General features: G+C 39.6%; 1 protein-coding gene, 1 long non-coding RNA gene and 1 pseudogene across 11 annotated transcripts; 1 reads left to right on the top strand and 2 right to left on the bottom strand.

Annotated features, from left to right (window-relative positions):
• Positions 1-42390: 42390 nt before the first annotated feature.
• On the bottom strand, positions 42391-47817 carry LOC118501940. Its single transcript, XR_004904593.1, has 2 exons — positions 47447-47817; positions 42391-43895 (listed from the first exon to the last, which is right to left on the bottom strand). It is a non-coding gene; the product is annotated as an uncharacterized LOC118501940 (long non-coding RNA).
• Positions 47818-47873: 56 nt separating this feature from the next.
• On the top strand, positions 47874-217273 carry FBXW7 (F-box and WD repeat domain containing 7). Of its 10 annotated transcripts, XM_028519175.2 has the most exons (15): positions 47874-48996; positions 69147-69215; positions 87168-87215; positions 127681-127730; positions 128330-128905; positions 188765-188847; positions 191846-191987; positions 200508-200642; positions 205862-205985; positions 207757-207893; positions 208824-208937; positions 210136-210317; positions 212283-212508; positions 214055-214265; positions 215347-217273. In XM_028519175.2, exons 5-15 carry the CDS (start codon positions 128399-128401, stop codon positions 215613-215615), a joined length of 2130 nt encoding a protein of 709 aa, XP_028374976.1. In that variant the 5' UTR covers positions 47874-48996; positions 69147-69215; positions 87168-87215; positions 127681-127730; positions 128330-128398; the 3' UTR covers positions 215616-217273. The 10 variants fall into 10 exon arrangements, with proteins under 10 accessions (XP_028374976.1, XP_035887791.1, XP_035887792.1 ...); XM_036031898.1 differs by lacking the exon at positions 87168-87215 and having other exon boundaries at positions 69147-69182; XM_036031899.1 differs by lacking the exon at positions 127681-127730.
• LOC114502491 lies at positions 154183-156744 on the bottom strand (annotated as a pseudogene).
• Positions 217274-251258: the final 33985 nt, after the last annotated feature.

The following is a 251258-nucleotide window of genomic DNA, read 5'->3' as shown; positions in this document are numbered from 1 at the left end:
ATGCTACAACATGGATGAACCTTGAAAACATTTTTTTAAAGTGAAAGAAGCCAGTCAAAGGACAAATATTATATGATTCCTGTTCTAGGAGATACCAGAATGGGCAAAATTCATTGACACAGACAGTAGAACAGAGGTTACAGGGGCAATGGGGTGGAGTAGCAAAGAGATACTGTTTAGTGGACGTGGAATTTCTGTTTGGGATGATGAAAGTCCTTGAAATAGATAGTAGCGATGGTGGCACACTGCAAATCTACTTAACACCACTGAATTGCACACCTAAAATGGTTGAAATAGTAAATGTTATGTTATATATATGTGTGTGTGTAAATATATAACCACAAATTTTTAAAAATGCACATAAGAGAAAAAAAAAGGATGCAACCAACCCCACAGCAGTTCTTGAAGGAGCAGTTTGGGGGATAAAAATCCAAGTTCTTTGACCTTCCTGCCTCCAACGGCGGCCAGGGTCTCTTGTGGGTTGCGCCTACAAGAATGCACAGAGCGAAGGAGCCTGCCGGCGTAGTTAGAGAAGATCGGCCATGCAGGCGCAAAGCCCGGTGCAGGAGAGAAGGAGCTCCGAGGGGACAAAAGGAAGTTTGGACAGTGTGGGTCCTGTCCTTTAATCAGCTGTCCTCCAGAGGAAGCATCAAACCCACGGCCAGACCACCAAGAAAAAAAATGCTGGTGTGAGAAAAGCTGGCGGCAGCTGTTTTTCCTTCCCAGAAACAGCCGAGCACAACCAGTAAACACCGAGGTGCATTTTCCAGTCAACATAGAAAAGCTTTGTTGAAATGCTATGATGTCCATTTATATCTTTTTATCTAGAAATCCCACTTCTAGGAATCTACCTTAAGGAAATACTGAGAAATGTCGACCAAAAATCACATCCAAGGAGATTCACTGGAACATCCTTCATTATCACAGGGGGAAAAAAGCAACTAAATGCGCAGCTGCACAATGTATTGAGTGAGAAAGCAGGCTGCAAACTGAATGTACGGTGTGATGCCAATTGTGCAAGAGGCTGCAGAGCATGCTAAAACATTAGCACGCGTACTTTTGGAAGACTGAATTACAAATGATTTTTTTCAAGTGTTTTTCAACATTTTTGTATTGAACACGATTTACTTTGCTAGTCCAGAGAAAACAATACGTGTTGTTTTTTAAAACCTCATGTCTGCCTCCCATGATAAATGCCCCCCACAGAGAGACCTGCAGAATCTTCTCTGTTGTCTTACACAAAAGACATCGATTACCTGCTGGTTGCCATTAATTTGAAGGGAAGCGGGGCGGAGGGGGGGCCACCTCCTCTGAAATAGTGTGTGGGGCTGAGGGTGCAGCTTCCTTTGAAGGAATATTGCTAAACGATGAAATTCTATCCCCTGCAAGAAATGATTTTTGCTGGCTGTGCAAACGTCAGGCTGGAGCCTGCCCTTGGAGAGGCGGCTGCATTGCTATGCATTTGTAAAATCAGCAGAGCCTGTGCATGAACGGTCACAGTGGTTGGTTTTACAAGCTACTCACGACAGGCATCTGCACATAGGAAACCATAGCTCAGAGTAGCTTTAACCTATTGTGATCTCTTCTTGTTTCGTGTTTTGCCATTTTGAAAGGGGATTGTTTTACCCAAGAGAAAATGCTCTTTGTGTAAAACGAGTTCATAGACATACAAAAGGACAATATATTAACCTAAACTTGGCAGAGTCTGGTCTACCCTTGACACCTCGTTTAACCTCTCCTCACCCTTGCAGCACTTACACCCTGGGGCAGCCAGTGACCTGCTCATCAGCAATACCAGGTGTGTGCAGGAAGGTGGTTTCCAGAAGAAATTGAGTGTTGCTTGGCAACAACAGCTTTGGAAGGCCTGCTCCTTGGATGTTCACCCAGGACTTCAGGAGCCCTCCCCCCACCCACCACCCAGGAAAAGGGATACCTCTGCAGGTCAGAGACCCTGCTGGGTCTCTTTAGTGCTGGGCCTCTACGCTTAAGACTGTCTGTTAGCGACAAGAGCTGAGCCAGAATTTGGTGACACAGAGGCACCTGTCTGCTGCTGGCTGGACATCATGGCATTGCATAGAGTCTGCAGATGGTACCAGTTTTTAACCCACACAGGCTGTGCTTCCTTCATACTGAAACTTGGTGAAGTCTCCAAACTTTCCATCCCTTCGGCCTTCCTCCCAGTGTTAGCTGTCAACTTTACTCTGCACATCGTCTGCTGGAGTTGTGAGGTTTTCACCGGGGGAATTAATTTTGCCAATAGTGAAATCAGTAAAACGTTACAAAATGGGATGAGAGGGCTTTACGTTCTTCTAAAAAGAATGCAAATATGAATGAAGTCATACTGAGAGAAGTCATTCTTCACCAATTAGGTTAGGCACAACAAAACAACGTGCGAAGCCTTTCAACACACTGCTTGGGTGGCATCCCAGACGATCCTGACCTAGTAGGTCTTGGGTGGGGACTGCACATCTGTGCATTGAAACTGCTCCACTTAAGAACAATTGCATAAAATGGTCTTGTTAGACCATTCTAATGGCATTTATTGTTAGTAAGTTACATTTTTTCTTTTGTTCAAAGTTGCATTCAGACCAGAAGGTGTTTACCCACTGCGTATTCTTGCCCCGGACTACTGACTTGCGATTTGAGTGAGACCGAGGAAGATGGCCACCCTAACGTAAAGCAGAAGGATTATCCTCCTGCACTGGTGCTGCCTTTCATGACTGAGGGGCTCACCTTCCTCACAATCTCCCAGGTGATGCCTGAGAGCTCCCTGGTCTCAAGCCAGACTGAGAGGGAATGCACATTTCCTGATGATTAATATGGCATTATTTCTAGCGAGAAGTCAAGCGTGAACATACACAACTTGGCCAAGTACAAAAGATGAAGGCAGGCATATCTGAAGATGCCCAAAGATGCAGAGCATCGTATTACGGTTTGTGTCTGACTCTAAGTATCATACACCTATTCGCTTAGAAGAAGATGGATACTTTTTAATCAGTATGGGCCCAAAACTTAATTCCTTCTTTCTTTTTTCCTTTAAACCCTATATAAATGCATCACACTGTTGAAGTTATCAAAACAAGTATCAGACAAGACCAGAAAGGGAGGCAAGGCTGCCTGGGATTTTTTTACGTGTGGGATCAGAGTTCTTAAAAGAGTTGTTGAAACTACCATGCCAGGTAGTCAGCCTTCAGTTTACACAAAGGAAAGTGTTGCAATCAAAGAATCATTTCTTTATTGGCTTAAAAATACAGAGTGGTGATTGTATGTTACTATTACTTCATGACCAATGATTCCCTCGGTCTGGTTTGAGCCCTCAGCAAAGGTCGGCGTAGCGCCTGCTGCGCAGGAAAGGACACAGATTCACTTTCAAGGAAGGACACAGATTCTTTTTCAAGCAGCAATGCTTTCGAAAACAATGATGCTTTGTGGGCTCTCTGCAAATACAAAGTGATCCATACAGAAGAAGTTGGGGATGGACGTATGCTCCCAGAAAAAGAGATATTCCCAACTTGCATGAACCCTTCACAGTTTCTCAGATGGTTTAGGGTTTCTGTCCCCCGGCTTATGAGGGATAAGTTAGGACAAACTCCCAGCACTATCTGGGATGAAGTCATAGTCATGGCCGCACAGGAAATTTCCTTGGAGATGGAACTGAGATGAATCCGCGGGCAGAGCTCCCCGGTGGCCCTGATGGTCAGGGCCGAGCGTGCTACTTTTACCGGGGAGCTCATGCTGAAAGCTCTGCAGCATCTGCCCTAGATCTTTCCAGAGAAAGGGTTGCTAAGCAGGAGCTGAATGATCACATCGTTCACACTTGAACTCAATGCGATGAGCACATTTGTTTGTCCTCATTAAGTACAGCGTGGCAGGCGCTAACTGACATGCAGAGGCAGCGTGCTGGGGCAGGGCCAGGGAGCCAGGAGCTGGTCAGGAGAGCTGGGCTCTGCCTGCAGTCTGCCCGTGACAAGCTCTGCGGCTTCTCTGAGGTCTTGGGTAATTCGCCAATAAGAACAGACATTGAAGCAGAGGTTTCCCAGAAGCCCATGGGGTCCCAGGAAATGCTTACCGCCACCTCTGGAGCCCAGAGGGAGGCCAAACAGGCCCTTGTCCCCATTTCAAACAGGGTATCTCTGATTGGATTCTTTATATACATGTGCATGCTAAGTGAGGCTGATTTTAAAGGTGTGAAAACCACAGAACTAGCTAACCTTCACATAACAAGGCAAAGCGAGAGCCTGATACCTTTCTTCACGGTTGAGCATAATGGTGCTTAGCAGCGTGGACTCGGGGGCCAGCTTGCCTGAGCTCAGCTTTCCTCTCTTCTGGCTAGAGTTGTGTGACCTTGGGCCAGTTTCTGAACTCTCTGCCTCAGTTTCCTCATCTGTAACATGAGTGTAGTAACGGTACTTGCCTCCTAGCGAGGATTAGATGAGGTAATAGAGACAAAGCCCTCAGAACAGTGCCTGCCACATGAACAAGTGTTTCTTATTATTATTGGCGCCAGCGAGCAGCAAGCTTCTGGGCCAGCAGCGTCCACAAAGCCACAAGAGGAAACGGGGAAGAGCTCCCTCGTTCCATAGAAAGGTGCTTGGGGAGCGCAACTGGACTGGTTGAAAGTACCTTTGTAAACGGTATTGTTGGTCTCTGATTCACATTTGGGAAGAAAAGCAGAACAGAAGGTGATAAATTCCTTTAGGGAAGAACTTGGCAGGGAAGGCAGATGCGCCTGTGAAGTTATTGGCGAGCGGGAGGCGGAACTCCTGCGCCAAGGCCGGCTGACGGCTGCAGCCTGTCCTCCCGCGCCTGCTCGGGTTTATGGTGACTAACTCATTAGGGATTCTGCAAGGCCGCTCTTGGGTGGCTGCTGGTCTTGTTTTTGCCCAGACAGGGATGATGTCAGCATATAGTTTATAGAGTTCTGCAACCCTCCGGAGGATTCCAGGAGCCTGTAGAGTGTCTCCAGGCTGCTGGCCAGCACAGTGAAAACTGAACCCCACTTGGATCCTGTGTACCCCAACTTGCTTATCTCTATCATGGTTTTTGTCGTTCTCTGTACAAGCACTGGGACATGAGAAGTAACCTCCTGACTCCAGACTCATTTTTCTAGCCCGCTGGCTCAAGTCTTTGAGAATCCAGCTCCATTTCTCAGCCTCTTCTCTAACTCAGAAAGGGTGTGGAATGAGATGCACCTGGTATACGCCGCATTTAAGATGCAGAATTTGAGATGGTAAAATCATCGTTTTATTACCACTAAGAAAGAAACAAATACCTGCTGATTCAACTTCACCGCAAGCTTTTTTAAAAATCTGTTTGAAAATGCTCCTTTAGATTGCGACACAGATTTTTGAAGATCACATATCACTCTTGTGAATACACAAAGAGAAAAATGTCTGATTAGATTGTTCTTAAAATGCTTTTGCATGCGGAGCCTGAGTCTTCTGCATCCCTTTTGAACCCTCGGTCAACAATATCTATGTTTCTTCACATAATATCACCTTTGGTGCCAGCGGAAGCAGAGGGCATGTAGAATGTCAATGTCAAATCATAGCATGGATTTCTGAGGCCATTGTAAATGGCCTGGAGACTCAGCACAGGGGGTTTTAACCAGGCACTCACCTCAGCTGAAGTGCCCTATGAGCAGCTATGACAGGCGTGTGCTTGTGCCAGCAATGACAACTCCTTTGTGATGGCCACCAGGTCGGTGGTGACTGTAAAATGCATCCCAATTGAAGGAACATTTAAATGTGGAAAAATGTGCATCTTAGAATCCACAGGATTGATGATAAGAAGATGAATTTAATTCTCAGTACACTTTTCAGGGGTGATTGAGAAAAACACCTCCCTCGTCTATTAGCGAGAAGGTACATAGCAAATGTTTGGCCTTTACCAAGAACTTGGTGATTCTTCCCATCAAGGTGTGCTGCCTGCAGCGGATGCTGGAGGGGACAGCCAGCCTCGGGAGAAGACAACTGCTCTGTGATGCATTTTACATTCGCCCAGAGTGTCCTCCCCTTAAATACGAGTCATTTATTTGTATGATAGAATTGTTATTCATTGTTAAAACACAAATACCCTGAAAAAGGTCACTCAGTGTTCTTCCTGCCTGATTAATGGTTTCTCCCATCTAGAGTGGATTTTGCAAGAGATTCATTTAAAGGAGCCAACCTTTTAAAAAGAACAATCTCTGAATGTCTCAACAGCATGCAGCTTAGATCACAAAAGACCACATATTATATGATTTCATTTACATAACTGCACACAATAGGCAAACCTACAGAAACAGAAAGTAGATTAGCAGTTGCCGGGAGCTTGGGGGCGCTGGGATAATGGGAGTGACTGGGATAGTGGGAGTTAATGGGTGCAGGGTTTGCTTTTGGAGAGACAAAACTGTTCTAAAATTAGATTGTGGTGATGGTTGCACAACCCTGGGAGTATACTAACAACAGTGAGTTGTACACTGGGCAGATTGTATAGCATGTGAATTCTAGCTCAACAAAGTAACAGAATGCGTTACGTGTGTACTAAATAACCTAAACAGGAGTTCTTTTACACTTATCCCAGTGAGCAATTCGGCAGACTCAACAACACAAAAAGCTAGGGGTGGTGGCAAGGAAGAGTCGATTCCCCCTTTGAGGACCCCACACTCAAGGAGGAGTAGGAGAGAGAGATGTATACAGAAATTACTCTGGAGGACAGAGGAAATACATTTTGAGAGGCTTTGAGGAAGTTTCTTGGTGAACTTAGGATGTGACTTGGCCTTAAAGGCATTGGGCTTTACTGGGCAGGTGTGGGGGAGGGGAGAGGGGACATGAGTGGGGCAGAGAATGGCTCAGATCCTCTGCAAGCTGAGAGAGGCTTTCTTGGAAAGAGGCCCCAGCCCTGGTGAGCTTGTGGCTCTAAAGCACTGAGAGCTTTTCAAGGCAGAGTTTAGGAATCAGTGGGCCATGGAACGTGAAGGCAGGTAGACAGTCAAGCAAGAAGACGTTCTGGGTCTGAGGGGGAGAGTGTTGTCAGCTGAACAAGATCACGGAAGGACCAGAAGACTTGAGCAAGGTCGTTCAGCTAGTTGCTGGTACAGATCACGAACTCAAAGCCAGTTTTCCTAACTCACAGTTCATTCATTGCTCCCTGCAATGAATCTCATAATGCACTGTGCCATCCCTAGTGATGGCGGCGTAGTGGATAAACACAGGCTTTGGGAAGATGAAAGGCAAAAATCGAAGAGATGGTCAAGTCAGAACCCGCTATTCATCCTTTTTTCTTATTTCTTCAACCTCTCAGCTCAGGCTTAGAAATGTTTGTATTCCATTAACATCCATTCCTGCAAGTATAGTGTTAAACCCACTTCAGTGGGGACAAACTGGCTCACACTCCTGCCCTTAAGGAGCGCTGTGGACCTGGCCTGCCCACTCTGGGACCTCGGCTGCGATTAACAACTGCATCTGCGGAGCACAGCCTGTCAGGGTCTTTCCCTTTCCTTTCCCCACCAGGCTTCAGGCTGTTCCTCACCCATGCTTGTTGTCATCAAAATGGTGATTTCTTTGCAATAAGGCTTTCCATTAATTTTTTTTCTCCATTTGCAGTTGCCCAAGGTGCTCCTTTTAAGAGCAGATGTGCTGCTTTGCACCAGCCATGTGGCTGCTGTGGGCAGGGACTGCGTGTGGAGCAGAGGCCAGTGTGTCCTCCAGCAGTGCCTGTGCTCGAGGGCCTGCGGTGGCCACCTGTTACCCAGAAAAGCCTCCCTCCCCCCCTTTTCGGCTGATTCTTTGCTCTGTATAAAGCTGTTCCTATAAACTCTCAGAGAGGATGTTTATAACTCTTAGGTTTAGTGCTATTTTAGAAATTCTCCTACCCTACCTAGAGGTCGGTGGCTAAAATAAACACCGTGGTGTTTTGCTGTTCAGCCTTCTCCGTGTAGGCTCTGCTCAGCTTCTGTTCTCGGTCTGGGCGTCTCTGCTCCGTGGGCTGGTAAGCTGGCACAGGTGTCACTGGTGCTGTGGGGCTATTACCTCTAAAGGACAAGCTGGGGGGCTCTGGGAAGGCCCGCGTAGCCTCTCAGCTCAGCTCTCCTTTGCTCTGATTTTGCATCTAAACAATTTCCTTTCCTGATTAATTGATACAGGCTAATATGATGCTCTAGTCAAAGAAATGGAACTCATTCCAGCAGTAAACATTTCTGCCATCATGACGGATGACCAATAATTTATACTTATTTTTATAGGTAAACATAAACAAAAGAATAGTGTAAAATTAACTTGCTCTCTAGTTCCATAATATTCCTCACTGAAGACTGCTTTTCTTCAAAGTATTTGAATACACTAGCTGATTCAGACTATGTGATATTTTAAGCTGCTTACCAAACTAACAAATGGAAGTAATCCAAAGCAGATGTTTTTTAAATGCATTTTTTGTAAACCAGGAAAGTCTCCCAAACTCTGAGGGAATCCCAGATGTTCGGATGTTTCATCTGAACCAGTTCCATGATGATAAAACCCTCTGTCATTCATTTTGTCAGATTGCATGACTTCTTTTTTAAAGGAAGATTTTATTTATTTAGTTTTAGAGAGAGGAGAAGGGAGGGAGATAGAGGGAGAGAAACATCAGTCAATTGCCTCTTGCATACCCCTAACAGGGGACCTGGCCAGCACCCAGGCATGCACTCTGACTGGGAATTGAACCTGTGACCTTTTGGTTTGCAGAACGATACTCAGTCCACTGAGCCACACCAGTCAGGGCAATATGACTTCTTTATTGTAACTGATAACTGAAAAAGAACAACCTTGGCTAACACCACTATTGACATTATTCTTCCCATAAACACCAGGAGGGAACACTCTGAATTCTTAAGGATGATCATGCCCTGTGATTACTCCCATCAGCATCTTCAATCTTCAGATAAACATCCCCAACAAATAGACAGGTTAGCGTCTCTCTTTCCTTGTAGACCGGTTTGTGGAGAGCAGTATTACTTACAATTATTTTATTGACTTATAATATCAAATGATTATAAGCCTCAAAACTTCAAAACAGTGAAAATGGCTTTTTAAAAAATTTTTGGAAATTTAAATACTCCCCCTTTTAAAAACACAATTGTGTTCACAGTTGTAAATTATTCAACAAATATTAATATACTATTAACTAATGAAAAAATAAATGTCAAAAAAAGAGAAAAACCTCTTGAGGATGGAGGGGAAAAGATAACTGGCAGAAGTATCTGATGGTCAGTGAACAAAAAATGCATAATTAAAAATATTCACTGAATGCTATTAGTGAAAAGCTGCAGTGGGACATTAACTTGGTGCGTGTGTATAGTTAGGTAGAGGGGGGCCCCTCGCAGGTGGTCATATTGAAGCTGAAGCCTGAAGAATGAGCAGGAGGAGAACAAGAAAAGAGAGCAGGGAGCAAGGTCCTAAGCAGAAGGACCAGGGGGCACAAGACCCTCATGCAGAAAAGGGGTAAGTGTATTCATTTAGAGAAAGTGTTCAGTGTCGCTGAGATGTGCAGGACAAGGGAACAGGTAGGACAAGACAGGAAAAAGGGAAGAGGCCAGATAATGCAGGCCACGAATGAGGGTTAAACTTGATTGAACATACAATCCATTAAGGTTGTCAAAGAGTAGTATCATGATTCAAGCTGTTTAAAAAATGACTCTCGCCATCTTTCGGCAGGAAGCAAGAGGAGAACAGGGAAGTCTGGCCACTGCTACAGTGAGTGATCCGGGAAAGAGTGGAGGATGGCTTGGGGCTGGAGAGAAACTGTCGAAGGTGAGAAATACTCAAGGAAGCAGAAGTGGCAGCATTCACTGAAAGCGGTAGAACAGAGGAACAGAGCGATTAAGTAGGGCAGCACACTGGATTTAGACTTGGAGGATGGTTCTACTCACCGATATGGAAAAAAACTAGGGGAGGAAATGGCGTAGAGGCTGAGGGGGTTGGATCAAGAGTTTTGTTTTGGACATACTGAATTTGAGATGCCTGTGAGGAAAGTTCTGCATTTTTAAGGACAGTCACATTCCAGGACTCTTCTGTGGTTACTTCCACCATCTTCAATCTTCGGTTCAGAGTGGGGAAATGGTGAGGAGGCAGTTTGATTAGTAAGGTGAGCACATGGCTTGGATGAGCTTAGACAAGATGCTTGGGGCAGGATTTGAAACCATGGAGTAGAAGAAGTGCCCCACAGAGGGGACATTGCGAGAGAAAATATTAGGGCTCCAGGGCAGACCCTGGAAAACTCCAACATTTAAAGACTGTCAGGGAGAAAGTAGAGATGGTTACACATTTCAAAAAGAACAATTTTCAGGGAGCGGCGGGAGCCGAAGCCATATGGAGGGTCATGGTGGTTTGAAATGCTCTGCTTAGTTCAACTGTGTACAAAGTTGAGTTTACAAGTAAAATTCCGCTGACAGCACAAGTCCAGAAGTCAAGCAGAATGTCTCAGGTCCCAGCAGGACATGATCCCTTGGAGGGAAGAGGGGTGAAAGAACTTTTGTAGCACTTGTAACAGAAGATTTGGCAATGTATATAGTAAGTGGTAGTAAATACCTCAAAGAACAGGTTTTTGTTCAAGTGGGAAAACTTATTTATGGTTAAATATCTCAGCATAACATGAATGTACACTTTTACACAAATATATTTGAACCATATGTGTGGGAGGTAACATGCAAAAATGAAAGTTTGTTAGAGTTATGATACTTACATTTTTAAGAAAAATGTTTATGGTTTAGGTAAAAGTGGACCTTCTATGAAAATCAAAATCTAACACTTATACTATTTAATTTTAGAGGGTCCAATGACATGAAAATAATGCATTCCTAAGAATTATATTTGATGAAAGTACATTTGAAAAACTGCCACCTAAGCATTGTCGTGCTGTTCAACTTCAATATGAGCCATTGCAGCACCAGTTAAATAAATAAGAGCAGGTAGTCTGTAAGGCCTGAAAGAGATGAATCAACATTCATTTAAAGAGAGAAGACACAGCCTATGTCTTGCCATGGTGGCGACTGTTCAGACCCAGCTGCTGTGGAAGATGAATTAAATCTCCATGGGACCCTCGGCCCTTGAGCCCTCCCAGCACGACCTCCCTCCTCCCGGAAGGGCCCAGGCAATGCCCTGGGCTTCTGGACCTCTGGGGGCTGCACGTGGAGCCTCAGGAGCAAAATCTTCACTTGGGAAAGGATTGGATTTGAACTGGACATTCACCGGTATTTGTCTGATGTCATTTTTCCTTCTCAGCTTGTTGAGCTGCATCTCAGACAACAGAGTTGCCATCCGCCTCTCGTGAGCTCTTCTCATGAAGAGAATTTGCTTTTGGCCCGAGAAGATGGTGTTCTTCAATTCTTTTCCCATATCTTCCACCATCTGCTGGTACAGGCTGCACTTCTGACGGCTGTAGTTCATATTTCCACACACCTCTCGATGTCTCTTCTCCATTTCCAGGCAGTGACTTTCCTCCTTGATTGTTTTTCTCAGAAACTGCTTCACATGCTCTTGATACAATTCCAGCAGCATTTGAAATTGCAGCCGGAGCTTCTGAGCCTCACTGCTGAGCTGCGAGCATTCAGACTGCAAAGATGCTTGCTTTGTTTGGAGACAGTTTCTTTGCCCTGTAAGCACTTCACTCATTTGATTTTCTTCACACAGTTTTCTGGATTTTTTTTTGTGTGTGTGTACACTTTCAAGCTAGCGGCAAAAATGGCACTTTTCAGATTGGCTTCCAATGAGGGGACTGGGTGATGCCTCCTTCCCGCATCTCTCTTTTCCTCTGCTGCCAGGCTGCTGGCCTCTAGGACATCTGTCCGGAGATCCGGGCACATGGATGGCCTTCAGCAGGCTGGTGGGGGCAGGGGCATCCAAGGCCCAGAAAACTGTGTTCTCTAAGTGCTCTGCTCATGGTGCTCACAGGAAGTGGTAGCACCTGTACAGTACCTGTGGGGGGTAGAAGGGGCTGGAGCTATACAGGACACACAGCAAACCCAGAGGGTCAAAGCAGCGCCATGCCACGCCCCTCCTCCGCACAGGAGAGCCGAGTGGGGAGCTACCTGCCTTCCCTGTGAGGCTCACTCTATTGGTTTCAAGTTTTCCTTTTGCCACAGGGAAGGCTGACCCTGCCTACAAAAGTCCCAGGGAGTTCCCTTTCCCAAGACTCCCACCCTTGTCCTGTGTTTGGTTAATGTTTGGGCAGGAATAGAGGACTGAAGGGTCCCCCTAGATGAACTAAGAGACGTGGATTCAATTATGAGAACTCAGCAGAAGCCAAAGACAGCTGGCAGGTCTCAGATTCATGGCTTTTCTGTGGAGCCAGTTTGCCCTCACCCAAACCCAGTGTTCCTGGAAGCGGTGACTCAGGGGGCCCATGTTCCTTCCCAAATGTGGAGCTGCCATCCTCAGCTCATGGCCCCCGGGGTTTGCCCTGAGGGTCTTCTCCTACCTACCAAGTCATCTTCAGCATGTGCCCCTGCAGGTGGGGGGTGGGGCATTCCTTCTTTGGTTGGCTTTGCCCTTCTTTAAGCCCCATCTCCCTCTCCTAGTGTCTCTCTACTGAGTCAGGTTCACAGCCTCCTGGCCCATCCCCCCGGACTCTGCTACAAGGGGCCATTGGAGGGTTCATGAGCAAGTGTGACATCATTTAATTCATATTTATTATTGTTTTTTAAATCCTCACCAATTATTTTCTAAAAGATTTTATTTATTTATTTTTAGAGAGGGAAGGGATGGAGAAAGAGAGAGAGAGAGAGAAACATCAACGGTTGCTGGGGGCTGTGGCCTGCAAGCCAGGCATGTGCCCTGACTGGGAATTGAACCTGTGACACTTTGGTTCGCAGCCCAAGCTCAGTCCACTGAGCTACACCAGCCAGGGCTCACCAATTATTTTTTTAATCTTCACTCGAGTACTTTTTTTCATTGCTTTTAGAGAGAGAGGAAGGGAAGAGGGAGAGAAAGGGTGGAGAGAGAGAAAGAAAAAAAATATTGATGTGAGAGAGATACATCAATTGGTTGCCTTCTAATACTCTCTCATATGTGCTCTGGCAAGGGATCAAACCTACAACCTGGGTATGTGCCCTGACTGGGAATTGAACCCATGACCTTTCCACCCATGAGACAGCAGTCCAACCAATTGAGCCACCAGGCCAGGACCTGAATGATATTTAGAAAGAGTGAAAAGAAGGGATTGGGTCAGGGGGTGTCCAAAATGGAGGCAGACGAAGGGATTTGGAGACCATTGTGGTTAGTGGTCTAGGGTGTCGTGGATGCTGGTGGCAAGCCTAAGGAGGTGGCCACAGTACTTAAATCAGGGGCCTGCGTTCCGGATCAGGGGAGGTACATGAGGCCCATAGGTGACACTCAATAAACATGGTGTGACTGTCCAGTTTCTGGATAATGTTTCCCAACCATGTGATGTCTGGTGTAACCAGAACTCTCCATGCTTCTGCAGCCAGCTCTGCAGAAAGGATGCATATCTTCCCGAGTCTCAGCCCCACGCTGTCCACCCTGGGCTGCCTGAGAGATAGCGCGGAGCAGCTTGGAGAAGTGGGACTGCATGTGAGTGTGCCTGGAAGGGCATCATGCTGGCCCCGCATCAGCTGCTCCTACTAGGCCTCAGCGTTCCCACACAGCCCCAGTAGGAGGCCCCTCCACATCTGAGGGACTCCATCTGTGTTCATTTCAGTATCTCTGAGTGACGTGTCTCCCTTGTATTAGTCTGCGGGTGGCTTATCTGGAGCTGGCAGTCAGGGAGACTCAGGCCAGCAGCTCAGATGGACCTTGGTCTCTGACTATGGTCCTTTCTCGAATGGAATCACATCTGTGCAGGATGGGAGGTGGCTGGCCAGGCAGTGTGGGAGGACCAGTAACAGGCTGTTCTCATCACTGTTTCTTCACTATTACAAAATAGTCAACCCCTGTGACTCTGAAATCCATGATCTCATCTTATTCCCTAACTTCTTTGTGACAAGATCAGAGTTGACCATCAAAGCAGCATTATTTTTCTGCATAATTTCCCACTTTGATTTTTTACACCTAAACACGATTCCCTGGGTTTGTTTCTCTGGTGGCTGGATCACCATGGTTTCCCTGGCAGCTGCCCAAGCCCCAGATGTACTGGCTGTAGACGGAAATCAAGGGGTCAGTCACCTTAATGTTGTCATCTAATAGTCTGTTACTTAATTATTGGCATCTCCCCATCGTGAGCCCGCAGAAAGAATCTCAGTCTAGTTCCTGAGGTCAAAGGTGGCGTTGGGTGAAGGAAGAGAAGGGCAGAAGGAGGCAGAAGAGGAGAAGTCGATGTTCACTGACCTTTCAGGGTTGGCAAGGGCAACCTCAGCCCCGTGCTTGCTGAGGTCAGTCTCAACGTCCATTGGTCTTTAATGACGAAGCATCTACTGAGCGCTTTGGGTGGTCACTATATTTGCTGTTAGGCAGACTCTTTTGAAATGCAAATAAATCTGAGAAAAGTAGGAAAAATTGCCACTGCTTCTGTAAAATTCGGAAAACCCAGGCCATGTTCTTTGGAGCCTCTTTTAACATCCTGTGCACATTCTACCCACTCAAGTAGCGGAAAATGACAAGGTGAGAGGCATAAAGCTTTCAGATGAAAATAAATCTCAAGGACCCTTTCCAAGCTCCAAAGCAGAAATTATTCATAGGATTATAGGTGAACAAAATCTCCCTGTTTTAACTTTAAGGAACTATTTAGAACACCTTTTTACAAACTATACCCAAATGATTATTTTTTATTCCTTTTTAAAAATTTTTTAAATTATATTTTATTTTTTGATTTAATCTTTATTGTATGTTTTTCTGTTACCATTTAGTCCTTTATACTCTCCTTGCCCAAAATTTGTTTTATTTTTAAATCTCCTCCTCCTCTCAGTTACTGTGACATCCACTTTTATTTGAAATAATATAAACTAAAATCAGGCAGAGTGATATAAGGTTGGTCATTTACTTGCATTGAGAAAAGACAGATTTTTTAAAAATTATATTTTATTGATTGTGTTATTACAGTTGTCCTGATTTTTTCTCCTACGTTCCCCTTCCACCCAGCACCCTGCACTCCCTCAGGCAATCCTCTCACACTTGTTCATGGCCACGGGTCATGCACATATGTTCTTTGGCTACTCCCTTTCCTATACTGTACCTTACATCTCCATGGCTATTCTAGAGATGCCCATTTGTACTTCTTAATCCCCTCACCTCTCACCCATTTTCCCACACACCCCTTTCCATCTCTTTATCTTTAATCTTTGGCATTTTAATTATGATGTGTCTTGGAGTGAGCTTCTTTGTGTCCAACTTGTTCGGGGCTCTCTGTACTTCCTGGACTTGCATGTCTATTTTCTTTGCCAAACTAGGGTAGTTTCTACTCATTATTTTTTCAAATAGATTTCCAATTTCTTGCTCTTTCTCTTCTCCTTCTGGCACTCCTATGAAGAGAATTTGGATTGCTTAAAGTTGTCCCACAGGCTGCTTACACTATCCTTGTTTTTTTTTGGATTCTTTTCTTCTTATTCTGATTGGTTGTTTTTTTTTGTTTCCTTACATTCCAAATCATTAATTAGATTCTCAGTTTCATCCACTCTACTATTGTTTCCATGTAGATTGTTCTTTATTTCAATTAGTGTATCCCTCATTTCTGACTGGATCTTTTTTATGCGGTTGAAGTCCTCACTAAGTTCCTTGAGCATCCTTATAACCAGTGTTTTGAATTCTGCATCTGAGAGGTTGCTTATCTCCATTTCATTTAGTTCTTTTTCCAGAGTTTTGATCTGTTCTTTCATCTGGGCCATGTTTCCTTGTTTCCTCGTTTGGGCAGCCTCCCTGTGTTTCTTTCTATGTATTAGGTAGAGCTGCTTTGACTCTGTGTCTTGGTAGTATGGCCTAATGAAGTAGGTGTCCTGTAGGGTCCAGTGGCGCAGACTCCCCTATCACCCAAGCTGGGTACTCGAGGTGCACCCTTCCTGTGGGCTGAGTATACCCTCCTCTTATAGTTGAGCCTCACTGCTGTAGGTAGATCAATGGGAGGGATTTACTCATAGCTGCAAGGACTGGTTGTGATCACTTACCGCCTGCTTCCAGCATCCATGGAGAATCAGCTATGAGGGGCAGGGTAGTGGTGCTTTGATATGGTCTGTAGCTGTTCAATAGGTGTGCTGACCCTAGGGTTTCCCAGGTGGTGCAGGCCAAGGTCAGCCCCCACCTGTGTTTTGCCTGAGGCCACCCTGCCTGAGTTATAAAGCAATCTGAGATGGCTGCTACTTGTGCTGGGCTTGAAGATTTCCAGGCCAAACCAAGCTGTGAATCTAGGATGGCTGTTGCTAGTGCTGGGCCTGGGGCTCACTGAGGCCAGCTGCTGCTTATTTGAGAGGATTTAGGAAGTTGTGTAGCACTAGCCAACACCAGCCATTCATATGGAAACGCAGCTGGGGCCGGCCTGTAACCTGGGTGGGGTGGAGTCTCTGGGGATCTCCAAGGCAGGTCTAACAGTGTTAGCCATGTGGATGGAATCTTAGATACGGTACCAGTCTGTTGGCTCTGTTGGGGGAGGGTCCAGAAAAGGGACAGTGGCCACTGTTCGCCTTGATGCCAGATACTTCAGCCTCCCCTGCATGCCACTGGTACCCCTCAAGCCTCCTCCCCAGCACTGGAGCCCAGAGGAAGTGAGTCTTAGTAGGTGAGCCTGTGTGTGGGTTTTTTAGGAGGAACTGCTTGTGGCTCTAGCAGTTTCTTCCACTGACTCAACCCCTGTTGGGTTTTGCAGCCAAAAGTTGTGGGGACTTATCTTCCTGGCATGGAAACCCAGGGCTGGGGGCCTGGTGTGGGGCTGGGACTCCTCACTCCTGAGATATCCCTCCCGAATTTTTATCTACCATGTGTGGAAGCAGGACCAGCCCGTTCTGCATCTCCTATCAGTCTGGATGGATGCGGTTTCTTTAATTCCATAGTTGTCAGATTTCCATTCAACTGGATTTCTGTCAGTTCTGAGCAATGGTGGTTCCATATTTTAGATGTAATTTTGTTGTAGTTGTGCGAAGAGGTGAACCATGTCTGCCTATACTGCCATCTTGATGGGAAGAAGACAAAATTTTTTTAATGACTTGTTTAAAATATGTGTAAACATCTTTAAGAAGCCACTCCATTGTGACATAACACATTCTTGTTTGGAATAACTTGATTTAAAAGCTCATTTCTCTTCTGTGGCATTTCTCAATGATCCCTTTGTAAAAAAAGGTTCTCATACGTATGGAGAGAAAATACCCTTTAAAAAAAAAGACAAGATGTTTCTGTTGTGAGCAAGGGAGTGTCCCCAAAAGGAGTCATTTGCACACACTTGTGTCTTTCCACAATGCCAAGTGTATCAGGGGAGACTTCCCCAATAGGCCAATAGAGTCACACACAGGTTACACACAGAGAGGAGGTGCTTATGTGATAGAAATGAGCAAAGCAAGCATCAGGCACAAAGTCCCAGTCATTGGCAGGTCCCCAGGTGGAGAGGCAGGCTTAGGTCTCCAGCCAGGAGGCTGCAGTGGCAGCAGGAGTCCAGTGGAGTGGAAGCCGGTGGGAGTCCCAGTGTGACCCATGGCACAGCCAAGCTTGAGCACTGTGTGGTTGGAGGTCTGAGTTCTCATAGCCCATAGGGGTGGCAGCCCCACCCATATCAGTGTCCAGATGGAGTCTTTAACCAGGTATTCAGACTTGTGACTCTGGGCCCCTCCTAAGGGCATTCCCATTATACCCCATTACCTCAGTCTTGACATAGCATTTGACATAATCCATGGCTGACAATGACCCCATAATAGATTGCCAAAGGTGCCCAAAAAGTCTGCTCTGCTCTTGCTCTATACAGTTTCACAAAAAAGTAGCACAAAGGCAAAATGGCATAGAATCTAGAGGCCTAGATTAAGCCTTTTGGAGCCTAAATTTCCTCTTCTGTGTAATGGGGTGTAATAATAGTGCCCACTTCCTAGAGTATTATGAGGTGTGCAATAGATGGCAATTATTAGTATCAGAAAGCTACCTTTGGGACTGGATGCTGATGTGTATTAAAGGGATTATACCCCAACTGGAATCCTAAAGATAACGCTACCTGCAGGGCTGTACATATATTTTTTAATTCAGTGACAAATTCATATTTGGTATTCTAGTGTATCAGATGTGAGAAAAAGTTCAAAGTTTTTGCTGGGAAAAAGAAATCTTACCAAAGTCATCTTTCTTTAAAAAAATATTTATTTTTTTTTTAGAGAGAGGGGAAAGGAGGGAGAAAGAGAGGGAGAGAAACATTAGTGTGTGGTTGCCTCTTGCAAGCCCTCTACTGGGGGCCTGGCTTACAACCCAGGTATGTGCCCTGACTGGGAATTGAACCACCAACATTTTAGTTTGCAGTGGTCAATCCAATGAGCCACACCAACCAGGGCTTGCCAGAGTCTTCTTAAAGAAAACATTCATTTACTCATTCAGCAACTATTTATTGAAATCTACTATATAGCAAGCATTGTATTTTCTGATCTCATTGAACTTGCGATTAATCAAATAACCACAAATAAATAATACAATCTACACTAAAAGCTATGAAAAAAATTCTGATGCTTTCAAAATATCGGAGACTAGAACAGCCACTGAAAAATATACTTGAGAAGTATAATTTTGCCATTTCTCAATCTCTACCCCTTTCATAATTGATAGTGATGTTAGTGCGTGGGCTCATTTGTTTGTGTATGGTGCTGTTCGTGAAGATAAACTGTACCAAATACATCTTGAATATTCAAAATTGGACTAAAACATAACATCATTAAAATGGCAAGCTGATGAATCTCTGTCGCTACAATATTATATCATGGCCCTGTACCCATTTTCAAGGGGCAGGAAACTCTAGACAGGAAGCCCGGGGTGGGGCTGGGGAGTGGAGGCCCGAGGAAGGCAAGGACAGGTGCCTCGGTCAGGAAACCCTGAGGCAGAACAACAGAAGGCATGAGACACAACCAGAAAAACCGGGTCACAGCACCCAGGAGAGCAAGCCTTCGGGAGGCTTATGTTTTCCTTTGTGTTCAGAGAATTTGTCCAGAAGGTCTTCTCCAAGAAATATTTTTCAAAGAGTAGGTCATCACCCATTCATAGCTCACAAAAAAAAAAAAAAAATGCAGTGGGTACCCACTGGCATTTTTTAATGAAATAGAAAAAATTGAAATAGAGAATGTCATCTGTGCTTTGAGGTGTGGCCCACTAAGTGGGCCTCGGGGCCCAGAGCCTGTTCAGTGGTGGGGATTCTCCGAGGCACCTCTGTGCCCTGCTTTTGACAGGTTAGGGTCCTTCTAAAGGAAACCCCTCCCCCCAGCATGCAGGGCAGGGGCAGGGGTCACAGAGCAGACCTGCCACCCAGACTGAAGTTCAGGCAGGAGTCCTACAGGGTCTGGATGTAGTGGGGTTGGTACAGTCAAGGAACAATCTAGAAGCGATGTCTCTTCAAAGTGAATGAGGCAGAAACCAAGTCCAAGGCAAAGGTGTCACCTTCTACAATGGGAAGGAAATGTACAGGTTGGCATTGCTGATATGTGGCCATGTTTGACCAAGTTGCAAAATGCCATTGCAAAAAACGGCAGTCTGCTGTATTGACACTGACAGGTGGGCTGGCCCAGCCCTGCAGGTGTCTCCTGAGGACCGGCTTCAGTGTGTGGGAAAGGTGCTGATAACAGACACAATGGGGGGTGGGATTAAACCAGTGTTCACATTCACATTGTCTTTGCTAGTCTCTGTCCTTGAGCAGCCGCTCTGGCACCTGTCAGCTGTCGGAGGCTGAAGCCATTGTGTTCCACACAAGGTATGTTCAGGGAGAGCTCCTTCTCTCCTCAGCACCTTCAGGACTGACTTCATTCCAAAAGCTGAAAAGGTTTTCAGCTTCATTTCCTCACTTGAAAAGACACAAATTTTTACTCTATTAAAAAAAATAAGTTATATGTAAGAACTTTTCTCCTTTCAGAAGGACCAAGGGGTTGATAATTGTATTGGCAGACATACTCGTTATTTCTAACTTCACATATTCTAACTTTCCACATGGTTTTGGGGTAACAGAATTCTCATGAAAAGTGACTAGTTGGTCTACCTTAGAGTTTTCAAGAGCATTCCAAAGAAGACTCTGGATGATAAAGGATAGTAAAGGTCAAAGGGTGGATTTGCACAAGTTTGGCATGTAGCATGGTCACTCATCGCTGAGAGTTAAGAGTTGGTGGAGAGGTCAGAGAGAGAAGGGACCCTCAGCTGGGGGTATGGACAGTTAGGCTGTGGGGAAGAAAACTGCTCTAGTAACATGGAAGATGCCAGCTTTCACCCTGGGCTTGTGTGGTACGGGGCAGGGTGGTTGTCTGCAGAGGCAGAGGAAGCATCTCGATCCAGGGATTCCAAGAACTTGGCATCGGCTATTAAGACAGAGATGCCACTCTCTAGGATGACCACATATTTCTTTGAAATGACTCACCCTGTAGTTGCTACGTTTGCTTAAGTCTCTGACCTACTCTTTAAAAATTTGAGTTCTTCCGAAGTTTTTCTTGGTGAAGTCCAAAGGAAACTTTAGTTCCTTGTAGGGACAGAGAGATGTTCCCGTAAAACTCGATAATAAAACTTTTATGTTGTAGGAAAAAAATGCATGCTTAGAAAGGAGACAGACCTGGGTAACATTTTTTCTTTTTTTAGTGCTTACCACAAACTAACTGTGAGCCCCTGGGTAAGAGAGTTCGTAAGTGAGGAAACTCAAAAAGCTTCAGTTTCTTAACCCAAAAATGGGGGAAATAATACGTCTTTTTTAGGCTGTTTGGGGATTACATAAGACAAAGTTAATAAAGTGCGAGGCCACTGCTGGGCGCTCAGTGAATGAAGTTAATGTGTGTGCTGCTATCTTCCCGCTCCCACATGCAGCGAAAGGACAGCCACCACAAAGCCTGCAGCTCTTCTGGAACCCCAGGGTCCATCACAGCATGAACGCTAGGGCACATGTGCGGAATGTACACCTCAAGATGGGTTTTTATTTTAAAGGCTTTTATGAAAGTGTTGTATGAGGTTGTTTAGACAGCTACATGAAAATTCTATGTCAAAATCAAAGGAAATGTATTTAGTTTTAATCCTTGAGCGGTGATCGAGTCTAAGAATGATCCAAGCATGTGGCTCTACTTTCTTTTAACTTCTGCTATTAACCTTTGTCAGTTTTGTTTAGTTTGGGCATCTTAATTATGGTTAATACAAGCAAGGTTTGGAACAAAGGCTTAAACATGATAGGCATTTTGGACTTTGGGCTAAAATATGCTTTAGGGGTTATGTAGTTTAAGAGTTTCCAGATATTGCTTGTTCAAAAATAATATGTCACTATTTTGTCATATCCTCATAGGATTTACTTAATATTTTATATTGACTGGCTTTAAAAAAACAATACACACTTTACTTCTAAGCAATAATATTCATAAATGTTGCACACCTGATAGGCTAGTAAAACAGATACACAATGTGGCACACGGGTCCACATGCCACTCAAATCATCCCGTGCACTCCTGGGCACACGGTGGCACACTTGGGGAAATACTAGTCACATACAGCCCTCGTTTTATAGATGCAAACACAACCCCAAGGAAACGAATGATTTGCTCTGAGTGTTTCTGTAATTGCAACTCCAATAAAAGTTTTGAAATCTATCGAAGAATTTGGTCATTACAAACTATTTAATTATTTCAGTTGTACCAACTCTCCCTTTCCATAAACTTCCTAAGATCCAAGAGAACAGGCAAAATTAGGGATAGACCTTAGTGAAAAATAAAACAGCCCTTATATAGAGCCCCTTGCCCCACCCCCGCCAAAAAAAACCCAAACCATCAAGATGGGTCAAAGGACAAAAAACTGGATTCAGTAAGTTGTTGCTGTGTTAGAACAAATTCAACGGCCATCTGGACACATCCGAAAGTGGGAGCACGTTTGCCTTTTTACTTACACCCACGTATGGCGCTCACTCCTACTGACCAGGTGAAGGTCGGCAGTATTGGCCTTTTCCTGACTCTCAATGCCCTGTTCATTGAAACCAGAGCGCCAGTTCCTGTTTGCACCATTGTACCTTGTTGGAGAAGGTATTTCTATTCTCCGGAGAGTGAACAATAAGCTACTGTATGTTTGGTCTCTAGAGTTCATTTCTCCATGTTTTCATTACTTTTATTCATAAGATTCTATTAGAGTCGATTGTTAAATTGCTGGAAACATCCCCAGCAAAGGACAAAAAGGTTCTTCTATAAAACAAGAACAGTCCATGCCCTGCCCAGACTTGAAGCACCACAGGTTAGGGTAATAAACTACAGAATATAAGCAAGTAACTTTTCTTCCTACTCTCCTAAGGGCCTGGGATTTGTGAGTCCACACCTGAAACTAGATCAGAAGCACAGAAAAAAAAATTTTTTTAAATAATACTGAAGACAAGTTGGAGTTAACTGCTTTGAAAAATTATAGTCTCATCTAGTTAAATTAGAGTCCATTGTATTCATTTTGATCTTTTCAGGTTATCATACATAGTCTGATATAGTTGAAATGAGTTTGATAATTGTCGCAAATATCTGCCCTGGCTGGTGTGGCTCAGTGGACCGAGTGTCAGCCTGTGAACAGGAAGGTCAGCAGCCTGGACTGTGGGGTCAGGTCCCCGGTTGGGGGGCTTGCGAGAGGCAGCCAATCGATGTTTCTCCCACATGTCAATGTTTCTCTCTCTCTTTCTCCCTGCCTTCCCCTCTCTCTGGAAAATAAATCTTTAAAAAATATCTCACTTGAGGCATTTTTCTTTTTAAAAGTTCTTTTTCTACTTCTAGAGTTCATGGCGAGAAGAGCATTCTTCAGTTTACTCTGGTGGTTTCCTTTGACGCAATTCCATTGCAGAGTCACATTTCCCTAGTGTTTTGAAGATCCTAGAATTCCTTTCTCTCTATTTTGAATTCAAGGAAGCATTTGAATATAAATCTATTTTGATTCACTATTACAAAAAGCACATTATCCAAAAAAGGTGCAAAATTTGAGCATATGCCCGGTCATGGAGTTTCTAGCCAAGAACACAAAAGCAAATACATCACTTAATACTTATTGAGAATTAAGCACGCATAGAAGGGTTAGTCATTAACAAAAACAGAAGCACATGCAATCCTATGTTAAATGAGAAATTTAAGCATATTCATTGGAACAAGTCTGAATCTTCTATGAATTGTGCAATTTTAAACAAAGCAACGGGAAGAAATTACAATAGAGTGAAGAAAAGAGGCAATTTGGAGAAATTATAATGCATTGAAAAAATATGCCAAATACTTCTCTCAATACTGATGAATGCGATCAAGCCATATTCTAGCTGGGCTTCACATTGTTTTTTGATCCCACATTCTAGCAAAGCCTGAGAACAGAAATGTGAAGAGGCCAGGATGGAAGGATGGAAATGCTGCAAAAATATTGGTTTTACAGTACAACTGTTTATCTTATTTAATGTTCCCTAATAAACAGCTGCTTATTGGCCTTAGTGCATTGGTCCTCCCCCTCCTCTTCTGTAATTTTTGCCCACCGCTTTCCCCCAAACCTGTCAGAGTGCCTATTGCTGTTCTTTGAATTCTTTAAGACAAACAGCCAGCCATCTCCCTAACACACTGGTAGAGTTCCCAGAACAGTTCTAAGCCCCTCTCTTTCACATTAATGCCTTGTTCACTCTATGAACTCCAAAACAATTTCCCAACCACTTACTTGCTTTTAGCACTTTTCTTGCAAACTCAGAAATCAGCTGCCATTCCCTTACACCCTTAAAACTAGGTGGGAGTGAGTAAAACAATGAATGATAGAAGGAAAGGCCCCCTTTCTTCCCCTCTGTGCCTGCGGAGGAAGTCCTTTGGGAACTGGGGGACCCTCCAGGGGACACTCCTCCATGCCTGGGCTGCAGCCCCAGCCAGTGGCGCTGCACAGTCTCATCCCGCTGTGGACGAGAACACACACGCTGGGTTGTGCCAGCCCTCATCGCTTGCACTGGAAAATAAAACAAAGGGTCAGACCTTGACTTAGAATCAAGAGTCGTGCTCTGACAGTGCCTTTGTGAATTGTACGATTTTAAATAAGCAACGTGGGAACTTTACAACACAGTGAAGGAAAAAAGCAATTTAGGGAAATTATAATGTATTGAAAACACGTGGCAAATACTGCCCTCAATGCTGTTTAGGTCTCTCTGGCTGTCCTCCTAGTCCTTTGAGCTGAACATGATTTTTGTCTACTCCTTGGACCTTAATCTTGGATTCCAAGCCCACCTTTGCCTTCCTGACCCACCAGGACCCTTATTTTCAGGGGCTAGTTCGCCAGCCCAGACGCCACACTTGGTCGTTTCCTCCAGGTCAGTCAGATGCCCCCGTCTTCTATTGGCTGATTGCTCCCTTGCACTCCTGCATGGTCGAGCTTCTTTCGCTGTCGACTAAGCTGGGGCAGCCAGGGCAGAGGGGACTGAGGGCTCCCTCCATCCTGGTTCTCTCTAACTGATCCTTCCCCCCAACTCCTGCGATCTTGTACTAAATTTTGCCCAGTTCCTAAATTCACGAATTAAGGAATCCAAAAGTAGATTAAAATTCTGGACTCAAGTAATAAAGAACAATGTAACTCTGTTACAAATGTTGAAAATGTGAAATGCTTAAGTAGCCAGTATCCTTGAAAGTTATCCGTTACTCAACGGGATGAGTTGTTTAAGCTGCTGAGTACTTCTCAGTGCTGTATTCTGGAGGGACAGCACCCAGGTCCTCAGCCTGAGGGGAGGAAGTGGAGAGAGTGGCAATGACCAAGAACCTGTGAAAAGGGTTGGAAAATGGGACCAATTAGAAAGAGAGGATGTGGGGTATTTATTGGTGAGAAGACATTAATTTGTAAGACTTCATAAATCTAAGAGTTATGAAGAAGACTTCATAACTCTAAGAATATGTTACCACATGAGCATTGGATTGGATTGTCTTCTCATTTCCTCTGTTCAGTCAAAAGGCCAAAAATAAATAAATAAAATAAAAAGGAATATAAAGAGTGCATATGCGCTTTCCAAGGGTGAAGACAGGCAATGACTTCAAAGGCACATCATGGAGATAAGGAAGAGTTTCTTCAGAGTTGCCGGACCAGTATTTCCCCACACCCTTATTTCCTCTCCTGTCCTCAGCAGGGCCGGCTCGCACATCTAAGGATAAGTCACAAGCTGTTCTTACTCTGAGATCCAGCAATCCCACTCCAAGGAACATACTTCAAGGACGAAGAAAAAAAGGCACCTTTCCGCCAACTCATTCATTGCAGCATCATTCAAATTGTAGTGACCTGTTTTAGGGGTCAGCCCAGCCTGTGAGCCAATCCACTACCCATTCACAGGGGTGGGGCGCTGGCCACCATGTTGATGTTGGATGATCTCACCTCCTGAACTACAGCTCAGCCAGAGATGGGCCTGGTGCAGGCAAAGATGTGGAAGTGGGACAGAGAATTGCAGGTCAGTCTTTGTGTGTATGATCGGAGTGGTAAAATCAGCTAGTGCTATGGGGCAACTTTATTCCCTACAAGGAGAGCCAATCAGGGTAAGGAAAAGCCAGAAGCAGGTTCACCAAGAAAAACAGAAATAAACACAAACTAGACCAACAGCTTTCTGGATCCTTCCGGATGCACAAATTGCATTTCTGCCCATCGACTTCATGACACACCCCTCTATCTTAAAGTAACTTGAATCACTTTTTGTTGCTTGTAATGAGAGTCTTAGCTCTCATTACATAATAAGAAAATCAGAAGCAACTCAATCTCAAATAAGGAAATGATTAGATTAATTATTTTATATTAGCACGATTGGATATCTTTTAAAGTGATGAGGTTTCAAACTGTCTGCATGGAAAAATGCAGGCTATAAAGCGAATGAACATATTTCTTGTGACTTAAATTATAGATTTAGTCAACAAGGACTGGAAGATATACAAAGTAATATAAATGTTTACTAGGTGTATGGAATTTCTGGAAATAATATTTATACAATAGCTTTACACTTTAGACTACTGACATTTTAAAATAGTGATTTGAAATCCTACTTCAAATCTTTCTGAGAATATTCCTTATTATAATATTGATATTCCCTATCAGTCTTCACTCAAAACTTGTAAGTTGTTCTTGAGTCTTTGTTTTCCCCAAGGAGCCTGGTATTGGGAAATGGTATTTTGCAGTCACAATTCTGGGTGTGATTGAAAAATCATCTTTGCTTTCAGATGGAGAACGGAATAAAAGCCAGTTGAGTGGGATTGGAGAAACTGGTTAGGAGATGGTGTGGTGGTCCCCCTGGACTACCAGTGAAAGGAGTCAGGGTTTCTTGGAAAATAAGCTGATTACAGGTCTGGGGCAAGAAATATAATAGACTGGGCTGCCATGTATCACCATACCAGGTAGCACTGAAGTGATCCAAGACCCCTGAGGATATGTTGAAAGTTCTCAAGAATCTATTAGGAGAGACTCCCATTGGCTCCACATGGGATAGATATATATTAGTAAAAATGATCATTGCAAGAGATTGAAATAGATTAACATGTTTAAATACATGAATTCATAATGATATATGTATATATTTAAAAACCTTTGAAGGATACTAAATTATTATCTATGTAGAAAATCCCAAAGAATCATTTCAACTCCTAAAACTAATTAGTGATTATAGAAAAGGTATAGGATATGAAGTTAATACACAAAAGTCAATTGCTTTCTTATATATCAGCAATGAATGATATTTAATTTGAAACTAAACACATAATGTCATTTACATTAACACCAAAAGAAAGGCAGGTATAAATCTACAAAACAGGTTCAAATCTGTGTAAGGAAAACTACAAAACTCTGGTGAAAGACATCGAAGATCTAAATAAGTGGAGGGATTCCACCTCCACGGATGGGAGACTCAGTATCATCAAGACGTCAGTCCACCCGAAACTAATCTACAGATTTGATGCAACCTCAATCAGAATCTCAGCCAGTTATTTTGTGAATGTCCACAAACTGATATAAAGTTTATATCCTTTAGATATTAAAGAACCCACTCATTATTTTGAAAACCAGTAAATAAGGGAAGTAATGGAGCAAAAATAAAAGTAAATCAGATATTTCACTGTTTAGATTAAAACCTTTCAACTGTTTCAAATTTCACTTGACATCAAAGCCAACCTGCAACACCGTGCTTAATTCTCACCACCCTCATTTTATCTCACGCCACTGAGCCCCTTGCTTACCATGTTCCAGCCACACCAACCTTCCAATGACCTGTGTCCTTGCCTCCCCTACGCTGACTCCTCCTTGTGCTTCTGCTCTCCATTTACCTCTTCAGGGGGACTTTCCTTGACCGTCTTAGCACGAATTCTTCATTAGTTTCCTTCCTAGAACTTACCCAAAATTTGTAGATATTTTATTCATTCACTTCTTTTTGTTTGTTTCTTCTGGAAACTGTAAGTTTGAACAGGGGAGAATGTCTCATTTCTGCCCTAAATCTACCGCATGTGGACACTTCATAACTACTTGTAAAAAAAAAGAATGAATTTATCCATCAAGTAGAGACCAGGTGGTTAAAAAATAAGTGACTCTCAAATAAACTAGTGAGGGGACTTGTGGGCTTGTGGGCTTGTGGGCTTGTGGACCTCTGTCTGGGAGGGCAGAGCTGCCAAGGCCCATGTGCATGGAAGAGCCAGGAGAGGACTGGGAAGAGAGGAATGTGCTTTCAAGGTAGAAGGAGGTCACTGTTGATTTTAGGACACAGATGTGATCACCTTAGGCTTTGGGGATATTTTTATAAAGCATTACACTTTTAAAAATTGTCAACACCACTTTAAATATAAAAATTGTAGAATTACCAGGCCTTAGCCCTTTTATTCACAATTAACTACTTCCATGTTGCAGATAATAAATAATGGATCCTTTCCATTATGCACTTGACTATGGCATTGGGACAAATGATTCTAAGAACTTTTTTATTGCGTCTGATCTTTATATGTCTTGATGTGAGCTTACGTGTATATACAGAAAACCCATCAAGTTAAATTTTGTGCTTTGGCAGTTTAAACACCGACCTAATACAAGTTCATCTTCTGTGATTTGAAGCACCGTCATACCAAATGCTCCTTTTAATTTTTTCCTTCTTTCTTTTTAACTAAGACATGTTTCTGAGACTAGTTGTTGGCAGAACTTGACATTATAGTTTCTAAAAATTAAGACTGAGATAACTGAAATTCTTCATAAAAATGACAGGAAGCTTGTGGTTTCTGAAGAGTGTATAACTTTTTCTATCTCTGTTTTAATTAAGCATATAATACATTACAGAAATTATGAAACATTTGGTAAAAGATAAAATAAATCAGGTGTAATCATTCCCCATCAGCCCAGCATTGTAAATCTGTTGTATTTTCTCATATGGTTATTGTTTCCTAAATCTCAGTGTACACACATGTTTTCTTCCTAAATTTTTTCTTTGTTCTAAAACAAAAGGCAAATAAATAAGAGAATTTAAGGTAGACATAGATAATAAGAAGAAAATGAAGGAGAGTAATGCAGAGCGCGGAGTCAGGAGGGATCTCACAGAAACACTGCCTGAGATGGAACCTGGCTGGCAAGTAAGGAGCGGCCTTGTGAAGGTCAGCCAGAACATTCCTCACACACAAGACAACAAGTTCAAGGACCAGGACGCCAGGACAAGAATGACCTTTGTTTGAGGAACAGAAGGTGGCCAATGTGGTAGAGCAAATGAGCAAGAAGAGCATGGCGGGAGCTGGGTTGAGGGAAGGGGAGAGAGAGGGAGAGAGAGAGAGAGGGAGAGAGAGAGAGAGAGAGAGAGAGAGAGGGAGAGAGGGTTTTATGGAGGGGAGAATCCTGTGGGACCTCACAGGACATAGTAAGATTTTTTTTCTTGGTCTAAGAGCAACGTGAAGCTACTGCAAAATTTTAAACAGGGCAGTGAGATGTCTGATTTAGATTTTTTAAGAATACTCTGGTCACCAAAGACACCGTACAGAAATTATTTCTTAATGAGTGAGAACGAAGGCTGAGGACAGACTCCCAACTCGTGCTGCCTTAACCGTTGCAAACCAGGTGTCGGGAACACTCCTGTACTGGCAAGCGGAGAGGTTTAGGGAGGGCTGTATACCCAGGCGCCCAGGGCATGTCCTCAAGTCTTTCTTTTCTCATTCTCTCCTGAGTTGCCTCCACCCTCTTCTTCTGCACTTCCCCACCCAGCCAGCAGGGGGGACAGCTGCCAAAAGCCCAAGGTCATTCAAAAGGAAGAGAGAACATCTGTTTACTTTCACTTTGGAAAAATCTGTGAAAGGACTCAAAGTGGTCAGGCAAAAAAAGTATTCTTCCTTAGACCAATTTCCATGCCCAGGGGGGTGTTACATTGTCACTAGTCTGATCTGAGTCATATGCTCACCAGTTAACAGAGAGGAGGTCGGGCCACCAGGATAACACAGGGTTGGGAAAGATTCTCCAAAGGAAAGGGATGTTGTTATCAGAAGGAAATTGGTAAGCATGCTGGACAAAGGAGGGGAAAAACTCAAAACAATAGCTGCACTGCGTGGTCACTTGATTTACGTGGTGAGCTAATTTTTTGCTGAATAATATCCCACCATATGTGTTTCATTCATCCATTAATTTTTGTTCAAGCCACCATTGAAAAGTTCTGGGCCAATTCCTTATTGTTATATAATTGGTTGTTTCCAATCCTTTATAATCATAAATAATATTCTATGACTCTCTTAGTTCATATGACTTTTTTCTTGAATTTTCTTCATCTTCAGCATAAGGACCCTGGATAAAAAAAGGGCATGAGATACTTTTTTACTCTTAATACATTTTGTCAAATTTATTACTCTCTAAAAGGTTGTGTCACTAGAAATGCACAGCATGTTTATTTTTCCGTTCCCTCCACATTAATAATATCAGAACTCTTTAATATTGCCAATTTAATAGGTGAAAATGATGGGGTTTTTTTTGTTTGTTTTAAAATCACAACTACAAGTGAAAATTTCTGTTTAAAACTAATTGCCCTGGCTGGTGTGGCTCAGTGGATTGAGCACCGGTCTGCAAACCAAGGGGTTGCTGGTTCAATTCCCAGTGAGGGCACATGCCTGGGTTGCAGGTCAGGCCCCCAGTGAGGAACGCATGAGAGGCAACCACACCTTGATGTTTCTCTCTCTCTTTCTCCCTCCATTCCCCTCTCTCTAAAAATAAATTAATTTAAAAACTAATTATAGCAGCTCTTCTGTAAATGTTCCGAACATGCCCTTTCCTGAGTTTAGTATGATCTTAGTTATTTTATAACTATTTATCCGAACTCTTTAGAGGTAATAGTGTCTTTCCGTAAGTGAGTATTTCCTAGTTTTCTGTTTGCTTTTTGTAATTAACTTTCAAAATTATGGCTGTTTGTACATTGTCAAATTTTTGCTTCTTTTATTGGTTTCAAGCTTGGAAATTCATACTTTTCCAGAGGCTTGAAAAATACTTAATTCTTACCTCTGTTAGCTTATCTAAAGTTTGACTTTTCTTTTTCCTCTCTTTACATATTCTAAAATTTATTTTTTATTTATGATGTGAGATGAAGGTATGAATTGATTTTTCTTCCAATGACTAGCTCTCCAGCCCATTACAATTTACGGAATGATTCTTCCTCCTCAATTGATTTGTGATACAACTCCTGATGTGTATTTTACACAATGTAGAATACATTTACGGTCAGGTATTCCATTAAGAGGTTTTTCAGTTCAATCCCCTACTAGTACCACAAACTTTTAAATCTTGTTGCTTTATAATGTTTTAGTATCTGGTATGGTTAGTTCTCTACTTCATTTCTCTTTAGAATATTCATGTTGTTTTCATTTGCTCATTCCTTCAGATGAAGATTAGGAAAACCTCCAAGTTTTCTTTTCTGTTTTAAAGATCCTGTTGAGCTGTTGACTGGAACTGCATAAACTTTGAAAATTCCTGGAAAATATCCGAAGGCCAGTAGGTTCAGTGTTCACTGCCATCAAGTAGGTCAGGGTTCAGGTGACTGTTCTCTGTCTAGTTCATTGTCTTTTTGAGAACAAAATTCATTTGCACAAGGAAGAAACTTCCTATTCTCATAGAACTGTTTGAACTTTGTATTTTAGGAGACACTTCTTTTGTGGCCGATCTCAGAATTGAAGGTAGGACTTAAATAAGTGAAATTTTGCGAGGGCTAAAATTCTTACACTTTTTTGTCCTTGTTTAGTTTTAGTGTTTGTATGTATCTTTTATCACTTACAAAAAAGACTTAGCTTCAGAATGGGAATTTCTTTCATTCATTGAATTCATGGTACTTCTCAAATTTATTTGAAAATTTGAGATCCATGCACCACTTTTTCGGAGAGCTAGCTACCTGGTTTGCTTAACCATTAGTGAGTATATTACAGATAGTGGGATCTGAAATCTTTGTCTGCTAATCCTTACTTTTTAGCTGCAGGTCCTGACACATAATAATGGTGCCCCGTAGACCTTTTTTCCCCTAATTAATAGATTGTATTTTTTAGAGCAGTTTAAATATACAGAAAAATGAGCGGAAAGCACAGTGAGTTCCCAAACAACCCTGTGTCCCCTCTTATTAATGTCTTGCATTAGTGTGACACATTTGTTATAATTGATGAGCCAATATTGATCCATTACTATTAACTTCAGTCTATAGTTTACATCAGGGTTTAATCTTTGTTTTGTGCATCTGATGGATTTTGGCGTATATCTAATACCATATGCCCAGCATTGCAGTATCAGACAGAATAGTTTCCACTGCCCTAAAAGTCCTCTGTGCTCCACCCACTCATCTCTCTCTCCCTTCTTTCCCCCAGATCCCTGGCAACCATTGATCTTTTACTGCCTCTGTAGTTTTCCCTTTTCCAGAGTGTCATGCACTTGGAACCATACAGTACATACTCTTTTCAAACTGGCATCTTTCACTTAGCAATATTTGTTTAAGATTCCTCCATGTACTTTCAGAGCTATAGACTTTTATTTTATTTTTTAATTATATTTATTGAGGTGACATTGGTTAATATAACTATATAGGTTTCAAATGTACAATTCTATGATACAGAATCTGAATATGATCTGTATATTGTATTGTGTGCTTACCACCCAAAGTCAAATCTTCTAAGGCATTAGACTTTTAAAAATTTACCAGCAATCTGTATGAGTTACCTACTATGTGCAGGCAGAGTGATAGGAGCTGGGTATACTGCAGCAGACAAGACAAGAAGATCCCTGTCCTTGATCAAAGCTCCCCAAAAGTCATGTGTATTCAGTACCCAGCAACCACAGCTTTCCCTAGGCAACAAGTACTGGGCCTATTATTTTGAAGGTCTTCTCTGAGGAGATTATTTGCTTACGCATCAACTGTGAGGAGACCGATGTACCCACAAGAGATTTACCGTGTTCCTGACTAGCCAGTTCCTTGTCCTGAGTGCAACAGCCCTGCGGTTGACAGGGCAGATCCTGTTTTCTTTCTTTTTCCAGAAAGTTGAATTTATTGGGGTCATATTCATAAAAATCAAATAGGTTTAAGGGATACAATTCTGTAGTGCATCATCTGTATATTGTATTGTGTGCTTACCACCTCAAGTCATGTCTCTTTTCGCTGCTCTAGCTCTTGATTTTCTTTTCTTTTTTTAACAAAGATTTTATTTATTTATTTTTAGAGAGAGGGGAAGGGAAGGAGAAAGAGAGAGAGAGAGAAACATTAATGTGTGGTTGCCTCTCATGTGGCCCCCACTGGGGGACCTGGCCCGCAACCCAGGCATGTGCCCTGACTGGGATTTGAACTGGCAACCCTTTGGTTCACAGCCCGAGCTCAGTCCACTGAGCTACACCAGCTGGGGCTCTAAATCTTGATTTTAATAACATTTGATGAAGCCAGAGAAAGGCAGTTGCCCCAGAAGGTGGTCCCCTCTTTTCCACAGCCTGAATCGTCTCTGGATCTTCCTCTCCACCAAATGACTAGCATATATAAATTTATTTCTGCCTATAATCAATAATAAAATCTAAAATTATAGTTAAACTTTCCAAAGATAATTTATGAATCACCAGTAATATTGATGCAAATGAAGATACAAGGCATCCTCCAAGTCATTAACTGGTTCCTTCCCCCGAGATAGGCAAGATGCACCTTATGTGCGCTAGTTTCCACTGGATGAGCAAAATGAGGAAATCTAGTCCAGGTTCCAGTCAGTTCTGTCTCATTAAAAAATATTTCTCATTTTAAGGGGTTTTGTTGTTGTTTATTATTATTCACTCTTCAGATTGAACTAAATCTTCACTACAATAGTAGCTTTAATTTTTCAGTGAATGTGGAGCATAATTTATCTTAATTTAAGGAACAAAAATGTATCCTTTTACACAGGGAGTAGTTATTTTAAGCCATTTGAGTTCTGCTTGTATTTATTGTCTGATAAGACCAAATGGTGTTAAAAACAGATGATATTATCAAACAGAGTAGTGTTACATATACAATTAGAGACAACACTGCCAAGAACATAAAAATGTACAGCAGATCGGTAAGTTATGTTAGGGTTTCTTTTCCTCTTTAAATGTTGAGGTTTTCTGTATTATAACATGTATTTACAGAGTCATGAGAACCAAACCGGTTTTAACCGGATTAGAAAATAGACTGCACATGATGATATCATGATGCCTGAAGAAATGAATTGGATAATTCTCTGATTAATACATGAGCACAATGGTGATACTGAGTGGGATATGCTATTTGTCACTGAATACATTCATAGACTTTATTTTAAAGTCTTTGGCCCACAAAAGAAGGATCTCAAAATGGCTATTTAATCACAAAGAACATGAATGCTCACAAACAATTCTTTTTGCCCCAACTACTGTAAGAAAGAAATCTATAACTGGAAGATAAGAAAATCTGGAAAGGGGCTTTGTCCAATACATAATTTTATGTCACAAATGTGCATCTGGGCTTGGCAGGCTAGCTCAGCTGGTTAGAGCATTGTCCCCATACACCGAGGTTGTGGGTTTGATCTATAGTTAGGGCACATACAGGAATCAACCAATGAATGCATGAATAAGTGAAGTAACACTCTCTCTCTCTCTCTCTCAAAAAGAAAGGATGTATATCTCTCTATTGCAAAAAAACATCTACATGAAGAAACCGATGGTTCCAAGTGCTGGGAGGATGCGGGGCAAATGCAACTGTCGTGAACTGCTCGAGGGAACGCTGAGGGATATGAGCATTCTGGAAAACAGTCAGCCATTTCCTAGAGTTACACGTGTACCAGCCAAATGACCCAGCCATTCAACCCTCAGAATGGACCCAACCGTAAAAAGAAAGCGTATACGTTAGCAACACGTGAATATCTCATCTGCCGTTAACTTTCTCTTAACAGTTTTAACATCCGTTGGTAATCTTTGCTTGAATCGATTACTTCATTAGATTTTTCTAAAAACTAGTTTTTTAAATTCTAATAATTTCTCATTGCATTAGCTGGCTTTCTTCTCGATCAACTGAGAAAGAAAAGGTTTTGAAGGAAGCAAATTTCCTGTCTCGTTCCCGTGGACAGACTCATGCGCATCCTTCAGGGCTCTGCTCAGTGGGTCCTTCTTCTGAAACCCCGACCTCCTTCTCCTTCCTAATTTCCTAACTGCTGAGACTGTTTTTAGTCCATATTGCCAGTGTTACCTCTTTCCATTTACTCTTCCATTCAAAAACACTTACTGTGTCCACACCATGTTTTAGGTAGTGTTTTGAGCATGGGACGCACAGCAGCGAATAAACCAGTTGAAGTGGGCCTATATTCTAGTGCATGTGTAGGAAGGAGACTATAAATACATAAATAAATATAAATGTACTAGAATGCCAGGTGGAAGTACTACTGTGAAGAAAAAGAAAGCCATGGGAGAAAAAGGTGAAGAAGGGGTATGTGTTACTCTAGACCGGAAGTCAAGGAAAGAATATCTGACAGCCATTGGTGACCTGCCCAGATCTTCTGGGTCTTCTGGAATCATCCAGCATAAGTCAGGCTTATTGGAAACACCTGTGACTCCTTCCTGTGCCTGAGGGCCCTTCTCTCTATCTGCATGTGGGCAGTGCTGCCCGCCCCCCGTGGGGGACAGTCCTTAGCCAATGGCATGTTGGAGCTCAAGGACAATCATTCTAGCTTCCCTGTGTCCGTGGGTGGGTTGACTTTGCAGGGCTTTGTCTCCCAGAGGTCCCTGTGGGAATGAGCCCCAGTTGTCCTCAGTGTATAGTGCTCATGACGGTGCCCTGTGTGGTTGCCTCACTGGCTCACTTCTCCATCCTCTAACAGTACTTCTTGGTATTTACATTTTAAACATCCTTACACTCACATCCTGTTTGGCAGGAACCCTGCCTAAGTCAGTAGGTCCTAAAAGTGATGCAAGGAAGAAGGCCATCAGAATAGCATTAAAGAATTGGATCACTTGCTGGTCAGATGGCAACAAAGACCTCAATACTATTGGTCAGTGAGGCCATGGTAACCCCTGGCCTGCTGTGGTATCTCTGGAGCAAAGAATCTTTCTTCTTACCGGTGATGAATTGGGATGGTGTGCAGGTATAAGAAATGCACTGGTCTAGAGATATGGGTGGGTGGGCCCAATGGTAATTATTAGAGTTTTGGAGTTGGTTTGTTGTTGTTAACAGCTAGAGGAGCCATGGAAGAAGAAAATAACAGGCTCAGCTGAGGTAACCACTAATTTAGCACATGGGTTGAAAGAAAGCCAGAAATCTTCTACTGCATCTCTTAAAGGCAGTCTCATCTCCTGCAGACAGATACAGACTGAGTCAAAGCATGAGATCTCCAGTTAGATTTTAAGCACAGCAGAGCTTCAAAGGAGGTTGTATTGACAGCCCAGAAGATTTCCTATGCTGAAGTCAGGGACCTGAAAGGGCATGAGAGCTTGATGGGGATGTCTGGGTGGTTGGGATTGAGGACTTAACTCCCCAGATTCCTAAGAATATCTGAGCCAGAACTGTCTGCAGTTCTTCTTCTTGCTGGAGGAAACCACTCGCCAATTGCCTAGAGACTGTGCAAAGGCCTTAGTTAGGGCAGATACCTTGCAATATGATGCTTGTCTGTAAGATCTTTCCTTGCCTCTCTTTACTGCTTCTAGGCCAAAAATTTAAAGTCTTATTATGAGCCAAGTAGAGAAATGCTGCTACGTGAAGAAAGGACTATTTACCCAAAGCACCACAAAACTTGGTGAATATGTACCAGCAGAAACTGGGAGAATTTACTTGGATCTTAAAGGTGCCAGATTAGGGAGGAGAGATGGTAAGTCTGGATAGGGGAGAGTTTATTAGTATGGGTGCGTTATCCAATGACTTAAGACAATATTCTAGCAGAATGCCTTGAACTGTATCTAGTATTTCTCAGGAATGATTCCTTGAATCTTGAAAACAACAATGAGATGGAGATGCTGGAATTACTTAGAAGAAAGAGGAGGAAGGGGGTGAAAAAAAATCAAACAGGTTAGAATGAAGAATGCATTTATTATGTAATATCAGAGGAACTACTGGCCAAAAATGTTCCCTGGTGGGGCTCAGAGGACATTCCATTCACTGAAGTGATAAGGAATATGCTAGGACATTCTGAGAGGCTCGGAACTGCTTGTCATCTAGATTGAGACTGATAGTAAGAGATGCCCCAGAGTCAGTGGGAATAATAGGATTCCAGAGGCCAGACTGGCAGCACTAGGCTGTCAGGGGTCATGGAATATAATTACGGCCACATACATCAACCTGAATAAATCTTAGGGATCTATTGTTGGGGGGAAATGTGAGTCCCAGAAGAACACATGAATTATTTAGATTTTGAAACATGCAAAATGTTTGTGTGTGTGCGCGTGTGTGTGATAGGTTAGTAAACACATAACTAGAATAATGGTTCTTGGAGGAAGAGGGAAGAGAATAGGGTCAGAGGGAGGTATATAATAGGACTTCTAAGGTATTGATAATATTTCTAAAATATCCTTCTAAAGCCAGATGACGAGTTACACAGGTGCTCTTTTTATTGTTTTTCTCTAAAAACATTATTATACATTTGCAATGTATTCAATATGTTACAAACAGGCTTAATGAAATAAAGCCTTGCCATAATTCCGTGCTGGCTGTGACCCACGGCACAGAGAGTGGAAGGGGCAGGCGTCGGTCCCGGGGTTGGCAACAGACAGCTCCAAATTCAAGCCACTTATTGGCTGCACAACCACAGGGAAGACTGAGTCCCTGAGTGGTGAATTTCTGACCGGTAAAATGACTTTAATCATATCAGTCCAGCAGGGTAGTAGGAATGATTAAATGAGATATCTTACATAAAACTTGTAGTCAGTGCCCAACACATAGTAGGTGCTTAAGAAATAACAGTTACTGTTAAATAACTTTGCCCATGTGTCCCATTTTTTCCCTTTTAGAGATTTTCCATCTTCTCATTTGACTTCATTCCACTTAATTATTTGCTGCAAGCGAAGCATGATGCTGGGTAAGCTATGCCTTATTTTAAGTTTTCAAAATACCATTAAGTCATTTGATCCTGTCATTCAATCCTCAGTACCTAGTACAGTTTGGTCTCCCCCATAAGTATTTGTGTGTGAACAACATGCTGACACAGATATGTTATGATTTTTCAGGCCATGACAATCATCTGTTAAATTTCTATTATAATTTAAGATGATCTCAACCCATACATGCACACATGTGCCACTACCCCATGCCCTTCATTTTAATACAGTTTTACCATAATCTTTGATATTTTTCTCCTCAGTTGTCTCAGTTTTCTCCAGGCTAATTTTCTGTTTTGCTTTCACATTAGACTTCTGCAAATGTCTGATGGTCCTTGGCCTGTCTTCTGCTTTACCCTGCATTGTACCGTCAGAGGCAGCCGGTGATTTCAGCTTTTGACATTTTCCAGAGTTCTGCACCAAGAATCGGCTAGTTATTGCTGGACACTCTGCTGCAGAATCTTAAAGCATACAGCTTCCTTTTATCTTCGTTATTCCTTGTCCATCTACTTTCCATCTTCTAGAAATTTCCTGGACACCTCTTTTCTCTGTCATTTCATCTCACGTTCTCTTATACTTTTTATGCCTTTTTAATTCCTTGCCAGTGCAACACACATTCTGAAGTGTGTCCTTTATTTTGCTATAAAGGATGTTACTGGGACAACTGATGAAATTTAATGGCGGCCCCAGGATTAGGTAGTGTGGACTATCGATATGAATTTCTTGATTTTGATGCTGTGTTGTGATTATGTGGGAGAATGTCCTACTTACCCCACCTTAAGTATTTGGGAGTGATGGGCTATGAGGTTGGCAACTTGTTTCCAATTAGTTCAAGACGAAAGAAGTTCTTTACGCTGTCCTTGAAAATTGTCTGTTTCAGATTGTTTTAAAAGTAAAAACAGCACTTATTTTTGTTTTAAGAGGGAAGTGGATATTTAATCATTCTTACACACAGGTCTAAAAAAAGAGCTTAAAATGTCACTAGTAAGATGTGTTTTGCAATGATGATGTAAGAGACGAACACCAACCATCTGGAGATCACGATTTGCTTATTAAAGAATGCTCCTGAATTTAAATTGCTAGAATTTTTAAACTACAAGAAGCGAGAGAGAGAGAGAGAGAGAGAGAGAGAGAGAGAGAGAGAGAGAGATCTACATATTACTGGTATTTGTGTGCAAAACAATGGGGAAAATTGCTATCTAAAACAAAACCCAATGGTAGCTATTTCTGGGGTTTAGATAGTGACATTTCATATCTGGGATAGATGGTCATTTTAGAAAAAAATCTTGAAGGGTGATATGGGCTGGAGGTTCACATGTCGAAATCCTGTTTCCAACCTGCCTACCCCGTGATGGGTCCAAGAGGCCAGGCCTTTGAGAGGTGCTCGGGGTTAGATGGAGGTCATGAGGGCGGAGCTCTCCCAACCTGGGTTAGTGCCCTTCTAAGAGTTAGGAGGTGCTATTTTTGCTGTCCCTCAAGTGAGGACACAATGCAAAGTCAGCAGTCTGACTCAGAAGAGGGGTCTCACTGGAACTCCACCACGCTGGCATTTTGACCTCAGACTTTAGCCTCCAAAACTATGGGAAATTAATTTCTGTTGTTTGTAAGTCACCCTGTCTGGTATTTTCTTACAGCGGTCACAACACAGTAAGGCACAAATGGGTCAGACACTGCTGGTATCCTACTCCTGATCTGTTTTTTTCCACTGTTCTTATAAACAGGATTCCAACCTCACTTCGAGCAACAATGCCTAGCTTAAGTACTTCTCAGCCTCCTTCAGATCTTGGTGTGTCCCCAGGGCGCCGTGCGGTCAGTAGGACGGGACAGAAGTGTGCTGGAGACGGTGGGAAGAGAACCAGCTTTCCCTCAAACAGGCGCCGCCGCCACTTCCTCTTCCTTCCAGTCTGCACTGCGGCTGTGCCTCCGGAGGAACGGCAGCCTATCTGTGACTCATCGGGCCACAGGCTCGATGACGAAAGTCAGCATGACGTGGGCAGCAATCTAAGGGTGGCTGAGAAGGAAAGAAAAACAGCCTGAATGCTGGATGGCATTATTGAGCTGCCGGCCAATCTTGGGCTCCCTACTAGTGTATTTTTTATTAAGAGAAACAATGACCCCTACACATGTTTATGTCGCTTGGATGTTCTCTTATTTGCATCTGTATACATTATTAACAGCAATTTCGATGCGCTTTTTTTTGGTAAAAGGTTGAAATCCAGGAGAGTTGAATTAAGCAATAGAGTAAAAGGAATCTTGCATTTAAGGAGATTGCTCTGGAGATCTGTGAGGAGCATGTTGCCGTTGAGAAGCGAATAGAGAGTGGTAGGAAGAGTCTGGAGACATCATCAGTGAGAAATTCCCCAAGGTCGCAAATGGCCAATGGCTTTAGAGAAAGCAATATTGAAGTTAAAGTTGTTTCCTCTGATAGAAGTTGGTTCTTATACTATAATAATTTGTTATCTTTCCACCTAAAAGTTCACTATATAGAACAAATGGTTTTAGGTGGACAACATGAAATAATAGTGTCCAGTATGGAGCAAAGTATTAAAATTATTTGAGGTTGACAGGCACAGTGGAGAGAGCTGGCTTTGAACTTTTGGTAACATATAAGATGGTAGGTCTTGACATTTCATTTGGTTCTAAAAAGAAATGTCAGCCCTGGAATGAAAGGCCGGAGATCCAGAGGACAGCTTCATCTTTGAAATGGAAGCCTGTGTGTTGAAAAGGAAGCCTTCAACGAAAACCTGGCAGGTGCTGACATTCCAATATGTGGCACTTCTTTCGCAGAAGAGTCAGCCCCTAAGGTTTTAGTTTCCTCTTCTCTGAAAGTTCTTTTATAGTTTGGATTGGAACTCGGAGCTTACGTTTCTATAAAAAACAGTAACCAAAGGGAGTTGCATTCTCCTGTTGGGTCACAAAGGCTGATAAAACCCAACCCCACTAGACTAGAATACTAACATAATGTCTTTCTATTCTTTGTTTCTAAATGCAAACTTGGTATTAAACTCAACAATTTCACACAATACCACTCTGTTGTTTGCTTAGGTCACTGTCTGATTGAGGGCGGGTAGCATTCCTTCAAGCAGCAGCTAAGGACTCTGGACTCCTAGCATGTGATCCAATGATCTTAACATCTTTGCTTCTAAGCATTGTTGACAGGTTAGAATTCACAAGCTGATTATCTCATGGGAGGCTTTAAGGATCCAGCCTGGGAGTGACACACACTATTTCTGCCCACATTCTACTAATCCCCTGGCCCCAGCCTCACTGCAAGGAAGGCTGTGAAATACCACCTTCCTCCATGTCCAGGAACAGAATGGGGGAATGTAGCCATCTGTACCTACTCCGCAGGGTTTTGTGAAGACTAAATAAAATAACTGCACATTGTAGGTGCTTGACAAATGTTACGCCCTTTCCTCCCTTTGGACTCAGGTATGTATACTGTAGGGGTGGCAGGCTGCAGTTGTGGTGGCTTCTGGTGCGAAAGACTCCTAGCGAAAAGGTTCTGGTACAAGAATCAGGTAACAGATTCTGGTGGAGCTCAGCCGAGGTCATGGGCAGAGAATAAGAGAAGGTATGAACGGTGAAGTCCCATGTTCTTGAGTGGGTTCCTGGGAAGTGAGGATAAACAAGGAGGGGAAAGCGGTAAAAAGGTTTTGTTTGGGGAAAAAGATGGAGGGCATGGTGGGCAAAGGTGGAAGGAAGCAGTGTTTAAGAAACCGTACAGGTTACTTTCAGCAAATAATGGAGTGCCCAGTATTTCAGTGAGCGACTCCCTCGACCACTAAAATTGCATTAAGTGATGTCAAAGGTAAGTGAAAAAGCTACTGAAGAGAGATCATTCCTAACTAAAACACACATAATGCTCTTAGGAGACTTAAAATACATTGAACAAAAGAGAAATGATATAATGTAAAGCAGTTAGTTACTTTCAAATATTGGAGTCCAGTGTTGAGTTTTTCTAAAAATATTTATACTTAAATGAATGAAGAATACAATATGTGAACCTTGACTGGATCTAGGTTGGGGGGGGTTGTGGCACAAGCTATCAAGAATATTGTTGGTATTTTTACTTAAAATGTGCTGAGTGCCCTGGCTGGTGTGGCTCAGTAGATTGAGTGCCAGCCTCAGAACTGAAAGGCTGCTGATTCAATTCCCAGTTAGGGCACATGCCTGGGTTGTGGGCCAGGTCCCCAGGAGGGGGTGCGAGAAAGGCAACCATGCAGTGGTGTTCCTCTCCTTTTTTTTTAATGAATAAATTTTTTTTTAAATTTTATTGTTGAGTACAATTTCTCTCCCTTTCTTCCTCCCTCCCTTCCTCTTTCTAAAAAGAAATAAATCTTTAAAAGAAATTGCTCAGAGAGTAGATCTTAAATGTCCTAAGGGGAAAAAAAACCCCAATGGTAATTACATGAGGTGATAGCGTAAACTAGGTGTTGTAATCATTTCACACTATGTGCATATTTCATATCAACATGTTGTACACCTTGAACTTATACAATGTTATTAGTCAATTATATGCCAGTAAAGATGGAAAGTAATATTATTGGGACAATTAGGAAAATTTAAATAGGAATTATATTTTTAGAGATGTTTAATTTTCTTAAGTCTGATTGAAGGCTGGGGTTAGTTATATCCTTTTTCTTAGTTTACACCTGCTAAAGTACTTGGCAGTGAAGCGCCCTGATGCTTGCAACTTAGTTTCAAATGGTTCAGAAAAAATTACATAATGCAAATGTAGCAAAATCCAGGTGAAAAGTGTGTAAACACACATTATACTACTCTTTGAATGTTTCTGTATTTTTCAAAATTATCATGATAATCTGACAAATGGTAATAAGATCCAAGGTTTGTAGCATGTTGTCATTTATTTGCTTATCAAGAGAATAAAAGCAGTCAGTCTGATTCGTTGCCTACATCATCAGATATGTTCAAATGGTTTTAGATGACAGTAAATGGTGTGAAGTCCCAAGCACGGCATGCACTAGGCACCAGACTGCAAGCTCCATGAAGCCAGGGTATGTTTTCTTCTCACCATTTTATGTCCAGCAAGCATTTGCCGAGTGCTAAGAAATGGTAGGTGGCAAGTTTCTGTTCACTGCATGGTGAAGTACATGTGAAAATTCTGTTTATAATACATATACTAACACTTTTATGGTTTCTATAGGACACTGCTTTTTGGAAGTTAACACAAAAAATATACAATTAACGTTTATGTATTTAGTACCTTCAGAAACTCCCTATTTTTAGTTCAATGACCTCAACTTTAAATTTCAAGCCAGAATACTGTAATGCCTTTCCTCTTCAGAGTTGTTACATCTAAGGCTATGTAGTTCTTTAAGGCTGTTTTGACTCAATATTTAATTTAAAATACTAGATTTTATTAGATAAAAATACTTTGTGACTATTAAACTTTGTTAAATTAACAAAGATTTCGAGTGACTCAAAGTTATTTTTTTCTACTAAAACTAGTCATCTCCTATCATTCACTTTTAGAAACAGTGTTTGCAAATCCAGATGATAATAAAGGTAACACAGGGGCAAGCTCATCAAACAGCTGGTAAATTCCCCAGGTTGATTTGACCTTATAATTACAAGTGTTAAGTTCTGATACCCTCCAGCATTTCAAACCACATTATGAGATTATTAGGGAGCTGATCATCATCATGGGCCTTTGTCAACCAATTGGCACTGTTAACCTCTACCTTCTTTTTTGTAACTCTTTTCTCAGATATGGAGGAAGTATGGTAACTCTTTGTACAGGCAAAGGGCCCGAGTGACAGACAGGCTCTAAGGAATAAAGGGCAGAGTGAAGAAACTTTATTTTACTTTTTTCCAACACCATTTATTCTTTCCTAGCCTCTTCCACCTCTACCTGCTCCCCTTCTCCCCACAATCACCACACTGTTGTCCAGGTCCATGAGTTCTTTCTTCTTTTTTTGTTCAATTCCTCCACACCCCTCGTCCCTCAACCTTGTTTTTAAAGCAAATTCCCATGTAATCCCTTTTAGCTCTGTCATTTATATTCACCTTTAAAAATTTTGTCTTTTTATTTAATATCAATCTTAATCTGATCCTAAGACGGTTAGGTTTAACATTATCTTATCCAATGGTAGAATAAGAAGCTTGCCATGCGGAAGCGAATGATATTCTGAAGACCGTGGGAATTAACTGACCTCGCTGCTCCGGAAGACTGAGCACTGGCGTGGTATAAACGCATGCACACTCTATCCGAAGACCTGGGGGTGGAGCTCAGGCTTCCTATTGCCTTGTTCTCCTATTTGCTTGTTACGTGGGGTAAGTCACTTAATTTCTCGGGTCTTATCTCCCTCCAGTTTTAAAATATCACTGACTCTAAACAGAGGATTGACTGATAAGAAAATAATAAAAACAATCAAACAGTAATGTTGGGACAGTCTGCCAGGCAGTAACATGTGTGTTATTATTTGAAATTAATGAGTGAAATTAAAAAATAAAACCCCAAACTATATATTTTAGCAGGAACTTCAGGAAGAAAACAAAAAGCCATTGTGACTTCATATAATGAATGAAACTGGGAAATGAAAAAAACATCTGCGTGTGGGGGAACAATTTGTTACATAGTTCCCTATGAAATACAAAGCAACAAAGAATAGGGTTTAGTTACATAGATGCAAGGAAGCTAAATCATTAACAAATGACACCGCATCAGGCATCTCAGAGATTAGGCCTGAAAAAGATAAATACACTTCACAAGAGAAATCCAAATGGCTAGTTGATATATGAAAAGGTCCTCAACAGCATCAGTCATCAGGGGAATGCAGGTTAAAAACACAATGACAGAATACAGGACACCCACCAGACGGGCCAAAACTGAAAAGAACAACCAATACTGAGTGTGGTTGAGGATGCACAGCAATGCGACTCGTGTATTAGCTGGTAGGGTTATGACACTTTAGAAACAGGTTGGCATCATTTATTCAAGTTTATGATACACATGTCCACTTCCCGGTATATACCATACAGAAAATGATATAGACATGATGGATCACATATATGAAGAATGTTGACAGCAGCATTTATAACCATTCCAAACTAGAAACTCAGATATCCCTTAATAGAATGGCTAAATAAACTACGGCATATGCTACAATGGAACACTGTAATATTTAGCAATTAAAATGAACAAACTAGTCCTGGCTGGTGTGGCTCAGTGGATTGAGTGCCAGCCTATGGACCAAAAGTCACCGGTTTGATTCCTAGTCAGGACACATGCCTGAGTTGCAGGCCAGGTCCCCAGTTGGAGGAGTGAGAGAGTGAACAACACATTGATGTTTAAAAAAAAAAATGAACAAACTAAAGCTGTATGAACAACCCAAATAGCATACGGATAACAATGCTGAGCAAAAGCAGTAAGTATAATAGCTTACATATTATGTTGTTCCATTTAATAAAGTTCAAAAGGGCAGAACTAAATAAAATATTGTTTAGGGATGCATGCTTGTGATAAAATAATAGAGAAAAGCAAAGAAATAATTACCACAACAGATAGAATAATGGTTATCTTCAAAAAAGAGGGAATTGCATTCAGGAAAGTCAGCAGGGGAGAATTCTGGGGTGCTGGCAATATTTCATTTCTTAAAAAAATTTTATTTTATTTTTAGAGAGAGGAAAGGAGGGAGAAAGTGGGAGAGAAACACCAATGTGTGGTTGCCTCTCGTGTCCCTTACTCAGCACCTGGCCTACAACCCAGGCATGTGCCCTGAATGGGAATCGAACTGGCGACCCTGTGGTTTGCAGGCTGGGGCTCAATCCACTGAGCCACACCAGCCAGGGCCAATATTTCATTTCTTGACCTGGTTGGTCACATGGAGGTTTCTCTTATAATTACTCCTTATACCAAATAACTCTTTATGTATTTTAATGTATATTCCAAAATAAAAATTCTAAAAGTAATTGAATACTATAGATCGCATTTGAAGAAATTTTGCAAGATAATTTAGCCTATGAAATCTTTCATAGTAAAAACCACTGATGTGGGATAATCAAACAGATTAATTTCCCATAAGAGCTCACTTCTGAGTTTAAAAGAGGCCTATACAAATATCCCTTTGTTAGATCTTAACATAGCATATAGATCTTTATCAGAGACAAATAGGTGAACCAGGGAAAAATCTGCTACGTAAAACTTCAAAGTTTTTTGAATTTTGAATGAACTAGCTGTTTTCTCCTCTGGATAAATAAATAAATGAACTAAAGAGCTGCAGACCAAGCTGGACATGTATGAACTTCCTCTTCTCCAGGCACCAGTTCCAGCTGTTTCCTCCAGTTATTAGGTTGGGTGGTGAGGTGGGTGGATCTTGCCCAGTAAGTGTAGTGCAGCTGTTCCTTCTTGCGTAGGTGGCAAAGTTGGCGGAGGGCTCTCCTGAGAGCTCTTCAGCACTAAGGCTCTAGGGTGGAGCCACAGCTCAAGCTGCTGAAAAACCCCATCTGGGACACACTTTTTCTGAGGTATCCTCTGCTGGGTTGCAGAGCTCTGAGGTTTGCACTCGTTTTATTCAAAACCCACAGAGGTTCTGGGTAAAATCTGAGGTGCTCAGCCTCACACAATCCTCTAAATCTGTGGATTTTATTCCTTCAACTTCTATCAGGAAATGAGGAACACAGGCAAAACCTGTAAGATTTGTTTTGCAGCCATTTGGGCGTATCACTTGATCTGATTCCCTGCGGGTCTTATTTGGAAGAACGTGGACATAGCAGGTTATGAAAAGGCAGTCAAATCCAGGGTAGCTTAGGTAAAACAGTTAATCTGGCTGTTGGGATTTAGGATCAAGGGCAGATGGGCAGATGGCACTTTGTGAGTCTCTTTTTGCTTCTACAACATCCCGTCCCCATCGCCTTTTCTGCAGCACTTTAATGAAGATGAACCTTTGGATTTATCCAGTTAAAGTTTCCTTGGTCTACTGTTTACATATGGTGGTGGCAGTAGTGGCAGAAACCCCGAGCTTCCCTAGTGTGCCTATTGAAACTTGCTCTTTATCCCCTGAGGTGGAAAGATTTGGAATATCCACTACTGCCCCTTCCAGAGGAGGTAAGGTGTGCCAGGGCGCACTGGCAGAATGGTGACATCTGCGTTCTATCATCAGCGCTGCTGCTTGTTATCTCATTCTCACACTGTTCACCACGGCAGGTCCAATCAGAGGAGTCTGGTCCTTTTCTCTTCAAATTTCTTTTCCTAGAGAACTACACGTTCAACGTCATGAGTTTTACTTGAGTTTACTTCCCAGGATAACACTTGTATGGAAAGCTGCACACCAGTTACAATACTTATTTCAGAAAGGAAATAGCCTTTGAGTCAGGTTGGAAACACAGGCCACAATTTCTTGATGACGGTAATGTACACCGATATACAACCGAGGCCAGTTCTCCAAAGTTCCAAACCACGAGCACGCATGATTACCGAAAGTGAGGCACAATTAAATTCTCCCCCTGAAAAACTGTCAAAAATCCTTCCACAATCTCTGGGAGGTTGGCTCTCTTCCCTCTCCCGGGCAATTCACCTCCTTTTCCACTAGTAAGACTCAGGTTGTGACTCGATGCTCAAGCTGCACCCTATCTCCTTTTGGGGGCAGACGGAAAAGGGATGTACTGCGGCTCTCATCGTTACAATGCTATGCAGTTAACACAGCGCTAGCACTGCCTCCACTCCTTTTGAGTCCCGCGAGTGTTCATGCATGCATTCATTCATTCATATAATAAACGTCTACTGGGCTGATGACACGTTATCCGGCGCTGGGTCTCGCCCCACACCACGGAAAGGGTGGGGCGCTCGCTCCCCGAAACAGGTGCAGCGAGGGGATCAGTCTGTGGGAAAACTTCTCACTCAGCACAGCTTTCAAAGGCTTGTTTGGGGCCAAATGCCTCACCTTCAGGTGGTGCGCACCCGAGCGTGGCCGCGCGGCCTGGGCCTCCTCCTGGCTCCCAAAGGAGCAGTCACCACCTGCCCTGAAGGAAACCACAAAAGATGAAGCCCTCTCCGCTGCCCCCGACTCGGGGGTGAGATAAGGCGGCCGCTTAGGCTCCACTCGGCTCCTCCCCTTCCTCTCTTCAGTTCTGACGCGGCCGTAGAGGCGGCGGCAGCGGCTGCGAGTCCCGCGGCCCGCGGCGCACCCACCCGCTCGCGGAACCCCGACTTCCTCTTCCTTTGGCGCGTCATCAGAGCGCGCCAGAGTCGCCCGGGGCGGGGTGGTAGGAAAGGGGAAAAAAAGGCCAGCGGAGCAAGCCTCCGAGCGGAAAGAAGAGGGCGGGGGGAGGAGAGCGGTTGCTAGGTTACTTGCGTCATCGGCCCGCGCCGCTTTCCTCCCGCCCCTCTCTCTGGAGTGAGGCGAGAACCCCGCACAGAGCGAGCGAGACAGCGATCTGAGCTCCGGGCGCTACCGCCGCCGCGGCCGAGAGCGTGAGAGCCTGGGAGCGTCCGAAAGACCCCGCCCCCGTGCACTGGCTGCTGCCCAGACCTCCGCCCTAACCTGGGCTAGTGGGAGCGGCGGCCACCGCTCTTCTCCCCCCCTCACCTTCCCGGCCGGCAGCAGCGGCTGCACACGCCGGAGCCCGAGCCGGAGCCGGCGGCTGGGGGGCAGGGAGGCGGCTACCTCGGGCCGGGGGTAGCCAGCTGCTCCGCGGTGAGAGGACGCTGAGAAGGGGCCGGAGCTCCTGTCTGGTCCCGGGGCGCGTGGCGAGGGACCCCCAAGGTGTAGGGAGGGGGTCCCAGCCGCAGCGACACATGCTGGAGCCGGGAGCGGGGGCGGCGCCGAGAGGAGCCGGCCAGGTCCCCCACCTCGCCGCTGCCTCGGCCACCTGCCCGGGGCCTTAGCATCTCGCCCCGGAGTGTATGAGTGGGGGCTTCAAGCTCAGCAACCACCCCCGGCCGGGGGGCGGGGACCCCGATGTGAAGCGGCGGCCGGGGCGGCGGGGAGAGCAGGACCGGCGCCGCGGTCCTTTCCTGACCTTCCCCCTCCCCTTCGCCCCCTCGGGGGTCTTCGCCCTTGGCCAGTCGCCGGCCCCCCGGCTCCTCGGCAGGACTCCAAGAGGAGTTCTTAGAGCCCCCTCCCCCGCCCCAGCCCCGAGGGCGGCGGGGCCGGGGGCACCCGGGGGGCCGGCCGCTGCCTCCGCCCAGAAGAAACTTTATAAAAACAAAATCCGGAGCCTCCCAAACGTGACCGTCCCGGGAGAAGTGGCCCAGGACGGGCAGAAGACAGCCTGAAGAGACCCAGGAAGAGGCAAACAGGAGGTAAGCGGGCCGCCGCCACCTCTGCTCCCGCAGCGCGGAAGAGACCCGGTGGCCGCCTGGTGGAGCGACCCGAGCCCCTCTTCTTCCTCCGCAACGCGCGGGTCGGAGCCTTCCGCAGCGGCAGCAGCCTCAGTCCGGAGGAGGAAGGGACCAGCCCCCTTCCCCAGCGCCACGGCTCTTCTCAAAAGTGTGAGTGGCCCCGGGCGAGGGATCGAGGGGTGGGGAGCGGGAAGCTGCCGGTGCGCCCTCCCGGAGTTTTGCTGGTGGTTTCCCAGAGTGCGGGGAGTGCACGGACGAGAGGAGGTACCTGTAGTCCTCGCGGCGGGAGAAGGCAGCCTGTGTCTAACCTTTTAGCTCTTCTACGTGTAACGCTCGAGCTGACAGGCTTCTCCTGGAGGAGCTCTGTCCTTCCCCAGAGTGGACACTTGCACCTTTCTGTCCAGTAATTGACAAAAGGAAATTGGGGAAGCCGGCGCATATGTGCACACAAAGGACATCGCTGCAACACACCTTTTCCTGGCGCCTCGGGTGTGAAACTGCACTGTCGTTTGTCGTTTCTGTTTCTGGGCAAGTCCTGTTCGGGGGTTCTCAAGTGGGAACCTCTTACCCTCCGAGCCCCAGGAAGGAAAATACTTATTTTGGGGGGTGCACTCTTCCTTGAAGAGATTTTCATTTCAGTACCTATCCGTACAGGAGTTTTTTTTCCAGCCTCCTCATTTCCTGGGTGCAATTCCCGAGTGTCAGGAGGACACTGTCACAGACTTCAGTTACTCGAGATTCTGAGTTCTTATGAATCACAACTTAATTGGGGGAGAGCATTTCGCACTCTACCCAGTGTATAAAAGTTGTTATTTCGTACCCAAATACTTAATTAAAAATTTTTTCTTGAGTAGCATATGTCCTGATTGCCAGCAGCACTTTTTTATTTGGCAGAATGACTTGAGACTTAGGACTTGAGACTTGAGACTAATAAGAATGCTTATTTGAGGTTCTACTCTGTCAAATGAGAAACTTGATATTTAATATTTTGAAGAATGATTTTTTTCTTTTTATTATTTTAGAGGCAAAATCTATAAAATCTTTGATTTGTATTTTAGGTATCTTCTTAGGGTGCCAAATTAAGGTGCAAGATAGTAATTAACATTTCATATATTTCTATAGACCTCAAGGCTTTGGCACAGGATGGAATTTTATCTGTTTAAGAGCAAGCATAGGGAGGACTGTGTCTGGGATCATGGTGCCTCCAGACACTGCGTGGTCTTGACATCTCTGAAGCCACTGCTGAGAGCAGCCCTGTGGGAGTGAATTGTGAGCCTGGGGTTACTAACGCTAACTTCTCCAGTCAGGATCTTGATTCGGTTTATTTAAAACGTCCTCCAACAATGTTTCATCCTGTACTTCTTGTCTTTGGAAGTAATGAGTTCTACAGGCTTATCCCAAACTCGTCTCTTTAACATTCCAGGACATATCCAGACTTTGGGTTTTGAGAAATGCTAGAACAAGCTGGAGTTCGTCTTTTTCTGGTTTTACAGATTTTGATTATTTCTCTTTACCATTATCTTCCCTGACTCCTTATGTCTGTCTGTCTGACTGCCTTAGACTGATTTCCTCCGCTCCTTTGATCACTTTGCCCACCTCTGGAACTTGTCCACCTGCTTTGTCTTCATGTGCCTTGTCCTTGTTATGCTCTTATAAGGAACCGTAAGTTCTATTTACTTTAAATGGGTACTGACAGGAAAATATTGAGTAGTAGATGTAATGCTAGATTTGAAATCAAAAACAAATGTCTCTGGTTCTTTTATCTTCCTTTGTGACCTTGAGGAATTCACGTATCCCATGTTGTACAGAAACAGGAGGAAGAAAAGTCTAGTCTTCGGTAGGCTGTTTTTTGGAGGAGGAGGAAGGGATGACAAACCAAAACACTGTAGTTTGAGTGTAGATTGTTCTCCATCAAAGTCGTTTACGAACTCTAAGAGTTTTTACTGCTTTGACATAGATTGTTAAACATCATGATAGTGTTTTATTGCATACTTGGTTATGAAAGAAACAACATAGTATTTGGGGTCTCCACCTTCGAGATGCTTTACTTCTAGGTGACAAAGGCAGCGAATCACAAACTGCACGAAATTGTAGGAAAGGGGGAATGGACCACTATTTACCCACTGCCACTGTATGCCAGACGCTGTGTTTGGTACCTTGCAGATATGACTGTATTTGTACATTTTTCATTAGGGAGATGTTGGTGTTGAACTATGCAGAGCTAATTGGAATGTCTGCACCAAACTTGAGGAGGTCTGTCTAGAGAAGAAGTGTTTAAGACTTTTGAATTAGAGGGTGCAAAGGACAAATGTAATTTTGGAAGTTAGCTTTGTGGAAATATAGAGGGAAGTTGTTGAATAGGCTTTTAGGGTCCATCTGTGTTTGTGTAGATACATGTTTACAGATCAAAGAAGCACGTGGAAACAATGTATGTTTTAGGTGATTGAGGAGAAGCTGTGTTTTAGGCCATGAGGCATTACTTTTCTTTTGGCATTTTCTTTTTCTAGGGAACCAACAGTTTTACACCATGGTCATTGAAGAGCTATACAGATTAAGGGGTGAAGAAGAACATCCTTCCAGTATTTTAGTATGTTGCTAGTGGTTTCTTATAAAAAGTAATTCAGAAATGGGGCATTGTACTTTTTTTGGACCTTAAATTTTAGGGTATTATGTTGGAAATTGATGCAATATCAAGACAATAAACTAGTTAAACTAATGAGTGATATGCTGAAAATGTAGAGCTGGAAGTCTTTTTCAAAGTATTGAGGTTTCTCAAGAGTGCTGATGGAGAATGAAAAATGGGTATTTTTCCTTGGGAGGAAAGGGAATTTCTTCAAGTTACCAAAGCTATAGTGCGAACAGAGAAAGAATAAACTGTCCTTAAGATAAATGTTTTAAAAGGGGATAAGAACTGGAGTTGGAAAGGGAGGAACAGCCCTTAAACATGGCCACCAGTTCAGTCCTAGGGCATATGATTGCATATTTTGGACACAGCTGTGATAAACTTGTAGCGTGTACAGGTCCCCTGAGGTTAAGTTCAAAAGAGCATATAGGATTTCAGTGTTAAGAAACTTAAACATGAAAGGACAGATTTCTTTCACCATATTCGTGTTTTTAAAGTTTGCTCAGCATTATCATCCCAAGTTTGGTCTTTAACATGACGAAGTGGGGCTAAAAATAGCTGGCAGAGAGGGCTGCTTCCCTTGCTAGCGGCTGGCGTGTGTCTTTGTGTCCTGTACAATGGAGGGGATGTCCCTGTGTTGGCACAGAAGTGCCGAAAATCCCTTTTTTTTGAAACCCTTTTATGAAAAACCACCAAACAACTTGGCACTTAAAAAAATTCAGACACCTTTGAGGTCTGAGATACTGGAAGACTGTCTTTTTCTATTTTTTTTTTTTCCTGTGATGAAACCTGCAGCTAGTGTGGCTAGCATTTGGTGTTGACCCTGACAAGGATTAAGGGTTATGAGGTAGGGGATCCATATATCCCTACTTTGGTGCTGCTTAGTTTGAATTCCCTGCTTTCCTAGTAGCTTCTTTGGCCTCTTCTTAGGAGTGGTGATTCAAAAGGCAGGACCCTCTGGGAAAGAGATAGTTAAACAAGGAGCTGGATCCAGGATGAGGACACAGAGACTGGAGCATATACCGTATGGGTGCCTGCCCTCTGTACCCTGACTTTCCACAACAACTTTTTATGCAGGTGAAACCATGTTTTGATGAATTTAAAGGGCAGCCGTTTGGGGTTAACATGATTTTATTAGTAATGACAGTGGGAAAGGTGGCCTCTGGTAGTAGGGAGTGGTTATGTCATGTGCGCTGTGCTTTGGCAACTTTGGGATTGATATGGGAAGGTTAAAGAGCCTTGAGGGTGTGCAGTTGTGTGTTTTAGCACCAGATGACTGACCGCAAAGCCCTTTCCTCCGCCAGCAGCAGCCGAGTTCATGTGCTTTGGAGGTGGTTCTTGGAAAAGTCTTGTTTCTCCTCTGCTGTCTCATTGTGTAGAGGAGGGGTTGATAAACCTATTTTTTTTTATAAAGGGTCGATTAGTACATATTTTAGATTTTATGGACTACATTGCCTTTGTCTCAGTGATTCAGTTCTGCTCTTGTAGTAAAGTCTTCCATAGATAATAAGTAAGTGAATGAATGTGACTGTGTTGCATTAAAACCTTACATGTAAAAATAGGGGGTAAGGTGGGTTTGGCGTGCATTTTATGGACTCCAGGTGTAGACAACTGTCAAGTCCACCAACAGTACAGTATGAGCTTCATCTCTTACAAATCTGGATTGGCTGTTTTAGGTGGTCTTTCTTCTAAATGAGATGCGTCCCTTTGGGGTTGTTTTAATGTGATTCTGCCCAAGGCGTAGAGCCTACTGTGCAAGGCAGTGATGAGAACCATGGATGAAGGAGCAGTGGCAGTGCCATCTATAAAGGGGTGCAGCAGAAAGTGGGGGCTCCTTGTGTTTCATAGATACCAGAGTTGGCATGTGGTGATATACTGGGTATCATGGCCAGAAGTTGAAGGAGCTTATGGATATAATTCTGTAAGGTTCTGAAAATAAATTATAAAGTATTTACTCTAGATATAAAGTTAGAAGTGTTTATGGTTGGCTTGGATCAGATGAAAGTATTAACCAAATTATGAGAATGTTGAGGTTTGATACTTGTCTCCTAAAGTTGGAATTTCTTATAGTGACCAATTCAATGTGTAGAATGATTGGCTCCACAATTTTTGTTTTGTCAGTTTTAAGTACAACATTATATCTTAACAAATTACTTAAATTGTTTAAAAGTATACTTTAAAAAATCTTTGTGCATCTTTAAATATCCCATGGGTTAATTTCTTAGGTGAGTCTGTCTCACATGTGTTTTAGAATGGATAATTCATTCTGTGTAATTTTACACTGTAGCTAATACTAAAACATTTGTTTCATATGTCAACAAATACCTGCATTGGAAGATGGTATATTTTTGTCCTGGTTTTATACATTTTATTTATCTCAGGATTCTCCTATTTATGGTAGGAAAGGGTGTTAGCCTTGCAGTAGTGATCAGTTTTTAGTTAGTTTCAAACCAGCTTTTACTTTGCGTAGTTTTTCTGCATATGTTATTGGTACTTCGGTTCCTCTTCCTTAAAAAAAGAGTTTATATAATCTGAAAAATTTTTTTATACCTTTTAGAGGGTCACTGTAAAGTTGCTTTTCTGTTCATTAGGGGAGGAATCTTTATGTTTTAAAAATCTTCAATTTAATTTTTGCCTTTTCAAGTAATTTTTATTATTTCACAAGCTTAAGGGTGAGGGGCAATTTATGAGATACCAGGTGTTCATCTCATATCTGCAAATATTCCAAGTAGAAATATTCTTCATTGGTGACACTTTCAACGGAGAAAAAGGAAAAAGGGTGGTGTATTATTATTTATTAAGGGTAGCTGAATTGTCATTACAAACAGATGACTAAAGTTACTTTCAAATAATGAACTCCTGCTGTTAAACCTTTTTACTTTGAGACTTTTTTCTACTCTGTATAAAATCATACTGTTTTATGCCTTAATGTGCTTTTAGATTTTTGTTTTCTCCTGATACCTTATTTATACTTTTTCATGATACCTTTCACAGTATGTTTAGAGTATATTTTCTAAGTATATATGCATTTCCTGAACACTATAGGATATATATTTTCTAATTATACTTTTACGCAAGAGTATATTTCCAGTTTCAAAATTGTGAAATATTTGAGGGAACATCTATACTTGACCTGGTTATTCAATGACAAACTAATGTATAACAGTTTTCTAAAACCTTTAAAATTTTTGAATAACCCTTGATTTCTTTAAAAGAGCATGCTAGCGCATTTGTGTTGTAGCTGCAATGCAGGTAGCAGAAAGATATTAAGATTGCACGAGAGACCTTATTGGTTGAGTATCTTATCTTTTGCTCTTCTTCCATCACCTAAGGGATAGCTTGTGGGTCAGATATTGTGCAGTTTGTGTTGCTATGCTGTGTCTCCTCTGGCCTTTTTCTGCAGCTGAGAGGTAGCTACTGGAAACTCGGTGGACTGAGGAAGGAGGTGGCATGTTGGGAGTGTGTCTGTGGGTATTATGCCAAGTGCTCCTTTCTGCACGACTGCTCTGGAGTTCAGGAGATATTAAAGCATACGGCTGTATAGTGCAAAATATTTTTAATGTCACTTAGCCTTTTCTCTGAAAAGCTCACTGTTGGATAAGATAACTATTTTTTGTTTTGTTTTGTTTTTGGTTTATTCATTACACAGCATCTTGAATTAACCCATCAGTATACAGATGGTCCCTGACATGTGATGGTTTGTCTTTCAACTTTATGGTGGTGCAAGAGCGATGTACATTCAGTAGAAGCCATACTTTGACTTTTAATTTTCATCTGTTTTCTGGGCTAGCAGTAAGCAGTATGATACTCTTTTATGGTGCTGGACAGCGGCAGCGAGAGGATATTGACCCACTGCAGGCTAATGTAAGTGTTCTGAGCATGTTTAAAGTAGGCTAGGCAAGCTACAATGTTTGGCAGGTTAGGTGTAGTAAATGCATTTTTAAAAATTAATTAACTAATTATCCCCATCACCATTTATCCCTCCTATACCCTCGTCCACCTCCACTCACCACCCTTTCTTCCCCTCCAGTAAATATATTTTCAACTTACAGTGGGTTGCAGGGGTGCCCAGTCTTGTGGCGTCTCTTTGTCACACTGGAAGACAAGTTGTCTTGGGCTACACATTAAATATATTGTGACACCTAATCCCAAGAAAATCTCGTAATATTTTAAGCAAATTTACGATTTTGTGTTGGGCTGCATTCTCAGCCATGCTGGGTGCATGCAGTCTGTGGGCTGCAGGTTAGACACCCCTGGCTGGGACATAACTCAGCCATAAGTCAAGGAGCACATATCTGCATGTTAGTGCCACATGTGAAATCTCATAGTAAATTGCTGGTTTGGGTTTGGAAGAGTGTATTTATCTTATGAGACTTTTAGGATAACATATTTTTAGAGCAGTGTAAGGGGCAATAAATAATAGGCATTTGCATGACATTCTCTAGATATGAGAAGGAGTTGCTTTCACTAATAATAATAACTTAACTATCTAATGGTTTAAAATATTGTGCCTACCTGGAGCCAGCACCATACTGCTAATTCATGTCTCATTTACCTAATTAAAATATAGTCATACTATGGAGGCAGAAGACTCATTTGTTAGGCAGTTCATTTCTTTGCCACGTGGCTTTGGACAAGCTATTGATCCGTCTAATATTGGCTTTATCACCTGTTGATGGGGAGAAACCATGTCCTCCACAGCATTCTTGTTATGATTAAATGAGATGATATAAAATATATGCAAGGCTTTTAGTTGAGTGCCTGGCATATAGTAATGTGACCAGTCACTGTTAACTTGTTAAGTTAAAGATTTTTTAAAAGCGTGATATAGACAGCAGGCTAAAGTGAGGCTTTATGTTGTTCAACTTTTCAGGTCAGACCTTGAATTTGACAAATAATACTGAAGTAATTCTGCACTACTTTCACAAGCATCTGAACTAGTGTATGATTTATTAACATTTTATTTAAAATTTTTTATAAAACTAGAGAAATGGCAGAACTACTGTGCTTATTATTTATAGAAAAGAAAGACTGATTTGAACATAACTGGAATTTGAATTCATTTCCAAAGACCTCAGTAGTGTTTAGATCAGCAAGAATTCTTTTTAAAGTAATTTGATTAACTCTGAAAGTGACTGTGGTTTAAATTGTCCATTTAGAAATATCAGGATGTAATTCAGTTATCATGTCTTTTAACTGTGTATCTCTTTAACCACTGGGAATAATAAACTTCAAAGAAATCATGAAGAAGTTTAAGAAATTTTGTCTGTATTATTACATCTCATCTCAAAATAAGATTAAAGGAATTTTATTTAGGTGATTCTGTTTTTAATTATATTTTAGTTTTTTCCTTTTCCTAAAATGATTAGAGAGTGTTAGCTCTGTTAGTGTTTGATATTCCCCTTTCATGAGTAGTATATTTTAAATACAAGGCCAGTTTCAGAAATAACATTTCCTTCAAGTTTGGCGTAATCAGTGTTCTGTTGGCCAATACAAGAAATAAAGGCTTCTGGATTGCTTTTGTATTTGGAAAGTATTTCTATTTTGAGAACAATTTGGCTATGCCTTCATAGTCTGTTTATTTAATAGAACTGTATATTTAAGATAAGTGTATGAAAAAAATCCAAAGGCAGAAAGGAACGATTGAGATATATTTGTTAGCACTGAGTTTCTTGCCAGCTCTTGTCCTCACTTTCTAATGTCTTCATTTGGGCTAGTTTGCTTTAGGTTTTGGTGTAAATGCAGAAATTAGATTGGTTTATATTTATATTAATGGGTCTCTGGTTAAGTGGTTAATTTAATGAATATTCTAGTTTTAATTTTTTAAAAAGATTTTTATTTATTTTTAGAGGGGGGAACGGAGGGAGAAATAGAGGGAGAGAAACACCATTGTGGGGTTGCTTCTTGTGCACCCCTACCTGGGACCTAGCCTGTAGCCTGGGCATGTGCCTTGTCCGGGAATTGAACCAGCGACCATTTGGTCCTCAGGCTGGCACTCAGTCCACTGAGCCACACCAGGCAGGGCGAATGTTCTAGTTTTTAAAAATTCAGTATTTTAAATATTCTTCTTGGTGAGTAGCAACTGGAGTTTCCATTTCAGAGACTTTCAAAAAAGAATTTTATAATTATGAATACGTTACTGGGTAGATGGGAGAAGAGCATGGTCTCTTCCTGCTTATTTAGTATGTAGGTAAAACACCAGCAGGTTGGATAAATATGTGGGTTGCTAGTTTCCTTTTGCATGATTGGGGTTCTAAATTGACTACTGTGTATTTGGTAATGGAAACTTTGGAATGCTGTATGCATGGGGTAACTTCTTTCTATTGAGTATTACGCAGGTAGAATTTTTTCATTAGAGAAACATTCCAATTTTAACTTACTAGATTAGAAATTTAGAGCAGGAAATACAAAATTTCAGATTTTTGGTAAAGGCCATTTAGTAGGAGAGGAGAGATGGGATGCACAGAGGAGGGTAGAGGCACACAGCAGAGGAGGGAGGGAAGAGGCAGATACCAGAAAGAGTGGCTCCGGAAGTTTTGAGGTCAGTCTTAGTCAGAGGTCACACCCTGTTATTGCTCTGGGTTGTGGACTTGGGGTGTTACCACTTGTTATCTACCACCCTTTGAAATGTTGATTAGATGAGTGACTCTGGTTCTAGCTCTTCAACATCTGGGTTCTTTAACCATTGAAATTTTAACTTGTATGGGATATGTGTGTAGGAAAATTTCCACAATACCTGGGACCCACAAATGGTTTTTGACTACATTGGAGTTTCTTTTTGGTCTTGTTTTTTTGTCTTTTTTTCCTCTGGCCACATTTCTTGAGCTTTGCCTGAGAGAGACGTTTGTAATTCTATATATGTGACTAGTTGTTGAAAAGGAAGCTTTGGGGTTGGTAGACCCAGGTTCCATCTGCGCTGCTTTGTGAGGTTGGACAAGTTGTTGATTCTGTGTGTTTTCTGTAAAACTGGGATGATAATAGTAATAGTACCTACCTTTCTCATAGGGAAGTCAATAGGATTGAGTGAGATAATGTGTCACAGAGTCTGGCTGAGAATTAGTGCTCAATAAGTGTTAGCTGTTGCAATAATAAGTATTGTAATGTTAAGTTATTGTTATTTTTGTTAGGTTGCTGGTTTTCTGAGTGCTGAGGGCATTTTTGGTCTTTGCTTCTGAGTGTGTCAGTAGAATATAACTACCTTTACTTAGCAACAGACGTTAACTGAGGACCTACTGTGCCAGGCACTGACCTAATGGAACAAAACATAAAACAGGGATTTTTTAATCCCTGCCCTCTTGAAACCTATCTGGTTGGGGGAGACAAAATGCATCAAGCAAAATGGTTGACCACTTGGTGTTTGACTTCTTCGGTCTAAGCCAGTGTTAACCAACCTTATCGGTCTTCACCTTTAGATCTTTTTTATTTGTTCCTATTGCTGTGCTTGAGAGTGTTTTGTGGCGGGAGCACCCTAAAATTCTAGAGCCAGTTTCATGGTCTCCAGCTACAGCTCAGTCTTTATTTTAGGGCAGCCTTACACTCACTTCCTTGACCCACCACTCGAGTCGGCCACCGCAAAACTTTCCTTTCAGTCCCCAGACTTGTGTCTTACAGTTTACAGGAGTGTGGCTCCTCCTCAGCTTGTCACCTTTTGCTCATCCGTGTCTGCTCATCCGTGTCTTTTCTCAAGACAGGAGTTACTAGAAGCCTGTCCTTAGGAAACAGTCGCTAACTCACTGTGTGCTGTCCCATCACCTGTTTTCTATTACACACATACCGTGTATTGTTAAGTGAAATATTTAACTTGCTTATTCTCTGGGTTTCTTTTTTAATCCTTTTCTGGTCTCTTCAATTAAATTGTAAGCCTTTTTAGGTCAGGGACCACTTTTCTATCCCAAGCCTTAGCTTACTCACTTGAAAAAGGATAATACCTACCTAACAGGGATGTGGTGAGATTTCAGAGCCATAATGTGTGAAAAAGGTCCTGAGGCAGGTCCTTAATAAATGGCGGTTTCCTTTTCTTTGAACCAATTTAGCTCTTAAAGTTGGTGCTGGGCATGCAGTCAGTACTTAAAAAACACTTGTTAATTTATCCCGGATTGAAGTTGGGAGCCTTTTAACTTCCACTTGTATGGGTAATTTTAGTTTTTATTTCCAAATAAGATTCAAAATAATACTCTCCAATTATCACTGATAAAGGCTGAGGCATTAATAAGAGATGACATAATAGTGATTAGGAGCAGGGAGTCAGGCCACCATGATGTGGGTTCAAATACAGACTGCCACACTTATTGGTTGTGTGACTTTTGGCAATTTGTTTATCTCTTTTGGTTCCAGTTTCTCATTTTGTAAGGTGGGGAAAACAACAGCTACCTAATGGATACTATGTTATTAGATTAAATAAAATAAAAAATAAGCACAGAATAATGCCTGGCACATGACCCCAGGGAACGTTTGGCAATATCTGGAGGTGTTTTTGAGGGCACAACTTGGGGGAGGTGTGTATGTGTGGGGGTGCCACTTGTACCTGGTGCCTAGAGGCCTGGCGAAAACAATGTACAGGACAGCACCCCATAGCACAAAGGGTTATCTGATCCAAATGTCAGTAGTGCCAGGGTTGGGAAACCTTGCTCTCAGTTTCTTGTTTATTTTCTTTGTGTAAGAAACTTTTTGCCAGTTAGATTCTGTACAAATACTGATTATTGATAAAGATTAGTTATAGACATGAATAGGCCTCATTTAATATTCATTTTAAAAGTCAGGCATAAAGGAAAGTTAATAGATTTTTTGTTTCTGTTTTTTAAGGTTATAGCAGTTACTCCAAACGTAATCTAAGAGTGCTTATACTTACTCAGAAACTAGGAAAGGTTTTCCGGTAGATTCTCCTAATTGGATTTTTCACAGTGGCAAAATATTCATGTAAAAGTATATCAGGAGTAGGGGGCTTAAGAGCTGAGAGTGCCACATGAGTAAATATTCATAAAGGCAAACACACACTAATGGCAAAAGCAAGTATCAAGGTTAATGGAACGACCCGTTGAAAGAGAGCTTGGGTCATGTCTTATCTTCCTCACGCCCTTTATGTTTTATCACTCACCTCGTGGAGTGCTCTTTAATTTAGGACCTTTTTGTTCTTTCCCTTTTTCCCCCCTCTGTGTAAAATTGAGCCCTTACCATTCCCTGTCCATTTTAGGAGCTTCAAGATTGATTTCTTTGCTACTGTCTTTTATATTCCTACCTGAATTGACACTTTGCTTAAGGGAGAGCCTTTCTAGTCCAGGATTCCATCTGTCATTCAAATCTCCCTGCACTGTCCCTTTATTTACAGGAGAAAATTAAATGCTATTCGTTGGGAGAACTGGGAACATAGTCAATCACATTATTTTCTGTGTTGTCTAGTTCAGATGACTTCTTTCACTTGTATCTAAACACTGTGTATCCATTTATATACAGCATGTATATACTATAATGCATATTTGTGTGTATTCATATACATACCTTCCTGTATATTTGTCTCTGCACCTTGTGATTTCCTCCTCCTAGAGTATTTTTTTTCCCTTTCATTTGTGAAATATTTGTCTCCTGAGACCCTACTTCAGTACTGTCTTCTCTAGGAAAACTGCCCTGATTTATGTAAGTAGAGTGAGTTTGTACTTTCTTCTGGTTTCCCACAGTATCTCTGTGGCTTTTATAGCACTTCATCTAATAATATCTATTTGTCTCTTCTACGGGTCTGTCAGTGCTTTGAGGACAAGAGTTATGTCTTATTTATCCTTTCAGTTAATATCTCCGCTCCCCAAGTGCCTAACTTTCCTGCTACGTAGTAGGCATATATATAGTATGTTAACAAATGAATGGAAGAGAAAAAAAAACTGGGAAGGTTTTTAATAGGCTCTATATGAGAAGAATATTACCTTTGTATTGATTGGTTGATTTTGAGAGAGAGAGAGAGAGAGAAACATCAACTTGTTTCGCTTATTTGTGCATTCATTGGTTGATTCTTGAAGAGCACTGACCGGGGATCAAACTGTAGCCTTGGGGTATCGGGACTAGGCTCTAACCAACTGAGTACCCATCCAGGGTGAGGAGGATGTTATCTTCACCTTTGTTTCCAGGTGCTTAGTGTACTGCCTATCTGTATTCAACAGTTATTTATTGAATTAATTAGAAGCCAATTCCAGTAGTTGACAGAGTCCATGCAAACTTTTTTGTTCTGCATTCCTAGAAAGCATATCCTAGTAGTGAAACAGTATAGGTATTTGATACCTCTGATTCAAGAGGTCAGCCTTTTTCTTGATTCAGTAATGAGACTTTTGATCCAACAAATACTTTTTGGGTATTCTATTCTAATTTTATTGTTCAGTTACAGTTGTCCCACATTTTTTCTCTGTTGCTATCCCCTGCTTGTACTTCCCCCACACTTCCCCAAGTCAACCCTTCCCCTTTGTCTATGCCCGTGAGTCCTCTGTTCATGTTCCTTGACTTGACCTCTCCCCTCAGCCCCAGGCCCCGTTATCCCCCTTCTGCCTCCCCTCTGGTCACTCAGTTTGTTCTTTATTTCCATGTCTCTGGTTGTATTTTGCTTATGTGCTTGTTTTGTTGATTAGATTCCACTTATAGGTGAGATCATATGGTAATTGTGTTTCACCACTTGGCTTATGTCACTTAGCATAATGCTCTCCAGTTCTATCCATGCTTTCATGGAGGGTAGGAGCTCCTTCTTTCTTTCTGCTGCGTAGTATTCCATTGTGTAAATGTACCACAGTTTTTTAGTCCACTCATTCACTGATGGGCACTTAGGCTGTTTCCAGCACTTGGCTATAGTATATACCACTGCTATGAACACTGAGGTGCATAGATTCTTTTGAATTGGTGTTTCAGGGTTCTTAGGGTATAATCCCAGCAGTCGGATTGCTGCCTCCAAAATATGTAAAGAACTCATGCAACTCCTCACCAGGAAGACAAGCAATCCAATTAAAAAATGGGCAAAGGACCTGAATGGATGCTTAGCATCACTAGTCATCAGGGAGTTGCAAATTAAAACCACAGTGCAATACCACTTCACACCAGTCAGAGTGGCCATCATTAACAAATCAACAAACAACAAGTGTCGGTGAGGTTGTGGAGAAAAGGGAACCCTAGTGCACTGTTGGTGGGAATGCAGACTGGTGCAGCCACTGTGGAAAACAGTATGGAATTTCCTCAGAAAGCTAAAAATGAAACAACAGATACTTTTTGTAATATGCTTTTGGTTGATTACTTTTTCACCTATGGGCCCATTCTAGTATTGAGCTTGTTGGAAAGAAGAATGTTTAGTACAGTCTTACATCTTGGTTAAGCTATCATTAAATAAAATTGTTAAGCAAGGCCCCTACATTTCAGCCCAAACAGTATGTATTTACACTCAAGTATGGGTAATAACTAAGGCTGTGGAAGCGTGGGGCAGGGGAGAGAGGGCAATTGGAGGTGAGGAAGGTGCTTACCAGATTAGGTCTCTCTCTCTTTTTTAATGATGATTGATTTTTACCTGAGAGCTGCCCCAATTATTTATAAGCATTAGATAAGAGGGAGAGGGTATTAATCTTGAGGATAAGACTATTGATTTTATAATTTAATAATTATTATTTTGATCAACATTATTACCACTTATGGAGAGCTTATTATATGTCAGGCACTGAGCTAAGATTTTTTTACATGTATCATTTTATTCCTCATAGCAGTCCCTATGGAATTAGGTACTAATAAGCCTGTTTTATGGCAGAAGAAACTGGTTCAGAGAATTTTCCATGAACATATAGCTAGGAATTAGAACTCACCAAACTGGGATTTAAATCCAGATCCATCTGACTCTGTGGTCTATGCTTTTAATCGCCATGCATGCTGCCTCTTAAGTTTTGGGGGAGCAGTTTTGTATTGAAAATGGGAAGTCATTGGTTAGACTGACATAGGAGGGGGAATGATAGGATTTCTTCTCTGCAGGTGTTAGAAGGAAAAAGATTAACAGACTCATGGAGAAGCAATTCCCAGGTTTATGTCCTTATACAAAATAATTGTGAAATTTAGGCCAGTCTTTTTTATTGACTTGCACTAACCTGCATTTTTTATTAAATTTAGTTTTGCTCTTGGTATCACCATCAGGACAGGTGTCCCAGATACATCTTTAACAATAGAAGAAATTGTCTGAAAGATTGTGGAGCAAAGCGGTGTTTATAATGTTATTTTCTATGCGTAAAATGTGTTGTAGTTAGAGGTAAATCTTTTGAAAGAGATTCTTGTTTAGGGCGTGAGCCCCTGAAATATATTAATTTGGATTTGAAAACCTATAATTTGGTATGCTTAGAAGGTATAGCAGAAAATTTGTTAGTCTCTGAGGTATAAATTATTTAAGTCAATTGGTTACGTGTGGAGCATTTCCTTTATGTGATTTCTTAAATTAGTTTTGTTTGCTGAGATGGTGTCTGTCATTTAAAACATTTTTTTCCTTCTTTCTCATACTTCATACAGGTCTATTTCTATCCAATTAATTTACTTATAGGTATTTTACATTTAATAAACATAGTAAGAATATAGTTTTGACATCTGTGCAGTATGATTTTTATTTGTTCATTATGAGATTTAAATTTTCATAGTTTTATTTTGTTATGTTAAAAAGAGCTAAACCTGGATATTGGCCTTTAAACATGTTTCCTTATAGATTTTTCTCTTTTCTCTTGGTTGCATTTTAAATACTGTATTTGTAACCAGAATTATATATATTTAAACTTTTCTCAATGAGAATTTTAATTTTATGTTTTTATAAAATTTTGTCAAAAGTTTTATGCAGCCCAGGCTGGTGTAGCTCAGTGGATTGAAAGCAGCCCTGTGAAGCAAGGGGTCGCCTGTTCGATTCCCAGTCAGGGCACATGCCTGGGTTGTGGACCAGGTCACCAATAGGGGACGCGCAGGAGGCAACCACACAATGATGTTTCTTTCCCTCTCTTTCTCCTTCCCTTCCCCTCTCTCTAAAAATAAAAAAAATAAAATCTTTAATAAAAAAGGTTTTATGCAAACACTAAGAGCAGGGTACAGAATGGTAATCTATTAGAGATTAAAAATGCCTGCGTTAAATTAAATTCTGGTAAATAAGAATTTAGGAGTTAGCGATTGGGTGCAGGGAATCAGATAATCATGTCAGTTTTGGATTCTAGGTATTAGGCTTCTTAGTGTTCTCTCATATTATCTACCACAATTTGCTTTTCCTAGAAGCGAATGTTAATATGGCACTATTATAAAAATAATATTGATGTCAAAGATTTGAGTGCCTCAATATGTGCTGAGCACTGTGGTGTCCTCTGTGTGCATTAACTCATTCAGTCCTCATGGTAGCTCTCCGAGGTCCGTATTCTTAATGTCCCTATTTTAGAGTTGAACATTTGCTTAAGAGAAATTAAACATGCTCAGTAACTTGTCTTTAGTTCCTAGTGGAACTGGGATTCTGGCAGGGCAGTCTGGTTCTAGAGCCTGGGACCTTAAACAGGATTCTATACTATATTTATCATCTGGAAATCAGTTTCTTATATTAAAAGTAGATGACTGCCTAACATTATGTGACCATGCTAGATCTCAAAATTAGCTCTTCTTACCACACATTCAATTTTACCTTCATTCCTTTAGAAATTGATAACAATTGAGACTTTTTTGGCAGGGGGAAGAAGCTGTGTTATTGGTTTCAAGAGGTAGAAACAAATACAGTAAGATGATAGTATTGTTTGCATGCCCAGTTGGTGGAAATAAAATTCTTAGATGCTATAAATTTGTTTTTTACCTATAGTTTTGAGAGTAGTATTACCTTATCCTTCTGACTTGTGAAATTGAGTCATATCCCTCATAATAACATGGAATGTGAGAAGTTTTTTTTTAATTTTATTTATTTATTTTTTAGAGAGGGAAGGGAGGGAAATAGAGAGAGAAACATCAATGTGCGGTTGCTGGGGGTTATGGCCTGCAACCCAGGAATGTACCCTGGCTGGGAATCGAACCTGGGACACTTTGGTTCCCAGCCCGCGCTCAGTCCACTGAGCTATGCCAGCCAGGGCGAGAAGTTGTTTTGATGATAGCAAAAGTATTAGCAGCCTTTTAGAGAAATAATGTAAACCATGTTTCCTCAAACCTAAGAAGTCACCTGTATTAGTGTTTCATTGCTGCATTGCAGATTGCCACAGTTTTAGCAGCTTATCACATAGTCTCCAGTGGGCAGGAGTTTTTAGCATGGTTTAGCTGGGTCCTGCCCTTGGGTCCTACTGGGCTGAAATTAAGGTGTCAGCTAGGGCTGCGATCTCACCTGAGTGAAGCTCAGGGTCTTCCAGGCTCTCTGGTGGTTTGCACAGTTCATTTCCTTGTGTTTGCAGGAATGGTGTCCTTGCTGTTCTTGTCGACTGTCAGTGAGGGACCACTCTCCTCGAGGCTCCAAGAGGCCACCCTGGGGTCTTACCACGGCGCCCTCCCCATGGGCACGTCACTGTGGTGGTTTGCTACTTCAAGTACAGGGGGAGAATCTCCCTCGGAATCTCTGTACTTTCTTTTAAGAACTGTTCTCCGTAGGTCAGGCCTACCCACAATAATCTTCCTAATTTAAAGTCAACTGATTAAGGATTTTAATTATATCTGTAAAATATTCATTTCTTTATTAGGTATTAGATTTATTCCTTTAGTGTGGGGGTAAAATGATTCCCCTTGAAGCTTTCTAAACACACTTCTAAGATGTTCTTGACCTCTGCTTCAACTGTGTATGTGTATATTTTCCCAGCATATTCAAAGTTGGCTGTCCTAACCCATGTGCTTGCATAGTTTCCTCATTCACTTTTCTTCTTACTGTCTTTGTAGGACCATAAACAGAAATAATTTTCAACTAGAAATTCCAGGCTCCTAAAAAATTTCACGTTGTTACTGAGGCTTTTTACCTGTTACTTATGATAGTCATAACCCTCAAGACAGTCTCAAAACATACTCATCTCAGGTTTTCTTGTTAAGATTCATAGTACAGTTTGAATTTTAAGAAACATAAATCATTTCCCTCCTGGTCATTTTCTATGGTTCTTGCTTGTTTCATGTTGCTTGGTGTGTGCAGTGTTTCCTAGTGCAGGAAACACTCTGGGAAAAGTCTTACTCCCTGAAGCATAAGGAGAAGGGGACCACAGGGGCCTGGAGTGAATCTTTTTGAAGGCTCATTGAACGGCCATCTAACACAGCAGCACCCAGTAGGGACATAATGCCAGCCAGATATCTAAGTTTAAGTGATTTCATAGCAATATTAAAAAAAGAGAAAAATACAGGTGACAATAATTTTAATAGTATATTTTATGTAACATAGTATATCCAAAATGTTATTTCAACATGAAATCAATGTGAAAACTGTGAAAACCTATTAATGAGATTTTAGATTCTTATTTTAGAAGTAATTTTGAGATCTGGTGTATATTCTATGCCTAATAGCACATCTCCATGTAGATTTAGCCACATTTCCCCAGCGAGTGGTTACCATGTGGGACAGCGCAGATGCAGACTGTGAACTTTTTAAAGTTAGAGACAACGGTGTAGGAACTCCTCAGGAAATTGGCTTTAATGGTGTTTGACTCTAATAGGTTAGGGCGTTAGTGTTTCAGAATGATTTCTGTGATCCAGCTACAGTGTTTTTTGTTTATAAAGTTAAATACATTTTTATACATTTCCCTCATTATATAAGTAATGCCATTGTTGAAAATTTGGAAAAGTGTGGATAAGAGACTACAAATTGACCTTATTTCCTCAATCCTAAAATAACAAATGGTAACTTGTTGAATTTCCTCTTTGTGAATGTTTCATTTTGAATCAAAGAGAAAATAGATTTTTTAAATTCCTTCCTCTTTATATTCAGACACTTATTAACTATTATTTACAGTCCTTTTGCCTCTTTGCTTAAATTTGTTCTGTTTCCAGGGCTATCTCCAGTCTACAGGGTATCTGTGAGGAGTACTCTCTGGAGTACAGCACTCTGAATAGAGTTCCCTAGATTGGGATTAACAGTGGAAGCTCCAATGGCTTTTATGTGCTCATTGCTAAACCAGTGTAGTTGCTTGCTGCACATACCCCCAGCTATCTTTGTTATCGAGATATAATTCACATACTAGAACATTTACCCTTTAGAAGTATGAAATTTAGTGGGTTTTAGTATGTTCATGAAATTCTGCAAGCGTCACTGCTCTCTGATTCTGTAGCACTTCTGTCACCCCGAAAAGAAACCCCATGTACATTAGCAGCCACTTCCCATTTCATAGGCAACCATCAGTCTACTTTCTATCGTTATGGATTTGCCTATTCTGGACATTTTACATGAGTGCAATCATGCAATATATGGCCTTTTGTGTTTGGCTTATTTCACTTAGCATAATGTCTTCAAGGTTCTTCCGTGTTATGCCATGTATCAGTACTGCATTCTTTTTTATGGCTGAATGGTATTCCATTGTATAGAGATGTCACATTTTATTTATCTGTTCATTGGTTGGTGGACATTTGGCTCGTTTCCAGTTGTTGGCTAGTATGAATAATCCCCCCCGTTTTTGAGATCAATTCATTGTCTAAGAACATCCTTTCTTCACATCTTCCCTCATTCTTGTTCAAATTTTCAGTGGCTGCTTATTGCTCATACAACAATAGAAAATACCTAGTTTACATTAAAAGTCCTACAAAGTGTAGCCTCAAGGTACTTCTCTTTTCACTCTTCTTTTCCATTGTGTTGTTGCTTAGTAATGTTTCTAAAATATGTGCTACATACAGGTAATAGGTTATGCGGACAATATAAAATTTTCAATTTGATTCATTTTTAAATGATCTTAAAGAAAATTTATCTTCACCTAAGGACATTTTTTCATTGATTTTATAGAAAGGAAGGGGAGGGGGGGAGAGAGAGAGGTTGCCTCCTTTATGTGTCTGACCAGAGACCAAACCCACAACCTAGGTATGTGCCCTGATTGGGAAGTGAGCCCATAGCCTTTCAGTGTATAGGATGGTGCTCCAACCAGCTGAGCCACGCCGGCCAGGGCTACAATAATCTAAATTGCTAAGTAGGAAGATCTACAGTGACAAACCAAGGAATGAATGAATGTGTATAAATATTGTATATGTATACGTATACATATATGTATATGTATATATTCTGGAGTTTAAAAAGGAAAGTATTAAAGTAAAGAGAGATACTATTGTAGAACAAAGAGGATTTATTTTTTCTGGATTTGTTCATTATGTCAAACAGAGACCTATTCATTTTCATATAATGTGAAAAACACCTCATGTGAATCAGCCTTTGATCTGTGGGACACATTCATATCATTCATTTTCTGGTTAACACCATTAGCAGTTTGTTTATTCTGGGGTCTCAGTTTTACTTTTGCTCTTATCCGGATAGTCAGTCTTTTCCTCCTTTTGACGTGTCTGAAAAAGTAAATATTAAATATTTTAATATATACAGTACTTAAAAATATTTCCAGAATGTCTTTATGTGCACACACACACACACACACCCACACACAAATATCTAGTGATATTCTCTTCCAGTTTATGGGAAAGAGAGCATAGTGTCCAGATTTTTTTTATTATTTCACAGTGTATCTTAAAAGTCTTTTCATAACAATAGCACATTGAGAATTTTCTTCTTTATTTTCTGCAGGACACTTTCTCCAAAGTGAAATTACTGGATCAAAAGGTATATCCACTTGAAATTTTATTACCTATACTGGTAAGCATAGAAAAAGAGATAAGGGAATATAAATTGAATTTTTTCAATTTATTTCCTTTTGGAAATAAGGGATTTTTTGGACTTTGTTTATGTATGAAAAGGTGGAGGATCAGAAATTTTGAGTAATTGTTGAACAATGATTAAAATAAAATAAAAAAAAAAGAAATTTTGAGTAATTGCTACCAGTGCTGGGGGGGGGGGGGTCAGGATGTTAATCCAGGTGTTTCTAATTTTAAGTAAGTTCCTACTCTTTGTTATATCCATATTGTGTTTGATGAGCAAAAGGGAAGGGAAGGCGTGCCAGCTTCTTGGAGAGAAGTAATCGAGTTCCAGACTTTATTTTCTGAATTAGTACTTTAAGAAGCTTTCTGTTTTCCTAATAACTAATGATGTTACATATTTTTACTTATGCTCATTGATCATTTACATATCTTCTTTGGAGAAATGTTTATTAAGTCCATTGCCCATTTTTAAAATGGGGTTATTTGTGGTTTTGTTCTTGTGTTGTAAAAATTCTGAATATTAAGCACTGATCAGATACATGGTTTACAAATGTTTTCACCTATTTGATAGGATGTCTTGTTACTTCTGGTAATGTCTCGATGCACAAAAGTTTCTAAGTTTGACAAAGTCCAATTCATCCCTTTTTTCTTTGATTACTCATACTTTGGTGCCCCAATCGTGGCAATCCAAGATCGTGAAGATTTACCCTTGTGTTTTTGTGGAAGGGGTTTGTGATTTTAGTTCACATTTAGATCATTGATTCAGTTTGGGTTTACTTTTGTGTATGGTGTGTTCCCCTGTATGTGGGTATGCAGTTGTCCCAGCACTGTTTGTTCGAAATACTATTCTTTCTTCATTGAGTGGCCTTGGCACCCTTGCTTAAAGTCAGTTGGCCATAGATGTGTCGTTTAGTGTCTGGACTTTCAATACTGTTCCATTGGTGTGTATGTCTATCCTTATGTATTATGGTAATACATAATAAATTTACGTGATGTATTAAATCACATAAGGGTATTACATCACATTAGGGTATACATTTTGCATGCGTTTATTTACTTAAAAAACTCTTTAGTGTCCCTGGCTGGCGTAGCTCAGTGGATTGAGCGCGGGCTGGGAACCAAAGTGTCCCAGGTTCAATTCCCAGCCAGGGTACATGCGTGGGTTGCAGGCCATAACCCCCAGCAACCGCACATTGACGTTTCTCTCTCTCTCTCTCTCTCTCTCTCTCCCTTCCTTCCCTCTCTAAAAATAAATAAATAAAATCTTAAAAAAAAAAAAAAAAAAACCTCTTTAGGCACTTTAATTGCCATTTTTACTCTTTGTTTTTAACAAAACCAAAATTATAAGCTCCCTTAAGTGTTTAACATACTACACTTAGTAAATTCTAAAGAAATTTAGTATCATGTGATGATACTCTCCTGGACTTTTGTGGAAAGCATGAGAATATACAGGACTTGTTTCTGTTTTCGGACAAATTACAATTCACCAACTTAAAAAAGTGCTGTACTTTTGCATTGCCATTCTGTTTTTTTGTGTGAACCCAACATTATGATGTCCTTAGGAAGTAAGTATAAGAAAAGAGATGCTTATTCCTGTTGCAGCAAAATCGGAACGTTTAGCTGTTATAGTGTCACTATTTTTTCTTTGCTTTCATATGGTGGCATCTTTATTCTTAATAAGCAGTTTTACCATTTGTACCAGTTTTACTCTTCTTATCTTTATATAATTTGCTGCTATTATATTTTGCAACTAGTTTCCTAGAGAATAGTTTTCCTCTGTTTTAGTTTTATAAAGACTATTTAAGCTGTTGTGACAGTGAAGCTGCAAAACATAGTGTATCATTGAATCTTCCTTTGGGCAAATTTATATTCTGATGCTGAGACTTTTTACTGTGTGTTGTGCATATAATATAATGGGCAATTGAATGTGAACTTCCAAGGTGATTTTTTTAGTAGTTGATAACAGTGTTCTAAAGAATGTGCTGTTCTCATAAAAACTTAATTATGTTTATCCTTAGTTAATCAAGCACTGTGTGACAGGAATATAATTTCAGAAACATAATTAATTTAAAGTTTTCCTGTAGCCTCATTAAAAAAGCAAAAAATGGCTAAATTAATTTGAATGTATTTTACTTAACCTAGTATATCCAAAATATATCATTCTAACTGATAATCAATATAAAAATATTATGATATTTTATGTATGTTTTGTACCAATTTAGATTTTGTAGTTTATGGTTGAGAATGTAGATTTACATACTTAAGTTGTTCCCAACGTACTTATGCATTTTAATATATATATATTTTTAGATTTTATTTCATTTTAAAAAGAGAGGATAGCAGGGAGAAAGAGAGGGAGGGAAACATCAATGTGTGGTTGCCTTGGGGACCTGGCCCTGCAACCTCGGCATGTGCCCTGACTGGGACTCAAACTGGTGACGCTGTGGTTCACAGGCTGGTGCTCAGTCCACGGAGCCACGCCAGCTCAGTATTATTAACACCCAGTTCCAAAGGGTATTGCAAAAGGAACTCTAAATTTTATGTGTATTTTGTAATTTTTTACAGCCAATTTACATAATACTATCCATTATAATTAAAATCTTCTATATACTGATTCATGCTAGAGAAAGGTATACAATCTTAAATATTATGAAAAGGTGCAGTTTCGACATAAATTTTCATAACTGTATTGCTAGGTCATAAATAAACTTTCCCTTTCTAAGATGCTTCTGATTAAGCTTGTTTATATGTAGGGAGATACTGGTGAGAAATGCAAAGAATACTGCCATGCCTGTCTTTGATCAGTGACTGTTGAAAAGAAATCCTGTTTTAAAATCAGTTGACAATACAGTAAATCTTTGTTAAATTCTTTCATTGTTTAACCACTGCCTTAGTGGCCTATTAAAGATTCACAGTGCACAATGATATATCAAAGACTGAGACATCTTACAAGAAAGAAGTTCTTGTAAGGATCCCTTGGGAATCCTCCACAGGATTCGCCAGAGCTTGTCCATCCTGCAGGTCTTACGCTTCCCGGACAATGGGATTCCTTTTATTAAACTCAGACCTGTGTATCCCATGAGAAATGCTGCCCCCTAGAGTCTTCAATTTAACTGCTCTTGCATTTGAGTATTGAAATGCTACCTTGTCTTAGTGTGTAAAAAGTGTCGTGGTGAATACTGAATGCATAACAAGATAACCAGGTAGAAAAATCTTATATTGTCTAATCTTAGAAAATTTAGGGAGATAGAAACCAATATAATAAATGCCTCCCTTCTTATTGGACATATGCCATATTTATGGCTGTTAATCTTTTGAATAAATTTTCTCTATATAGGGAATTATGGAAACGCAGTGCAAGTCTCCAAATTCAGTGAAGCTTCTTGCTGACAGGCTGTCTTTCCTTGTCTTCTTTGAGGACCTATAGCAATCTTGCTTATGACAGTTACCATTCAGGAGGAAGCCAGTTTCTTTATACTCCTCCTCATAATGCTCATTTTTTAAATCTATTAACATAAAAAAGATTTTTGCTAACATATCAGCTAAAACTTCAGGAATATGTGGAGAAATGGGTTGTGATGATGAAAGGGAAATAGGCTTTTTGCATTGGGCTCCGTGTATTGTCAAGGTGCACTTACCAGAAGTTCTTGATGCAGTCTCCTTGCTCAGGCAGCTAGGAGAGATTGTACTGTTTGTTCCTTTGATGGTTTTCGGCATTGGTCCATACTAAATGGAGTTGAATGCCTACAAACTCGTAGTTATAGTTAGAGGAAGAAGTCAAAAGACTGAGTGAAAGAAGACTGATGGAATGGGTATTTCATTAATACCATTCCCACCTCCCCTGCCCGCTCTCTATTATCCACAAAGGGGCCCAGAAGATACTTTATTCACCAAGGTAACGAGAAATACTTTGACGACAGTTCCATTATCTATGGAAAACAGTACACAGCAGCTTCCCTTTATCCACAGTTTTACTTTCTGCAATTTCATTTATCCACGGTCAGCTGAGGTGTGAAAATATTAAATTGAAAATTCTGGAAATAAACAATTCATAACTTTAAATTGTGCACCATTTTGAGTAGCATGATTAAATCGTGTGTCATCCTGCTTTGTCCCCCGGGGACGTGAATCCTCCCTTTGTCCAGCATGTCCACGTTGTACACACTACCCGTTTAGTAGCTATTTAAGTTATCTGTTTGACTGCTGTAGTATCACAGTGCTTCCTCTCAAGTAACTCTTATTTGCTTACTAATGGCCCCAAAGTGCAAGAGTAGTGATGCTGGAAATTTGGATATGCCAAAGAGAAGCTGTTAAGTGCTGCCTTGAGTGAAAAGGTGAAAGTTCCTGAGTTAAGGAAAGAAAAAACATTGAATGCTGAGGTTGCTAAGATCTGTGGTAAGAACAAATCTGTAAAATTGCAAAGAAAAAAGAAACTCATGCTAGTTTTGCTGTTGTATCTCAAATTGTAGTGTCTGATAAATGCTTAGGTATTTTGAGAGAAATCACATTCACATAACTTTTATTATAATTTATTGTTATAATTGTCCTGTTTTATTATTAGCTATTGTTGTTAATCTCTTACTGTGCCTAATTTAGAAATTAAACTTTATCATAGGTACGTATGGGAAAAACAGCATGTATAGGGTTCAGCACTATCTGTGGCTTCAGGCGTTCACTGGGGATCTTGGAACATGTCCCCCGTGGATGAAGGGGGGACTGTTATAATTGCTCTTGTCTGTAGGTAGCAGGAGATACTTACACTAAACTTGCCTTTCTGGTTTCAGATGGTGGGATTCTAGGGTAGCTCTAATTTTCATAGGCAAGGTGGGCATCATCACATCTATCAGGTAATATGACAGGCCCGAGGATCAAGAGATAACACTGACTCAGATGCTTCTTTTCAGCTGGGACTAAATGATCATGGGGTCCCTATATTTAAAATAGATGGAGAGCTCACTGAGGTCCCATTTGTTTTGTATAACCCAGAATTTCAGGCATTACAGGTGAAGGTCTACCTTGAACTAGCACAAGAGGGAGTTGTAATTCTTCACACAGTTGTTACTAGACCTGCATCAGGTCTGTGGGACCCATTCAGTTTTCCCTTTTTTTTAAAAAAAATGTATTTATGGGTTAGAAAAAAACCTATAACTCGTTTTTTTTTTTTAAATCACATCTCTTTGCAGTTTAGTTCATAGGGTATAGAAGAAACCGGAGGGAAGGGAACATCATCCAAAGATTTTTATATTGGAGTTGTGTGTGTAACTGATGAAACTCTGGTTCTCATTTCCATTGGAGGAACACAAAGTGTTTTGTTCCTTCAAGGCTTATTTATACTCCTGAGAATCTTTTTTTTTTTAAGGTTTTGATTTCTTGATTGATTTTCTTTTCTTTTTTTTTAGATTTTATTTATTTATTTTTAGGGGGAAGGGGGGGGGAGAGAGAGAGAGAGAGAGAGAGAGAGAGAGGGAGAGGGAGAGAAACGTCAATGTACGGTTGCTGGGGGTTCTGGCCTGCAACCCAGAAATGTACCCTGGCTGGGAATCGAACCTGGGACACTTTGGTTCCCAGCCCGCACTCAATCCACTGAGCTATGCCAGCCAGGGCTACTCTCGAGAATCCTGAGACTTGAGAGTCTTGTTTGGAGCTTGAGGTGTGGAATAAATGTGTATGTGGTTCTATAGCCAAGACTTGATATGTATTTGGCCTCATTTTATTTCATTTTTAAAAAGATTTTATTTATTTTCAGAGAGAGAAGAAGGGAGGGAGAGGGAGAGAAACATCAATGTGTGGTTGCCTCTCGCACATCGGCAACTGGGGAACCTGGCCCGCAACCCAGGCATGTGCCCTGACTGGGAATCAAACTGGTGACCCTTTTGGTTTGCAGGCCGGTGCTCAATCCACTGAGTCACACCAGTCAGGGCTGGCCTTATTTTAAATAACCTCTCAGTGTTGGATAAATTTGTATGTTAGGAGTCCTGTAGAAGGCAGAACTCAGTTTCCTAGAATCTCATGCAGCTAGGACATGGACGTGTAACTTGGATGTTTTTGATCAGATGCATCAGTGTAAGACATGAATGCAGAAGAGAGAACAGCTGCAGGTAGCAGCGCTTGCTTGGAGTTGCTTCCTGACGTGGATGGCCCTCGGAGAGACGCTGAACGTTCACAGGCTGCAGGGGCAGCCGTCCTAGTGAGCCTTATTCTCTGAGGCTTCACTTTTCATGTTCCCAGTGGTCAAGGGGTGGGGCATAGTTTTTTGGGGAGACTTAGGTACTTTTCTTGGCTTGGCTGCATACCCCAACCTGATTCTTTCGTTCTTTCAGGGGGAATTCTTGGAATCACCTAATATATTTTGATACATTTCTGTTGAAACCACCTGAAAGAGGTTTTGTTTTTTTTTGCAGCTAAAAACTTTGATCCACTAAATTGTAAAGATTTTGTTTATGGTCAAAGTGTTTTACTTTCTAATTAAGATCCAAAAATTGCCACACACTTACACTCTTATTTTTTCCTCCCTCCCTCTGCATTTCTTTGCCATCACTTTTTTTTCCTACTTAAAATACCACTTTTGTACATTTTGAGTTGCTTCCTGTCCTTCACTACTCAGCTTAGGCTCCAGAGATCTGGTGAAACCTTTGAAGTGCATCTCAGCAGTCTGATGGATTCTCATCTTCCTCTGAATTCCAGAAGCACTTGTTTAGGCATTAAGTGCTAGGTTTTTTTTTTTTTCTTTCTATATGCATCTTAGCTCTCACACTAAATGATAAGCTTCCTGAGAACTAGTAATAAACCTCTCTCAGTCCCTTGCACTGTCTAGTAGAATGCCTTATATCTATTTTGACTGAAGGTTTAGCAGTCACTTTCATAATGTGTAGTGGCCACAGTTGTTGAGAATTACAGTGATGCCGCAGCAATTGAGTTGAGATAATGAACTAGTTAGACTCACTTTATCACGGTCCCAGCGAGACAAACGAGTCTGGCAGTGGGGCCCAGTTTCTCTGTTCCTCACGGGATCTGAGACTTGCCTCTCATCCTGTTTTCATGAGTAGGTGGTCATATCTTCTGAATTACTATCTTAATAATGTTTTACAATTTTTTTTGCCTTGACAGAAGCCTTCGATTTCTTTCCTGACTTCCTTCTTACTTTAATTGTACCCTCTGGAATTGCTGTTCATAATCTGCAAGCTTACTATTTCAATCTACAGTCATACCTCAGTACTTGTTAGCTTCAGAACTCCTCAAACCCTGTACTATTCACATTTTGCCAAGAAAAAAGTATTTCAGCACTTGCTGAGGATTCATCACACTTGCTAGGACTTGTATGAGTTGTGACTCTGCCCCGCAAGAGAAAATGCTTCATTGTCTGGTATTTATCGGTTTCTGCACTTGTCACGAGTTCTGGAAGGAATTAAGGACAGGTACCTAGGTACCACTGACTTTTATAATTTTGTGTAAATGATGAAATAATTAAAATATGCAGAAATTTACAAAAAGTAATATAATAGACACCTGTGTACCCAGCCTGAAGGTCAAGTAGATGTTAATGTTTTGCCTTGTTTGCTTTTTCTCTTGTTTCAGAATTGACCTCTCCCTATTCTTTTCCCACTCCTTCAGAGGTGCCCATTACCCTGAAGTCCTTGTGCATCATTTCTGTGTTCTTTTATACATATAAAACATATACATACAAGATGCTGTGAAAAATATTTATACAACATTGTGTTCTAGATATATTCATGTTGACACATACAGGTTTAGTTCATTCTTTTTAATTGCTGCTTGGTTAAATAAAACTCAGTTTCATCCTCTTAGATAACTAGGTTCTACCGACCTTTCAGCAAATAGCATTGCTGTCTGTGATGGGGGGTTCCTACATAAGTACCTAGTCACTGTGTAACTTTACCTGAGATAGACACCTAAGAATAGAATTATTGGGTCACAAAGTGTAGGTGCCACTTCATCTTACTATTGTCAAGTCCAGTCCAAAGTGGAGGTACTACTTTGTACTCACCAGCATTTCATTTTATTTACCAATTTTTGCATCCCTGAAAGATAAGAAATGAAGTTTAATAGTCTGCATTTTGATTACTTTGATTTCTAGTAAAGTTTATCATCTGTGCGTGGATTTTGGTCATTCTAGTCTTCCATCATGTGAATCTTTTCTCTGTGTTCTTTGCTAATATATATTTTTTCTCTGGGTGTTGGCTTTTATACCGATTTGTGGCAGTTTTTAAATAATCTGATTAATATTTCTGGTAATATGAATTGCAGATATCTTTTCTAATCTCTTTTACAGGCTTCTTTTCTTCTGCTTGGTCATTAAAAGTATAATTTCTTGAGTCTTGGTCCTAAGCTGCTTTCTCTCGCTTTTTCATTCTTTCTCCCTAGGTAGTCTCGCCACTTTGATTTCCACTTGTCCGAGTTTCAGACCTGTTTTATAACTCAGCTATCCTAGAAACAAAATGAGTCTAATAATCTGACCTCTTAGTAATCTCCATCCATGTGATCTGACCCTAGTTTACCTTCTTAGCCTTGTCACATGCCATGTTCTTTTTTCTCCTTGCTTTCACCATGCTGACCCCCTTGTTCCGGATGTGATACATACTTCCCTCTAGAGCCTTTGCTCTTGTTATTCCTATGTTAGTATGCACCTCCCATTTTATTGTACATTATCCTATTCTTAATGTATGTCAAGCTATGAACATTAGTCATTAGGAAAATGCAGATTGAAAGCCAACGGGGCAGGGGTAGGATTGAGCGTGGGAGGTAGGGGGCTGGGGCAGGGGAGAGTGGTGGGGGGAAATGGGGACACCTGTAGTTGAACAACAATAAAAAATAATAATAAAACTGAAAAAAAAAGAAACTATTAGAAACTATTATAACCACTACAACTAACTAGAGGGGCTGCAATTAAAACGATTGCAACACACTTTCCCCTAAGACACCCAGAACTTGCCCATAAGTTGCTGGTATGAGTATAAAGTGGTAGAGCCACTTTGGAAAACCACTCAGCGGTTTCTTATAAATATAAGCATCACACCTACCTTTGGATTCAGCAGTTCTGCTCCTGGGTATTTTCCCAAGAGAAATGAAAACATGTCCATGAAAAGCCTTTTTTAAGAATTTTTATAGTACATTTATTCATACTAGCTAACAACCGGAAAGAACCCAAATGTCAATCAGTAGGATAATGGGTTAAAAAGTTTCGATATATTCATGCAATGGAATACTACCCAGTAATAAAACAGAAGGAACATGCATGCCAGACGACATGAGTGACTCTCACAAACTCTCCCAGCAAAAGACGCTGGACACAGTATGGTGGGATTCCGTTTGTATTAAGTTCTAGAACAGGCAAAGCTAATCTGTGGTTGCAGAAAGGACATTGAACAGTACTATTCAGTTCTCTGTGGGAAGTGCTGGAGCACCACTGGGAAGGGGCACCAAGGGGTTTTCTGAATGATAAAAATGCTCAGTGTCTTACAGAGGTCTGGGTTCCGGGCGTTCACTTGTCAGAGTAGGGTAGCCAAGGAGTATGTGTATGTCAGTGTTTCTGAATTTTTTACCTAAAAATATAAAATAACAAGTTGAGCCACAGGAAGTGGAAGGTTTAGATGAAAACAAGAATGGCAGAATGTTGATGGTTGATGCATATGAGATTATTATACTATTCTGTTTATTTTGTGTTTGAGGTTTTCAACATATAAGATTTTTTTATTGCAAATGTTATGAAAACACATAAATAGCACCTATGTTCTCACTATCAGCTTAATAACTAAAACCTTGCTAATATAATTGTCTTCCCTTGTGAACCATACCTTGATTCTGTGACTCCTTCCCCCCACCAATCACGGTCCTGAATCCCTCTTAACTTTTAAACATTTCCCAAATATCAATCTAAAGGTCACTTCTTGAAAGAAAGCCTTTTATCCATTAAAACATTCACTAGGTTAAATGCCCCTGGTATGTGCATTCATGGCTTTTATCACATTTATGATTTATTTGTTTGATGAGTTCGTATCAGTCCTTCCAGTAGACTTTAAGTTTTCAGAGGTCCAGGGTATATTTATTCTTGCTTTCTTAGTGCCTAGCATAATACATTTATTGGATGATTGTTCTGGTGCAGTTTTCTCTTTTTATATTAAAGATACAAAAATTGAAGAGCTATTCTACTATTGAGTACTTTGTTGAATCAGTATGTTATAAAGAGTTATGAATGTGAGAGAATGATTGATAGGTAGTAATAGGTTTTGATATTATTGGTGTCTGATTATAAAAGAAAGAATACTATGTCCTTTGATCTGGAACGATGTCCAAAAGTCTGCCACTTGGTTCTCAAGTGATCTTGATCTTCATTTTGTTGTGTTTCTATTTTCTTTCTTGGAAGCCATGAAAATAAAAGACCCCTTTCCTGTTTACAAAGAATATTCTAAGTACCTGTTCTTTTTTCTTCTCTCTTGTGCTTCCTGCTTTGCCTATTAGCTTTGATGTTCATCAGGGATGACCATCTTTAAGAGCATGTTGTTTTCTTATTTTTTATACTGGTAGTGTGCATTTTAAACTGATACGCCTCACTTCCAAATGAAGGTATGAACTAATAAATAATAAAGATTGATAAAAATGCTTTGTTTATAATTATACCATTAAGCCCATTATTATCTCTAATGCAAATACACATTAACAAAATTGAAGGAGAGGGATTGTGTTTTGAGTTTTGATATTTTGTATTTCCATGAGATACTTGGACAGTTTAACAAAGTAGTTGGATTTCTGTTATGATTGTTTTTAACTTTTGTTTCTTCTTGAGAGAGAGCATATTATAGTGTCCAAGAGTGTATGGGACGCCGCACGCCAGGTTGAGTCCTGGTTCTGCTGTTTCACAAGCTGTGTGACTGATTAGCGACTTCACTGCTGTGCGGGTCTGAAGTTCCTGAGAATAGAAGCTTTTGGGCATTCAGTACCTCAGCAGTGACTTTTCTAAACAAACAAACAAAAAACAGACCTAAGCACCATACACCTTTTTTTTAAATAACTTTTTTCTTTTTATGGAATTTATTGGGGTTACACTGGTTAACACAATTACACAGGTTTCAGGTGTGTAGAGTCTTATAACTTTTTCATGAGTCCCCATTGCATGGAATAAAGTCCAAATTCTAGAGCAGTGCAAATGTGGCTCTTCAAGAACTGGCAGACATTTTCTACTAATTTGTTACATGCATGGACATTCCAAACTTACTAATTAAAAAGTTTTGAACTTACGATGGTGTTTCATGTGTCTTGTTTTGTATATGAGTTATTCTCTAAGCCTAAAATATACTTTCCTTTATTTAGCTTCAAAAGCCTTCCAATTGAAGATTTTTTATCTTGTCTCAGTTCAGTTAATTATGTCCTCATGCTATTATATTTAGTAGTGAACACTATTAAAAGCTGCCTTACAGTCATTTTTTAAAATATGCCTGTTTTTTTGTTCTTAAATTGAGTTGCTTGATGGCAAGGACTGTGCATTAATCTTTACAGTATCTTCCCTGTCTTGCTTACTGTAGTTGATCTATTAATGCTGATTGGGTAAATGAAAACATTTTTGTTTTTCATTTTGAGAATATTATAGGGATTTTTCCTTTTTAAAACTTTTTAAACAAATTATTGATGTGGGGAGAAAGAGGGAATCAATTTATTGTTCCATTTGTTCATGTACTCATTGTTTGATTCTTATATGTGCCCTGACTGGGGATCGAACCTGCAACTTTGGGATTTTAGGACGATACTCTAACCAACTGAGCTACCTGGTCAGGGCGGGTTGTCCCTTTAGTTGTTTATTTGAAGATGGCACAGATTTCTACACTGATTGGTTTGATGGAAAACCAGAAGAGAATAATTAAATAAAATATAAGTAGTTTGATCTGGGAACAGTTTTCTGAAGTTGGACCTAATGTGTTAAGTGGTTAAGTTACCTAGACTGGAAGGTCAAATTTCTAGAATGATTATTATGTTTTTGTTGTTAAAGTAAATGGCATGTAAGAGAACTTTTAAGTTCATATGGCAAAAACAGAGAAAAACTGCAAAGTTAGAGTCTCTGAGGTTTCTGATGTTTCATAGACTAACAAAAGGTTGCTTTATTAGCAGCGTTAATGAACGAATCGCTTTATTGGCTTAGGCATACTGGTAGCTTTGTCGGTCCAAAGAGCTAAGAGTTCTTATTTCAATTCATGATTATGTTAGAGTAGTGAAGTGAAAGCCGTTGACCTTCTCTTAAGCAGAAAATAGCAAGTTTTTACAAATAGATTAAAGCATTAAAAGGAATGTGATAAAGAACTAACTTATCAAATCCCTTAAAATATTTGAGTTTAAAAAACCTTTTTGTGTACCGATTTTACCACGGTAGATTTTTAAAATATGTATTAATTAGAATTAAAATAATAACTTTAATAAGATGGTTTTGTAGAGTTAGGTCTAAATGATTGAAAAAACTGAATTATTAGAGTGGATAAACTTTCAGTTCCCCAAATGGTGATACATATTAAGAGCAATATGAGATGCAGGAAATATTTCTTAGTTTAATGCCCCTCACATGGCATACCTTCCAAGTTGTTTGTTATTTAAGTAAGTGAGATGCATTTTACTTGTTAGGATCATTGTGGAAGTGCTGATTTGTTTCTGTTCATGTACATCAGAGGTTCAAGTAGAAGGGGTCCGTGGGGACCTGCTTTTAAAACAAAGTTCTTCAAAGCAATAGTTTTAAACTCCAGGAATTATAGAAATAAGGTTTGTATAGCAGCAATTCATTTTAAACAATTAAATTTCTAAATGGTGGAATATTTGAAATGCTCATGTATCCGTACTGCCAAAATGAACAAACATTATTTTGCTATAATTATAGACCTTTTCAAATTTCAGAACTTTTAAACTAAATTAAAAATACACTTGAATGTTAACTAATCTAATTTTTTTTGCCTCCTTTCTAAGAGGTAATTACCAACCTGGAGGTGTCCTTTAGGTTTTTTACTTTTATGCACATATTTGTAAAAAATATTATTTGTTAAATAATATTAATTTGGTTTTAAAATGTAAATAAATAGTAATATATTGTTTACATACCATTGCAAGATCCTTGGAAAGATAAATACTAAGTGCTGTGCCTTCTTTGTTAAGGAAATAAAAATACAACATGACATTTTTAAAATAAAAATTTATATCTTTTAAAAATTACTGTGGTGTGAAGTTTTTTGAAGCCGTTTGAAAGCTGTAGTGGTAGGGTTCAGGAGAGGATGGAGGTAAGCTGTTGCTTTGCATGGGGTTGATTTGTGCAATACTGTATTTGGCCAAGTTGAATGGGTGATGGGTAGTTTGAGAAATGATTTCTAGTGCATTGTTCCAGATCATCGAACTCTGGTATCTATGTAACTACTTACAACTTTTGACTAGCTGAGATCTTGCTTTTTAAAACATTCTTCACTGGTCTAGTTTTAGCTTTTTCACCTCCAAAATTGAAATAGAAAACAACGAAATAAAAGTATCATAGGAAAATACGGTATTAGCACTATTTTAAGGTGCTAGATTTTCAGATACCACTATTTACTTGATTTTAATTCATGAAAATCTTTGTTGCATTTATTGCTGATTCACACATGGATGAACGAACAGTGTGCGGTCACTGAATTCATTGTGTACCTTTCGTTTTGGGGGGAGACTGTCCATCCTTATCGTCCTCTCTGGGATTTTCAGTGTTACTAGAAATCATAAACTCAGGTAATTATCCTCATACACCTCTGTCCGATTCTGTAGACTATAGATTTGGGATGGGATCCGTTGGCTCTCAGCTTCATAGTGGACCCGAAGTGGTGATTCTGGCCCCTCTTCCAGTATTTTGTCTGTCTTGTCCTGCTGATATGTTTGACCTCTGAGAGGTCTTCTTACATTTACTAAGTTGATCTTTGTCTTTTAGGAAGATAAGACAAACTTCTCTTGGGGAGAGGTCCCCTTTTTGTTCTGAGGTGCCTCTCAAATGAATATTTTTTTCCTATCAAAAGTTGCCTAAAGTGGGAACTGGAGGGTTTAAGTATTCTTGGCACAAATATACTGTTTAGAAAGTTAAGTACCAGAATTAGAAGTAGATGTCTTTCTGGCTAGGTGGCCCGGGGTGTGGGGTGGGGTGATTAGACTGATTTAAAAAAAAATCAGTTTTTTGAAAGTGTTGCCTTTGAACTCCAACCCAGTGGTTGCCTACCTTCAGGTAGAAACCTGAGGACAGTTCCTGGCCTATGGCGCATTTTAGAGAGGTCTGTACCTGGCCAGGGTCTTAGAGACAAAACAGCCCAAGGCCCAGGAAAGTTATTGTAAGGTTTTAGTGAGTTGTCTGAAGTAAAGTTTGTCCAAAGGATGCTCAGCCTCTGGGAATTGTTCAGGGAACTGGCCTTTGGGCACTACACCGTCCTGTTCCTCTGACCGTTGTCTCAGAGGCTTATACAACAAGAAGTCTCACAGCCCGGGACAAACAGGTGGTTGTGAGTAGTGAGGCAGGTTTCCATTGGGACAGAAATTTTCATGTCTGATCAAATAATGATGTTACTTAATTTAGAGAGAGGAATAAGAAGTTGGTTAGTTAAAAAGAAAACCATAGTTTTTATGTACATATAACAGAAAAAATGGGATAAAAGGACATACAGAAAGAACTGTTTATATTTTGAATAAAGAAGGAACCATCATAAAAATTAACCTGAAAGTTTGTAGATGTGTAAGAATATTTATTTGCAAGATTTTTCTTCAAATGTTTGTTTTTAAAACTTAAGATTTTCTAAGCAACAAGACCAAGTAATTTGCCTTAAAGTTTTTATGAATTCCTGGCTTGGCCATCTGATTGCTTTTGAAGTCAGTTTCTGAGTTAGTGACTAATACTTTCAATATGTGTGTGGAATTACACATTTGTAAACCTAACTTGAGCCTGTGTAGAGCAGGCATTAGCATGACATCATGCAAAACTTTCTCTGCTATTAAAGAGACTCATAAGAAATCTCTTGCTGGTAAGACATATTTACATTGTAACTATTCTTAAAACTTTAATGCAGAATGACCAGACATTTAATTTACCTTTATACAGTCAGTAGAAATAAAATACATTATTAGGAAATTGAGATTTTCAAATTAATGAGCTTTGTATCATTAGGGTGACGACCTGAAGTCGTCATAGTTAATAACATAGTTATCAATAACATAGTCGTCAATAACATAGTTATTTCACCACAAATACTTTTTCACCTGAAGTTTTTCCATGAAAGAAACCATAGGTGTGGGTTTGCAGGAGCTGTGCAGGGCTGTGGACAGCAGGACGTAGAGATATCACCCATTCACAGGGTGGCCAGGAGTGGAAACCGACTCAATGGCATAGAACACAAATTTCATGCATTTTATATAAACACAGTTTTCAAATAAAAATTTTAAAATAATTGAAGTAAAATTTACATACAGAAAACTATTGACAAACATTTCTATATTGATGAACTTTTACAAAGTGAATGCATATTTTGACTGTAGTCTAGAGCAACATTTCAACTCCTCTGAAGCTTCCTTGTCCTGTGCCAAATAATCCCTTCATCCCAGAGGTAACCGTTACTCCGATTTTATGGTAGATTAGTTTAGCTTGTTTTCGAAACCAACCAACCAACACCCCTATACACACACACACACACACACAGCCCTCTTTCACACAATACTGTGTTTATAATATGTATCTTATTTTGTGTGTGGCATTATTTTTCTCATTTTCACTGAGGTTTAGGAATTCATTGTATGAATACAATAGCGTATTTCTCCCTTCTACTGCCAATGCACATTTGGGTTACCCGTATTTTTCGGACCATAAGACGCACCTAGGTTTTAGAGGAGGAAAATAGAAAAAAAAATTTTTGAAGCAGAAATGTGGTAAAATATCTAATAACATAAATAACATAATATTTCACCAATGTAAATGTAAACAGAACTCAACAGCATTAACAACCATTATTCCTCCCAAATTTGGGGAAGTGTGTGTGCGTCTTATAGTCCAAAAATAACGGTTTATTCAGTTTTAGCCTCTTTAAATACTGCTGCTATGATAACTCTGTATCATTTCGTGCACATATGTACATACAACTATTGATTGTATACTGAGGAGTAGTATTACTTAGTCATTGGGTAGGTGGATTTTCACCTTTAGTAGATGCTTCCAAATAGTTTTCCATACTGGTTATACCAATTTACATTTCTGCCTGCAGTGTATGAGAATGCCAGTGCTGCACATTCTCACTTACACTTGGTATTGTCTGGGTCTCAGGTAAAAAATAGTCATTTTGGTGTGTGTTAGTATCTGAGTTTTTAATCTGTACATTCCGTATGATTAGTGACATTGAGCATCTTGTCAGTATGTTTATTGGGTTTTGAAATTATCTTTTACAAATTTTTGTTTGGTCTTTAGCCTATCTTAAAAATTGAGTTGTCTTTTTCTTGGTAATATTAGGTTGTTTTTTAAAAAATATTTTCTTTGTGAATTCTTTTTTGGGCATATGCAGTGATATTTTTTTTTACTTTGTAGCTTGCATTTTCACTTTTTAAAGAACAACTTTTAATGCTAATAAAATCCAGTGGTTTTTTTTGTTGTTGTTTTGGTCTTTTCTGTCTTAGAAAATATGTGGCTACCTCAAAATCATGGTGATATTTTCCTGTCATCTTATAGAAGCTTTATTGTTTTAAACTATTGTTTAGGTCTCTGATAGACTTTTTTCTTACCCCCTTTTCATGGCTTGTGGATATGGATGTAATTCATTTGATTTTGATTTTAATAATGGTAGTGATAGAAAATCTTATTGTGATGGTTTACTCATAAGAAAACATTTCATTTTTATATATGGCATTGTAATTTTGATATGGTAACATTTTCTGGTAGTTAAAATGGATTTCTTTATTCTGATGATTATTTAAAAGGAATTTAAAAACATCCTTTTTTTTTACTTTAAAAGAGACAATCAGTTTTACTTCTTACTATGTCATGTTCTAGTTTGCTTGTTTTGTTTTTAGGGGTTATAGTTTAGTGCCTTAAAGACGTGGGGTTGTGCAGTCAAAGGCAGCTACTGTATTTAAGCAGATGACTCAGTCTCTGTAAGGCCTGGCTTTTTTATCTGTACTATTAGGAGTAAACGAGGTGATTTAAAAGGTCTGTGAGTATTTTTCAAGTCCTGAGCAATGTGCCTGACAAAGAATAAGAGCTCTATAATATTTAGTACTTTATTCTTGAATTTTTGAACTTTATTTTGAAAGTTATTTTGACTTGAGACTTCACTGAAAGGCTATATACTGTATTTATTACAAAATTATTTACAGCTAACTTTTGTAAATAATAAAATTAGTTTATACATTTGTTTTTATTGTGGTTAGAATGTTTTAATTTTTTTAGTACTCACGTAGTATTAATGTTAATTTTTAAAAATAAATGAAACACTTTGTAAAATATCTTTCTAAGTCACTGGCTCTGCATTATCTCTACAGTTAAATTGCGTGAGTGCCACTTTAAAGTAGTAGCTACGTACCAGAATGTAGAGTGTGACATTGTACATTGATGACCAGGAAGAATTTAATACATGAATGCTTCTCTGAGACACTGTTAGCATGCTGTTGTCTCAATCTGTATGTAGTATTTAAAATCTGATTTATTACAGAGCTTGCTGTTTTTGTAGTCTAGTAAATTCTGCCAATATCTTAATAATTTGTTAGCTTTTCCATATTACTGCATATAAAATTTCAGTTACGTACAAGATTGGGCAAAAATTATTTTATGTTTACCTATGCCAAAGTTTCAATATGTGATTTGGGTTTTAAAGTGTTGGAAAAAAAGACAAATAGGTTATATAAATGGGGTTCTTGGATAGATTTTACAGAGTGGGGTTCACTTCTGAGGTTGAAGAATTATTTCTTCTTATTTTTTATTTAGGGAGTCTCAACCATCAGCAGGATTTTTAAAAGGCTATTTAAATATTTGGTAAGTACATACTCTTCATATTAAATAGTTTGCATGTTACTTAAGTTTACATGTATTTTACATTAATGACATTTACAAAAGCCACTATAAATGACAATTATACTTTATATATCTTTTAATTTTTACCTGACATTGGAATTTCTTCTCTTTTTACTTATTCTGCTTTCCTTTTGATTTTTAATGTACATTGTATTCAGGAAATTCTTTCAGGGTACAGCCTAAGTATTAAAGAGTTTAGAGAAAGAATGAGTCGTACTAGCAGCAATGCTAATGCTTCGTGAATGCAACAGGATTTTTCTGCTTCCAATTTTTGCAACGGTTTTCTTTAGACCTCCGTTACCAGAGTCCTCTTTACGTTGGGTCCTGCTCACCGCACTAAGTGAACACGAAGACCAGCACTGTGGTCAGGCCCTGTGCTGTTTCCTAGCTGGGCTGGGCTGGTTTCTTTGAGATAACATCATAATAGGAAGCATTTGATTTCTATAATTAAGAATTTCAAAAACTATATATAAGGTTTTTACTTTCTAATTTTTGAGTTAAAGTAGGAGAGTTAATCTCAATGTTTTACTTCAACTATATAGTATTTATATAGATACAACAATGCCTTGGTGAATCTTGACAGATGTTAGAATTATTAAATATACTCCAGTGGTGGGGGGGGTAAGTACTAGGGCATTGCTTAATCAAATGTTTTAATAATTATTTTTGATTGTTTAATGTCAAAATATTTTTAAGGATGAATTCACTTATTTGATTAGCTAAGGCAGTTTTCCTAGCTACATGAAAAATGTTTAATAGTAAACATTGATTTCTTTCACTATTCTTTTTAACATATTTGAAACAATAAATGCTCAACAAAATGGTGTTTCTAAAATTCTATAGTATAGTTGGTGCTTAAATATTCAACAATTATACTATATTTACTATATAATTATAATAAATGTAACATTTTTAGGGGCAAATGATGTTGCAAGAAATTTTCAAGCAAATTTTTATTACCTTAAAATGTGGTAGCTGATATCTAGAGATGTTTTAAGTAGAAAAGAACATTCTACTGACTTTTTTCCCCTCATTGATACATGTATTTGAGTTTGAAGGAAATAATCATCTTGGTATTGTATGTATTTATACATATTTCTGTTTTGAAAATTTATTCATTTATGTTTAATGACTGCTTTTTTGAATACAGTTCACATACCACAAAAATCATCCCTAAGTATACAATTCATTGGTTTTTAGTGTATTCAGAGTTGTACAATAATCATCACAGTCTAATTTTAGGACACTTTTGCACCCCCACAAACCCCTTTATCTTTTGGCAATAACTATCTATTTCCCTTAAACCCCCTATCCCTAAATGCTCTAGGTAATATACTTCCAGTTTTTATGGATTTGTCTGTTTTAGACATTTTGTATTAATTAGAATCATACGTTATCTTTCCTTTTGTATCTAGCTTCTTTCACTTAGCATAGTATTATCAAGATTTATCCATGTTGTAGCATGTATCATTCATTTTTATGGCCAAAAATATTCCATTGTATATCACATTTTGTTTATCCATTCCTCAGTTCATGGGTTGTATCTACTTTTGGCTATTAGGAATGCTTCTTCAGTGAACATTTTTGTGTAAGGTTTTGGGTAGAGACATTTTCATTCTTTTAGGTGTGTACTTATAGGAGTGGAATTGCAGGGTAGTAAATAACTCACTGTATTTAGCCGAGAGGAACTGTCAAAAATGGCTGCAGTATTCTGCAATTCTACCAACAGTGTATGAGAGTTCCAGTTACTTCACATTCTCACAGATGGTTGTTCTTGTCAGTCTTTGGGTTTTTGCCACCCTGGTAGATGTGAAGTGGTGTTTCATTGTGGTTTTGATTTTCATTTCCATAATGACTAATGATAAAACATTACTTCATTTGTTTATTGACCATTTATATATATTCTCAGGAGAAATGTCTGTTCAAATCCTTGCCCATTTTTTAACTGGGTTGTCTTTTTATTGTTGAATTGTAGGTATTCATTATATATTCTGGAAACTAGTCCCTTATGAAATATATGATTTGTAAATACTTTCATTTTGTGGATTGTCTTTTGACTTTTTCATTGTCTTTGGAAGCACAAGTTTTTATTTTTCTGAAATCCAAATTATGTTTGTTTTCTTTTGTTGCTATGCTCCCGGTGTCACATTGCAAATTCGTTCAAGTAAGTATTCGTTGAAGTCTAGGTCTGTGACAAGGTTTTAATTATCACAGGACTATAAAGCTGTGGCATTTCCTGTGTTTGACAGCCAAAGCCCAAAGGAAGCAATTATTCTTGTATTTGTGCTTTGAGTCCTTAGCTAATTGTTTTAAGCAAAACGTTATGTTTTGATCCCATGTGTTATCCTGAAAATGTTAGTTGTGTAAGATATGTTATTGATGTTAGTCTTGTGAATTCATATTTGGTTGTTTGGACTGGAGAAGAATTTAATACTTTCGTTTATTGTGGCACTTGCTATGTATTTGATTTTGTACCTTAATAAAACCATTGCTTCTTAGGCTAAGCATATTAACAGTTCTCTTAAATCTTTCCTGTAAAGAGACAAAACATTTTGAGAATCTCAATGATTTTAATCTTGTACAGGTTATTTGTAGGCAATAATATTTCAATGTTTATGTAAATCTTAAGATGGAGTACATCTCTTTTCCTCTGCTTTATTAAGTATGTCTTTCATATTTTTATGGGACCATTTTAGTTCCTTATTTTTTTATTACACTGTGGCTTCTTTTATCAATTGAAGGCATATTTCAGGATATATTGGTCTATAATGTTGTCTAATGTAATATTTTAGACAAATGACATTTAACACTGGAATGTCATTATTAGTATCATTGGTTTTTATGTAAGGGCAAAGGGGTTGTAATATAGTGTAATAAATTTATTTTTATTAGGGAAATTTACTTGTTTTTATCTTTTGTATTGACTAACAATATTCTGTCTTAACTTCAAATAATTAAAATCTATTTTAATGAAATTTTGTGGAGCTAAGATTATTGATATTCTTGTTAGTTGATTCTAAATCATGGTGTCCATTGGTTAACAATTACTTCATTGCCCAGTGTATGGGTAATATAGTTCTTCACATTGATGATTTTGTAGTTTGTGTTATACTATTCATGGACATTTTGCAATGGAAAAGGAATTGAAAACTGATGTTATGCTATTCATGATGGTGTTACATTGTCCATTGTGATAAAAAATAAGTAAAAGGTTTAGTTGAGAGTTATGTCCTCCTTTTGTATGTGTTGAATGTGGCAGAGGATTTTGATGACCTAATTTGTGGCCAAATTAAGGCAAAATGGCTTTTGTGCATTCTTTCCCCTTTCCCTTCTCTTGCTCTGTATGCTGATTAACATAATTATTGAGTATATATTAATTCTCTTTGAGTATGTATATTTGAAATGGGGGTTTAATATTGGTAGAGACCTTTCTTATTATAAGGGTAAGGGTCACTCTTTAGTTAAACCACTGATTTGTCATTAAAGTCAAAAGGGGTGCCTTACATTATAGGTAGCAGCTTCTCAGAACGTATTCTAGAGCTTGCTCCTCTGCTGATCGATAATACACCTTAGAGATATTGGTCAGGGTTGGTGAGGGTTGTATGGATAGAACTATTCTTCCTCGGAAGGTGCTTTCACTGCTTACTAACCTTTGTTCTAAATGTCACACTGCTTCTGCACAACTCTCTGAAAACCATTGAAAAGTAGTATTGGCTTCTTTTTCTCCCGGTATAGTTACTGTACTAACCACTTCGTGGGGGGAAGTTTTCCTAAAAGCTTCCCCCCCTACTAGAATCACATTTTAAATGAAAAACTTAATCCAGAATAACCCACATTCAGTCTAGTAGCCATCTCAGTGTTATTCTTGTTAAGTCCCAGGATTTCCATTCTCCTGATCGTCACAAGTTTCCCAGGCTTTTAATCTAAATAGTTACAATTGTCCATTCCTTCTGTTTTGATCCCTGTTCATGGACTGCCCAGCTGTGCCAAGTGTCATATCAGCTACCCTTCTGAGAGGTTCCTAGTGTACATTCACATTTCTCCCCAGTTTAGCCTCAGTGCTTCCTGGTAACCCTCAACTCTTTTGATCTGTTTCGTTCTGAACATTAGTTATTTGGAACTTTTCCGCTGCCCTCAAATGGGAGGTCCTATCTCTATTTTTCTTATTCCTTTTTCATTTCATATTTTATACTTTTTCTTCCTTCAGTCTATCTTTACTGAAGGAATAAAATGTTTTTATTTCTTTAGAAAGTGAACATCTATATTCTTAATTTACCCCTTCTTCCTTTCACTGGAAGCTTGCTGTTTCCTGTATTTCTCCTCCCTCTCATGCTCAGTGTTGGGTTGTTTGCATCATCACACAACCTTGAAAAATACCTTACTTCTACTCTTCTTACCCTTCCCATTATCACCCAGCTTGTTAGATTTATAGTCGACTCTTAAGTGTCCAGTTTCTTAACTATTATTCAACTGCTTTCTGTAGTTTGGCTCTTGTTTCTACTAGTGTTCTGCTTTCTCAAGTGAAAGTAAACCACTTTTCTTACAAAACCAGGTAGGTAGGCATTGGTTAACCTGATGTTAAAACACTCTGTATCACACCCAAGTTAAGACTGAGTACCAATTGCTAAACCTGTGTCTTTACATTTCTCATCCTGCCCTGCCTTTTTCAGCATTTGGTATCTATCGTTTTGTCTGTTTGTCTTTTTCCTTCATACACCCTCTGAATATAAAATGGGCTTGCTCTTTGCCCCTTCTAATTATATAATACATTTCTAGGTGATAGTCTCCCTTTTCTTTATGTAAATCAACACAATTTTGTGATGACTCACAGATAACCACATTTTCCCTCATTGCCTGTTTTACCTCAGCCATTAAGTTCTCAGTACCCCCAAATTATTATTTCTCAACCTGAAAAATTTGCTTTGTACGTGCGATGCTTGATATGTTGTTGGAACTCAGTAAATACTTGTCGAATCAATGAATGAACTTGGTATCTGAGTCTCCCAGTCTGTTCAGTTTGTTCTTTTTTTAGATAATGATTTTAGCTATTATCCTAGACTCATGTCTCATCTGCGGCAAACTCTTGTCTACACTTATTATCATATTTTGGTCCTAAGTGTAACTAATGAGGCAGGTGATATTATTTGCAGGTGGTAGAAATAAGGGTCACAGAGATTGTGATTTGCTTACAGTTTTGCAGGTAGTGGTGGAATTGAAAATGAAAATGAGGTTTCTGATTACAAGTTTCCTGGTGTTCACAGAAAACGTTCTTTTCAACGATAAAAGCAACATACAGGCCAGAAACTCCTCTCCATGTGCTATGTGAGTTTCTGTGTGAGTTAAGGGAGACAAGACTGGAAGTGGTGGTACTTCCGGTTCTCGTGTGATGAGATGTGGGCCCTAATTTGGTGGCAGGAATGAAAATCAAGAATATGGGTTTTTCAAACACCATTTACAGAACTTTGAGATTCGGACATTCTGTAATGATGTAGTGATGCCAGTAAAGTAGTTATCCTCAGATAACAATTATAAAATCTGGGCAAGATATTGAAAGAAAAACTCCAACTATTTAAAAGCAGTGGAAAATGGTCAAAAGGAGGCAGGAGCCATATGAGAGGTTATCCTTTGAAGCCTGCAACTGCAAACAAAAAAACCTAGAATACGGAAGAAAAAGATCTGGAAGAACAGAGTGAAGACTGAATATACAGATAATTTATAAGTTGTATTACACTAAAAGGTTATAACCATTAACAAAAGCTACCATCTAAAATTACAGTTGACCCTTGAACAATGCAGGAGTTAGGCATGCTAACCCCTGTGTACCCAAAAATTTGCGTATAACTTTTGACTCTCAAAAAACTTAAGTTGTCCTTCAGTATCCATGGGGGATTGGTTCCAGGACCCTAGGTGCATACTAAAATCCAGGGGTACTCAAGTCCTCTATATAAAATGTCATACTTCCACATCCATAGACACCCTACTGCAGATCGAAAACAGTGCAGGCATTCATTGATAAAAAATCCGCACATAAGTGGACTCCTGTAGTTCAGACCCATGTTATGGGTCAAATTTATTCTAACAAACAATGCATTTCCATTTTCTAAATTTCTTCAGTAATAAATGTGGATATCTAAATAAGATCAATGTATGTGGCTTTTAAATAACCATTGCTCATATGTTTTTAAAAAGTTTCAGTTTTTAAAAAGCCATCAGGAAAATGTATAGCAAATGGATTTTACATACCTATTTTTTCAAAGGGAAACTGCAAAAAGACTTTAATAATGGCATCTCAAGAATAATTATACATAGTCTGCTTAGTCTGCTAAGATGTTTGTTCTGGAGACTACTGATATTTTTGAACATTAATTTATATAAATGCAAACCATGTCACTTTAATTGAAACTAAAGTTCTTTGCACAAGAACATAATAAAAGAGCAGATTTACAGCACACAAATGACTGCTGTACCGAGGCCAGATAGAACAGAGTTACCATGTAACTGTAGGTGAGAATGCAGGTAAGCGTGCTTCTTGCTGTCCCACAAGGATCCCCTTTACTCCAGTTTCCCATGATGTGTTCTTCCTTTCCTTTCCCTTGGAGTTCTCACCATTGCTAAGTTGAAAATCAGTGTTAAATTTAAAACAAAATTTAGTGTTATTTATGTGTGGAATTCCTAAATATTATAGTTCCCTCTTCTGTCTTCTCAGAGCTACTGCACCATGTTAAAATTTTCACATTAATTTCAACGTGTTTTACCGGTGCACTTAAATTGCTGCTGGATTTTCTGGAGGTAGAAGGACGTTTTTGGAGGCTATCTCTCTCTCCAGTATTTCTTTTGAGGTTGAAATTTCATTATGATTATCGAAAGTTATTTGTAGAGACTGAGAGATGGGGGTACAAAGTGAGTGACGGTGAGGAAGCGTATGGTTTCAGAATCGAGGACGGCTAGCATGGATTCTGCAGATCAGTGGCAGAAAAAAGAGGGTGGCGTTGCTCAGAAGTAAGAGATGAAAGAAACATAATTACATTATTAAGAGGGGTCTTGTTTGGATATTGTTTAGATCAAATTACCTAGAAAGACATTTATGATACAGTTTTGGAAATTCAAATATTGGCTGGTATTAGTAAGTCCCAGGGAAAGGGTTCCTCTGATGGCTGTGCTGTAGTGGTCTTGTGAATGTGTAGGGCACTGGCACAGTTACTTAAAGAAACGTATGTGTGTGTGTGGGGGGGGGGGGTGACATGATGTCTGGGATTTCCTTTACCTCAAAAACAAAAGAATAAAAGACACAGCAACATCTTGAGTGATTGCTCAATATAGATGATGAGTAGGTATATAGGAGTTCATTCCACTCTTCTCTCTGCTTTTATATATAATTGAAAATTTTCATTTAAAAAGTTTATTTTTCGTCCACTGACCAAATGGCTTTGCTGCTGATGCTTCTCTCCCAACATTTAAAGTTCTAGACAGATGGCATTTCATTTATTTGTGTTAAACCTGACCAACAGGCTTATTTTCAGAAAGAAATAATTTTTACAACGCGCTAGCAGAGAGATAGTTGTACCAATAATGATGATACCATGTACTAGCACTCAGCTACATGCTAGACAGATATTGTATTTCTCCTCAAAAACCTCATCAAAGTTATCTCTGTTTCACAATGAGAAAATGGATGGTCAGTGAAGTTATTTCACTTGCCCAAGAAGCGGTGCCCCTAAGTAGCAATGCCAATATTTAAACCATTTCTCTCTGATTCTGTGTTCAGGCATTTTGAGGGGAAAATACACCCTGAAGTTCAAATTTAGCTGAAGTGAGATTCATGTTTCTGTGGTTAGAAAAATTAGGCTAAATGCTGGTCTGGTACAACATTTTCCCCAACGTAGTGTATTCATATTGATTGCCCCAAGTTAAATATCAAAGGGGAAAAAAATGAATAAAGCTAGATGTAAAACTGGTCTTCCTTGACTCAAAAGACTTGACGAAATTTGGATTCCCTGTCCCCTCATTTTAGTACTCCTCCTTTGGGAGTCCCTTTCTCCTAATATATCCGTGCTGCCCCAGCTATATAAGTGCGTCACCCACCTGTATTAGCTCCCTCAGACAATGCCCAGTCTTCTCTAAGACTCACACCTGGCGGTAGGGTCCCAACACTCTGCCACCCAGGCCCACGTCAAAGTAGTCTGCCTGGACAGTGTCCTCAGAACCTGAGCACTGATGGATTATGTGCTGTGAAATCTACCTAAAGGAACAGTATGGTGAGGGATAACTTAGCATATAGCACAGCTTTAAATCAGAGTTCTGACTGGTGTGGCTCAGTGGATTGAGTGCCGGCCTTTGAACCAAAAGGTCGCTGGTTCGATTCCACATCAGGGCACATGGCTGGGTTGCAGGCTAGGTCCCCAGTTGGGGGTGTGTGAGAGGCCACTGATCAATGTTCCTCTCACACATTGATGTTCCTCTCCCTCTCTTTCTCCTTCACTCCCCCCTCTCTAAAAATAAAGAAAATCTTTGAAAAAAAAGTCAGACGGAGGCTTTTGTTTTGTTTTGTTTTGTTTTTGAGGCTGAGAGACTTTTATTTAACACTTCCCAAATAATATCATATTGACAGTGCTTTACCTGTCTTGTCAAACATTGCAACTTCTTGCCTGCGTTTTTTTCCTTAAAATAAGTTCTTATAGGCAGCAAAGTTTGCATAATCTGTATAACATACTTTGTAGGTCAGAATAAAGTTCAGCTTTCTTGGCCACAAATACAATAATAAAAATTATTCTTAAATCTTTAAAAATATTCTTTAGATTTGTAATAAGGGAATAAAACGTTTCCTGCCATTTTATCCTTTCTTCTGCTTTTTTCCTTTTTATCAGTGATCACCATTTACTAAAGTAAATATTTGTTTTGTTTGTTGTGTCTTCCACCTGGATTGTGGGTTCAGTGAAGGTGGGGAATTTTTATGTTTGTGCATTGCTACATCTTCATTATCTGTAACATGTGGTAGGTACTTAGTAAATAGTTGAATGACTGAATAAATGAGTGAATGGGAACTTTAAATTTTTTAAATTTATTCATCAGAGGGTGGGCGGGGAGAGAGAGAATGAGTATGAATCCTTGATTCATTGTTCCACTTATTTATGTATTCATTGGTTGATTCTTGGATGTGCTCTGACTGGGGATCAAATCAAAACCTTGTCATTGCTCTAACCAACTATGCTACGCAGCCAGGGTGGGAACCAGAGATTTGGAAAACTAAGGATATTAGATTTGGCCAAGGACAGTACCAAAGGGAACCCTTTTGAAAAGTAACCCTGTGAGACTTACAGAGGAAAGTGTGAGCCAGTACATAAAAATTTAAGGGGTAAGAAGCCAATTTCCCCCTGTTTGTAAAGCCTTAAAATATCAAACACTGAACATATTCTCAGCAATTGAAATTGCTCTAAGGTAATTATACTGTTAACTGCTCTGATTATGTTTCATATATTCTTAAAAGTGTTTCCACTCTAATCATCTGTTTACTACTGAAAGGCATTCCCTTCTTGAGTGTAGTTTAGTTCAAGTTTGTCTTTCTTCTCAGGAAAAAAATATTTTTAAACTGGTGATTTTTTTTTATAGGCAAGATGAATATTAGAAACTGTTATGGTTTTTTATATTAAAAATACTTATTGCCACATTTTTCCTTTACCTAATACTTGATTTTTTTTCAGTTTATATGTGTTTACTAGCTAGATTTTAATATCTTGCTGCATGGACATAATTATCAGTTATCTAAAGCTTTACAAAAAATAGATGCTATTTTTTAACAGTACTTTGAGACACACATTTGATAATTATGGTCAAAAGTTAAGATGACTACTAATGACATCAATGAAAATTAAAAAACACTTTATATTTGATATTCTGAAGTGAATGTTTTTGGAATCACTCCTTTTAAAATTACTGGAGATGTTTTTAAACCAAAAACCGTAAGTCTTGATTGAAGGAAAAAATGTGAGCAAAAATATCCAGTGAGTCTCAGTGTTTTTTGGTTTTGGGACCCATTTATATTCTTAAAAATTGTTGAAGACCCCCAAAGAGCTCTGATTTATTTGGGTTATATTTCTCAATAGTTACCCTACTGGAAAGTAAAACTAAAAGTATTTATTTATTAAGTTCACTTAAAAGTAACAGCTAATTACATGTTAACACAACATATTTTTTTGGGAAATAGCCATATTTTCCTGAAGTGAAAAAAGTTAATGAGAAAGATGACACTGTTTCACATCTCTGCAAATATACTGTATTTAAAGTCTGGCTAAATGGAAGATACCTGCGTATGTGTTCAGTTTGTTATAATAACTGGATGATACAGGTAGTTGGAGGAAAACTTACTGTATACTCCTTACAGATTGAGTGAAAAACAATAATGTCTTGGTATTTTGAAAATAATGTTGACCTCATAGATTTCATGTAAAGCTCTCAGAGCCCCCAAACCTGCATTTTGAGAACTGAAATTATTTTTTCACTGGAATACTGTTTGTGACAATATAGAGTTTTAAATGAAAGAATAGTTCAAAAAATATAATCATGTCAATTGGATAGTTTTCTATTGGATACATTTCACTTCAGGGAAACCGTTGTGGTTAGTGTGCACTTCCTGACGATGTAAATGTGGGCGCTGGGAGCGGGTGTCCTGACCCGCAGCCTGGTGGTCGCGGGCCACACGCGTCTTCTGGGTTGTGTAATGGACGGGCACCTTGTTAGAGGAGTAGAATTAGTTCAATGGAAGTAGATTGTTGAAGTGTTTAAAAAGTTCCCAATATTTAGAGTTATTTTAAGTTGAGGAAAGCACAGCTTTAAAGTTCAGTTTACCTGAAATGTAATGTTGCTTAATTGTCATTAAGCAATATTAATGTTATCTCTTTTTAAACATATCTGTAGACAAAGATAAATACTAACTATTTTTCATGAATAATATTATGCTTTTTTAATGATGGTTTTTAAAGCTTTATCTTTGTTGGTTTGCTTTCTACCTCCATCTGTTTGCAACCTAAGAATCAATAGTACATTAAATTAGCTGACATGGAAGGGAAAATAATAAATAATGAAGATAGCCCTCATTGCTTACATTCTGTTTTAGTTATAGCTAATATAAGATCCGGAGGGTATTGGTGGGGGGCCACGGGGGATGAAGCATTACATGTCAAATTATTTCATAAGGAATTTATACCTTGAATCTTTTATTTTATGGTTTTGTTTAAAAACAACATTGATGCTGAGTAGCTAGTAAAATAACTTTTGTTAATAGCAAAATGCCTTCGTTGGGGATTTTTATTGATGCTTATCTGGAATATTAGACACAATGACTTATTACAGGTTTTTGTTAATTATAAAGCTAATGAAATATCAAATATTATGGGCACATTATTATATATTTGTTGATAATGTAACTCATCTGAGGTTTTAATGCACGGTACGTTGTTCATGTGTGAGGATGCTGTGCTAGTTTTTTCATCCTCCCCTTGGCTTCCCAGTCTCGCACGTTTGCTAGGGGCAGTGCATCAGCAGCAATGAGACTTTTCCCCCAGCGTGTCTGACGTGCGTCTGAAAATGTGGCAGAGCAGAACTGTAGCTAGAGTTTGGAAGTTCTTTTTGTTAAACCTTACAAGCGACTTACATTGATAGTATTTCACATTTCCCACATAATGTGTTCTTTCCATGAATAGCTGTGCAGGAGGCAGCACGTAGGAAAAGCAGAGTTCTTGGCAATACCGACTGAGTTGCATCTGCAGGTGAGGATTTAAATTCTCTGCAGCACACGGTACCTCCAGCAGGCGAGTAAAAGGTTACTGCATTATTTTGCTTGTTTGTTTTCATAGCCTTTATCTACAGAAGGTGTTTTTTTTTAAATTCATGTGAAGTGCATGCCTGTTTTTAGATACTCTGGAAATTGATTTAAGTATAACATGGATAGCAAAAGGGCAGTGCAAGGTGAAGGAAGAGGCAATCGTGGCTCCTCTCAGCTTTAAACCAAGGAAGAACTTGAGCCTGAGGCACACACAAATAAAGAACCTTTCAGTGCCACAGAACACAGGAAGCTTTTAAAATATACTTTAATTCAAGGCGTTTCTTATTACATTTAGTTTTCAGACTATCTTCCTCCAAAAGGGTGCTGTTAAAAAAGATTGATCATCACTGTTCTGTGAATCTTCATTAAGTTAGGTTTGAAGTATTATTTGTGAAGACTATCAAGTATCTATTATTGTTCTCTTGTTCTGGAAATAATAATGTGGGTTATAATTACATGCTATAAATAAATATCTTCATAGGCAGAAGGATGCTTCAGTATAAAAGATACTAGAGGATGGCTGACATATTTAATACTATTGCTTATGTTTTTAGGGTGGTTTGTGGTATTTGAATCTTTTTAATGAGATGCAGATAACCAAGTGGGAGACAATTCAGTATCAAAACAGCCAGGCTTTTTGATGGTTTTTCACTTATTGTCAACATCTGTCTATAGCCACATACCCTTTCTTCACATTAAAACTCTTCCAACACTTAGAATTTTATTGCTCCATATTTCTCAAGTTTAAGTACAGTACAGTATTCAGAAGGAGTATTTTACTTTGCACATCAGCCACCATCCTGCCCCCTCCCAGCAATACTCAAAGATTTTGTAAATAGTTACTGTCCAAATTTCGTTAAAAAATACACCTATGTTTCTGTATTTTAGACTGAATAATAAGATTGAGAATGACCTTGTAAATTAATCTGTAATATACAAATAAAATCGGTTGATTATTCTTACTGTGAGGGTTTGGCAGGCTTCTTGAATCGGAGAGCCAGAAAAGGTCAGCAGTTCTGATTGGTAAGTGAAAGAATCTGTCCAGTAATTTGCGCCCTGTTGTTCCTCAGAGCAGTGCAGCAGCGGTTCTTCTCCAGATAGTGAGCGGCTCTGGACGGGCACGGGTGGGTGGGGCTCACTCCTGTTGGCTGTCGAAGCAGTGTGCATTCACAGAGGGAACAGGTTGGATAGGCTGAGCCGAAGGAGTAGGCAAACAGATCTAAACTGATGGAGGACAGAAAGAGTGGTTAGTATAATTTTGGGGTGTTTTATCGTGAGTTTGCTCCTTCGTTATGTACTTGGGTTTTAATATAAAACAGTTAGAAATATTAAAGCACCTTACCTTCTTTCTAAAGAGTAGCTGGGAGACTTCTGTTTTTAATACCAAGTTTTTCTTGGTGATGAGTTTGTGGCTGGTATCTTCTGTAGGGAAGCTGTTGTTTTATTCTTTTTTAACGGTATTTCTTCCAGCCAGAGAGCTGCAGAATGAGGCATTCAGCCAGTGTTGAGTATATACGGGGCATTATCAGTTCTGATTTTTTAAGTTAAATTCTCATCTAATGAGCAAGTCAATGTGTGGCTGTGGCTGCAGCATTATTTCTTCCTTAATGAAGAGGTTGAGCTGTTCGACCTGCTGCTCCGATCTGTTCTCTTGTAGCCATACATCAGACCAGTTGCAGAGATTATCCATCGAATGTCCCAGGCAACCAAAGGTAACTACGTAGATTTATTTCAAATAAGAATATATAATTAAAATGGATGCATTGTAACTAGGACCAAATGATTAAAAATAAAAGACCAATTAAAGATGTTCTTAGCAGTTTTCTTGACCTTGCAGTAGCTATCCAATATCATTTTGTCATCATCAGATTGTGTAGCAATGGAAATGCACTGCAGTAATTGATTTTGTAATAGGATCAGGTGATTTACTAGCTGCACTGACAACCACTTGCTTGCTTGCTCTGAGCTGTGGAGCACTCTAATGGATGTTGTGATTGCAGCCTGGAGTTGATGCGAGACTGCTGGCCACTTAAAGCAGCAGCACTTATTTTTACAACTAGAATACTTTTTCTTTTTTGTTTTTTTTAATGCTTTAGGTTTTGGGTAGCCTCAGTAATTTCAGTTAATTTGAGTGCCCCCATGAATTTTAGAGATTATGTATTATTTCATTCATCAATTCATAAAAAGTCCATTGGGACTACTAGCCTTGAATATAATGAAATAAGCTCTGTGTCCTACTCTCAGCTCAGTATCAACATATGTATCAACACACTCTGGTGTTAATCACAGAATATATCTTGTAATATATTTATTTAACTATTCTGTGTTTTTTAAATGAAACAATATTTTTAACATTTGCAGACTTCATCAGTTTCAAACTCCAGCTGTCATTATAATAATGGAATTACTGTAAGTTTTTGTATTAGTGAGTTTTGCAAGAGTTGTTTTATATCCCTTTTTGGTCTTTTGCCTTCTTAATGGTTTCATAGATATAACAAGATTTAGGAAATCATCTGAATTGGACCAGTTCTAAGGATTATTGATGAAAACGTATAGTAACTACTTTAAAGTAACGTTTAAGGATATAGCAAATTAAAAACTTAATATCCAAGGTTATGAATTTTCAGTGATATTTTAATATTTGTTTTCATCTTTATGACTTTTAAACAAGTAATTAATCACAAATATAGAAGTATAGGACTAAAAGTAGACTAGAACTAGTGTTGCAGAAACAAAAGTGAGACTCAAGTGCTCAAAACTTGTCTATATTTAAGTTTTGCTGAGTGCTTTGCATTTAGGAAAGAAAATGATCTTCCTTCTTTCCCTTCCTCACCAGCTCCTCTGCCTCTTTAACAATCCAGTGTGTATTTTGTACAGACTCTGACATATAAAAATAGGCTTTCCCTAATTTATGTTCTTTAACCAAGTTTATCTTCTTATCATGATAGAGACATTGTTTTTTCCAACTACATTTGAAAACATTTATATTAATTAAATGTCAATAATTTGCCATAGAAGAAATTCAGCGTAAAATTACCATTATATATACGATTCAAACCACTATGTAAAGAAAACTTTTCTTTGAGACGTAAATACTTGACCTTAGTGTCTGAGGCCTTAGTGTCTTCAAAGAGGTATTACCAATATCATTCTGTACTTTATCCTGAATTCATATACTTAAAACATTGGTTATGGAAAACTGTAACACAATTTAAATACTACTTTGAAAAATGTTTTATTATTCATTAGGTAACAAGTTTATTCCCCCCACCCCCTGAAACCCTTTGTGAACATTGATAATATAAGTATGTTAATATCATTTGAGATTTGGCCAAGGATGTGTCTAAATTTATGTATATTGAAATGTTAAATAGTAGATGACCAACAAAGTAATCACTGATATGTGTTTCAGTGGAGTGGTGTACATTAAAGCTTTTTTGCAAAAGGTTGAGCAAATAGGAAGAAAAGAAATGAATAACAGAAGTGTTGACTACTTTCTTAAAAAGATTGGAAATGAAGATAGAAGATGCTAGGACTATTCTGCATCTAAGCAGTATTTCACTTAAAACACACAGGCAGTGTACTTTGTGAGGTTCTAGCCCCAGTGGGGCTGCCTGTTCTTTTTTTAAAAGTCTGCTTGTACTTGATTTAATCAGGCCCTGCCACTGACCTACTTGATGACCTCGATCAATTTATGTATGAACATTTTTAAGGTTCCTTAAACACAGCCCCAAAATTTACATTAAAAAGAATGAATTTGCTCATACAGGTGTGAGGTGTTACAATAGTTAGCCTGGAAGCTATATAAATTGATATTAGGAGGAAAGATGAAATTTGTTAACAAATCAGTTTTTAGGTGGTATTGAAATGGTGCCACCTTTCAATTTTCATGTCTTTTTTTTTTTAAGGGAAGGGGTGCATGGTTTTGCTAAGCACACTGTTTTACCTTTTTTATATTCAGTATTCTCTGAATAGAATAGTTATTCTGGATAATTACCTAGTTCCTAAGGGAACAAATTTGGGATTAAATTCTGGTACTGTCATCTTTTCCTATATCCTCTAACAAAGATAATGCTGTGAAAAGAGTTTATTTTTCTAGCGTATTTTTTTAGAAATCTTTTTTTTAAGGTAGGCTTCATGTTGGTGGTGTTTGCTCCATTCATGGCCTGACATAAGCTGAACACAGTCCTCTTTGTTGCCTAAGCAAAGGCTTATGGGTTGCTTGAATTAGTGCTTGCAAAGTGATGATCATGTCAGAAAAATTGTAGCAAACATTCACGGAACCCTTACTTTGGGCCACATGCTATATATACTAAGGAATTCTACATTATGTCATTTATGAGCTAGGTATTCCTATTGCCAGTTTTAGAGATGAAGGAACTGAAGTTCAGAGAGGTTTTATCACCTTAACTCACACAGCTAGGAAATAGAATCAGTTTTCAAACTTATACTGAAAAAAATGTACATATCTTAACAATTATGGTAAAATACTACACTTTAATATACTTTTAAAGTATTTGCACTTTTAATTATGCAGTGAGTACAGAGATGAAGCCAATTTTTGGTCTGAAGACTTACATGATTACCTCATTTTTGTATCTTGAATAAGAAGTAACTGATGCATTCACCTCTTACTCAGCTATTTGGAATATGCTTTTCATTGCTGCAGTAATTATTCATGTAAATGCTTGGACCCTTTTTGCAGTATTGGTTCTCGAAGTGTGGTTCGGAGATCACTTGCATTTGTGTCATCCAGGGTGGTAGTTAAAAGCACAGATCTATATCAGAGCCCATTGACAATGGACAGTCACGGAAATGGGATCCAGGGATTTTCCTTTTTGAACAAGCTTCTCAGGTGATGCTCATGCACACCAGATTTTGAAAACCATTAATGTTGATGGTGTGCCCCTATTTTGCCTTTCTGTATGCGTTGTTTGTTAGCTCCTTTTTTGTCTCAGAATTGGTTTACAAACCATAGATGATTTGTAAAATCATCTCTCAGACTGTTAAAAAACAAAGAGTTTTGAGATAGAATGAGCATACATTAATGGTGAAGTGCAAATGGGTAATGTAAATTCTTTTATGGCAGGCATTTTAAGATCACGTTTAAATAGTACTTATTTATTTATTTTTAGACAGAAGGGAAGGGAAAGAGAAACATCAGTGTGTGGTTGCCTTTTGAGTGCCCCCGCTGGGGACCTGGCCAGCAACCCAGGCATGTGCACTGACTGGGAATGGAACAGGTGATCCTTTCGTTCTCAGTCGTGCGCTTAATCCACTGAGTCACAGCAGCCAGGGCTGTTTAAATAGTATTTAAAATGTTCATGAACTTCAACCTCATGCACCTACTCTAGGAAGTTATTCTAAGGAAATAAATCAGATTTACAGAAAGATATAGGTATCAAGATGTTCATACCAACATCATTTGTAATGGTGAACAACTGGAAATAATTCAGTTTCAAACATCAGAGAAATGATTAAGGAAGTTTATTAAATATCCACTTGTTTGAGCCACCATCCAGCCTTAAAACATCACATTGGGAAGGATATCGAAGACTAGGAAAATGCTCGTGATTTAATATGAAGTCTCAAAAGAAGAATGTAAAATTGTACTTATATACATGCATACACATATAGTGCATTTGGCATTAGGTTGAACCATATGCAATTTATATTTTTGTAGGTCGGTGAGTGGTTGAATATCAGCATTTTCATGGAGATCAACCTAAAATGATACTAGTTTTGAAATTACATATTTGTTGCACAGAGTAGGGAGGGAGACTGGAAGGAAGTACAGCAAATTTATTAAGTGATTATCTGTGGAAAGTGAGATTTCAGATAACTTCAGATATTTCTTTATATGTCTATAGTCTTCAAAATTTCTAAGTCTGCTGCAGTGAAGCTTTGTCATTGGATCAAGGTACCATGAAAGCAGATTAGTGTTACAGTTAAAATGAACACATAGTAAGTGATGTCTTTTAGTGCCTAGGGGTAGGATTGGACGTGGTTTAGAGTTTGTGTAAGCTGAAAAACAATTACGAAAGTCATTGAGAAGTTATTTGAAGCTGGAATAAGAAGAGACTGACTGATGGAAAGTTTTGAGTTACAGTTGTATCTTTTTTGTTTTTATCATGCTTAAACATTTGTACATTTCTTTATAAACTTTTTCACCAATATGTATAAATTGTAAACCTATAACATTGCAAACTTTGGAGGAAAAGTCTTAGAATTTTGATTGCAATTATAGTATTTTGGGGTAAAATGTTACTCTTTACTCTCAACCCTGTGATTAATAGTAAATAAAAATCACAATGTTAACTTTTCAAAGCTAATGTTTAAGAATTTGGCTTAATTTTTAAAAGTAAGCATAAAAGCAAAGTTTTGTAACATATTTTGTTTCTATATAGGAAATTAATTCCTAAATTTTAGAGTTAACTGGTTGTAGAAAGTCATAGCAGTTCATCCTTTAAAGAGTACCTTTTAAAGTTCATTTCTCGGAATTGTATCTGTGATAATTATTAGATATATTTTGGCATAACAAAAAAGTCCTTGGTGCTGAAAAAATAAAGATTAGAAGTCATTGTCATATAGCCTTTGCTTATGACATATTTTATGATGCTGACTTTTTCTCCCTCCTTTCTTTTCATTCTCTGACCAGAGCTTTATTAAAGAGTGAAATGAAAAGAATACTGAATTTTATTGGTTTTAAAATCTGTGTAGTTGGATTGGGACAGTTCCCTTCCTATTGACAAGGCTTCACTCATTTGCATTGTTTTGCACCCAAGAATGAATGCCATACACTTGCGAATGTTCACAGAGAGACAAGAGTGAGGTTGAAGGAACTGAGTCTTGAAGCAGGAGGAGGGGGATGGCTAATGGAGCAAGTTTCTGGAGGAGGTGTAGGGAAATACAAAATGCAAAGGTCTGGTGGTATTACTTTTGGAAATGGTAGGGATCTTTTTTTCTTAAGACAGGAGAGAAGGAAGGGAAGGAATAAAGAAACAAAACCTTTGAGATTGAGGTGTCAAAAATTGACAAGTCAAGTTCTGAAAGCTTCACTGCTCTCAATAAGGGAAGTAAAGTGCTTATTCGGAAGTATAAACTCTAGTTGTTACATAAACATTTTATTTTATGTCTGACTGTGTAGTTTTGCTACATGTTTTCTGTCTTATAGTAGAAATTGTTCTTGATCAGTATTTTTATTATAAGAAGATAAATTTGCCATTTCCATCTTGAAAATTTTGCATAGAGGAGACATGTTCTATAGTGAAAATTTTGGAAACAATCTGAATTTAGGCATTGAAGAAAGTAGAACACTTTCAGAGCTGTTACTGACCTTTTATAATCCCTGAGCCAGGATTTGATTCAGAATGTTATAGTGATGTGCATTAATTGCAAAAAAGAATAGAAGGTGGTAGGAACTGTCAAGGTCCAAATGATATTTGATATAAATATCAAATGTGATTTGAGGTTTTGGAGATCATGCATATTACATTTGTTTACCAGGTTGGTATCCCTGTCCTGTTCAAGATACCATTTCCTTCCCTTTCCTGCCAGTTCCTCCTGTAGCCTTTCCTCCCATTTTTGAAGTGGTAGGAATACTCTGCTGGTATTTCTGACTTGAGTGAATTGATACTTCAGGACGCATCTGTTTCAAAGCATCATGAAAAGTGCTTTAAACATTCCTTAATGTATCCCTGGCTGGGTATCTGGGTTGGAGCAGTGTTCTGAGCACTCCTCCCCTGCAAAACGTTGTGGATTTGATCCCTGGTCAGGGCACATACCTAGGTTCTGGGGTTCAATCCCCAGTCAGGTGTGCACTGGAGCAACTGATCGATGTTTCTCATATCAGTGTTTCTCTGTCTCTCCCACCCCTTCTCTTTCTCCCCCCTCTCCATTCTTCCCCTTTCTCTCTCCCTAAAATCAATGTTTAAAAAACTCTTTAATATAAAACAACATTTCAGGCAGGTTTAATAACTTTCAATTTTTAATAACTTAGATTACCAAAATTAAATATTGATTAGGGTTTGACATTTTTAAAATGTTAGAAATGTTTTAAAATGTTAAAAATTTCTGTCTTCTTAGACACATGGTGCAGACAGAAATTTAAATGCTGAAGTCAGTTGTTTGTAGTTCCTCAACTTAGTAAAGAAATGTATTCTCTGTGACCAAGGTAGGTAGAGATTGCTTTCTCTTTAGTAATTTGACATTTTCATAAAGAAAATAATTTCAGCCCTGGCCAGTGTGGCTCAGTTGGTTGGAGAGTCACGCAATAACCAAAAGGTTGAGGGTTTGCTTCCCAGTCATGGCACATGCCTAGGTTGCGGCTTTGATTCCCAGTCTGGGCATGTACAGGAGGCAGTCAGTCAATAGTTTTCTCTTGGGTTGATGTTTCTCTCTCTCCCTTCCTCGTTAAAAGCAAGGAAAAATGTCCTCAGGTGAGGATAAAACAGAAAAGGAAAGAAAATAATTTCAAGTGTGCTATGCTGTAAACCAAAAAGATCTGTCCTAAGGAAAAAGCCTATATCATTTTAATGAATGTCGTCTTCCTTGTGGCATTGGTATAAAATTAAAGAAACTGACTCGAATATTGGTTTTTAAAATACATAGTATATGCTAGAATTTAGATTTAATTTGGCATAATTTTGGGAGTATTTTGAGGTCACGTGTTTTACTTCCGCTATTACAATCCCTATTTTTAAATGTTATCTAATTTTTATTCATTTCAGGTATTTTACTCCAACTGTTTTTTATTAATATTTTTTAAAGCAAAACCAAAAATGGGTACTGTTTTGGTTTGACATAGTAGTTCTGGAGTGTTTAGCCGCAGTCAAGTTTAATCTCTCAGTTCAGATTAGTTTTGTCCCATTATAGCAAATACTGAGGAGGCTCGGGGAGGTCTAAAAGCAAGTGGTGACGCTGGGTTCCTTCAACATCGTAATGGAGGCAGTTCTGTTACAAAGCAATATATGCATCGCTGGAAAAAACCTAAAGTTCTGCAAAATCAGACTTTAGAAATAGGGAAAAACCATATAGAAACTAGTAATAGTTATAATAAAAATATTAATACAAGTAAACATTTGTACCCAACATTAGGTAGCTAATTCTAAGTTCTAGGATTTATGCCTTCTTCTTTAAGAGGTAGGTTCATGAGGGCATTCGATTCCACTTATGATAAATTGTCAGAATTGGACATTTTGATCCAGGGTACAGCCTTCTTTATCAGCCCTCCCTACCTCTAATCCCTTAAAAAAAATAAACATGGAGAGAATATTTTCATGGCTTCTTTATTTGTACTCACAGCTTGACCAGACAGTTGAACCATGTGGAAAGCCTGGCAGTTCAAGGTCGCTCACCAAACACTGCTTGCCCTCCTCTACAGGATTTTCAGGATTTTTTCTTAAGGTCGCCATGTGCTACTACTGAGGTTCTTTCTCTATGAGAAAGCTTGTCCCTGGTGGCTTTAAAGCACTACTGGGATGGAGAAAATTCTTTGTGGACCAGTGTGACTTTCACATTATACTGACCTCATCCCTTGGTGATGAATGAATGAACTAATCCCCATTACAGGAAGGTGTTTGTAGAAAATTAGACTGTCGTCTCATTGTTTGGTCATTAATACTTCATGCACTGAGCAATATATGTGTACATTTGTGTTTACATTTTTTTTCCCTGTGCTGTTCGTGTCAAGCATCTCTGCCATGTAGGGAGGGGAGGAGTGTGATGAAATGGGTATACCAGTAGGGTACTGTTTGTCTCTTATGCTTGTATAGCTTTCTGTTTTAAAACAGGCCATGTGGACCATGGCATCTTTTGTTGGAATTACTCAGTAATTCAGATAGTCTAGGTATTAATCTAGGCATTATCATTACCACGAAGTGAAGGAAAGGGGTTTTAGAGTTAGGCAGACTTGTGATTGAATCAGATTTAGGTGACTGAATTTTGGTTATGTGAGGATAATACTAATTACGTGGTAGGATTATTTTGAAGAATAAGAGATAATTTATATAAAACAGCATAGTGATTGGCATATAGCAGATACTCAAATATTACTTCTTTTTCTAATAATGAAATTTGAAGTCTCAAAGATTAAGGGACTTGCCCAAGGTTATACCCCTGTATGTACAAAAGTCAGAATCACTGACTACCATGGTCCTATTTTTAGTTTTCTTGTGGAGAAAAGCAAAAACAAAACTAGAACCAAACTGCAGGTTCTGAAATGGAGCTGTAAAGATATGCATATACTGTGGGTGCACACAGATTCTCTTACTGATTTAAGTAAGAAAGTATTTATTCTTCCTTTGGCTAATATGTTTCACTTATTCATATTTTTCTATTCAGTTATTGATGATAATGATAAAAGATTGGCAGGAAAGCTCTTGATGTAAGTTCTTATTCTAATTAGATTAGTGCTGCTTTTGAGTGAAGGATGCTGTGCTTAAGGGCAGCAGTTTAATTCATGCCTGCTTGCACGTTTTCGACAGACTCTATTTCCCTAGCTAAATGATAATACACAGGGACCAGTAAATTCATGGTTTGCGTTTTCAAAAAAGCATGCCATCTCCCCAGGTCAAAATAAAATATACCAGGTTGTTTGTTTTATACTACTGTTTATATTCATCATACGAGTTTTCCTGTAGGGTAATTTATAAATTTATTTGGTTAATATGAAATTAACCCCTTTCTGTTTCTTTTTTAGTAAAATTTCTGCCTTTTAAAATTGTCATTGTTTTATCCAATTATAGATAAAAATACAGCGATAAAGATTATTCCTTCCCCTCACCCCAGCTTGTTACCGTTTAGTGTTAGAAGGAAGAAATACCCTCAGTATTTCTATAACTGAGATTTGTTCACCTTACATGCAGCTGTTTCATCTCGCAGTACCATCTGCAGTGTTGTTGGAGAACATGCGTGCTGTAGGTTTCATAGAAGATGTGTTTGTAGTGGTTATAATTATGTTGTTTGGAAATTTTAAGAATCAGAACTCATAGGATTTGATTTTGGAAAGTGTCTTTTATTAAAATGTTGTACTGTTACCTATAAAAATTGAGATGATACCCAATACCCAGTTTGCATGCAGTAAATGATTAATTTTGAAATCATATTACATGCTGTATTTCTTTTTAGAATCAATTGATATGTGTGATCAAATCTCAGAAGCTGGAGGTGCACAATTATTTAACTATTAGAGAAGAAAAAATGCTGCTACTTATGTGCCTTCAGTTTCTGAGGAGCTGAAATATGAAAAAAAAGTCTTTTAAAATCTGTGAATATTATAAGTATATTCAAATTTTAGGGGTCTTTTGGCAAAGAGCAGATCCTGTATTGCTATTGTTGAGGACCCAACTCAATTCTCTGTGTATGTGTGACTGTGCCATTTTTTTGTTCATTCATTTATTCCTTCCATGAGTATTTATTGAATGCCTTTTACATGCAGAGATGTGTCTTGTTTTTGGTCACATAAGATTTCTTCCTTCTTGGAACTTCTGTTACATATCTAGACCATAACGCCAAGCCAAGTAATCATATGATAATACAAAATACTTCTATTATCCAACTAGATTTCAAGCCATCTTAGAACAAGAGCATTGTTTTTCACATGTTACCAACCAGCACACAGTTGGTGATTCATTATGATTTCTTGACCAATTAACTTTTGTTGAAAGCTGTAGGAAAAAGTAGAGCACCTACCTGAAAAGAGAGTTTATGTGAGTATGCTATAACATAACAGGAGTTTCGAATTTCAGAAAAATATGAATGAATTTGTAATTCTAAAATGTGATATCAAAGAGTTCTTTAGATTGTTAATTTAAATTAGGTGACTTTGCAAGTATGGCCTAGTATTTATGTGTACACATACATACTCATCTTAATTTTTAAAGAGCTACAAAAGTCTTGTGTTTATTTTAAAAGTGACATCCTGGCACCTTATGGTTCAAATTGTTTTTTTTTTTTTTTTTTTAAGACTTTATTTATTTGTTTTTTGAGAGGGTAGGGGAGGGAGAAAAAGAGGGAGAGAAACATCAGTGTGTGGTTGCCTTTTAAGCAACTCCTACTGGGGACCTGGCCCACAACCCAGGCATGTGCCCTGACTAGGAATCGAACCGATGGCCCTCTGGTTCACAGGCTGGTGCTCAATCTACTGAGCCACGCCAGCCAGAGCACAGTTTGAATTCTCATGGCGTCTTAGACCTTAGAAGAAATCCAGAGAAGCTTGTTCAGCAGCTGCACCAGTAAATTACTGTTTTGAACATTGGTTGTGTAATAGCTGAATGAAGTGTCTAAAAGTAAATTTACTGGCTTCAAGATATGCTGTATTCCCAAATTTGTTGAATTTGCCAAATTCACCAGAAGCAATGAGTCTGATTATGTACTAAATAGTTTTATTAGAACCATTAAGACATGCATTGGGCATTTTAAGATACTTTCTGAAATTGTTTACGTCTTTCTGCTTTATTTTGAGATGATACTGTGATTGGAATGAAAATGATTATTGAAAATAATCCAGATGACACAGGCTCATTGCTGAGGAATCTTTCGGGAAGTTCGTAGATTGGCAGATCTTATCTAGAATCTAAAAAATTTTAAAAACTATTTTCTTTCTTTTATAAAATACAGATATGGAACCTATATACACCACAAATAGTGATCTTAGAGTACTAAGAAAAACATTCTCATAACTACCACACAGCTCTCAATATGTAGAAGTGTGCCAACTTCCACAGAAGCTCCTCGATGTGCCCTGACTCACAACCCCTTCCCTTCCTTCAAGTAACTTCCTTCCTCTGAGTTGCTGTCCCAGTAATCACTCCCTGTGTGTGTGGTTATGCCAAGTATGTCTCTCTAGATACTATTATTTAATCTCAACCATTTTTAAAAAGAGCTATTATTATTTCTTTTACTTTATAGATTTATTTTCCATATCTTTCCCTTAACATTTATTTGTTTGACCTGTTTTTCATAGTCTGGATTTGGCTGATTGTACACACTAATGCAGTTCAGCACGTTCACCTGTCCCTTTGACGTCCTCCTGCTGGCCACTGGGTCTAGAGGCTTCACTAGACTTGTGTGATTTCTCTGTCTAGGGCGCGGTATGTCACCTCTGTCTGCTCCCCCTTTTGTGATGTGAGCAGCTGTTGCTGGATGACATTCAGTTATTGGAGGTTGCAAAACGGTGGTGTTCGAATTCTCTCATTTTTTACGTGCTGTTTGATTCCTTAGTACTTTAGTTCATTTAGGGAAGGTAGCATAAACTACTTGAGCTATTGGGTCCATATTTGAAAGCCAAAACCTTATAAATTATCAGTGGTAATTAAACAAGTATAAATTTTAAATTTTGGATTGGAGAAATAAAAACTTGCCAAATACATCATGAGGACAGATTTTCCCAAATAATCAGTTGTTTAACTTGATGGTGTTGTACAAGTGCCTACCAGAGACAGACCATGTACGTGATATTTTTACCATTGATATTTCTGCCCGATAGAAACTATACAGTAGTAAGAACAAAAGTGAACCAGTACAGATAACAGTGTAGACACGTTTTAAAGTCATAATGTTGAGAAAAAATACCCCCACACGGACACGAGAGCATTAGTTCATCTGTATAGAGTTCAGGACCAGGCGGACTTGATCTGTCGTGTGAAAAGTCGTGATGGTGGCTGCCCTTGTGGGTGACAAGGGCTGGTTTCTAGGAGTCACTAGAGCGGGCTCTGGGGGATCAGAATGTTTTCTTTTTTAAGATCTCAGCCTTACTGAGGTATAAATAACATCAATTATAAGATATTTAAAGTGCACATGTGGTGATTTTATATACATATACATTGTGAAAGGATTCCCCCATATCTAGTTAATTAACACATCATCATCTCACATATTTATATTGTTTGGGGGGATTTGAAAACATTTAAATTCTATTTTCTTGACAAATTTCAGTTATACAATGATATCGCCATGCTTCGTATTAAACCCTAGACATTATTCATCTTATAGCAGAAAGCTTTTTCCCTCTTACTAACCTCTCCTTATGTGCCTCCCCACACCCCACCACCACCCACCCCCAGCCTCTGGCTGCCATTTTTCTACCTTGTTTCCGTGAATGTCATCTGTTCTGTTGTATTCTGTTGTACTCTTAAAAGTGATACCACATTGTATTTATCATCTTCTCTCTGGATTATTTCACTTAGCCTAATGCCCTCAAGGTCCATTCATATTGCAAATGGCAGGATTTCCTCTTATGGCTGAATATTTCTGTGTGTGTGTGTGTGTGTGTGTGTGTGTGTGTCACATCTTCTTGATCTAGTCATCCACTGGCAGACACATGTGTGTTTTCATGTTTTGGCTACTGTGCATAATGCTGCAGTGAACTGGAGAGTGCAGATACAGCTTTGATAACCTGTTTTCATTTCCATTGACTGTATATACCCAGAAGTGAGATTGCTGGATTATAGTTTTGTTTTTTTTAACCCTCTCCTGAGTTCATATTCACTGGTTTGATCCAGGGATCAAACATGCAACCTCTTGGTGATGGATGGTTCAGTGCTACAACCAGCTGAGCCACCTGGCCAGGGCTCTATTTTAATTTTTTGAGGCACCTCCATACTGTTTTTTATAATGGCTTTATCACTTCACATTCCCACCAACAGTGCACACAAGTTCCCTTTTTGTCCACATCCTTCCCAATGCTTATTATCCCTTGAACTTTGATGCTTGTTATTCTCGAGACTGTGCAGCTGTGTCTTACTGTGTTTTTGATTTGCATGTGTGCACCTTTTCATGTACCTGTCCACCATTTGCATGTCATCCTTGGGGAAAAGTCTCGTCAGTTCTCTTTCCATTTTCTAATTGGATTTTGTTGCTTTTGAGTTGTATGAGTTCTTTATATATTTTGGATATTACTCATCATATATGATTTGTAAATATTTTCTCCCGTTCTATCAGTTGGCTTTTCATTTTGTTGATGGTTTTCTTTGCTGCATGGAAGCTTTTTAGTTTGATGCTGTCTCACTTCTTTATTTTTACTTTTGTTGCCTTTGCTTTTGGTGTTCAATCCAAGAAAAGTCATTGCCAAGACTGATGTCAGGAGCTTACGTCCGGTGTTTTCTTCAGAGAGTTTTATGGTTTCAGGTCTTACGTTCCAACCTTTAATTCATTTTGAGTTTATTTTTGTACATGGTGTAAGAGAGGCGTCCAGTTTCATTCTTTTGCATGTGACTTTCCAGTTGTAGCAGAGAGATTGTCCTTTCTCCATTGTTTATTCTAATTCTTAGATGGGTGTTGCTTGACAGGCAGTATAGCACAGTTGCTGAACCTCACTTTTTCACCCATGAAATGGAATCTGCATCATAAGTTTTGACAGTGAAATCGGGTTTCACACGTAAAACATTTAGCAAGTCCCGGCACAAAGTAAGATTCAATAAAGAGGTAATACTTATTATTTTGTAGTTATATTGAGAAACGATCAAGAAGCAAGATGATAAAGTTGGATAAATTTTGGGGTTATAGTTTGTAGAATTCAATTCCACTGTTTTGCCTAAAGCCAGTTACCAGTTGAGACTGTCCAAGTACCTGTAATCATATGTAAGTACAGAGCTACATTTACAGATTCAAATATGCCTTTAAGAGCTCTTTGTAACTAGTAAACAAAAACAGTTTAGAGTATGTGCTTGACTTTTTGGGTGTGGGGTGCTGGTACAGATACTGAGGCCCTTTGGTCCTGAATGTGGCCTAGGACAAATCTCATAATTTATTTTACTTTGCTACTGGAAGCCTAAAAATATCCCCCAGCCCCAACCCCCAGTGATGCAGACCCGCTGTCTGTGGCCCTGATTGGAAGAAAGGCAATGTTTAGAGGTCTGAGAAAGGAGGGCTTTTGTATGGAAAAAAATAGTTTCAGTGGTGTCATGTTACTGTCACCTGTGCCTTTGTTTCTCTTGCTGCGGCAAGATCCTTATTATGCCATGTTGGAAGACAGGTTGGCCTAGTGGATTGAACATAAACCTTGGCTCAGACATATTTGAATTTCAAACATGTTACTAAGTCTCACTAACTGTAAAGCTCTGGCAAGTGACCTTAATCCAAGCCTGTTTCCTGTTTTGTAAAATGGGAATAATGATCTCAGCATTCTTGACTAAATGAATATGCTGTAAGTAGCATCGTGTTGGTCTCTAGTGGGCACTTTGTAAATGTTCGCTGATTACGTGGATGCAGTGGAAGCATCTTTACCAATTTGAATATAAAGCAGGTTTCTTAGCCTATAAGATTCCCTGCTAATATTTCGGTTTCTGTATCTCGAGTGTGGTTTCTGAATTCCTGCAGTAGACTGCATATTTTTATAGCTTTCAATTAGTTATTACTTTTCTCTTGAGTTAACACTGTTTTGTCTAGATGAGAGAGAAAGCTTCAGAATAAAGATCTAGGAAATATTCCTTCTAACAAAGAGAAAACCAGGAGTTTTGGAGAGAGTGAGCATCATCGTTATTGTCTTCCCGGGCATCTGAATGACTGAGTTTAGTGGTCAGATCCTTAGGCAGTCCTCATTGTGATAAGGAATTCGTGTTGTCACCAACCCACAATGCTTCCTCTTAGTTTTAGATTGAGTGTACAACGCAGCATTGTTTGTACTGAAATTGAGGGTGTTTAGAAGTTTGAGAGTGTTTTACAACTACTGCCTTGTTAGGTTTGTCCAGAAATACTGTTTTATAACCTGAAAAATTTAAAAAATTTCTTGTCTGAAAAGTGACAGATCACTACATAAGAGATCTAGTTTACTGATTTTATCATTATGACAGTGTTGCTTTATTTCTACATCATATAGAGATCTTTGTCAGAAAAACTATGATATTTATTGCTGTTTAAAAATAATAGCCCTCAGTCTTTACTAAGGAAGAAAGAAAAAAAAGAAAAATAGCTTTAAGTGGATTATAAATTTTCTTTGGTGTTAGAATTATGTTCTTGGTGATGGTTTTCTGTATGTGTGTGCGTTTTCATTTTCAGTCAGATAAGGATATTAGTGGGTAGTAATGGAGCAGGCTAGACTGAAATGTCTTTTGCCTGGTTTCTACTATAATGATATAACTTATAATTATATATAAAGATGTTTTTCTCTAAATTTTTTAGGATGCAGGGCTATGTCTTTGGTCAGCATCGTATCCCCAGGGCCTGGCGCATGGTAGTGTTCTTCTCGTTTTCAGTTTAAATGCACGTTTTTCTGGAAGTACACTGGGTGCCGTACGGCCAGGCAGTATCCTCCCCCAGTAAGTCCACTCAACCTTCTTGCTTAGAATTTGAAGTGGAAGATGGAAGTCTGTGAATACTGACTCTCTGGCATACTCAGCTAAATGAGGTCATTGTTTTGCCAAAGAGCAGGAAGGGAAATATGGGCAGGAGTTACCTGAATTCTAATAGCACACATACCAGCTGAAACCTTCAGGAACCCACTCGAGGGGGCATCACCCAGGCAAGGTAGCAAATGAGAATAGGATTCCTAAGTTTACAAAGCAAATAATGAGAAGACAGTTTTTTTTTCTCATGTGCTCTACAGTGGTTGCATTGCTCAAATCATGCTTCTTAAGATGGGAATTCTCCTCAAAAAATGACTTGCTAGTTTTCTACACACGTTATTTTCCACATTATAGTATTGTGCTTTTCCTGAAGTTCAAAACCTTCTTGTGAAATGATAGTGAGAGGCAGAGTGGAGGCCAGAACTAAAAGGGTTTGAGTCAGTACTTGCTCTTTGCAATGGCGTTCCGGCTTTCCGCAAAGATGCTACGTTATTTCTGCAATTTAGCAGATTCTGGTTTTGTTTGGCCTTGTGGTTATCAGCTCCTTATTAAGACAGTAGCTTCAGAAAGTGTTCTTTCTAGTAGAGTTGTTTATATGGCCCTATCATATTCTTCATTCAAAATTCTCTCTTTCTGCTGCAGAGTGTTCCACAGTGCTGACTCCTCAATACCAGGAGTTGTGGACTCTGGGACAGCTGCCACCTTGCCTGCCGAAGTGGAAAAATCAGTATTCTGGGCTTCTATGCTGGCTCTCTGATGTGATCATATCAGATACTCGCTGCTTTTTATTTTGTAAGCAGAAAGAGGAAGTCCTTGTATTCAAGACTTATACTTGCCAATTTCAGCAGATTCTGTGATACAGAAGAATGGAAGTGTGAGGAAAAGTGACTTACCAGATAGGGTTACTAAACGGTGAACAAAGAAATATGGCAAAGAGAAGGAAATGTGGTTTGCAAAGGTACACACGTGAGAACATAGAGCGTGTGGGTAGAATGCAGGTAGATCAATATCGTTGGGTAATGCACCGTTTGAGACAAACCAGTGTGTATTGAAGAAGGATAGGGTAAGGCCAGGTTAGGAACATCTCGTATGTTGTGTTTAGGAGTTGAGGCTTTATTCTGTAAAAAAAAGTAATTTTCAAAAGTGCTGTAGAGTCACTCAGGAACTGTAAGTTCTCTCTGCACACTGTCTTCTTCTCCCACCAACTTCCCTCACAATCTCTCTGTTTCCTGTTTGATATTTTGCCTTCATTGAGCAAATGGTTCAGCATGTAAAATGTTTGGAAACTGCCACTGAGGTGCTGACCTTTCATGTTCTGGCAGTGGTACAGAGAGTAGATGAGAGGGGTGGGAGGCAAAAGACAGGGAGAATACTCGGGATGCTGTTCAGATAGTTTGGGCAAGAGACCTGTGGTATCTGCTTATTAAATAGTAGCAGAGAAGTGGGATTGATTGTAGAGCTGCTTAGGAGGTAGGCTTGGGAGGACTTTGTGATGGCGTGAGTGACAGAAGTGTGGGGACAAGGCAAAGGTTGTTTGTAACAGGTGATGGGAACCAGAATGACTTTCAATTCCTCCCTCTCCTCTCCCCTTTTTTAACTTTCAGAAAAGTCCCAAGTACAGTACTAAGAAATTATGTTGTCCCGGAACCATTTGCTAAGTTGCCAACACATGTACCATCTATCTACCCATCTATCTACCATCTATGTACCCCTTGAGTACACGTTTCTCATATACAAGGTCATTCTCCTACACGATTGCAACATAACCATTAAAGTCAGGACATTGGCATTAATATGTTAGATTATCTATCTTCAGGCCCCATTTGAGTTTCACCAGTTGTTCAAATAATGTATAACAAAGATTTCATTCAGAATCTTGGGTTGCATTTAATTACCATGTATCTGGAACAGTTCTTTGATCTTTTCTTTACTGTCACCCTTATAACACTTTTGAAAACTGTAGGCCAGCTGGTCATTTTGAACAAGGAACCTTAATTTGGATTTGTCTGATGTTTACTCATTAGTGGATTCAGGTTATGCATTGTTGACAGGAATATCACAGAAGTGATGCTGTGTTACCCTCATTGCTTCTTACTAGGCAAACATAATTTCAGTTTGTCCCATTACTAATGTTTACTTTCAGCCTCTCTCAGTCTTTCTACACTGGGGGAACACTTAAAATAATTTTCTGATGTTGAGAACCCCTACATAAAAATGATGTACCTTAGCTTGATCAGTAAGTTGTAGATATAATAATTCGTTGATAATTGTAGGTGCTCTTTTCAGCAGAGAATAGTCTTTTTTTCTTTGGATCTCTTTATATTGGCGAATTTATTAGCTTCCCTTTTTTTGTATGGTTCCCCTTCCCACAAAGAATGTCATCTGTAATGTAAGGTAGGAGAGTATCTAGGGGACAGCCCCCCCCCCCTTTACTACTTTATCTTGTTACCTTTCCAAATAGTTCTTATCACAGATTTCTGCTATACGAGATCCAAATGAGATACGGTAAATACAAGAGTGGTTTTCTCTGCCTTATTTAAGACTAAAAATGAATTTGAGCCAACTTTTCTTGGGAGGAAATACAGTCCCCTGATAACGAAGCTTAACTTACTTTCCTTGAAATTAATCTTTTATATTTTCAAAAATTTTGCAAACTCATAAGAAATGTAAAACATTTGCATAACTGCCTTATGCAGTGTAGCCTCATCAGATTTAATTTATATAAAGGTTGTAAATTGATTGTGATTAATATTTTTTACCATATGAAAAACTTATTGACAAAATTGGATAGTAACTCTACTAAACCATAAGTCAAATAATATAATAAAAATATCTAGGTATAATTTTATATAAGACTTTGAAAAAACATTTTCATATATAGTCAGTAATATTGTAATAACTCTGTATGGTGCCAGGTGGGTACCAGAATTATCAGGGGATCACTTCATAAATTATATAATTGTCTAAACACTATGCTATACACCTGAAACTAATATAAAATAATATTGAATGTCAACTGTAATTGAAAAATAAATTTAAATAAAAGAGAAACATTTTCTTAGTGATATGAGTGGCCTAGCAATTAGAAGATCACTTCTTTTATAGGCTCACAAACATAAAATGGTTTGGAATCTTAAAAATAAAAATTTTATATACCTCTTCAGTGCAAACTTACTTCTTTAATGTAAAAATTATATCCACCTCCCATGCTTGTTCTTTGCTTCACAAGTGCCAGTTCAGGGTCAGACGTGAGAGAGGCAACCACACGCACATTTCCTGTTCAGCGGAGATGAGGCCACTTCTTAGCTTGCCCTCGGTGTGCGTTGAATAAGCAAAAGATTGTTCAAATGTGTGAGGAGTTAAAAATGATAGGATGATGTTCCTTGTTTTCCTATGAATAGCAGGATATTCTTTTCTTCACAGAAATCCAGAACTTCTATGGGGCAGATCAGTAAAACTCATCTTGAATGTGTAAGACCACAGCTCTTCTTCCTTTTTTCTGAAGTCAAATTCTCACAGTCAGAAGATTCAGAAAGAGTTCACCAGTGATACACTGTGTTGAAAGGGAAGGAAAATCTGTTCAGTTTTGTTCTGCAGCTCCTCCAGGTGGTTTCCAATAAAGACTTAAGACTGGCCGATGCCCTTCTACACTCAAGCCCAAGCAGCAAAGGATGCAATTCAAGATTTCTGCTTGTAACATGATGTTTTCCAAAAGTGCAGTTTCCTTTTAAGTCCAAGTGCCTTGTCCCTTGAAGTCAAAAACAGTTTCTTCATACTTTACAGGGACGGAAGAGTAAGTGCCACACTGGTAGTTTCTGCAGCCCTTCTTCGTCTTCAAAGTATTCAGCCAAAATGTAGCCTTGACTTAAAAGGACCCGTTTCAGCTCAATGCCCTGTTGGGAACTTTTCCTCTGCTAAGCCACTGGATTTCTTTATGTAGTAGGAGATGTTCTTTAGACATTCTGGAGTGAAATGACCTTTGTTTAATGAAGTTAATCATTTTATAGCATCTTCCAGAACTTTTTAATTTTGTTCCAAGAGTTTTACATGGACGCCTTCCAAGTCAGTTCAGGTCTCCAGAGAAATAGATGTCAACACAAGCCCTGGTGTGCAGGGAGGCCCCCACCCAGAGTGCCTCTTGGACCATTCTCACCATGTTCAGTCGTGTGCTGGGAGAAACCCTAGAGGAAGCGTGGCCCGGTGTGAGTGTTGCGGTGGACTCCCAGGTGAGGGAGCTGGGGGCTGTCCAGCAGCTCTGCTCCTCACAGCCGCTTCTGTCGAAGGGATGTTGCGCAGGGCACCACTATGGCAAACCACACCTTCCCCATCCCAGTTGGGCTTTGACATCATCCCACCGTGTGGACACCTTCCTTGCCTGCTCACGTTTGACACCCCCACTCAAACAGACGTTTTTCATTCTACTCTGCCTTTGACCCACTGGGTTGTCCACTGTACAGATCACCTCTCACCCTTCTTATAGTCAGGCTTTGGCGCCCCATGCTGGTCTGCCTCCTCTCCCCCAGCCCCCACGTACATGACGGCCTCCTCAGTCTGCTTGGACTGACCCCCTCCTTGGACTGTTGCCCTGCTCCCACACATACACCTGACTTGTTTGGTATCACCTAATGGCTTTAGCACTGAATTGTGGACAGAGGGCATAGTAGGAGGGAAAGGAAGAGCCGTATGGGTTTCTTAAATCTATGACTAGCTAGAATATGATTCCCTTTAGTGATGTAGAGAAAATGGTAGGAGGATCTAGGAAAAAATTTGGGTTGAGAGGGAGAGACAAGAGAGGTGGAGACAGACAGACAACAGGAGTTTGAGTTGTAAAGTAATCAATTTAGGGTGACTGGGACATCCTGGTAAAACCAATAGGCTCAGTAGAGGAGTTTGGCTGGAGATAATAGAATTGGCTGTCATTAGCTTCTATGTGACATTCAAAACCCTAGGTTTTGAGAAAGAAACTGCAGGCAAGGGAGGAGCTGGCAGGGGAGAACAGCTGTGCTACCTGAGGGATGACACCAGGAAAGGATGATACCGAGGGAACTGTGGGACAAAAGAGTTGTAAAGAAGAGAGAGTGCTTTGCTTGTTCAACAGCGTAAAAGCTACAAAACTGGTAAAAGACGCTTTGGGGTTTAGCAGCCAGTTTAAAATTGTTATACGGAAGTAAACCCAGATTGCAGTCAGCAGGGCAAAATGGGAAGGAATAATTAAATTTGGCCAATACCGAAGTATGTATTATAAGTAAAAAAAATAGGTACTGTTATGTGGACTGAGAACATAGTGTTTTATGTTCTTTCTGGTAAAGATTATATGATTGATGAGGCATGTGGATTAAAGTTTTTCAGTTCAAAACCATAAAGCTTGATTGATTACTTGCTGTTTATATGGTAATATTCTCCATATTGCTCATTTTGTGTTGGTTTTGTTAATCTGCATTACAAAGGATCTGTTCAGCCAATTATGCAGTCTTTGGACAGTCTCAAGTTACATATATGACTTCCTAGTTATCTGGTGTGGAACTAGAATTACTCCAAAAATTATGTGCTCTAGGGGCATTAATCTTTTTAATCATATATTTGTATTTTATGGCCTGTGCTGAAAATAGCAAGAAATTCGATAAATTAACATGATTTTAATGACTTGGCAGATAATTTATAAGTAAATGTTAAAATATATTTATACCTCATCAGTTTCAAAAGTACTGCAAGTGACTTGTTTAGTGCAGACTCCAACTTTGAAAAATGTGTTTAACGTAATCAGTATTATATTTGTGGCCTGCTTTGAAATTCTTCTTTCTGGAGAAAGAATGCTCAGCACATGACAGGCTTTCAAAAGATGTAATAATTACTTGCTCAATAATCAAATGTTTTGAGGACCTACTAAGCCAAGCATTTTTGTAGGTGCTGAAGATAACAGTGGTGAGAGGGTAAATCTGTTTCCTTACGGAGCTTAAATTCTAGTGGGAAGAGGTGAATAACACATGAATAAGTGGCCAGATAGATGGACACCTACACAGTAGGCATTATTCCAGTGCTTTCGTACAGTGGTGTGGAGAAGGGTAAAACAGGGCAAGGGGAAAGGTGAATTATTTGAAATAAGATGATGAGGGAAAGTGTCATTGATCAGGAGATATCTGAACACAGTTCTGGAGGAAGAAGCGGGGGGGAAGCATGTGGATGTCGGTGGGGGGGGGGAGCTCATTAGGCAGAGGGGCGAGCCAGTGCAGAGGCTCCAAGGCAGCCCCAGATTTTCCTCTTTAAGAAAGAACAAGGGCACGAAGCACGGAGCAGAGTTAGAAAGGGAGAATAGGGGAGTACTGAGCTCAGGATGATGTGATGTGTGTGGATTATGTAGGACCTAACAGGCAGCTGTTAAAAAAATATATTTTTATTCTGAGTGAGATGAGAAACTGTCCTTGGAATTTGAGTCAGCAGAGTGATCTGACTTACTTGCTTCTGTTAATTTGGAACAGAGCGAGTTACAATGTGAAGTGAGAGTGTTGTTAAGTGGTGTGGCTGGAAGAGGACTGCTGGTGATCAGAGAAGCTCTTTTAGGATTTAGTGGACATTCTAAACTCCTTGCAGAATGTGACTCCCAGCTTTGAGTTACTCTTCCAATGATCAGTACAATGTGGTTTCTTTTCCTGCCATCTTTGCCTTAAAGCTTCTTAAGTGACGTTGTAGTTCAAACCTAATGGATCCTACCTGCCATGTAACTTCCAGCAATGTTAATATTGTACAGTCATTTGGAGGCTTTGGCAGTTTGCTTAAGTCACCCGTGTTTTATTAGTGTAATCAATATTCCTTAGTGTCTGCTTCCATTTCAAGGTTAGTCTTTGCCTTGGACTCTTGTTTTGTGGCTCCTAACTCTAGCCCGCTCTCAGGCAGCCTTTCAGAGCTCAGTTTCTTTATCATGCGTGCTCTGCCCGCTTTGATTCCTCTAAGAATCCTAAGATGAGCAGTTCAAACGGTTTTAGATAATCAAAGGTCTCGTGAAAAGCGAGGTTCATGAGAAACTAGTTGACAAGTTTGTGAGAAATGGTTGAAAAGCTTTTTATTTTAAAAAATAGAAGCACTGAAGTTAGGTCTGAGGTACCACTGAGTCAATAGGTATAATGACTAGGAATTACCCTGTATTTTCTAGGACTTGGGAAAAGTCACGGAGTACTGTTTTGCCTCAATAACCTTAATTCTGAATTTTTAAGAGTGCAATTATTACAAGACTACTTGATCTTGGGTAGAGCTGACTGTAAGCGTCTCCTTTGGGTGCCCGTAGGTCGGGACCTCTCTGGACCTCACTCTGCAGTGAGAGGTGCTGCCGCATGTCACCGTTCTCCCCATGTGCTGAGGGGGAAAGTGAGCTGGGGATGACTTTATACCCCGTCCCACTTGATCTTAATAGGGCCTGTCTGAACTTTCAATGTATTTGAAAAACTTAGAGTTGAATATCTATCTTTATTGGAGCTTTTAATTTCTCTAGTCATTTATCCTTTGTTAGATTACCAGAATCAAAGCGATAGGTATGCTGTGGCTTCCTCACTGATAGGTCACAGTCTGTGTGGGCCTTGCAGTGCAAGCAGTGCTCTGTCCAGAGGATTTAGGTAAAGTAGGTACAGTGCATCCTAATTATCTGCAGATTGTAGTGATTCTGGTTTTGGAAAAGAAGGCAGTATCGATCTCAGAGAAGATGTTCTTATTTGTTTAAAGATTTTATTTATTTTTAGAGAGAAGGGAAGGGAGGGAGGAAGAGAAACACTGATGTGCATCAGTCTGTTGCCTCTTGTACACCCCAACCAAGGGCCAGACCCGCAACCCAGACTGTGCCCTGACTGGGAATCAAACTGGCGACCTTTGACCTTGTGGTGTGATGCCCAACCAACTAAGCCATACCGGTCAGGGCTAGAGAATATATTCTTTTAGGATTTTGTCATATATAGTTATGTAGACCGAGGCACATGAAAGAAAACTCAGTTGAGTGTCAATTTCTGGTCCTTGCCTTGCTAGAGGCTAGCAATCTTGAGAAATTTACTTTGAGCCTCAATTGATTGTCTGTGAAGTGAGGATCATTTTTAATTCATGGGGTTGGCCAAAAAGTTCATTTAGTTTTTTTCTATAGGATGGTTCTAGTAGTGCTTAGTTGTCTTTAACTTCATCAGAACAATTGTGTTAGATTATATAGTGACAGCTGTCATATCAGCATGCATTTTTTAAGAAAACATCAAAATTGGTGAATTTTTGTGCAACCATTTTAATATTGAAGATGGAAGAAAATATGCAACATTTTTTGCATGTTCTTTATAATTTCAAGAAAAGTAAAAATGCAACTGAAATGCAAAAAAAACCCCCATGTTTTTGTGCAGTATATGGAGAAGGTGCTGTGACTGATCAAATGTGTCACAGTGGTTGGCGAAGGTTCTTGGTACTACTGACCTTTTGGCCAAATAATTCTTAGCAGTGGGGCTGTCTTATGCATTAGAAGATGTTTAACTTTACCCCTGCCCTCTGCCCATTAGCAGCCAATAGTGTGAGATAGCTGACATAAAATAAATCAATAAATGTTTGGTGAAAATGGAAAATCGAGTACAATCTAGTACTTGAAAAAAATTATGTATCAATTAGATATTTTCAGCCTATTTTAGTATTCTGGAATTCCTGTCATCTGACTTATAGCCATGTTGTTTATTTTACATTAGTCATGCTTTAAATCTGATTTTTCTGCTTGGATTTAACATTTTTGATCAGGTCTATCTATAAGAATCTGTTGTTTTAAAAGATACTTGGATGTCACACTGTAAATATGGGAGTCAGCTAACTTTATTGGTGTAAATTAAGACACTTTTCCGTTCCCCCAGTATAACACTAAATGATATTATGCAATGATAATGATCTGAATTTTTATTATTTATGATTGCTAACAACTGTTCATTGATGACCAGTTCTAGTCCTATTTTAGAAATGCCAATAATACATTTTCTGTTTGTCAATAGGTGACTGCTGTTCTTTATGATGTATTTTATGACCTTTGTCTCTTATCTTTTCATTGTAAGCTACTCTAATTATGTCATTAAACATGTTTCAGTCGGGTAAAAAGACGCCTGTTGGGTTGGGCACACAAAGGGCAGTGTGCCTGGGGCCTGTATGTGCCCTAGCAGCATCCCTGATTTCACGCTGTTCTGTGCATAAACACGCAGGCGAAAATGTCCTGTTAGTGTTAGAGAGAGTTACTAAAGCAAGATTTGGATTCTCTTTCGAAGAAAACTTATGTATTAGAGAGTTGCCTTTATATATTGGGATACTATATCTATTCACTTGTGATTTAGGTCAGGGTTTTTCTATGTTTTATTTTTAACCTGCTTTCCCGTGATGTTTTCAGTTTGCCTTTGACATAAATTAGCTGGTAAGATTTTGGTGACCTTTATTTTTTGGAGTTTATCTTCTGAAAAACAATGGATATATTAAATGTGCTTTATCTGAGGAACCCTACCTTCTATTCTTGTTCAAACTGATATAATTATTTATACTTGATGGTTTCAGTCTATGTCAAATAGAAATTTTTATTGTGCTTGCCTGAATTGTAAATAAGAACCACTTGACTTTTAAGAGCCACATTTAATATAGATTACATCATGGTTTATTGATTACATTTGATCATCAAAATCACACGCACCAAGGAAAGTTCCCTTCCTCTCTCCCTAAAGGGCTATTTCATATCTTCCTCTTCAGATCTCTGATACTCCTCTCCCAAGATCACTCGCAGCTGATGATCTTGCCTCCTTCCTACTTTAACCAATATAAAATGAAAGGAAGGAGAATGAGAAGGAAATGTCCAAAGACTCCCACCACTATAAAAATCTCACCTGTTTTTAACTGTTTCCACAATGAGAAATTACAATAAAATAAATAAATAAAATAAGTTTTAAGTCCCTATGATATACCACTCTGCTTTTCCACCTGGTACCATAAATGACATACCCATTTTCCTAACTGAAACTAGTTCTTCCACTTTTGAATTCTTTCTCATCCCCTCTTAACAGCTAAGGACATCACCATTTCTTCTCTTTCTTGTTTACATTATCAACTTTTGTAATGCATATTATTCTTGTCATTATGCAGATATGCTGCTGATTCCCCAGTCTTAAAGAGTCACAGCTCTTTCTACCAGTTAGCCATTTTCCCTACCAACCTGCTCCTTTATTTGTTCCCTTTTGCAGCAGATGTCTAACTTGTCCACATGGAACATCTCTATTCTCTTTTTTTGTCGTCTCTTAACTTTGATAAGACTTCACATACCAAAAAGTTCTCCCGTTACTAGTGACTTCATCCCATTGATGTGTCACAGTGGTGGTTGTTATTTACCGTCTCTTCTTGGCTGTGTTTTGTGTGGCTCCAAGGGTACCACTTGTCCCTGATTTGGTTTCTTCGCCATCTTTGCTGGTGGTTACGCCTGCTCTTTTAGAGTGTCGGAGTGCCTCAGGGCTCAGTTTTTGTAACTTGTCTCTTTCTAAACGTAACATTTCTAGTATAATTAGAATCCAAGAACCCCACCCCACCCCAATATAGCTTATTTCTTAGAAAGTATAGATTATATAACCTAAAATTAATTATTGCTATTTTCAAACTGTCCTTCAGACTTTCTTGACTCTGTCTCAAAGCTTGCAGTGAGAATTGTGGATCTCTGGGGGATCGACCATCCAGTGGCAAGGGTTGGAAAAGTCAGTAAGACTTTTTGTAAAGACCGTTGTGACATGATGTGGTTCCTCTGAAGGTGTGATATTGTATTTCTTATATCTTGCCAACCTTAAAGGTATTTTAAAGGAATTTTATATGAACTTGTGTAATGTGTTGGCATTATTTGAATATGTCTATAAATACCTTCAAAGAATAAAATTTAAGAATAAACATTATGAAAAGTTTTCAGATCAAATTTTAGAGTTTATGTTAAAAATACAAAAGTAAATATGCTTGATATATAAAACTTGAGAACTATGGTAAAAAATAAATTTAAAGCACCTATAATATCACTGCCTAAGTATAGTTTTTATTTTGAAATATTGTCTTTTAGTCTTTATATAGTTTAAAAACCATGCTGTGATCATATAATTTCCTGCATTTTGCCTTTAGCGTAATATAAGCATGAATGTTTCCACATTTTTAAAATGAACATTGTGTTTAGGATTGCACTGTGTCCTGTCTCATGGATTCCTTTGTCTTGAACATTTAGGTTTTGATTATTTTTATTGACATTTATTTTTATTTCTTTATTTTTTTTTTCTTTTGTGGATAAAGCTGCAGTGAGCTGCATAATTTTTTTTTTCTGTTTTAGGATTACTTCCTTAGGATAGATTGCCAGAAGTGGAGTTACTGGGTCAGAGGGTATGGTCTTATGAACTTTTTTCCTTTAAAAAAATAAAATAATTTTTCTTTAGTTTATTTTGCTATCCAGTTGAAAAGTGAAACTCTTAATGATTATACTTTGTATCTCTTAGAAAACTGTGTATAAAGGCAAGGCTCTGTGATCAGAAAAGTTTGGGAAATTCCTAGGGAAGAAAGCCTTTTTAACTTGGTTTACCCTAGCGTTTCCTGAACTTGGCTGAGTGTCATATGCTTTCTTTTTCTCTGTGATGCACTTCTTAACATTTTGTGGGCATTTTACAAAAGATACAGTTTATGAACTACTGATCCAAAATTTCAACTTGCTCTTGGTGGTCAGAGCAACTAAATCTTCATTCTAAAATTACTTTTAAAAAGGAGATTAAAATTAAGCTGTTTTCTATGTGATTTTTGGGTGAATGTCTTTATAAAGTCTCATAACATTTGCAATTTAAACTTTCTGTATTGACTCTTAATGCCTCAATGACATCAAATACTTTTTATAGTCTTTAATAAAATTTGGAATATAGACATAAAAGATTAAAGTAGAAGATAATACAGATTGTACAAATCTTTTTTGTCCTCTTCATTTTTCCCTACAGAATGTGAAAACCTTTGCATCTTCTGATAGTCTAGCCAAGGTCCAAGAAGTAGCAAGCTGGCTTTTGGAAATGAATCAGGAACTGCTCTCTGTGGGCAGCAAAAGACGACGAACTGGAGGCTCTCTGAGAGGTAACCCTTCCTCAAGCCAGGCCGATGAGGAGCAGATGAATCGCGTGGTGGAGGAGGAACAGCAGCAGCAGCAGCAGCTACGGCCGCAGGAGGAGGAGCACACCGCGAGGAACGGTGAAGTCGTCGGCGCAGAACCCAGACCCAGAGACCAAAATGACTCCCAGCAAGGACAGTTGGAAGAAAACAATAATCACTTTATTTCAGTAGACGAGGACTCCTCAGGAAACCAAGACGAGCCAGAGGAAGATGAAGAGCACGCTGGGGAACAAGAGGAGGAGGATGAAGAGGAAGAGGAAATGGACCAGGAGAGCGATGATTTCGATCAGTCTGATGACAGTAGCAGGGAAGATGAACACACGCATAGTAACAGTGTCACAAACTCCAGTAGCATCGCGGACCTGCCTATTCACCAACTCTCCTCCCCGTTGTATACAAAGACATCAAAAGTGAGTATTTCAGTCTGCTGTGCACATGAGAAATTTTACACGTCCGTATTAATTGTAATAAAGCTTTTCTCATACTCCTTGTATTACTGCAACACGATTCTTCAGATCTGTAATAATAAAGTGAATTACTTTTGTTTTACAGAAGGTATTAGAGAATATTAGAAACAGAAATACTGATAATGGGACAATCTTATTAAAAATGGAGGGAAGGTAATCAATCAATCCTACTTATGGTGAAAATCATTAATGTCAAATTTTATTATAAATTTTGTCTCTGGAACAGAGGTTAGTAGGTTGTGTGCAATAGAGGGTTGAGGTGAAACATGATTTGTGTAAATCAAGTAGTAAAAATCCTTCTCATTTACAAAGTGCAGCCTGTGGGGGGGCTGTGTATTCATAAGTGCTAGTTACTCCAAGACATGAGTCATGGGAAGTTAATTCATAGTTTTCTTATTACGGTGGTTAAAATTTATCCTTTGTAAATAGTCTTCTCCGTAGTTATGTAGTTAAGGTGAAACTACAGCCTGACTATTATTTGGTTGTTGGTGAAATCTGAGTTGGTTTTTTAAAAGTTATGAAGTACTAGACACTGACATATTTAAGAGTAAATGTGTCTACATTATAAATCAGCAAGAATGCAGGGTGCTATCTTCGCTGCTTGCTTTCCTCCAGACTTTATGATAATTAAAACATTCAGGAATATCAGAATAATTGGTTTTTCTTTCTGACGCCATTTCAGTGGAATACTGTGTTTACTTTTCAAAGTGATTTGAATATTGACTATAGGGTAACAAATCACTTTGGTTGGTACTTGACTGTGAGTGTTAGGAGGAGATGATGTGAAGAGGCTGAGATTTCCAACTTTCTGTCAAACTTCTACCACGACTTCCCTTGCCTGCATTTTTCCTTTGCCTTCCCATTCCTGGGAGATAGCCCTGTCTGTATCTGCCTCTGTAGCTCATTTAGCTAGCAGTGGCCCACGGAGTTAGCCAAAGACATATTTTAAAAGGTGGATGGTTAGATGCCTCTCTCTAACCTGGAGGAATCTTATCAACTCAGGGACTTGGTGGTTAGGCTAGTGCTGATACAGTCCTTTGAGGCTATGCCAGAGATCGGGGACTAGAATATGCTAACCAGTTATGCTGTCACTGCTTCCCAGTCTTGTCTTTGCTACTGGATAGGCAGGGAGGTGCTGAAACGCTGGAGTCTATCTCAACTGAGGGGAGGAAGTGGCTGGGCAGCTGCTGGAAATTCGGTCGTTCCAGTGCTTGTTCTTTGGCGTGGCCTGTGCGCTTCTTTCCTCAAAACACATCGCTTAAAATGGTCATGACCAGAGGCAGGGGTTGTGGAGAAGGAGAAGAGGCATTATTTCTCTCACTACCCAGTCTTTCTCCCCTCCCACCCCATCAAAATATAGTGAAAATGAAATGATGTAGTGTCTGCACTTTGCTACAGAGTACAGCTGAAGGGAAGAAAAACAAGGAGGGGATAGATTTGCTACGTGTTGCTTATTGCAGAAGCTGGATTACAGGGACATGAGGGCTTGTGGATATTATTCTGTGTAGTTTTTCAAGAATGTTTCAAGTTTTCCCTAATAAAATATGTGTAAGCTGTAAAGAAAGTGAATGTACACTCCACATATCAGAAAATCATCACCAAAGCTGGGAATGGCAGTGGTTTATCACATACCCTGGTCTTGCTGACTAACTCTTAAGTAAGTGCTGAGCTGACCGTTCTCCTCTGCGTGGAATTTTATTTTCTCTGAGTTTTGGTGCTGTTGAAATTACAGGAAATTTAATAAGAACCATGTATTTTTTTGCTGGAGTTAGAACTTATTTTAATCAATATTTTAGTCAGTGTTGCTATTTAAACGGTCTATTCAAAGAGGAGAGGAAATAAAAAGAATTAGACTCAGATGAGGTATGTGACAACTTCTGTCCTTTTTCTGTCTCAGGCATTAAAATAAATGATGTCTGTAGTAGTTTATCCATTTATTCCTATTTGCATATTTTAAATTTCAAAGTGCACCATTAATTTAGCCCACAAACAATATACAAACAGATGTAACATCATCTTCTTTAACCGAACTTGACCTGGAATGAAATATCTTAACACTGAGTTTAATATTTGAGTTGCTATGTCATTTTTGCATTAGTGTGTGAAACTTAAATTTTTAAAACATATTTATTCCTAATTTCCCTAGCCTGTCTGCAGGTTTAGATTTCATTTAGATGGTTTGACCTAAGGAGGAACTGCCTTCAGGTAGTTTCTTTTGTGGTTTTCACCCATTTTATCATCCCTCTCTCCAGGTGCTGAAGCTGTGCGCTGACTCTCAGCCAGATGGCTGAACAGCCCTGATAGCTGCAGCCCTGCTTTGTTGAGAAGGCTCAGGCCTCTCACGGTGCAATTTGCCCAGCTTCTCTCCCATCTCTTCGTCTCTCTCCCTCGAGGTTACTACGTCAAAGATGGAGTTTATACCCTCCTCTGTTTTCTGTGGGTTCAGCGAAGGACTGGGGGTTTAGTAAATTTAATTGCATTATCTTATTTAAGAAAGAAGTTGAATGAAAGCTAAGCCTTGTTGAACAGTGCAAAGCTATCAACAATTTCTGCAACATTTCAAGTTAAAAACAAGAAAGCCAGGTAGACAAAACAGATCTTTTCCTAAAAGGAGAAACCATCATAATACGCAGTAGGAAACTAGTACACGGGTTTGACAGGTGCTTCATTTTTTTCCCTCAAGATGAGATTGTGAACAGAACTTTTAGACAGGTCCTGTGTGTAGTACCTCCTCAAAAACAAACTACACTGAACTTCAGTCATTTTGGTGACTCTTGAGTTGTGAATGCAAATTGTTGTTTTGTACCTACGGTATGTTTTGTGCATGCTGTTTTCTACAGGTGTAGACTGAGTACTGGTAGCAGAAATAGATGTGTACATGTGTTTATATGTCGTGTACATGTACACATAGACATGTATATATGTGTATTTATGCTTTTGATACATTGTTTATTTTGAGGTCATTTGCCTCCTTAACTGTGGCAAGCAGGATATAAAACTATTTGATTGCCAAGGCAGTGATGCCCTTCTACATAAGTTAAGACTTCAGTCTGAAATGGGCTTGTGTTTGATTTTGTCCCTTCCTGAAGCCCTTCTTTAGGAGTATCCCAGGGTGCTTTATTTTTTCAACAATTACAAAACATCATCTATTACTGTGTTGCTTAAAAAGAAAATGTTCGTTACCCATGTGGATAAATGTGTTTAGTACAGTAAATAGGGAAAAGCTCTCTCTATTTTAAATACTCTGTTTTGGAGTAGCTTTAAATTCGAAATCATGATGTATATAAGAAACTTCTACAAACATTATTCTGGCCACAGTTTTAGGTCTTCTTAAACTGTGGCTTCTGAGAAGAGTGGAGGTATAATAATAATCATTTTAAAATCCCAATTTTTAAGGTGTATATGGGATTAGCCTTTTACAGTTTTACTAAGCATACCTTTCAAATTTTACTGTTTGGCAGTTTCTTAACATACCCTGTGGACAGCTAGACTGACTGATTCCTCATTCCTGAACATGCAGATACATATATGCCAACATGATATTAATGAAAAAATCATTTCTGGCCCTTCTTTGCATTGGTTGTTTCTTCAAAAGCATATTGAAAACTATCAAAATTCTTAGGATAGTCCCCCTGCCTCCCCCTGCCCTACCCCCCAGTTACAACCTTTGTTTGTTCTTATGGGAGCCTATGACAATAATATACATTAGAAATTCCAGGCTGTCTTAATGGTAAAAAAGTCGAGGGTAGTGTCAGCTATGAATTGGTGTTTACTAAGCCCATATGGTTTGCAAGTTCCTAGGTCAGGTAAGTGAGCAGAAGTTATAGAGAGACCAAATAATTCACTCAGAAATCACACTGTGACAAGAAATTTTAATCTAGATATGCCTAATTTCATAAAAAACCCTTTCTTTTCATGTGCTATGCTGCCCTCTATGGTAGAATTTGGCAAACATTACTATGTAGGTTCTAGACTCTGTTGGAGTGTGGTGACTTTCTAATTAATGCCATGCCACATTTGAAATCACCAGAGCTACCCGTTAGAAAATACAGCGAGCTCAGTTAGTGCTTTTCTCTGTATTTAACAAACAGTATTGAAGATTTGAGAGTTCAAGGCTTAAGTTGTAACAGGAAGATATGACAGTGAAATTTGAGACTGGATATCAGATATCACTCTCTAGAGTTTTATCAAATGTGCTTCTGCACCAGGAGCTGTGTGCTGGCTATTTTTGTCAATTTGATTAGTCTGCCTACAAATCCTAAAGTCAGTTTACTTCCTCAGAGAGGAGGGCCCATCTCTTCACTTTAACTCTCTCTGTCAACAGCCTATCCCATTAAAGAATGAATGAATGAATGAATAAAGCAAGCTTGTTTTCTGAAGAGATGCCCAGCCTGTACAAAAGACTCATTTTACATGGTTACTGCAGATTAACAACCCATATTCTACTAAAAGGAAAAGCAAGAAAGCAAATGCAGGTACCGACTCACCAGGGTTTGTGTCCTCCCGACCTTTTCGTGAAGAGACCCACGTTTGAGCCCTGATTTCTGCTTCTCCTGTGTCTGTCTTGGTGCCTTCCATCTGGTCTCGCATAGCTTCATTCCTGATCTCAGATTAGTCTGTTTTTTCTCATTCTAAAGCGAATCATTTTTAAAAATCCTGTTCTCCTCAAATACGAAGTAAATGTTTATTGTTTCTTGTCCACCGCCCTCCAGCCGCTCCCGTGAACGACAGCTACTGGGAGACTTTGTAGGACAATGCGTCAAACATCTGAAATCCAGCAGGGCACTAAACTCTATTATGGGTAGAAAGCTAGAGAGTTTTGATTGTCCCAGGACTTCCCTGGTCTTGTCTTGGTCTTGTGAGACAGTTTAAGTTCATATTCTGTTAGGTGTAGGCGTGTCCAGAGGACGAAGAGTGCTGTGTGAGGCAGTCGTCTTGAATGACATCCACTAATGAACAGAGCCCAATGGGTAACCATGCCCCTACCTTTGTGTGAAGGAGGAAAAGCTGGAAACATTCACCCAGCCCAGTTTAACCCAATTTTGAACACACGGAGAGGACAGAAGTGGTAGATAGAATTTCTCCCTAACAGAGGAGAGTGGTAAAAGCTTTTCAGATTTGAGCTTGAATTCTGATTTTGTGATTCATCATATGGCCACAAGTATGAAATGACGTGGAGCTATTTTTTATCTGTAAAATAAGACTACAGTACCTGTTTATCAGGGTTTTTGTAAGGATTAAGTGAAATAACATGTCAAGCAAGTAGTATAGTGCCTGGGACACTCAGGTAGTTTACAGATGCAGCCTTGCAGCCTCACTGTGTCGGTCTGTCTCTCGTCTCTTGCCCCTAATCTCACAGAGTACAGTTCATTCCCCACAGCAGGGGGCAGTTTATCTGCTTGTTGTGTTATGACCTTTAGAGGTAAGTCATTAGGATATTACCCCTAGTGGAAAAAGATACAAACAAAGGAATAGATAAATACTTTCAGAAGGATATATGAAAGGATTGAGAGCATACTGTAATAAGCTGGGCCATCTCTAATAAAAATAAAAATAAGACAAATTTTCGAGAGGATGCTATTCACAGATCTTCTATGTTGACAGGTATGTTCCATTTCCTTTCATTAGAATTTAAGTCAGTTTCTTTAAACCATCTTCTTTTAAAATATCTATATAGTTAAATCCTTGCACCTTACATTTGGATGCCAACATGAATTTTATTTTATGGTCAACTTCTGTTTCCTGCCAGTGCAGTTTTTAAAATGTGTTGACATTATTTGAAACTATAGTAGCTCTAAATACTGATCATGTTTAAATCTGTATCTGTTTCTCTGCAGTAATTAAAGATAACTTTGATTATGAGTTTTCATTCTAGATGAAAAGAAAGTTTCCTGAGAGAATGGAGAATTTAAACAGTTTTCCAAATGTTTCATTGGATTGTGCACAGAGGAGATAAACTTCTCTGACGTATCCACAAATACCAGAAATGGTTATCCTCAAAATGTTCAGGAGGCAAAGTGTTGCGTGTGTGTGTAATTGCAGTGACCTGGTCTGTATCAGTGATGTTCTGTTGGCGCCGGGGAAGGTGGGATGCAGGGGGTCAAGGAATGTGTCCACTCTGGTAGACGACTCCCAAAGGATGTTTCAAGCTCCCATCATTTTCCTGGGCCTCAGTCCTGAGTTTCTGTCTATTGGGTATCGTCACCTGAGTGGTCCACTTAAAACTACTGTGTCTTTCTTCATACCAGTGTTTTAATTTTCCTCCCCCTATTTACAATTTTTGTTACTATCCTAGTTTCTGGTCACTTGGTGGAAAAATAGTTTGACTTTTTCTTATCCTATAATCCTATGGGTCTGCTGAAAAATTCAGCAGACTTGAACATTTGGACTTCCTTTTCCTTGCCCCCAGGTGCTTGTAAAATAAAAATTGGAGACTCAATGTTTAAAAATGTTAAGAGCATCTTTGCTTGGGTTTCTCTTTGTACTAGGCTGTAATGTCATGTCCTTGACAATGAGTTGGCGGTATGAATGGTTGGATGAGTTTTTTAAAATGGATTTTTACCTCCACATAGATCCGTAACCACAATCTCAATGTCTGGTGCCCCATTTCCCACTAAATGAAGCCAAACCCCTAAGTGGACATTTGAAGTCTTTTATAGTCTTACCACAGTTGCTTTCAGCCTGATTTCATCTCCTTGCCTCCACTTGCTTTTAATGACTTTGCTCCTGTCCAGCGAGCCAGATCGTTGAAAACCCAGGCCAAATTCCATCTCTTTATAATTTCCTAGAATTAGAAAATTTAATTCTTTGGACCCGTTGTCGGTTTTCTCCATTGTGCAAGTCATTTGGTATTACCTTGTGATTCTTTGGTAAGTTTGTTTTGAATTGACATTGAATTCTTTAATTTTTTTGAACTGAAGAAATTTGATATATTTGTTTCTAGTGCTGATTCAGGTTGAGAGTTGAAGAGTCACAAATTGTAATATGAACAATTTTCATTTTAGCTCTTGAGATATACCCAAGCTAGACTATAAATTATAAATAGGCATGCCATTTAAATTTAGTTTAAAATTTAAATATTCAATATAAAGATAGTTACACTAAGGTATAATATAATAAAGTTAGTAGTTCTAGAGTAGTCTCCTATGAGGAGAAGATAATGTTCCAAATTAAGAACCATGTTGCTAAGATGCAGAAATCAATTAAAGGTAATTCATGCTGCCATTAAAAACTATATTTTTAATGAAAATTTAGAAACAGGAACATGTTAATAAATAGCTTTTACTAAAAATAAGTTCTCTCAAAACTGTATATAATATAATTATGAAGTAGACATATATTAATCTGTATCTATACACTGGAAAAATCAGAAAGAATTAAATTAAATGTTAGTAATTATTTCTGAATATGGTTGAATTATTTCTGTTTTTTCTTATATGCTTTTCAGAATTCCCCAAGCTTTCTACAATAAGCATATATTGCTAATATTAGGGGGAAAACCTATATCTGCTAAAAACCAATTTTTACTGTACTTAGTCTCTTTTTTGATAACTTCCATCATGTATAATGCTCTAATGGAAGACTGGATAAAAAGACATCCCTCACAAGGAAGGGCATTACATAACTATCTCTTCCTGAAAATGCAGCTAAAGGTAGTGTGAAAAGTAACAACTCTTTTAAGAGATTTTTTTTGTATAACCAGTTCTTTACATCTCTAGGCTTCAAGTGTCAGCTTACCACGCTGTCTTCTAGAAGAGTTATAGTTTAGCACGGTGGTATCCTTCCTTGTATTTAAGACATCTATTTAATAATGTGGTTTCTTTCAAGAGTTACATAGAGTAGTAGCCTTGATAGCACTTTTGGTTCTCCATGAAACATGAATGTCTTTCATTTAAAAATCTTTCCGTGAGCAACTTTGGAGTCTGTCTTTTAAAATCCAGCCCCAGAGTGCTTTACCAGGAAGTCACAGTGCTTTCCCTCCGCTCCCCTGGACCCAATGCCCCATCTCTTCGTTCTAATTAATGTATTTCAACTGCCTAGGTTTTCCACCCTAATTTTAAGCCCCCTGAGATGTAACCTCAATTGGAGGGGTACTTTGAGGTCACCAAGTCCAGAACCTGTGCCCAGTGACTTTACAAGTACACTTGGGCTTGCAAACAAGGTCATCCCCAGAGGATACTACGGGATCAAGTAGCATTAGAGTTTTACACAGCCTTTATGTTGACATGCATTACTCCTCTTCGGTCCTTGGTCTTCCACCTGCAGCATGGCCGCCCTTCCTACAGGAGAAGACTGATGTCGCATCCTTCCACAGTCTTTTCTCCGTCAGCGTTTTCCAGGACCTCCGTCCTGGTTGCTCTTCTGGACACATTGCTCCTGAAGCGGTGTGTCCTGTGGCCAACATGGTGCTGCCGAGGTGCAGCCAAGCCAGACTGTCGCCCGTTCTGTTTCTGAGCCTCCTCAGCGCAATGGAAACAGCGTTGATGGTGACACCAGTGATGTGATAATAAGCCGTTTATTGAATACTCTTTACTATGTGCCAGGACACCGTGTTAAATATTTTACATATATAATCTCATTTAATCTTAAAGTCTGGTTTATGTAGGTTCTAATTTTTATCCTCACATAAGATAGGGAAGAGCAACAAGTTAAGAGAGGTTGAGTAATTCACCAGTGGTCAGTGAGCTGGCAAGTAGAGGAGCCAGGATTTGAACCTAGATCTTATTCTGGATCCTGGTTACACTTCTGTTAAAATTTGAAAATTTCATGAAATAGTAATTTTGGGGGGAGGTGAGCTATGGAATAACCCATAAAGCCTCCGCTTTAACCTCTGTTTTCATGCTGCATTCCCCCAAAGTTGCCCCAACTTAATCTCTGTTTTTATGGTATATTTATTGTGATTCATATCACATTGTATTAAAAATCTTTTTTCTGTCTCTCTCCTGTTCATGCTCCTTGATTCCATATCTTGTCTAATAATATTTATCATGTATAAGGCACCCCAAGGCCTAATAGTTTGTCAATAAATAGTGAATCCATTTTTACATACATTTCTAGCCAGCCCTTGACCACATTGACACATATTTTGTATATCTAGGGTCAGTGCATATACTATGGGGGCGGGGCTAAAAAACACAATATCTATAAATAATTATGTATTCTTACGTGTTTAAACTTCAGTCGCCTTCAAGGTACTCTCCATTTGATACAACACACCTATTGAGATGTTTTTTCCACTGCTCAAAATAGTTGATCAACTCTTTGATTTTGATGCCTTTTTAGTGTTGCTGCCATTTTTGTGTGTGTGCCATTTTTTTCCCATCAGCAAAATATTTTCCTTTGACGACTTTTGTTATCTGGGAAAACAAAAAAATGTTGCTCAGGGTGAGATTGGGTGAATAGGGAGGGTTGGGTATGGGTGTCACACTGTTTTTGGTCAAATACTGCTGAATACTAAACATGGTGTGGGCAGGTGTGCTCATAAAGCACCCATCGTGAAATGGGCAAATATGTTGAGTCTTCAAAAAAAACATCCACTGAAGCTAAATGCAGCCTCTCACAACAACGCCAGCTGGTCCACTGATACAGATGGGTTCCTAGAACACACACCTAGCAGGGGAAGCCTGTACTACAAGGGACCTGCCCTTCAGAAGATAATTCTGTTCTTGGGGGGGGGTCTCCCCTCATATTTTGCATTCCTGTTTCTTGTAACATCCATGTACAGATTTTTGTGTAGGCATAGGTTTTCAACTCCTTTCTGTAAATACAAGTGCAATTGGTAGATTGCAAGTTAGGAGCATGCTTAATTTTGTAAGAAACTATCAAACTGTCTTCCACAATGGGTGTGTACCATTTTGTAGTCCCATGAAAATGAATGAGACTTCTTTTTGCCAGCATTTGATGATATTAGTGTTTTTGGCTTCATTCTAATAGGTGTGTACTGGCATCTCATTGTTTTCATTTGAAAATCCCTAATGACATAGGATGTTCAGTAGCTTCTTGATATGCTCACTTGCCACCTGTATGTCTTCTTTGGTGAGGTGTCTGTTTACATCTTTTGCCTAGTTTTTTTAATGGGGTTGTTTGTTTTCTTATTGTTGAGTTGTGAGAGTTCTTCATATATTTTGGATAACAGGCTTCTATCATATTGTCTCTGTTGAGTATTTTCTCCCAACCAGCGGTTTATCCTTATTCTCTTGACATTGTCTTTCATAGAAGTTTTTAATTTTAATGTTCAGGTTATTAATTATTTCTTTCATAGATTGTACCTTTCGTGTTGCATCTAAAACGTCATCATCATACCCAGAATATTTTAGGTTTTCTTCTGTGTTATCATCTGGGAGTTTAATAGTGTTGTGTTTTATATTTAGGTGTATGACCCATTCTGAGTTAATTTTTGAATGTGCGTGCCCAGGTTTTCTAGCACCATTTGTTGAATAAATACTGTTTTGCTTTTGCTCTTTTGTTCCTTTGTCAAAGTTCAGTTGACTGTATTCAGGTAGGTTTATTTCTGGGCTCTTTATTTTGTACCTTGTTTTTTCTTTGTATTGACAACATTTTTCCTGGCAGGGGTGTCCAACTTTTTGGCATCTTTGGACCACACTGGAAGAAGAAGAGTTGTCTTGGGCCACACATTAAATATACAAACACTAATGAAAAATGGTGAGCAAAGGTTTTAAGTAAATTTATGATTTTGTGTTGGGCCACATTCATAGCCATCCTGGGCTGCATTGGACACCCCTGCTAAGGTAAACCTATGGAAGTAATTGTGGGATACCTTTTTTTCTGTTGAATTATAACTCTGGTGTATAGGTTGGGCAGGTAATATTAGGAAGAACTGTCGCAGTACAGTAAGCTTTCTTTCTTTCTTTTTTTTAAAGTTTAAATTGTTGACAAACCTGATTCTCTAAGATTATACTGTGTCTTGTAGGACCTTGTACTTTGCATAAAGAAAATGCTTGAAAATTGAACTTTCAGGAAACAAAATCTTGAAGTGTCTTTATAATCATGGCCTGGTTTAATCCTGTTCTGCTTAATGTAAATGTTTACAGGTTTTCGAACCTAAGTACAAGACTTTAAATTTGTCCCTGTTAGATTTTCCATTGTGATTTGACAGGGTACCTCCGTCCTCACGCAGTTTCCACTTTGGCTCCTTCCTGATCAGGCCCCTCCTCGCTGAGAAGCATTTGCATCGGGAGTCTGTCTCCTAGCATCTTCACCATCTCTCCCAGTTGCGTAGTTCTCAGTGCTCATGTTCCCACAGCCACAGACTGAATCGGTGACCGCTTCAGTGAGGAAAAGAAAGCTAGGTTGAGACCTAAAGGATGAGTCGGATTAGACAGTGTTGGGAAGCTGTTCTTTATAGTTCTTTACAAAAGAACTGAAGTAGGAGTAGTAACTTTTTTGAATAGTGGCAGAATTTTTAGGAATAAGTAGAAAGCTTCCTTATGTGGGTATTTGAATGTATTCCAAATATCTATATGTGTTTATATTGGGCAAATTTGTTTAAATTTTCTGTTTATATCCTTTCTGGTTCTTAATGGTTTGCTGATGGCTAAGTGGTGCTTTCCAGGGTTCTTTGCAGACTTTCTGAACCGTAGGCAACTTACTCCTTGACATCTGGAGGATTCATTTTGATGCAAGTATAGGAACTTTACAAAATCTTACGGTTTCTAAAGTTTTAACTTACAAATATTAGCTTAAGATTACAGAAAGCGAATTACAGAGCTGGGAGCGTAATTTAGATCTTGCTTATATATCTCTCCCCACCTCATCCCCTTCTAAAACTCCAATATGTAAATAATAAATATAAATGTAAATATAAATATATTTCTAAAACTTGGGTCTATTTCAAAGTTAGTGTTTCACTTTAATTTAGATGGTAATACAAATTTTTAAACTTTTTCACCAGTGACTACAATTATTAAGAACCTTACCAAGATTCTTTTCTGCTTGTGAGTACACTTTCTACTTTGATTCTTCTCTTAAAATCTCAGTTTCATCTTCCACCTCTCAGGGGACCCAATTTTTAGCTATTTCATTGCATGGTTGCTATAATGAATCTCTATTGTCTATAAAGTACGATAAAGAGAAAAAACAGTTTGGATGAATTATAGAAGTAGAAGACTGAGAAGAGAAAATACTCTCAGAGAATGTGGGTGTGTTTTAAATATCTAATTTGTAGTCACGACACTATTCCTTTATTTTTTGTTTCTTCTTTGAAAATTTCCTTAAATTCAGTATTGTTTACTTTTAATTTAGAAATGCTGTTTTTTTTTTCCATTTAGGATTGGGATTTTTTTAATTTTTTTTTTTTTTTTAGGAAACCTTTAAAAACGCTGTGGTTTTCTCAGTGGATACTTTAAATATATGGATCATTGTTCAACAAAAAGCACAGAGAAATAAAGTTACAAAAGACACAACATATTTAGGTTTTTATAGATGTTACATATGAGCTTGTTTAGCATATTTAGTAAATCAGGAAGTATTCTTTTTTACTATGAAAAGATATGTAAGAATAATCACTTAATTCATTTGTTTCTTCATTGAACACTAGAGGGCCATATAGTACTTTATTGCTGTTGATAGAGTTGCTTATAACGTATTTAAATGTTTAGTAAGTGTTTGTCTCTCTTCTACTTCTAGTACACTATTTCTTGCTTGGAATTTGAAGTTAATATTTGTAGTATGTGCATTGCCATATAATATATGAGAAACCTAGGGGTTCTTTTAAGCCAGCAATGACCATATCTTGATTTTGCTCTTTTAAAGCAACAATGCAACCAAAGTGAAGAAAGAGTGAGCTTTAGAATAAATGTACATGATGACAGACTCACTGCGCTTTGGGAATATAAGTATATTTTTTGAAAATTTCACAAGTATCTGCACATAAGAGCATTAAAAACAAAAGTCTGTCATTGTTAGTTGCTCTGGATTTCCTTGGCATATTTGTGAGAAATGATCCCTCTAAATTCTTGTCTAAATTTTCTCCTGTGTTACCAGAGAAGGTGATATTGCAGGGCATTATCACCTGATCGTCCTGAACTAAAGAACATTTGAACAGATGATTCTTCATTCTTCCTTTCTTTGGGTTGCTTGGGGTGAAGAAATGAGACATGAGACCTGCAGGGCCCAAACAGGTAGTGTGGATGGATGAGTGAAGAAAGCCATGACTGGCCCAGCGGCATTGCTCAGGGGAACATGCCTTTCCTGAAAGGTGCTGGCATTCAGTTAAGGAAAGAAAAAGAAACATGTTGTGGGTTTCAAATAAACAAAAAAAACTGTCTTTGAGCTGCATTTGACCCATAGATTACTGTTGATTTTGATAGCTTCTAAAGAGAAAGTTTAACATCTTAAGTAGAGTCTTAATTAAATTTTTATTCTCCCATAGATATAATTCAGAGAGCAGTGTGCATTATTAATTTCTACATCATGTTTTGAGGGGAAATGAGGACATTTTCTCTTTAGCTAATACTCAGTTACACTTCCCTTTTGGTAAAGGAAGATTCCGGTGAATTCAGGGGAAACACGTAGTTCACACCTGGAGGAGAGCATGAAAGAGGATCTTGTAACCGCCGGAAAGAGCAACAGTACACCTAAAGACTTGAAGGAACCTTATCTTTTGAAAATTTTTTTCCTTAGAGTTAAGTTTAATATCTTAAATTATTTCCTCAAATTAGTTACTATAATGAAGTGACAAAACCTCTCTTTAGTTCTAAATTTTACTGAGGAGTTAGTCCTCTTGAATATTGAATTTCTTTTCAATTTAAAGTCATAGCGATGATAAGCTGTATTCTCTGATATATTTTGTGTGTGCTTGCTTCTTTGTGTCACTACCATTGGTGGTTTCTGAAAACCACATTTACTGCTGTATTTTGACAGATTAACATGAGTTTAAGTGATGAAACACTGAGCTTAAATTCTGATCTTTTTGCTTAGGTAATGACATTAGCTATTAATAGCACAATCTATCTGGTGAATGAATGTTAAATGGTCAAGTCTAAAACAAGTTAAAAAGAGATCAGTATTGGATACGGTGAAAAACACCAGAACTGGTCTTTTCTCGAGGAGAGATATTAGATATTAATGATGTATTGAAGACATTCAAGTATTGTCTTTTTAACATGTATTTAGAGATACCATTAGCTTACTAGTTAAAATTTGGTTCAATTTAGCGATATTATTGAACCCTGAAAAGAATGGCCATTTTTCTTTGAAGATGTGCCCCAGTGTGATACCAGGTTTTATGGGAGCAGGAGGAAGACGGTGTCGGAGCACCTTACTGTGCTAAGTGCGTACATCCACTCCACGGGTGTTCTGCTCCAAAAAGGCTGATGGGGGAGGTGTGAGTGCAGGATTGAGGGTATGCGGTATTTTATTACAAAGGTAAAAGATCATTTAGATTCCCTCAAAAGTCAGAAGGTTTGGGAAAATTGAGTTAGTGTGAGTACTGAGATATTTGTAGAATACTACCAGTAATCTAATTTCTGTCAGTGATTCCTTGACTACAGTAAAATGATTTTCAAGCAGAATAACTTCTTAACCTCACTTCCCATATCACAGTGTATGTGTAGGAGATGCAAACTCAAGAGGCGATGCATGCCAGAAATGAATGTAAATGAATGAAACGGACTAAGTGTAAGTCCCCTGGAACCAAAGCACCTGTAAAGGGGACGACTATGAAAATCGTGATTCCCAATACTGCCATATTTTCCAGTTTCTCAAAAGTCACTGGGATTCCTGGTTTTTAGATGATAACTTCTTAGTTTTTTATATGTTGACTTCCAATTTTTTCAAAAGCATTTCTGTGGGCTGCTTTGACCTATGGACCACCCACTTTCACTAGATATCATTTATGAAAGAAGAGTGTGCAGTTCATTACTCAGTGCAGAATGAAAATAGTTTGCATCCTGTGCTGAACCATTAAAGGCACTGAGTTGTTTGGAGTGTAGGTGCTGCATATACATAGCACATTAAGTGCCTTAGTGCACCAAGGACTTTTTTCTTTATGAATTCAATATACTGACTTTAGATGTTGAACTGCCTCATGAATTGGCCTCATTTAAAAGAAACGTGTAGTGTAACTTCCACAAAGAATTTGAGGTGGTTTATATGTAGGAGAAACAAAGTCAGTAAAATGATCAAGTGTACCTGAAAATCAGAACCAAGGAAAGTACTGGAGTGTAGGCTATGAAGTCAAGGCCATGGGAAGTTATGATGAATTAAGCTCTTAATAGAATACACGTTGGCCACTCATGGGGTCCTACACCAGTGTTCTTCAAAGTGTGACCCTAGACCAGATGCATCAGAAACATCAGAGCGCTTATTAAAAATGCAAGTTGCAGGGTTACAGGCCAGAAGTGCTTAAGCAACTCTCTCGGGTTGGGATGTGTGTTTTTATTAAGCTCCCACGTGATTCTGATGTAGATTAAAATTTGCAAAACGTTGGCCTATTAGTTTGTCTGTCTGCTTCCTTGTGATAAAATTAAGAGGAGGATGTGCCAAGTCCTCTCAGGAAGAGAAACGTGGCAGTCACACAGATACACACATACACAACCCCCTTTCTAGTACTATGTTAAAAGAATTTTGCACATAGGGCTTCAGCAGTGATCCAGTAGACCTCTCTCAGTAGCACAGTATCTGTAACAAATGCGTCGGTTAGCACAAATAGTGGTGAGAGGAGAGAGCGATCTCTGAAGTCAGACTGTGGCGTTTTCACAGTATCCCTTGATCTTAGCCAAACCCTTTACCTTTTCTTGTGGAGTTATCTTAAATATGGTAGTAGTGTCAACAATAATATAGTGTAATAGAGGATTCAGTGAGATAATGTATGTTGAGTACTTAGAAAAGTGACTGGCAGGTAGTAAGTCCTTAATAAGTGTTAGCTATTACATTTTGTAAGATTTATTATTGTAATGTTACAAGACTATACTGAAACTGGCTTAGCCAACTAGTGCAGGCCACCTAATACTGCTGTGCAAAATATTTTTAGTTCCAAAGATACCTACTTTCTTAGATGGTTGAAACTATTCCACTGATTCTTTTGGCTTAAATTATTGTGACTTTTAGCATCGAGTCCAGTTATTGGATGTTGTAAATTTTGTTAGTGCTAACGTGAAGCACTTTTGCTTTCTGACAGGCATTTTTCACTCTAACTGGTTGTTATTGCTGAACCTAGAAGGAATTTGAAAGAGAACCTAAAATAAATTTGATTTGTCTTAGGGCCTTGAGTTCTCACACGGAAATGTTCAGAAGAGATGGAAATGCTAGTTCTTTCTGTAATGACACTCGGGGGTTCTCGAACTGGATAGCTGGGACTAGATTCTGTTTGGTGCTTCCGTAAATACTCCAGAATTATCGCTTGACACTACAGGAAATACTTAAAATTTTCACAGTTAAAAGATGGTTATAAACAAATGAAAACATAATGATTACAAGTGAAAGAATAAGTTTCAGTCAGGTTGAAATTTTCTCTATTTAGGGTGTATTTTAGAAAACCTGTTTTGAAGACTGTTAATGTAGGTACTAGCCATATCTGATATAGAATATTAACTTGATTCCTACTACTAGTAAGAATTGTCAGGTAGCATCTTGCTTATAAACTTTAACCTCTAATTATATGAAATGCAAATAAAGAATGATGATTGTTTTATAGATCACTAGAGCTAAAAATAATATACAAGATTTTTTTTGTCCAGAAAAAGATTTACTTTGTTCAAATGTACCATGTCCTTCTGTTCAGTTGGTCTTTGCTGGTGATTTCATTTAAGATAGGTTCTCTGTTTTAGAAATAACTTGCTTTTAGAAGATGCTTTACTTTCAAGGTAAAAATACTTTAATTTTTTGTGTTTCTGGGTAGTCTTAAATGGCAGTTTCTGATTATGGAAATCAGATGCAATAGGAATGGATGAAGAAGTGCTGGTGAATTTAGGAAGTGCTGAGAATTATTCATTTCCTTAGCTACAGATGTTGGTTTTATATGTCTACATTATACATTTAATTTTCTAGAAGGAATTGTTTGTGCTTTACCAATATGCTGCCATCTGTCTTAGGGTCTGATGAGTGAAAAAGTTAAATATGCTGAGGTACATCTGTAATGTTTATCACAGTTACAGTTTTTCAGTTTATTTCCTATTACTATTTCACTCTGTTAACCAGTATAGAAAAGAAGGTTAAAACTTTAAGATAGAATCATTTATTCCATGTCCTTTAGATGTCAGTAATCCTGTATCTTATTTTGACTATATTTTTATGCTTCTTTACTCCAGAAAGGAACAGAACAGAGATTATAAACTGATGTCTTATGTAGTATTTTTTAAACACATTTAAATTTGTTGCCAACATTTAAAAATTTGAGACTTCACATAAAAATAATGATTTTTCACCTTCTTCGCAAATGTGGACTATCTGGCCTTGCTGGACTCATGTGTTTCTACCACAACAGTCAGTTGCATTTTTTAGATGGACTTCCCAGGTGTTGAACTTGACATGTTTCTCTTTTTCATTTTACTTGCCTGCTCCTCTAGTCATTTGAGTTAGCTTGGAGTAAATACAAAAGCATGATTGTAGGAAATCCAAAAGTTGATTTTTCTTGTATTTATCACATATCAAACTAGTTTGAATGTAAATTCCAGTCAATATAATATGTAACTATTTTTCAGGTTTATTATTAAAATAGCCAGAAATTTGTTAAACACCTCATTTCCAAAGGGTATGAATTTGTCAGCAAAACTGCTGTTACCCTTGAAGCACCCAGTAACTTCAGTTTTCATTTTGGGTCATCCTTTTCATTTAAGTCATCATGTTCAGTTTTGAAGTTAAGTTTTGAAGTTCATGTTAAGTTTGACTGTTAGGATGACTGTTCATCAAATTACAGCAGCAGCCCAGTGTTGTCGGAGCTCCTTATTTTGTAAGGTATTCAGTTCAGCCACCTCACCAATCACCGCAAAGCTTTGTAGGTTATAACAAACAATTACTTGATTATTTTTCATTGTTCATGTAGCTTATGGATTCGGGAGGGATAACTTGAGCATTGCCGAGCCAGGCTTGCCGTCACCCGGTGGCTGGAAGTGAAACCGATGGGGTCTAGAATGGCTGGCGGCTGCCCAGCAACCATTTTCTCTCCATGTAGTCCAAGGACTGCTTTACCTGTGGTCTCTTTACCTGGGCTCGTTTGGGCTTCGTCACAGCATGGTGGCCTCAGGGCAATCCGATTATTTAAAGCAGGGCAACCCGTAAACTTTTTAGTTTGATGTAGTCCCGTTTGTTTATTTTTTCTTTTGTTTCCCTTGCCAGAGGAGATATATTAGAAAAAATATTGCTGTGAGCAATGTCCCGTATTTTACTGCCTGTGTTTTCTTCTAGGATTTTTTATGGTTTGGGGTCTAACATTTAAGTCTTTAATCCATTTTTAATTTATTCTTGTGTGTGATTTAAGAAGGTGGTCTGCTTTCATTTTTCTGCATGTATCTGTCCAGTATTCCCAACACAATTTATGGAATAAACCATCTTTAGCAAGCACATTGTATGTGCTTGCTCCCTCTGTCAAATACTAATTGAGTGTAAAGGCGTGGTTTATGTCTGGGCTCTCTATTCTGTTCCATTGATCTATGTGTCTGTTCGTATGCCAGTACCGTGCTGTTTTGACTACTATGGCCTTATAGTACAGTTTGATATTAGGAAGTGTGATTCCTCCAATTTCATTCTTTCTCAAGATTGCTGTTGCTGTGGGACCTCTTGTGGTTCCATACAAATTTTTGAAACATTTGTTCTAGTTCTATGAAAATTTCGCCCTTTGCAGTAGCATGGATGGACCTGGGAAACATTATGTTAAGTGAAATTAGCAAGTCAGCGAAAGACAAATACCGTGTGATTTCACTCATATGTGCAATCTAATGAACAAACCAATATAACAAGCAAACCAGAGACGGACTCATAGATGGAGAGCCGGCTGACAGCTGTAGTGGGACAGCTAGGGGATGGAGGGATTGAGCAAAAAGGACTCACGGACACAGACAAGAGGGTGCTGATTGTGGGGCAGGGGAGGTGGGTAGGAGGTGGGAGAGGGTGTAAGGTGGTTAAACAGTAATGGAGGAAAGAAAAGAAAAGAATGATTTTTTTTTTAAAAAAAGGCTACCATCTGAGTGTGTTCCATCCAGCAAGGCGGAAGCTGAATCTCCTTTTTTATAAGGAGATTTTGTTCTGCCTGGGAAACCACATAGTGTACTTTCACATTCTCTCTCAGTTGAAACAAACTCCACCTCCCGACGGAAAGAGTGTGAGAATACATCGTAAGAAGAGCCTGTGAGATGGGAAATAACTTCTGTTACCATTTGAAAAACACAGTTTGCTGCAGGATGTCATAACATCTTTGTTTTAAAAAAAAATCTGTATAATTGATTATGCTGTTACAGGTGTCCCAGTTTTTCTCCCTTTGCCCCCCCTCCACCCAGCACTCCCTGCTCTTGCAGGCAGTCCCACCCCTTTGTTCATGTCCGTGGGCCGTGAGTGTAAGTTCTTCTGCTGCCCCGTTTCCTATGCTGTACTTTACACCCCCATGGCTGTTCTGTACCTATCTGTTTGTTCTTCTTAATCCCCTCACCTCGTCTCCCATTCCCCCTCACACCTCCCGTCTAGCAACCATCAAAATGCCCCGCGTCCATGACTCTGTCACTGTTCTTGTTTGCTTAGATTCAGTTGTTGATAGATATGTATTTATTGCCATTTTATTGCCCATAGTTTTGATCTTTTTTCTTAAATAAGTCCCTTTAACATTTCATATAATAATGGTTTGGTGATAATGCGCTCCTTTAGTGTTTTCTTGAATGGGACGCTCTTTATCTGCCCTTCCATTCTAAATGATATCTTTGCTGGGTAGAGCAGTCTTGGCTGTAGGTCCCTGCTTTTCGTCACTTTGAATATTTCTTGCCAGTCCCTCCTAGCCTGCAAAGTTTCTTTTGAGAAATTAGCTGACAGTCTTTTGAGAACTCCCCTGTAGGTAACTAACTTCTTTTCTCTCACTGCTTTTAAGATTATCTCTTTATTTTTATCCTTTGGCACTTTAATTATGATGTGTCTTGGAGTGGGCCTCTTTGTATCCATCTCCTTTGGGACTCTCTTTGCTGGCTCTGTGGCTCTGTGGTTCTGGGGGTGGGGAGGGTTTAGAAAAGGCACAATGGCTTCTGCTCGCCTTGATGCCAGACACTTCGCTTCCTCCCTGTGTACCACTGGTGCCTTTCAGCTGCTGCCCCAGTGCCGGAGCTCAGAGGGAGTGAGTAGAGTCAGTTTGCGTGTGGTTCTTGAAGAGGAACTGCTTAGGACTCCGGCAGATTCTCCGCGGACTCAATCCCTACTGGTTTTTGCATCCAGAAGTTATGGGGACTTACCTTCCTGGCACTGGAACCCTGGGCGGGAGGGCCTGGTGTGGGGCTGGGACTCTTTGCTCCTGAGATACCCCTCCCGAATTTTTATCCACCATCCGAGGGTGTGGGACCAGCCTGTTGAGTGTCTCTGTGTCTCCACCCCTCCCACCAGACTGGATGGATGTGGTTCCTTGAATTCCGTAGTTGTCAGACTTCATTCATCTCAGTTTCCAATGGTTCTGAGTGATGGTTGTTCTACAGTGCAGTTGTAATTTTGATGTGGTTGTGAACTCAGTTATCTGATAAACTTACATATCAAGTAGATCTCCAGTGAGATTAGAAAGTAACACAAATAGGTTAGGCTTAACATTCTATAGAATAAAACACTCAGGATCTGGCAGAAGTAAGGCCCGCTTGAATGTGGTTCATAGGATAATAATATGGGTATAATAATTTATAGTTTAAATTTGAACATTTCACCTAAAATGTCATATGGTGTATTTGAGTATGATATTGTTATGTTACAGAATTACATGCTTATGATTTTGTAATAAAAAGGGGTGTTATTTGTGCCAGAGACCCTGTAGTTCCATGAATTCAGGAATTACACATGCTAGGGCGGGAATCTCAACTTCACTGCCTGGAAGCTCTGTTACCTTGCGCAGGTTTTTAAGCCTTTCTGAGCCTCAACTTCCCTGTCTGTAAAATGTAGGACAATGATACTTAAGCCTTTTTTGTTACTTTAAGTGAAATAAAGCTGGGTGTAGTAGGAACTGTGTTAGTGTGTGATCCTTCCCCCACATTGTTGTACCAATCAGAAATAACACATTTGTATTTTCTTAGTCCTGTAGCTGGAAACTTTTTATCAACTCTTGATCTCCTTTTCAGGCATAATCAAGAATTGCAGGGATTGAGCCCTGGCTGGTGTAGCTCAGTGGACTGAGTGTGGCCTGCAAACCAAAGAGCTGCGGGTTTGATTCCTGGCCAGGCCACATGCCTGGGTTGCAGGCCAGGTCCCCAGTAGGGAGTGCATGAGAGGCAACCCCACATTGATGTTTCTCTCCTTCTCTTTTTCCTTCCCATCTCTTCTCTCTAAAAATAAATAAATGAAACCTTAAAAAAAAAGAATTAACAGGGATTGAGTTTTGTTTTTTCTTTGGTTTTAAACTTTCATGATAAAACTTAGTATTCTGCTTATTGGAAAGAATGAAACTCAGACTGTCAGTTTAATTTAAACTTCAGCTATAAATTATTGTTGATGTTTATGAGGTAGTGCATTTTGTTGAGCATATAATTTGACAGTAAAAGTTCAGCTGTATCAGCTCTCAGTTCATTCAAGAATGAGACCATAAAATGAATTTTTGTAGCTTAATTCTGTACTTCAAGTGTTTTCTGTGATTAAAGTAATTCAATACTTAAATTTGATGCTGAAGTAAATATTGATAAATAAATATTTTATCAGTGAAAAATTTGTCAGTATTTAGTGAATATTGATAAATCTCACATGCTTACATAGCATGTTACTGAGAATTGTATAAAGTTGCAGAACTATGTTTATTTCACTCAAAATAAATTATTTTTATTTATAATTGCATCAGAAATGTAACAGTGTAGGAAACATAATTATCTCCCCTCTCCTTACTATTTTACTTTTTAAAATTGTCAACACTATTAGGTATCTTATATTTCTATAGGTTCAGATTTGTATTTTTCATAGGATAAATTCATCATCAATTTGGTGAACTTCTTGCTTTATAATTTAATTTTTATTAAGCTGTATAGGAAAACCAATTGCTTCACTTATTGTGCTTTGAAATAATTATTAGTATTATATCCTTATTTGTGATTCCCCATTCTGCAACACTCTTCATTTCAGGAGAAATAATTATTATTTCAGGAGAAATAAATAATTGATAAGGAACATTTAGTTTAACCGAAGTTAATGATCCTTTTATGCTTAAACTTGTACATGAAAGAAAATTAGATAAGGGGCTTTAAAAATTGTTATTAAAGAAGTTTTTGTATTCGTTCTTGCATTTAAATTGTATTTTGAGAGTTGTGGAAAATCAAGTTGCTTTAAATCACTTACTCTGTCATCACATGAGGCTTTTGCATGACTGAAATACCTGTAATTACTATGTCATTTTTGTCATAGTTGACTTAAAGGTATAACTATAATAACCATCAACTAAATTCCTGGTGAGCAGCTGTGTAAGGCCAGTTAACAGTGGGGGTGGCCCAGCACAGACTGTGAGAGTTAAACTTAAGTTATGGTATTGAGGCTTTATGGTGGGCATTTTTGAAATACTTAAAATATTCAATCCAGTGGTTGGATTTTTGTTTTATCTCATGTGTCTTTAAATGCTTAATGAAAGAATGAAGAAAAATGCCATTTTAATGTCAACAACTGAAGTTCTTAGACACAAATATGGGAATAAAATCCAAAGTGTACTAAAAAAAATCAAATATGCTCTGTATGTCACTATGTGGGTGACTATAGTAAGTAGGAAAAGAAATTTATATATATATAAAAAAATTTGTATGTATATATAACTCGGGATATATATATATCCTGAGTTTAAATTTTTTTATCTTTTTAAATGTTTTTAATATATCATTTATGCTTATAACTTTTTTCCAAATGAAAAATGTTTCTTATACAATAATAATACATATTCACAATAAATGGGTAAGGGTCCATTTTTTAGAAGTTATATACAAATGAATTGAAGCAGTGAATTTTATTTATAGTTTGTAAAACTCTACTATTAACTTCACTGTAATAAAGGAAGAGTCACCAGATTGACAGTCCAACCCAATACAACAAGGCTCTGTACGTGGTAGTATCAGAACTACAGTATACCCTTAAAGCTGCCAGGGACTTTCTTCTCACTCATCTGGTCCAGCCTCCTTATTCTAGAAATCTGGAATCCGAAACCAGTTAAAAGACTTATCTAAGGTCCCCGATTGATGGAGGAGCTGAATCTAGAACTGAGAATTCACCCATACTTTTTGTATACTAGTAAGTTTATCTGGAGTGTTTACTCTAGGCAGTTTGTCTGAAAGCTGATTGAGGTAACAGTTTAGTGGAGAATAACTTAGTTGTAAGTAACTTAGTTGGATGTAAATAAGTAAATAAATAGTTGGGTTTTGATCATGGAATTTCTAGGGTGTTTTTGTCATCCTTTTTGAGGACTTTTTTGGTTGATTTTTCTATATTTTACTTTTTGACTTACAACTTTATTTTTTAGCCAACTATTCATAAATAACTGGAAATTACCAGGATAATTCAGAAACAACCTAAATGTCCAGCAATCAGACTTTGATTATCTATCACAGCAATTACAATACTTTATTAACCTGGTATTGTAGCAGTTTTACTTTAAAAATTAAGTATATGTAGTATTTTATTTTGCAAATTCTAATTAACTGGTCACAATTTTGTACCACTTACATAAACTGTATGTGCTGTTTTAGAACCCAACCTAATTTCTCTTAAGTAGTGAGAGGCAGCCTTTGTGCCTGGATAAAGGAAATCAGCAGGGAAACACAGTAACATGTTTTGACCCATTAAATGCTGACATGAATATAATATCTCAAGGACATTATAATTAGAATTTGTGATCCTTAGTGAGCACTTTAAGCATTTAAATGTCTTTTAGAACTTTTTGAAGAATCATTTTGAATGTGGTTTTAATTTTTATAAAAGTTTTACTTATGGGACTTATGCTTTTTATGAGTAATAAAACTTTAAAAGAAATTTGTATCTTTACATTTTTGTTTTATACTAAACCTTTTGTACCTTTGTTTCTACAATTGAAGTAATGATATAGTGGTTGGAACTTGTTACTATTGCAAGCTCGACAGTTCATTTATCATTAAGCAAAGAACTTAATTTCTTGATTTATCATTGTTTTCCTCTGTGTTTAAATTGCTGTCTTTGTATATGAATTGCTTAGACTTGGGGAAATACTTTAATATTCTGGTATCAAAGGTGTTAGTACAACATCTCAGCTACAGAGAATAATCTGTCTTACTCTATATTCTTGAATGAAAGAGTGTGCTTTATAATACCATATTCCTGTCTCCAAAAACTTGTATCTTCCAGGTGATTTGTTTAAGCTGACACAAGAGTAGTTGATGAAAAATGGACAATCTTTATGCCATTTGTGTGCTGTGGCCTTTGGCCAAGAGCAGTTAAATCCTGGCTTTCTGTATAATAATGAATAAAAGTAAAGGTCAAAATCCAGAATAAACTACTGTAAATCTTTCTGTTGTTGTTATTGTAAGAAAATTGGAGTGTATAGGATTAACACATTTGAGAAATACCATTCTGGTGATACTTTGTTGTTTGTAGCATTTATGTATAATCATCTGTGAGCACTGCAAACTTTTAGAAGAAGGAAAACCAGAAAGCAGTAAGTGGACAAAGTACCTGTATAGAGAGCTTCTCTTTACCGCGAGTTCTCCAGTGTTGAGTTCGTAGGCGGTCAGTGATACCTCGGACCTTAAAATGCCAAGACACCACAGCTGAGACCCTACAGCTTCATTTTTAAGTGAAAATTTTGACAGAGTTATGGAAGTCTTTCTAAAGGTTGCAGATCATTGTGTTTTAAAATATTTTACCGCAGTTATATAGGATTTTAGAATCTCTGCTTACTTTCCTAGTGACCCTTCCTTCCTCCCTCCCTCCCTCCCTCCCTCCCTCTCTCTCTCTCTCTCTCTCTCTCTCTCTCTCTTTCATTTGAATTACAAAGCTACTTTTAATGCTTTGGTGTGAGCCCCACAGTAATAAAAATCACTGGAAAAGGGTAACTTCCTCACCCCCACCCATGGCGCAGGGGGGGAGAGGCTCCCCGAGGGGAAGGAAGCACAGAAGGGGCCCACTGCAGCCTCAGGGCAACGGGAACGCTATCGGTGCTGGGACCCCTGAGCACCACGGCAGGAAACTCGAGAGCACGGTGGCACTGGCTCCAGGCACACGGGCGAAGGGCCACAAGCTTGGGCATGAAGCCGCAAAGCTACTTGGGTTCCTCATCTTTCTCGTTTGCCTTTTTCCGCTTCTGCTGCGTGATCTCCAAGCCCTCTGCTTGTGGGCAGCCGCAGAAAGCCTGTCATCCTGGCGCTTTCCCTTAACCGAGTTGCTCTGCTCTTTCCTATTCTTCCAGCCCGCGAGCTCCTGCTGGTTCCCGCGGGCTGTGGCAAGGGCAGTGGCCCCAGCCTGCCACCGTTGTGTCTCCTCCTTGTGACTTTGAAATTAAAATGTAATCTATAAAGCACTTACTAGATGAGAAGTATTATTCTAGGTGCTTCACTTACTGATTTAATGCTCATAGAAATCCTGTGACGTAGATTCTGGGTAGATGAAATTGAGGGCCAGAGTCATTAATTGAAAGTCGTGCCATTGATAAGTGGAGGAACCAGGCTTTGGAAACAGGCAGCTGGCCCTGGTGGTGGTGCTCTTTCCTACCTACTGTATTACATTTCCTCAACATTTGTTGGTATCATCTCAGAAAGAACTTGTCTGTTTTGAAGAGTCTTTGTGTGTGTGTGTGGGGGGGGGGGATTAATAATTAAGAATATCTTAAATGTTTTTAAAAGTATAATTGAAACTATGACCTAATTTTTTTCTGAGCACTTGGAACTGGCTACATTTGAAAGCATTAACATTTGGGGTTCTCCTGTGTATTCTCCATGACTTCCCTCATTGACGCGGGTTTCCTTCTGTGAAGATTTGGTACTTTGAGGGTTTCCGTGCTGATTGAGAACATTGCTTTAGAAGTACTGTTAACTCGAATGTTCCAAAACAAAGGTGAACTGTGGTAGAACAGGCATTTGGAAATTAGCACTCACTTTGCTCAGTCACTCATAATGTCTCTCTTTCCCAAAAATACATTGTAGACACATGATTTGATTTAGTGTTTGGTTTGCTGCAGTTGCAATGCCCTGTACTATCCAGTGGAGGGCAGCTACTTACTGATTTAAAAAAAAAAATGAGGTTGAATTAGAATGTCACTACTTCGTGTTTACCAAAATTTGGCTGTAGTATAAAGCACAACATTTGATGTACAAGCAGCCATAGTTTTCAGTCCTGTTATCATCATAAACAGTTTCTTGAAAATGAAAAACTTATTTTACTTTGTAATAATTTCTGCCCCCTTATAAGCAGGAAAATGAACTCTTGATTTTAGTTTTAATTTCCCCAGTCCAAATTCTTTTCATTTCCATTTTTTCCCCTTTTTAGAATCAGACTCCAAAGGGATTAGAGAGTATCATTATCATCCTTCTCTTGGAATTATCTGCATGTAAGTCCATGTGACTGCATAGTTCTTTGAAGGCTTTTAAGTAGAACAGTAGTGTTTTTGGTATGTATCTTTATTGACCAGCGGATTAAAGGAAGGTCAGATTCGGAGCTCATCAGTTTGGTTCTCTTTTTGATACAGAATGAATCTGTGAAACTTGAGGAATGCAGTGTGCTCTTCTAACGCTCTGCATTGAAATAATGTTTAAATTACATCTACTATGTGGTTCAGAGAAAGGAATTTTGAGGGGTTCATTAACTAATTTCAAAGAAATCACTGAAAGAATTTTGGTGAATAAAGCCAGTCTGCATAAAACTATAGGTAATATTAACAAAGGAGATACGGATAGTAACTTGGAAAGGGGGCATTCTATGGGAGTTACGTCAAAGGAATTCTTCTAGTAAGGGGAATAAGGTAATATATTTGAAGGTTCTGTTGAACACACACACAAAGTTAGTGTCGTGTTAAAAAACAAGATGAGCATCAGTGGAGATGCTGAGACTAGAGTGAGGCTGGAGACCATCCTTCCGCCAGGTGGCAGTGGTCTGGTGGGGCCATAGACGCAGTTACCTGAGATAACCCGCTCACCTTCTTTCTGCCGTCCCCACTCACAGATTTCCAGGACCCTCTCTTTTGTCCTCAACTCTCTGTTAGGTTTCTTTGGTGATTATGGTTGTATCCATAGTCATTTACTTTCTCATTAAAACAGTTTTTTTATTGTGGTTTAACATCCATAACATAAAATTTACCACCTGGGCCATGTTTAAGTACATATATAATTCAGCGGCGTTAGGTGTGTCCACAGTGTTGTGCTGCCGTCACCACCCTCCGTCTCAGGCACCCTTCCACCTTCTTCAGCTGAAACTCAGCACCCATTAAAGACTGACCCCCAACTCCTTTCTTCCCCTTGCCCATGGCAACCACCATTCTACTTTATGTCTCTGTGAATTTCACTGCTCTAAGTACTTTATATAAGGGAACGGTACAATATTTGCCCTTTTTTGACGGACTTCCTTCACTTAGCATTTTTTCTTCAAGGTTCACCCACGTGGTAGCTTGTGTCAGAGGGCTGAATAGGACCCCATTGTGCGCGTGCACCACGCTTTGCTTACCCATTCATCCGTCGTTGGTTTCTTGGGTTGCTGCCACTGCTTGCCTCGTGTGAGTAATGCTGCTGTGAACGTGGGTGTACCGCTGTCTGTCTGAGCCTCTGCTTTTAATTCTTTTGAATTGATACACAAAAGTGGAATTGCTGGATAATGTGGTAATTGTTTGAGGAACCACCATACTATTTTCTACAGTAGCTATATTCATTTTACACTCCCCTCAGCGAGGCACAAGGGTTCTGATTTCTCCACGTCCTTGCCAGCACCTGTTATTTTCGCTCCTTTTCCCTCTCCCTTCCCCTGTTTGTTTTTTAATGATGGCCATCCTGGTGGGTGTTCATTGGTGGGTGGTTGGTGTCCATAATGGGTGGGGATTGTTGGTTCATTCTGGTTTTGATTTAAAATTTCCCTAATGATTAATGACATTGAGAAGCTTTACATGTGCTTACTGGTCATTTGTATATCTTCTTTGGAGAAATTCAGTTGTTCACTTTTGTGCAGTTAGAAAGTACCACATCTGCTAATGGTTTCACGTTTTTAACTACAGGCTAAACCGTGGTAGAAGAGGAAGGTGTACTTTCGGAAAGCGGTGTCATGGTAGCACTGGGGGTACTTCTTTAGTATATATTGACTTCCCACTTTATATTTAGTAAGATGGATCTCTCCAAAGTTAGAAAGGAAATCACCCATTTCTGACATTCTCCTTTTTCACGTGCTCCATATTACATTCCGAATGCCCGCTATAAAGATTCATAAAAGCTCTTGGAAGGAGAGGTGAGACGCCCAGCTATCGAGAGAAGAACATAAAACGGAAGGGGAAAACAAACCAGTTAACAGCATTCTAAACACTTTACGTCTGTTATCTATTAAAACTATTAATTCTCACACTGAGCTTTTTTTAATCATCTTTGTAACCATTTAGTTCATGGGTTTGAAAATGAAATGTAGTATAAAGGTTAATTAACACTGACATAAGTGGTTAATTTAAGGATATGTCTGAGATAATGCTGGAAAGATTAGTTTGAGGTTACTTTGTAGAGTCTTCATTTCCAAACGTTGTCTTAGGCATTGGGACAACCGTTGAAAGTTCTTGAGGGGCGGACTGTACACCACATTCCCTCTCTGTGTTTTAGATAGGTTTATATGGCTGTAGCGTGCTGGAGAAAGTAGGTGGTAAGGATTGGCAGTGAACTGGTTAGTTACTCATTTTACTACAACTAATTCTCATCACAGGTTACATTTATAAATATTTGTTTTTTTAAATATCCTTAATGAATAACATGCCTATTATACTTTCAGGTGCAATCACTGAGTTTTTTTCGGGTTGCGCTGAAATCTGTAAACAACTAAAATATCTGCTGTGAAAATTAATCTGAAATGAATATTAATAACTATAGAGAGCTTGAGTCAGTTTGTGTCTTAGCATGAGATAGTGAGTATGGCATGTATGGACAAGGGAAAACACATGCTTCAGACGGACACTTGCAAATATACTGCTCATTCTGAATATATCTGAGATAGAACAAACATATATATATTTTGAGCATGCATAAGCACTGCCCTTAAGTTTGAAGCATAATCCAAAACATTTCCTAAAATATTAATGCTGATATCCGGGTAAGGAAGGCTTAGCTATTCATGAGAAAATACAATGTTTATTTTTATTTTTGAAAAGCAAACTTTCCTTTCACTTTCTAGGGAATACCTCCGTTAGTCGCGGGAGCAGCAGCACAGGCCTGCTCCGTTGCATTCACATTACTGACTCTGCATGGGAGGTTCCCAGGCTGCTTGACTGGCAGGAGCAGGAGCTCTCACTTCAGTAGTTTATAATTCCTGGCTATTCTAGGATAGTTTGCACTTCACCAAGCCTCAGACAGGTCAGGACATTCGGTAGGAGAAGGTTGAAAGACAAAAGCAGCAGGCCTTGGGTTCTCAGCCTTTAAAAAAAAAAAAAGAAACAGAATTAGATTTCAATTTGGTGGTCTGAGTTTTTAGTAATGTGCCTGTATTACATGTAGAGAGTATTCATCAGCCAAGAAGAGTTTTAAAATGTCAAAACTGGGAAAAGCTACTCTAAACCATGGCTTGGTTCCTGTTGATTTTAAAAGCGCCAAAGAGCCTCTTCCACACCAAACTGTGATGAAGATCTTTAGCATTAGCATCATTGCCCAAGGCCTCCCCTTTTGTCGAAGACGGGTAAGTCTTACACATTTGAAAAAAGGAATATATTTATTTAAATGAAGTACTTTTGCCTCCTTTAGTAAAGAAATGCTTTAGTTTTCAATTGATTTTTATAACTAAAACTCTCAGTGCATTATGAAGCCAGTAAAAAACTTACATAAGTGGTAGTTTTAATAATGTAAGAGCTTTGAGGGCAAGGTTATCCAGTCCACCTTTTTCCTCCCTCTCTCTCTCTCTCTCTCTCTCTCTCTCTCTCTCTCTCTCTCATTTATTCTATAAGATATTGGAGTCCTTATTTTAAATTGGTAGATATAAAAAGTATGTTTTGAAATACGTTGGCAAATACTGAAATCCAAAATCTATAGTTTTTATTTTGAGGGGAAAGCCTAAAGCTGGTGGTGTTCTCCTTATACGTGGGAATTACAGCAGTTAACTCTTACAAAGAGCACTCCAAGTTCCCTACGTTTATCTGTACTTTAGGCTGCATTATTTTTAAGTTGCTATTTCTTAAACTCAGATTTAACCTAAGAGAGACGTTACTGTTTGCTGTTATGTAAAATAAAAATAACATGCCATTGTGTGGCGGCTACGGTAGCAGTTTATATATAGACAGCCCTGAACTACCAGGCGTCTTGTAGAACTCGTGCTGGCGTGCAGGCACGTTACGGGCTGCTGGGCGTTTTCCAGCGTGACATTGTCCCCTCTCTCCCACCAAGTGTTGACCCTGTTCCTATCAGCAGTTTTGTTGTTTTTTCTGACTGACTTGGTTATTGCCATTTTGAATTATTAACTAGAGTGATATATTTTTATATCTAAAATATGTTTTATGATTCTGAACACATTAAACAACAAAAAAACCTGAGATTGAATGAGTGTTGGCATACATCAGTGTTTTTAGTGTTTCAGTGCCGCTTCTTACCTTTTTTGTAATTAAAGGGAAAACATTCTATCAAACAAGTAAATTAACTTACAAAACACTTGAAAAATAGTTTTTCTCCTCAGTAAGGAGAATCTTTTATTTGCCAGGACTTGTGTTCCCTTTCAAAATGTTCCCAACGAAACATTCCCAACAAAATGTTTTTTGTTGTCTTCGCTCCCTTCGAGTAGTTTCCACTTCTCCAGATAAGTAGGAGCCATGTTGAAAAGTAGGATTTCAAGTGACGTTTAAAAGAAATACAGTTTAAACATTGAAAATGGAATACAAATATCTCCATCACTCTCATACCTTCTTCTCTACTATGTTTTTAGAAAGTGTTTCATTTATTTTATCTTTTACTTCATAACTTTTGTAACTTCTGAATGAGGTCACTGCTCTGATTTAAGCATTTACACAGAGGCCAACAACAGCGTTAAAGTCGTTAATAAATTAACTTGCTATTTTAATACTTATGTAAAAGAAAATATCAATACAAGTAAAAATTTTAACTGAGGAAACTAAGTGTGGGTGTTTTAAATTAAAGGGTTAAGATGTTACCAGTCAAGATATTTTGTTCTAAAAATTAACAGTGAACTCCAGAGCTTTCCCTGAGGGCTTCCTAGGGTCACTTTTCAGTTTGATTTTTCTAGGTTACTGTGTTATGTGAAATTATAGCCCTGGAGTTGTAATAATAGAAGGGGACTAGATTTGAAAAACTAAATACATCCTAGAATTTTTTTTCAGGAAATGGTTAAAAAAACAAAATTAACACATTCAGTTTGAAACTACCTGCCTGCCAATAACTCACTATTGCATAACTCATTGACTCCGACTACTAGACATACTAGAGGGATGGCGTAATGAATCCTCCCTCTCCTTTTTGCAACTGGCTTATTGAGGTGGCTTTAAATTGATTCACATGTTCTTTGTCATTTAATTTGCTAACTTTCCCTTGGTAAAGTTAATGATAAGCATTTTTAAAATGTGTTTTTCTTTAACGGAGATTTTCAAGAGACTTTTGGTGTGATGTGTGATTAATCACATTTTGTGTCTGGCATCCAGTTTATCCTTTACATCAGATAAACCTTCTTTCAGGCTAGGTTGTCCTGGACAAAGCAGATAAACTACTGAGTTTTGTAAGCCATTGTTTTTTTTTCCACGTCGTGAGCTAATGGGAAGTATGGTGACCTCTTATAAGACTGTATGCAGTCTTGACCTAATAAATTTGAAAAACATGATATTATCCCTTTATCGTAGATGTTTATCCTCTTAAAATGTTTGCATGATGAAAAACTTTGAAAACTGTGAAAAATCTTTCAAGTAGCTGTTACAACTACAACTTCAATTTATATCTTGAGTGTTTCCAGGAAATGTATTAATCTCATTATTAAGTATATTAGTACTGGTGGTCTAACTTATTATTGTTTGAATTATTCTAGTTTCTCATCAGAGATACTTTGTACTCAATACTAACAATAGTAAAGAAATAGTGATCTAGCAACGTGAGAATACTAGTTGAGTGCATAACTTCTTATTCAAAAAAGAACTGATTGTCCTTTGAGGAAGAGAATTTTTACAGGAAAAATGTATTTAATCTGTAAAATCTGTGGAAAATTACTTTTTTTGAAGTGTGAATGCCTAATTATGGTAATAACAATATTTCTTAAATCCTAAAATACATTATTTTTCTATATTTTGAACATATATAAATAAGGGTACAGCTTGATGAGATTTCAGAGCTTGTCTGGCAGCAATGTTTTTCTTTGAAGTGATAAGGGAAATAATGCTGCCGTCTTACAATTAAAAATAGTGTTTTGAAAAAATGCACTTCAGTGCTCAAACCTCACTTCTTAACTCGCTTTTGTTCAGACTTTTAAGCATTTAAAATATTCTTGTTCTATCATTGTTCAGTATTACTATTGGCGGTAGAAGCTTTTAAGTGACACGCATTGTGGGTCTGTACAGGACCTGTAAAGATCCCTGGTGACTCTGCTGGTTTGCAGACAAACACTGATTTTAGAGCGTTTGCCCTGCGCGTTCTTAGGTTTGAGCCGCGCACTGGCCGTGTGTCACGTAAGCATCGGCAGCACTGCTTGCTGACTGAGGAGATGGGGAGCAGCTGCTTGTGGAGTGGCAGGGAGGTGAGGTGGGGACATTGTGTGACAAGGACTTGTTCACCTGAAACCCAAGAGCGCAGATAATAATGAAGTATGTGACTGGGATGTCTGATAGTTGGAAATAATTTTGATTTTTATTACACCTCAAGCCCTATTAAAATGAAATACTGTATTTAAAATAATTTCCCTTTAAATAGAAAATAGAAATAAAATATTTGTGGTGTTTGAGAAAATGTTAAATTCACTCCTGTGTATTGTTATCATTGGGGATTGACTTAACTCCGGAGTCTTTCCCTGCAAGTTTGCAGAGGACCATTAAGTGTGTGAGGCTTTACGTGTCTCACAGTCGCTGTTAGAACTGCTACTCAGCTCTGCCATGGTACCGTGAAAGCAGCTGCAGACAGCATTTAAACAGTATGTGAATGCACACGACTGTTCCAATAAAACTTTATTTATAGAACAGTGAGATACAGGATTTTACAATTACAATAATGCTACAGTAAATCTTCCTGTGCATACATCTATTTGCTTATATGTAAGTTTCAGCTTATGGTAAATTTTTAGAATGGGATTGTTAGTGCCTTAAGCCTTTTGTTTCCTTTAAAACCCTCATCTTCCTTTCTTAATCTTTTGTAGTTAAGTAGAGAAAAATCTGTGTGTCTTATCACTAGGATTTTAATAATACTGCTTATTATTTCCCTTCTTAATGTGTAGTATTAGTATAGTAATGCTATTAATAATTGCTATCACTTTAAAAGAACCTACTATGTACCCTACCAGCCACTGTTACCCAGCTATTTTGTGTATTTAAACTCAATCCTTAAGTGATTTATATGTTTGTTAAGTAGTATAAGTTGGGTAATATCTTTCTTCAGTAGACTGGAAGACTGAGGTTTACACACGTTAACTCCTCAGTTTTCTTCGTAAATAGTAAAGCTGGTATTTAACCCCAGGATTCTGCAAGGCTGCAGGTAGCAGGCATTCTCTTTCTACTATATTTTGTGGCCTTTATACATTTTTTTCTTGTAATCATAACACTTTTTAACGACTGTCATGTTACTGCTTGGGAGGAGGGTAAGCCTAGAGCCACTGCAGACATTGTTTCCGTGATAAAATACATTCAAAGATTCGAACAGTTGCCCTACAAATAACTTTCAATAGCATCATCCATTATAAATTTAGGATTTTTTGGTGTAATCTCTTTTAAGATATTTCACTTTAAAGTTACTCCACAGATTATGCAATAATTACAGTAATAAAAACTGGAAATATTAAACAGTATGCATATTTGTTGTCTTTTTGTAAGCTGAGGAATGATACCCGTTAAAGCAAAAAAAAACCCCCCAAAAAACAAAAAGAGATTCATGACACTTGTTCAAACAGTGAGACAGACTTTATTTGGGGGATTTGATGGGAGGTACAGAGATTACTACCAGGAGTTTTTTTTAAAGATTTTATTTATTTTTAGAAAGAGGGAGAGAAACATCAATGTGTGGTTGCCTCTCACATGCCCCCTCCTGGGGACCTGGCCTGCAACCCAGGCATGTGCTCTCACTGGGAATCAAACCTGCGACCCTTTGTTTCGCAGGCCAGCATTCAGTCCACTGAGCTACACCAGCCAGGGCTACTACAGGGAGTTTTGATGGTAGGAGAAAGAGATTGGGCTCAACTCCAAATATGACAAAGAAAAGTGAGAATTTATAGCCAAGGAACATGGTGAGAGTTAGTCGATAGAAAATTACTAAGAGGAAACATTAGAAAAAGGAGGGTATTCTGGCTAAATCAGCTTAACCATAAGTCATCAGACGTCACCTGGGGGATGGTGGAGGATGAGGAACCCAACACATTGGAGGGTGATGATATCGAGTTTGGGGGCTTTCTGTTTAGACTGACTTAGTAGGATTCTTGCTAAAATTGGCACCTGAGAACAGTGCCCAAGGACAGGGCCTAGTTGGAAAATCGGAGAAGCCTGACTAGAGTTTGGTCAGGGGAAGAGTCTTTGTCATACTTCAGTGTCTGCGCTTGGCAGGCAGCAGCGGAGAACAGGGCGTCTGACAGATTGGCCATTAACCACACCGTGAGGTATCATTCTCGACGGTATTCCTGACGGCTTGCCCAACCGATACTTTCGACAATGGTGAGAAAGCGTGAAAACAGTATTACGCCTCCTTTAGCTTGGTACTCCTTTGGGTTCAGGCTTTTTTCTTCATTGTTTCCTTAGTGATGACAGCCTGTATTCAAAATTTTAATCTCATTCATGCATAATCTAATGTTTTTTGTATGTATAATCTGCACTTAGTTCAAGCTATGTGTCACTGTACTCTGTTACACTCCTTCCATAGACAGTTGGCGAGTCCATTAGTAACGTTTCAACAGGGGTCTGCCAGTGTCACCACACAGTCGTATTGCTTTTGTTTCAGAAAACAACATCTCCATGTATTCTGTAATATAACTTTCATTTGTATGAAAATTTTGTGTGTAGCCCAAAGTAGGTGATCATGAACCCTGCTGATAAAGCAAACTTGTGAGTCATTACCCTTCTGAACTTAATAACATCCCAATTCCATAACTTCTCTGAGTTGAATGATGATAGAGGGAATTTTTATTTTCTTCCAATAATTAATATCTTTTATTTCTCTTGATAAAAAGACATGTTTAATATGTAAAATTTAGAAAAATATTTTTTATAATTTTCTAAATTATCAGCAATTTCACTGCTCAGAAATAACCACAATAACCATTTTAAGTAAATAATTTCTTTAAACAAAATGGGTACTTTAATCCATTTTTAATATACTGCTGGTGGTTTCCGGTGGCTTCAGTCACTCAAACTGTATAAATCTGCCAAGTGAACGTACCATAATTTTCCTGTTGTGATTTGGATAGTTCAAAGCTTTGAGCTTTTTTATATATAAATCTTGAACATTTCTGTACACAGTTTTCTGCGAGTAGAATTATGAACTTTTTAATTCTTGCTAAATACTGCTAAATTGTTTTCCAGAAAGGTGATACCAATTAAAAACCAGCACGAGGGACTTCTAATGTTGCTTAAAGAGAAAGAAATCATATTCAAAGCCAGTTTATACCTACCATGGAAAAGTTTTACAGATTCTACTTGGTTGATAATTTATCATTGTATTTCCATGTTCATTATTCTAGGTTTTCTATCAGAGGAATTTTTTTTTCATTTTAAGAAAATAATGATATATGCTTATACTTAAAGCTTCATGAGGAAAATAGGTAAATAGATCAAGAGATTATTTGTTGCTCGTGGTGATTTTATTTCTTATTCTTTCTAGGAAATAATGTTTGTCATAGACTGTCACCTATATTATTTTCAAGCTGAATTTTCTTCTAGTCTTCCCATAGTTTTAAGACTATCATCTTTGTTTTTATCTAAACAGATGATCCACACGTATCGTTTCCTGATTTATCACTGATTTAACACATTATTTTTACTACAGGTTTTATGATTGTCTTAACTTTCATTTGTCACCTTAGTTTATACCTTTTACATTTTTGGATTTTAGTGTGATATTTCTACAGTACAAATGACAGCCTTTCCCAAAGTATATTGCTATTAATAATCTCTACTACAAGAGTACTCATGCTAGCAAGAGCAGCTGCCAGAAATACTTGCCTGTTCCTTATAGCGCTGCTACTTAGTCTTACATTTCTGACATAGCTTGGCCAGCTCTGCCTTTAGCCCCAATCCAGGTTCGCCTTTTTTTTTTTTTAAAATTCTAGTCCAGCCACGATTGTTATTTAAAGTAGCTGTAGTGAGTCTGCTCTCCTAAAATGTCTTGATACCTGAAAGACATTTCATGAAACTCAACATCCGTTTCATGGAACTCTTTGCCAAGTAGAAACAATAGAAGGATATTTTTTTACATACAGAAATATGAAACCTCTAAAGAGAAGCCAGCTTGGTGCTTACCTTCCTCATCCCAGTCTATTCGGAACCCACCAGTTTGTGCCCGTGTCTCCCCAGACGCTCTCCATGACTTCACAGTCTGGCTAGCTCCCCGGCTGGGACCTTCCCCTGGCACTGATTGCGTCCACCATTGTCGTCACCCACTAGTGGAGCATATTGTCATTTCTGCATTGTGTCTGGCCCTAAGGCATGTATGTGCCGCCCAGTGGTGTTAAGTGATAGCCTTATCTATAGCTACCTTGTCTTGGTTAAGCTGTAAACTCAGTTTAGTATCTTTTTATGTTCCTGGTGATATGAAGGAAAAATGAGTATAAATATTTGTATGACCAATTCGTTGACGTATGTGTTAAACTTGGAAAATTCTTTCGGGCGTTTTTGGTACTGTAAAACTATGGTATGTTTTTGTTCACTAAGTGTTTTTAAATGACTCTGCAGCTGTGATTTTGAATATTTCATTTTCTAAATTTAACTAGACTCAGATACAGTTTGACATTTAATTTTAAAAGTAATTACTACTTACCAATTTTGAAAACGAAGGAGAAACAAACATAGGATGTAGTCATTAGATGGTACTTTTGAGCATCTACAGCAGCTACAAAATGTCAAAAAACGCTGAAAAAAGAATTATTATACTGTTTTGGTGAGTAGGAAGAACAGGGTAGTATGAGCAAGCCTGGATACAAATTTCAATGGGGTACCAGATTTTTTTCCTGTATTGAATTTATGGGTGACACAGGTGAACAAAATTACACGGGTCTCAGGTGCACAGTTCCACGGCACATCATCTGTGTGCTGTATTGTACGTATGTTTGCCACCCCAACGTAAATCTCCACCCATCACCCTTTATAGGGGGATCTGTGGGTTACCGGATTTTTTTTAAAACGTGACTTCCTATAGTCCATCAAAAGCTGGGGGAAAATCGGCATTTTCAGATCATCCAATATCCTTTATTGCCATTACTTTTTATCAGTAAAGGAGTTAATTAGTTATAGCAGACCATTCTGTTTGGGATACTATCAGTTCTTAATGTTTCATGCCTCATGTATAAACATGAATAAACAGAATATAAATTGTAAGTTTCTTACAGTCTTAATTCTCTGCACTGTGCATAAAGAAATCCCCTCTGTGGATATGCAAAAATGAAAAAAAAAACACCAACCCAATCGTTTAAGCATCTTATAGTTCAGTGGTAAAGCCATAAATGGACCCTTATAGTACAGAGGGTTAATTCCTTAAATGGGCCCATGCACAAAGGACTGGTGGGAGCATGAGCAGGTCCCCCAGGCCTCAGTGCAGGTGGCTCAGGAAAGGCTTCACAGCAGCTTTGAGTTAAGACATGAACGATGTTTGCTGAACAGGTGATCAGAGAAATGATGGACAGAAGGAACTTGGGCTCATATCTTGTTTTTTCACATTAATTATACTGCTGCAAATTATTCACTTACGTCTTGACACGCACTTTATTAAAATCAGCCCCCAAATACGTATTGAACAGACACTTAGAACAGAGTTGGGAACTTTTCTAGAACCTGTGAATATAACTGCAAGCTTGGATTCTGATTTAGGGAGACAGAAAAGTAACTGTTAATGGCAGTGTTTTGTTGATGATAGAAGAGGGTAATGGCATAGCCTAACTTGGGGTTCAGGGGAGGCACTGTTCTCAGTACTTTGTGTATGGGCTCATTTAATCCTTAAAACAACCTGTGTGACAGATGAGGAAATATGAGGCATAGGAAGGTCAGATAGCTTGCCCAGAGCTAGTAAGCGATGGAGCTGAGATTCTAAGTCGGGCATCTGGCTCCAGCGTCTCGGACACTGCTCCCGACCTGGGTCAGCATTTGCTGAGGGTGCAGATCCTGAGATTCCGAGTGTTTTAAGGGTTAACCTTTGCCATGGAACCCTGTGCTTTTAAATACCTCATTTTCACTTTGTTCTCACAATTTATGATGGCTTCAATACCTAATTACTGAGAGCATAGCTTTCTAGTTGTTTTTGCCATCAGATAATGATGAGGTTGTGCCTCAGTTGTCAGATATGAATGCAAAACAAATTACAACATGATTTGTAAGTCTACAAATGCATCATAGACGTGACTGCCGTGAGTTGTTATCCCTTCTGCTGATAGATAGCAGTCTGTACAAATAGTTCAGTAACTTCACATCCCAGGGCAAGGCGATATAAATTTGTAGGCTATATTTTACAGAAACTGACTTAATAAGACTTGTAGTAAGGGAGACAGGGAAATATGTTAAGAAGAAACATAGTATGAAGCTTTGGCAAGGTAAACAAGTACGAAATAATAAACTCAGTTGCTTGTCTGCACACCAGAAATTCAACAAGCCCTGAAAACTAAAAAAAAAACTTTGAGTTAGCCAAACCTGACCCTAACCAACACAAGATAGTCACTTTTATTATTTACCTGAATATTCATGTATTTTGCTGTAAAAATATTAATGTGTAATGTCCTAGGAATGGTCTAAAACATACTCTATATGCTATATATTGCCTTTATAGATTCCAAAAAGTTCTGAAGTCAGAAACAGTGTTCTCTAAAGTTGTGGAAGTAACTCCACAGACCTTTGAGTTTTATAGCTGTCACCTCCATTACAAATGGAATACATTTTGAAGTACCAAAGGAATCTAAGCCTTATTTTATGTCTCCGAGAACATGCATATTTGAATGCTTTAAAACATACATTATATAAATGAATACTAAATTTAATTAACCCAGTTATAGGCAGCTCTGTGTAGTATTGCATAATAGTAGAGTTCAGAGCTTACATGTTTTTTTTTTTTTTTCAGTAATCAACTACAACGCATGCTAGCATAGTTACATTTAAAATGAGGGATGAGGACCCTGACCACATTTTTACCTCTTCCAGTATTTGCATGGAAAATTAACACCACTAAATTAACTTTAATTCTGCTAATACACATATTAGGCACACTCTCATAGTAGGTGTTGCTAGTGTAACAAAGATGAGTAAAGCAGAGACCAGATTGATCATTCATTCATTCAACAAATAAGTATTTGCTAATTCCAGGCACAAGTCTAGGCACTTGAGTTGCATTAGGGAACAAAGCAGAAAAAAAAAATCCTTTTATGGTCTGCTCCAGTATAGTGTGTCACTGGACTCCTTGATCCAGTTATCCACTTGTCACCTCTGAGTCAACTGATGACAATTCACGTTTCAGTTTCTCCGTGCGTATGAGTGTATACCCACGTACATATGCATGCACACACAGACACACTCTTTCGCTGACCTGATGGGATTATGTTGGTATGAAATATATTATGAAATGTACTCTCCTGGCTCTCAAATACTCTTAGGTAATGTCTAGGACAAAATATCATTTTGAGGCTCTGAAAGATACAAATACTATTTTATTCCATTTTCCATATTCTTGCAAGGACACTTCAACCTTTAATATCCTATCAGGCTCACATTGTGATTTCGTTCCGGATTGCGTCTGGGTCAGGAATGGAGTTTTTGGCCCTGCCCCGAACTTGTGGGAGGTTGTGTAAGTTGCTGTGTGTCTCACATATGAACAAGCTGAATAACAAAATGTGTAATTTATGATAGATGTAAATAATGGTAGATTTAATTTAAGATTTTTAGTGTGTAAATTTTACTGTAGCAGTAATGGCAGTGAGACTATCATTTGTGGCAAAGCTAGTGACATTCTAAATGTTAGAAGTTAAATTCAGTTATTTCCTTTTACAAGTACCTATTGATGCAGCATATGTCTTTCTTTGCATATATAGTGTTTTATTCCAAAAATGTGAAAAGTAAAATAATTTAAAATTTTTTAAAAAGTAAATGTACCCTGACTGGTGTGGCTCAGTGGACTGAGTGCCAGCTGCAAACCAAAAAGTCACTGGTTCGATTCCCAGTCAGAGAACATGCCTGGGTTGTAGTCCAGGTCCCCAATTGGGGATGTGTGAGAGGCAACCAGTCAGTGTATCTTTTGCACATTGATGTTTCTCTCCTTCTCTTTTTCCCTCCCTTTCCCTCTCTCTAAAATAAATAAATAGAATCTTTAAAACAATGAAAAGTAAATGTGATATTAGTCTAGCAAACATTTCTCTTGTGATTTTCATAGTGTCAATATATATATACGTAAGTGTTTGTATGTATGTATTTTAAAACTTTATTGACATTTATTTTTGTCAGTGTACAGGGGAAATAATCAGTAGTAAGTATTTCTCAAACATTAATACATTAATATTAACCCAAAAAGCACATAGGTAGTTTATGGTTATTTTATGTTATCTTCATGTAGTGATGAGGAAATTGTTTTAAGAGGCAAAATATATGATAATGTTGGATGAAATTCTCTTACTTATTCTCTTGTTAGTACTGAAAATGAAAATTGAAACCTGTGGGTTATTCCTATACTTAAATATGTTTTTATGTATGGGTGATTTCTTATAGTTTACTTGGGAACAGTTTAAGCTTACACAGCTTTTAAATAATCCACAGATATCTCTGCATTCTCTCTTTAGATTTTAAAATATCATTGTTACTACGAGTTTGAACATGTAGGGGCAGTATTGTACTGTTTTTGTAAATCTCATCTGAATATTTTGTGGGTTTTTTTAATCCGTGTTGTTAAAAGTTTGCTCTTCTGAAAAAATGCAAACTGTATGTCTTTTTAGAGGATAATTGGCATTGTTTCATTGAGTTGAAACTATTCTTTCATTCTCTTATACATATTGTATAAGAGGTTGTTATATTATGGAAGCTGTGGCCGTGACACATATTTGAAGTCAAAGAATATGTTAGACTAATTAACAGGAAAAATGCATTTTTATGTTTACACAGTAAAAATGAGGATGTTAGGTTTGTGGAAATACGCAAAATACTGAAGTCAGTGCAATTGTTTCTTACTCGTTCTGTACCAGCCTTTCAAAATGAATGTTTAATTACGAGAAATTAAAAAAAAATAAAGTCTTCATTTCTCAAACTGACAAGTGAACAAAACTTAGGTTACTAAACAATCTCATTTTAAGATTCTTCAGTAAATATTTTTTCTACATCAAAACAATTAGGGTTATTGCAACATTTAGAGTCGATTTTTTTCACTTAAAGTGGTTTGTACTGGAAACAAAACAACTGAGCAGTGTGTCTCCCGTCTCTTCCCTCGGCCCGTTCCGCAACTCCTGTGAGTCGGGAATGGCTTTAGGCGTTTGGAGCCTAACAGTGAAGAAACGGACCCAAACCCTGGCCCTCCTGGAGTTTGTAAGAGCATAAGTGATAGAGACGGTTAGACCTGGGGTTGAGTTTTAGTTCCACCGCTTGTTTAGCTTCAGCTGTAAGATGGAGATAATAGTGTCCACTTCATAGGATTGTTGCAAGGGTAAAATGAAATAACCTATAGGAAGTGTGGTTGTATAATAAGAAATTATTAATAACTGTTATGAAGTCCACATAGGATTTTTTAGATTTGTTGGTAGAAATTATAATGAATTCTTCTAATATATTGGTAGTTATTTTTTACTTATGATTAACATTTTTAATATTTTTCACTTTTAGTTTCTTCAAATTTTGAAAAAATGTACACCATCAGATTTGAATAGCCATGTTTCTTAAACTGTTCCCAGAGTGACTGTTAATCTCTAAGTGGAAAGATACTGCATATAAAAAATGGATATGCTTTTGTTCTGCTTTATGGGGAACGTTATGTGGATTCAGTCGTTGTGACGAACACGTAGTAAACATTAACCCCATTACGTCTTCCTCAGTGAAGAGGGTAGCATGCGCCATCTTGGTGTTTTGTTTGGAGTTTCTCAGAGCTTCAGAATAAATGTATTGCCTTCAAATGCCATTAAATTAAAAAATTTAAATTGCTGTATAAGAATTAAAAACACAGAATTTATTGATTCATACTATGTTAGCTGATAAAATGCCTAGCAAATAGTTGCCACTGTCATTTTAAGTTCTTGCTTTATTTCATCCCCTAGTCCCCAAATGAGTTAATTAGGAAATGGAACATACTTGTTAATATCTTTGAAAACTAGCTTGTCAAAATGACACCTGGTATAATATCACTATATAAGAATTGAGACTTAAACTATTTAAAGAACTGATTCACAAGTCGTAACACAAGTACTTAGAAATTTAGATTGTTTTTTTGGTACCTTGTGCTAGTCTTGCTTCTTTTTATTTTTAATTATGTGGAAACCCCATATTTAACATACACGCACACACACACAAGAACCCTTCCCCCATACACACTCATAAAATTCTCATTCCCCACCCCCCGTTTAATAGCTTATCTGCTGTGTTCATGCTTCAAGTGCTTCGTCAAGGCAGAGTGTTGTTCTGTCGTTTTCATATTAGCTTTCTTATCGTGCAGTATTTTCAGCTGCTCATACTCATTACCATACAGCTGGTATGTAGAGAAGAGAAGGCAGCAAGCAGAAGTCGTACTGTCTACAAGAATAAGCAGCTTTCTTGCAGATGGGGTGCTGGCAGATGGGGCCTGTGTTTGAACAGGTTTTACTAATAACAGAGTGCATTAAAAATCGTTCTGAGAAAGTCTAAGGTCAGTGCCATGAGTTCAGAGCTTGAGAGGTTGTTCAGCCTTTAGAGAATATTAATTAACTCTAATACAGAAAAATAATAAATGGCCAACCATAACCTCTTCCAAGTTTTTGTCAGTTTTTTTCCTTTTTGTTTTAGTATATTTTGTGTATCTTTAACATAATTTTAAAGGCATTGAGAGTTTAAAAACATTGTGTCTTTCATAATCTTATACTGTATTTTGTACTCTTCAACATATTAAAATTTCCAGACTGTGCTTATATGCAAAAAAATGTGTATGTTTTTAGCAAGGTAATAACATTCTTCAGTTTGGGTATATAATATTAGAATATTTATTAGAAGTTGAAAGCTGGAGAGGATTTTGAAACCCATGTGTGCAGTGTTGGCTACTTTGAAGATCAAAGGCGAGGTATGTCCTGCCTGCATTCAGAGTTAGAACTGAATGGTATGCCCCAACGTGTATCTGTTGCTGAAATTATTACTTGTGTATTTTCATATTCTCCAAACCAAAGTGAATATAGTAATTGAAATAACTCAATTTTTTTAAGTATTTCAGAGGGATCTTAGTCCTTTGACTCTTTTCATCAAGTGTAGTGTTCTTGATCCATTCTTTCTCAATGGGATATGGTGATAAAAGGCAGCTGAAGTAAAATAAAGCTGGGCAATTATATGTATGACGTGCAGTATTCAATTTAATTTTAGTGGAAATGGAAAGCCTGTTCTTTTCATGGAGATTAAAATGTATATTGCCAAGGGTGTTTTTGTTTATCTAAAATTAGTTTTGATGCTTTTTGGTAACAAAAACTTTTCCAGTATAATGGAAGTACAAAATTACTATCTTTTAGGTTAATACCTGAGAATAAATAAAGTACTACCTTAAGTGAGATCTACAGGAAATGGTATACATTAAATGTTATTAAAACTTCATATTCCTTTTAATAGTACAAGTTTATATTCTGTTGGACAGTTTTAAAGGTATAGGAAGTCCTAAATGAGGTTGCCTTTTAATAGTAAAGACAATTGCATTTTCATCACAATTTAATGTATGCTTGAATTGTGTAACTGATAGATATCTACAAAATGTTATTACTTTTCTCTGAGGGGGAAATATATGTAAATATATAAAATGTTATAAATAATACTATATATAATACATTAATACTAAATGATAATGTATAAACTGCGTTTTTCTACATTTTCTACTTACATTACCTTTCCTTATTTTGAAAATAATGAGTTTTTAAAATTATGCTGAAAATGGTATTTTGCAGTTATTATTTCTGTAGTTCTGTCATTTGTTGATTAGAGTATCTCTTCCATTGCTAATTATCCCATAAATACTATCTGTTGATACCCTGCTATGTGCAGGGACTGTGGGAGGAGCTGAGGTATGACAAGAACAGAAAAGAAGTGGACACTGTGTTTGTAGATCATACAGTCTAACAGGGGACATGTGCCCGCACTATGATAAGGTGGGTTCAGGCACTGCGATTGGCATCTTAAGAATGGGGAGGAGGTGGCTCTGTGAAGGAAATTGGAGATGGCCCATACACAGAGGACTCCCCTGTTTTTATCTCCAATCCAGACCTTTCCGCTGAGCTCCAGAGCTAGTTGGAGTGTCATAGCCTCACCTGGATGTCTCAAAGACACCTCTAGTGAGATATGACCAAACATGGAACTTGTGGATCCTTCCTGCCCCAGAAAACAAGCAGTGCTCTTGTCCTTTGTCATCGGCCCCCTTTGTGTCACCTTTGATAAACTCCCTTTCCTTTACTTCCCATGACCAGTTCCTCATCAGTTTAATGTTTTAACTATCTCTTAACTGTGCACTTCCACCCATCTCTGTTGCATCGTCTAGTCCAGGCCAACATGACCTCTTGCCTGGTCCAGTGCAATGGCTTCCTCGCACAGTCGTTCCACATCCATTCTCACTTCCATTCCATTTTTAACGTTGCAGTCAGAATGATTTTTCAAGAGGTTTACCCGATTGATCATGTCCTCTTAACTAACACCTGCGTTAGCTTTTCATTAACTCTTATGGGAAAGACCAAAATCCCTTACAAGGTCTTACATAATCTGGCCCTCACCTACTCCTCTCGCCTCATCTTACCCCTGTCAAAGTACCTTTATTCTGCGTATCGCCGCCACAGGGGTGCTCCCTCCTGCACCACAACCCGGCTTCGCCATCCGTGCCTTTAGAGAAGAGGGGGCTTCTGGACCTGAGGACTAAGTCAGCACTGGGGCACAATGCCCTTTTCTAACACTCTGCAGCATGTATCACCGTCTGTTAACTCCAGTTGTGAAGCTGAGACCAGCCTTCATTTAGCTTATGTATAATAGGCACCTGAAGAAATGCCAAATGAATGTCTGTGGGAGATGAAAATAACCAACCACACTGATTGATATTTGTCATGAGTACGTGCCCTGGGTACAGCGATAATTAGAGATAGTTGAAACAATAAAGCATAGATTCACAGAGATGTGCATGTATGAACACTGATGCTTACTGCTAGGAAGTGATAACCACACGTGGATTGAATTGACATGTGTTTAAAAGATGGATTGGCTCTTAGGAAAATATCATATGTGGTGAAATTAAGAAACAGGGTCGAAGTGATAACTACATATGGAAGAACATGTTCTGTATGTGCTCAGTTACACACACACACACACACACACACACACTACTTAATAAGCCAAGTGTTGTTAGGCTGTCTACTAAACTAAAACAATTCAAAATCAGTGGAAGTCACAATTCCCTGTCAGGTGTGTTTGGGTTGGAGTAACTAATAAAGAGCATTCAAAACAGGTTCTTGAGTAAATGTTACAATATATATAACTTTTGCCAGTTTTCTATAATGTTCAGATCATTTTGGTAAGAGTCAAAGATCCATTAGTTTTTTCGAAGGACCTTCCAACGGAGCTATGTTGATGTCTTCTGTTCTCAGATTTTTCATCATTCTGTGTTTCGGGGAGGTAAAGCACTGGGCACGAAGGAGTAAAGTGGGATGTAGAAGTTCTCAGGGGGAGGTCAGGAAAAGGAAGCAGAACCAAGTGTGGCGGTGCGCACCTTTCCTCAGACACCCTTTCCCCGCCTGCTGCTCACTGCCCCGCCTGTGCCTGAGGGCCAGGACGGCGGCATCATTTCTTCACCAAGGAAGTGTTGGCAGTGTGCATTATCTGTCACAGTGCTCTCGGTGAATTCCCAGAGTTGTACCAGAGCGCACAGTTAGCTTCCTGGTCTGTCTCTCCTTTCTTTGTCTCTGCTGTGACTCTCATATATATTTCATCCACACATCACACATGTGCACATTGAAATAGCTCAGGAAACATCCCAGAGACTTCGTAACTACCAGTGCTTCTTGCCATGTGTGTGGAAAACCCCGTTTCATTTTCTATAAGCTAGAGAGCAAGACCTGCCTGCGTTCCAGTCCTAGCTCCCTTCCTTAACAGCTGTGCGACCTTGGGGACTTGAACTCTCTGCACCTGTGTCCTGATCTGTACAATGGGGTAATACTAGTGCTTCCTTCACAGGGTTTCAGTGAATTTTAAGTTGGTTAATAGCTGTTTAACAGTTTTAATAGTTAATATAAGTAAAGGACCTGGAAGAGTGTCTGGCATATAGTAAGTTTTCTTCCCTGTACACTTTATTTTCATAAGAAAACATCCACTTAAAAAAGACTTGCTTAATAAACATAGATGGTTTATAGTATTTTTAATAGTAGGTATTGAAGGAACACTCAAGTCAGATTAAAATCTAGTGTTTATTTTTTCCTTTATTCTTTTGGTTTAAAATATTGCCATGTGCATTTCCTGAGAATATGTATCTCTTCCCCTTTCTAGCTCTATGCATTGCCATATAAATCGAGTGATTTCATTTATCAGTTATATTGATTTGTCATTTTTTTATTGACTTGTTTGTTCTTCCCTCTGAATTAGGAGTTCTTCCAGGATAGAGACTATATCTTTCTCAATTTTACATCATTTTTGCTTACTGCATTTGGTTTTTAATAACCCTGGTTAAATATTTCCTGAATGTGATAGATCTGGACCTCTAAAAATAAAATGTTTGAATCACCGTTTGGTTGTTTCTCCTATTTTATTGTTTAGGAAATAGAGAACCATTATATGACTCAAAGGATGCATTGAGATGAGACTGATAATGTTATGATGAAAATTGGGGTTAGAGGCTCACCATAATTTTTTTCCCACAGTAATTTCCTTTTCTTACATTACCTATCTATAAACAAAAAGAGTGAATTTTATAAAGTTAAACTCTTTGAAATAAATGAATTGGTGGGGAGTAAATTACATCTTGGTCTAAAGAAATCTATTGCAATTATTTAATAAAAGCTAGTTGACTAAAAATACCTTAGAAAATACCATTTAATTTTAATCTCTGCTGTTTGCATTGTGGTCATGCTGACTAACATTGCCTTCATTTAACATCTCTTGAAAAATACCTTATGTTCTTTTTATGTTATTTTGTGTCTTGATAGATTAACTGCAAAGGAAAGGCTTAAAATGAAGTGGTGTGTGTGTGTGTTTATCCTAAGAGCTAACAAGATATTAAAAATTTAAGAATATTCTAAAGTTCAACATGTTTATGCTAGTTTTGACTTTATATTTTTTGATAAAGTAAGCTCTTCTTCATGGGCTTTTTTTGTTATGTAGAAGTTTGAATATTCATCAACTCAATAAAAGTTTTTAAGATTTAATTTTTAAAAGCGTTCTCAAATCGCCGTGTAGCCCCCTTCCGAGCAGGCCCGCTGTACGCGCAGGGCAGACCTTAGTGAAGCTGCGGTGCCCATTCGTTCAGTGGCCCTCGTGCCGCCGTGGCAGGCACCCTGTGCCGCGTGCACCTGCTGGGGACCTCACAGTCGTCCCCCTCTGGAAGGACCCTTTGAAAGTCAGGTATCAAGTGACAAACTTTCAAAGTTAACTTTTAAACATTTGGAGTCCTTGAGTATTTATATATAAATATTTTTTTAACTTATGTACTAAAATATCAAAGACCATTTGAGTAAAGAAAATGAACTTAAAAATAAAATATTTGTATTACAGTAGTTTTGCCAAGATATCACAGCGCTCCTAACCATTAGTCTCACTGTTCACTGGAAATAAAACACTATTATAGGTCAGGTTCCTTTCCAAATGAGTAGTTGTTTTGAAAATGTTTCTATGACAGGCAGAATTATGGCAAAGCCTACTCGTGACCCACGTATTTCCAGCAATATTTCTTTGTACTTAGATTTTATTTACTAAGACTTCCCAGTCTTTTGGAATGTCCTGGAAAGGTAGGGGATTATATAAGCATTATGCTAAACATATAATTCTTTTGAAACAAGGAATGCAGTTTGTTAAATTATATATACAGTAATTACTTTAAAATGTAAATTGATGTTTCTTAAATGTATATTTAGAATCCTTTATGTAGTGGGGGCATGACTACTAGGTTCTTCTCTCCTCACTCGACAGCTGTATTAAACACTTGAACACTTAAAGAGCAGGCAAGCTACTCTAAAATAAGTAAAGAATTGATTAAAAATCACTATGATATACACTTTCTCAAGCAAGAATCTGGTGTAATTCATACTTCTTACCGGCCCAACATCAATATGGCATAGTTGCTTAATAAATGTTGTTGAATGAGTGAAATAATCTCAAATATACAGACTTTGATTTACAGCTAGAATTTTGAGAAATTGGTTAAAGTTGTCCTTTCTCATTTTGAATTCTTCTGGTATGTATATATGATGGTTGAGATGAGAAGAGATGCTATGTGTTTTAAAAGTGCAATAAGTCTGAACCTGGACTTTATGTGTCTGCTACTCAAACGTTTATAATTGGAGATAATTATCAAAATCAGTAAGCCAAGTAACAGGAGATCACAGAGTTGAGAACTACGTATTTCAGATTGAGCAGATCTTGGATGACCGCGGCGCGTGCGAGCGAACCCAGGGGTCGCATTTGAGGCTGCGCTAAACTTCAGTTGAAGGCTCTTTTCCAGCCTTGAGATCTTATGATGGTGCCCTGGCTTCCTTTACGGTCACTGGTTGAGAAGCAGTTCAGAAAAGTGTACCATGGGTAACACCCTTCACTTCCAGTAACTGAAGGTAACCGTGTCTTCCATTACCGTAGGCGTGGGCTCAAGTAAGCCTGGCAGAGGCATTGCCAGTCTACAGAGATCGGAGCCCAGTCTCTCCTTTTTCAGTGAGGGTAAGTTACCAAATGGAAAGATAAAAATCAACACACAGAAAGTTAAAGTGGAAAGAATTAGAGATATGATAATGATAGATACCCCTTCCTTACAGAATTTAGTTCCTGCATAAAAATAGTTTAGGATACTGGCTGGTGTATGCTATAAATTAATTGTGATTATTCCAGTTCTCTTTCTTTTCCAAGTTTAGGAATCTTTTGGGGTAGGTGCTGAGTTTGAGAGTTCGTTGTGTGAGTGACAAGTGATAAAGGAAATGGAAGAGTAATTGCAACACGAAGGACTTGAAAAGAGGTCAAATACAGTTATGTAGTCTTTTCTCTGTATCTCTGATGGCAGCAAGTGAGAATTTCTTTGGGGCTGGTCTTCAATTTTAAATACAGTTTTGAAAATACAAAAAATAATATAAACAAAGGTATATATGGAAGTTGTATTTAATTACTCCCACTCGGGAGACCCTTTAATGACTTCACAGTGTACTTAGAATTAAGTCCAGGCTGTTGACCATGGCTTACAAAGTCCTACATGATCTGCAGTATTCCCCCCGACCCCCCACAGTCAAGAGTACAGCCTGCTTGTATGTGTGGTTTCTAGTATGAATGCTCTCGAAACAGAAGGGCCCCGTATTAGTCAGTGTGTGCAACTAAAATAAAAAGTCAACAGTGTTCACACTCACACAGTCAAGTTCTTGTACGAAGAGACACATATGAGCCCTAAAATGGAAGAATCAGTCATGGCAGGAAGTACGTTTGAAGAAAAACTATTACTTGTAAGTTAAACAGTGTTCTAACTTTAATATTAAATGTTTGAATTCAGAGACACAGAGCTAAAAAGGTTATTCCTTAATGAGCCTTATAGGACCAGTATCTACTACAAGTCTTACAAACGTCGTTAATCCTCGAAGTTAATGGTAGTGGCATTTCCACATATATCTTAGGTCCACAGATGATAGTGTCCTTCTTCCTCCTCAACAGCTACCAAATTTCTGCCTTTTAAACTTAGAAGCAAGACCATATCTTTTATGATGTCTTCTCAGACTAAGTGTCTCCATTTTCTGACCTCCTAACCTACCTAGTTAAATATTGTTCTCAATTTCTTGTCTTACTAGTTGGATTACAATTAAGACTCTTGGGAGAGGAGGTTTATTGTAATGTTTTTATTTGTCCTCAGTAACATTTTGCAGATATTAGGATGTAGTAGGTGATTATATCTTGATCGATTGATTGATTTTACCCGAAATTGGTTTCGTCACTTTTCTCCCAACCATCATGTCTCTGCCTCAGATTCCCACATGTGGCGGAGGCACAGTTTTATCGGCCTAGGTAATCATTCCATGAGCTGAATAATCAAGATGCAGTTGTAATTCATATGTTTACTTGCATTTTGCAAAATATATAACACCTTTTCCTTCTTGACCAATGTCTGATTTTTTTAGCTCAACTTCTAAAATAACATATTTATTAAAAATCAGTTCAAAGTAGTGAGCATGGACCAGAGTCTAAGGTTCTGATAGAGCTGCATAACCCTGAGCCATTCACTTCTCTGCCTCGCCTTTCTCGCCAACTAGTAACAGTTATTATTTCAGAGGGTGTTTATAGGGTCTCTGTTGTGTGCTGTGCATCTCTTCTGCCCTCACGGCGACTCTGTGGGTGAAGCTGGTAAGGTAGACTGTATGACCATTACATTCTCATAAAGGTCACATAACCCCTAGTAGGCTGCCCTCCAATAACAGCAAAGCTGTTGTTTAAACTCAGGTTTCTCTGATTGCAAAGCTCATGCTCATTTCACAAACAAGGGAAATTGGGTAAGGTGATTCCCAAGGTCCCTTCTAGTTCTAAACTCAATGGTTTTCTGCTGTTACTGTTTTTCTGCTGATTCAAGGGATACAGTTTGTTTTTACTTCTTCGTCTCTGGCCCTTTTCTCGGAACTTCTTGGTCATGACTAATAGCTAATTTAAGGAATTGATTCCAGAATTTTAAACAGTCCTTGAAATGAAAAGTTATTTTAATAATAAAATATAAGATTGATGTACCACACCTATAGAATATTTGTTTCATGTCAGGCCAGTGTAACTGAACGTCACAAATAGCAACAGTAAAGATGGAATTGGTTAAAGAACAGAAAAGGATGAATAGGCTTCTAGGCCTTACTTCGAGGAAATGTTGATTTCACGCTTTCTGAATTATTAAGTTCTTTCCATGGTTACGTTCACCATCTTATTTTTCTTAAAAGTCAACTTTATTTTTTATAATCAGTAAAAACTGCCATTTCCCATGGTAGTCCTCTTTCTTTACTAAAAGGATTACTATAACATTTTTGCAGTAAAATTTTGAGAGGAACTTTTTGGGTATGAATTTCAGATGCTTACTGGTCGTTTATTTTGGGTTTGAAGCATGAGATGTAAAGATTAATTGCCTTCTAGAGTGACTTACTGGCTTTGTTAAATTACTGCAGGACTGCAGGTGCTGCCTGTCTGTAGGGTGTTGTGAGGGATGTTCTGAAGCCTGTGTGAAGTCTCTCGGACAGCTCTATAACAAGAAAAATGTTAGAAGAACAAGCAAGGAGAACTACCATCCTCATTAGTGTCTTGTGTGGCCACGATAAATAGAACTTCTACCTTGCATTATTGTGTCAGATTCCGCACGTGCCGATATTTACGTGTTGGTAGACGTACACATTGCTGCACGTGTCCGTCGTCACATCCCAAATCTGGCTCAGTCCGAAGGGATAGAAAACTTCTGCTTGAATTAATGTTGTAATTTACTTGTGTCAGACCCTCCTCAGGTGCTGTGTTTTTGTAAAAAAAGAGTTGTAAATACCTTAAACTTTAAGAAAAAAATTAAAATGTGTATCACTGCTGCAATTATAGTTATTGTAAAAAAAATTTAAACTCTGCGCTATATTTTGACTTGTGTTTTGATTTTCTGAGGTTAGAATTTTGTTATTTTATTTGTTTGTTTTATCATAAACATTCCTCCTCCCTCAAACAAGTTTATGTTAAACAGAGTTAAATTAGATATTTACAGTGTTTAATGTTTGAGATTTTTTTTTTAATGCAGAAGTATTTCAATATTTTGTTTACTTGGATTGTGGTTTCAAACAGACTCTGGCTCACCTTGTTCATTTTATCTAGTTTCAAAAAATGTTTAGAACTGATTTCAGTGTACAAGGAGTCATGTTTGTGTGCGTATTACCCTATTCTGTCTTAAATTGACCATAAATCCCATAGAGAAAGAAAAATTTTTCTTAATTATATACTTTCCTGTGCCTGACACATAGTAGGTGTTAAGTAAGTGCTTAATGAGTGACTATAGCTTATTGGTCAACAGTGTCACCTACTTGCATTCGAGAAAATATAGATGCTGGGCATATAACACTGTTTTAATTGATATAATACCTGTGATAGGACAAGTTTATTAATTTGTCAGTTTCAGTCAAGAACCTTTTAATAAGAACTTGCATCCCAGAAAGTTAATGGCTGGGTTAGTGAGATTTCAACAAGTTTTCCAGCTTCAATATGCTTGGCATTCCTTTCTTTGATGATGAAATTTAGAACTGCCATCTAAACTCTACACTCAGGGCAAGACACTTAACTGTAGGAGGCGGGCCTTCCTGGTGTAGTATCAGAGTAAGGAATGTTTTCATGATAACAGGAAAGAAAATCACTGACATAAGAATATGAACACATTCTCCTACTCTTAAAAATGTTAGCAAGTTATTGAAAAGAGAACCAATAGCATTCATAGTATCAATTAATTAGATAGACTTTAAGTAAAAGATACAGGGTGGGGCAAAAGTGGATTCACAGTCATTTGTGTGGAAAGTAGTGCTGTAATTAATAAATAATAATACAAGGATAAACTGTTCCACATACAGCTGTAAACCTATTGTTGCCCTACCCTATATATTTATGCTTTAGAAAAATGGTGCCGTGGTTTCTACTATTTGCTAATATGGCCAAGTGCTCAAAAATATTATACTTATGCATCATTTTCTACTGTTTGTTAGAATCAGAGTAGATAGTCAGGGAAAAAGATGTATAAATGGGGTATGATAAGTGCAATGATAGAATATATTTTAAATGAATTCTGAGGGTCAAAGTAGATAAAGGAACTCTATTAATTACTCCTTCCTCTATTGACACCGTGTGCAAAAATACATATTCTCTGAAGATACAAGACTTTCACTGTTTATGTTTTCTCACTATTTATATGTAGATTAGTTTTATTTTTGCCTGTAACCATGACTTACTCTTGTAAAAACTGTCCAACCAATTGTCCCGAAAGCCATCTCGCTTGTATCAGCTCGCAGGTTAGTCAGTGTAAGGCCTTGCATTCCGGAGGCTTAGACTCTGGGCGGTACATCTTCAGATCCTTGTGCTTTTTGTTTTTTAAAGTGACCGCTCTCATCCATTCTTCTCGTACTCCTAGCTCAGTGCAGTTGTGATGTGGTGCCTGTCGGGCTGGAGTTACCTCATCGGTAACATTCCAAGACCTCATTGTTGGTCATTCATTCCCCTTGCTAAAAGATTTTCAATAAGGCTTATAAATTGTCAGTTAGTACAAGAAATTGTGTTCTCTAAAATGGGAAAGGTATTGCTTAGCTGAAATTACATGAAGATTTAGTATATTATAGTGAAAATCTATATAATACATTGAGATATGCTAGTAGTTTGGATGACAAACAAGTATTTTCTTAGGTACAAGGGTTGACTAGCTTACCTTTTCAGTGAATTTACTAGTTAACGTTCTTGCATTTGGTATAAAATACTTCTTTTTTGTAGACTTACTTAACATAGATAAAAGCTAATCTCAATTTTTAAATGTCTCTATCTACCATAGGTATAAGATAGATGGACATACAGAAAAATACCTTTTCAGTCATACTAAAAATACTAAATTTCTGAATAAAGTTTTAAACATCTGTATTTTAGCCTATACTTTCAGAAATAGGAATGTGAGAATGATTTCATTTACTGTGTTTGTACATAAATTAGGATGAAAGTAATATAATAGATCATAATTTCGTTAATAGTACTTCAGAGAATATTGAAAATCATTCATTTTTATTCTATTTGAAATCTAGTTAGAGACTTGGTTGACTAGCTTTGCTTGACAGATTGTTTCTTCATGGTTCAAATTAACATTGTAAACAAGATATTAGGGAAATTATTGAAATACTTGGGAAAACAAAGCCTTCATGAGCACGTATAAACATATACATTCTCACTTAAAGGATAAGCTAATAAAAAATCATTACCAAGTGAGAAGCATGGTAGATGGGAGTTGTGGGGTGGTCGAAAGTCTTCTCTGTGTATATAGTCTATGTATCTTCTTGATTTTTGGAACTTGTAAATACTTTACCTATTTAAAAATAAAACATGAATAGATATACCTACATATAAACATACATTTGGGGGGAACAGGTTTTCCTGTAACTTTATAGCCATGCATAGGAGCCATGTAACCCCCAAAACATTATTTGCATATACAAAATTAAGATATTTTTCTTTGTCTGAAACCCTAGGATATTTAGTGTCCCTGGTTTAGTAAAGTTGGTCAGTGTCTTCAGCCCAGTAGAGCTCATTTGAAAAGGATAGTTCAAGTAGGAAGAGGACATGGTTTCAGTTGAAGTCAAGGTATGTACCATAACATGACTGATACATAGTCCATTTATTCTCTGACAAGCTAGGTGGGTACCACTGGTTTTAGAGGAAATTTCAGGTATTCATTTTACAATTAGTTTCTTCAGATAGCCCTAAACAGGGTGACAGGAGGTGGAGGGTCACCTTTTTTTTTTAAATTCTGAGTTCACTGAAGCTTTCGATAAAAGGATTTATGGGCCCATTCCTAACGCTGGGTTTTATTTTTCCTTTGAAGTAAGCTAATTTTTTTTATTAGAAAACTAACTTCTTTTGGGTATATGTATGTGTTTCTGAAGATAAGAATTAATTTAAGAGCCAGGTAGGAGATTTTTTAAAGATGATAATAGACTATAGAATATAATTTCCAGAAGAGGGCCTAAGATGTGCATCTTTATAAAATTTCAATTATTTCATTTATGTTTCAAAGTAAAAGACATTACACTGGCTTAATATATTAGTTATAAAGGTAAACATATTTAGTTGTTACATTATGATACTACTTTATGCTGTATTTAAAATCATTTCCTAACAAGATATTTATTACCATAGCAGAGAATATTAAAATGTGATAAGTCTAAATAGTATTTCTTTTTTGGAAGGATTTCTAAATACTTAAATAACTACAGGCACACAGTTTACTTGTAATAAAGAATGTTAATGGGGAGGGTAGAAGTTAATTAACTAGACCCTTAATAATGGGTCTTTCTGGTCCAAGGAATCTCATAATTGCCTCCAAAGCTAGTTGTGTAGCAAGTTGCGAGATGAAATATCTAAATTTGTGTAGTAGTCATCCTAAATAAAAGGTTGCCTTTAGGCAAACTTCGATACCCTTATTACCACGTAAAATGTCTTTTAATGATAAGCAATATGTATTGTCAGAATAATTTGGGGGACAGAAGTCCAGTGCTTCCTGTTCACTCAAGATTAAATTGCAATAAGGGTAAGACTCTCCAATGCGCAGTTTCTGCTCCCTTTGGAAAAATAGAACCTTTAGGCAAACTTTATACACTTAGTAGTAATTTGATAATCTTACAGTTACTAAGAATTGATGAAATGTGTGGCAATTTCTTTGAAAACTGTGTTTGAAATGAATGAAATGGAAAAGCATGGGGATATTTTCATTAATCTTAATATAAGAAATATACAGGTGGAAAAATAACTTAGTGCATATTTTCTGCAAATGCTGTATGTTCTGAACTGATTAACTTTACTGTAAATTCCCCCAAAGAATGTTTAATGTCTCCCTTAGGGATTGCCCATTTTGCACCATCCAAATACTTGGAAAATCTGGGCAGTCCGTGCCAGCACTGCAATAGGATAAGTTAGTGAAAATAGCCTGTTTGGCTTCTGTTCGGAGGACCCGATGAAAATATATTCCGTTTTCAAAATGTTCCTGCAAGGACTTATTTGTGGAAATGATGCTTGCCCTTTCAAACTCTTCCAAAAGGCAGGTTTTACCAAAATGCAGAAATAAGCCCCTGAAAGTTTGAGAGGGGAGAGGGGGCTGCAGCGTGGGGGCGGTCCCCTGTGCTGCCCACCCCCTCCCCCGTTCAGTGCGTGGTGTGCTTACGGGTTCCCTGGAGCGGATCACCATATAATTGATGTGCAGTCTGCATTGCTGAATCCTGGACTGCACCATTCTGTGTTCAAGGGAAGATGTAATCTGATCCCTCTGCTGCCGAGGGAGGAATCTGTTCAGTCAAGGCTTTGACAGGGCATAGTCTCCTCCAATAATCTTCGCGGCTCTCTCTCATTATTCCCTCGAGTTCTCCCCAGTCAGGCTGCATGTATGTATGTGTGTCCCGGGAAGCGGTTTGATACTGAGCTGCATTTCCCTGTACCGTGGAGTTTGGTTGCCGGTTCTGCTCCCTAATCTTCCTTTTCTGACGTGCCTGAGCATGTCCACATTAGAATCTGTGACATACCTACCTGAAAAAGGGTTATATTGTCAGAGACTGCCAAGCAGCCGGACACACGGGGGCACGGACTCACTGAAGGGGAAAAACACAGAAAATATGGGTTTCTACGGCACACTAAAAATGATTTTTTACAAAGTAAGTAATCTGTTTTCTTCCTGTGTTGTATGATTGTGTGTGTGTGTGTGCGTGTGTGTGTGCCTGCCTGAGAAGGAAAATCTGTCTCATCAGAGATGGCTGCAGTATCCTCTAATTTTGGTGGGTGGCTGGATGTCTGGTATTCTGTTTTATATTTGTGAATGTAAGCAAATAAGGGAAAGACGTAAGCTGTAAAAAAGCTTTACATTTAAAAGAAAATGTATGTTGGAATCTGAGCATTTTTCACTAACAATATATTCAGACTTTGGAAATGTGGCTCTGTTAAATGCTGACCTGGAAATACTCTACCCTTAGTTGGCTTTCAGTGAAGCTTTTGCCTTTAATTTTTCTATACCTTATATCTCTATATTTTTCTTTTCTCTTTAGTTGACTCTTTTAAAGTGTAGAATTGCTAGGATATTGGGGATTTATATCTAAAGAGATCGTATTTACTTTCTGCACCCCTTAAAAATTGCAGAATTAATTTTTGGTTCTAAACTCAGTATTTTAAGTAAACAACATAATATTTAAAAGACTAGTGTAGTCGTACAGAGAATGCTTTATTTTATAAAACATTCTAAAGCTAAGAATCCTTTCTCGGTGGTTCCCTTGATATGTATTTCAGGCATTTTTATCCATTGAAGGTTTTCTAGGATGGAAATAAAGTTTGCCTTCAGTGGCAAATGGCATTTGCACCAATGTATTTACAAGATACCAGGGAAGTTTTGAAAGCCGGTACTCCAGACTTAATTAGAATGAATAGCAAAGTCCTTCATAATCATTTTGAAAGTAAGAATCTAGGAAGTTATTTTAAAAACTAGAATTTTTTAAAGGTCTGTGCTGACTGACCTTCCTGATGGGTACATTTGCGTCTATGCGTGCGTGTCTGTAATTTATGTACACGCAAGCACGTGGCTACCTATGTATTCAATCGTTTATACTTATTTTTTATTTTCATTAAAATTATTTGGAGAAAGAAAATAATGGTGTCTCAGAGGAACCCCATTAAAACAATGTAATAAGTACAGAAAGTTCTGAAGGGTTGAAATAAGACCACTTCCATTTATTTCCAGTAGGTATTCCATGCACTGAGGTATATACATTATGGATGTACTTGTGCCCTCACCTCTAGCCCCAAGTATTGTAAGGTCATCCCTGTATTTTGAAAGACTTTCTTCATGATGATAAGAGCATAGTCTTTATTATTGAGTATGGGTCAGAAATATTTTTATAGTCTTGTTGGTTCTCTTCAGTATTTACAGTGTGGCATAATATGTTAGGATGTTCCCATGTGAGGCAGTGGGTAAGAAAATAAGGCTGCTACAAAGCAGGGTTTTCACCTTTTTATAAAAATGAGGATAGCTGCCTATCATTCTGGGGTTTCTCCCACTGTGATTTTCAGTGATACAGTAATTAATTAGCAGACATGCATCTGAGAGGGGTTGTTGAAATAGAAAAAGTTGAATTCTTCATATCTCATTTTCTGGTTTTATGATATATGTATAGTGCAATGACCTCAGTTAACTGACGGTGAAATACACATATTTCAATATTGATGTTGATCAGTTACAGTTCTGAATATATTAACAGTATTACATATATAGAGCATAAAGGAATACTTTAAAGCTGTAAATTGTTGGATATACCTTGCAAAGATGGATAACTCATTCTTTTTAAGTCTTTTTGTTGTTGCTTTTCAAGTTAGAATGTTTGTCCTGAGTATCTGTCAGTGGGACTATATTCTATATAAATATCAATTGATGGTTTTTTCCCCCACCTTTATTATGCCATCTCTAGATTTCTCTCTCATTATGGACCTCCTTTTCTTATTTTTTTTACTGTCCTCATTGCCCATATTCATTGGTCTATGCCTTATTATAATCACTTTTCAAGATCATTTCATTTGCATTTTCTTTACTCTTTATGATATGTTTTTAATTCAGTTATTGTTCCATTCTGAAATTTTGAATTTTGTTATTTATTTTATCTTTCTTAAAATATGTTTTTAAAGGAAAATGAAGAACAGTAAAAAAGGCATTATTAAATATGGTTCTTTTCTGTGTGAGTTAACATGACATTTTCCCCTATGTTGGTTCTTAAACTGGAAAATGTGAAAGATGTACTACTCTCAAGGAATATTTATGATGGATATCAACTTTTAAGTCCCCATATACTGTTCTCTGGATCAGACATTGGTGAGGGGGGGCATTCACTTTTCTAGTCTTGTAAAGAGTAGAACAAAGTAGAACTAATAGAAGAAACTATGAAATATTTATTTTCTATATTATTTAACTATGCCTAATTAACATGGTAGGCATATGAAAATTTAAGATTTTTTCAATATTATCAATGATAATGTTAACATTTGATAGTGGGACAGGTGATTAAAAAAATACATATCTTATTTGTTTTACCTTGTAGATGAAAAGAAAGTTGGACCATGGTTCTGAGGTCCGCTCTTTTTCTTTGGGAAAGAAACCATGCAAAGTCTCAGAGTACACAAGGTAATGCTAAGTCTGATCATCGCTTCTCTCGTGATTCTCATGTTTTTCTTTAAAGATTGGGTTATTTTAAAATCAATTCTTTCAGTTTATTCTCATAGAATTATAATGTCACTAGTACTATTGACTGTTTAACATATTTTGAGATCACTGAATATTGGGAAATACCTCATTTTAAATAAGAAGAAGAATGTCTACCACTGTATCTTTATATTTTGTTACGAATACATTGAAGTAAAACCGAAGCAGAAGTTCTCTTGTCAACAAAATTTTTAAATCACAATTTTTAAGAAATTCTAAAAAGTAAATCCAAACATGAGCAAATGTATCTTGTTACTATAACAACACCTGTTCTAGGGAGTATATTTATATAGGCAAAATTGAAGATACATTTATTAGCAGTGAAATAAACCTCACAATTAGTGACTAAACCATATTTCATGGAATTACTGTGTTAGAAATCCCCTTTTATTTGCTTGGTAGGTCTTATGTTTTAACACATACATTTCTACACCAGTAGAATAGTTTCCATAACAACTAAATACAATTGTAGTCTTGTTTGCTGCACCATTCCATCATTTTTGGATTTTGCATCAGTATAAGACTTCCCACTCTCACGCTAATTAGGCTAATTTAAGCACAATATCTATTACCCAGCCAATTAAAAATGGCTTTGGGTGTCACTTGGAATGTGGTATTTTAAAATTTAAATGACAAAAGTATCTTAAGAACTTTTCTTGGTCTTTTTATTTTTTTTTTTTTGCATAATTGTCACTTCTTCAGATAACCTGATTGAAGGTTAGCTAGAGAAACCATGAGAACTTCATGGTGGTGACATTCCTTTTTTCCCTAAATATTTCGATTTAGAATTATTTCTATTCTGTAAGATGCAATAAAATTAATGTTGCTCAGACATAAGTTTTTATGATTGAACGTTGTTAACAGATTGCATTTTTTTTCAGAGAAAACATTTTTATTTCATTCAGTTGTGAAAAACATTTCTATCCAATGATATTTAATGAAATTCAGAAATTACAATAATTAGAATAGTTTTATATACAAAAAATGCAGGGATAATGGAGAAAAGAAAAATAAAGCTATCCCTTAGTTATTCGGGAAATGCTTTTTGTGCTGTTTTAAGCCCCCGACCCCCTCCTCCTTACTTAACCCTCTGCCTGTTGACGATGTCACTGTGTTTTGGCACCTCCACTGGCCGGTGTGGAGTGAAACTATTCACTTCAGTTTTGCTTTTTTTTTTTTTTCCTAGTATTGATCAAATAGCTCTTGGATGAGAAAGTTTAATGTTAAAAATGCCTATATATTTTACAAATATATAAAGAGATTCAGTAGCCATATAATTTTGGGTCTTTTCTTAATATAACTGATACCAGGACGAAGGTTTTAAATTTTTTAGTTTTAAGGCAGCTTATAAATGAATGATGGTTTTTTTCACTACAGAACATATTTTAGTAAAATTTGTTTTTAGTTGCTCACTTTTTACATTGAGAAAGCACCTGAAAAGGTAAAAGTTTTATTTTTAGCCTTTTAACATGTAATATTATTGAAGTAAACCAAATAGGCTACTTTGTCTTTTTGGAGATGTTATCAGTGTATGCTTAGTATTTTTAAAATTTTTGACAGGTTTTCTAATAACAAGATGAAATTATTATTTTCCATTATTTTTATTAGAAAATTTAAGTTATATTCACACCGTTTAAAAATTGTTCCACTTCAGAGAATGAAATAGAGCTTAGCTTTGAACCCTGATACAGGAAAAAATAAATTTAATTGTTGAATATTAGAAATTGTCATATATATATAGTGGTAAAAGATTGAAAGGTGGCAGATAAGAAAATTTTTCTGTAAAATCTGGTGATGGAGCTACATTTTTTAACAAAATAAGGAGATGTGCTGGCTAGAAAAGAATTGGGGGAATTGTTTCACTAGTAATTTATCAGAGCTTGATATTCAGCTATTAGGATATAATTTGTATGTTCTTTGGATTTAAACACTTTATTATCATAGTTCAATAAGTCAAAGATTATTTTACTAGTACAGTTAGTTAACTCATTCTTTCTACTCCTTTTTTTAACTGTCTCTAAAATAAGAGATGTTTAATATTTACCTTGAGTTTAAATAATTTATTGAAATTAGAAAGTAAAGCTTAAGATATTAATAAGCGTGATAACTGTACTTTTTCTAATTAGTCAGTTTTAGGAGAGTTAGACATTTTTGGAGATGGATCATCTAATCCTAACCCCTCATTTTATTAGTAATAGAACTGAATTTTAGGTTTTTAAAAAACTGTCTGAAAGTTTAAATTATGAGATAAAAGTATTTAGATCTCATTTAATTTTGCATGTAGTATGTTTTCAACACTTAGCTGTTTTGAGTAAATATATTTCCAGTCAAGGTTTTTGCCTATCAAATATTATCTAGACTAAGCTTTATAAATAAAAAATTGGAAAGAAATAGACAGATATTATAAACAATTTTGAATGCATCTGAGGCAGACTCAAGAAACTGTGTGACTAATGAAATGTCCAAAACATTTGAACATACTATTTCCACGTATGCATTTTTTTAAGCATTTATAAGTCTCACACCCCTTTTTATAAAGAAAATTTCAACTTTTATTTAATTATGTCACTTAAGACCAGTCAAAAGAGAAGTGGAACCTGTATCTTCTAAGGAAATATTTTAACATTATTTGTATGTATCAACAACTTGCAGTTTTGCCATGCGATAGAGATTCTGTCATTTGGTTGCAATTAGCATTGCTGGGATAATAACAGGTGGCTATGTAGGAGGGAGGAAACTTATTCTAAGAATAGCAGGATAAGTTTTGTGTATCCTTGTTCTCTGGGAATAAGCAAATAAAAATAATAATCTGGTTGATGTTTGAAATATGCCAGATCATCATTCTTATAAAATTGGAGCCTGTTATTCTTAATAAGTATCTATCTTTGCTTTCACTCTTGTATTTTTTTTTTTTTTGTAGTACCACTGGGCTTGTACCATGTTCAGCAACACCGACAACGTTTGGAGATCTGAGAGCAGCCAATGGCCAGGGGCAACAACGTCGCCGGATTACATCTGTCCAACCACCTACGGGCCTCCAGGAATGGCTGAAAACATTTCAGGTGACATGTCTAAACACAGTACTTGAAATGTTTCACTTAATTGCTGCAAAAAAAAATAAAGGAGTTTATTTGGCCATGGAAAGGAATTGTTACATCCTATATCTTGGATGAACCTTGAAAACATTGTGCTAAGTGAAAGGAACCAGACACAGAAGGCCACATATTGTATGATTGTATTCCAGAACAGGCAAATCCATAGAGACAGAAAGTGGATTAAGTGATTGCTAGGCTATGTTGGAGGGGAGGTTGAGACTGACTGCCAGGTGGTATGGGGTTTCCTTTGGGGTGGCGGGTGCCCTGGAGTTGGGTAGTGGTGGAGGTTACACAGCAAGATGGCTGTGCTGGAAACCACTGAAGTGTACATTGAAAGTGGTGAAATTTATGTAATGTGAAGCATATCTCAAATTAAAAATGCTATTAAAGATATGGGAGCTCATTTTAATTTCTAAGTGTATTAATCAGGAGAGTCCAATGCTTATTTTATGTAGGTGTGCATTTGCATTTCTTTTATGCTTTTTAGGGAATGAGATCTTTCTTCCTCTTTATGTTTGGGTTTCAGGGGCTGCTAAATGTATTTCTGTTCAAAACTGCATTGCCTGGAAGTAAGCATTTAGGAGGAGTAATGTTAAAATCTCCACTACTCAGTCACTGGCAGTAACTTACCCGCCACTATAACTTTATGTAGTAGCCTCCACGGGTTGATGCAACTTCTTTGCAGTATGCTCTGCCTGTGTGTGGCTTATTGTGCTCAAATTGTGATTCCTATATTTTAGTAGCATTTAAATTCCTCACAAGTTCACCAGGATAATTAGCTATATCCAAACCTTGAAAATTATTAATTTTATAACTCATGATAGTTATATTACATTGATTTCTCTCTTCCTTGGTGAGATAATGCATATAAACCACATTTTTAGCAAAATAGTTGGCATGGATTAAATGCTCTCTTAACTATTCTCTTAAATATAAATAATATAAATTGTGTAAAGTGAAGCTACCTGTGATATTAACCACCATTCTAATGTAAAAGGAATATATTTTCTTCTTGCTGCTTGATTGGCAGGCAGTATTTTATGAATTTAGAAGGGAATAATGGTTGAAAAAGAAGACGCTTTATCGCTTTATTTTCCGTCTCAGACACTGCTGGCCTGTAGTAGTGGGTGGAGGCGGTGTAGGGGAGGACCTCCCACGATAGAGCTGTCCAGCCAAAAGTGTTAGTCATGCTTAGGTTGAGAATCTGTAGTTAGAGGAATAAAAAATGCATTTTACTGTTTTTACAATATTATGAACCACTAAAATTACAAAGAATTGTGATTTATTTTCATTGTCATAGTCATTTAGCGATTAAAGTTACCTTGCCCCAAGGATCAGTCTCTCTCTTCCTCCCGAGTTCAGGACTTTAAAAAAAATTAATTTTTACCCTTGTACATGCCCTCAGAGTCTAAAATTTTTTTGTTGCATTGTTTTCAAAACAAAGTTATTTATCAGTAAAACGTGAAAATGGGTCAGACATCAACATAATCTTAAAGAAACACTTTAAAGACTTTTACCATCTTTGACTAAACCAAGGACACGGGAATGTGGGTGCGTGTTGTACCTGCACACACACGTAGGTGAGCAACGCCGCCCTTGAGAGCAGTGCAGGCACTGATTCCATCTCGTTTTTATAACAAAGTACCCGCGTGATTGAAAACTACACTATTACTGATGGTTTTACCATCATTGTAGATGGCCTCCAGAACATTTATATTATATGAAAAGCTTCATTTCTTACGAGAGGGTAGTCCAGAGCGAGATTTCAAATGAGCATGGATCCATTTTTTCCAGTGTTCCAAAATATTCTTTGCTAGCCATTTAGCTTTTTTCCCCAATTTTTAAAAGAGCATTCCCAAATACTGACCCATATAGCAGAGGGCGTTTGTGCATTATTTTGCAGCGAGGGTGTTTTAGGGAGTCCTTTGTGCAATGTTTGCCTGTTTAGGTAGCTCCTGCTTTTCTCAATGAAATGTCCATGCTGCCACATACTGTATGTCATCAAATCTGAGACACAATAGATTGTTAGATGCATCACAACTTCAGAAATGTTAATACTCTTTTTTTAAAAGCTTATTTCTTAGGATTAATGAGATTCAGTAAACTAAAGAATAATAGAGTAGCTTTTGTTCAGTTAAAAGGCCCATTTGATTGCTTTTCATATGAGAGGCAGATGAAGAAAACTTGTTCTTAGTTGATAGGAATAACCTGTAAAATTGTCCCTGTGTGTATAGTACTGTTTGTTTTTTTTCCCAGATATTCTGTAGCAAAGAAATCGACTAGCAACAAAAGGTCAAACTATGCAGGTAGATCAGGACTTGAATTCTTTGAGTCCTGTGTCTGCCTCTGACACACACCCAGGGCTGCTGAGAAACTAATCACTCGCCTAAAGGCTTGCAATGCTTTGGTGCTCAGCGCGCAGAGAGATGCAGTTCCGTAGTAAGGTGGGGGTCATGAGTGACTTATGTGGCATAGTTGAGGGATGATTAAGCGGGCGTGATTTCTACAGATACGCTGCGGGGGCATTTAACGGTGACTTTTCTGTTGCATAACAAGCAAAATGGGCGAGTTTGCCCCCTTACGGTTCTGCTGTTGCTCCTCAGGCAGTGATACAGCATTGTTTTGGTCCCGTTCCATCTACTCTGACAAAGTACTCTGTACTCAATTTATAAATTGAATGAGAACAAATGACACACCATTTTGGATAAAGGGAAATTGAAACAGAATGCCACAGCAAAATAGAAGTCCAAATAAAAAACAAAACAAAAATCCGCAGAAATTTTGTATTGTTTGAATTTTCAGGTGCCATTGATTCTGCCTGTTTTGGCAGCCAGGGTGATGCTTTAGATTTAGAATGTTAATTTTGGGGAAGAGAATTTTTTTTGTTATTTATGTCATTGGGGTGTTAATGTTTGGTTTTTGGAAATTTTAGCCTAGGAAAAGATACCAATAACATTGATATGCTCTTATGTTCAAATTTATATTCAGAGGCATCTGAATAATTTAGACTGGGTAGAGACACCAATAACATTAGCATTCTCTTATGTTGAAATTATAGTCAGAGGTGTCCTGATAGAATGGGAAGCACATATGATTTAGAAGAAAAGCTTTTAGTACAAATTCTGGTTTTGTCTCTTAATAGCTGAGTAATTTTGTTGATATTATGTAATGACTCGTGCCTTTAGTATCATCCTCTGTAAAATAGATATAACACTAAAAAGTTGTCAAAAAAGAGGAAACATGTAAATGTGCTTAAAGCTATACTTGGAAATATAGTGGAGACTCAGTAAATATTAGTTTCCTCTCTTGGTCAGGAAATAGCCTTTGTGAACCTCATTTTCTTAGGTCTAAAGAGGGGTTATTATACTGATGCCATTAGCTTAACATTATTAGCATTATTTTAATCAAAGCATATTTGCATTGCATTAAAACTACATATGTACATTGAAAATGCCTGTTACATACAAAATACTATTTAAAATTACAAAGTAGAAAACACTTGTGTGCTTTTTTGTTAAGAGTGTAGTAAAAACTACTTTATTGAAGGATTTGATCAAGTTTCCTGGTAACATTTAGAAATAATTTTTCTAATTTATTTAGATCTTTTTTATTTGACAGTCAATAAAATATTAAAGCAGGAAATGAGTTCAGTATTGCTTTGCAATTGTATTTGAAACAGTATGATCAAGAAACCTTGTTGTGTGAGAAAGAGTTGAAGAAAGCCATGTATTTGGCCAGAGAAAACTAAGGAAAAACACTGTGTCTAACATTTGGGAGAATTTCATCTAAAAATATGATCAGGCTGATTCTTAGTTTTTTCAGAGAACAAAACCTGGATCTTATTTTTTGAGTCAGATTCTGATGTAAGTTGAAGTTAACCATCAGAACTGGCCCACAGTAGAATGGGAGGTAGTAAGTACTTCCTGCTGGAACCATTGAAACAGACTGGTAACCACCTGCTGGAGGTACGAGAGAAGTGAGTTCTCTAATGCTGCCTTAAGTCGTAAAATACTCCTATCTACCTGGTTGGGACAGTAAGGGTCGTCCAGGTATTAGTAGTCGGTTTCACTGCTGGTGAGTGAGTCACCTGCATCAGCCCTGGATGAGTTGTTCATTTAAAACACAAAATGTCCTCAGCCTCACCTTGGCCACCTAATCATGTTCTTTCATGGTGGGTTGTAGGACTGTGCTTCTTGCATTCCTCAACCAGCATTTGGGAACCACTGGTCGGCCTAAGCCCCGCATTGCACAGGTGGGGTCTCTGCAACTCAGGCTAATTTAGGGGGTTTGCTGGTGGAGCCCAGGCCCCCGATCACAGTTCAGTGCTCCTTCTGTCTCCTCCTCCTCTGCCACCGATGTTCTCCAGTTCCCCGAAGTGAAATACCACATCCGTGGGGAGTTTTCAAGTCGGCATTTGCAGTTTTGTCCACAAATTAAATTTCATGTCTGTAGATCCTTTCTAAGTGTGAAATGTTTTTTCCTGTCCCTTTAATATGGTCCCACATAATTTTACCATGAAAGACAGAAGGAGGATTTATTTTCTTTTTTAGGGTAACTACTTTTCAGGACAGAAATAAAATAATTATTATCAGAATTATTTAACAATTTTGCAGATCAAGAAACGAAGGCTGTGGGGGTTAAGTTGTAACCTAATTAGTGGCAGTGTCTCTTCCAAAAGTTGAATTTTCTGATCCCCAGTTCAGTGCTCTTTCCACTATTCCTCATTAAAGGTTGGTGTGGGTTGTTATTACTTTGTTTTAATATAGTTAAAATTGCAAGGCTTTCCAGTTCATACATATTTCTCCTTGCTGCTAAACCATGTATGTGTACAGAATTTGCATACAGTCTTGGAACCAGACTGAGTAAGCAAGGTCTGGTGGTCCCATCAAATATAAAAGATGGAAACACTCCAGCAAGAGTTTTGAGATAGTGTTGGTGCAGTGTTTCTTGACTCTTTGGGGATTCATGCATCGATTCAGCAAATGTTTATTGAGCATCTGTTAGGTGCTAGGCCCCATTTTGGATCTGGGCTATAATAATTAACAAAATAGAACCCCCCCCAAGAAAAGGTTTCCCAGGACTTACATTCTAGTCAGGAGGATGGGGAGGGGGGTTGGAACTGGTTTGCAGTTTTAAAAGGTTGCCCAGAGCAGGATGTACAGAAGTAAGCCACGTGGGTATCTGGGAACAGCAGGTGAAAAGGCTCTGACACAGAGCATGCTTGGTGTGTTTGAGACACGGGGGACGTGTCTATGGCTGAAGCAGAGCAAACCAGAGGGAAAGGAACAGGAAATTATAGCCTGGTCGGCTAACCTAGACTTGGGTTTTCACCTCTGAGTGATGTGGGTCTGGAGGGTTTCAGGCAGAAGGGTAGCTTTTAGCAGCATCACTGTGGCTTCTTTGTGGAGAACAGAACAAGGGGGCAAAGGTGGGACGCTGGGAGGCCAGGTCAGAGGTTATAGGAATAATCCAGGTAAGAGATAATAACTTAGACCACTGTAATAATAGTCAGATTCTGGATATATTTTGAAGTATAAGGCCTTAGAATTCATTGATGAATCAGAACCATCTACCAATGAGAGTGAGGGAGCAAGGGATGAGATGGCTCCAGAGTTTTTGGCCTGAGCAACCAAGAGAGTTAGTTACATTTCATTGAAATAGGAAGGCTTGTGGACATTCATATTTGAAGAGAGAGATCATGGACACGCTACGTTTCTATCACACTGAGTGAGCGGTTGTATACACAGGTCTGGAGTTCAGGGAAGAAATCCTGGCCAGGGAGAGGAGAGCGGCCTACGTGGTCCAGACCTTTGCTGGAACCATGCACCACACGTGAATTTAAGCAGTTACACTGTCGAATACGTCTGGCCCTTGGGAACAGTCTCATTTACTCTGTAGTTTATAGCTTACACTACTAATCTTTATCAGGCATATTTTTCAGTGAAATGTCACAAAGTGACATCTGCCAAATGTATGCATAATTTAAATGTGATCTAATTTTAATGCTATTTGACTTGTTAAATGTTATTTAACACAAAATAAAAATATAGTTTAGAGTTTTAGAAATGTTTTGCTATACAGGACTAATTTTTGTCTTGGCTTTGCCTTACATTATATAGAAATTTCTGATACTGTTTCTAACATTTACCTGAAATCCAAATTAGTTATTTATGTTCTATTCTGCCTGTTTTCATTCTGTATTCCATCTCCTAAAATGCTTGATAAAAGATATTTTTCCATATTTTAACTTTTATATACTGTATGCTAATAGCACATTTTTATTCCTTTTTAAAAATGAGTAATAATGAAAAAATAAAATATGTATATTTAAGTTAGAGGTGTTCATAGTAGCTATAAATGTAGTTAAAATATATAGTATATAAAGTAGTGATACATTGAAATACATTTCACTGTCTTTTTACTATAGAGGATTACACAGGGTATTTTTATTTTTTATATCAAAATTTAACCATAAGCACTTCTAAAAATATATATATATTTTTTAAAGATTTTATTTATTTATTTTTAGAAAGGGAAGGGAGGGAAGGGAGATAGAGAGACAGACACAGAGAAACATCAATGTGCGGTTGCTGGGGGTCATGGCCTGCAACCCAGGAATGTACCCTGGCTGGGAATCGAACCTGGGACACTTTGGTTCCCAGCCCGAGCTCCATCCACTGAGCTACGCCAGCCAGGGCTCTAAAAATATTTTAAAGCAGGCATTACTATATGTAAAGGAGATTAAGACATTTATAATAAAATTACTCAGTTATTAAGTGATTTAATTAAAGCTGCATTTTAATGAAGTCAGCATAGTTATCCTTTACCCAAAATGGGTATCTCCTTATACTAGTGTCCACATGTATTTATAATGTAGACAGAGAGGAACAATCTATTATAAAAAGCCACATCAAATCTTGTGAGGAATGTAAATCAATAAATCAGAGCTGATAGTGTTGATACTAGTTGGTCAGAGATGAGCGGAGATTGGTCATTGTAAATTTTGTCCCAGGTTAGTTTTGAACCAGGATTTGAATCTATGTGAGGGAAACTGAACAAAATAATCAAACTTCAAATTAATTACTTTTAATTGCTCATGTGTGTGCATATACACATATGTGAGTATTTTTAATTTTGTGTGCGAATCCTCTCAGCCTAACCAGAAAGGCTACAAACAAGGCGAGTGAGTGATCAAGGACAACGGTCTGGGCGTGTGTGTAGAGGCAAAAGGAAAGGACACAACTTACGAGATTGTCTTTCCTCAAATGTGTTGATACAGGGGGGTTGTCTCTCAGGTTTCTGTGACGGTTAAATGAGATGATGTCTGTGACAGGTGCTCCGGAGGTACTGCTGAAATGTTCGACAGAATTATTTCATGATAGGAAAGAAAACATGAAGTTTATTGTAGAGTCTACATAAATAGTTTTAAAAATAAAAAGTGTTCCAAATAAGGCTTCCTTTGTCATCATTATATCTCAGTTTTCAACCATCATTTCACATATTACAGAATGCAGGTTCTTGCTGAGGAAGAAATGGAGCTAAAACCCAGATCTTTCTAGCTGCAAACCTCCCCTGTTGTTCTCTCTTCACCCACTTCTAGAAATGGACATAATAATGCACACAGGTCCTTAACTCAGCCTCCTCAAGGATATTCCTTCCCTTAAGAATTCCAAGGTTGTTTAAGTGTTTTATCATTGTAAGGGGAAATTCTAACATTTTAAATTATTCACATGCTTTTTAGTTTTTCCTTTTAAGAGTAATGGCTTTTCTTTGCAGGTTTTTGAAAATTGTTTAAGAAAAAACAATTTTTTAAAGAATTCCCTAGTATAGTTTAAAGGAGCTCATATTTTTGAAGTACAATTGTGTGTTTTTGATTTTTATAATGTAGTACATTTATTTCTTACCCTCTTTTAGTCTTTGTTCATATTATAATTTTACTATTAAGTCAGCTACTGTTTTCTACTGTTTGCTATTTTTTAGTCTAAAATTATTTCACACAACAAATCAAAGTGTTTTTTTTTATTTGTGGAAGACACTTGTAAAATATGCAGTGTATTTTCCAGTTACTAATTATTCTCTAAATGATGCTGCCAGTCTCCTCTAATGAGTAAAACCATCAAGTTTCATGATACCCACTTGGAAGAATGTAGAGAAAGAAATGTATCAAAATTCTCTGTTTACAAGTAACTCAAATGGATATTTCTGTATAAAATTTTGGTTTCTAAACCACTATCTTAGTAGTAGATGAATAACAATTACAGAAAGGTAATGCACAAATATTTTCCCATCAAAATTATGACTTTTTAAAAAGCTTTTATAAAATAAAGGTAGCTAGTAAATTTGATGAGACTAAATGATTATCACTTCATTGCCTTCTAGAGAAAATATCACTGTATGAAGTTCCTTTTTATGTTGTGTGAATGTGGATTTTTCTTTAATTTGAGGCATTTATGAAAATAATAAAATTTTCTCATTCCTCTTTGATAGAGCTGGAGTGGACCAGAGAAATTGCTTGCTTTAGATGAACTTATTGATAGTTGCGAACCAACCCAAGTAAAACATATGATGCAAGTGATAGAACCTCAGTTTCAACGAGACTTTATTTCGTTGCTCCCTAAAGAGGTAAGGATGAGCAATTATATTCTTCATTTTGTGCTACTTGAGAACATAATTCAACAGCTACCACCTTTAAACACTGTGATCATGCCCCTGGCTGGTGTGGCTCAGTGGATTGAGCGCTGGCCTGTGAACCGGAGGGTAGCTGGTTCGATTCCCAGTCAGGGCACATGCCTGGGTTGCAGGCCAGGTCCCCAGTAGGGGCACTCTAGAGGCAACCACACATTAGTGTTTCTTTCTCCCTCCCTAACCCTCTTTGAAAATAAATAAAATCTTTTTAAAAAAACAACACTGTCATCCTAACTGTTCACTAGTATATTCACTATTATATTCATCTTATTATATCCTACGCATCCTATTATATTCACTATTGCCAGTTTACCACTTGTAATTAGTGCTAAAAAAGGCTGTAAATAACAACCTGCCATCACTTAATATAATTTTCAGATTAAAGTATATTTATGAGCTGAGTGACTTCTTTCTACCACTGGAACAAGTCACATATGGGAGTAAGCTATTGAGTTTTATTCATTTGTTTCTTCACCAAAATTTTCTCCCAGGTTTTTTGAAACCCAACCTTTGGTTGTCTTGGTATGTTCATTAGATTTTTTTTAAATTCTGATTTTATTAAAACAGCAGTTTTTGTTATTTATCCTAAGTCCCTTCAAAGTTAATAGTTTTATGATTCTGTTGAATTGCAGTTCTGTTACTTACGTTGTATAATCATTATATTTTGAAATATATGGAATTTCACATATATGTCTTTTTCTACTAATCATTCCCCTTTTTTCACATGCATACACACACACACACACACACACACACAATTACAGATTTCCTATATCAGCTGCATTCTTAAAACATTTCTTTTGGAATTGTTTATGTCCATTTGTTTTTATATCTTTATATAAGCTGATACTATGTTTTAACTGTAGGTTGATTATGATCATGGGCATTCTTGACTGTATAAATGAGGCATAGTTTAGTTGTAATTTTTTATTGATGTTATAGGCCACATAGTTTCATTTTTTCATCAAACAGAAATAATGTAAGATTAAATAATGGGGGGAGGATTAAGTACAGAAGGGGGGTGGGCAGGGCAGGTGAGAGTAATGGGGGAAAATGGTGACAACTGTAATTGAACAACAATAAAAAAATTAAATAGTATAACATTGAATAATCAATGTCACCATATTTTCACAAAGTATACGCATGCGACTGTTATATGTCAGCTAAGCAGGCTATATAAAATGATAATGTACTGTTGCAAATGATCCTCAAACTTCCCATTTGAAGAAAAAGGAATCTGTTTTTTCAGGTAACTATTCTGAATATCCTAAAGGTATTTAAGATGGTCCTGATAATAATTTCAGATTGGATATGAATAAAATAATTTTATTATCTTTAATTTATGAAACTAAGCATAATTTCAGGGAAAAAAAGCAAGGTGAAAAAACACCTTATTTCTGAAATATTTCTTCTTTGGAGTGATTTTTAAAAAATGACATTGTCCCAGAAAAAAACTTTCATTCTTGCTGGCTCATTCTAAAACTGCATCCTTTGAATAGATTTGACTTTTGAAAGTGATATACACTCTTTTTGCCTCTAGAAGGATGTTAATTATAGGAAACGCTTTTTATGAGTATTTGACCAAAAGTGAATTTGTTCCCCTTTGATATATTCTTCCTAGTTTCCGTTGATGTCCTTCTTATTTTAGAAGGTGGTATATTTGTTAAAAGATAGATTTTCTCTTCATCTAGTTTGCCCATTATCTCTGAGAATGATGAGGTTTTGTTTTATCTTTGTATTTTCACTTCTTAACACACAAAAATATGATTTAAAATAAAAAGAACATGAAAGTATTTTGAAGACTCTAAGAATTAAGCACAAATGAAAATGTTTTTGGACTAAGTGTTTTTTTGTTGTTTTTGTTTGTTTGTTTTGTTTGTTTCAAGATTGCTGAGAGAAAACAAGTAAAGCTAGGCAGGAAAATGAGAGTGAGCCTTGACTTAGAATATTATCTCAGAATCTGTTTTCTTAGCCCTGGCTGGCGTAGCTCAGTGGATTGAGCGCGGGCTGGGAACCAAAGTGTCCCAGGTTCGATTCCCAGCCAGGGTACATTCCTGGGTTGCAGGACATAACCCCCAGCAACCGCACATTGACGTTTCTCTCTCTCTCTCTCTATCTCTATCTCCCTCCCTTCCCTCTCTAAAAATAAATAAATAAAATCTTAAAAAAAAAAGAAGATAAAAAAAGTTTAAAATATTCATTAATTCATTAAAAAAAAAAAAGAATCTGTTTTCTTTATTTTCTCCAACCACTAGAAAAATTTTTCCTACTTTGAAAGATCCTTTATTTTCCATGTAGAGAAATGATGGTGTCGCCCTAAGTCCTTAAGGAAGTGAACATTGTCTTCCTGGAGGCTGAGCACTACCACCACTTAAAACATTCCCTTCATGTCAGGGAATGGACACATCATAATTTTGTATAATTCTTTCCAACAGGTCTCAAAGCTTTTTACCAACATTTACTTATTAATCTCAAAAACCTTGCCAAAAATCTCACTAGTCTCATTGGGTGGCCTCTCATAGACAGCATTTTTCTTTTTTCTTTTTTTTTTTTAAATACCAAGAAAAAAAGCATAGTGATACAGTAGATGACTTAGAACAAGATCTAAATTCTTAACATAGGCTCAGCCACCATTTTATTATTCTTTCACTAATTCAATCCACTGAAATATAGCAATTCTGGAAAAGCATTAGCTACTTTTAAGTATAATATGGTGCTATTTTATATAGGTTGTAGAGAAGAACAAAAAATAGCAACTCTCACTGAAATTAAAATTTTGCACAAGGAGAAGGTAATTATCTGAAAAAGATGTTCAATGTAAGAGCTTCTATCTGGCAAAAGCGGTCCTTAGAAAGAATTACTAATCTAGGTTTTACCTTTAAGACAAATGAATAGAACACTGCATTAAATCTTGGCCATAAGAACTTTATACAACCCCTGCTATGTAGAGACGTAGTGCGGGCCAGTGCCTGTTCTCCGTCCCCCGTAAGGAACCCCACGTAGCCAACCCTTGCTTGCTTTGAGGAACCAGTGTACTTGCCCATAATACACACTAAGAATTGTGTCAGTAATTGTTGTTCCCTTTTTGCTTGGCAATTTAATTTTAAAACCATGTAAAATATTGTTGCCAGCATATTTGTGTTCTACTTTTCCCTGCGTTAAACTTTCTTTTCTGATTTGTTTTTATTTTTCTGGTTCTGATTTTTTTAAATGCGTATTTTCCTATTTCCCTTTGTGTATTTTCTATAATGCCTAGATGTTTTCATGGAACTGGCTAGGTGTAAACAGGCAAACATTTAATATAAGGAAGTTCATGGTTGAGTTCCTTTGCTCTGCTGAAGGAAAAGTGTGCAGATTACCTATGGAGTTAGCAGTTCGACTTCGTTTAGTGCCTGAATGTTCCTTGACATTTCTCTGTAATGCATGAAGACATGGGACTTGATGATCTTTTCATTACCAGTAACAAAGGAAATTTTACCTGTTGACTTCAGGATATAGTTCAAACCTAAGCTGCTCTGGATTTTTTTCCTAGTCTTTAAAATCCATTCTGTACATTACCTGATTTCTACTTCAGCTAGAGAACTAAAGCAAAGAATAGACTTTTTCATATGGCCATTCTAAATATCTTGGGCATAAAATAGCATCTCTTACACAGATACAATTTTGTGCTTAATAATTTCTGTGTTATATATCAATTTCACATGGAAGATTAATAATATGGTGATATTGTATAACATTGTTACACTGACTGTAAGCAAACTTGCCCAGGCTTTGATTGGTCATAATTTCAAAATTCAGTGGCTTATGAAATATCCATTAAAAAATGACATTGTTGAGATATATTATTCAATATGTGTAATATATTTGTATATGTGTATGTGTATATACACATATAGTGTTGAATTTATTTGTGCCTTATTAGTTTAAATGACTCAGATTCTATATATGGTACTGAATGATCTTTCCTGACAGACCAAAAATCATTACTCCACAAAGTTTTCTGCTGTCAACAGTAGTATGAAATTTAATAGTGACTAGCTGAAGTACTTTCTATATTGAATGTACTCAATAAATGTGTGATTAATGATGAATTCCATGTGTATAAGTCATTGGGAAAGCATAATTTATATCATGTAATTTTTAACTAGCCTTTAAAAACAAATCATACTTTTACTCCCTTATTATGGCCCTTGGCCCTTTAAATGATAGTTTGTTTTAAATCCTTGTAATTTAATTTATATGAAAACTAAACTTTATTGCTCTGTTTCTTTTTCTTTTTTTATTGCTCTGCTTAGATCATTTTTGTCCTAATATAATATAAATATCTATGTGATTTCTGTGGCTAATTGAATAAGCATATTCAGAAGCTTTCTCTTTTTCTTCTTTTTCCATTTCCTTTATTTATTTGAATTGACTTTACACAATGAAAACAAAATTGATGGTTTGCAAGTATTGGAAACAAAATTTTAAAATCAATCCTATACCAAAGAGCTGCTTCCAATATATAACTGTATCTGGCCCATTAAGAAAATCTCCTTAAGCAGTATAAAGTAATTAGCACCCAATTGCTTTTATATATCTATGGAGAGGTTTACTAATTGACCCATTTTGTCATTTACAATAAAGGCTGTAAATGTTTGAAAAACACTTTGATATGATAAAGAACTAGTAACTGTATCAGAAATGCTCTGAAATTATACCACACAGAATATCAAGAAACCTCATTTCTTACCTTACATCCTACTTTCAATGAATTGATATTGGACTGAGGAGAGAAAAAAGACAAAATGTAAGCAACCAATAAAAGTAAAGTAAATCGGTAAATAAGTAGGTAGGTGGTGGGTAGGTAGATCAAATTCTGGAGTTGAGACGCACAACAGAGGCAAGAGCAGAGGCTGGGAGGTCTGATAAGTGTCCTTTGGAGAGCTGAGTCGGTGGAGGAAGGTCCATAAAAACCAACTGAGTGTTTGGATTTGTTAAATCTGGTATATATTTGTTAAGATCAAATATTAGAGGTACTACCTTTCATAACTTTAGAAATTAGTATGCAGAATTATATTACATTTATCTGTATGTACTTTGTCCGTAGAGAATAATTAACTTACGGTTTTTATATATGTAAAAAGATGGATACACTGTGCTTTTCCTTCTCGTAGCTGGCACTTTATGTGCTTTCATTCCTGGAACCCAAAGACCTGCTGCAAGCGGCTCAGACATGTCGCTACTGGAGAATTTTGGCTGAAGACAACCTTCTCTGGAGAGAGAAATGCAAAGAAGAGGGTAAGGATCGCATAGAGAAAATGTGTTTCGAAAAAGCAAAGTGATTCTGAAAAATAGAAAAATAAAAATAAGTTTCACGTGCAAGTAGAATAAACTGGTGAAGAAATGAAAAAGAAAACTTTCCGCAGCCTATCAGAGAATCAGGATTGAGTCCTCATTTGCATTCACCTACTTACATAAAATCCACGTGTTAGTCCACATGCTCTAATGAGCCGAACCTTGCAGCCAATGCCTTTAATGAACACTACAACCAATAGCAAATATACCTGATTTGCTTCTCAGCCTCTGGTAGAAATAATACACAGTAAAAAGTAAAGATGAGGTTAGGATGATTTAAGGGAAATTCAAGGCTATGTTAGCAATTAAATACTCAAATACGGGTATATCCTCATGCTAACCATTATATTTAGTGTATAGTTTTGGACACCTCTTATGAACCTGACGTTCCTAAATGCTGAGGATATAGTAATAAACTCCCATTTTCCTCCCATTATGGGGCTTATGTTCTGGAAACCCGTAAAGAAAGAATTCCCTTTCTTAGTACAGGAGTAGGTATCATCCATATTAATTTAAGAAAAGACTTTTTCCCCCCAGCAGTCATCTAGAAAAATAATATTTTTGAAAAAATATGTAAAAATGTGATTTGCCTCTGACAAGCAACATTAAGGAGAAAGAATTTTTGAGCGTGAGACAGATAGCCCAGTGGTTGTGCCCCCTCGGGGAGGTTGCCGTGAGGGGGGCACGGGCGAGGGCAGCCTGGGGTGCCCAGCCCTGCCTCCGCCCAGCCTGCGGCTTGGACTCAGCGGAGAAGCTGTCTCCTCTCAAGTGTCTGTGTACATAAAGTGGGATGAGTCATGCCTGCCATAGCTTCTCTCATGGGATCATTATCTTAATGACTTTTTAAAATAATGGTAACATTTACATAAAATTTTAACCATTTTTAAGAGCGCAGTTGAGTGGTGTTAAGTACATTCACATTGAGCCATCACTACCATCCATCTGCAGAACTTTTTATCTCCCCTCGCCGAAACTCCATGCCCGCACGTCAGGACCTCCCTGTTCCTCCTCCCTGCAGCCCCTGGCAGCCCTCCTCCTACTTTCCGTCTCTGCGAACTGAACTACCCTAGGTGCCGTGTATAAGTGGAATCGTGTGGTATTTGTCTTCTCGTGACTGGCTAATGTTACTTAGCATAATGCCTTCAAGGTCATCAGTGTGGTAGCACGTGTTAGAATTTTGTTGAGGTTGAATAATATTCCCTTGTTACGTCTGTGCCACATTTTCTTTTCCTATTTATCCATCAGTGGACACTTGGGTTGCTTCTACTTTTTGGCTATTATAAATAATGCTGTTACGAACACAGTGTACGAATACTTGTTCAAGTCCCCCTTTTCATTTCTTTTTGGGTATATGTCCAGAAGGGGAATTGCTGGATCATGTCGTAATTCTGTGCTCGGCACTTTTGAGGAGCCGCCATACTATTGTCCATAGCGGTGACACCATTTCACATTCCCCCCAAGCATTGCACAGTGGTTCCAATTTATGTACATCCTCACCAGCATTTCACAGAATCATTCTGAGAGAAAAAGGAAATGGTTACTCTAAAAGAACACCATACACAGTATAAACTTTACATCGCTTTGTTTTGCAATAATAATGTTAGAAATTAGTGTCTAATTTTGGTGGTTTTCAACATAGAGAAAAAGGAGATATAGTGTGTAATATTTATTTTTGGTGAAAGGTTAATCATACTCTCTACCTCTTCAAAACCAGGTATTGATGAACCATTGCACATCAAGAGAAGAAAAGTAATAAAACCAGGTTTTATACACAGCCCGTGGAAAAGCGCTTACATCAGACAGCATAGGATCGATACTAACTGGAGGCGAGGAGAACTCAAGTCTCCTAAGGTAACCGAGCTCACGTAGCGCACCCGAAAGGGTGAATCTCTGTCAGCCCTTAGTGTGTTTCCCGCTTCTTGGCGACCAGTGTAACTTGACACCTGTCTCCAGTAGAAAGAAAACAATGTATTTTAAAATACATGAAAACATAATCAACAACACCCTTCTATTGCCATTTTCTCTAGTCTGACCATGCATTGCCTTGAGTAAAAGAGGAGTTGATTCGCATGTACTTCTGTCTTATGTAAATGAAAATTTCTGAGTATCCTATTGACTTCTGTGTCATATATGTTCTACCTACCCATTTTTTCCCTCTCTGACCACATAGCAGCCCACATACAATTTTTGAGGAGTGCCCATGTTTTGTTTTGTCTTATTTTGCTGGCTTTTGTGTGTATTGTTTTTAAAAATTGAACTGTTATTCTGACTCTTTGTCTTACAATATTTCAAATATTTAAAAAATGCTTGGCATTCTTAGATATAGTGTTATAACTGGAAAGATCAATGTAGGGAGAGAGTTTTATTCCTGTGTATAATTGTGACAGGTTTACATTGTTACACGTTTAAAAGTTGGTCATTATTGTCGCTCTTGTCTTTCTAGTTAATAGGTGCTTTCGTTTTTGTGTCAAATTGTAAAACTTACGTGTAGACAGATAAAATAGATGACGATGAAGTACATTTGTATTTGAACCATCTTCATGAGGTCTTAGTAAAGTTATAACAGTTGATGCCTCATGTATAAATAATAGAACATGGAAACAATAAAATGTTTAATACTTGACTCATCAGCCAGGAATGATGATGCTTCATGTTTCATATGAACTTTAATTCTAGAAATAGATTACAGATTACTGCCCCTATTTATGGCTTCATTTTTCTCTTTGCCAGTATTTTCAGAAACCATTTAAAACATCCCTAACCTGCCCCTCTACCCCATAGGTGCTGAAAGGACATGATGACCATGTGATTACATGCTTACAGTTCTGTGGAAACCGAATAGTTAGTGGTTCCGACGACAACACTTTAAAAGTTTGGTCGGCAGTCACGGGCAAAGTAAGTTCACGTCCTGCACTTCACCAGTCGCTGTTTTGTGTGTGTCTTTGCAAGGATCAGCTGCTGGAAGGAAAACAAGGATTTGTTTTGACCCTATCTTAGTTTGATAGCAAATATCAGAGCTTCTGATTTAGCTTCTTCCTTGCCATGAAGATGATGTTTCTCATGACAGGGAGGGATGTCAGCAGTGTCTTCTTTATTTAAGTAGTTTTCTCATCTCTGTGATGTAGCTATTAAGATTTTACTTTATCTTTTTCTTGTCTCATTTTTTTTCCCACCTTTTTAACCTAATCTAAATTTTATCTCCTTCCTTTTTAATCTTTTTGAAGAATACGATTTGAGGGGTATTTGTTTTTCCTTGTAAACTGCTTTGTTGATAACGTGCTAACAGTTTAGAAGTTACATAAATCATATTAATTCAGGCTTATCTCGCATCCTCTGATGTGGGAGTTAAGCAAGCTATTTACATAGGAGCCGGAAGGGAAGGGCAGTCCAGGCAGGCAGTCTCGCCTCGTACTACGTTAGACGCCAGCTGTTCTCTGGCGAGCACGTACATACGTATCTGTCCGCTGGAAATTATTTTCACGAACCGACCACCTGAAAAATAATGGAAGAAAGTGTGAGGACCAAATCTATGTGTTTTAAAATGTCTTATAGCATGCTGATTCTTGGGCAGAAATCTTCTAAATATTCCAAGTTAGGTGTTAACGTTTTTTAAAGCAGCCTCATATTTCCTTAGTGAGATGAGTTTTGGCGTGACCTCAGGGCTTTAATGTCTGCCCTCACTTGTCTAGAAGTACCTTGCCCAGATGCAGTGTGGTATGTAGCCACACCCAACCCTGGCGGCATCCTTTCATGGAATCCACTCCCAGGGATGAAACCAAGTTGCGGCGTTAGTGTTAGCTCATGAAAGAGGCCAGGCTGGAGCTTTCAAACGTCCATGATAAATGTTTCCTTTCTCCATGCTTGTGCCTCAGTGGCGTGTGCGTGTGCGTGTGTGATGTGTTATGCCACTGAATCAGCGCAGCAGTGAGTAGTGACAGGGCCGTGCGGTAGCGATGTGAGAAACGATCTCTGATATGCCCGACAGTCAGATTGAGTACATACAACTTTACTTCACATTTCACTGAGCTACTGAAATGTTATTTAAATCATTTTTCTTTCTGCCCCAAAGTAATCACCTTAAGTGTTTTTCCAGTGTCTGAGGACGTTGGTGGGACACACGGGCGGAGTGTGGTCGTCACAGATGAGAGACAACATCATCATCAGTGGGTCTACAGACCGGACCCTGAAAGTGTGGAACGCGGAGACGGGGGAGTGCATACACACCCTCTACGGGCACACGTCCACGGTCCGCTGCATGCACCTCCACGAGAAGAGGTGAGTGGGGGGTGGGGCACGGCGCTTGGGGTTCCCGGCCCTTTGTGTAGAGTTCAACTTATATGATACACCGTGTCCAATAAAGAGATAGTGATAATGTGCTCTGAAATTACACTTTAATTATTAGATTACAGATGTTTCTGTGCTAGGGACAGAAGCAAGAGTGTATTGGCTTAAAATCGGGAGTGATCTTTACATTTCCCTCCTCATTTATTAGTGTTGTTGGCTTCCTTCTTGAAACTCTCTTCTCTCTAATCTTGAATAGCATCTTATTTTATTGTTCTACATCTTAAGGACTCATCATTTTCAGAAACAATATTTTTTCTTTTCTCTTCTGCTACTCATATCCCTGCCAGTGGGACAAATCCAGCCATTCGGGCTTCATCTCCACGTCTTTCAGATGACGCCCCCCCCCCGCCCCCCCCCTCCGTCATGTCCCCTGTGTCTGGGCAGAAGCGGAAGCCTGTGGGGTTTAACTTGCACTCTTATTCCTGGTCACCTGAACTATGACGCAGCATTGAGACCTGGGCGTCTCACCTTTCTTCACACAGGTGACAGAGAACTCTCCTCTCACCACGATGGCGTCACTGCCCTTTGGGAGCCTCTTGTTGCCTGCAAGTGAAGGACAAAACCCTCAGTCCAGTTTTCAAAATGGTTTCAGCCAAGCCTGACTGCGTGCTTTTTCCCCTCAGTGCCGTTGCTGCTGGTTGCATCTGCTCCTACACAGCCCCCCATTCAAACCCCTGTCTTCTGTTGGCATGTCTTCATGGGACACCCCCCCCCAGGCAAATGTGATTTCTGCTCCATCTGTCAGACAAGGCCTTTGTGCAGGGCCCCAAGAGTGACTCCACTCCACTGTTTACCTTTAACTCTGCCCATAGCATCTTCTCTATTAAGAACCATTACATTAAGGAGATTTCACACTAGATTGGTAATAGGTGAAGAGAAAGTACCTTTTTAATTGACCTTTGAGTCTACTTTGAAAAGTGTGCTCTACTATTAAAATTTGGGGGATTGGTATCAAGAGATCTTACATTTCCATTTCTATGTGTTCTGACTTAAATCTCTCAAGCTTCCATTCTCTGCTCCTCCAGCGCGGGAACTGTGGCCTTTCTTTACCTCTTAGGGGTGGCGAAAGGCACCCGAGGTTTCCGCGCTCCCTTGTAACCCAGAGATGGTGGTGGTGCTTGTGTGACACTGGTCTTCAGAAGGGCAGAGCTTCAGTCACGTTGGTTCAGACTCCAAAGGGATTTCTGTTGCTTCAACATATATATCTTCTAAAATCTGTGTATCTTAACGTGCCTGTCGCCTGTTGAATATTTATAAATAGAAGCATATGCAGCCTTTGAGGACATGTCTAAAACTGGTTCATTTTACCAGAATATGTGGTGGAAAGCACATATCCTTAGCCGTTTAAATTCCAAATTCTCATTTGTTTTGTTGAATAACCTAGTCACAAAGGGAATATTCATGTGTGCATCGTTAGGATTTTGGGAAATGGCAGAAAGAATAAAGAAGAAAATTTTATTTTTTCAAAATACTACCACCCAGCATTCTCCCATTAACATTTTATATGTGCCGTGCGCATTAGCATTTCTAAGATTCAAGCTCTTACTGTATACGGTGTGTGTAGAGCTGCCTGCTTTTGCTGCTGTTGCTTTTTCTCCTTCTTTTGAAAATACAACATAATAGTTTTCAAATCGTTCCACAGAACCCCAAGGAGCTACTCGACCTCTGATGGGTGGAGGAACCAAAAAGGCAGAATCCTAGGCTCCCCCACTTCCCATCCCATTCAGAGTAACTCAGCTGCTGTGTATTTATATGTCAGGGTTTTAGATAGTTCTTTGAAAACAGGTGTTCCTAAAGAAAAGAGAAGTTTTAATCATTGCTGGCTTTATATATCACGCCTTCTCGTGTCATTAAAAATCCTAATACTTGTGTTTCTTTCTCTGTTTCCCCCTGCAGGGTGGTTAGCGGTTCTCGAGATGCCACTCTTAGGGTTTGGGACATCGAGACAGGCCAGTGTTTACATGTGCTGATGGGTCACGTGGCAGCGGTGCGCTGCGTGCAGTATGATGGCAGGAGGGTTGTTAGTGGAGCGTACGATTTTATGGTGAAGGTGTGGGATCCAGAGACTGAGACCTGTCTACACACGTTGCAGGGGCATACTAATAGAGTCTACTCGTTACAGGTAAGAGACCGTATCTCTCCCACCCCTTGGACGCTCTGCTAGTGAGTCACCAGATAGTTGTCCCCAGATAACCCCTGTCAGATTGTTGGTCCAGTCCAAGAAACATGAATCACATTACCTGTTGTTTGCATATACTTGAAAGCCAGCCTGAAGAACGCATATATTTTGGAATTATTTGTACGATTCGTTCTAGTTTTTCTGTGATCCATTTTCCCTCTACAATACAAATATTTGTCTTAGAAACTGGGATTTGGGAGCCCTAAGTTTTGCTATATTAATTAATGGGTAGATAGTCTCATAGGAGAATAACCTCGATTTTAATAAACTCCTTAGTAGAGGATTAATTTGGCCAAAAGCTGCCCCTTTGCCTCGATAGCCGAAAGTTGATGGACCATGTAATTGTGATTCTGTCCCCATTCGAAGCAGAAGTGAGGCCGTTCTGCATGAAACCGCTCCGCTCTCGCAGGGCTGCTGACTCATAGTCCTGGGGACAGAAATTTGACCAAACTCGCTTTTTGTTTGCATTTGGACCCGATGTCCTTGAACAGATTGCCATATTTTGAAATAAGTTAATGGCAAGTTTAGAAGATAGGTCTCATTTTATTCTCTGAAAGACAGCATTTCCATTCAAAAAATTTTCAATTACTTGTGTGGTTCATTTACCGGTTATTGCCCATTAGTGATCCGAAAGCTAGTTCGTGGTCCCAGTGCCGAATGTCCTGTTCTTGGGGTGTTTGTTTCGTGGTTGATGGGGGACTGGCTGTGCCACAGAAGAGTGACACACAGTAAAAATGATGGTTGCCTTACAAGAGGTTATGAGTTTGGAGGAAGGGGAATTGGCTGCATTTGTTTTTGTGTTTTGTGATATGCTCAGAGCCTTAATGACTATAATACTCTCATTTAAATGAGCTGTTAGGTTCAGAAAAGAGGGAGCAACATTATTACAGACCTGGGAATTGATAGATACTGACCTTTGGTATAACTGGGAAGCAGAAAAAGTGATGGCTGTGTAACTTGCTTTTGTTGTCAAAATGCCACCTCTTCATAATTCTCTGTTGGCACATTTCCTAATTGGCATTTAGGTTATTGTAAGTGAAATTTTTATTTTACGTACGATTTTTAGTGGGACCAACTTTTAAACATGAAAGCTATCGCTCGCCCTTTTCATGCCTTAGGTATTGACGAGCAAGCACACTCTTGGGCGCAAGCTGCGTCGTCGGCAGCTTCAGCTTCCTATTGGAAAATAAAAACTCAGACAGCAGTCCTTATTAAATTTCCCATGGTGTGTAGCCAGGTAATCAGAAAATAATGTGTTAATTTTGGGTGTTTTGAATTCTTTTTACTCGTTTCTGCATCCTTTTGATAGAAACTTCTGAGAATATGCACAGTAGAGTTGCTTGAGGCCACGCCGCCTGTCCAGGACCTCATTTTGTTCCTGGCGTCGCCTGTTCTCCGCGCCGTCCTCCCCGCCCCCCTTAGGACTCAGGTCCATAAACAGGAGCAGGAGTGCCCACACGGCGGGTCTAATGAACTGTGTCTGTTGTAGTTTGACGGCATCCACGTGGTGAGTGGGTCTCTGGACACATCGATCCGCGTCTGGGACGTGGAGACCGGGAACTGCATCCACACGCTGACCGGGCACCAGTCGCTGACGAGCGGGATGGAGCTCAAAGACAACATCCTCGTCTCTGGGAACGCGGACTCGACCGTGAAAATCTGGGATATCAAAACAGGACAGTGTTTACAAACATTGCAAGGCAAGTAGTGGCCGCCCCCTGAGCCGTGCTTGTTACAAGGTGGGCTGTTAGTCAAAGGGGAGATGCGGAGCTTGTGCATGGCGAAAGGAATCGCCCTCACACAAAATGAAAATGCTTTCTCTGGATGAGCTTATGAGCATGTCCACTATGGCTTAACAAAACGAGGCTATCCTTGAGAAAAGTGTGTTAAATTGCGTTTTTGATATAAAATTGTTTAATGGCTTTCTGCATGTACAGTTCGCTCCACCTAACGTGAAGGAACAATGCGAAGAAAGATCTTGGCCGTATCACAGAAGCAACATTCTCATTTTAGTATTTGAGTGGTCATTTTATTTTGAATCTGTAGTCCAGTTTTAAATTAGAGAGCTGTCTTGCTCGGGGAGACAAGGGGAAGCTCTTCAGTCTGATAGGAAATTGCTTTGGCCTCAACTTAAACCCTTAACCATCTGCTTAACCAGGATGGGCGGGAGGGGTCGTGCCCACTCAACTAGGGAGAGAAAAGTGTGAACGCCACAGTGCTGAGTGAGGCATGACAGCGTTCCCTTAAGTCATGATTAACTTCTTCTTACTGGCCATAGCCCTTAGAAAGTGTATTTTTGTTTTTTCAGTGAGGCCTTCTGGTGGGTGTTATTGCAGCTTTTTACACATTGGTTTTTTCTCTTCAAGTTTTGGAACTTGAGGGTGCATTCGGCCTTTGCCCTTGACTGGCCAGTTCAAAGCCATAGCGCAGTAGGTCTCTGTGCTTGTCTGCCCACCAGCAGAATCCATGAAGCTGGACTATCCACATCATCACTGAGAAAAGTTCTCATTTCTGCAGCCAGAAAACAAAATGTGTGCTGGTAGCTAACCAAGCTTCTTGGAAGACAGAACTCTTGAAAGTTAATGTTTCAGTTACAGACACCTACCAGATTTTCTTACATTCCTGCTGATCCTAAAATACTCAGAACACAGTTTCTAAATACGCAGCATCTTAAATATTTCATGTATTGTATGGTCTAACGTAGAAGTCTACCAATTATGGTGCCACTAACCCATAGCCGTGGTTTCTAACCGGTAATTAAATTCCTTTGGTTTTGCCTAGGTCCCAACAAGCATCAGAGTGCTGTGACCTGTTTACAGTTCAACAAGAACTTTGTAATTACCAGCTCAGATGATGGAACTGTAAAACTCTGGGACTTGAAAACGGGTGAATTTATTCGAAACCTAGTCACATTGGAGAGCGGGGGGAGCGGGGGCGTCGTGTGGCGGATCAGAGCCTCGAACACAAAGCTGGTGTGCGCGGTCGGGAGTCGGAACGGGACTGAGGAAACCAAGCTGCTGGTGCTGGACTTCGATGTGGACATGAAGTGAAGAGCCGAACAGATGAATTTGTCCAAATGTGTAGACAATATACTCCCTGCCCTTCCCCCTGCGAAAATTAAAAAAAAAAAAAAAGTAAAAGAAAAAGAAAAAAGAAGAGAAAAAGAAAAAAAGTCCCTTGTTCTCAGTGGTGCAGGATGTTGGCTTGGGGCAACAGGACGAAAAGACCTACGGACTCGGAAGGAAAGAGGAAGAGGCGACAAACCGCAACTGACAAGAGAGGCGTCTGCCGCCTCGGCACACGAAAGGCGTCACTTCTGACTGAGGGCAGCTTTGCAAAATGAGACTTTCTAAGTCAAACCAGGTGCAATTGTTTCTTTATTTCCTTCTCCAGTGGTCATTGGGCAGGGTTAATGCTAAAACGTCATTGCAGATTCTGTGAGTTGGTTCTTCTACCGCTGAGACCTAGAGAGGACCTGCAGTGGCATCCAAGCGAGTCTGGTCGACTTTCTCATGAGAGAGCGTCTGCAACAAAAGTCATTTTTCTGGAGTGGAAAAGCTAAAAAATATACATTACTGTGAATTGTTTTTGTACAGTTATCATGAAAAGCTTTTTTCTTTTTTTTTCTTTTTTTTTTTTTTTTGCCAACCATTGCCAATGTCAATCAATCACAGTATTAGCCTCTATTAATCTATTTACTGTTGCTTCCACATACGCTCTTCAATGCATACGTTGCTCAAAGGCGGGAAGTTGTCCTGGGTTCGGTGAGTCCCGAGAGATGGATTTAATTCTTGATGCTGGTGCTAGAAGTAGGTCTTCAAAAACGGGGTCGTTGTCCCACCCCTGTACTGTACTCCCAGTGGCCAAACTTATTTATGCTGCTAAATGAAAGAAAGAAAAAAACAAATTATTTTTTTTTATTTTTTTTCTGCTGTGACGTTTTAGTCCCAGACTGAATTCCAAATTTGCTCTAGTTTGGTTACAGAAAAAAGACTTTTTGCCACTGAAACTTGAACCATCTGTGCCTCTAAGAGGCTGAGAATGGGAGAGTTTCAGATAATAAAGAGTGAAGTTTGCCTGCAAGTAAAGAATTGAGAGTGTGTGCAAAGCTTATTTTCTTTTATCTGGGCAAAAATTAAAACACATTCCTTGGAACAGAGCTGCCGCCGCCTGTTCTGTGGAGAAACTTTTCTTTTTGAGGGCTGTGGTGAATGGATGAACGTACATAATAAAACTGACAAAATATTTTAAAAATATATAAAACACAAAAGTGAAATAAAGTCGCTGGTCAGTCTTAGTATTTTACAGTATTTGGGAAAACAACTGTTACAGTTTTATTGCTCTGAGTAACTGACAAAGCAGAAACGACGCCGTTTTTGTAGGAAAGGCGTCCCGTGCAAACGAGCGAGATGAATGAAAAGTCGGTGGTTTGCCTCATTCTCCAAGAGCCACAACTCAAGCTGAACTGTGAAAGTGGTTTAACACTGTATCCTAGGCGATCTTGTTTCCTCCTCCCGTTTATTTTTTGTTTGTTTTATTTATAGTCTGATTTAAAACAATCAGATTCAAGTTGGTTAATTTTAGTTATGTAACAACCTGACATGATGGAGGAAAACAACCTTTAAAGGGATTGTGTCTATGGTTTGATTCACTTAGAAATTTTATTTTCTTATAACTTAAGTGCAATAAAATGTGTTTTTTCATGTTAGTATGCCTGTTTCTTCCACTGAAGTAATAATACTAAGTTAAAATATTTATGGTTTGTCTCTAATATTTAAAATAGCAGAGTGTTGGTTTCTTTGCATTCCCCGATGTGACTCAGAAATCAGTAATACTTCCCGGCCCGTTTTATACAGCTGAAGTAAGAAGAGTGCCTTGCGAATGCAGATTTCATTTCTCTCCCTAGATTCTAAAGCATCCTCCACTGTCCTTGTCTCTACGTTGCATCGGGATGTACGTACAGATATGAGGTCTGGGTCCCCCAAAGAGGGGCAGAAGTTACAAAACCCTTGTGACCATTACAGCTAGAATTCCTATAAAGAGTTCATTTGTAAAATTGGACCCCAGCTTGCGTCCCCATCAGGAGCTTTCTCTGCACAGTCTGAGAGGCGCCCACTGCCCCAGGAAGTGGGGACAGTAAGTCCTCACTTAACATCAATGGGTTCCACCACTTCGAGCGAAACGACACACAGTGACACCAGGCCTACCGCAGGGTAACTGGTTTACACGAGAGTTGGGTTCCTGTGGCATTTCGTCACCATTAACGTGAAACAACACTGCACACGGCGACGTCATTCAGGGACGGGGATGTTCTCTGTGCTTTAAGGACGGGGGCACCACCGCACCTCAGGCTGGCGGGGCGATTTGTAGGAAGGCAGGTGACTAGCGGAGCACCAGAGCTTTTTTTAAGAAGAAAGAAGCCTGGAATTTTGATAAATTTGGAAAAAAATAAGTCATGTTTGTGGTACCTTCAGTCTCTTCTATCACCATTTTATGTAACACATCTAAGTGAAAAAAAAAATCAAACCAGTTATTCAAATTATGTAGGCTCCAAATAGCAGGTTCCCCTTCCCCATATGTGCATGTATGTGGATACATGTGTATGTGTGAATACAGAATCTCTAGTCGTCCCAGCTCTCCAAGCCATAGACGAACACTCAACATGGAAGCTACTTCAGGAGCATGTTTCTCACAAAGTGTGTGTTCTTTACTCTTAGGGCCTCCCCCCTTTCTCTAAACTACTAAATCAGAACATTAAGGAACAGGACCCACACACCTGCACTCACACTAGCTCCCCAGGTGAGCTGTGGGCACCACTTCAGGGACCCCTGCCATGGGTACCATTCCAGCGAGGTTGGATATTTGTTCTCTTAGTCCACAGCACATGACAAGCACTAGAATGACAAGTTGAAGGGAACGACAGAAAAACCACATAAACACGAGGCAAAAATCCCGGTAGGCCCCGAAGTGCCAGGGTGAGCAGCCCTGCCCACTTTGGGGCGAACCCCGACCTCGCCAGAGGCTCTGGCCTTGCGTTTCCTCACCTCAGATGTGAAGAGGCCCCACCTTCTCAGGTGGACATGGGGCTGAGATGAGAGGCTGTGGAGCACGGAGCACACTGGAGGCCCTTAGCATTCAATGAAAATGGCAGCTGCTATCAGAGCTTTAAGAAAATAGACCCAGATAATTGTAACTCTCCGTATCTGGGAACAATCGAATGTGTTCGTGACTCACCCAGGAATAATAAAAATAGCATTTCTGTATGTAGTGATTTAGATTTTTTAGAGTGGAGTAACGTACATTTCTCATCGGAGTCTTAGAAACCTTGTCAAATAGGCCGGTGTGGAGCACCTAAGAGTGATTTTTGTGTGCACAGTACTTACGTGTTCGCTGAATATTATTTTACGACTAAGTGAATAATCTTTAGTACAGTGGATCTGTTTCCAAAAGGGGGAGTGTTGACCTCGTTCTAAAGAAACGATTGTCATTCTAGTAAGGAAGGTCACAAGAGGAGCTCGGCTCTGCAGCCTCCGCGGGGAGGATGCTCACCACCTTACGTAACTGCATCTGTAGAGCTTCACGTCGGAACAGGAGCTGTCCTCGCAGTTAGATGTCACGAGTTCCCAGAGATCAGATACTGCCGCACACTGAAGCCCAAATGGGGCCACAGCAGTAACCCATAAAAGCCCAGAGCAAAGGGAGATATCTCTCTCTCTCTCGCTCTCGCTCTCTCTCTCTCTCTCTCGCTCTCTCTCTGGAATTGTTCACAATTGGACACTCTGAAACTCTCTCACTGAGATTCAGTAACCACAGTTATTTCAGTATCAGCAACAGCTACTGCATACCAAATGGTTAAGTTTATGTTTCAACCTACCTATTTGTTTAATTTCAAAGAGTAATTGGCATTTAATATTTTGTATTAATTATTTTTAAGCAGTTTTCTTTATACCTTTTGAGCTAGTCTGTTACAAAGTCTCCCGCCTGTTTCTCTGAATTGATTCGAGTCTGCAGTCAAACAGGCGAAAAGGCCTCTGTGCTGCCCCCGGTGACAGTGAAGCGGGGTCCAGGGTGGCCTCCCAGTCCCAGCCGCGCCCTGCTTTCCACACCCCCTGCCCCTGTGCGCTCACTGCCGCTGTGACACGGAGGGGCAGGGTGGCGGAGAGAAGATACTCCAAGGAGCCTGCCCAACTCCGTCCTCCTCCTGCACCTGCTTCCAGTCCATCCTGAAACCAGAAACAAGCAGCGTGGCAGAGCAGGAGCAGAGTCACGTTACGTTCCCAGTTCCTTCCCTCAGGCGTGTCTTCCTTCATTTCCCTCTCTCAGTCACCCCCGAGCCCCCAGGTCAGGACTGTGACCTGTGCTTCATCAGACTCTTCGGCCACAAGGGATTCAACCTTGCTCCTTACAGCAGTTTTAGGAGAACCTCCTGGGGGTGTGGGGGGGGGGCAATGCGTTTAGCACCATATGACGGTAAAAAGTGCCTGAGTGAAGGAAGCCAGTGAAGGAAGTTGGTGAAAGGCTCCTGATGCAGGTGGTTGTGCTCCCTGCCTCCTGCATTTTGAAGATAGATTGTGTGTGCGTGTGTGTGTGTGTGCGCACACACACAGGTACAAGAACATATCGGAACCTGGGAATACGCCTCCTGTTCTCAATGAGTCATAATTTACAAACCTCCCTTAAGCCTTTCTCCTTTTTATACATTAAAAGGAAAAAAAAGGAATGGGTCATAGAAAGGGAAGGTGTTGGTGGCCAAGAGGAGATGTCCTAAGTCTTTTCCATGACAGATCAGTGTCTTCTGTGTCTGAGGATGCCGTGTGTGTGTTAATACAATGTTCTTGGAGTCCTGCGTGAAGTACCCACGTGGTAATTTGAAAAGCTGATGCACAGTTTGTGACCTTGGCATTTTCTACTGCCCGGGACATAGATCATAAGTTAGATCCGCAGTGGCTGCACCCGGCTCCCTCTCAGTGAGAGTGCTTAACGTAGTCGCTGAATCGCAAACAGACGTGACGTGGCATTGTTCGTTAGCCAACTCGTTTCATTATACATTCTCTTGTGCGAGTGGTACCCAGGTGAGTGAGGTTCTTGCCAACTTCTTGCACGTGCAGGAGACCAAAAATATCAAAAGGCAATTTCAAAGGTCCTTCAGGGAGACGAAAGCACCAACAGCTAAAAGGACTCAGAATGTCCCTTTCCCCAAAGTGCGAAGTATAAATAAATCCTAGATCCAGGTCCTAAGAAGACTCGTTGCTGAGACGAAAGGCTGGCGACTTCCCAATTTGCAATTGGGTGTAAAAATAGCAGAGCTTCTATTTTAGATGATCCGATTCTCCCCAAGATTTTTAAGGACAAGGAACCACTGAGGGGACATTTTGATGTTTCATTCTCTGCTTTGGAGAACCTATCCTGGCAAAACCCGGGAAGGCTGCTTATCTCTCGGTTTTGATTTGCTCTGACAGTTATGCTCTGCAAAAGAAAAGTTACATTGAAATCACTCTTGCAAATACAATGGACCACAAAAATATTTCGCCAATATGTTCTTTGTTAGGAGGTTTGTAGGTTATAGGAGAGACATCAAACCACCACTCACCACAAGAGAAGGGTTATTTGCAAGACTTTTTAAATGTATATTGATGAAGCCCATTAAGACATCACCAAACACAATGCCTTACTAATGCAATCAGCAAGACAGCCCAGTCCCCTGCCACCTGGAGCCTCCGGCTTGAGGACATGGGCCAGTCCTGCTTGGGTGGCTTCAATAAACCCGGCAAGGATGCAAGGAGTTAGAGCGGTTAAGACTAAAACTGCCTGCACTGGTAAGGTTTGGGGGAGCTGAGGCTTGTCCAGGACCCTCTTAAAAACAAAATGAAAGGAAATGAAATCCAAAGCGGAGCATTTAGGACGATACGGATGACGACCATGACGGCGGCTGTGGTGATGCCCGTCCCGTTTCCCTGAGACACTTGATGCAGGTGAGGAACAGGCATTTGCACTTTCACAGGTGTGAGGAGAGGCAGGGCCACGCAGCAGCTGTATTGGTGCGTGGTACATCCTCCATACACGTTAGCAGCTGCTATTACTATTATTAATGAGAAAATGTAGCTGTGTTCAGCATCCATCTCAGCCACTTGTGTGACTCGGGAAGATTTCAAAAATCTCTCTGACCCTCCTCCATCATCTGTAGGACAGAAAGTGGTTGTGAGTGTGATGAGCGAAAACATGGCAGCACCTGGCGCAGGGCTTGGCCAATTATGCACTCAATGAGTGGTGGCCATCCTATTATCGCTGCCCTCAGCAATGAAGAAATTGGTGACCCTCTTTCAGGCCAGCATTTCAAGCTTAATCTAGCGGAGGAGACCTGTCCAAACTACCCTCCAAATGTGCCAGGAACCCAAGAGAGCTGGTTCTCCTTTAGGAAGTAATACGCAGTCCAGTTTAAAATGACAAGCTCTCTCTCTCCAAAGACCTATGTAAGTTACAGTAGAGAAATTAAACAGGCATAATCACCCCAAAAGAGGAGCAGGAGAGAAAAACCCAGTCCCCAAAGGAAACAACAACTTGGGATGAAGGGAAGCATGGTGCAGTTAGTGTCCAGAGATGAGATGGGAGAAACCACCACCTACGTGCCCAGGAAGGGGGGGACACAAACGGGAAGGGAGCTAATTCCTTTGCGGACAGCAAGGACAAGACCCGGGGCCTAGAGCTGGGGGGAAGATGGATGGTAAGAGCATGTGGAGTGGGTGGAGCCCACTCCCCTTCCTCCTCCTCTTGCAGCCAGGTGACCACCTGTGCAACACCCGCCCCTCTCCCACTTCCCCCCACTCCATCTGCAAGAACTCTGAAAGGGATGTGGTTCAAACTGAATACGGAGCCACAGGAGAAGGCTCAAAAGTGAAAACAGATTAAAACGCATGGTCTGCAATTCTGCCCAGCTGGGGAGAATGCCAACTGGCTGGCATTTACCAGAGGCCTCCTCCCCAGAGAACTGAGCAGCCCAGGAGGAGAAGTCTCCATATAATGGCATTGGGCAGAGAGATGAGGGTTCCTTCAGATAAAAGGGTGGCTCCCCACTCCATCCATGGAGAAACTCCGCACCCAGGGAGCCCCAGTCACGCAGGGGAAGCTTCCTATCCAATTGTGAGTATCTGTCTCTTGACTATGAAACAGTAGTGCAGAACCACCAAACATCTGAGAATGACATCTAATAAGGGAGCCAAAACATGCATGAAATAAACTTTGACAAAGAACTATAATTAATATCCTCACTAAGACAAAGATACCACATCTTACAATACAGGGACAGAATGCAATTTTTAAAATGCCTCATGGATACTAAAATATGATAGAAATTTAGAGAGAGAAAGAAAAAGCTTGGATAGAAAATAAAAAGAAAATCAAACATAAGTACAAAGAAGAAATGGGAACTAGAGAAACTAGAAAAGACGTAGAGGACCACCTTGAGACATCTAACATCTAAATAGTAGTTTCAAAAAATAGCATAAAATAAGTTATTCAAAAGTTAATACAAGAAAAATGATCAGAATGGAAGGACAGAAAACCCCTAGGTTGAAAGGGCCCACCGAATGTCTTTGAATAGATAAATGGAAAAAATCTATACTGTGATTTATCACTCTGAAATAATTGGGGCACACAGGCTCAAAAAAAAAGCCCTAAAAAGTGTGTAGAGAGAAAGAGGGTTAAAAAATGAGAATCAGAATTTTAGACTTCTCAATAGCAACATCAGAAGCAAAGGTCTTCAAAATTAGGCAACTTAGGTTCAATTTAGGATGGTACACCTGGACAAATTATTGATAATGTCAGAGTAGAATAAAGTCATGCCCAGACATATAAGAACTCCAATCACTACCACTCCCAAACTCACTCTTAAGGAGCTTTTGTGGACTGCTTCCAAATCTCCCCCTCCACAAACTTCTTAAGAAAGTTTGCCAGTAGATGAGTGGATTAAAAAGCTGTGGTACACCTACACCATGAAATCCTACTCAGCTGTAAAAAAGAAGGAATCTTACCTTTGGCGACTGCAGGGATGGACCTGGAAAGGTAAGTGAAATAAGCCAGCTGGAGAAACACAGATACCATATAATTTCACTCATATGTGGAATCTAATGAACAACAGCAACAAAACAACAGAATAGAAACAAACTCACAGACACAGAGAACAGACTGACAGCTGTCAGAGGGGAGGGGGTTGGGAGGCTGGGGGAAGGGATTAAGCCAAAACAAAACGAAACAAAAAACTCATAAACACAACAGTATGGTGATGACCAGAGGGAAAGGAGGGTGGGAGGAGGTTGAGGAGGGCAAAGGGGAGATAAATGGTGACAGGAAGAGACTTGACTTTGGGTGGTGAACACAACCAATACAATATACAGATGGTGTATTATAGAATTGTACACCTGAAAACTACATAATTTTATGAACCAATGTCACCCCAGTAAGTTCAATAAAATTTTTTAAAAACAAGCTTTTGGAAAGCATCCAATAAAATGATGAAATAAACAAGAGAGGAAAACGTGGTACAACAGGAAACAGGGATTTCAACGCAGGGGAGGGGTGAGGGCAGCCCTAGGACAACCGCCGGCCAGGCACACTTGGACTCGGGAACCACCAGCTGAGTCCCAGCTGTAGGGGGCGCTGTAGCAGGGAGGCTCCCCCCCCAAATACAATAAGAAGTGATAAGGCATCTCACCCTCATGACAGACCATCTCAGTGTTCAGAGCATCTGATGATACGTTTAGAACAATGTTCTAAGCCTCAGTGCATTAAAAGCTACGCAGCAGATAAAAATGAAGCAGCTGTTCATTCAAAACAGCGTGTGAAGGAAACATTCACACAGAGCAGCGGTGAGCCCTGCAGTACGCCTTGTTGGCATGGCCGTGAAAGCGTAGCTACTGATGAACGACGTTGCTAAAACACGTCCGGGGAGGGGAGGGGAGTGGGGTGGAGTGAAGGAGAATCAATCCTCATCTACTGTAATTAGAAGTTATTAATGTGTAACATGAAACAAAACTAAGAAATAAGAGGTCACACATGTTGTAGGAGGATAGGGCATACACATGGGAAGAATCAGCTAAAAATTATGTTTGCCTTTGTGGGTAGGGGTGGAGACAGGTGATGCACTTGGATGTGCTTTACTTTTTTGCGTTACGTTGCTAAAAAAATGTATTTTGAAAGCAAAGCCAAAATAATCCATATAGCATTTTTCAGAAATGATGACATTTCTTAATCATTCCAGTTAGTATCCATAACAAGGCATTGCCTAGTCTTATGGCACTTGGGGCTGCGCCTTCTGGAAGAGTTTCAGAGCCAGGGAGAGTTTAGGATGGGAGTGGTGTGGGGCACGTTACCTAGGTTCTCTGTGTCATGTGTGTGTGTGTGTCTGTGTGTGTCTGTGTGTGTAAGGGGTCTGGTAATAATCTCCTTTCATTAGGCTGTTGGAGGACTGAATGGATGATGCTTAGCATGGTGTCTGGCTCATGAGCTCTCCAGAAAGGGCTCTTTATTTTTACCGGCCTCCTTCAGTCTCAGGTGAAAACTAACTTGCATTCAGGTCTGGAACTAGCAGGACCCAGAGTTCTGGGCTGCAGGCTCTGATGCGAGCACATGTGATGGGTAAACTGGGCTTTAGCAGCATGTGGCCGAGATCAAGAGCACTGGCCACCTCTGAGGCCCAAGGATACAGCTCTGCCCCCCCACCCCCTACCCACCAGCCCCAGCCTGTTTTTTAATTATCTCTTGCTAATTAGCAATTTGGAAACTTCCAAATTCTTCCACCCGGTTATCTTATGTGTTTTCTCTACTTGGAAATACTTCTCAGCCAAATGAAAATGACTGAACTTCTTGTAAAATGAAGTTCACGTTATCTCGTTCGGAAACTATTTCGCCCTTGAAATTCCAGATCAGAATTTCCAAAGGGCCAGAGTGGGGCCCGTAGAAGAATAGAAGCAATGGGTTGGCAGAAACTTCCTTTGCGCCTGTGTTCCGTCTGCAGAATGCAATGCGGAGAGTGAGTGCATCCGTCTCCTGACGCCAGAAGGCTTCTCCGTGCCTGGGAAGCCTGTGGTGAGGTGTAGCCTGGTGCACATTAGCTAAACCCAGCCTGGCTGTGACTGGGTGTGCCGTCACCGAGAGCTGCTGCCAACCTCCGAAACTTGCCTGAAACGCTTGTTGGAGTTGCCTGTGGATTCTTCTCCTGCCCTGGCTGCTGTATCTACAGGTTCTAGAACCGGTGTAAGCCTCAGGGGCCCACAGACTTGGAGGACAGGGGTGGGGTGGGGGCTTGCTGCTGTCAGCTCAGCTCCAAGCTGAGTCCCAAGGTGTACATGACAGACAGCCTGGCTGGTCCTCCTAAACGCATCATGGATTGCCAAACAGCCCTCAGCCACAGTTCTCTGTCTGCTTGTGGCAGCGTGCAGGGTTTGGGTCCAGTGGCCACAGGCTGTTTATTCATTTGTGTGTGTTTCACTGTGGCTTTCTGGTTTGTGACCAAGACTCTTACCCAGGGAGATTCCTGCAGGTTTCAAAGCAGCTTGAGGGACCCTTAGCAAGTTATTTTCTTTTTTGAGAGCTATTTATTTAAGTATCACGTGTCAGCTGAAATCGGTTGTCTCTTGACGTGGGCAGCTTCTTGCTGGTCTGAAGTCATCAGATATGTCATAAGATGTACCCTTGAATTTTAAGTATGTATGAACAGATCAGGCGTTATATCGCTGCCCTCGGTTCCTCGGTGAGGTTTGTTTTGTTGTGTGTGTGTGTGTGTGTGTGTGTGTGTGTGTGTGTGTGTTTAAGCAACTATCCGAGGCCCAGGTCTAATCAAGCAACTCTGCTTCGTAACCAGGGTTCCAATGAAAGAATCGCTTACCTACTGATTTGCTGCTTCTGGAAATCAGCCCGAGGTCCCACACGGGTGTACCCTGTTGTTAGAAGAGAAACACAACGAGAGAAAGGCCATGACATTTTCCCCCTTTTCTCAAAATCCCCGTCTCCTGCTTTGGTGAGTACCTTTGGTGAGTACCGGTGGGTCTGGCCCTTTGCTCACAAAGCCTCGCCCCTGACCACGCCCCCTCAGCCGCGGAGCCGGGCGAGACACAGCTTAGTGTTTCTATCTATTTCCACTCAGCCAAGGAGTCACAGTGGAGTCATAGTGACGGGGGAAAATAAATTAGAGCTAAACGAGGCCGAGACACGGAGTCCTGGAAGCATGACTGCCCAGGAGCCCTGCTGGTGGTTTTATGTCTCCACGGCCCCCGGGGTGGGGGAGGGGGTCCCCCATCCTCGGCAGCGGGCTGCCTGGCTAATGGGCGCACAGGACAGAATCCTGTACCTCCAGAGGTCCGAGTCTGCTGGGGGCCAGTCGCTCCCTTCAAGCTGTGCCCGCCTCCAAGTGAAAACAATCACCCACAGGATGCTCTCAGGCCGTTAAAACGCTCTTCCTTCACTCTTTCCCCTTGCTCACCCCGAAGAAATCCAAATTAGAAAATTTAAGATAATCAGCAGAGGAGAACAACAGATCAACTTGGGGCTAATATCAGTAGCGGGAAGACCAATTAACAAATTCATGAATTGTGCTGTTTACACTCCTATTCCTAAGGTTAATTATGCGATCGAGTAATAGCTTCTGCCTTGATTACAGGGCCCTTAGGAAGTATGAGTGTGTATCCACTTTAGGAGGATGTTTGCATTTTGGTCCGGCGTCGATGGGAGGGACCCGCTCAGCAAATATTGCTTTTCCCATGGTTCTCGTCAAAGGAGCCGGTCTTCATTCACATAGCTTCAAGGCTGGGTGTGTGCACAGAAGCATAATTCGAACATGTGCTCACACCCACCTATACCTTTCTCTCTCTCTCTCTCTGCTTTGGACTATTGTGGGTTCCTTCCAGCTGCTGTGGCTGGAGAGTGCCGGATGACAGCCTTGTCCCACTGTTTCCTATTGGGAAGAATCGGTAAAATTAGCTGCTTCACGTTACACATACGTAAAGAAAAAAAAAAACATCACCCACACTGTCAGGAGATGGTCCCAGAAAGGCTGTCCCAGCTCCGTGCTAATAATGGCAGCTTATGTTGTTGGGGGGATATTCTCATAGCAGGCACCTCACGAGAATAAGTTCAAAAAGTTTGCACAGCAAAGGTACTATCATCATCTCTCCTTTCCAGGTGAGGAGACTGAGACACACAGAGACTCTAAGAATATGCAAATTGCCCCAGCCCACAACAGCACAGTAGAGCGGGGTTTGAACCCAGCAGTCTGGCTCCCAAGGCTGCATACTTGCCCACTGGCTGTTGTTGCCTCTCCCATAGGGCCTCAACTTTGGTGCACAATGTCAGCGGGTTATTTTAACAAATGGGAGAAGCATGCCATTTGTAAGTAACTGTTTCTGCTTGCCATCCCTTCTGAGTAACCTGACTCAACATAACAAAAAAGGATATGTATCAGTTTTGGGGGTGGGGCCGCTGGAAGGGTTACAGAGCTGTGACCAGAGCACTCTGGGAGACCGATTCCTGCCTCGTCTGCTGGGAGCTCCGGGTGGGTCCAGGTCAGGCGCTCAGCGAGTGCTCGCTCAGGCTGGGCCCTTCGTATGGCCACACGGCCATGCCTCGAGGGAGGCCCACCTCGACTGGTGATGTGGGCCAGAGAAGAATGGCTGCTTGGCTTTAACAAGGACCTGTCCCCGATTTCTCTGGATTAAGATCATTGCATAAAGTTCATTTCTTCTCTCCTTCTTCACAAGAGCACCTAGAGCACCAGGGAGGCGGCAGGTCCAACAGTTGCGTGTCTGGGCTGCAGAGCCAGACTGAAACACATCAAGCCCAGGCCCTGCAGCTTGCAGCCCGGGGCCCCCAGTGCTGCCTCTCACTCTCCTTGCACACCCACGGCCTCACTGTAGAAGAGCACCTACCTCCCAGGTTGTAAGGAAGAGAAAATCAGATAATGCAGGACCACTTCAAGCATGGTCCTTGAGCCAGCAGCAGCAGCCTTGCCAGCGAGCTCCTCAGAAATGCACAGTCTCAGGCCCCATCCCAGTCCTCCTGAATCAGAATCTGTAACTAGCCCCCTAGACCATTCACCTGAACAGTCCTTCACCTCCAATGTGACACTTTGAGAAGTCATGGTGAAGGGAAACGCGTCATCCCCATTGGCTCTGACATCATCCGCCACCAGCCACTGGCGTCCTTCTAAGTGGAGCCAGAGCGACCGTCCCCGAGGAACTGCTGTGCCTGAAATCCATGGAATGGTAAAAAAAAAAAGGTCAAAATAACCTTTGGCCTGGTGCTAAAGCAGCCCTGCACCCTAAAAAAGATTTGTTTGCAAAGATAACAAGAAAGCAGTTATGAATGATCACTACCGGGCTGAAAATGAAAAATATTGTTCAGAGTTAGCATCCCCGTGCTAGCCTATCTGCGCCGACAGAAAGGCCTTCTATGATGCAACTGCTCCCCTTCCCGCCTCCTAAGGGCCCGCTGCCTTCACGTCCTCCTCGGAGCACCGTCTGGTCTCCTGAGTCAGTATGTCCTGAGCAGCTATTCCTGCTGATCTCAAATAAATGCTTGTTGCCTCTCCCATGAAAAGGCCTTTAAGCTAGACCCAGGTTAGAATTCCCTCTCCTGTCTCCACTGCTCCCCATTTTCTAAACTCTCAGAGATGAAGGGAGAACCCCTGAAGAAAGTAAGAGCCTTTCTGGGGAAACTTGGGAAAATCCAAGTCGGAAAAACAAACAGCCATAAAATGTGCAGCTTTTGCTGCAGGCAGGGAGCTGGCAAGTCACGCCTAGTAACTAAACTAGGAAAGACTTTTTAAACCTTTTTTTTTCAGCCCAACCCAGGTCTGCTTCGGGATCGTGGCTTTTCATTTAAGCATACAGTTACTGCTGAGAAGTGATTCACCAGCCTTTAGAGAGCCACTTGCCTTTAGAAGCCTGTTTAGAATGCCGAGGGTTGGGAGATGAGTGTGGGGAGTGAGAGCGTTTGACTATCTAAGGATTCAATCTCCCAGGTACTTCGATTGGCAGCGAGAACTGGTGTTTATTAGACTGTAAGCAAATTAGAGTTCAAGCCGAAGATATACGGGAAGGTATAATTAGCGTACAGAAGCCATCCACCATTGTCAGGTGTAGCTGAGGTCTTCTACTTCAGCATCAGCCCCTCGCACAAAAGAAAACGACCCCGCTGCTGTGCGGGCTGCCGACGCTGGGTTTTATCGCACTCAATTTACAATGAAATGAAGCAGAAGTCTGCAAGACTACATGAGATCTTTAATTGTCCTTCTGGGTTTTCCCTCCATTTTATCTTTAGAGGACCCCAGAATGGTTTGATAAATAGAGTATTTTGCCAGTCGATAAATAAGAAAGATGTTTTTTACCCAGTGGAGGCTGAGTTGCTGGGAGTTCAGAGGACGTGAGGGCACGCTGCCCTTCTGCAGAATTGATCTGGAGAAAAAAGCATCGCTCCCTGCCCCCCGCGTCCGGCCGCCCTGCAGTCATGTGGTTCTCACTGATGTCTAATACTACAGCCCAGGGCCTGCCAGACTGTGCCTGGGTTCTAGGCACAACTTTTGGGAAACAAAGAAATGAACTCCCAGGGGAAGGTAAGTCTCATCAGACGTGTTGTGGCACCGCCGGCCCTGCAGCTCTGCAAGAGGAAGTGTAAGGAATGAAATACCCAGTTCTCCCTTACCCCACCCTGTGAACTTTGTTTTCCAGCTGCTGAACTAGAAATCCAGAGAGAGCCATGAGGGCGTGTGGCAGTTTCTCAGTCTGTAAAACTGCTACATGCCCCATATCACACCCCCTCCAAGCACCTTCCCCTGGCATTGTTAACTGAAAGTTGGGACCCACGAGGAAGGAGCTTGGGAAAGACCCTTCTGGTAACTGGAAGGCAGTGGTAGACCAGCAAGCCAGGTGGGCAGGCTATAGACTGGGGCCCTGATTCCCTGGGTTTGCAAGAAGAGCAGAGGCATGGCCACCCACTGCAGGGGCAGAGACAGAACCCTGAAACCTGACTGAGAAGCTAGGGCCCAGCAGGCACATCCCATCCAGGCTGACCTGTGCCCTTGTGGCCTGACTCCATAGGAAAGATGCTGCTGTGGCCCAGTGGGCTGGAACCCCGCTCCGGGAACTCAAAAATGGCAGTAGTCATACCACCTCTTAGTGAGCCCGTGGTTACAGGGAGTCTGAGAAATGGGTGAGTTTTAGCAATGAACAAATAGAAGCTAAGTGCATGTCAGCCATTTGCCTCAAGTTACCCGGACACATGGCGGTGGAGATTGGAGATTAGTTCTGCTTAGGAAACTGAGGCTGGCTCCTTCTCTGCCCAGTTCCAAAAAGTTCTGGAAACTGGGGAATATGCAAGACAGAAGAAGAAACTTGGGGTGTGATTTCTGAGGGAGGGGGCGGAGTGTCTGGAGAAAGGGAGGAAGCAGAGGTTCAGGAGAGCAGGAGATGAACGAAGGACAAAGAGGATGCCATGAAGGAGAGAGATGGCATTAGAAACGGAAGGAAGTTCATGGTCACCCCAAGTCCTGGGCAGTGAGGAGTGAGGCTCTCCTCTTCTTACCCTGTTGAGCTTCAGGAACCTCAGAAGCCTCCTGGAGCCTTGAGTATGGGGACCGTAGCCAAGATGGAACCTGGAGGGGCATGGCACCCACCACTCTAAGATTGCTCCCCCGTGGCATATGGGGCAGGTGGGTGGCCACTGACTTGGTGACAAAACTACAGCTGGAGCCCAAGACCCCTGCCCCCAAATTTCCCCAGCCCAGAAGTAGCAAGGCCACTGCCTGGGGCCACTCCCAAGCAGCAGGGGCAGTCCTGACCCAGTCTCTATTACTTGACTCCACGTGCCAAAGAAGGGTGCCAGTGGTGCCGCTGGCCTCTGGAACAGGGACGAGGTGAGCCCCCAGTGGAAGAGTGGTGTCCCGAGGCCCGATTGCACACAGCAGCTCTCTCCGGAGCTCTGCCCATTCACGGCGGTTTGATTTCACACCTGTCTTCTAGCCAGGCCCTCTTCCTAAAAGCACCGTAAAGTGTTTTTTGTTGTGTCTTTGTTTTATAAAGTGTACATTTAAAATTTAATTTTCTCAACGACTCTTAAGATACTTGCACCAAGACTTTGGAATCACTTGTTGAAACATTGATGGGGAAGGAGGAGAGGGAATAAAATAGAAGCTAAAAGAAAAGTCCTTTCTCCCAGCACTGTAAATGAATCATAAATAAAACCTCCCCAAGCAGCGATCTCTCTGCCATATTTCCCGAGAACAGGAGCACCCAGCACACATAAGCTGTCTCCCGGGCCTGGTCTGTTGGTGCTGGTCTCATCATCATCATCAATTTATATTTCCAAAGGGTCCTTCTTGTGCGGCAGGTGTGGGTGCTCAAATTGCTGTGCTGGGCATCCTATTTTGTAAAGAAACCTGTCCTACTGTCCTGGTTGACAAACAGGGCCTGCGGGGTCAACAAAGCAGAGCCAGGAGAACCAAGGAAGGCTAAGAAACACAGGCCCAGCCCTGCGAGGCAGGGACACCAAGGAGCACCCCTCCTGGGGGACTACCAGGGAAGCCACTGACGTAGGAGTCCCCTCAAGAGACTGTCAGTACTAGAATGAGATAGAAGTGGCCTTGGATATAGAGACACTAAACGCCCTGAGATTTCCAGGACTGACCTGATTCTTTCCAATAAAGGTATACCAGCATTTCCGCCCTAATATCTTATGTGCATTGTTAAAAACCGTGAGCTCTACACAATGGCGTGCTAAAACATAATAGGGCTGGTGGGAGAGATAGAGTTGGGGCAGGCCATAAAAACCTGTGGAACTCGGTAACTGGAGCAGGAGCTAGCAGGAACAATCACTCCCCCAGTAAAATCCACACCTGGTGATGTGTCTCCTGGCCTTGTACTGGGCACCACCTGCTGTGAGTTCTTGGAAACCTTAAAGCCAGCCCCCCCCCCTTTTCCCCCCGAGGGCCTCACTTTCTCCTTCTAAATGTGGGGCCTGGGAGACCTTATCTACTAGAGATAAGTCCCATCAAAAGGAATAGTCTGGTTTGGCCTATTGGCTTTTTTATTAGTGTTTTTAACTTTGGAGGAAATATAATCAAGCTCCCGGATGTAATTTAGTTTATCAGAAATAATTGAAGATAGATGAGCATCTTAAACAGCACCATGACCATATGATTAGCAAAATCCATTGTAAACCTTATTTGAACAAACCAGCTGTAAAAATGCTTTAAAAAAAAACAGGGAAAATTAAGTACGGACTTGTAATAGGTGATATTCGGGCATCAGTGTTCATGTGTTGGGTGTGATAGTGATAGTTTTAATGTCATAGTGATATTGTGATTATGTTTTTAAAATCTTTACCTATTAGACATAAAAACAAAAACAGGTATGAGGTAGCTATGTCAAAAATGTTAGCGGTTACGGAACCTGAGTGATGAGTGTGTGAGGTTTCTTTATGCTGTTCTCTCTACTTTTGTTTGATTGGCAGTTTTTTGTAATAAAAAGAGTAGTATCCCTTCTTGTACTGCCAGAAAGTAAAGAAAGCTGGGGGAAAAGCCCAAAACGAAAGAAAACACCCACAATCACAGGAGCAGGCCCAGCTGAACGAGCTCCCATTGGTCAAAGCTGGAACAAGTTGAGCAAAACATAAGTACTTTAAACTATAACCAAAAGTATAACATGAATATTCATACTGATATTAACATGAGCGAATAAATAAATAAACGAGGGAGAAGAGACAAACCTCTGTGCAGAGGAATTCTGGGCAACACACGGGTTTCCGAGGACTCTGCCCTCAAGGAACTGAGCTCGGCCCCCCGCTGCCTAGTGCGGGCTGTGCGGAGTGACTTCCTTCCTGGGAGTCCAGGATGGACACAGAGTAACTTTACAAGAGGAGAAGCCCACTCAGCCTCATGGTGGTCATCATCAACGGGGATAAGTCATGTCGATTATATATACCCTTGATGTATGATAAAAATGGCACTTGACCTCTGTGATCTCTCTCAAACATCCTAGAACCACAGTCTAATTATGAGAAAAACGAATCCCAATAGAGGGACATTCTGCAAAATACCTGACCAGGGCTCTTCCAGACTGTCAAGGTCATCGAAAACGAGAAAGTCTGAGAAGCTGTACCAGCCACAAGGAGCCTGAAGAGACTTGACGACTACCTGGAATGCAGTGTCCTGGATGGGGTCCCGGAGAGGGGAAGGACCGCTGAGTAAGTGGAGACTTCAGTTAACAGTCCCCTGTCAATACTGACACGTTAACTGTGACAAATGGATCATACTAACGTGCAATGTTACTCGTAGAGGAAACTGGGCGTGGGGCACGTGGAAACTCTGTGCCATCTTCACAATTTTTCTGTACATCTAAAACTGTTCTAAAATATAAAACTTAGTTTTAAAAATAGGAGCAGATGAGTGAGCAACATATAATTGGCCCCTCAATCATCTTCTGATGTTGAAACTGTCCCAGAACACTAGGACAGCTGAAGGAACTCAGACCAGTGGGCCAGGTGAAGGGGGTTGGGGCTGAGCACGCCCACCACCCCCACCCGCTCCTCTCCGTCGTGGTTTTATTCGCCCCCAGCCTCTCCCACAGTTCCGAGCTCAGCGCCTCCGCAAATGCTCCCCTTTCACTCACACGTTCTTTTACCACTGACTTCCTTGCTCATTGGTCTGTTTTTTAATGTCAGCTTAATTGTGATATAATTCCACACCAAAAAGCTCACCCTTTTAAAAATGTACAATTCAGTTATTTTTGGTGTATTAACAGGGTTACAGAGTTGCATATATTTAACATTAAAACATTTTCATGACTCCAAAAGAAATCCCAAAAGAATGACTCCAAAGTAGTGGTCATTCCCTCCACCCCTCATACCCTGGCAACCACTAATCTTCTTTCTGTCTCTGTGGATTTAACGGTTCTGAACATCTCATGTACATGGATGCATGTAATATGTGATCTTCGTGACTGGCTGCCTTCACTTTGCCCAAAGTTTTCAAGCTCCCTTCGTGCTGTAGTGTATATCGGTACTCCATGCCTTCTTTATAGGTGAGTCATTATCCCGCTGTCTGGATATGCCACACAGTGTGCATCTCTTTGTCATGTGATGGACTTCTGGGCTATTACGAATCTTCCTACCATGAACATTCATGTACAAGTTTTGTGTGGACATATGCTTTCATTTCTCTTGGGTACATACCCAGGAATGAAATCGTTGGGTCATACGGTAACTCTGGGTTTAACTTTTTGAGGAACTGCCAGACTGTTTTCCAGAGTGGCTGTGCCATGTTATAGTCCCGCCCGAAAGGTATCAGGGTTCCTGTTTCTTCTCACCAACACCTGTTATTGTCTGTCTTTTGGGTGTGAATTCAAGTGTCTCATTGTGGTTTTGATTTCCTTAATGGTTATTAATGTTGAGTACTTTTTCTCTTTTCTTTCTTTTTTTTAATTAAATATTTTTATTTAAATTATTTTATTGTTCAATTATAGTCATCCGTATTTTCTCCCCACCCTTCCCCACCACCCCCTCCAAACCCACCTCCCTGCCTTGTTTCTCCTTTCTTTCTTACAGCTTTATTGTAGTGTGGTTGACACACAAAAATGTATATATGTATATATATGTATATGTATATAGGTATGTATGTATGTTCAGAAAAGGTATGTGTATATATACTTTTATATATACACATATACATACTTTTATATAGAAGTATAAAAGGATACCTATATTTGTATATATACATATATGTATATAAATATATTTAGAAAAATATGTGTATATATGTTCATAAGAGGTATGTATTTATATACATATATATGTTCAGAAAAAGTCCAGCCATTGTTAATATAACAAGAATCGTTTGTGCAACATCAGTATAACCTGGCAGCTAAGGTGAGTGGACTGGAATGCACATGTGTGAACAGTGATGACTTCACTGTACTAGTCAGTGGGGGTGATAGACACTGTTGAGTGAGCATGTGTACCATGTGGCCATTGCATTCAAAATGACTGAGCAAGTAAAGCAATGAATCTGCATCAAATTTTGTGTTAAGCTTGAACATTCCTCCATGGAAACTATTTGGATGATTCAGAATGCTGTAGCTATGGGTAACTGGTGATTGGCAGCTTTATCACAACAATGCGCCTGCTCATGCATTATGTCTGATTCAGAGTTTTTCAGCAAAACATCAAATTGCCCAGGTGATTCAGCCCCCCTCTGGCCCAGATTTGACACTCTGTGACTTCTGGCTTTTCCCCAAACTACAATAACCTCTGAAAGGGAAGAGATTTCAGACTGTTGAAGAGATTCAGGAAAATATGACTGGCATCTGATGGTGACTGGGAGAACTGTATGTGGTCCCAAGATGCCTACTTTGAAGGGGACTGAGGCATCATTATCCTATGTACACTGTTTCTTGTATCTTGCATCTTCTTCAGTAAATGTCTCTACTGTTCATATTACATGGCTCGATACCTTCTGGACAGTGTGTGTGTGTGTATATATATATACACACATATATAATTATTATATATATATACACACACACACCACAATTAAGCTAATTAATATATCCATAATACCAGATGTTGAGCACCTTTTTATGTACATATTAGCTATTTATCTGTCTTCTTTATAGAAACCATTTATCATCTTTAAATTGCATTATTTGTCTTTTTATTGTTACAAGAATTCTCTATGTATTCTGGCTATAAGTCCCTTATCAGATATACAATTTGCAAATACTTTTTCCAGTTCCATGGGTGGCAGTTTCACTTTTTGAATGGTGTCCTTTGAAGCACAAAAGTTTGAAATTTTGATGAAATCTAATAATTTTTTTCCTTTTTTGCTTCTTATGCTATCTGTGTTACATCTAAGAAAACATTGCTTAACTCAAGGTCATGAAGACTTATGCTTACATATTCTACTAAGATTTTTTTAAAGATTTTATTTATTTATTTTTAGACAGAGGGAAAGAGGGGGAGAAAGAGAAGGAGAAAAACATCAGTGTGTGGTTGCTTCTTGCGTGCCCCGCACCAGGAAACCTGGCCCACAACCCAGGCATATGACCTGAGTGGCAATCCAACCAGTGACCCTTTGGTTCGCAGGCCAGTGCTCAATCCACTGAGCCACACCAGCCAGGGCTCTATTAAGATTTTTAGTTTCAGTTCTTACATTTAGGTCTGTAAACCATCTTAATTTTTATATATGGTGTGAGGTAAGGGTCCAGCTATTTTCTTTGCATGTGGCTATCTGGTTCCCCAGCATCATTTGTGGAAAGGACTGGTCCTTTCCCTTTTGAATTACCTTGCCACCATTGTTGATGTAAAGCGAAGGGTTTATCTCTGCTTCCTTGTTTTTTAATATCTATTTTATATTCTGTTTTTTTATCCTCACTCAAGGATATCTTTATTGCTTTTAGAGAAAGAGAAAGGTGGGGAGAGAGAGAGAGAGAGAGAGAAACGTTGATATGAGAGAGAAGCATTGGTCAGCTGTCTCCCATACACACCCTGACTGGGCCACAACCTAGGCATATGCTCTGAGCGGGGATTGAACCCACAACACTTTGGTGTACAGGATGACACTCCACCCAATTGAGCCACCCGGACAGGGCACTATTTTATATTCTTGTTACAAAAGAGATGTTCATTGTAGAAGCTTGGGAAAATACAACCAAGAACCAAAGAGGATATGTTCAAACTTGCTGTAATCTCATCATCTAGATCAGACTAGGTTTCTGAAACCTGGTTTCACAATATTTTTTCTTGTAAATCAAACACCTGGGGCTAGGGGTGGGGCTGTTCTGATGGTCTGAAAATCCTAAAGGCACCTGGGTGGTTCTGGGTTGAGAACCGCACTGAGAAGGGCCGTCTCCGCAGACGTGCTCAGTGGAGCTGCGGGACGAGGGTCGGAACTGCCCCAGGAAGAGAGCCGGCACCCCAGCAGCCCAGCTGTCAGGCGTGTCAGACAGGCGGCCTGCCGGATCCCATCCCCCCAACTCCCGGCCTCGCACGGCCGCCATTCTTGGAGAAACCTCAGGACCCAGCCTCCCCCTGTCTGTGCACCTACTGCCTCTGCTTCTCTGGCTTGATTTCTTCCTCGTGTCTCTCTTTGTCGAAGTCTCAAGTTCACAGCCCTCGAGGGGAGATCTGATTGGCTCAATGGTTCACAGTTCAACGTGGAGCAACATGAAGTCCTCAGTAAGGGACCACATAATGTGTCACAGAAGCCGGGATGCTTTTGAGAGTGAACTTGAGTGCTGATCATAAAGATACCATAATTTATACCTGAAGCAACAGGTATAAACGGAGGCTGTCCCAGGCAGACCAGGGTGGACGTTCACTCTGTGTACACAGGCACTGATCCTCCTTATGTTTATTCTAGGGTTGTCCAAAGTGGGCTCTGTGCGAAGCGCTGCACATTATATCCTTCTTCTTCCCACCTCTTTTCTGGTGGTTTATAGTGCGCATTAGCATGTTCAAGGCTGAGAAGAAATCCGAGTAACTTTATCTAACATTTCCCGCACTTATTTGACTGTCTTTTCTTTACATAAGATGTGTTCAGTGGGTTCCTTTTCAGCGAGGATTCCTTCTTTCGCCTCTCATGGACACGCTGCAGCCAATTAGAGCCCCTATCCCATCCCGTCCCATCCTCTCAAATTCAGTGAGGGGTCGGGGGTCATGCGAAGGAATTTGGGCAACTAAGAGCATTGACCCCAGAACTTGCACAAAAGCTACCAAACATTTTCTCTTTTCTACTCTGAAAGACATGAGGTGAAGACGAAAGTTCTGAAACCATAAGGTGCAAGTAAGCGCGCCTCTGGCCTCAGCGCCCTGGGGGGCAGAGCAGGAAGCCCCGCCCCCTGCTCCATCCGAGGGGATAACCAAATGAGGGGCCTCCCCAGCTGCTCCCTCGCAGAGATGAAAAACTGGCAGTAGTCCCTGTCAGTGGCCAACTCAGAGGCCACTCATGGGGAAAAAAATGGGAGGAAAGATAAATAATTCTCCCAGAAAGAAGCGGGGTCCTTGGCGACACTGTTTCTCAACTGCAACCAGCCCTGCCTTTGGGTTATGAGCCAATTGAATATCTTTTGTTCCTAAACCCGTTTGCCTTGGGTTCTCTTTTATTCACAATTTAAAATTGCTGATTTGGTCTTAACCTTGTAGCCCACAGACCTCTGGACCAGGGTAGGGCTGGAGGAAGAGGTACGTCTCGCGGCGTCAAACATGCTTCCGCTGCACGGTTTCTGATCGCTGTGCAGTATTCTATTGCATGTGGTTACTATCCATTCACTTAATGAACCCCTATTTTCGTTCCTTTAGAAATAATGTAAGTAATGCTTTGATGATCATCTTGTGCAAAACCATTCATGCCCATAACTGTTCATGTCCATCTCTATTTCCTTATGATTAATTACAGGAAGTGGAATGGCCAGGTCAAGTGATACGACATGGTCCTAAAGGTTGATACATTCATCACCAAATTGCCCTCCAAGAAGGATGCCTCACTTTATACTTCCAATAATGGCAAATGAGGAAATCCACATGTGACCATTTAAAGTCTTCACCAATTGATAGGTAGGTGAGGAGATCTCACTTTCTTGTGCACCTTCATTTTGTTGTGAATTGGCTCGCACTGACCTGTATGTAGGTTATTTCTACTCCAAGAATCTAAGAGAGAGCCACAGAGAATGTCAACAACAAATGTATGGGGGATGACAACCCCAGGCCGAGAGGTCCGCTGTGCTGGGATGGTGACTCAGGTAAGTGTCGTCTCCCGGAGCTCTTGGGATGTGGGAAGCAAGAGCTGAGCCCCTCAGGTGAGGAGATGAGGGCAGGACACAGAGGAAGGGGAGGCTTTATAGGGTCCATCGGCATCCGGTATACTTCCTCCTTAGGAAGAGACTCAGAGAAGAAAGAAGGAAAAGGAAGAGAAAGAAAAGAGAAATAACTCAGGTCCTTTCCAGAGGAGACGAGGCCAGCCAGGGCTTGCCTCAGCAAGGTCATGGGAACCCATACATCGAGGCTTTTCACTCCATCTCAGAGGTGTTCCTGGGGGCGCGGAGACCTCATGGTCTGGGGACCAGTGCCTGCCTGGGACCAAGGCCAGCCTTGCCTTCCCTAAATGGAATGCCCAGTGCTGCCTTCTAGTTCTCTCTCTTGAATTAAACACCAGTTCTCGTTTTGGAGATAAAGTTGCATACATTTTCATTTTGCGTCGAGGAGCAGCTCCCTCAGGCACCTGCTGACCCCCGTCTCCTGGCTGCCTCTGCCCAGCCTGCACCCCCACTTCCCCGGACTGAAGCTTCCTCTCCTGTCACCATTTGCCTGGGAGTTTGGGCTCCTGTGCACACTCTGCACGCCAACAGCACCCCAACAGCACTGGGACCTAACATTGATTTTAAAAATACATGCTTTTTCTTTCTGACTGCAAAATACCCACAAGAGCAAGGAATAAATAAAAAATCACACAGAATTCTAGTGCACAATTGGAATACAGTAGTTCCCCCTTACCCTGGGTTTTGCTTTCTGAGGTTTCATTACCCTTGGCCAACTGCTGTAAGAAAACAGTAAGTGGAAAATTCCAGAAATAAACAATTCCTCAGTTTTAAATTGCCTGCCCGTCTGAGTATTGTCATGGCATCTGTGCCGTCCCGGTCCATCCCGCTGGGAACGTGAATCATCCCCCTGTCCAGCGCTGCCACGGGCTAGACTCGCCCGCCCACTAGGCACTTAGCAGCCCCCTTGGCTATCAGATTGGCTGCCACAGTGTCACAGGGCTTGTATTCACGTACCTCTTACTTTCCTCAGTAATGGCCCAAAAGACATTCATATAAATGTTATTACAGTATATTGTTATAACTGGTCAATTTGATTTTTAGTTATTGTTAATCTCTTACGGCGCCGAACATAAATTAAACTTTATCGTAGCTATGTGTGTATAGGAGAAAACACAGCATATACAGGGCTTGGTACTATTCACGGTTCCAGGCATACATGGGGGTCTTGAAACGTATCCCCTGTGGGTAAGACGGGGCTACTCTACGATGACCAGAGCAAGGGACAGCTTTAATAGGCTCATCCTTGTAAGAACTAACTCATCCTCCCCCTGCCTCTTGCTCCGGTCTCCCTGCCTCCCAGCTCCCACCCTCACCCACACCCCTCTCTTCTGGCCTTAATACGTTCTGGTCTTGCCCCCGGACGTCCCTTCCGTGCCTGAGGAGTGCCGCCTTACCGAGACCAGCCGACCCTCCATGGGGCTGACTCCGAGGCTCCCTGGCGATAAGGAAGGATCACTCCCTTGGCTGGACCTCCGCAGCTTCTCTCCCAACCGTGTTCAAAACTCATGGAGCACAAAGAGAGCGAGATCCGGGCTGGAGCCCCCTGGGTCAGCCCCACAGTCGCGCCCACCGAGGAAGGGCTGGATGCAGGAACGGTGAGTGAAACATGGCAGACGAGGGGGCTGGGGGGGACTTGGAGGGAAGGAGGATGAAAAGCCACAGAAATAAATCAGCCTCTAAATGGTGATGTGATTGACTGAGACAAATTGGCCCCCTGGTTTCCAGGTTTAAAGATTGATTATTACATTAATGTTAAATTTTATTCAAATGAGCCTATCTCTTTACAGTGGGCATTTGGTACAGTATCCCTACTATGGAACAGAATGTGAGGACAAAAGAACAAGGCTCGGTGAAGATGGGAATCCTAAAGGCAAACCAGGGCATCCGTAAACAACATCTGAGACTCGCTTCCCTGGCCTCAGAGACGTGCGTCCCTGTGTTGCCCTTGGCTGCCTGTATGGAGTGGATTTTCTGCCACCCGACCGTGCTCCATTTGGCAGGACTCATCCTTGTTTCCCCGCCTTCTCTCCGAACTCCACCTTATTTTGGGGAGGCAACCTCTGAATGTCTCAAATCTGGAACAACCTTCATTGTCCTAGCCCCCACCTCCCCCTGTTCCGTGTCTGTCCACTGAACCGAGTGCAACATCCACATCAACTTGCAGAGCCTGTGGGGGGAAGGAGAGACCTCCGAGAACCAGTTTGCCCCTCATTCCACCAGCGTGGGGACCGTATGATCCTTCCTGTCCCAGCCCAAGGTGCCCTTGGTCGGTCCTAGGCTCTGTGAAAACAGTACATTCAAATTGCAGTTGTTTCCACCAGAGCCAGTAGAGATTAGGACTGGCTGTGTCTCCACATGCCTGTGTAGCTGGCTGAGAACAGAGCCCTGGGGGGGCCATAGGAGCAGCCCCGGGAGGCAGCCTGGGCTGGATCCCTGCCCTAGTGTTTGCCAGCTGTGTGACAGCGACTTGTAGCCTGACCTGCCCTGGCTCAGTGTCCCTCCCCTGGCAAATCCCTAGCTCGTAGGGTGGCTGTGAGGATTAAAGGGGAAAGGCAGGGTGCTTGGCATAGTGTCTAACTCAGCAGTAGGTGCTCCATGAAAGATAGCTCTCAGCGAAGGATAGCATGCTTCCTGCCTGACGCTCTGCTTGGGATCCTGGGCACTGATGTTTTCGCTATTGTTATTCTTTGCCGGTGGCCTCCCCCTGCCCACTCCCGTGGACAGCACTGAAGCCCATGCGTGGCCCACTGTGGATTCATCCCATCAAGCTCTTCCCAGGCCATTTCACAAGGCTGGGCTTTTCCTCCCTATCACCCATATGTGTCCCCTCCTAGATCACCCTGGTGGCCAGACTCTCTAGCTTGTAACAACCTGAGAACAGAGACTAAGTCTTCTAGTTCCATCTTTACTCTCTATCAGTCTTTGCTGAATTAATGCAAAAATGACCCCGTCCTAACCCCACTGTGTTGCGACATTTGCTCTATGTCCTGCTGGGCCCTCACCTGTCCCTGGGGCTCTGGTTCCTCCTCTCTTGTCTCCTGACTGCCCACCCACACCTCTGAGCCTTGCTCATGCACCGGCCTGTCCCTCCCTTCACGGCAACAGTGGAAGCCCAGGCAGATGGGGATAAGTACGGCTCGGTGATGGCAGAGGATCAAACTCCTCTGCTAAGGAGAACGTTCCAGGAATGGGATGAAGCTGCACCATTTAGGTCAGTAACCCAGAGCCTTTCTTTCTCCAATCTAACTTCACACAGAAGCGAGAACTTTTTGAACATCCTTTGGTTTTACACATTATCAATCAATATGCATTTAAGAGCACCAGGGATGCGCTCAGCATTTTACTGCATGCAGAGGCTAAGAGAGAAGGACTGTATTGTTCTGAATGTCAACTAGATTCCCTTTGCAATCATCAAATAAAACATGCAATCCTGCTCCCTGGCGACCCCAGCTCCGTGATGCACAAACCTCAATGCCGCTGGAAAGGGACCCGGGTGTCAAAGGACATTGAGGGGGGAGGGTGTGATCACGGCACACAGTATTCTACTGGTTGTTTCTAACATTTTCACAGCAAGTCAATTCAATAAACAGAATATAGCATTTTGGTAAGAAGTATAGATACAAATTGAATATAATTAATTTGAAAATTTAAACAGTTATCAATTAATGTTTAACTCTGGTTTCCTTTTTCATTTTAAGAAAAATATTTTCACCCTAGACAGTGTGGCTCAATGGGCTGGGCATCATCCTGCAAAGCGAAAGGTTGCTGGTTTGAGTCCTGCTCCGGGCATATATGCCCCGGTTGCAGGTTTGGTCCCCAGTCAGGGAGCATACAAGAAGCAAACCCACTGATGTTTCTCTCCCTCTCTTTCTCCCCCCGCCTTCCCTTCTCTTTAAAATCAATAAAAGAAAAAAATTCAAAAAATATTTTCACCCTTCCATGTTGATTGGGCCAAATTCCAGGCCTTGAAACTCCCAGTGTGTTAGCTGCTGCATGGAACAGGGAAGCTAGGGACCCACCTGACAGGATGGCCAGGAAAGGTTGCAGGAAGGCATTAAGAAACAGGACTGCCAGGAATGCAGCCCCGGCCACAGAGCCAGGCCTATGGGGACCAGAACAGAGCCCAGGGAATGATGGATGAGGCCAATAGGTTCTCTCATCACCCTCCCTCATGGAGGTTATAGACCCTCCACCATCACTGAGACTCGGCCCCATGCCACCTCGGCTTCGAGCCTTCCCGCCTTTCCAATGAACTCAGGACTCGCTGGAGAGGAGCTCATTGGAAATCCCATGTAGATTCTGGGTCTTCTGCTTACACGTCAGTCAAGGTCTCCCTCAAGTGCTCTTCACTCTTCCTGTCTGATGTGCACATGAGTCATTTGTGCTCCTGGTTCCATGAATCAATTGATGAATTTTCTCACTTTTCCCCTGGTTCAGTTCTTAGAAATAGAGAACTGAATTTTGAAGCTGATCACCATTGTCTCCATCACCATTGCTCTGAGCCAACTCAGAAGTCACTGGCTGACCTACAGCGTAGCTGTCCTCAGCCAGAGTCCACTCAACAGCTAGCCACAGCAACGAGCACAGCAGCAACGAGGACAGACAGCAACGAGCCACATTCGGCACCTCCCTAGCACAGCACTGCGATACTTGGTGCACACCAGGACACTTGGCCTTCCTGCGGAATGCTCGTCCCTCTTCCCCCGCTGCCCTGGGCTGGGAGCTCATCGGTGCAAGGCACGGGGACCTTTCATCCACAGCTGTCTGCTCAGTAAGCAGTGCAAAACCAGCTGGTTCACATTTACTGGAATATTTTTTTGGAATGTTGAATGTCACTGGAATGTTTCCTTCACCTGGCTAAATCCTACTCAGGCAAGATCCAAATGCGTAAATTCCCTTCCATGATGCCTCCACGATGCCCGGCTGTTTCATCCTGCTCTAGGTGAACATTAGTCACATCGTTCTTACGGCATGCCGCAGTTGTTTATTCAATTGTTGTGTGAAAAACTGACATTCCTAGTGGCCCAAATTCTTTCAAAGAGCTTCTCCATATTCTGATAGGTCCCCAGGGTATAAGTCTCCAGTTCCCATCAAAGGATGCCAGTATCTCCCAGACTTTGTGCTGCCATGCCAATCGATTATTGATTTATATTCTGCTGGTCAGGCAGGGTGCTCCTGCAGGACACGGGTTCAGATCTAAGTTTCTTGGTGAAAAGAGCAAAGCATGGGCCACCCGTTCTGCTGGTTTGATAATGGCAGAGGTGATGTGCTTATGGAGCCAGAGGGGGTGGCAATGGCTTACTGAGTCAGAGGGTCCTGTCTGTGGCAGTGACAGGGTCCTGTCTGTGGCTTGTCTCTGGTGGGGTCCTAGGAGCTCAACGAAGAGCCTATTTCCTCCCAATGACTTTGTGAGATATTTATAAGCCTTCATGAATCCTTTCCAGTTAAAACTAGCTGAAGCGGCCCTGGCTGGTGTGGCTCAGTGGATTGAGCGAGGGCCTGTGAACCAAGGGTTGCCAGTTCAATTCCCAATCACAGCACATGCTTGGGTTGCGGGCCAGGTCCCCAGTAGGGGGCGTGCAAGAGGCAACCACACATTAATGTTTCTCTTCTTCCCTTTCCCTGCTCTCTGAAAAATAGATAAATAAAATCTAAAAAAAAAAAAAAAAAACACTAGCTAAAGTGGGTCATATTGTCTGCAACTAGGAACCTTGACCCATACCTGCCTTTTTCCTCCCAGGCTGAATCTCACGAAGGCAGGAACCATGCCATGTTTGTATCCCTAGCACTTAGTGTGTAAGCACATAGTAGGCTCTCAATAAATGTGCATGGAAGATATGGATTAGTGTGTTAGTCATCTCTATTTGCTTACCTGTGTACAACTCTAACCAGTCAGTGTTTTTGTTGAAGGCAAACATTTCATTTGAGAAATCTGATACTTATCTGCTTATATAGGTTACCGTCCATTCCAGCACCTGTGCTGGGCACCGTGCACAGAACATTGATGAAGATACAGCCCTCATTTCTCCCTCAGACTGGCAGGGAGGCCCATCACTCTCTGTGTAAATGTGATTTGTAGCCATTGCTTGGAGTGGGAGAGAAAGCAGGAGAGATGGTATCTGGCCGTCCTGAGATGAGCTGTGATCACATGCTAAAAATACTAATTGTGGTATTTCTAAAATAGGCCCCATTTAGGCAGCGTCAACTCTTGGCTCTTCGCACTGGTGGTGAGGAAAACAGCTTTGACCATCTTAAAGATGCTGATCAGCAAAATAACATTTATATGGGGCTCTGGAATTTTCACTTTTTTATTTTTGAAAATGGCAGAATCTTCTGTCCTGGGAATTTATTTCCAACAGCATGAGGAAGCAGAACTGGAAAGACCTCGCTCGGTTGGAGCTGGGAATCCGTCCAGTTTTCCCAGCCCGCCCCTCTGTTCACACGTCCCCTGTCGTGGGCTCGGTGCCGGGACAGGCTCTCCACCCGTGGGATTAATGCAGAGCACCACCCCAGCAAGGGTGCACTCCCTGAAGACTTTCTGTGAGGTGGAAGTATCATTCAGTGTTTCTCTTCCACAGGACTTTCCTGTTGGGACGCAGCTGAGGTGACGATGAAGGAGGAAGAAAATAGTAACTTAAAAGCAGGGAAGAGATGGTCCAGTCTGCTGGCAAACCTTGGGTAGTTTTTATGCGTCTCTTTTTTCTCCCTTGCCTTGTAAGAAACTACTTTTCTGGAACTCTCCTGGAATCCCAAATTTCCTCAAATGATAGTTCCTTGCCAGGCATGGGTCTAGAAGCGTTTCCTGCATTATCTCATTTAATCCTCACCCTCACCCTCACCCTCACCCTCCCTGGTCTCTACCCAAAGTCTACCGTTGCTGCCAGAGGCTTTAAGGAAGCAAAGGAGTGTGAGGCCTGTAGGCGAGAGGCTTCAAACTCCACTTGTTTTGGCTGCAAAAACTGTGCATTCATTACTATTTTACAGTTGTCTGATACCAAGAAACCTAGGAGTGAGCTCCAGAAACTTCCTCCTGTTTTTTTTCCAGCATTTTGAGGGACTTACAACCTTCTGCATTGTCTTAGGATCCTTCAAAATAAGGTCCCTTCTGATTATTTTCAATGGCAAAGTCCCAAAGTATAAAGTCTACCCATTTTTATTAAGCTTATTCCCTAGTAGAAAATCACATTCTCCCCCCATATGGCTGGTCTTACAGTGTGTGTGTGTGTGTGTGTGTGTGTGTCCTTCTAGGACACAGCCTTTGGGGTTTGCGGAATAATATCTCATGATCTCGTGTGTTTACAGTGTTTTTTTGTTTACAGAGAGATCGTGAATCTCTTATTTATTTTTTAAACAGGTATTAGTATGATATTTTACATGTAAGAAATCCAAGGCTCAAAAAGGACAAGCCACAAACATGGGATCACAAGCTGCAAGGACGAGAGCCAAGCTGGACAGTTGTCCTCAGACCGGGGACCCCACACCGCTGCTCAGAAGCAAGAACTAAGGAGAACGATGCTGCTGAAGTAATAGACCATTGAGAACAGGGGCCCAGAAAGCCCAGCTGTAATTTCCCACAAAAGGATAAGTCTTCACAACCGGCCACAATTAAGTTTCCAGTGGCATAAATGTCCCTTACAGTAAATGTCAAAAACACAATAGCAGCCAAGTGGCTGCTCTTTAGAGCAAGCAGAAGAACAAAGTGTAATTGCACAGTTTAGTCCTCTCTTTTTATATGTATTTTTTAGTCGCTTCCTGGAAGGTTCCATGTATTTCGGGGGTGACTGGTGCTGCCACATGCTGGCACTTCACGGCCTCCCTGGACTCTGCAGCGATGTCTTCTTGGCCTGGTGGACAATGCCTCCCAGCCTTGGCTAATTGCTGCCTAACTTCCCACTCTCTATAAGTGGCAGATGACAAAAGACCCAAGAAACTTCCCATGGCTGAACTCATCCATATCAAGAGAAATCTAAATACCTGCATTTACATGCTCATAAATTGGAGGCTTCATTTGCATATTTTTTGACACCCTTTTCCCCGCTCCCTGCCACAGGGTCTTCTTTCAAGGAGGAGAATGCATCCATCTGTCGGCACTCACCCGCATAACCATGTGAACTCTTAGACTGGTTTGGAAACCCCTGGGGGACAAAATAACATTGCAAGAGCCCAAGAACCGTGTTCATGTTACAGCTTCCTCCACAGCCTTCCTAGTTGCTGGACTCAAAGCCTACTCAGGAGGATCAGTCTTATAATCATAAGCTGTCAGTGAGGGAGATTTTTTCCAGATCTGAAAGTTCATCAGTTGGAGAAAACTCAACCAAAGTAAAGGGCAAGAAGAGAATTCATTCCATGTTCTTGGGCTTTTACCTGACTTTTTTTCAGTGGACAGTTTCTGGATAGAGCTTAGGTAGGTGTATACACACACACACACACACACACACACGTGTATGTGACCCTCTCTGTGTACTTATTTTCATTTAAAGTTTGGGAAGAGGAGAACCACCACCACCCCCTTTGGGGACCCTGTCTAACTTCAGGAATTAAGGTAGATCATGACTCGAACACTCTAATGAGCAAGCGTCAGGAAACCCAGTTCAAACCTGTTTATGCAACAATGAAAAGAAGTTGGAATGCTTTAGCTCCTTTAGCTGGGGAGTCCAAAAGCAGAGACGCTTCCAGCCTGGCTAGATCCAGGAGACCACACAACATCATCAAGACTTGGTCCCCTAGCTCCATCTTTTACCGTTGATTTCTTTCTGAGCCAGCCTTTATCTGGTGGCCCCCAGAAGATCCGGGCCTATAACTTGCCAGCTCACCTATGCAGGTGAAAAAAGAACGTCTTTGTTAAAAGAATTAGTAACAAGTCCTGGGACCAGCTTGGTTCATGTGTCCATCTCCGAACCAACGCCTGCAGCCAGGGGATAGGACAGGCAGCAAGCCTGGGCCTGAGCCAGGAGCCCATCCTCAAAGCTCAGAATGGGGTCAAGCTACCTGCACACGTGGCCCGAGGGTGGGGAGGGATGGTTCCCCAAGGCAAAATACAAGTTCTGCCTTGAGCAGGGGGCCTGGATGTTGGCCGGCAAAAACCTGTAACTATCCACTGCATTTACAGTCTCCTCAGATAGACTTAAAAACTTGTCTTCCTTGATTTGGTCCCATTCTCCATAAAGTAGCTTTTCAAACAGAGGACTCTTATTTAGAGGTGAGATTGTCAGCTTCGGCTCCCCAGTTAAACTGTCCTAGCCCTTCAGCTGGTGCAGTTGACTGGGTTATGCTGCAAAAATACTTGCCATGGGATAAAGCTGCATGGAACTAAACACCCACCTTCCCATGCCGTGACTCAGCAGAGAACCAGGCCAGGATCCAAATGGTCATGGGTCCTGCTGGGGCCCGCGTGGAAGCCCTCAAGAGAAGAGTGTCAGTCTGCCCTCTGCCCTCAAGAGGGATGTGGAGATGCCAGGGATGACCGTGGTCCAGAAGCTCGACAGTGAGGCAGGCTACTCTTGGAAGTCCTACCAGGGATGGAAGGGAGTAAGCTTTACTGAGCACCTACTATGTGCCAGGCCCTGTGCAAAGGGCTTTTCCAGGGGCCTTCTCATGTCATCTTCCCAATCCTCACATGAGCTAGCTTTTAGATTTTGTATTTTATAGAGGAGGGAACTGAGAGTTGGTGGGTTTCAGGCACTATTTGTGACTAAAGAAAAGGAGAGGAAAATCTTGGTTAATTCCCAGGGTTTGAACTTTTATATGAGAACAGATTGATTCGCTCACACTTTCCAGCCTTGAAAGTCTGAGACAGGATATGTTTGAGGATTCTGACAGGAAGGTAAAGCTTGTGCTTGACCGGTTGACCTAACCCCAGAGGAACAGACGGAGGAGACCCCACACACAGGCTAGGTGGCCAGGGCGGGGCGGTAGTTAGACCCTCCGCCTGTGGAGTCCACTTCTCAGGTTTCAATCCTCATCTTGAGAACGCTGTCCTTCAGCAAGCCCTTGGGCCTCTACCTCAGTTTCCTCATCTGTTTAAGAAAGGATGGTGGTGATAGTCCCCATATCCTAGGGTTTCTTTAAGGATTAAAAGAAATAACATAGATACAAAACCTTGCAGGGTACCTGGTATCATAGTAAGGATTCAGTAAATATTAACTTTTATAATAATTAGGGAGTGGGTTGAACAGCCGAGGAGAGGTAACTGCGGATCTAAAGAAAGCTGACTTCGCAGGGTGGGAAATAAACTCACTAACTGATGAGCCCCAAAGCAGGCACCCACGGAAATATAAATGGAATGGAAAGGAGTTAGATCATAAGTGGGTAACCTTTTTCTTTACCAGAAGCCAGTGACACACAGGTGGAAAAAATCCATTTCTGGCCATATGTGAGTCAAAGAAGCCACCCCGGGCTGCGAGGGGAATTCAATTAGTCACCGGTTGCCATGCCAATGCAAACATCAGCCTTCCACCCACTCCCCCACCAACACACTCGACTAAGTAACAATGATAATAGCATGCACTAAAAATGGTGTTTTTAAAAAAGTTAAGTGTACTTCTGTCAAAAGTCTGGTTTTCAGAAATAATTGCTGTAGGCCAGATAGAGATTTGCATAGAATCCCTAAAATGGGTTGAGCATAATCACAGAAGAGAAATCTCCAGCGGGTCATTAACAAACAAACCCTAAGGCGTTTTTGTGGAGGGGGGACGGGGGGAGAGGATTCTCCTAACATTCCCAGCTTGACCAAATGCCCCTCATGGTGTTCGAACTTGCCCTCCAGTTAGACGGTCCTTAATTTACGCTGCCTCGTCCACACCCTGGAGCCTAATATGGATCCCTCGCCATCATGCCTTCTTCACTGTCTCCAATGTCTCCAATGTCTACTCGGACATCTACAATTTGTGATATATATCTGAAACAAACAAACAAAAAAACCCTTTGACCTAAGGATTTAGCTTCTCATGATCAATGTTAAGAAAAACCATAACTGACATGCAGTAAGATTCATAATAACAAAATAAAATAAATAAAAGCAAAAGTAGAAATAACTTAAATGTCCAAATTAAGTAATTGCGCACCCATATGCTAGAATATGAGGAGCTATTAAAACTGGGAAGGTGAAGACCACTCGGTGCCCCGCCCAGTTGGTTGGGCGTTGGCTCAGAAAGCCGGAGCTGCTGGTTCTGTTCCCAGTCAGGGCATGTGCTTGGCTTGTGGGTTTGGTCCCTGGTCAGGCGCCAATGAGAAGCAACTGATTGATGTTTCTCTCTTACATTGATGTTTCTCTCCCTTTCTTTCTCCATCCCTTCCCCTCTAAAAAATAAAATAAAAATAAAAAAGACCAGGTTGAAGATGTGGGAAATTATTATACATTGTTAAGTGAAGCAAGCAGGTTACAGAGCAGGGGATTAGGTAAAATCCCAATGGGATATATGCAAATTTATGCAAATATGCGCATAGGAAAACCTAGTAGTGTGTTACTCTAAAATGTGAATGGTTGTTTCTGGATGATAGAGTTACAGGTGGCTTTTGTTTTTCTTTTGTGCCTTTCTATATCTTCAAAAAACACTTTTTATGGTGACTGTATATTTCTTCTGCCATCAGGAACAAAGTCCAATCGATGTCACACACAGAGAGTGGAGGGCTCACCCCGTGTCCAGTGCGCGTGTGAAAAAAAAGGCTTCAGGGGGGCTGCCGTGGGTCGCCTGGGGCCAGGCCCTGTGCTCCCCGGGCACCAGAGGTCACACCTGAGGTGGCAGCCAGTATGAGCAGATTCAAATCTGAGATGGCCTGGGCCCTCAGAGGACTTGTCAGCTCCCTGAAGAAGCAATTCACACTTCCCCAGCCGGGCCTCAC

Source organism: Phyllostomus discolor, chromosome 8 (assembly GCF_004126475.2).
Source record: "Phyllostomus discolor isolate MPI-MPIP mPhyDis1 chromosome 8, mPhyDis1.pri.v3, whole genome shotgun sequence".
In the NCBI taxonomy this organism is placed as follows: Eukaryota; Metazoa; Chordata; class Mammalia; order Chiroptera; family Phyllostomidae; genus Phyllostomus; species Phyllostomus discolor.
This window is presented reverse-complemented; position numbering and strand designations above follow the sequence as displayed.

Excerpts from the sequence above, each read along its gene's own strand:
- FBXW7 (XM_036031897.1), top strand. The coding sequence starts at position 120,443 with ATGTCAACACAAGCCCTGGTGTGCAGGGAGGCCCCCACCCAGAGTGCC. Across the intron at positions 208,938-210,135 it reads GGTCGGCAGTCACGGGCAAA|TGTCTGAGGACGTTGGTGGG; the intron begins GTAAGTTCACGT and ends GTGTTTTTCCAG. Across the intron at positions 210,318-212,282 it reads ATGCACCTCCACGAGAAGAG|GGTGGTTAGCGGTTCTCGAG; the intron begins GTGAGTGGGGGG and ends TTCCCCCTGCAG.